General features: G+C 39.6%; 4 protein-coding genes across 7 annotated transcripts in view; 3 read left to right on the forward strand and 1 right to left on the reverse strand.

Moving 5' to 3' along the window:
- The first annotated feature begins 13,205 nt into the window (after positions 1–13,205).
- On the forward strand, positions 13,206–16,927 carry pheta1 (PH domain containing endocytic trafficking adaptor 1). 2 transcript variants are annotated; one of them, XM_004910506.4, is made up of 3 exons: positions 13,206–13,726; positions 14,419–14,515; positions 15,125–16,927. In XM_004910506.4, the coding sequence occupies exon 3, from the start codon at positions 15,145–15,147 to the stop codon at positions 15,967–15,969; it is 825 nt and encodes a 274-aa protein (XP_004910563.1). In that variant the 5' UTR covers positions 13,206–13,726; positions 14,419–14,515; positions 15,125–15,144; the 3' UTR covers positions 15,970–16,927. The 2 variants fall into 2 exon arrangements, with proteins under 2 accessions (XP_004910563.1, XP_031748585.1); XM_031892725.1 differs by lacking the exon at positions 13,206–13,726 and adding an exon at positions 14,172–14,227.
- Positions 16,928–23,972: 7,045 nt separating this feature from the next.
- On the reverse strand, positions 23,973–226,538 carry cux2 (cut like homeobox 2). Of its 2 annotated transcripts, NM_001134814.2 has the most exon segments (22): positions 23,973–26,925; positions 28,370–28,643; positions 29,655–29,843; positions 30,179–30,445; positions 31,103–31,262; positions 31,687–32,459; positions 35,798–35,899; positions 37,714–38,358; positions 40,780–40,879; positions 41,369–41,417; positions 42,673–42,731; positions 44,328–44,519; positions 46,513–46,617; positions 50,009–50,057; positions 54,608–54,674; positions 57,140–57,216; positions 65,348–65,474; positions 72,954–73,094; positions 97,159–97,237; positions 131,125–131,172; positions 132,232–132,342; positions 226,357–226,538. In NM_001134814.2, coding segments are annotated over 22 exon segments (4,497 nt in total). In that variant the 5' UTR covers positions 226,420–226,538; the 3' UTR covers positions 23,973–26,105.
- A 25,757-nt stretch (positions 226,539–252,295) lies between these two features.
- Positions 252,296–260,558, forward strand: myl2 (myosin light chain 2). The gene is made up of 7 exons (NM_001114245.1): positions 252,296–252,325; positions 254,412–254,501; positions 255,108–255,183; positions 256,794–256,898; positions 257,890–257,968; positions 258,064–258,112; positions 260,057–260,558. The coding sequence occupies exons 1-7, from the start codon at positions 252,323–252,325 to the stop codon at positions 260,156–260,158; spliced, it is 504 nt and encodes a 167-aa protein (NP_001107717.1). The 5' UTR covers positions 252,296–252,322; the 3' UTR covers positions 260,159–260,558.
- Positions 260,559–267,750: 7,192 nt separating this feature from the next.
- The window catches only part of mapkapk5 (mitogen-activated protein kinase-activated protein kinase 5), a 33,497-nt gene continuing 12,889 nt past the window's right edge, over positions 267,751–288,358 (forward strand). Inside the window, exons 1-9 of one of the 2 annotated variants that reach the window (XM_031898136.1) lie at positions 267,751–268,180; positions 275,299–275,372; positions 281,411–281,486; positions 283,677–283,774; positions 285,363–285,471; positions 286,217–286,306; positions 286,748–286,843; positions 287,602–287,682; positions 288,229–288,358. The exon at positions 288,229–288,358 is cut by the window's right edge and continues 58 nt beyond it. In XM_031898136.1, coding sequence (XP_031753996.1) covers positions 268,145–268,180; positions 275,299–275,372; positions 281,411–281,486; positions 283,677–283,774; positions 285,363–285,471; positions 286,217–286,306; positions 286,748–286,843; positions 287,602–287,682; positions 288,229–288,358 — 790 coding nt within the window. In that variant the 5' untranslated portion in view covers positions 267,751–268,144. The remainder of the gene's footprint in view (positions 268,181–275,298; positions 275,373–281,410; positions 281,487–283,676; positions 283,775–285,362; positions 285,472–286,216; positions 286,307–286,747; positions 286,844–287,601; positions 287,683–288,228) is intronic. The other variant, NM_001006872.1, reaches the window with a different exon arrangement.

The raw sequence follows: 288,358 nt of genomic DNA on the forward strand, positions 1-288,358 counted from the left end.
AATGCAATAGGAAAGGACAGGCAGAAAGAGTTTTCAATAGCAACTAAATGTACAAATAACTGTATCATTATTAATATCTATTGGAAAGTGTATTATAATTACATTATTTTGTTATGCAAAGAAAAACATTTTTCAATTTTAGGTGGACATCCCCTTTAAATTATAGGAGTTTTGTCTATATCACTTAAAGCAAGGCAAGGAGTGTATTTTTAAACATCTCCACCCCAGCCAAGTTATCTAGGAATCAGGTTGAGCATTTTAATTGTACTGTACCAGACTTGTCCCTATACCCCTATCACTCTGAAATGGGGACAACAAATTAGGACTCATGTACAATCCCTGCACTTTCACCAGTCAGTTAAGCAAAAAACACTTTTATTAAAGGTACTGGTTTAAAAATGAGCCCTTTGCATAACCTTATAGTTATGCTCGGCACCACTCAGTTCTTCCTGCCTTCCTTTCTGAATGCTGCTGTACCTATTGATGCAAGGGAACCCTTCAGCTACCACCAGACAGAAATGACACCAGAAAATTATGTTAAGCTTATTGTTAAGCATTGCCAGCCACAGGTTGCGCAGGGTATATCGCCAACCCTGCATGGTAACCATGTGATATTGTACTAAATTAGTTAATTGACCTTTTGGACCAGAAAGGAACCAAGAGGCCCCTGTGCCATTCTTTGAGGAATTTACCTTTCACCAAAGAGATTTAGTCCCCTCTAACTGTGATCTAGTGGTGCTACACAATTATAATATGGTGTTACAGGGTGTTGGTCTGCTAGCTGGGGGAAGGGAGGGTTGATATATATCAACACTGTTATTGTGATTTATTTAAACTCAGCCCCATACCGGCTTAATAACAAATGTTGCAGAGCACACAACACAGGCCCTTCAAGTTAAAATGTACATATATTACTGTCCTTTTTAAAAAGAGACACCAGATTATGAGATTTATCATCCCATTATCTGCTTCTTATTACACCTAGCACGCACACCAGCACTGGCTAATGTCCCACAGAGAGATTAGTTGCCCAGGATAAATCTCTGCTACCGCGGGATAACTAAGCTCACTTCGGTTTTGTGAAGTCACGCAAAGTCTCCTCCTGCAGGGCAACTTTGCGCGTCTTTGGAAACTGAAACGATATGTCTGCCTTTCCACCAGCAATTCCCTTTGTTGCCGGTGTAAATGCATTTTGGAGAGATTAGTCGCCCTTGTTAGCAGAAATCTATCGTGGGCGACTAATCTCTTTATGGGACATTGCCCTAATGCAGAGTCTGCTTTTACTTTCTTAGTAGCTCGACATTAAAAGAAACTTTATGGTTTTACACAGCAGTTTAATTCAATTTTCTGTTATTAATAATAATTGGATGTAAACTGAAGGAACAGTATACAGAAGTATATATGTATAGGGAATACCACCATCTAGTGGTGACCTCCCAGTGTGAGCATTTGTTTATCCTCCTAGGTGTTTAATAAAATTGTTGTATACAGAACATTCTAATTTTGCATGTCTTCAAATTTGTCCACTGGATCTTGCCATCTCCATCTTGTTATGTCATCTTTTGAGTGTCAGTGACACTGCACAAACTCAGTTAGTAGTTGGAAATGATCAACCAGAAAATGAGGGTTATCTGTCATGGAAGCTGATGCTACCGGGTTAATTCTTACATTTTATTAGAGAATGCACTGATTGCTGAGCTGCTATGTAATGTAAATCTGAGTTAATTACTAATGTGTGTTGTAACTCTCTCTCTCTCTATATATATATATATATACTTTTATCCTAAAGGTGATGACAGACGTGGTGTATTCTGGGCAAGCCGGAAAACGTGTGCCGAGAATACCTCCCGCTACTGTAAATGCGTCCTACCTGTGCCTGCACCTGAATGAATGGAATACGCTCTGGTTCAGGCACATGTAGCTGAAATATGCATAAAAATGCGAGAGAATGCAAAGTCTCGCATTTTTATGCGTATTTCGGCTACATTTGCCTCTGCACAAGTAGGAGGTGTACTGCGGTATTTTCGCCAAGCGTCTTTCCGCTTGCTGAAAATTTACGCCCTACGCCTCGTCCGGCATTGGCCTAAAAGCTACAAATGCAGGCAACAAGCTTCAAAACAGCTTTACAAAGCCATACCCTTCCTAAGGAGTGGAGAGTGCAGAGATTTTTATATTGTTCATTCAATCTTAATCACTGTGAATGTCTATCTACTTAATCACTCAATCGTTTTCTGGTTTGGATCCAGTGAAAAGGAGATTTGAGGGCCACAAATCTGCCATAGATTGATAATAATATCTACAATTTTAGAATGATTTAACACTTTGTTACAAAAAGGGTAGAAATATCTTTTATTATAGATTATAGGCTGGTATATCACAAATTATACTAAACAGATGGGGGGAATGAACATCACCACTCCGGACCAGACAGCTACAAGTCGGCAAAAACTGTCTGATGTTTGTTTGTTTACCTGGGTTGCAGGCTACCTACTGTATAAACAGTTCTTGCAACACTCTAACACAGCCCTCAGCCTGTGAAGGATGCAGTTTAAAACGCAAAGAAATTGGAGAGCGGGAAGAGAGCATACTGTAAGGTTAAGTGCAGTTGCAGGATAGATCAGTTCTGCCAATAAGTGCTTACAGGTATAGTTTGTCTTTTACTTTTAATGTGCATATTTGTTATAGACCTTTAATGTAAAGGACACACTCTGCGGGTTAATTACATCCTGCTCACATCATCCCCGTCCTAACAATACTTCTTGAGAGAAGCTGATAAGCCTGGATGATGGAGTATGTTCTATCTCATCCTGCATTACTGTGACCACAGGAAGTTGTCCAGCTGTACTTTTGCTTGCTACACTGTAATATATTCCTGTAGGATATTCTTGCCTAAAGAACTCCATATGTCTCCCCCAACTCTGTCACTAGTTAACCCTTACACTGCATGCAATACAAAACAGAATAGCACACTAGTTAAGCAAATGTATTTCCCTGTTCCATTAGCCATCATTTACATATAGAATATATATATATATATATAGGGAAAATCAGTTCGATTTGTTGCTACGCTAAGGTTACCTCTAAGTCAATTTGTTCGTTTACTGTAGTTGCTTGTATTTTGTAACTAACATGTGATACACTTCTACCATACTATGGGGCACATTTACTAATCCACGAACGTCCGAAAAGCGTCCGAATGCGTTTTTTTCGTAATGATCGGTATTTTGCGATTTTTTTCGTAAATTGTCATGACTTTTTCGTAGCCATTACGACTTGCTCGTAAATTGTTGCAACTTTTTCGTAGCCATTACGACTTGCGCGAATTGTCGTGACTTTTTCCTAGCCGTCGTGCCGAGCACGAAAATTTCGGATTCATTCAAGCTTCAGTATCGTGACTTTCCTTGGGCCAGGTTGGAGCTGCAGAGTGCCATTGAGCCCTATGGGAGACTTTCCTTGGGCCAGGTTGGAGCTGCAGAGTGCCATTGAGGCCTATGGGAGACTTTCCTTGGGCCAGGTTGGAGCTGCAGAGTGCCATTAAGTCCTATGGGAGGCTTCCAAAATCATGCAAAGTCTGAAAGGTTTTCCCGCCGTTTACTAGCGCTCAATACGAAAAAGTCACAACAATATACGAGCAAGTCGTAACGGCTACGAAAAAGTCGCGACAATTTACGAAAAAGTTGCAAAATGTTCGTTTCCAATCCGATTTTTTCCCATTCGGGATTCGGATTCGAGGATTAGTAAATCAGCCCCTAAGTGTTTGTTTCTTTTGGTTGGGACATTCACGATGCAGTGTGACTATACTATGCTCCACTTCCCTATGTTTCCTATGTTAAGCATTAGCTTACTATGACCTTGATATATCAACCTGTTTCATTTTATTTTACCTCCTGGGTCCGGTGACACAGTTGGCTAACGTGGGATTTATAATAATGCAAAGTTGATCGTACCCCCGTATGCCTGACCTCTGAGTAAGTTCCTTACTTCACCTCTCCGAGTAACCTTGATGTAGTGGATATCTGTTTTGTTGCTATTATCTTTTGTTTTGTCCCCTTATTTTCCCACACTGATCCCGTTCCAACAATATGATTTATGTCCTCCCTTGACATTACCTCACTCCTGTTTATGTTAGTTGATTTGTTTTGGGTCTCACATCATGGATACACGTCACTGTTCGAATTTTCCGCCACACACAGTATTTATGATGTACACTTTTTTGTTTGTGTAACTTTGAGAAAGGCTGGTGCTACGGCCGAAACGTTAGTTCACACCTACTAATAAAATTCACCTTTATTGTTCATAAGTCCTGTGCGAGCGATTTCTGATTTTCCCTGGATACTTTTTTGATGACTGCACCCAGGCATATTACATTCCTTTTTCGTGAGTGCCGGCAGTTCCTGTTTGACATATATATATATATATATATATATATATATTTTTATATATATTCACAAAAACAATATATATCACATTACAAAATAATGCATTTAATAATAACATTTAAAGTTTAGGGGTGCTTATCATATTTCACTTTTTGTGTGAATAAGCATCGACAAGAAGTTACTTACTCATCCATGCAACTTTACATTCATTATACCAAGTACTGCTGTTTATTACTTGTATATAACTACATGCATAAAATATAAACAGTAAATAATACGCTTGTAGCAGAGGAATCAAAAGAAGAAACTTCTATAGGACACAGCCAAAACCTTTCCTCTCTAATGTGCAGGGGTCCATGAGACAAACTAGACCTTTTGGCCTGGTGTTTTACATTTGGTACTAATTATATCCTTACTTACATTCTACTAGGATTTATATGTGTATATATATATAATATATAATTATAAATAATACAATTATTTATATATTATAATATATATTATTTTATTATAATAAAATGATTTTATATATATATATATATATATATATATATATATATATATATATATATATATATACAGTATATATATATCATAAAATTATTTAAACTTTATCAAATATATATATATATATATTAAATAAAATTATTTAAACTTTATAAAACCAGAACAAAACAAGCACTAAAATACCTAATGCAAGCCTGATACCATAGCTACTTCTATTTTTCATCTCAATCCCGCTCTTCCAATCTCTATACGTCACTATATATGCCAGGCCATGTATTTTTATTTATCTAACAATTAGTGTAACATTTATCTTCAGTTATCGTAGTCAGTGAGGTTATGTTTCATACTACTTTGTGTTATGATCAAGTGATTGTCTCTGATGTATATGTTAATGTATATGCTACATCTGTGACATTATTGGGGTTCATTTGGTCCCAATTTCCACTCATATTAGGGTTTTATATATCTTGAGAAAAATTCCCTTGGTCAAACTGAAACCTTAGCTTTAAATAAATTGTCCTGTCTCTTAAGTGCTCCTTTTTTGCACAGTGTCACATCTTTCCTTTCCCTCCCTCTTTCTTGTTAAATATGTAGGTGTACAACACATTACATAGAAAATACAGGTATGTACATGTTAGTAATCTCAGTCTCATATTATGTTTTGATAATTTTCAACAACCCCTATGCCCAGCTTCTCAATTACTGCCTGGAGCACACTCTGCTTGTGCAGTGTCAAAAGATAGCGTAACACAATTCAAAACTGGGAGCTGTTGATAGTTTTAAAGTTATGGGTTATTACTGTCTTTTGTTATAGGATGCTACAATACTGCTATACTGCATTATGTGTATTATTTGTGAGCACTGTAATGCAGTTTGTTACAAGACAATGGAAGTGTAAGCTCTTATGGGCAGGGCCCTCTTCACCTCTTGTATCGGTTATTGGTTGCTTTGTATGTTACCCTGTATGTCTAATGTATGAAAGTCACTTATTGTTCAGTGCTGCGGAATATGCTGGCGCTTTATAAATACATGTTAATAAAAATAATGTGTGCGAGGGACATGCCAGCATTTGGCACGGATCCCCTTTGAATGAACCACACTTTTGAGATTAAGAGGAGTGCATAGAATATATATTATGTGCACTTTAAGCGCCATCTACACATAACTTTATGGAATTACACTCTAGTAAAGGCAGTTCTGCAAAAAATACTGATCATCCAAAATCTGTTTATTTGACCATGCTGCCAAACATTTGGGTCTTTGCCTAGTCTGATAAAACACATGGTGAGCTGTATTGGGCTGATCACAACATGTATGCCTTGAGGAATCAACTGGATGTTGCTGGATATCTGTGCATGGACTGTATGTGTGTCCAGACACGGCCCATGGCTGACCAGATTTTTCAGTATCTGAACACAAACTCACAGCTAAATGAAGATGTATGCTGTAAAATACAGCTTTAAACAGTTTTCTACTCGATATACAGCACTGCAGAATATCTTGAAGCTTTATAAAAAAAAAAAGTGTTAAACCCTATCTGTAAGTAGTGTTTTTTCCATTTATTCACAAACTGTCTGTATAGTTCAGTCGAACATACAGTTCTGGATCTATCTTTATTTCAGGGTTATAACTGTGGGAAGAGAGGCTCTGGACTAGAGAAGGGGAGGGGGTGTTCCTTCTTTTTTTTGTTATAAATAGAGCATTTAATATTCTGTTTTTTCTTTGTTACTCTATTGGGTGCCTTTATAGGTCTCCCATGATGCCCACGTTTGTTCTCGTCCCTCTGGTTTGTTATGAAAATAAATAAATAAAGGCTTACGAAAAAAAAAAAAAATTAGTTCAGTTTTAGCCAGACTTATTTTCCCCTGGCATGGTACCTATGGACTGGAGGAAAGCTGATGTAATTGCAATATTAAAAGGACATATCAACCCAAAATATTTTTTTTTGCCAAATAAAAGAAAACATAATTCTAAGCAACTTTGCAATATACATTAATTACAATTTTGTAATGATTTTTCAGTTATTTGTATATATATTTGCTGTTAAAAGCAGTGTTTGTCCTTTTCTATTCCCTGCCCTGGTGGCTCTGACTTTTGAAACAATGTAACACAAGGCAGAAGACTGACAGACCACTCTTACTGATGGAGAATGGCTTTTGTAACATTGTTTAAATGTTGTGTTTTAATGAAAGTGTTAATGTTGTCATAACCAGAATTTAGGCAAATTATGCTTCCTATAGCAACTACATTTACAAATAACTTTGAATGCACTAAACATTTTTAATACATTTAAATTGGAAAGTTGCTTAGAATTATGTTTTCTTTTATTAAGCAAAATTATTATTTTTGGTTTGAAATTTAAAAAGGGATTACAATCTCAGTCTGGCAATTATAGGCTAGTAAATTTGACAAGTCTTGCTTAAGAATCAGTTTTAAAACTATGTTCTGAAAAATGTCATTATGAGCAGTAATCATAGTTACATAGGGTTGAAAAAAGGCCAGTGTCCATCAAGTTCAACCCATCCAAGTAAACCCAGCACACACAACCCACACCTACCAATCTATACACTCACATACATAAACTATATATACAACCACTAGTACTAACTGTAGATATTAGTATCACAATAGCCTTGGATATTCTGATTGTTCAAGAACTCATCCAGGCCCCTCTTAAAGGCATTAACAGAATCTGCCATCACAACATCACTAGGAAGGGCATTCCACAACCTCACTGCCCTCACCGTGAAAAACCACCTACGCTACTTCAAATGGAAGCTCCGTTCCTCTAATCTAAAGGGGTGACCTCTGGTGCGTTGATTGTTTTTATGGGTAAAAAGAACATCCCCCATCTGCCTATAATCCCCTCTAATGTATTTGTACAGAGTAATCATGTCCCCTCGCAAGCGCCTCTTTTCCAGAGAAAACAACCCCAACCTCGACAGTCTAACCTTATAGCTTAAATCTTCCATCCCCTTAACCAGTTTAGTTGCATGTCTCTGCACTCTCTCCAGCTCATTTAAGGACTGGAGCCCAAAACTGCACTGCATACTCAAGGTGAGGCCTTACCAGGGACCTATAAAGAGCCAAAATTAGGTTCTCATCCCTTGAGTCAATGCCCTTTTTTATACAAGACAGCACTTTATTTGCTTTAGTAGCCACAGAATGACACTGCCTGGAATTAGACATCAGCATGGCTTTATGAAGGAAAGGTCATATCGGGCTTTAAAGTATAACGCTGGACAGTTGGGTTGCAGTAGATGTGATCTAGGGATTTGCCAAAGCATTTGATACAGTGCCCCACAAATAAGTGCTTTCTTAACTATAGAAATAGTATATTATATAATATATTTATATCTATATAGTATATTATATATATAAATATATACTACATAAAATGAATCATTCTGGAATAGATATATAAACACACTCGCCCCTTGAGTCCAAACTTCCTTCTACTAGGTGCTCCATTCAGGTTTACCATATATCAAATCATAGGAAGGTTAAAAGTCAGTATTGATGTGGTTATTAATAGGCAACAAATAACTTACACAACATTTTGCCAATAAGGAGCTTCAAGAACCAGTAGCATAAAGTATAAAATGATTTATATGAATTTACAAATAAGTTTCTATATCCATCTCAACATTTTTTAGTCATCCTGGTATTTAGTTTGTGTTCGTTAATAGCTATCCATCCGTCTTTTATTTGTTGTCTAAAAGTCCCTACTAATATAGTTTTGTCCAGTGAAAATCCCTAAGAGAAACAATGGTTGTTATGAAAAATACATCAGTAAACAAGTTACATTTAATACGTTTAAGGAATTTTATATCTTGTGTTACTGACCCTTTCAGAATTTGCAACGTTTATATCTGTGTTGACTACATGGAAGATTTTCTAGGTTGGTGTTGGATCAACAGATCACATCATACAAGTCAGATGTAGTTACATGGGTCAAAAATATTGGGACTGATAGAACAATCTGATGTGTAAACTACATAGTTTTGCATTGCATGCTGTTGCATGACAAAATTGTGTGGGCCAAATAAAGTCTGACACACAAAATCTGATAAAAAATATCCTGTGTAGTTTAGCTCTTAGGGTGAAGACATACTGAGCTATTAGTAGCAGCTACTTTTTCACGGCTACTAAACTCCAAAATACCCTGCCATAGACAATAATGAGAATTGCCCCTGCTAAAACACACGTAGAGACAATTATCTGTAGATGATCAGCATTGTATATTTTAGTAGCCACAACAATTAGCTGCTACAGGTATGGGACCCATTATCCAGAATGCTCGGGACCAAGGGTATTCCGGATAAGGGGTCTTTCCGTAATTTGGATATCCATACCTTAAGTCTCCTAAGAAATCAATAAAACATTAATTAAACCCAATATGATTATTTTACATACAGTAAGGAGTAATTATATCTTAGTTGGGATCAAATACAAATACAAGTTTTTTCAAGTGCATTACATAGCATAAAACTTATGGCATTTAAAAATCATAACTTTTTCATATATTTAAAAAAAAACAACAAAAAACAAGCATTGAACCTTCCAGTGACTCTATTGAGATTGATCCAGAGGGATGCAAATAAATTAAGCCACATGGGGGAATAATAAACTCTTTCACTATAGAACTCTGTATAATGATTTTTTAATTTTATCTACAGAATCATCTGCAATTACCACCTACACAGGCAAGAAGTTGCTCAACTTTATTGACCTCATCATAGAGGTGTTGCTTAAATACTCTTTCTTCAAGGCACAAGGGATGGTCCTATGTTACTTCATTTGTTCTAGAAATAAAAAGATCCTCATGGAGATCTATAAATTGAATTGTATTCAACACATTAATCATACTCCTTGAAGGCACCTTTAAAACAAACCCAAGTTTGCAAGACTTTAATAATTTATGTCTTTCACCCTTAGGTAAAAAAGATTTAGTTATGATGTTTGATTTGTAATGTAATCGCTTTAGCTGGTATCTTAAATTGTGATTAAAGCTAGCAAGTCAGGGCTCCTATTCAAGAATTAACTCCCGATGAAAGATTTGCATCAGTTGGCCAAAGGGAAGTAAAGGGAAGCTCCTTTTCACCTTTTGCTTTTCCGACCATTCAAGCTGTCTATGGAACAACTGAAAAGTGTCCACCTAACTGTGTGTCTGGCCCAGTACTATCTGCCTTGGTGTTTGTGTATGCTTGTACATGACCAATTTAGAATCACTTCCACCTCATGTTTTTTTTCTGTTTTTTCTAGTCAAGCGTAGTAAAGAGACTCTGTCGTTGTTGGCTTTTTATATACGGTCAGATTTTCTCGTTCTCAGATAAACAATCATATTTTTAAACAATTATTTTTGTGATCACTTTAACCATAAAATATGCCATCCACAGACAAGAACCATGTAAAAATGTCACAGTTTTGAAAGGTATGAAAAGATTGTACATCTGCAATCAATTATCAGCTTGTGGAGTAAATATGTAAAGGACAAAACAAGTGATGTATTTTTATTATATTGGTATGCTATTTATATACCATTACAGCAAGTAAACACATGAGTTCTGCTGCTTGCTAATAATGTAACAAGTTGCCATGGCTTGCTGATATTGCACAAGGTAATATAGAAAAATTAAAAAGCTGTCTTTTGATTGCATATGTATTTATCAACTGCATATGACTTTTCATAATGTTTTTATGTGGTTGAAATGTAGGGTTGGCAATGAAAGTTTGGGTCTTTCCGTGTAAGTTTGTTGACTTTTGCAAGTGCATGAACTATAGGTAAGTTTTAATGTGCATTAATATTTTGAGTATTTTTTTAGTGTCAGTATCACTTTAAAAAAAAACCCAAAACATTTCCAGATTGCTCAGACAAGGTCAGTTTCAGCTGGATTTACTCTAACATTCTTGATATCATGATCTAGATTCTAGATGAATAAAAATCTTAATAGACAACACAGATACTAAATTGCCCCAGTGCATCGACTATAATAACTTTATATTTTGCCTTTATCTTCTAAGGTGGTCATACATATGCCCATAAAAGCTGCTAACTTGGTGCCTACAGACCCGGTCAGTAGCTTTATTGGCCCATGTATGGGACCCACCAACAGGCCTGACTAGCTGATATCTTACAGCAAACCTCCACCTGCCTCCAGGGGCAATTATGGAGCAGCCAATTTAACCACTAGAAGGACCATGGCTAATTTGGAGTCAATGGATACAGGGCCGCTGCTGGCCAAATGGGTGCCCTAAGCAGAAATTTACTTTTGTGCCCCTCCCCCAAATATTACGGAAGTGCCCCCAATAGAAAGTGCCCCCATACACAGTGCCCCAATTGCCCCCATAGACAGTAGCCACCACACACAGTGCCCCCAATTGCCCTTAGACAGTGCCCCCAATAGAAAGTGCCCCCATACACAGTGCCCCAATTGCCCCCATAAACAGTGCCCCAATAGAAAGTGCCCCATACACAGTGCCCCAATTGCCCCCATAGACTGTAGCCCTTACACACAGTGCTCCCAATTGCCCTTAGACAGTGCCCCCAATAGAAAGTGCCCCCATACACAGTGCCCCCAATTGCCTCATACACAGTACCCCCCACACACAGTGCCCCCAATTGCCCCCATAGAAAGTACCCCCAAGAGACCAAGTCATCGTCGGCGGCTCCTTCTCTCTTATGCCGCGGCAACAGGCACTTCTATAAGGTTGCGCCTCGTCGCTGACGTGTGACATCATACGCACGGGCGCAACCTTATAAAAGGGCCTGTCGCTGCAGCATAAGATAGAAGGAGCCGCCGACGATGACTTGGTCTGTTGGTGCGCAGACTGCGCACTCTGCATATAGATAGCGGCGGTACTGGGCAGGGCCGGTCTTACCAACTGCGGGGCCCAATTGGAACCATTTTTGCGGGGCCCCCTTAGTAAATTGTGAATTATGCTTAGTGCAGAGGATTCCCTACGTTGCCATAGTTTTATAGTTGTTTAGGTTGTTCCTGCTAAATTGTGCTTAATACAGGCACAACCCCCAATATTTTAAAAATGTAAATAGGGACATTTTTAAAAAAAATTTCCCATGCCCATGGAAAGAATGCAATTTGCCCTTCAGTGTACTCCCATTCCCAGACTCACCCAACACTAGCAGAACAGAGTAGCACTGAGCAGCGTTCATGTGGCTATCATATGGAGCAAACTTAGGGGGCTGTTCCTGCTGAATTGTGCTTAGTACAGGGGAATCCCTATGCTGCCATAGTTTTACGGTATCGCTCTGTACAGGCTATGAGCAAACTTAGGGGGCTGTTCCTGCTGAATTGTGCTTAGTACAGGGGAATCCCTATGCTGCCATAGTTTTATGGTATCGCTCTGTACAGGCTATGAGCAAATTTAGGGGGCTGTTCCTGCTGAATTGTGCTTAATACAGGGGAATCCCTATGCTGCCATAGTTTTACGGTATCGCTCTGTACAGGCTATGAGCAAACTTAGGGGGCTGTTCCTGCTGAATTGTGCTTAATACAGGGGAATCCCTATGCTGCCATCGTTTTATGGTCTCTCTCTGTACAGGCTATGAGCAAACTTAGGGGGCTGTTCCTGCTGAATTGTGCTTAGTACAAGGGAATCCCTATGTGCCATAGTTTTATGGTATCGCTCTGTACAGGCTATGAGCAAACTTAGGGGGCTGTTCCTGCTGAATTGTGCTTAGTACAGGGGAATCTTTATGCTGCCATAGTTTTCACATACAATATTTGTTGTGGCCATAAAGTGTCCGGGTCCCATTGTGTCTCCCAGTTTATTGCAGTTATATAACGAATGTGCGGCTGGGGAACATAATTAAATGGTAAAGGCGAGAAGCCTACATATAGCAGATGCTCTCAGGCAAAGATGTCAGCCATTTGGACTTAATACATTACAAGCAGCGTGACTGCTGGTTTATATACAAAATAATCTTAGCAACAGCTTGAATCATTACCTGCAGCTGCTCCAGGGCTCATTTATCCCCCGCTCAGTTATTTAAAAAAAAAAAAGCATGTCCACAGACTTCTAGCTACAAATACCCCCACACTCCATTGAAAAAGAAGTAGCTTTAACTCCCCCCTCTCTCCCGCACAGACTTCTAGTTCCATGTACCTCTGCATCAACACCAGAGAACTCCTTCCCAGGGGGCTGTGTGTGCGAGTCTGCCTTTGCAGTTGCACAGTGAGCGCAGAGATTCAATGGATAATACTTTACCACTTACTCCTGAGAGCAGCCTGTATGTGAAAGACATACTAGAAACATATATTCTACTTGAAAAGTAAATGTATGCGCCTTATACATGGCTCCCATGCAAACTGTGGCAGCCAGATATGTTGCCCTTAGGGTTAGGATTCCCGAGCCATTCTCTCTATTTTGAGGGATTTTTTCCTCTCAGCTCTACCACATTCGCCTCACAGGCAGACCTCCCAGAATCCTGTGCGCCACGCTTTAGTGGAGATGAAGGAAAGGGCATGGTATCGGCAGGACACGCAGGCACATAGAGATAGGAGGGTTAGCAGCTGGGAGTGGGAGGGGATCTAGGAACAAATTCATTTCCTGTTTAGGGTGGAAAGAGAAAAAGAGAAAAAGAGAAAAGTGTGCTGGACAGACAATGGGAAGATCTGCTGAGCGAGGTGTAGAGGGGAGGCGGTGATAGGGATGCTGCACAGCTGGGAGCCTTGACATGAGGGCTGTGTGGGGCATGTACTTCTGCCGAATGGACAAGCAGCCCGGGCACACATGAACGACAGAAAGGATGCAGGGCTGGGACACACGAAGTATCCCTGCATGGAACTGAACGAGAATAATAGGGTTTAGGGGTTCAGGTAGGCACTAATGAGCTATTCTCACACTTTTCTCTAAAATACAAGCTGCACTTGTTAGCTCAGGACTATGGCTACTAACCTGGCAGCTCCTGGTATGTGCCAGCACCTCACTGTGTGAGTGGGTGTACTCATTACAAACCTGTGTTTGGCCAGCAGCCAGGTTTGGTTTAAGATATATACAGTACTTACACTAACACCAGCCATCCCTAACATGTATGCTTCATAAATCATAGGTTTCATTAGCTTCACTACAGCACTAGCTCTGAGCTGGTGGAGGGTAGAGTTATAGTTCAGAAGGAGCCAGAGTGCATTTGTTATCCAGGCACATTATACAAACACCACTGACAAGGGCATTCTGTTTTTTTTTTTAAACTGTTTTCTATATAACACGCTGGCAGTGATTTGTGTGTCTTTAAGCACTTTTGGGGTAATATAATAGAAAAGACAGTTTGCCCAATCCAAATGACCCATTGAATCCAATGGGTGTTTCTTTTCAAACAGGTGATCAGTTAATACAACTTGCCTGTTAGTTGCTTTATGTAGCAAACTGTGCCATTCAATTGCTTTAGCGCTTGTAGCTAATGTGTATGAAACAGCTGTAAATGACAGTGTGTTTGTTATTGGAAACAACCTGATTGTTTGTTTGCTAAAGCCTGACCCTTGTGCTAAATCAAACCTGTCATTTTTTCCAGGATGGAATAGTTGAATTGTCCACAGCAGAACAGGATCTGGAACCAGAATAAGCAAATTTGCTACAGAAGAACAAGTGATATTAAATATATGTTACTGGTGAGTATATAGGCATATAGGAACTTGAATGCCTAATGCAGGCAAACGTATTTGCCTTTTATAATGAATAATGTCTCGTCAATCCCCTTTAATTTAGCATTTTATCAGATATAAGTTGTGGTCTGAGCAGAACTACTGAGGGTTCTCACTCAAGCATTATAATAATAATATCCTGTATATATCCCATTTTTGAAATTTGAATGGAAGTTATTAATGGGCACTGAGAATTTAGGTGACAAATGTTTCCCATAATGCAGACTGCAACTGCTAATTAAACATGCATGGTAGAATTCAGATCATGCACAAGTGGGTGTACTCAGAAGAATAGAAATTCTGCAGCATGCTCTGTCATGTCAGAACACCTTATTTGTTGCCTGTCACTTACAGCAAAGAACAGTCACGTTTACTAACAGAATACTGTATTTTGAAAGGATTTTATTGGGCTATGTGTCAGCTTATGCTAAACCTGTTTGAGTTTGACCATTAGACCCTGAAATCTTCCTGAATCTTGATTCTTTAAAACAGGGCCTGTTTATAAAAGACTGTCTGTCCATCTGTCAATAAACCTGTTATTAGACTTTTTATTGATTTTTTTTTTTATTTCTCCAGGACTTCAAGACAGTCGCAATATGAAGCTAAATGAACGGAACCTGGCATATTATGCCACAAGCAAATCTCCAGTGGACAAGCGTGGCTTTCTGTTTAAGAAGGGGGATCGCAATACTAGTTATAACAAGCGATGGTTTGTACTGAAGGGTAACACACTCTTCTACTTTGACAATGAGGAAAGCAAAGAGCCTCTCGGAGTTATTATACTGGAGGGTTGCAGGGTGGAGCTTTGCGAGTCTACAGAGGAATTTGCTTTTGCCATCAAATTTGAGTACACCAAATCAAAAGCATACATTCTTGCTGCTGATAACCAGATTACTATGGAATCCTGGGTAAAAGCCCTCTCTAGGGCTAACTTTGAATATATTAGACTTGTTGTAGTAGAACTACAGAAGCAGCTAAAGGAAATGCAAATGGGTATGACCTCTTATAAAATTCAGGGGGTGACAGAAAAAAATAAGCAGTTGTCTTGTAATACTCACCAGTTTCTGTCTCAAGACATTCATGAGAAACCAGTGTGTTCTTTGCTAAAAGACAATATCAATGCAACATGGAATAACATCCCAGTTACTGTAGCAAATGGTTCTGTCTTCAACTGTGAGGAAATAGACTGTGACACCATGAGGTACTTACCTTCTGGTTTGGAGGGCAGTTCTGTGTCTGGCTTTCTTCCTATACAAAGTCAAGTTCTTCCTAAAAAGGAGGAAGAGGATATGTGCCCGTCTTCTAAGGAAGGAGCAGAGTCCCCAACATTTGATAGTTTTGAAAAACTGCATAATTTTTTTGGAGAAGAAATTGTGGATCTAAGGGCCAAATGGATTGAAGTATTACAAAAACAGCTGTGAACCCAAATGTGGTAAAAGGAGAAATGTCACTATTGACTTGATATTTGTAATTAGTGAACCTTCTTTTACCACTAGACAAAGAATTATCATGTTCAAGCAAAAAAAATATGAACACGTTTCAGGTTATAACAGCACTTTTTTATACTGGGAGAGAATGTAGTTATGTTACACCTAATTTTACTTTGTCTGGGAATGTATATCTTAAAATATGTATTGTCCTATTTACCCCAAGTGCCATTGGAAGGGCACTTTATGTTACTTTTATACAGAACAGTATAACCCCTTAAAGGACATGTAAAGTGTATTTTATTGTGGATGCCAAATACTCGGCCTCCCTATCTGCTCATGCACAGTAAAGTAGAATTGGCAGATCTACTCTACTGTGCACACACAGATCGCCAAGGATAGAAGATAGATGGTACTGAGATGCTGGTGCAGTGCTTTGGGTATCTCTTCCGTGTGCCGGCCCAAGGAAAAGCTTAGTGTTCTATTTCACTGGGGCGGGTGCCCCCCTCCAGTGAAATAGACTTTACATGTTCTTTACATTTTTTTAACACTGGTACCAGTAACAGATGGACTGCATGTTGGCTGTCAGCATACAGGTAAAGAAAATACATCCTTTCCTGGATCTTGGGTCCTGGGGATACCTTAGGATCCATTTTGTTTTCTTTAATATGTCAGTATTGTTAGACTGTCTGATGGTTCTGGCTTTACCTTTATTGTCACTAGCTAAATATAAGCACAGTTGGGAGAGGGGGGGAAGCTTATCACTAAACTCACTCTTAATCCTTGCATGGTGGTAGTATTAACTGACCAGCATGTGTTTCCACGTTAAGATATTACTGCGTACATCATGTTTATTGACTTTTATCTCCTAAAAGACAAGTATATAGGGTTTTATTGAAAATGGGTTTTTTTTTTTTTTTTCAAATAAACAAAAAACTGATCCCTTACTTAACTATCAAAGTAGTTTAAGGGCTATGGTACATGCAGGGATTATGAGCTTTAATTTTGGGTGCTTGTAGACCTGCAATGCTTCCTATTCAAGTGAATGATATGTTATTGCTGCCACAAAACCAAGGAGGTGACATAACCACCTAACATTACATAAGCGCTTTAGCACCCAATTAATTTGAAGCAAATCAGTTTTGTGTGTTGGTCCAACCATACAGCATGGTCAAGGTCTGTATTAATTCCAGCATTCTGTTTTATCCATGTTTGCACTTGCATGCAATTTATAAGAGCAGGATTTACAAGCATTGCCACCCTCTAGGGCTCTGGCACACGGGGAGATTAGTCGCCAGCGACAAAACTCCCTGTTCGCGGGCGACTAATCTCCCTAATAAGTCGCCGGTGGGATGGCACACGCTGCGCAGGCGATTTATTTTCGCCGATTTGCCGAAATCGCCTGCGCAGCGTGTGCCATCCCACCGGTGACTTACATTTTCGCCGGTGGGATGGCAACTGATGGCAACTCGGGGAGATTAGTCGCCCGCGAACAGGGAGATTTGTCGCGTGCGACTAATCTCCCCGTGTGCCAGAGCCCTAAAGAGTGTGTACAGGTTCATCAGTGGATAGTGTGAAAACACATTAGATTTTGCACTCATTTTAGCACTTTGCATTTGTGTTTGTATTTGCACTTTTTTGTATCGCAGGGGTTTAAAGCCTTACCTTAGCTGTACCAGTGCAGTAAATGCTATCTACCAAATGGGCTCACTATTTGGTGAGCTGGTGAGATCACATTTCCAGCCATATTCATTGGTCACATTCTGGTGTGCTACAGGTAAACAAGATGTAATCAGCAAGCACTTCCTCCAACTATCAGCGAAGGCTGTAGCATAAGTTTTTCCATTCAAAGCAATGTGATTGTGGTTGATAAAAATGGCTTATGTACCATAGCTATAATATGTCTTGGCCAGTTTTATTATTAGGTCATATTTTTTTCAGTTTTTTAAAAAAACAGGAGGATTTTGGGGAAAAAAATAAACGCCATCAAAAAAAAAATAATCCATTCCTAAAAAACCAAATGACTCTCTTCCAGTTTTTGCATTTGTATCCCCCTGAAACTGATGCTGGATAATAGTAAGGTATCTGCCCTTTAGTGTTGGCTTGTGATTTCAGCCTGAAAAACCCCTGAAGCAGTCAGTAACTCAGTACCTGAACCTAGCCGACATCCATTTAGCATGGGGTAAAATAATTCTATTAAAAATGAATCACTGCATTGAAAGCTTTAGATACTTTATTACCAGCGATCTTCCATTCACTGAAGGTATTCTGTCTACCTGGGTTCTCTGAGCAATCTTTTAACACAGTGCCAATACTTGATTACTGCAAAGCCCTAATATATTTTGCACATTTCAGTATTTGTGCCTATAGCAATGGTATTTTCCCATGTTAATTCCATTTATGGTTTGGCTGTGTATGCACCCCTCTGGATAGAAACATTTACTTTAAATATTTACATTCCTTAAGCAACTGTAGAGCAATACATGTAGTAGTATTCTGTGCATTCCTGCATTAATTACTATTACTAGTCATTCTTCACAGTGGTGATAAAATACATTTTTGTATTTAAAAAAAAAAAGTGTTTTTTTTTATTATTTAATGTGATAACAGTGGTAGCACACAGTACTGAATATCTTGAGTTTTCCTGGGTGCCTATAGAATGTAACAGAGAGTAACCCCTGGTGATTATAGATTAGGTTATATAGTTGTGCGATAGAGATGTCATGGAACTCCTGCAGATGCTTGTGAGAAATGCTACTATACAGAGCAGGGATGTTCTACACACACAGTACCCCTCATGCCCTCTAACGTTACTAGCTATCAAAGGTAAAACTAACCTATATGCCATGCTCGTCATTTATGTTTTATGAGCTAAAAGTTTCGCTACATATTGAAAGGCACCAAACAACAGAATGGTACAGGAAATCAATATCTTTTTACATGGGAGAAAAGGACACAGACTGGAGCATTAATGTTTTGATTTGTGAAATGACAATGATCAGTTAGTACATTGCTATTTTAAACCTCATACTATTATTAAGGAGATTTGATGTATAATTACAACGTGCTTTTCTAAGCACTTTTACAATTAGCACGTTTTCATTTCAAGATATGAGCAAGTTCTATACTGTTTAAACATTGCTTCTGGCAACACATTGCACAGAATAATCCGTTGTTTCAGTCCTCAATAGGACTTTTGAGAACCGAAACGTTGGATTATTCTGTGCAATCTGTTCACAATAAAGTTATTATTGCTTTTACAAGGCATTCCAGTCTTATAATATATTTTTGTGTATGTTATATTTGGCTTTGATCCCCGCTATATACTCATTTTTTGCATTAGAGTGCAGACACTACAGGACTGATATATCAGTATATATACCAGTACTGCCAATAAATAATAAACAATAATGAAAATGCAGACAGATATGATGAATATATATATATATATATATTTGCTTGTAAACAGGCACTCACGTCAAAGATAGAATAGCGATGCCTGGGTGCAGTCCCAATGGGTTTAGGAAAAATAGCAAGTAAAGATGTCCCGCACTCACAGGTCTTAAGTGAAATAAAGGTGTTTATTCAATCCACATCTATATATATATATATATATATATGTGTGTGTGAATATATTAACAATGGCATATGATGCTGGAATTCTACATACAAACCACGGCTGAGGCACCCACACTCCAGAATCACCTCAGAGAACACTTTGTATAGCGCAGAAACAAATGAGCCCTTTTTAGGCAGTTAAGTAGCCTTACAAAAACCTAAAGTATGTGGGATCAACTTCTCAAGCTCAGGATATGTTTGGGTGGCTTGGAATATACATGGTACCCCTTTCTGGACACAATATTACACTGTTATACCGTGCTTACCTCCTGGTGGTCAGGGGGGACCTTGTTGGGGGAGAGACCAGCAAATATGAAAAGGACAACTCAGTGCCTCCTCCTTCTATGGGTCACATGGCTATGCCGAATGGCTTTGTAAGAGAGTAATATACAGGGATGCCAAATAGTTGCGGTAACTCAGTATACTGCTTGCACTGTGATTCTCATAGCCTCTCATTCATTCATCATAATTATATTCAGATGCTAATATCCAGACTAAGACCAAGTATTGGCTGGTATGGTGTAAAGGTCACCACCAATGGCCAACGGAGCAGTGCAAAAATGATAAATGGAATTCCGCCAACTAACACTGACTAATTTGTAAAATGCTGCCTATTATTTCAGCACAACACTGTGAGGGGCACATTTACTAAAGGGCAAAAGTTCTTTTTCTAGTGACAATTCGCTAAAATGCAATTCTCAGCACATTTGAGACATTTTGCTAGCAAATTAGCTGAATTAAGCTAAAAAAGCAGAAATAGCTTATTAATGTTGTTGTTTAACTGTAACAATAATTTTTTTTGGCATCTGACAAAAATTCCGTCTGATGTAGTTGCACGAAGTGTGGCGAAGCTTCCCGAGCTGAGAATTTGCACCTTAGTAAATGTGCCCCTGAATGAGGTCTATACAGAATAGGTTTGCTGAGATGGGAGTGGAAGAACTTGGCTGGCCTGTACAGAGCTCTTATCTCAACTCAGCTGAATATCTGTGGGATGGACTTATATACTAAATGCCTGTCAGGCAGCATTAAATATTCATGCCAGGTTACAAATCACATACACCCTATGGGGACTGGAGCATTTTCTCTCCTTAGAAAAGAATATTTTTCTAAACCAAAAATAAATTCATTGGAAGAAGTGTCAGTGTTATTTTGCAATATAGATAACAGCAACTGTAATGGGGGTGGGAAATGTTGTGAAAAGGACAGAGCTGCAGGAAGTGTAAAGAGCTGTGTTTGCATTTTTAATAACAGAAATAAAATGTATAGTTTTCCCCATGTGAAGTTTGGAACTGAAAGCAGTATTTGTTTCTCTATTTCGTTTCTGTGCAAATACTCCTGGTTGTGACTCTTGAACAATGCAGCAAAAATCAGTTCTCCAGGTTCCTTTATCAGTTGGCTATCACATTTTTTAAGTAGTCAGAACCAGTAGTGCAGAGATGAATGGCACAGATACTGCTTTCATTAGCACTTACATTTACAAGTAACCATTTTCAGCTTTAAAAATGGATAGATCACATTTATGATCAGTGACATACTGAGACAGTTTGCAACCGGTCTTCTTTTAATTGTTTTAGAATTATTTAGCAACTCCGCAGTATGGAATTTTGTGTTGCAACGGTCCAAGCAACCATAGCATGAATGAAAAACTGGAAAAAGAATAGATGCTAAGTAACAGAAAGAAACAATAACTGTAGAATTAAATCAGTACAGAGCAATAGTTTTTTGACTTCCGGGGTCAGTGACCCCATTTAAAACCCGGAAAGAGACAGAAGAAAAGGGCAAATAGTTCAGGAACTATAAAAAATGGAGACCAACTGAAAAGTTAGTAAGAAAAGAAAATTCAGTACCATATTAAAAGTTTACTTTAAGGTGAACTACCCCTTTAATTAGTGTTTAGGGCATACATCCCCTTTAATCAAAATAATAGGCAATATGTGCATGTATACATACATACTTTTTCTTTTCGTGTGAGATGATGGATAACAGCACTTGAGGGTCAGCAAGAGGGTCTGTTAAACACACAATAACATGACTTCTAACAGCATGAGAATAACACACCACACAGAATATAATACAGCAGCTGTATTTAGAGTTTGTTTTTTTTTACATTTTCATTTAAACAAAGCTTTTTTTTATTTTGAAAGTATATTTTACAAATTGGATACAGTACAGGAGTCTACAGTAATTACAAGTCCACTACTTTGAGTACAACAGGATCCCTGTAATCAGACTATCCTAAGTGCTTAATTCAGTCCTGTTACACCAACATCATTCCACCTCACACATTAAACACTAGAAGGTAATGAGTAGTTTTAGCCCATGTAAGATATTCTCATACCAGCACTTTCATAGGGCACAATTATATTTTTTTACCCTGTTTATATAACCCACCCCCCATTTCTGCAGTGGGTCTGCCCAGTTTCCTTTGAGGTCAGGCTTGGGAGAAGCAGGGGATTGCACCGTAAGGCAGAGCGGCACACCAGACACATTGCATAATTTCTGTTTCTCCTTGTGGTTTCATATACTGAATTACAGGAAAATGTCTTTCTAACCCATGTAAGTGTATGACTGCCCTGCCGCTGACATCTCAAAAGGTCAGAGAACACAATGTAGGAAAGTGACTTGAGGGTGAAACATGGATCTGGTCATGATCTCTTCTCTATGCCAAGGCCGCTGATACCTGCAGTACATGGCAGGAGGTTAGTATGCTTAAAAAGAAATCTCCTGGAAGAACCCAAAGCAATGAGTTAGACTGCATTCTGCAAGTTGATGGGCAAGTTTTATTCTGTTACAGAAGGAATACTAAACTTGAGGCCCACCAACATCCAAAGAGCCATGCACCCATGCTTGAGGTTCTGCCATTGAGTATATGTTCTCACATCTATGTCTTTGTCAGTAAAGTGGAACTGTTAAATACAATGTTTTACTTGTGAGTTTCTGAGCTGAATTTGTTTTGAATGATTTTTCACTATCTAACCAATTCCAACATAAGTCCAGTGATCTGGAATGCCCAATGTTTGCATGATTTGGCTCTCACAGTTACCAGGGCTGCTATTTGCTACCCCTAGTAAAGTGCTGTCTGAGGCACCATTCCCGTCCTGCTTCATGGCAAAAACACCCCTGCATGTTTATAGCTGTGCCAGTCCTTTCCCTCTTGCTGCACAGAGATTTAATCTTTAACATCACCAGCAGGTCCCTATAATTATAAAAACAATCTATTCCTTAGACTCTCCCTGAGGTTCTAAAGCAACAAAGTACCTTAATACAGAGGCACTGACAAACATCATTTTCCTTGGGATGCCAGCCTGCATTAGAGGGTCATGGTGTGAGTAACAGACAGTTGTCAGAAGAAGTATTCCCAATTTAAATGGCATTTCAGACCTCAAACTGCTAAATAGGAATATAATGTGCTGTAAATCTGTGGCAAATTGTAAAGCACCTTAATGATACATTCCCTTTGAGGACTGCAAGCACAAGTGAGCTGAATTCCCTAGTACAAGCTGCTGCGCCTGTGTCTCTGACATACCATTCTGAGGTGGGACAGAAAACAAGAAGCCTGTGACCCAGAGAACAGATACATGTGGTGCTAAAGCTATATCTGTTAATGGCAGGTGTGGTGGATCCTTCAACAGCAGAGAAATACCAGGGGCCACCAGATGCTGCTCAATAGCATCTGCTAACTGTCCTGAAGCAAAGGACAGACAGCAGCAGTACTAGCCAATAAGGCCTAGACTGGGATTCAAAACAGGCCCTGGCATTTCAAGTACATAGAGGCCCAAGCAGCCCCCACCAGCACACAAAATAGTGTATATGGCTTCTTACAGCAGCCAGTGGGTTCCTGTAGTCAATCATTGGTGTTTCTCTGCTGATGGAAAAATGCCAGTGAAAATTAACCTCCCACTTAAATACTTAATAAGCCTCCCACTTAAAGAGACAGTATACACTTAAAAATGAGTAAAAAATACATTACATTCCGTGTATTCTTTTAATTAAAAAAAATCTATATTTTCCTATTGTTTGCCATTATAAAACACCAGTGTGAAAGTTGGGCTTTGAGCAGTTCATTATTTGTTGGACTAGTAATTAGATTTAGTACTAAATTGTCTTCATATACTTGTTTAGAGCCAGAAATAACAAAAAACAATAGGCACAAAGTATGTTCAGTGCAAACCCTATTCATTCTGCTCATGTTGGAAGGGGGTTTATACTGTCCCTTTAAGTGTGAGCTAGATGCTTTAGTAAAGCCTGTTCCATATCTCTTGGAAGCAGAGAGTCATATGAAGCAATCAATTCTTGTATGTAATCTCTATTACACTGTACTGTGTTTGGTATATACTTTTATTGTACAGCATTTTCAGGGGCCAATTAACCTTTATGTATTTTTTTGGAGTATGGGAAGAAACCTATGCAGACCCTTGCAGATACAATTAAGAAGAATCTGTTACTAAGGACTGTGGAAGAAAATCCTAATTGCCCTTTAAATGTGATTTAGCCTACTCGTTAGTACACAGGAGAGTGCACAATACATGGAATGTAGATCACAGTTCTAATGCAGGGCTGTGAGATCTGTAGGTTCTCCTACATCACCAAAGCCCAGTATAGTCAGGGGCAACCTGAACCCCTCCACATTTTATTAACTACTAGCATCCCACCAGCAGCTGAAGCTGTGAGCATAGGTGTATCAGCAACTAGGCTGCCAAAGGTCCCCCATCCTAGGCTAAGTATAAAGTGCTAATAATGCCCTGGTGCAGCTGTATTCATGTGACTAGTGGGTTCCCTGTCTAATAAAAAGCTTTGCAATATTAAATGCTATTGAATTTCAATAAGAAAACTCTTTCTCAGCATTATACATTTACCTTAAAATATCACAAAGGAGCTAGGGATTGTCTACTAAGTAAAAATAGCCATAATTTTGTAGTGCTGAAATTATTTATTATTTGCCAGTGGCAATTCTCTGGTTTAAGGTGGCCATCACATTGGTTTAGAACCTTAGTACATGGCTTATATTACTGGATCCCAGTATTGTATTAAAAGTAAAGGGCTGCTGTGGTAGAGAATAGGCTGGAACAGCTGAGTATGCCCCAAGTGGATCATGAAAAGCACATAATCATTAGGAGCCATGGGATGACTGCTACAGGCAGCCTTGCCTGTATTTTCAGCCATAATGGCTCTTTGGAGGCATTTTCTCAACAAAACAAGTCCCTTGGCTATAATTTGCATTAATTGTCAACAATCTTAATGAAATGAAGGATTGGCTTCTTTGAAGCAAATCCTCATATCTGCAGCTATACATACTGAGAAACTGTTCAGTGCAGTTAGAACTGGCAAAGGAAGAATCTGGTGAAGGGACCATTTTTAAATTTCTATTAAAAACAAAGGGTACCTCACAACAGGCCTGGCCTGGGATTCAAAATAAGCCCTGGCATTTCAAATATGCAGTGGCCCAAACAGCCGACTAAATAGTAACTGTCCATAAACTCTTACAGTGGACCCTCTGGCATTTGCCAGAATCCATAGATTGCCAGTCCGGCCTGACTTATATTACACTGTGCCTGCATAACTACCAAATGCTTACATTTCCAAGGGCAGTCCATATTTTTCACTGCATGCACCAGGAAAGTTTATCAGTGGTCCCACAAGAAGAAAGTATCTCCAGGTGTACTCCCTCTATCAGCTGTTTTACCAAACAATTTAGAAAGGAAGTAACCATGCCCTGTATGGTTACTGTGACACCACAGGTCCCCATGGCCTAGAGAGAGAGTGAGAGAGAGAAAGGACATAGCCATGTGAGTGACAAACTACCAGTGGGGGATGTTGGTAGGAATGTTGCATTGTGTTTCAACCTCTTAAATAATTGGTGAAATAATGTTTTGACCCTGTGCTGTCCAACTGGCATCTCCACAACATATAAACACTACACAGAACTATATGATAGATTTTTATCAAATGGACCAATGAATCAAGTCACACATGATGGCTTCCCATTTGGAATTTAGAGTCTTTCAGACTGTTCCATTTGGGGGGAAATAGGTTGTCTTAGAGACAGCTGCAGGATTAGAACGCCTCTTGAAACATACTTTGTTTGGTCATTCTTCTAGTGCTTCAACAATGGCTTAAGCGGAATTTTAATCTCATCCAGTGGCAAGCTACAGGAACACGCTATACACGGAACCATCACTGCTACACATCTGTCATGTTATAATTATCTGTTATCAAAGCAGCCCCAGGTTGGTAATAAATTCCAAATATTATTTAATAAAATATCTAAAATGTTTATAAATATCTTTTCTTCTAAAAGAATTACTTTTTAACATGAAAACAAAGTCAATATTTTTTTCATTCCATGGAATTTTTGGAAGTAGTTTGTTTTCTAAACTCTTGTTCTCATAAGCTTCTACTTCACAAAACAAGAACCATAAAATATAAATTATCCCATATATGTTCTCTGCAAGCACTCTGCTTTACTTGGTTCCAGTTTGTTACAAAAAGATACTGTGTCTTTAGGTTATTTTTCAAAATTCCCATTCCAGGGTCTCCTCCTTATTTGCTGCTCTCTCGAGCCTGTGGATAATGTTATTTAAATTGGCCATCTTCTCATTTCTCCTCTGGTTGTTGGGACTATGTTTTATGGATAGGTGTAATGGGGCATTGTCACTGGCAGTGTTCAGTTTATGAAGTTTTACTGAAACAGTGTTAGGCAGGGATGGAGAAATGGGCGCAGAGGAAGTAGGGACAGGGGACACAGACATCATTAGGCCAGGAGAGGAGGCAGCTGAAGGAGAGTTTAGAGACACTTCCAGGCTGCTTCGTGAAGATTCTGCTGTGGATTTAAAGCTAATTGGGTCAGTCTGTGACCGTTCTGGGTTTGTAATTTCCTTATGAGAACAGTCATGCGCACTAGAAGGACGCAACTTATCATAAAAAGAACTGCTTCTTCTTAGATAATGTGGTCTCTGAAGGTCGACACAGTGTTGGGCAGCTTCATCTTCTCTATGCATTCTGCTTGGATCTGTTTCACAACACAATGTGTGTTCAGAGCTACAAGAATCACAACGTTTAGAAGAGTCATCCTTTTCTTCTTCTCCTTCTTCTATGTTCTCTTTCTTAATTTCCCTTGTAGCCCCTCTCTCTTCAGTGCAACCATCGTTGTGCATTAGGTGATCCATGTCACAAACTACTGGTTTTCTATCAACACCTTCAGAGGCCAGGCTGTGCAGAGCTGGATCCCTGTGTAAGGTACATACTGATGTGAAACTATCACAGCTGCTTGGCTCTTGATCAGTGTCATTGTCCTGCTGACCCTCTATCAGGATCTCCCTGCGCATGCGTGACCTGCCAGTATAAACAAAATGATTATACACCAGAGCCATGATTAGCCTGTAAACTATATCCTTATATATGGTGCTTAGTGATGCAATTAGTCACATTTGGAACTTAGCGATATCATTTGGGTCACGCCTCAAGCCTTATAATGTCCTTATATTTTACTGTATGAGGTACATTATGCTGTATCTCTGTTATAGGTTAACTGATGGACCTTTATATATAAAGTAACATTATGTTCAGATGCTATTACCTTCTGGCACAGCCACTGATTGTCTATGATTCCATTATTATTATCCTTTATTTATTTAGCATAAAACTTCCATGTTACGTTTCTTGCCATTGTGCTCGACTTCTAATAGTGATATGCACACTGCTCAAACTGTGGCACAATGTCTGTCAATTAAGTAATAGCAATAAGTCACTAATTTCCAAAACAAGTCCAACTTACACTAACTGGTGTTTGGGTTCCAGTTCTCCCTTGCAGTGCAATTATTTGTTAAGACCCACTTAGCTCAGGTTACAGATGTATAAAATATTTTTGTTATAGTGTAAGCAAGATCCAGGAATGCAAATGAGAAATCTTACAATAATTTAAGCTTGATGGTTTGTCCCCCACTTTTCTGCACCTTCCCAACAGTAGCATATTCAGAGTTTGAGAAGCTATGCTGTAACTCTATGAGGTAAACTCTGACCCCAAAACAAAGAGATCATTTCAATGGATTCTGTAATGATTTTTATGGGTATAGTTTTTATTACTAAAATACACAGCGTAGATTGCAAATAATTTGTTCTGTCATTTAAAATTGTATACTTGAACCAATAAATTGATATTTTAGCTGTAATATCAGTTTGTAGGCAGCCATCTCAGTAAATTGTGCCTGATCCTGAGCTTTCAGAAAGAGCCTGCACTGTACAATGCAACTGCTTTCAGATTACGTATTGTTTCTCCTACTCAATGTAACTGTAGGAGTCATAGCCAGACCTGGGTGATCTACTACTAAGTACTCTTCCCATATCTACCACTAGGTGGAGCATGGGAGCATTTTAAGCAATGCAGGTGTCAGGGAGCTGTAATCTTGTTACCTGCCCATTATTCTGCTGATAGGCTGCTGGGAGGGAGGAAGGGAGGTGATATCACTCCAACTTGCAGCACTGCAGTAAAGAGTAGTTGAAGTTTAATTAAGCACAAGTCACATAAATACTTATAGTTTACTGGGAAACTAAGAATATGTATAGCTTCTCCTTTGAAAAAAAAAAAAGCTGCTTTATTGTCATCTGTTTAGGTAAGCAGTAAAGCAGATTCCAACTACATAAGTATATACTGTACCATAGTGCTGATGTCCGATTAGATTGTCTAACTATTTTCTCTTACACTATGGCCGCTACTATCATGCCCTTAGCCAGCACCATTCCTGGTCTGCATGAGCCCTTAAGGGTTATTTGAGCTCACCTGTAGTTATGGAACCAGTTAATGACTGTGTTTGTCTTGAGGTTAAGTTGAAATGAGAGCTGCTCAATAGTTTGCTGTGATGGGTAAGGCTCCAGCTGATAAGCTTTCTTCAGTGTTTCTTTTTCTTCTAACCCCAGCACCACCCTGGGCTTTTTCATCTGCAGGTGACTGTATTCTTGCGGTTGGGGGCTCGGACTTGCACACTCTGTTTTAGTGTTGGAAGATTCGCTGTCCGAGCCTCCACTGATAAGGCCATAGCGACGCTTTAGGTAAGCTGCCAAACACAGAATGATATGTACAAAGTCAATGGCATAAGTGGTGACTGACATGTGACTTCTTTCTGTTCTCTCTATGTTCCATTTCAAATAAATCCATTGTTTTTAATGTAAAAGACATCATCAGAAAATGTGTGCGACTTCCTTCATATATCCTGTGGTGCAAGTGACTCTAAATAATGAAGTTCTACTACAGTAATGGCCATATAGAGGCAGATTTCAGCTGCTAATTGGGGCCCTTCCAACCGAATCAGCAGTGTATCTGCCCATGCGTGGAAACAGGCCTAGCCCACTGAAATCTGGCCAAAACTGGGCAGATCTTGATCAGGCAGGTTTAATTTTCCTGTCAGATCGGGGACCGCATCGGCTCATTTGATGTGGTCCTCAAGCCAACAGCCCACATACCCGTGTACAGCCACCTTTACTGTTACATTAGCTACTTAGTTTTTAAGGATGGTTTATTTTCTTTTCAATGATTTTCATGTGAGTTTTAACATTTTTTTTAATCAAATGATGTCTTTGAGGTCCGTGGTTATCAGTGACGTATAATCTTACTGGCTTGCAGCTGGGGGGAAACAAGTTAGGCAAGACCTCTTTATAACCCCTCTTTTCCTACTGTGTCATGATTTGTTAGTTTGGGTTGGAAAAAGAAATGAGGTATTAAGATATAAAAGAGGAAAGATTTCCAGCATTTGCAGAGGAATAAATGTACCAGGGTTCCCACACTTTAATACATTTCTCGTATTTGTCCACCAAAATGGGATGGTTTCTTTTCATTTTTGCTTTACTCAAAAGTTGCTTAGTAAAATAAATCTGTAGTGTGATGACACTAATACTATAAGTTACATAAAACATATAAGAGTTGTTATTTTACTATTAAAAATAATATAAGACTGATGCTGGCATGCACTCCCTAAATGTTTCCTAAATATAACAAATTCATCTCAGAGTCACTAGCATTTTAGTTACTGGGGGCATTACTATCATGGCATTAACATGACAGGACTCACCTTTCTTCTCCATTTTCTTCATATCTCTAAGCCTTTCAATGTTATGAGGATCGCTCAGCCATAATTGCATCCGTACAAATGGCTCTCGGCCCTTCAAGCTCAGCTTGTGCCATGGTTTGGGCCTGGACAGAAGGTCCGATACGGAACCCTGTGTAAGGCCCAAGATGCTCTCTCCAAATAACCTCTGACCTGTACAAGAATATATACATACTAATCAGACTACAGCCCGTTAGACAGTGTTTTAATACTTTATTATATTATTATTATATTATTAATTACAGACAGTTAGTTAGTTAGTAATTAGTTATGATATGCAGGTGTAGGGGAACCTTGCATGTTTTATCAACATAGATCTCAACCAGGGATGGTTCCTGCTCTTTCTCCTTTCTATAAGGGTTCTTTGCTTACTACAAGTCTAAGACAGCAGCACCTCTTGTGTCACAGTCATATTGCCAGAAGATGTAAGCAGCTTGTGCACATATGTTTGTAGCCAGCTATTTAGCCTAATAACCTCAGCATGTTACCTAAGTTATTGTCTGTCAGCACCTCTTTAACCTTCTTGGTGATGGAGTAGGTGTCTAGCTCAGGAGACATGGCCACCATTTCCTGGATGCCTGTGGCCTGATGATTTGGAAAGCTCCTCCCACTGAGTGAAGAAGCAGGCCTGCTCTCTGGCTGGAGGTTTTCTTTAGTGCTCTCCAGGCTTAAGATGAGCAGGGGGCTCTTCTCCTGTTCTGGTGGGCTTGGCGATGGTGATGGAGATGAGTGAGTCTCAGAGGGACTTAAGGTACCTATATAGAGAATACAGCTCTCATGCAACATACACAAATGACTCATATTCAATGAATAACTGTCATATTTTAGACACGGCGGCTAAGTTACTAAAATAAATGCTACACTGGACTAGAGCACCTACCCGTAGTCACCTGTCAGCAATTACTATGAATAAGTTAGAAAATAAATATACGATCAGTTGCTAAGGGTAACTCAACTAGTGCAAGTAGGCACCCTTTTTAGTAAATTCAATTTCATTTACTCATATATTCTTCCCTACAAATTTCAAATAGATAGCAATGCTAGTACACATTCCATGAGGCATATCTACTGTTACAATTCTCTGATTTACAGTAGGTAACTCTCAGAATAACCTGGGTGCTGCTCTGATTGTTTGGGTGGTCATCCTAATTGAGCAAAACAATAGAAAGATGGCCATACAGTATTCCATTGTTTCAGGTGGGCTAGACAGTCACATCATGGGTTTCCAATACTATGCGGTAAAAAAATGACTAACTTCATGCAAGTAGGAAAGCAATATATCAGCTCAAATGCAAAAGATAAGGATTTTGACCTTCCTGTGTAATGTTTTTTGGGGCCACACGTAGAAAAATGCTAAGCTTATCAGGCGACAAATGATTAAACTGACTGTTTAAAAGTTACTTTATCTGTACCTTGAGACAGGGCTGGCTGCTGAGTGATTCCTTGGCCCAGTTGATCAGTTAGCCAAAGCTGCATGCGAATGAAGGGCTCACGACCCTTTTGGGTGAGTTTGCTCCATGGTTTGGGCCTGGATAACATGTCACTCACACTACCTTGGGATAATCCAAGCACCTAAATCATAACAAGTAGATTAATTGTGACTCCCCTGGCGAAAAGAGCTTGCGTTACAGATCAAAAATGTGTTTTATACTATAATTCTGTTATAAAAGTGTTTACTTTATTTATTCTATTTGTTTATTATTCATGGCAACTGGTACAATAAACAACAACATGCAAAGGCAGAGATTTTCAGTTAACTTCTAGATCTGAACAGTCTAAGTTATTCAAGGCTGATGAATGATTATTTTGGGCCCACAAATTGTGCAATGGTTACTATAAAATGGCTAAAATAGGCCAGTTAGCTCCTTTCTAACCAAATTGGACTATTTTGCCCATTTTATAGCATATATATTATGATCTTGCTCAAAGTATGTTGGCACTAAATTAATTACAGGATGAAATGCTGAATGGATATGATATAATTGAGCATGGGTACCTTTTCTCCAAAGATTCTTTGGCAAATGCCATTTTTTGCCAACTTTTCCTTGACCTGCCTAGTAAGGTCCAGTGTATCAACTTCTCTGTACATATACATCTCATACTGTTCTGGAGTCAGAGGCGGTACTGTGGGCTTGAGATTCCTTGGTACGTAGGCAGGATAATAAGAAAGGCGATTCATGTTTTGTTGGTCAAGGTTTCCAGCTTCGGTCTTCACCTCCACCACCTTGTGTGCTTCTTCAGCTGTTGTTATTTCTTCCTCACTGGGAGCGGTCTCACAGGTATCTGCTCGTCTCCATGGTCTGCCATTGATCATACCTGAGTAACTGGAAGAAGATGATGACAGCGATGGGGAAACTGACATTAAGGGGCGACTTAAGAGGTTTCTTTCTGTTGCCCAGTGCTGGTCAAAGTATGACCCTGCGTCACCTATCTCTGACTTCACTTTGCGTATTATATTCTGCACAAAAGCTGCAGGAGAGAGCACACTTAGTGGGGTCTGGATGGAGGCAGCGCTGGTAATAAAGGTACCCTCTTCCTGTTTAATATGGATGTGAGCAGCATTGTGTGTTGATGGTGTAAGGATAGGTCGTTCTGCTGGTGGGGTGTTCATGGACCGATGCCCGTTGCCTGACTCAATTTCTAACAGCACCTGCTGTTGAGCCTGCATTTCCCTTCTTGCCTGCTCCAAGATACTCTTAATTGCATCCTCTGAGCTGCTGGTTATGCTGGAAGATGATGATAAAGGAGCATTTGAGCCTTTTGTGTCACCTAAATGAAAACAAAGGGCTGTTAAAGAAAATGTTCAATTATGAGCAAGATAAGGGAAAACTAGAGCTATACACAGTCCTCCACAGTTAATTTCCACAAGTTCCTATTCACTTGTATGGGATTTTTAGGAGCAGAGTGTTGTACTGTGTTAGCCATAAATCAAAACCAGAAAGTATAGAGTAGGTGATACCTTTTATTGGCTAAGTAGATTATAAAATGCAAGCTTTTGGTACTACTTAGGTCCCTGTCTTAAGCTATATTTTCTGGGATTTTAGTTTACCCAGTGAACAATATGCCCCTAAAATCCCATACAAGTGGAGCCATTGCAGAAGAATTTCCTCCTTGAGACCCGTGGCTCTGAAGAAGTCTATGGCAGGGGAATTTAGATAAAAGAGACCTAAGGGTGAAGACACATGTAGCTACTTAGTAGCAGTTACTTGTCATCACTACTAAATGCCAGAAAATACCTTTCCAGACAATAGACAATACTGAGAATTGCCTCTGCTAAAATACATTTAGAGACAATTATCAGTAAATTATCAGCATTGTCTTCACTAGTACTAGTAGCTCTGTGTATCTTCACCCTAATGGCTCTGTTTACAAACAGCCAGGCTACTGCATAGGCAAGACAGGCACCAAGACAATAATGGAGGTTTGAGCACACAGAAAACACACAGACTAGTAGCAGCTACTTGTCACAGCTACAGAAATAGACAATGCTGATCATTTACAAATAATTGTCTCTACGTGTGTTTTAGCAGGGGCAATTCTTAAGCTGGCCATACACGTGGCGATCCGACGATGTTTCGTACGACCATCGGTCGCACGAAACATCGTCAGATCCGCCACACACCATTCAGGGCTGAATCGGCAGGTAAGGAGGTAGAAACAATAGGATTTCTACCTCCTTCTGCCGATTCAGCTCTGAAGGGAGAATTTTGGTCAGGCGCCTTCTATGGCGCCCGATCAAAATTTTCTAACCTGGCCGATCGACGAGCCGACCGATTTCAGCAGCTTCCTGCGACATCGGTCGGCTCGCTGACATACCATACACGCACCGATTATCGTACGAAACGAGGTTTCGTACGATAATATCGGTGCGTGTATGGCCACCTTTAGTGTTGTCCATGGCAGGGTATTTTTTGGTATTTAGTATCCGTGACAAGTTGCTAGGAACATACATTATAGGAACATAGGAAGATACATTAAACTGTTAACTCTGAATCTTGTATACTGATATTTAATCATGGTATTGATGCACAATAATTTGTATATGCTATCAGCTCTAAACTCTTTAAGTTTAGCCTACACTATATCTGTGGTTGGCTGAACTACACAGCTGCCAATTTCCAATCAGTGATTATTTAAGATGTGCAGTTCTACATGTTTAACATTAGGTGGCAGTAACACACTTAGGTACAGAGATAAGTACCTTTCCTAGAACTTAACAAGTACAGAAAATAGTCTCACACAACTTTAACTCAACAATACTCTGATAAACATTCTTATTTATTAGCATCAATGTGCCTCACAGAGTGTATGCTTGCCTGGGAATTTAAACTCACTCCATTTCTGCCTGTTTATAGGAGCACTGTGATAGTCAAAGTAAAAATCACAATGACAGAAGCCCAGAGAGTAACTCTCCTTGTGGTGCAACAACCCCTGTATTTGTAGGGCACCTGTGTGTCTATATCACACTGGCATTTACTTATGGGAGTTGACATTTATAGCTATCTCATTGTTTATCTATAAATTACAATTGTTGCACAGTTTGGATTCATACATAAAGTAATGATTTGTTTCCCCTCACCAAAGAATAGTCATGTGTGTCTATGTATAAAATATATTATTCCTCTTAATTTTACAAACAAATTCATTTTTTATTTTTTCCATGCCAGTCATATACACCCTGTAGCTCCTCATTGTCTGTCATGGGATAATGAAAGTTGTATTTATACAACTAGAGGGACACAAGCTAAGAATCCTTGGCAACAGTAAGCAGGTCATTTTCATATGCTGAAAGAAAACTCACAAGTGAATCCATATTGCACATGTCTGAACTCACAAGTGAATCCGTAATGCATGCCTGAACACACAAGTGAATACGTAATGCATGTCTGAACTCACAAGTGAATCCGTAATGCATGCCTGAACACACAAGTGAATCCGTAATGCATGCCTGAACACACAAGTGAATCCGTAATGCATGCCTGAACTCACAAGTGAATCCGTAATGCATGCCTGAACTCACAAGTGAATCCGTAATGCATGCCTGAACTCACAAGTGAATCCGTAATGCATGCCTGAACTCACAAGTGAATCCGTAATGCATGCCTGAACTCACAAGTGAATCCGTAATGCATGCCTGAACTCACAAGTGAATCCGTAATGCATGCCTGAACTCACAAGTAAATCCGTAATGCATGCCTGAACTCACAAGTGAATCCGTAATGCATGCCTGAACTCACAAGTGAATCCGTAATGCATGCCTGAACTCACAAGTGAATCCGTAATGCATGCCTGAACTCACAAGTGAATCCGTAATGCATGCCTGAACTCACAAGTGAATCCGTAATGCATGCCTGAACTCACAAGTGAATCCGTAATGCATGCCTGAACTCACAAGTGAATTTGTAATGCACATGCCTGAACTCACAAGTGAATCCGTAATGCATGCCTGAACTCACAAGTGAATTTGTAATGCACATGCCTGAACTCACAAGTGAATCCGTAATGCATGCCTGAACTCACAAGTGAATTTGTAATGCACATGCCTGAACTCACAAGTGAATTTGTAATGCACATGCCTGAACTCACAAGTGAATCCGTAATGCATGCCTGAACTCACAAGTGAATTCGTAATGCACATGCCTGAACTCCCAAGTGAATTTGTAATGCACATGCCTGAACTCACAAGTGAATCCGTAATGCATGCCTGAACTCACAAGTGAATTCGTAATGCACATGCCTGAACTCACAAGTGAATTCGTAATGCACATGCCTGAACTCACAAGTGAATTTGTAATGCACATGCCTGAACTCACAAGTGAATCCGTAATGCACATGTCTGAAATCAATAACATAACTCACACTCATCAAGTTCCACCTTTGTTTTCTAAGTGAGCCTCTAACTGCTACTGATGCAATGGGAGATGATTAACCCCATATGAAGCCTCTCCAATTTTCCTCAGAGCGGAAAAAAATCCTTCCTGACTCCACATACAGATCAGTCCCTGGATCAACTTGTACTAAGAGCTAATTTCAGTAAACCTGTATTGTCTCACTTGCTAAAAAGGCAACTCATAATTCAATTTCATATTGCACATGGCTGAGCTCACCTCCTTTCTGTGACTGAATCTCCTTTTTTGCTTGTTCCAGGATATTTTTTATGGCATCGTCTGAACCTGTTTCTGGAGTTCTAATTCTTGGTGTAATGCTTCCTGCAAAAGGGCAGAACCGATTTGTCACTTATTTAAAAGCTCAGCACCTAGCATTGCTGCAAACTAATACAGGGCAATAGTGCACAGCTCTCAGTAACACAATAAATGTCAGTCTGAGCAAATACATTCATTTTAGTTCTTATCATAGTGAGTGCATGTTATACCAGTGACAGTAGGGAATGTGATTACTCTATCAAGTATTAATGTTATTTTCAAAAATCAATGAAAGGGTTAGTTTACGGTTAAAATGCTTTTTGTATGATGTAGACATAAATATTCTGAGACAATTTGCAACAGGTCTTCATTTTTTAGCTTTTTGTTCAGCTACTCTCCAGTTTGTATTTCAGCAGCTATCTGGTTGTTACAGTCTTATTTACACTAGCAACCAGGCAGTGGTTTGAACAAGAAATAGGAATATGAATAGTAATAAAAAGTAACAATAACAATATAATTGTAGTATCACAGAGCAATAGTTTTTGACTACTGGGGTCAGTGACACCCATCTGAAAGCTGAAAAAAAAAAGGACTCATTTTGTGTGTCCTCCAACTTCCTGTCTGACAGATAATGTGTTACGGTATTACTAAATGAAAACAGCAGTGTTCCCAGACACTCCCAATATACACACTGCCCTTTTTCAGGTCATACTCTAACAGCAGAGGTTATGCAGGACTTGCTGGCAAAGTTTTGTTACTCTAGACGCTGTTGTTTTAGAGCTCAGGGTAGTCTGTTATACTGTACTTTATTAATTTCTATAGGATTTTTAATGGCTCCACTCTGAATGTTCAGGAAATAATACCCTAAAAATTGTATACAAGTAAATAGAGAGATAGGGAGTTCCCCTCAGGTGAATTGTGTGAACTCTGTTTTCACTCTTTGAGATACCGTAGGGCATATTTATTAAAGTATCAGGCAACTACATTGAAATGGAGAGTATTTCCCAGTACCCATTGGTAGTTGAGACTTCACATCAACTTGGTGGTGCCAGCTAACTTAATCCTATATAAATTAATTGGAACTTGGCACAATATTGGTAGTTTATTGATTCTCATAAGTGGTCTTTTGGCATAAACCACACTGCCGGATTTTCAATTCATTTTTAATTTGTGAACACAGTGAATTGTTGGCCTAGATCAGGGCACTCCATCTGACAGCACTTCAAGGGGATTTCATGGCTCCCAAGCCAAACTAAGAGATCAACAGACTTCTTTGCATGCCATTGTCATATTAATATAATCTGCCCTGTGACCATAAACTCTGCTTAATGGAAAGCACCTCCAAAATTGGCAGGAAAATTTAATTTTTCCCATAAGCTAAATTGTAGCAGGTCCAAAGATTTCTGGATCTTTCACTATTGGTGTTCAGTGGCTGCCACTGATCAGACTGCATACATATATAAATCTTATTAACTGTCAGCTTCTAATGTGTATATGTGTGAAATATCATTCTTAACCATTCATGACCAGTATATACTGTACAGTTTTTTGACCAAAAATCCCTGCAACAAAGAGCATGACACATAGAAATATCTACTGTATAGTATATTCTATATATGTATATATATATATATGTATATATATATATATAAAGATAGTGACGGCACTCACAGGGATTTTTACACAAGAATCGTCAAGTGAAGAAAAATTAGGTTTTGTTCAGTCCAGGATTGAATAAAAACTAATTTTTCTTCGCTTGACAATTCTTGTGTGAAAATCCCTGTGAGTGCCATCACTATATATATATATATATATATATATATACACGCAATAAGAAATACATAGAATTCAGTAGGGGCTCAAATGAAGAAATCACTCACCTCTCTGTCGCACCTGAATGGTTCTCAGTGCCAGGACATTCTGTTCATCAGACAAAAACTGCTTCATTTTAATGAAAGGCTCCTTTCCTTTAACAGTTAGCTTCCTCCAGGGTTTGGGTCGGGCCAGGATTTCACTCACTGACCCCTGGGAAAGGCCCAAAACATAATGTCCAAAGACACGTTGTCCAATATTATGTTTTAGCAGCTGCTCTTTAACTTGGAAAGCAATTTCAGAGGTGTCTATATGTTCTTCATCTGCAGAGCTGGAACTGCTCGCCTCAGATTGATCACTGAGAGGGCTGGAGTCATTATTTACAGTGGCCGAAAGGTGGTTGGGCAGTATGGTGGACTTCACTGAGTAGAATGAGGAAGGGAAGGATAGCATGGTGTTATTTTCACTCTTGAGCACTGGTGACACCATATGCTTCTTTAATGGTACCTCTCCGGGCAGCTGCTCACTAGTGTTGGGGAAGGTAGAGGAGATAGTTCTTTGGCCAACATGAGCAGCTGCTTCCTGCAGGCACTGAGAAGAGCTTGGCGTAACCACTCCATCTCTTGTTTGGAACGATGTCCGAGGGGAAGAGGAATAGGGTCTCTCAGCTCCAAGGCTTTGTTTCATAGAGTCATCCTCCGACTGATCCTCCTCTAGAAATGATATTAACAGCGCCAAACAAAGAAGAGACTAAAGTACTTTAATATATATATATATACAGTATATAAAAGCAGCATTATATTTGGTAACACTTCATTAGCATTCCAAGCTAGGCTATTAGGTGCAAAGGCATTTTTGGAAGATGCACAATTTACTTTTTGTTCTGACACAAGACCAAGGCATTTGTCTAATCATCTATCCTCATCTCCCATCGTTTCACAGAACAGGAAGAAAGGAAAGACTTGGAAATCAAAAAAGTATGGGTATAAAAAATAAATTCAAATAATACAGAAGGTTGTTAGAGATCCTTATCTATGATATATCTATGATACAAGTTATTCATTGCTCCTGTGTTTTATATTCTTATAAAAAAAAATATTAGTGTTGTAATCAGTTATTAAAGGTGCTTAGTGATATCACATGACTCACTAAAACTGTACTGCAAAATTCCTTTTAAGTGGTTGCACTAACAATAAAGGAATTTTTCAGCATAGTACTGCCTTCCTGTTTCCATCTTCTTTTTTACTTGTACTGGATTACTGTGCTTTGGACAGGAGCACAGGGGGTAAGCAAAGGAAACCCTATTCTGCCATACCTGCTGCTGAATACTTCTTTGCTGTATGGTATATTCAATAAGTAAACAATGCCCCTCGGTCTGAAAGCCTTTTGCCTTTATATGGCCATAGAACTCCTCTGCAAATTTTTGTCCTTATAGTTTTTAACAGATAGAAATGTATTCCATATTTTTGGCCAAATCACACGGTTTAATGCAATAATGTGCATAAAGTTTGGTCTAGTAACCTTTGGCAATATATTGAAAATTTGGTTGACCAGTAAATACAACCTGTTGGTTGGGTGGTTAAGGTTAATAAACATGGAACAAGCAAGTGATTTTACATGACTGCCTTATATAACCTACAAAGATGGCACTCACTGTGAAGTATCAAAGGATGAAAATAGAGTTCAGCACATTTTTAAAAGCAACAAATTCAACAGTTCTACATTCACTTGAATGTAGAATATTTATCAATGGGTTGATATGAAATTCCCTCTGTTAAACTGCTGTGAACTCCATTTCGCCCTCATATAAATATGCCCCTGAATAACTGAAAAATACAAAACTGAGCTCTTAATGTGACCAAAGGAAGGTATTTAATTATCAACTTTCTGTAGATATTAGGCTGAGGGCACACTGAAGGGCACATTTATCAATGTACGATTGGGTCAGAATGGGAAAAATTAGTATTTTTAAAAATTTTTATAACTTTGATAATTTTCCACAATGTTTTCATTAATTTTCACAACTTTTTAGTGCTTTGCATCAATTTATGTGTCAAAATCGTATTTGTCACAAACGACTATGAACGTTTCGGAACGTTTTCAAGCTTCAGGATCGTGACTTTCTTTTGGCCAGGTTGGAGCTGCAGAGTGCCATTGAGCCCTATGGGAGACTTTCTTTTGGCCAGGTTGGAGCTGCAGAGTGCCATTGAGTCCTATGGGAGACTTTCCTTGGGCCAGGTTGGAGCTGCAGAGTGCCATTGAGCCCTATGGGAGACTTCCTTGGGCCAGGTTGGAGCTGCAGAGTGCCATTGAGCCCTATGGGAGACTTTCCTTGGGCCAGGTTGGAGCTGCAGAGTGCCATTGAGCCCTATGGGAGACTTTCTTTTGGCCAGGTTGGAGCTGCAGAGTGCCATTGAGCCCTATGGGAGACTTTCCTTGGGCCAGGTTGGAGCTGCAGAGTGCCATTGAGCCCTATGGGAGACTTTCCTTGGGCCGGGTTGGAGCTGCAGAGTGCCATTGAGCCCTATGGGAGACTTTCCTTGGGCCGGGTTGGAGCTGCAGAGTGCCATTGAGCCCTATGGGAGACTTTCCTTGGGCCAGGTTGGAGCTGCAGAGTGCCATTGAGCCCTATGGGAGACTTTCCTTGGGCCAGGTTGGAGCTGCAGAGTGCCATTGAGTCCTATGAGAAGCTTCCAAAATCATGCATTAAAGGTTCAAAGTCAGAAAGGTTTTCGCGCCGTTTATGATCATTAGGATCTGAAAATTTAGTAACTTTCGGATCGTACCACGATATTTTCTGACGACCACGATACAAATTTTTGCGCAATTAAACCACATCTGAAATTATCGTATTTACCCCGAATTTTTGCCAATCGTACTTTTAATTATCTGAAATTCTGACTTTGATAAATCTGCCCCTGAGTGTTGGCTCTACTGCATTTTTTTGCAAGCTGAGAGTGGTTTCACTCCCTTAGGCACCTCAGTAAAACTGCACTGACAAGTACAGCTTTCACCTTTGCTTTAACAACCACAGATAAGCTATACCTGCAATACACTATACATTTTACAAGCAGTTTATTTTAGGGACTATGGCAATCATGGTTTACGGCTGGTCTCTACATGCACTTACATACCATTGCTGGGTAGAATGCGCTGCTTCTCTAATACATAAGTCTGAGATGGGAAGAATGTCTCTTTTTCTATCAACAAGGAATCCTCTGGTGTGGAATTTTCCTGCAAATATTAAAGAATATAGGAAGGTAAAAACTAAGTAAGCTTTATCAGAAAGGTCCATGTAAATACAGCCATAAACACCTCTATCAAAAGATTTGTTGTCTCTTTGTTTTTCTGTGCCAGAGACACACAGCTCTCTCTCCTCTCCTGCTCCCCCCCCCCTCCCCCCTTTTCCCCTTAGGAATGTGTGATCTAAGCCAATCAGCAGGAAGCTTCCTCATAGTCTTACTAACTGAGAATGTACACCAGTCTTGGTCTTGGAGGAGCGTTGCATTATGGGAATTTTTCTTACAGAGCTCAGGGTTTTTTTTCCCTATGAGGCTTCTGATCATCTGAATGGAAGATATAAGGGCACTATTGAGAGAAATGAAGATATTCCTGCAGCTTGAGATTAACTCTTTATTAGCCTTTCCTTCTCCTTTAAGTAGATGATTTTACAGGTATCTGCTAAAAATCATTTTACCTCTATTTATTATACTGTCTACTAACCTGGGAAATGGTACAATTTGCTGAGGCTGACTTCATTGCTTTCAATATGCTGTATATAAAAAGAAAACAATGTAAGATTTCAAGAAATAATATAAGGGTTATTGTAAAATGCAATATAATATAATATACTAATATAATACACTGCTTTTCTATTGCTATTGATTCAGTCCATGATCCTTTAAAACTAAAATATATTTTTGTATGGCTGGACATGATATCTGATGGAGACTCTCTCCTGCTCACACGAATTGCAGGAAAATTAATGGTTAAGAAACCATTAAAATGTAACTGAGGTTACAGTAACTGCATAGATTGGTAGAACCTGTATAAACCTGCTATCAAAGATACAGTATCTTGGCCTAATTATGCTGCTGCCTTTTTGGGGGGCAAACATTAAATATAACATTAATGAGCTGTAGCAAGGTGTTGTTATGGCATTTTTTCTCAGCAGCTTTTGCTATTTCATTATGTGGAGCTGTGTGGGAGCCATGAAAATGTTGAAAAAATGTTGGTGGATTGAAAAATTAGCCGAGCATGCTTGAATAATTCTTTATTTTAGCAGTGGGTCTCTTAAGCAGGCACTGTAATGTACCTTTCTGGCCAATACCACAGGAAGGCGGGCATTTCCAGAAAAGAAAAAAGTTTCATAAATCTAAGCTGCATGATTTTGAAAGTGAATTTGGGATACTTGTTGTTTGGGATACTTAATGCATCATAAGAAGTGACCTTTTATGAGTTCCATCAGGCTTTCAATCAGGGCATACCAACAATCAGTATGGTGATTATCCTAGGCACCCCTAAAATGCTGAATCCACTTTACAAGTCAAACTGTCGATTGAAATAAAAGCCAAGGAGCCTAAAAGATATGTGTGAGTGCCGTTCCTATTCTTTCAAAAGTACTGCCCCATAAGCCACAACATGGTCTTGCCCAGCTTCCCCATGGGAATGGGGATTTAGCCATGCTCTCACAGTTAGTTAGTGCCATAGCTACCTTTAGTTACAGTTCCACTAAGTGAGAAATGCTGTAATGAAACTGTGAGTGTTATCTTACACTGTGTGCTGCTCAGGGTTAATATATGGATATTTATTTGATCAGACAGAAGGATAACTATGTAGAACATTCCGGCTGCATTATTCTCCTGTCATCTGCACTGGTAATAAACATAAACATCTGTGACACTGCTGTCTTGTTTTATTACATAATAACCACAGAAGCCTGGAGAGTTACCCACGGCTTGGCATTAATCGCAATGATAAGAAAATGACAAGAAGGAGAGGTGCATGGAGGATGGTGCCAATACAACCTTAGTTCAGTTTTAATTTCTTCATAATCCGACTGACGCCGTAACTTCTCTTCCAGCTTCTAGATATAAGAAACATTAAAGAAGTATAGGTTTTAGGGAAAAGTACATAGAGAAAGAGAGAGAGGACATCTGTCCTGGGGCCTCAGCATCACAACAGACCTTGGGGATAATACACAGATAAAAGTACAAATGATGTATTATGTTGTATGATTATGTATAATAGACATGTTCTATTGTATAACTATCAGGAGTATCTGCCTGCAGCCTTTCAGCTGTTGCTGAACTAAAACTCTTTTACAGGTGGAAAGCCACAGGCTGGACATTGCTTATTTATGCTCACATGGTGGACCCAAACTTCCTGTAACTGAAGTACCCCCAGTACCCCTGCTCTTCTTTAACTTGGGCCTAGTCTCTGCTACTAGTGGGGGTATATGGGTGAATGAGTGTAACCTTTGCTTAGCAGGCAGAAGTCCATTAACATGCAAATGAGACTGGAGAACACATTGTGCGGCCCCTTAGCTAATGTAACGTCAGGATGAATTTGGCACTGTCATAGTGATATAAGGTGTGAGAAGCACTGGGGGAATAGTTGTACAACATGGTGCTGACAGACAGTCAGGAAATGGGAGACAAGCAGTCTTGTATGATCACATCTATATATAATACTCATATAATATATATTTGATCCAACTACTTTTATCATTTGTGCAGGCAACATTTTGCAACAATAGCAGATTTAAGACCTTTGGGGTAAAGTATTGGCCAGATCTGTATGCTGTTCAACATTCTGGCCTATTGTTCCAGATAGATTTGTTGGAGATAGTTCAGACCAGTCAGATGGTGCCTGTGCACTGCAGTTTTCATATATTGTCACTGCAAAATCTGGTTCTACAGAATGATAAGTGTGAGCATTGAATACTAATGAAGTACGAAGATAATTTTTCCATATAAACCAATGTCACATATAACTAATTTTGAGTTTAAGTGTTTTGGAATAAAAACATCACAGAAAACATTTCAGTGTAGGGTTTGTTATTCAGTCAAATCGGAGAATTAGTCAAAGGAAAGGTACTATATATTTGGGAACTTTTACTTATGCTTTTTGGTAGATGAAGTCAGTGCTGGGTCTGCAGCAACTTGCCAGCAGCCATTACAACTCCTCCCTGCCACACAGCGCTCCCTTTAAGAACTTAGTCCAAGACAAGATGGGCGGAAGTGGCAGCAGAGTGACCATATAGTAATTTTTTCCAGCTCAACCCCCTATCTGCAGAATCCTAGGCAGGGCTGTATTTAGGTCCGGTGCCACTGAGTATATAGGTATGTGGTATGTTTCCAGAAACCCCTTATCCAGAAAGTTTTGAATTACGGGAAGGTCATCTCCCATAGATTCCATTTTAAGCAAATAATTCTAATTTTTGAAAATAATTTCTTATTTTCTTGTAATACTAAAACAGTACCTTGAAGGTAACTATAATTAAAGACAAAACAATCCTGTTGGGTTGTTTTCATTTTTAAATGATTATTTAGTAGATAAAGTTGAGTGATTCAAATTATGGAAATACACCTTATCCAGAAAACCCCAGGTCCCGAGCATTCTGGATAACAGGTTCCATATCTGTACTTTGGTATATTTAACTGTGCATTATTTGATGTACCTCTATGGCTTCTGTTTTAATGACAAGTTGTTGTTCGAGTTCTGCAATCTGGTTGGCTGAGGACTCTTCTAGCTCTTGAATAGAGTTCTGGAAGTGCTGAATGTCTTTTAGGAGTCGGAGAATTTCTCTGTCCTTGACAGCCAATGCTGCTTCTAGGTGAGATCCTGAACACAAGGAGAAGCTGTCTTTGTCCTACAGTGATATTGAAGGGAAGAGGTAATGTGTGAAACTCAGCACCGCCCGAAATTACACAAAACAGCCCACAAGTAGAAATTTTCAGTAAACAGTTATCTTTTTTCATCTCTATGTAGTGTGATTATTGTACTGCATTATATGTATTCCCCAAGCCACAACACTTCAATGGCCTTTGGTAAAACTTCAAGATCACAAAAGAAGACAAAGGAGAAAAAGTGGCAGTATTATTAATGTACTACTTCCAAACTATTTTAATAACAAAACAATACTGGGCATAGCCTTATAAACATAACAAATAGAAGACAATGATAATTAACAGGAATGGGGCACTGTGGATGATATATTATAGTGGTAATGAAGATGAACAATATGAGATGAGATAAAATGAGCTGTCCAAACATACAGCATATTAAAACAAGCCTATTAAAAGCCTGATGATGGCAGTCTTGAGATGATTTGCAATTCTATAAAAGCTTAGAAAGGAAGTGCTGGAGAGAGAGAGTGGTCTATAGCTGTAAAGGCTGGCTGGTTCGGGAGGGGGGATGTTCTTATGTACTGTGGTAGCTACTGTATGTGTAAGAAATAAAACCTACTCAAGTAATACTATATGGTAATCAGTGCTGAGGTAAATAAAAGAAACACACAGACTCTGGAAACATCTGGTGGAAAATTATATAGAAATAAGTATAACAGCACTTTTTAAAAGGGATCCAAAGTCACAGGGTTGACATTTGTCTTCTCCAAAATGCTGTATTTTCTGTGCTACAGCAGCCAAAATGTATAGGCCTGAGTGGCTAAGGAAAACTGTCTGGTTGCTGTCCACTTTTCTCTGTGAACTTTGTTTTAAAGCAAAAATAATTTTTTTCTTTGTAATATTAAACAGTACCTTGTACTTGATTTTAACTAATCTGCATGAATCCATAATGGCGGAAAAACAGATATATTTAATGTTTATATGAGTTTTAGCTTTCAGGTATGGGGATGTAAATTAGAGAAAAAATCCCTTAACCAGAAAACCCCAGGTCCCATTAATTCTATATAACAGATCCTATACCTGTACTATTAAATGCTGCTTACTAAAAGTGACCACACATATTGCATGACATGCCAGTGATTCAGTAAGTAAACCTTACTTACATACATAAATGATATATAGCTTGTTTCCCTCAAGCTGGCCACACACGCACAGATAATATTGTACGAAACCTTGTTTCGTACGATATTCAGTGCGTGTATGGCAAGTTGGCTAGGCACAGAAGGCTGCTGATATCGGTCAACTTGCCAATCGGGCGGGTTAGAAGATTTTGATTGGGCGCCATTGAAGGCGCATGAACAAAATCTATGTTCAGGGCTGGATCAGCAGAAGGAGGTAGAAATCCTATTGTTTCTACCTCCATATCTGATGATTCAGCACTGAACATCAGTGGAGGGTTGGAACAATCTTTTGTGTGACCGACAGTCGAGAATCGTCACGTGTGTGGCCAGCTTTAGTCTTGCAAGTACACAGTCACAGCAAGCAGACAGCTGACATTTTGGAAACAGTGTAATTACGATAAGCTTTTGATCATCCCAAAATCTTGTTTATGCTCCACTAGCTGGCACCTGATGCCCATGTACAGAATACATAAATGCAATGACATCAACGAAGTACTCAATGGAAAGTGAAAGTAATTGCCTTCAATTGAGGCATAGAGGCAGGGCAGGCAGTATATGATTGACAGCTCTGATTTTTAAATACATTTATAACAGGTATTGATTTTTTTAATTAAAAAACTAATTTAGGTTTAATGTTTAATTTGCAAAGGTCTTTTTTTTATACAGCTTGTTATATGTGGTGTCAGGTCCCCTTTAAAGTCTTATAATGATATAATGTTGAGACAACTTGTGGAGTTAGTAAATAGCAGGAAGGGCACATTCCCATACAGCAAAGCTTTTCCCCAGGCACACACAATGCAAGGTTACTGAAAGTCTGTAGAGTCGTTGCACTCACCCCACTGGATGCTTGTGGAGAACAACAGGTCAGTCTAATGGAATTATTAACAGATGATAATTGCTCCCTGAGACTCTCAACCTCCCTCTGAGCAGCTTCTGCTCTCTAAAAGACACCGGAAATGGAAAACAAACATGAATATTTGCTGCCACATTACTGACCATTAATATTCTTCTTATAACTTATTAATAGACACCAAACATATCCCACTGCATTACGCAATTGAAAGACTGACAAAAAACCCAACATAAAACTTGTTCACAAACCCATCTTTGTTACTGCTGATCCAGAGGAAGGCAAATAAGTGACAAAGCATCTCCGAATAATGTTACTGTAAGAAGGGGAATTATGAGTTTTAGTCTCAAATTATTTTGGAACTAATGGCACAGACACTGCCACTGATCCTGAAGGATGATTTAACTAAATATAATTTCTACTCATTAGGATCCCCTTTTTCCTGAAGCAGCAGCACATTCTGAGAGTGTCTCAATGAACTAATATAAACTGGTTAAAATCACAAATAGTTCCAGTTTGCTAAAATTCACAGTGTTGGGCAGTTCTCGATTCAATGGAAAATCAAACCTGCCCGATTGAGATCTGGCCAATCATAGGCCAGGTGTTAAAGGAACAGTAACACCAAAAAATGAAAGTGTATAAAAGTATTAACAATATAATGTACTGTTGCCCTGCATTGCTACAACTGGTGTGTTTGCCTCAGAAAGACTACTATAGTTTATATAGGTTAGCTGCTGTGTAGCCATGGGGGCAGCCATTCAAAGGGGAAAAGGCACAGGTTACTTAGCAGATAACAGATAAACCCCCATTATATGAGGCTTATCTACTAGTTATCTGCTATGTAACCTGTGCCTTTTCTCATTTTTTCCAGCTTGAATGGCTGCCCCCATGGCTAAACAGCAGCTTATTTATATAGTAGCTTTTCTGTAGCAAAAGCACCAGTTTTTTGCAGAGCAACAGCACATTATATTTTAATTACTTTAAAACACTTTAATATTTTGATGTTACTGTTCCTTTAAGGTCCCCATACACATGAAGATTGGTAGTGTCAATTGGTAGTGCCCATACACGGGCCGATTAGCTGCCGAATTGGTCTAAGGGACTGATATCGGCAGCTAGAATTGGCCCGTGTATGGGGAGCTTTAGTTGGGTAGGCGAATCGGGGGTGCCCATACATGGGCAGATAAGATGCCAAATTGGTCTAAAGGACTTGAATCGGCAGCTAAGATGGCCACCTTTAGTTAACTAGCAGCAATCGGCTCTAATTCTCCAGTCCCATGTCCAGGAGTGGCAGAGTTCTGTTGCCTTACAGCTTGAGTAATAATTTAGGGAATGCACTGCAAGTAGTAGTGGTGCTTAGGTGAATCAATCCAAAGTGAATCATTAACAGGGGATCTAAATAAGGACTTTTAAAAAGGGGGGCACAAAAGATCCACAGCAGATGATTCTGAGCCTGCTTGTATACTTTCCCTCTTTAGCAGACCTTAGGGCTCATGTGCGTCCACAGGTGCAGCTGCAGTCCCCACACTTTCCTTAAAGCCATTTGCACATGAAACCACATTCACCGAAAGCACTTAAATCAGAATGCTCACCTTGCACTTCTATATAGTTGTGCTTGGTGCCACTCAATCCTTCCTGCCTTCTGTTTTAAATTTAGCACTTCTGCACCTACTGACGCAGGGGAACCCTGGAGCTACCTCCAACTCTGGACCAGAAGTTAGCTCCAGGGTTCCCTCAGCACCCTGCTTCAATTGGCGTGGTTCAGTTGTGCCAAAAGAATACGGTGCACATGCCACTCTCACTCAAATGACGCTAGGCAGACTATAAATTAGCCACAACTGTGCCCGATATGTGACTAAACACACATGTGCAGTTGTGACAGTTTTGACAATTCAAATGCAACTGAGGTAGGTGCACTGCAACTGCGACACCGGAATTCTAAATGGAAAAGGACTATGGTAGTAAACTTGGCTGTAAAAAGAAATGCCAATCAGCAGCTGCAAAGGCAAACAAGGTTTTCAGCTGCATTAAAAAGGGACATGGATTTGCAGGAGGTGGGGCCCTCCTTCCACTTTATAAATTACTGATAATTTGCAAAATAGTTTCAGTCTTCAGTGTAGTTGTAGAATTCTCTCTCTGAATCAGTTGTACTGACAGATACATAAGATAGTTGGGTTGGGTTGGGTGAGAAAGCACAGATATAATAAAAATAGCTTAGTACAAAGTGATTCAAGGACTTGTCCAATTGTCATTTTAGAGTCAGATAGGAAAATTTCCCACTCTGAGGCAAATTAGAGAAGCTAGAGATTTTTATTTGCTTTTTTTTTCTGGATCAACTGGCAGTTAGGCAGGTTATATATAAACATGAAAGGTTGAACTTGATGGGCAAGTGTCTTTTTTCAACCTATGTTACTATGCTTCCTCTGAAATGCTAACCCTGAATTCCTCTGTAGAGAACACCACCTCAGCTGCTCTAAAAAGAAATTCAGATCCTACCTTTTGGAGCACCAGAACATTATCTGGTCCAGTCTTAGCACTTTTCCTAAATATGAATATGGCTAGAAAAGCCATATTTTATATGTAAACTTATTGCACCAGCCTTAAGGTTCAGCAGCTCTATAACAGTAATGATTCAGACCTTCAAAGTTGATGCAGGAGCTCCCTATCTTGGTTTAGACGTGTCAGTGACACTTGCATACTCATTGAGATTCAGGCCTGGATTTGTGGCATATGGTAAATGCCAGAGGGGCTGCTGTAAAATGCCACAGACAGTCACTATTTAATGGGCTGGTGGGGTCTGTTTAGACCCCTGTGTACTCACAATGCCTGCCAGGGCCTATTTTGAATCCCAGTCTGGGCCTGGTGGTCTCAGAGAAGCTAAACTTAGGGGTTGCACAGAAATGTTTACCCTAGTAGCACTATTATGTATAAACATACATCCTTCCTCCATTACTGATTCTCAAAGAAAATGTGCCAGTTATGGCTTGCTGGAAAATGGCCCACAGCAATTTAAAATGTATCAAGTGTATTGTTTCTTATTTTGTATTAGATTTACATGTAGCTCTTATGTATTGTTATTCTTTGTCTACTCATGCTGTCTCCCATACATCTGCCCTTCTGGAACATAAGAAAATATATACATGAATATGCTCAGGTCCCATGGCAATCAAGCAGCAGGTAGGATTTACTGGTAAGCTGTTTGAAAGAAGACATTTTATTGGTTGCTTGGGTATCTAGAGCTGGGCCAACAGTGGTCTTTTTTATTACGTTACAAATGCCTTTAGTACAGGAATATCCTTTTTAACAATTTTAGAGAAATGCACCAGATAAGAGAAGAGGAAAATAAGCAGCATCTTAAAAAACTGAATATCTGTTATGCTATGGTAGTATTTGAAAACAATGACACTTTCTAAGAATAGATACAAAGAAAATTAAGTTCAAAGTATATAAAAATGATTGCAGTCTTGCAATCGCTACTTACCCGATTGGCTTTTTCAAGATTGGTCATTATCATGCCCACTTCGTCTGTCCTAAAAACACAAATGTTTAAGATATTTTTGCCTGCTTATATGTGCTGTCATAACCTAATAAGCACACAAAGTCTGTACGCATTCATTTGACACCCCGTACATAGTGCTACAGAGAGTATTTAATCCACTAGTACCATGTAATGTAATGCAGCACATTAGTGGATGTTGTCATTGCCATTATAAAGGCAGGCAGGCAGGCAGATTGCATGGATGGTGCCCTATAAAATAGCCGCTCAGGAAAGAAAAGATTTAGGGAAACAGTAGGAATGCAGTCTGACTTACACTGTTTCACAATCCCATATATCCATGTAAAGACTCACAGTGACTCCATAGAATACACATGCATTTCCATCAGGTATGACAACATTCAGGAAATTTTCTACTGAGACTTTTACAAAAACAACCAGTCACTCATATTGACCCCTTAATGTGCAATAGCATGTCTTCTAAAAAGGTGAAAATATGAACAGTATAAGAAGGTAAGGGGAATCTAGGATTAGAGCCAACTCAGCACAGTCCTAGAAGAATTGTTTCTGTGCCTGCGAATAAACACACACAACAAAGGGTGAAGGTATAAGGTATCCCCTTACTCTACATATGCTGGAAGGCAAAATGCGTGATTTTCTGGCTCAGACTGCCTTTGTGTATTGTCACCACATTCTTGTGTAGTTGCAAATATGTTTTGAATGGCGTTGACTGTTTGCATCAGTGCTTGGTTATAACCCCTGTCAGCACACCTGACCTGCTACTGACTTGTCAGCCTGTCTTATGGATTGCTAGTTTGCTTCCTGCCCTGACCTCTGCCTTATTCAGGGGTGTCAAACTCAATCACATAAGGGGGCCAAAATCTAAAACACAGGCTAAGTCGCGGGCCGAATTTTTTTAGTTACTATGTGTGGAAAATGGGAATAGATTATGCTGGATGATCAGACACACTCACCAAGGACCACATAAAACAGCCAGGCGGGCCAGATTTGGCTCACGGGCCTTGTGTTTGACATATATGCCCTAATTTATGGATATGCTTGAACTCTGCCTACCCTGATACTGCCTACTACATATGCTTGAACTCTGCTTGCCTAGAACATGGCCTGATATTGCATATACTTGAATTCTGCCTGCCCTGATACTGCCTACGCTGAAACTTTGCCTGCTTTCTTCTATCATTGGTAGCTACTGAGTTCATGTTTAGGTGCAAGAAATACATCCATTCTTCATTAAACACCATCATAAAGGAAGGAAGGGAGGTGAGCTGTGGAATGGTAATCTAATTATTTACCTCACAAGTACCAAACATGGAGTTGCTTAAATGTCCCTTTTAAGCTCAAGAAATAACAAAGTACAGATATTTTATAATCAAATTAATAGACAAAACAATACTATACAAGGGGGAATACTGCCCCTTTAACTTTATCTTTATTTTATTCTGTTTGCTATATCTATATCAGCCTTAGTTCACAGTAATGCTTTTAAGGGAAAATATACCACTGAACACAACAGACATAAAATAGCCAACCTTATAAAAACTGTATAACTATACAAAAAAGCCTTTTCATTTGTAACTTGTGAAGTTCCAAAATGGACCATTACAATCCCTTGTAGGTGTCTTTCCTCCCTTTAATGACTTACAATCCATTAAGGGAGTGAGGACCTATAAGATTAACAAAGAACATCTGCTTTACTGTGATGACATGAAGTGTTCTCCCTATGTTGTGTAATGAGTAGAAGGGACCGTGTTGCGTTGTGTTAGAGAGACTTGCAAACAACGGCAACAGCTGTGAGATTTGGCAGCCTGTCACAATGGTGAGAGCCAAAGGGGTGGAGAAAATGTTCCAGACACATAAAAATGGATGGCACCACACCAATTAAATCACAAATGAGCAAATGTACGTTTAATAAAGTCAAGTTGTTGTCTTAGTAGAAAAGCTCTCCCAAAGCAGTAGTTACACCTGCGCAATAGAAGCTGTTGAAGATTTCGAGTAATCTATTGGCTGCACATGTTCCAATGAAATTCATGTGGTGCCTACCAGGAACAGTAAATCAATTTTCTTTTCATCATAACTGTTGATAGCCATGATGTGCCAAGTGATCTGCATGGTGCCAAGTAACTTCCCTTGTACCAGGGAATAACAGCAGCTGTAACTCTACTCTTTTCTTATACACAGTAAAACAGCAGACCTTTATCATTTTTTGATCTCAATTTAGAAGCCAAACATATTCATTTGCCAAGACTTTATAATACAAAACAAAACAGATCTCTGTTGTTATATTAAAGAGATGAATGGGCCTTAAAAGAAACTCTGCACAGATAACATCACTTATACAGCTTAAAGTGTTCATCAGAATGGTGACTTTTCCCAAGCCTATGGTGGCAAGCATTACTCAAAGCTGGGCATACATGTAAACATCTGCTAGTTTGGCAAGGTCCTCATACAAGCAGATCTTCTCCCAAATATGTCCACCCTGAGGGCCAAACAATCAGACCACAATGATGGTATGCAGGCATCAACAAGCTGGTGAGATCCTTATCTCAACAAGACTTTTAAACCTGTATGATCTATATCTGGATAATTATCAGGTGGGCAGGCCTGTTGGAGTGTCACAGCACCTTGAAACCAGCAGCTTGACCACTCACTTGAGTAAACTGTGACAAAACCATTCCCTCCAACCTAGCAGGGGTTAAACTCTGCAGTTAGCTTTTCTGAATCATCATCAAGCTTTTCCCATTAAGAGATTGATGTGATATGTTCAAATAATATGATCTTTACACCGTATCTACATTGACTGATTAAAAATAGCAACAAAACCCAGAACCATAAAACGCACATGCACCATGCTAAGAGGACAAGCTATCAAGTATCATTAGGTATAATGTAACTCCAGAGGACCATGATGACCCCTAGACCTGCTTGTGCTAAAGGCAAGACAGACCAAATAATCCCCAGTGGCAGCCTTTCATTTACATATTAACTGATGCCAAGTTCCTAACGAAGAGGCTGGGAGACAAGCCAACATGACTTCAGGATGTCATCCTAAAGGATTCCCTGCTATAAAACCTAATCAACCCAGGGACGGTTTGTGTAAGCAAATAGTGCCTTGCTTTCCTTGCCATGGACATTTTAAATTTCATACAGAGTACATGAATCTAGGTTTACTGCAGTTATTACTAGCTTGAGTGTTTTTATTCAGGTGAATAATCTCTATTAGGAACAATATACTGAAATGAGTAAATGACTAAGTGGGTAGAGCTGCAAGACACCTGTATAAGGAGTCTAATAGTGAAAAGTCTAAAGAAGTCACTTGAATGAGGGGTGAGGCAGGTTCCAGATTACTCAGCAAGTCCAGTAGCTTTAGCCCTATCATTATGACATACAGCAGGGATCCCCAACCTTTCTTACTCGTGAGCCACAGTCAAATGTAAAAAGACTTGGAGAGCAACAACAAGTACCATAAAAGTTCATGGAGGTGCCAAATAAGGGCTAAGATTGGCTATTAGGCAGCCTCTATGCACACTATCACCTTACAGGGGGCTTTATTTGGAAGTAAATCTTGTTTTTATTTAACCAAAACTTGCCCCCAAGTCAGGAATTCAAAAATAACTACCTGGTTTGGGGGCACTGAGAGCAACATCCAAGGGGTTGGTGAGCAACATGTTGGGGTTGGGGATCACTGACATACAGTATACGAATACACTACAGTTCATTTGTAAATGTGACTGCATTTAATGTAGTATGTTTTTATTTTCTGCATTTAACTTTAATGTAAGTATTTGGGAAATACTGGCACCTTTTTGGAACCCAACATGAATATTGGACGTTTCCTTATCAGCCAACACCTACTCTTGCTCCCTAATCTGTCCATCCGAGTCACATGCAAGTTAGGAGACAGGTAGGATACCTAGGTGGTAACTGTTGCGCTCCATGCACAAGAATAGCTGAATTTATGTTTAACATTTTCTACAATGGGCACACACACAGAATAGTTTGGAGCCTGTGCTTTGTAAAAAAAACAAAAAAAAAAAACACTGGAATCAACTGACAAAATAAGCCTAGTAAAATCTCAATTTTCTGATAAAAATGGCAGAATTTTACTCTCTGCAAAGGCCTAAAAGATTTTATGCAAGATGGGGTTTCATACAGTAGCAGCAGTGATGGTGTAATTAGATTTTACTGGGACTCCTAGCAAAATAATTTAGGGGCTATTATACTTTGGGAATAAGACAGTTTTAATAAATATATACTGAAACTAATGAATGAATGAGTTGCTGCCCCTCTAGGCAGCTGCAGGGTCTGCTTCCTCTATAGTTCCACCCCAGAGAATAAATATATACAATATGGAGGGATCCCCTTTGGATTAAACAGGGCTGACTTTGCATTCTGTCGCAAACTGCAGCTGACACATCTATATGAACATGAAGATTTTGCAGCAGCAGCCATCCATCAGCCTTTCCCAAACCAATATAAAGATTATAGAGAAAGGATGTAACTTGTTTAACAAGCTCGCCATGCTCACATTTATTTCCTGCAGATAAATAAACACAGGTAACTTACTTAGAGGCTGTCTCTTTATCATATTGACACCGCAGGTCAAGCAGCTCTCTCTGTGTTGTCTTCAGCGCTGCACAATAAAAGAAACACATGCACCGGATTAAACTGCCTGATCTCCCCATTTGGAAAGAGATTAATAACCAGGTCATATAACAACAGCCTCTTCCAAGAGCCATCGGGATCCAGCGTGACAGGTGATTCATTTTCCCCTCTCTTCCCATCTGCCTCCCTGATTTCTGGGGTGGATATTAAAGAAGACCAAAGGATGGTTTCTGACAAACTGTCACATCAGAAAACAGGGAGATGCTCTAATAAAATTGCAAGAAAAGGTCAATCCTGAGATGAGAACAAATAAGCAGGCCATACACTTTAAGACTCCCTTGTTTGTTGAGGTTGCCACGTGCATATTGGGGGCTTACACAGACCCACTTGGCAAGGACTGCATTTGCATGCACGGCTGCCATCAGAAATCATAGAGCCCCATACAACATAATTTTCAGGCCCTATGCCCCTGACAGCAGTAGGCTGGAGGGTGCATATTTAAAAAAAACAAAACAAAAATACTGCAGCGTGAGCTCTAATAGTCTACACATCTGGTGGGGGAAACACATTTTTAGTGGTAGGTGCCCTGCAGTGCTGCACTTACTTGGATTAATTGGGCCTACTGTTGTCAGTGAACTGCACCCTCCAGCCTACTGCTGTCAGGGGCAGAGGGCCTGAAAATTATGTTGTATGGGGCTCTATGACCTCCAAGGCCCTGCAAGGTTTTTTCCCCTACACAGCCTTCCATACTGCTGGTTTGTCACTGAAGTTTAGGTCCTGGTAAAGCTGCACAGGGAGTGTGCCTGAGCTCCCACCCTCCCTTCTGAAGTCTGCAGCTCACTCACAGCAAGCTAATCAAGTAACTGCAGCACAGCCCCTAAGAACCTAAAAACCCACCGGGCCCAGGATAACTCTCCCCAACGATGGCGGCCCTGTCAGTAGGCCAATGTGCTCCTTGTCTGATGAAATATTTAAACCTGTATGATATTATACAGGTTTAAATATTTCATCAGACAAGGAGCACATTGGCATGCTGACAGGGCCGCCATCGCGGGGGACAGTTATCCTGGGCCCAGTGGATTTCTGTCCAGAAAAAAAAGTTCACCTGTGCTACAGTATATGCTGATGCTACAGGGCTGATTATTACATTTTGATGCTAATTACACTGGTTTCAGAGCTACCAAGTAAGGTACATCTGAATAAATTACTAATCTGGCATATATTGTGACATTTAAATTATATATATATATATATATATATATATATATACAGTATATTGTGCGTCGGCCCCTAAACTCAGTAACTGACAGCAGCACAGAGCATGGACAGTAAATCAGTAGATCAAGAAGATGGGGGGCTACTGGGGGCATCTTTGGAGGCACAGATCTTCCCTGCTAAAGGGCTGTGGTTGCCTTGGGCTGGTACAGAAGCTCAAAACATAATGGAGAGCATTTCTAGCCTACTTTTTAGATTAGCTTTAGTTCTCCTTTAAGTTCACGACACAGAATGGCAATCTGAGCACTGGATATTGGCTAGCACCTGGGACAAAAATATACACATTTCTTGTTTTAAAGGCAATGTAACCCTTTCAAAATCACACAAATAGAAAACAAGGAGACAGACTTCAAAGGAAGCATTAAGCAGTTTGTTAGCTCTTGGGGAGCAGTTATCAAACCAATATATTGCTGTGTGCACTATGTGTGGGTCCATGTTATTATGTTATTAACATAAAATATACTGAATTATCTGTGAGTTGTAGTTCAGCAGCAACTGGATGGCAACACTACTATAGAAGTCGTATTTTAATTACAATTAACATTTTCCCATAGAAGTTCTAATAAAGAGATACTAAAAAAATAAGACATAAAGCTTAACTGGCATAACAAAAGAGACAAAAAGGCATACGAACCCATGGGAATTCCTTTAAACCATGGAAACCATGTGCCCTCACAGCTATAACTCTCTCTGCATTCCCACAAAACTTCTTCAGCAGTGCTATGCTGAGAATGTTAAACCAATCGCTGTGGGGCCAGTGGCTGAACATCCCTGATTTAAACTGTCTTTTAATCTAATACACAATGAAAGTTTTATGACTTGTTGAACAGAAACTAATGAAGTGTAGTCTGGAACATCCTCCTTATTAAACTGTTATTAAGGGAGAGACATGCCAATGCCATTGGTACCTATTCATTACCGGTACATAGGCTATGCCTTCCAAGCTTCCTGTGCAGGGGAGAAGACAATTTATCATATATTAAAATCTAAATTTACAGTGTGGGTGCGGCTCACAATTACATTACTATTAAAACACAGGAGACCTTTGTTGATTATGAAGCGACGGGATTTGTTGTTTATGACAATGTCTAACACCGGTTGCAGCTGATTCATAAAGAATTTCATGATTAGTTCTGCATGTCGAGGCACCATGGGACTCTCATCCCTCGTACCACGTCTAACTATAAAAGGAGCAGGCCAAATATGTCTCCCACTGACCTGAATGAAGAACCTTGATCTTCTCCTCAGCCTCACCAAGTCTGACAGCCAATGTGATTTGTGCTTCCTGTAGGCCTCTATGGAGAGATAGATAGAGAATGCATTGAATATAGAAACATATGATCCACAAACAAGCACTGACTTCCTGGGAAATGCTACAAAGGACAACTTCACACAAACTTTAATTAAGATCTACAAGTTTCGGGGGGGGGGGGGGCACCCTGTTTTTAAGTACTGGAACCTCATGAGTGTGCACTGCACCCAAAATGTATTTTACCAAGTGAAACATTTTCAAAAAAGATGTATCTATACAACAGTATGCTCGCCCCCTTGGTTGCCTCTGATTTCTCAGGGTATTGCAATTTCCTCCCACACTCCTAAAAGCTATGGGCAGGTCAACTGCCTCCAGGTAAAGCTGATGACAGTGTGTGTGAATGTGACAGGGACCTTAGGGAGACTGTAATCTACCCTAGGGCAGGAATTGATGTAAATGATATAACACCTTTGCATAATAAACCACACTAACAATAACCTGTAATCCTTCTTGACATTAACCACATTTTGTTTACACATACAGTGGGGCCAAATGTACCGGTGTAACATTCTTCCCCACACCTTTCTCCAGGCATCCCCCCAGTCCTGCAGTGCAGAGAAATACTTTACCAACTGTCTTGGGTGATGAAGAATGACTAGCAGTCTGTCAGGAGAGAAGCCGCAGCCTAATGAACAGACGCTCAACCCGAGAGAAGCAAGAGAGACAACAAGCTTATTACACTGTTTGTCAATTAACTAGGGCCGCACCCTAACAGTATTCAACTAGCGAGGTCTCTAGGCAAATATTCCCACTCTCATGAACACTGCAAAGGCAGAAATGATGCTGACTGATGATTGACAAGTGGTCTGCTGAGATCTGGTCTTACTAGTTATAATAGTACTATGGTCTTTTTAGATGTGCAATTGAAAACTGCATTTACAGGCAATTAAAAAGACACACAAACATAAGTCAAGCACTATACTGTGCCTTCACGGGATATGTCGATCTTGTATATGCAGTGCCTGAGCTGGTAACAATGTCAGAGATATATGAAAACATTGCTGTATTAGACATTAAGCCAATAGAGATCCCACAAATATTTGGATTTAAGGAGTATCTTGGAGAGCAAATGGGCATTCTTCCCAAATCTCAAATTATCTGCAAACTATCTTCAGGCCTTACAGCTTGGCAGCCAATAATGTAGGTGAACTCTCATGTATACTGCACAACTGCCATGTTTTAATTTAATTCCATTTTGAGGCATCATTGCTAAACAATAAATAACTGACTGCTGGAAGTATGGCAAAAACAATTCACTATTATATTCATGCTTACAGCTTACTAAGGGGACCCCCAACCTGATACAAATGTCACAATAATGGCACTTGCCTCCCTCAACCGCCTACATATACAATCATTGCAAACAATTATTATTCAGCAATAAATTCAGACTCACACATGTTACTATAACAGCATTACTTAACTTACACCTTACCTAACTACAAAAGGCAAGATTCCCAAACAACCACCATAGTCCCCGCACAATATGTTGGGCAAACTCCCCTTATAATCTAATATACATGCAGAAGTCAGGTCATGTAGTTTGGAACATACAGGAGGCTACCTCCTGTAATACACCTCTACTCAACTTCTGCTACACCCAGGCACAAAATATAATGTCCAAGAGCCCCTACTTTATGGCAGAAGTGTTTAAAACATTCAGTAAATGTATCCTTCCTCTTTTGGTCTGTGAAGTAGATTATTGTATCGTATATCATGTCTAGTCCTGGAGATGACTCCTTTTATTACAAAACACAGTATTTTCCCTGGTAAACAACAGCCTCATACAGCTGCCCAAACTTCAAGGTCTGACTTCCTTTAGAAATGAAGGATGTGCATTGCAATATGTAAGTACAATCCAATAGTCCATGGGCTCCAGGAAGTCAGTATATCTATGATGAAAGTAACATGGAACCATGTTCCTTATTATGTGCTGCCAAGTTTAAAGCTTAACATAAGCCTGCACTGAAAGTGAAGCATACTGGATAGGAACGCAGAACTGTTGTGTGATATCTGTTGATATACAAGATGTTACTTTTTTTGTTGGATTGTTGGCAACAGTGACAGGGAATAGCAAAATCATCATAAAATGCAACAAAGATCCCCGACCTGTCTATTCTAATTAACATGTCAGCAGCTTGCTGGCCTGTGTATGGGGACTAATCAATGTGTTGCCCAAATAACATTGCCAGATATTGGTCTATTTATGTGTTCCACCCAATGTGTCTGTGTAGGCCCTTATTATGATGAGCTGCACATCACTGGAATGTATGGGTATCTATTATAAATAACTTAGAATAATAACTGCAATAGGTGACAGATATGCTGTAATTGCAAGTCTGCATTTATACATGAGAGAGAAGTGACACATGGCAGCGGTGGGCCAAACCAGACGGCAATTCACCATATTTATATTCAGTGCCCTATTTAGGGTAAGGACCCACGGAGCGGTTCAGTCCCCCACGACAAATGCTGCTATCATGGGCGACTAACCATTTCGAAATAGCTTTCCACCAGCAACAATATAGGTTTCCTCCTGCAGCTCCTATCATTATCCTGGGATTGCACTGGCACCTCTAAATAATCAAGACTTGCTTGATTTTCTCCTCTTTAAATTAAAGGTGGCCATACACAGGGCCAGATTTTAGATGCCCATTTGGGTCCTTCAGACCATTTGGGGGGCTTACCTGCCCATGTATGGGGACCCCCGATGGGCCTACCAGACCAATATCTTTCCAAAAATTGTCCAGCTATTGATCAGGCAGGTTTGATCGATCAGGGATCGTGGCCCTTACTTTGGTGGCTCCTGTTACCATCATTGTATTTCAATCATTTGGCCCTAGGGCCAAGCAATTGGATTACTCTGATATGACGCACCTTAGGTGGGCATATTGGTGGAAAGATTAATTCATTTAGCAACCTCGCCAAAGAGCAGCTCTTAAAGTGTATGGCCACCTTAAATCTTTATATGCCTTTAAAAAACATTCAACCTAAGCTTAGACCTTGAGCATAGGGGGTTTTCTATGCATTTTTCTAGTTTTCTCCTTTTTGGTAAAAAGGAAAAACATTCATAAAATTAGTGAGAAATGTGACAAAAACTAACAGGGTTTCTACCTCAACAAGTAGAATGAATATCTAGTAAAAATCATTCATATTTTTATGGTCTTGGCCATCGGTTATGGACACTTTTGTTTTGGATAAAGCTAAACACAGCATAAAGGCTATTAGAATGACAAAACTGTTATCTTTATTATTCAACAAGTGAGTAATATCAACAGACTTATTTAATAGACGGCATTTCTCAACCAAAAAGATCTAAATTATTGAGAAGCACCAGAGGAATATGTGGGAAGCAGATGAATTACCCTAGGAAGCTGGAGTAATATGGTAACAAATATAAGGAAGGGATTGGTGCAGATATAAATAATGGGCAGGTGTACATGTTTCTATGTTTGTTTTGTATTAATCGGAAATGTACGCATTGCTTTCCAATGTAGGTCACCGTCCCAGAGGGATAGAGCCTAGAAAATCTAGACCAAATTTGTCAGAGCAGGAAATCCCTCTGCGGTTAAGAATGTTTGAAATAATGACATGAAAGCTTTGTGTATGGGTATAGATGGAAATAACCCAAGGTAATATACAGTAGATTTGCATTTTGAAGAAAGATGCAGTTTAACTGCATTACAGAAAAGGCACTAGGTAGGAAACTTGCCACAATGCTTTTGAATTATGTGGAACCCCAGTGATTTTTAATATATGTGCTTCTGATGGCAGTATAACTGCAGAAAACAAAAAGCGTATCAAACCTGCAACACAGCATATGTGATATTCTACAAGTCCCCTGGGTTCTGAGATTTGTATCTGAGAAAATCTTGAGGGAAAAGAATTTGATCCCCACGTAATTTACAAAACAGCTTGGTACCACACTGGAAATGGCATATAGCTTGCTAGCAGCACATAAACATATCACACTAGGGCAGATTTCCTTTGGCAATGAAATTTCTCTAGCAGTGCCCCAAGTGCCCAATGCATCGCCAGATGAGGAAGTGAGGAGGAGCCGCAGCTCCTTCTGTTTCCATTGTTCAGGCCCAAGTGACCAAACAATATAAAAGCTGCCATAGCATGTGTGGCACCTTATATACTGTCTTTTTAGCCTGTGGGTGGATCAGTTGCAGAGTGTGACACTTTGGTCCATATATGGAAGTATTTAGATTTTTTTGTGAGACCATATTCAGGTGCCCCATAAACACCAAAAGAGCCCCACCTACAGGTGTGAATATGGGTGAACACAGATTGCAAACGCCAAATGCTACATACATACAGGGTCTAGGTGAGCCTTAATATTTAAAATGAAACCACCATATGGATATGGATAAATGTCAATGCTGTTAAGTCCAAGAGCACCAGCCTAGGCAAATAGGCAACTTGGGTGCACGCACTAAAGCTGGCCATACATAGAAAGATCTGCTCATTCGGGAAGGTTACTGCATGAGTGGATTTTTCCCTGATATGGGTGATACTTGGCTAATCCTGTCATTTGGTACTTGGGCCAAATTATCAGCTCAAGACAATGGAAATGCAAGCCATCGGGGCAAGGACCGCTTTAATGAGCAGATGCAGGTCATGCCCCAATGGCAATTGGAGGGCCCCATACAAAGGCAGATTAGCTGCCAACTTGATCTGAAGGGGCCAAATCAGCATCTTAAATCTGCCCATGTATGGCCACATTTAGCTTTAAAAATCACTATTCACCTTTTCTACCCCACAGATCAATAATCCATTCAGCTGCCTTTGGGGAGGCATTTGTAAGATACAAAAGCAAGAGAGGCTATCTTTAGATTGTAGGTTTCTCTTATCTTCATATTTTATTGTGAGATTCTTATTATCTGTTCTAGACTCCTGTTGGGATATAAAATGAAGTGAAGAAGTGTAACTGCATGCCACTGGCTACAGATGTAAGACAACAGCACATACAAGAATCCTGTATTACAGCTAGGGTTGTGCCTGCGAAACTGACTGGCTGATGTGCTGAGGGCAGAAGCTGAAAGCCAGTCAGCACTAAACCCATATCATTAAATTAAATAAATAAAGGCACATGAAAGGTAATGTTTTGTCTATAAAAGATGAAAGAGCCCCGAAAGCTTCCCCACTGCTCAGTAAGTGCAGACTTGCACTGCCCCTTCTGCCATAGGAATGTGAGCACTTGCAAGGGAAATGAGCTTCTTCATTCTAACCATAAAATGAGTCTGCTTGTAAGAACCAGTGAAATGATTCATCTCAGCAGAGAACGTCACATCACTACACTTGGTGCAATATTAATAAAAGTGTTAAAATACCTGAATATAGGTCTGTTATGTTATTATTTCTTTCTATATAGTGCAATACATAAAACAGATAGTGTATAAATTACTAAGGGCTGTGACACACGGGGAAAGTAGTCGCCACGCAACAAATCTCCCTTTTTGAAGGCGACTAATCTCCCCGAAATGCCATCCCACCGGCTAGAATGTAAATCACAGCACAATGCTGCCTTGTATCTACTGTCTAATGTTACTAAAGATGCTTACAATCTGCCCCAATTTAACGACATGCCCAAAAGCAGTTTCCACGGCAAGAAGCCCTGTACCTACTGAATGCCCAGGAGCAAACAATAGAACAGCAATATCCACTGGTAGGTGGCCGCTGAGGTGTGTGTACTTGAGAAAATACTTGACTCTGCTGACTACTATTACAGATAGGGGCAGTAAATGATCACATGGCTACATTAATGATCACGTTAATGATCACATTGGCTACATCAGTCCATGCATGTTGGCCGCGGGTTCTGCCAACAGAATATTCCCTGGTGCCGCACTAGGATTTATTTGTAAAGAATTATTATACAAGGAAATCAGTCAGAGTTATCTAAGTTTCATGGAAAGTAGAAAATAGAAAGTTCACCCCCTAGCCTATAGTTTAGAGATGAGTGTGTCACCTTATAGCACCAGTTTTACCACTTTGTACTTACTGCCGCCAGAGTGCCTATAATGCTAGAAGTAGTGAGAGCCGTGATTCATGTTACACTTGTACAGAGAAGGAAAACACTAGGTTTAGTTTTGAGTCTATACTCACACAGATAACAATATTAAAAGACCACAAGCAGCATTACTTATTCCATGCATGTGTATTTATTAAGGCCTAAGGAAATGCATGTCACATGCAAGGATATTTATAACTCCTTAACAATGCATACAGTCAAGCTGAAGTTTAAGGGGGTTGTTCACCTTTGAATTAACTTTTAGTATGATTTAAAAGTAATTTTCTGAGAAAATTTGCGATTGGTCTTCATTTTTTATTATTATTAGTAGTAGTTTTTTATTTATTTAATTTTTAGTTTAGCAGCTCCCCTGTTTGGAGTTTCAGTTACTATTTGGTTGCTATGGTCAAAGTTACCTAAGCAACTAGGGAGTGTTTTGGATGAGAGACTGGTATATGAATAAGAGAGGGCCTGAATAGTAAAGAGAGTTGCAAAGAGTAAGAATAACAATAAAACTGTAGACTCACAGTGCAATAGTTTTTGGCTGCCAGGGTCAGTGGCCCCCATTTAAAAGCTGAAAAGAGTTGGAAGAAGAAGAAGGCAAATAACTAAAAAAACTATAACAAATAAATAATGAAGTTAATAGTGAAAAGTTGCTTAGAATTGGCCATTCTATAACATAGTAAAAGTTAACTTAAAGGTGAACCACCCCTTAAAGAAAAGTGGTCTCAGGGCAATGCAGGAATGCTGGGGCCACTAACTTAAGAACAAACAGAGTCAATTATCAGGGATTCCAAACCAGTGCTCCTTCCGAACCTTCAACAGACTGAGCAACCCTGCCATGAGCCGAAAAATATTGACAGTCGGTGTATCAATAAGTACTGTAATTTATCATTTTGTCAATAATTGTTGTAGTACCTTCTTTGCCCAACCCTAACTCCAGTACAGTTTAAAATGACTGGAAAACCCCCCTTCTGCATTGTACAGACTAAGGCCAAAGTAAATCCAGTTCATCTTCTGGACCTAGAAGAGCCCATTCTGCAAAGCGCCCTAAACAAATGGCAAGTGTGTAGCATTAGATATATTTGATATGTGCCTGATATGTATCTGATTATATTGTGTACTTGCCCATGTGTATGTTAAAGGACAAGGAAAGGCTAAGTCACTTGGGGGTGCCAAAATGTTAGGCACCCCCAAGTGACTTTAACGCTTACCTTGTACCCCGGGCTGGTGCCCCAGTTAGGAGAAAACAGCACCTGCCCGAGGTACCTGCGAGTGATCGCTTCCTCCTTCCAGCTTGTTTTGCCGGGACCCCACGACTGGCGCATGCGCAGTAGAGTGAAAAGCCGACTTCTCTGTTAAAGTTCGGGTTTTTCACTCCACTGTGCATGCGCGTGCGAGCGAACAGGAAGGAGGAAGCGCATCGCTGCTACCCCGGGCTGGTGCTGTTCTCTCTGAACAGGGGCACCAGCCCGGGATAAAAGGTAGGCGATTTAAGTCACTTGGGGGTGCCTAACATTTTGGCACCCCCCAAGTGACTTTGCCTTTCCTTCTCCTTTAATCCTGTGTGTGTAGTTTGCCCAAGCTTGCATGTGAGTGCAGGAAGGGCACCAGTTACTCAAGATAAAAATTAAATTTTTTAAAGCCACAAACCAGTGGAGCAATACCAGTTTCCATTTCCTGTAGATTCCTTTACATCAGATAGTGAATTATCTTCTATTTACAATCTGTTTATCTTCACATCTGTCTATATGTCCATGTGTTGATTCTTATTGCATTGTTTGTGCTTCGCTACAGAACTGAGGAATTACTGGCCTAACTGTAGGATAAATAATCTTTCTACTTCTGCTTCAAAACCTACAATTGTGATGTCCAACCTCAGGTGACCCTGGTTATTGTTCAACTTTAGTTCCCAGCATCCTGCAGCTGCAGTTGGACAAGAGGGAAAGCACAGGTTGGACCTTGCTCTGGTTGAACTTTCCACTATGAGTAAAACACAGTTAAACATTTCTTTTCCGGAGAAGATGAGCAGTTACTTGTTTCTGCATGAAGGGTTAAAGAAATAAAAAGACGGAATAATTGTTTTCTACTCACGTACTTTTCGCTTTCTGCCTCGCTTCTCTGTTGAAAGGTGTCCGTGGAAAAGAGTTTGCTGTTAATGGTACAGTGCCAGGCTTCCTCCCTCTGCAGCGGGATCCCTGCTGGAACGGTTCCCTCTTTCCGCTCTGTGGGAATACAAATTCACAGAAGCAGCATGACAGTGGTGCAAAGAGCAAGCACTTGTCCTCTGAGCTCACAGCTCCAGGCACAGGGGTAAAACCATTGATCGGGTTTTTTTTCCAAATATTTGCAGGAGTGATGCTGGAGAGTTAATACTGGCAGCGGGAATCTGCTAGTCAATGGTGTTGAGTGTCACAGCGGGATGTGAAATTGTGAGTTTAGCCTGAAGCCTGTGAAAGCGCCTGCTCCCTGCCTGGCTTTCAGTAGCGACAGCAGCCTTTGCCTGAATCCCTTCTGGCTCCTAGTGGCTGGAATGCCTGAGAACTGCCTCACTGACTCCATGAACACCAGGACAATGCACTTTCAACCCAAAGCAGCTTTCATTAAGCCTGCAATAAACTATCATCTGCTGACCCTTCTGACAGAGGTTTTTTTTTATATTTTAAATTAAGGAGTATATTGCCTAACAATCAAGAAAATTGGAAGGCGCTAACTGCTGAGTCTTTAATACAAAGGGACCTTCGGAGATCTGTAACTGGGGTTTGATATCAGTAAATCAAGTCATTTAATACTTTGCAACACTCTCTTTCAACACATGACACAAGTGATTATGTTAAACAGTAGTGGGCAGCAGACCCCCTGGTTTGTGGGTTGGGGCAAATTACAAAAGTACCATCTCACTGCATGTGTGCAGTATATTTATGCTGTCGAGTTTTTCTTAAGGCAATTGCTATATGGTAACATTGGAAATTATTACTAATGTTTTCCATAGCAAACCGATTTTAGCAGTCTAACTCAGAGTTAGGGGCACAAACAGCAGGTTGGTAGCTATGGATTACTTAGCATATAGGAAACATTTTGCTCATGTTCCTTTATAACAACCCCCATCAGGCCTGTATTAATTACTGGCATATTGCACATTTACAGAAGCAACAAATTAAATAACGGATGTTATTTTAAAACAAAAGTAATACATATGTCCATGTCCAGATTTAACATTGCAGGAGAGAACATTAGGAGTGCATGAAAGTGGTTATATTAACTGTATTTAGCAAGGGGGGAATCCAGCACACAATCCCCCGGTAGATGATCATTACTGATCCCTTGGGGGGCTTATTGTGACTGGAACAGCTAATCACTCCATCTGTCAGTGTGACATTATATCTGAAGTGATATGACTTTCCTATGCTTTTAATCCTTAGTACATTCTTATTCCTTGTATACATTATAGCAAATATTTTTCAAATATGTCATCATCCCACACAAGGATTTGCAAGGGGTTAACTGAACAGTAGTTAAAAGGGTAGTTTGTCACATTTTTATTATGTAATAGAATATGCTATTCTAAGCAATGTTTCAACTTGTCTTCAGTTTGTACAGATTTTGAATGATTTGCCTTTGTCGTCTAACTCAGAAGCCAAGAACTATTTCTTTGTGAGGCTACAACTTTTTTTTTTCTTATTCCAGTCTCTCATTCAAACCACTGCCATGTTGCTATGGTAAATTAAACCCTAGCAACCAGATAACTGTTAAAACTCCACAATGAAGAACTGCTGGCAGGGAAATGGACATAGGCGACCAGCCTCTGCCTAACAAGTGCATCAGTGCCGTAACTTGGTTGCGCCAGGTACCAATGCAAACAAGTTTTCTAAGGGGGCCTGGCGCGAATTGTCCCTCCTCTTCCGGCCCGCTGGCGTTACACCTACCAGGCCACAATGTTGTCCCCCCCGGGGGCTGCCGTATAGCTAGTTTTGCCACTGGAGTGCATCATTTAGAAGTTAGGGAGTGCCACTGTGACTGGCAAGCACTGGGTTCAAAGTAGCCCTACACTAGGGCAAGCAGTAAGTACACAGCTACCTTGTGCTTACCCAAGCTCTGTTTTGTATCTTATGCCAGATCAGCACCAAGGAGTATGATTTTGCAAATTGTACCCCTTAATGCTATTGTACTTTGGGCCAAGGCACTGTTAAAGGAGTGCTTGATTTGGCTTTACTAAAGCAAGCTGTGCTTCTAAGATGAAATATGACACAATCGGTGTATGTAATCTCCTCCATAAGATATAGATGCCACCACTCCTATGAGCCCACAGGCAGGCAACCTGAGTCTCTCGCTGTTTCACAATGGCACCACCCATCACATCAATGTCCCACACACAGAAGAGGCCCGCCTGTTATTGTCGCATACACATGTGACAGCAAAGATTTCTTTTGTTGTCTATAGGAATCTACGTGGCTCCAAAATAAAAATTTCAGATTAGTCCAGCTTTCATCTGAAGCTTAGCGTGACATGGGGGCACCTGTCCCACATTACATGAGAAACTACTGCTTGTTTGGGGGAAGCTGTAATAGCAATTTATTAGCCCTAATTTATTTTCTCCACCAGTCCAACAATAAGAGCCACCCTTTATACTGTATTGCACTCTGATGCCTAATGTGTTTAGGGCAGGAATAGCTAGATCTTCCCATTCTATCTGTTGCAGAACTGCATATCACAGCATTCTTTCCCTCTGGCAGTCCATTTATTTTGGAGCAGCTGAAGGCACTGACAACAACATTCCCTGCACAATTCATTGCTGGTCCTGTGAGTCATATAATGCTTGCTCAATATGGGCATAATGCACCTCACCCATATCTGTATGTTAAATGCCTAATGGGTATCATTGTTAAACTTATTGTCTCATAATTACACCTTTCATATAATAACAGCTTCCAGAATGAGATCAGATACTGACAGATACTAAATATTAAACATTTTTCATAGATAGATTAAAATACTTTTGTGAAGCTGGTCAGTTATTAAAAATGTCATTACAATGTACAATAAATCCCTGGGATGGGTATGTATAAAATGGGTCCATCCCAGGCTGGCTACAATATAATGGCTACCTATCCTTTAGTTTGTGTAACAGAAGATGACATGGGCAGGAATGTGCAATATATAGAATTCTGGGTATTATTAACACACTCTAAATGAGTGATAATAATGGTGCTTTAAAGGCCTTTGCTGGTACTGAACATGAACATACTGAAAGGGATACAGACAATGCATGGCACCTTATCAGATGCCTAAGACACCACAGGAAGGCAGCCATCAGGCATGTAGAAAGGGTGCAGCAGTGCCATAGGGTGTAGTATAGAAAATAGCGTGCGCCCTTCAATTTCGTGTGATATACTTTTTTAGAAAGTATAATATCTTACAATGTCATTGGTGCGTGTATAGTCAGCTTTAATCATAACAAAATCATTGTGAGGGAGGGTTTCCCAACAGGCCATACAAAGGGATGAAACGTTACCACTGCAGCTCATATTTGAAGACTCAGTACAGGTATAGGACCCATTATCCAGAATGCTCGGGACCAAGGGTTTTCCGGATAAGGGGTCTTTCAGTAATTTGGATCTTCGTACTTTTAAGTCTACTAAAAAATCAATAAAACATTAATTAAACCCAATAGGATTGTTTTGCATCCAATAAGGATTAATTATATCTTAGTTGGGATGAATTACAAGATGCTGTTTTATTATTACAGAGAAAAAGGAAATCATTTTTAAAAATCTGAATTATTTGGTTAAAATGGAGTCAATGAGAAGGCTTTCCGTTTCGGGGCTTTCTGGATATCGGGTTTCCGGATAACGGATCCCATACCTGTACTTGTCCAGTTTTCCTGACTCTTGTCTCAGAAGAACACAAAGAAATTCTAATTTGGGATGTATAGGGTTTCTCAGTGCTTTTATTCCCTTTTATTTTATTTACAGTTTGCAATTGTATGTCTTTGTAATATCTTTTTTTTGTATACATAGATGCACTGTTTTCTTTTGCAATATTAAACATAAAAAATTAACCCTTTGGCTGCTGGAGTACTGGCTAAATTAGTAGAGACTGACTACAGTGAGAATGAGTGTAAAGTGAGGTACTACCTGTCAGAAAGCAGGGAGATAACCATATTAGCTTTCTATCACCTGTTAATGATAGATGGTGGCAGCATATTAATTTTCTGGGTGTTGGTATGCTTTGGGGCATCTGCCATTAGTCTAACCTGGTGTAAGGTGACTGGGACCTGAGCTTTTAGCTCCTTGTGGCCACACCCAGACTCACGTGTGGCTGAGAGTGCCATTCTCATGACAATATATATTTATTTATAGCAAGCTTTGCTATAATATTTATAATATTCCATTTACTTTTAACTATACTGTATTATGCCATATAAATGGAAACAAAGACTATCATAGATTGTTTAGAAATATTGAATAGAATAATCGCTGGAGTGTGCCTTATTTTATCGTACAATGCTTTAAGGTTATGCAGATGTCAGTTATTGGGTGGTGGTGATACTAAGTGAAGCAGACATGAGCTGCAGGGAGAGAATTATAATCTGTGCATTTCACTTAAAGGTTGGGGGTCAAGTTTGACATCATCAGGGGAGAGGCTGGGTCAGTGAGCAGCACCCCGACATACAGCAACACCGTACTAGCTAAGAGTGCACAGTGACCAATATGCAACAGCCTACTCACAGAACAATAACAATGAGATATAACATGGTCAGTAATGCTGAAAGCGTCTTTCAACTTTAGGAAAATGCAACATTAACAAATATATAAGAGCTGCAAAATTGAAATTAAAAAATAAAACTCTCAAATAAAAACCTCTGCTTATGGGATATCAGTTTTCTGCTGATAGGTACACAAAATTCTCCTGTAGAAGTTTGGTCTCTTGATTAGCCAGACTGTGCTGCCATCATCACTTACACAGGCCATAGAAGAAAAGTAATATCAGCAATGTCCCTGGCTATAAAATACTAAGCAAACTATATTATCAACAGAAGAGGCTGTAATGATTGATAATATGGCTGTGTGTGTACAAGTGACTCTGCAAGAGGGGATCAAAGGGGATCCTGTCATAAATTTCTCTTTTTATTATACGTATATAACACAAGTGTAATGGGAGCTCCTTTTTTACATCCAATGTCATTGTACCTTAGAGAGTCATTGACCCCTATAGTGATGAACTTTCATATGGGAATTTTTACTATGCTTGTGTGCAACAAAAAGAACATTGCTCTGCATTATTGTAGTATAGAGTTAAGACCATGGTAATTCTACTATAATGCACAAGCACTATAACAAATGTTACATATTAAGTGAATAGTGGACCCGTTATTGTAAATGATAAGGATAATAAGTCACCGAGGAGTTCCATGACCATATAAAGACACAAGGCTGAAGGCCGAGTGCTTTTATACAGGTCATGGAACTCCAAGGTGACTGCTAATATCCTCATATATTACACCAGGAAGTGTATTATTTATTATTATACACACATTTCATGTGAGAGAAATAATATCACTAAGCTGCACTAATAACTGTTGACATAAATAAGCACTGTTTACAAAGGTATCTTTTACAGGATATTCACGGCCCTTGTGTTTTATTTTTAAAGAAATGTGCCTGGTATGGAATCCATGCCCTACATGAATGCAATTGGCTTTTGGTCTCATATGCTCATAACTCTACTGTGACTAATTAATATCCTTATATTTTACAAAAGAAAGTATGGCATGATGGATATATTATATATTTCTGAAATGCAACAGTCTGGCATGTAGACAGGTTAGCAGGTGTTAATAGCATCCCAAAGCTAGCAAACATACACTATATATGGTTCAGCACAAGGACCAAATCTCATTGCTAGCTAGCCATCAGGGAGGCATCATATCTGGAAGTAAGTGCCTGAACATGCTTAGCCACAAACATTTGCACTACCTACCCCCCAACTAGGTCACAAACTAGAATTCATTTGCCCAAACCCAGAATATGCCCCCTCCCTCCATGCCACACATCTTGGCATCTATTTCTTGCCCTCCCATTTCCAGTTAGCTACAATGCTGGCATTATTTCACCCATAGGGCTGATCTCCCTTGCTACCTTAGCTCATCCACAAGTGTGCTCTTTCCATAACTCCGCCACAATCCCTCTATATGCTCTACTTAGTAGCAGCTACTTGTCACAGCTACTAAACGCCAGATAATACCTTGCCACTAAATGCCAGAAAGTACCCTGCCATTGACAATACTGAGAATTGCCTCTGCTAAAACACACTTAGGGGTACATTCATGAAAATGCGAGTTCGAATCCCGAATGGGACAAATTTGGATTGGATACGAAAATTTCTGAAGATCGCAAATATCACGAAAATGCTTACGAAAAAAATCGTATTAGTCACGATGATATCATATTGGCGATCCGAAAGTCATGAAATTTTCGTACGGAACGATTGTAAACCTTTCCGATTTTTTCGTGCAAGTGTACGAAAAAGTCACGCAAGCGTACGAAAAAGTCGCAAGGGCGTTGAAAAAGTCAAATGAATGCTCCGAGCGTTCGTGTCTTAATAAATCTGCCCCACAGAGTAGGAGGATATTTACTGGTTCCCTCATGGTCCATCTTTACATAAAAGAATTATATCTTTTGAGAATTCACTACCAGGCCAGGGCTCATACAGTGGAGAATTACCAACCACAGGTATATTTTGTTTAGTGTCAAAATAGTGTGGTTTGTACACAGACCCTGTATATGCAGGTTAGAAATGGTAAAACTATTAATTTTTTCATTAATTTATAAATTTATGGCACATACAAATTTTTTTACATAAATATGGAGGCCTCCTATAAGTAATAGTTTTAAATGTCTTTTGGTGTGTGCCTTAAAACTTTATTTTAGTTTATATGATGTTGGTCTATGAACCAAACCACCCCAATTAAAGGGGACCTGTCACCCAGACAAAAATAAAAGTCCTTTGAAATTAAACATGAAACCCAAGGTCATTAATTAAAACACCCACACATCTTAAATACTTTAAAAATCAGAGTTGTCAATCCCATAGAGGCTTGCCCCGCCTCTATAGACAAGATTTAGGGATGATACAAAGCTTGTCTTGATGAAAAGAGTAAAGGCAAAGTTCTATTTTTCTGCAGTTTTTGAGTCCCTGTCTCTTCTCTGCTTAAGAAACCCATTTGCCAACCATTACCAATCTTCTCACATACATTTAATAAGCTCTGCAGGCTACATGGCGGACCCTCTAAACTGTCAAAATGTGATACAATAGTTGGTACATTACTGGGCAGCATAAAATAAATGCCTGCATCTAATGTATCAGTTGCTATGTTTTAGACTTTAATAAAGCTCAAGGAGCAGGCTCAGATTGTAGTTGCTGCAGCTGAAAAATGTTCTGACAAATGGAAAAAAAGCTGCATTCTGCTTAATGAGCTGCTAGAAGAAAAAGAGACAGGGAAGAATTTGTTTGTTTTAAGCCCAAAGTTTGTACACGGTCTAGTTATCCACTACAACCAATCATATACTTTCATAGAGGTTCCCAGTAAATGGTACCTGCTGGTTGGTTGCTATGGGTTACTAGACCTGATCCAAACTGCTACTTTATTACACAACTTGCATTTTATTGGTTAACACTTTGAGGAATACCTGTCCTACCATTACCTTTAGCAGCAGAAAGGAAGTCAGAATATTTTTTCCAGTGGCGACTGATTTCTTTCACAGCTTTATTCTCAGGATCGATGCGCTGAAGTTGCTGCAACCGGTCCTCTAAGCCACGAGCTGCTTCCAGCAGAGGAGCAGGATCTGCAATATAATAAAATGATAAGCAAGACAGTACAAATATACTCCATTCCTGCCACAACCAAAACTCACTGAGCTCTAGCCTGGAGCACTTGCTGGTGCATTTACATTACAATGCACAAATTACTTTATTTTACATCACTTTTAGAATAATTATTAGCATTTGCGAGATTTTTGGTAACCTCACCCTTCTATACCCACTGCTGAGTAAGACAATATTGCACAAACTCAAGCTGTATTTTGCCGATTAATACTTTTAAGAGGAACAAAGAAAGCCATAGATGTTATATGAGATCATCCCATTTCTATTTAGTTTGTTATAATGATTGTAGTTGCACCACTATGTATGTATGTAGTTGCAGAAACTATGCAGAAATGTCTGCCCTTGTGCTATAGTAAGGTCAACACTGCTGGGGCTAAAGATATAATGGGCGATACAATGTGGTTTCTTGAATGTGGGCCTGAAATGTCCTGCACTGAGATACCATCACCAGCTTCCTCAGTCTATTGTATCAGTCAACAAAATAAAGTGATGTAAACTTACTGAAAGTGGTAGTCTGAGCACTTTTGCAATTAGCATACATTTTCTGTTTTGGTGTTTCCCAAGATTCAGTTTTAGGCTGCTAATACCATACTATACTATGTCAGCGACCATAACAGTCTAGGCACTTTTCATGCATTTTGCAGAACTGCCCTCCTCCTTGCCAATAGGATTGTGCAGTCTGCGTATGTGCCAATCGTGGAAGAGAGGGATAGAGAGAAATAAAACATTAATAAAATGGATTGAAGCTGTCTTCTATTACAGCAAGGAAATCATACACTAGCACTGCAGCTCATCTCTTGACAACAACAGTATTCATAGGTGCAAACCATTACCTGATATTACAGATTTACTTGCATCCTAGACAAGTTAGAGACAGAGTGCAGACCACCCCTCAATGTTCAGCAATGCTCCATAGGGTAGCACTCTACACTTGAAATATAAATGCCTGGGTCATTAAAAAACCAAAATATGCAAAAGATCAAACAGGTATAGCACTCACCAGGGCTTGGTGAAATACAAAAAGTAATTTAGTGTTAACCCAACTTTTTGGTCACTAACTGCGACTTTTGTCAAGGGAAATAAAACCAGACTTTCCCTTGACAACGGTCAAAGTTAGTGACACTGTTTTGGCCAGATAGAGGTATTTTAGTTTTTATCACGTTATAATATTTGCAGTCTATTTTTAGATCATGCTAATTGGCATATTGCCTTCATACACCTGCCAAATGGGAAGAAAACACTGTCTGCCAACTGAGTCATCAGCTGTTTATTGGCCTATGAATGGGGACTAAACAAAGACCTTCTTGACTCCACCAGAAATGCATTGTGCTGTGGGTGGATCTCCTTGGGCCCTCATGTGATCTTATAGCCCTCCCCGAACTAAATGATAGGATCAGCCCTATTCTGGTCCACTAACTGGGTGGCATTCACCTTTAAATTAACTTTTAGTATAATGTAGAGTGTGTTATTCTGAGACAGTTTGCAACTGGTCTTCATTTTGTAATATTTACGGTTTCTGAATCGTTTAGCTTTCTTGTTCAGCAGCTCTCTAGTTTGGAATTTTAGCAGATATCTGGTTGTTAGGGTGCAATTTAACCCAGCAACCAGGTAGTGGTTTAAAAGAGAGACAGACATATGAATAGAGGAGGGCCTATATAGAATGCTACATAATAAAAAGTAACAATAAAATTGTAGCCTCACCCCAAGTGACCCCATTTGAAAACTGTAAAAAGTCAGAAGAGGAAGGAAAATAATTAAAAAAACTATAAAAAAAAAAAAGACCCATTAAAAAGTTGCTAAGAACAGGCCATTCTAAAACTTTCTTAAAGTCAACTTGAAGGTGAACCACCCCTTTAAATCTATTAACTGAAAAGTAATGTAAACATAATGTCAGCCCAAAGGTACCTGACACAAATATACAATTAATTTAAATTGCAAAGTTTTCAGAGGAGCACTACCCACATGATAGCATAAAACTTCTAATAAGGCTTAGATCCCCTTTAAGTACATTGAGGACTGAGATTTGAAAACTGGGTTCCTTGTGAATACAGCCATTACATAAACCAGGGACTGGTTATTCAGCAACAATGCCATAGTTAGATTTGTGGGCAGCCCTTTGCAGATATAAAACGCCATTATCACTATACATACATACATACATGTTGCACCGTCTCTCTAAATACATACAAACACCACATATGTGCATGCAGAAGTCTAACCGTGGACCCGGGGATTATGTATATCACACAACCTTTATGAAACGTAATATCTTTCACTGTATATCACTAGCCTTTGCAGTGCGCCCTTTTATTCTCTTGTGGTCATTTCTGGGTGAAAGGAAGAAGGCACAGAGGAGTTGGGGCCACAGAGTTTGATCCCCCATAAGGCCAGCCCTGCTCTCCAGAAAAATGCTGGAATTATTGAACACAATATTACCAAATAATATATGGTTAAATGTTTCTAGCAAGCTTTTATGGGCAATATTGTGTGAGCCACATATTTACCCTACACTGCTTCATGACAAAAGATAAAGGATGTAGATGAAAGGACTGCCCTTCAAGACAAATTGTAGTGTTCCAAACATATTGCCTCCGAATCACCTTCCCGCACTGCTGGAGCCTTGTACACATACATCTGTAATGCTTTCTGCAGTAGTTCATCATAGCTAGACAGTGCCTGACCCCACACCCGTATCGCAAACCACCTATACTGCACGGAGATTACTTTTGCTCTGGTATAACAAGGTTACACTTTCAAAGATGAAGAAAATAAGCTACAGCTAAAGCAAATGAATATGACTGACTCACAGGAGCTCCTGGGCCTACTGACCCCCTGCTTTTATCAGAGGAAATGATTTATTGCACACTTTCTTCAATCAGCTATTCTAGGCAGCCCTCCCCTACAGCAACGATCTTTAGCAATCCCAACATGATACCAATATGCATACACTTAGTCCTAATTACATTTAAATGGAGATCAGATGGCACGGTGGTCATAAAAATCTTCTCCTGTTGGGCAGGGATTGGCGACTGGGCACCAGCCCCCCTGCTCCCATGAAATCACTTTTTGTGAAGAGGAAAGTAGGTCAATAATCCAAGGCAGAAAACACACAGGTTGTATACATTGCAATACATATTCTAAATTATACAGTTCTTGAACCTCTAACCCTACTCTGAAAGCTTTTTAACTGAAGAGTGTGTACCTCTAAATCCATTTTGATTTGCCCAGATAATCAACTGGTTCCTTGTGGACTGGAAGACATGACATACACTATCACATGATACCTTATAAAGTCTGATAGATGGGTTGCTTGCTGCCCTGTGCATATTTGCCGAGTTTATTTTACATGTAGCAAAGAGGTGGGTCTGGCAGAGGCATTATCACTCTTATTAAAGGAAACACAATACAGTATGTAATGGATCACTTTTTCAGAACTTCCTCTAGTACAAAAGAACAATTCCTAAAATTAAATCTCTGTATTATGGGCTGAGAGGTAGTAGACTTTATGCAATTTATTAAAGAAAGTGCAGTCAATTTCCCTTGCTATGCTAGGCAACATACCGATGGCGGTTAATATCATAGCCATATAAATATTGGAATACATATAACATCAGGAGTGCGTATTTATACCTCTATGTGGATCTATTATAAGACAGTATTACATGACCTAAGAGTAAGTGCAGAAAATAACCCATCAGCCATTTAGCGCTAACATAATATTAAGAAAATATGAAGAGCTTCACTGGACGTAACTAATCAACCACCATAGGATCCCAAATCCATATCTAGCACCTAAACAACACAGTTGGTGCTCAGAACATTTTTCTGGATATTTGTGTTTAGTAACAAAGCAATAAATGCCAGAGGAGAAGGGCTCTGTATATCTGCAGGCTGCCAGCTTTATCAGTACAGACAGGCTGAATATTTAATGGGGCTGTTTTGAGCTTGTGAAGCAAGAATAACACTAAAATGTCTTTGTGGATGAGAGAAGAGAAGTGTAAGTTTGGTTATGGTAGGCAGAAAATGTGTTGGGGGATCAGGACTGACAAGGGGTCGATTTAAAGTTGATAAACACACATTTATTTACATGTTTAACACTTTCCACATGGAAAATTTTTGGCAAAACTGTTCTTTAATTCTCTCACTGCTTTTTCTTTACCTGAGGAAGGCTCCATTTGACTCACTCTCAGTCAGATCAGGTAGATCAGGGGTTCCCAACCTTTTTAACCCTTGAGTCACATTCAAATGTGCCACTACTCCAAGCCTCCCCAGGGACAGCCCCACAAATTGGGAACCATTGCTATAGGAGGATGTTACCATACCAACCCAGCGAACCTGACAGACCCAAGTGTCCATGGGCTGTTTAGAAAAATGTACTCTGGCAACCCTAGGATTCCTAGGAATGTGTGTACCTACACTGCTAGGAATGTGTCAATATCACTTTAACTGCAAATGGGGCAATTTCACATTCAAAGTGCCACAGCCCAAATAAGTACATGGGGGTATCCGGTTCCAAGGTTGTACATCTAGAGAGACAGAAAAGAATTATGGTATTTTCCAAGTATTTTAGTAAAAAGTTTTCTCTGCAGGAAGCAGAATCTGCTCTCAGCTATAAATAATTAGCTTGGGGTGGATGGTTACAGCTTGGTCTAAATATATATTAATGCAAATATCAGTGGAACAGTGTATCTTGAACTAACTTTCATCTGTATTGTCCAATGCACACCAGAATTAGATGAAAATCTTAATTTTTATTTCATGTGCATGGATTATAGCAGTGTTTTCATCTGTGTTCTATGCTTTGTTTAATGCAATGTATTTGCTGAATGACTGCAGGGAGATGCACAGCACCCAAATTTGTTGCTCATTAAGGCAGTGTGCACATTTTAAAATTATATTTTTATGTTGTTTCAATAGTAAACTAAAAAATAAAAAGTAAATACAAAAATGGAAAAGATGTGTGACATTTGTGGAGGATGTTCCACTGAAATGGTATTATAGATAAAGAAACTGGTGGTGAGCCTCCATGCTGATGGGCCCTAGGCAAGTGTCCCTTTTGCCCATTTATTAAAGCAGAAAGCTTGTGAAAAAATGGTATGCGGAAAAAATCAATTCCCCCTAGAACATGATTTTACAATAAATCTGCCGTAAAATATCAAAGTTCTCACTTTAGATTCAACTACAGTAGTGTCCATCAACCCAATTTTTGTTTGCCCACTAGTAACACATGCCTTAGGCTCTTTCCCATTCTACACAGGTTTAAAGCTTTTCAGTCCTTTATCCTCTGAAGAGCAATAATATCGACCAATTGCAGAAGTTAGTTTTGTGATATTTAAGAAAGATCATAAACCTCTGGTTGTGTTTTTCTTAAACTTCAGGAATCGATTTTCTGCATCTTCAACTTGTGTGATTTGGATAAACTAGTCGGCAGGTTGGTAGGTCAGCTCGATGGCTAGACAGTAGCGTTACCGGAACAGTCTTGCTTCTGTATAACTATTAGTGCTAAAATATTTGCTCGTTACAGAGCGTGAGCAATGGGATCCAGAAGAGTATCCAGCTAAAAGCAGTTCCATTTAACAATGGCCTTGAGGTTCAAGACAATAAAAATGATGACTTTACAGAAAGCCAGAAATAGGAAGGCTTTAAGAGACAGGAAAAAGAAGGATTGTGGAAATAAAACCTCTCTTTAAATGCATGGCAGAATTTATTAGTAGTTACGCACCTTAACAAAATTATAGGGAACATAAAGAGGTCACTTTCTGCTGTGCCTGATATTTTAGCCATAACTTCCTAATATTTTAGCTGTAACTTCATATTTTAGCATTAAGTACCTATTATTTTAGCCTGAAGTTCCTAATATTTTAGCTATAAGTTCCTAATAATTTAGCCATAACTAACTAATAATGGATCTTAATATTTTACCCATTACTCCCTAATATTTTATCCATTATTCCCTAATATTTTAACCATTACTCCCTAATCTTTTAGCCATAACTCCCTCATATTTTATCCTGAAAGGGGTTGCTCACTTTTAAATTAACTTTATGTATGACATGTATTTTTGTAGTTTTTTAGTTATTTAGCTTTCAGATCAGCAGCTACCTGGTTGCTAGGGATTTGTTTACCTTAGCAACCAGGCAATGGATTGCACAAGAGACTGGAATATAGGACAAAGACTGAATAGAAACAATTGTAACAATAACAATTGTAGCTTCACAGAGAAACATTTGTTTGGTTGCCGGGGTCAGAGACCCCCTTTAAAAGCTAGAACAAAGCAGAAAAGAAAGGCAAATAATTCAGAAACTAAAAAAGATTCATAATGAAGACCAATTGCAAATTTGCTAGAATTGGGATATTCTATAATATAATTAAAGTTAACTTAAACTACCCTTTTAACACCCTAATAGTTTAGCCTTAACTCCCCAATATTTTACCTCTAATATTATAGATATAAGTCTCTAATAATGTATCCTTAACTCCTCAATATTTTAGCCATAACTTGCAAAAAGTTCAGCCATAACTCCATAATATTTTATACATATATCCTGAATATTTTATCCTTAATTCTCTAATAAGTTAGACTTAATTTGTTTCCCAGTATTCCAACAGCCCAGTTTGATCCTGAACACACATACATAGATGCACTCAAACTTGCTTCTCAAATGTATGTCCAAAAAATATTTGTGTAGAGACATACGAGAGGTCACTGGTAAGAGTTTTTTTAGTCCAGCATATACTAAACTGCATTTAACGTTTTGTGTATATATCTTCCATGCACTAAACTGTACAGGTGTCATTTATGACTATCTGGGCACTATGCAGGGTTGGGTTGTGGCAAAGTAAGTTTTACATGTGCAGACGAGGAGGAGAAGGGGCTGGTGGTGAGTGAGCAAGTGAGTGGGCGGTAGGGGCCCCTGAGGGAGTGTATGGGCCCCTGTGGTAGAAGCCACGGTGGACCTTGCACCCCCAGTCCGATGTTGGCAGTGTGAAAAGTAAAAAAGCTTTGCCCACTGTATTCTGCTGTTGCAGAATTGTAATGGGTCTCTGTTTTTGGACTGCAGAGACATGTGGTTCCCCCCTAAGTAGAGTCACGTAAGGTCCCCCCTACCTAATTTTAGGAGGTGATTTATCCACATTCGAGTTAAGATTTTTTCCACGATTCAAGTTTCTTTTTTTTGCGCTAAAAAATCTTTGAAATTTCGAATTATGGTTCAAAAACTCTAATATCTGGAATGTAAAACATTGCCATCTAAAAGCTTGCGAGTTTCTATAGGAGTTAACGGTAGTTGTCCTAGGCAAAGTCAAGCCATAATTAAAATTCGAGATATTTGAGTTTTATTAGAGTTTGGAAACTTGAAAATTCAAGGTACTCAAGTTTTTTTATTCTAACGAGTTTACCACATTAATAAATAAACGAGAATTCAATATGGAAGTTTATTCGATTTAGAAAAACACACTCGAATTCACAAACTTGAAGATTGATAAATAAACCCGTTACTGTATTTCTGCAAAACCAATGTCAAAGTTTGCGATTTGCAGAATCAGAAAGGTTTTAATGATCTGGCTGGGTTGACTCTGTACCTTCTGATTATGCTACAGCCAAGGGCATCGCTATTATGTTATCCATCTAAAAGCAACCGTCCTTCAGCCAGGTACTCCTCTGTGTGCCTTTGAAAGGGTAAGTAATAAACAGACACACAGGGAGATAAACATTGTCTGTACCTCTCGCATCCATCTGGCACCATTCTGATTCTTAAACTGCTGTATTTGTATACACCAATTTTGAGTAATGTCTGTTTATTTAAGCAAAAGCCGAAACACGGACAGAAGCGGTTTGTGCCGAGGTAAGCAGGTGCATGCAGAACAGTATGTCTTCTCTCTGTCAGCATTACACCGTCATTAGCTAGTGTCTGCTCAGCAGGGTGTGTCATTATGTCTCCCAGGGCTGGTGTAATTATACATTGACATAATTAACCCAGCAAGCCCATTAGGCAGCCCGGCGAAAATTCATCTATAATTATTTGTTGTGTGCATGCTAATGAGTCCATCTGTACTGCCATTGTACAACACGAACAAATTAATTTACAAGTCTGGGTTCTTTTTTTTTTTTTTTTTTTAATAAGTTCAGGAGAAATACTTCCTGTTGCGGCAAGTTATAAAAACACGAGCGGATAATGGATGGACAGATATGACTACCTAGGAGGAGGGAACAGTAATGTTATACTTTATGTCAGTAATGGCAACAGTAACATGTTCTTCCAGAGATACCTTAAGGGCACTGGAAACATTAAGGATGTTTAGCAATGTATATTCAGGTTTGGATATCGTTCATCGGTGTCACACCTCTAATGCTTTTTTTTGTATAACGGGGCGTGTTTGTGTGACACAAAAGAACAATAAGAAAAACATATTTGTGCCAAAAAGAGAGACAAAAAGTGTGCCTTTCATGTAATGTGAGAACTAAAATCTTGCGCCAAAAACAAACCCAACACTTTTATATACCTCATATTCTCTTTAGTACCACAAGGAATCTCATTAGCTTACAGACCAATGTTACTTTGCTGCTGCCAATATTCCCTTTAAGCTGGGAGCTTGTGTGCACCACACAAATTCTGAGACCAGCGCACACAAAAACTTCTGGTACGCACAAAAACCTCAAGATTATGTATTTATTCTGACCTGAGCACACTGTTTTTAAAAATGTGCAGGCAAGGTTAAAATGTGCACAGAAAAAAAAGAAATAGATGGAACATTGGCTTCTACCTATAACGCCCTTATCCCCTCCAAGGTTTGCTTTCATTTTCAAAAGTTTTGTGACCAAACACAGTAAGTAGGGAATACTAGATAGTAAAATGCACACAAATGGGAATTTTCCTAGGCAAAGGGGAATGTCCACTGATATTGTGTGAGGCTTAGTAGCCCTTTTATTAGTTTTTATGAGTAAAATGACCAGGTCCCTTTTGTGGGTTGAAATGTCACTGATAAATACATACATACAAATACATACAGTTTTAAAGTGGCTGCTGTTTGGGGACAAGTACCGTATTTACTCGAGTATAAGCCGATCCGAATATAAGCCGAGGTACCTAATTTTACCTAAGAAAAGTGGAAAAACGTATTGACTCGAGTATAAGCCTAGGGTGGGAAATGCAGCCGCTACTGCTAAGTTTCAATAATCAAAATAAATACCAATAAAATTACATTAAATGAGGCATCTGTGGGGTATAGGTTTTTAAATATTTATTTAAGAAAAACCATAAACTAGCTCTGTAAGTGAAGAAGAGGGTCAACAAAAACAATATGGTATCAACAATGATACCTTAAGAATACTACCCCCTTAGCTCAATCAGCAACCAAGCTAAAACACAAAGAGTTAAAGTCCTTCAAAACTATATATAGAATATATAGAATATAAAGTGCAATATCTAGTGCAGAATGGGACAGGTGAGGATGGTAGATGAAGATGAATTTGGAAGCGGCCAGGGCACTGGAGGGTCTGGTTGCAGGTGGCCTAATTTGCACACAAAGGACAGGGGGTGCTAGTCTGGAGGGACCCATGGCACCCGACTCGAGTATAAGCCGAGGGTGACTTTTTTAGCATATTTTGGGTGCTGAAAATCTAGGCTTATACTTGAGAATATACAGTACATATGGAAAATGAAGCAGCCCCACATCATCCATAAACTTACACATCAATGTCCATTAATAAACAAAAATTATATAATTTTAATGATATGTTAAACATATATATTTTTAAAGAATAGCTTGTATTCTGATAATCATAGGGGCATTTTCAGTATATAGGTAATAATGCAAGTAACTGACAAGTTCCACGACTATCAAAAGACCTGAAGTTGAAGGCCTAGTGCTTTTATACAGGTCAAGAAACTCTGACACGATGTCTAATATTCTCATATTTAACATTAGGGGTTCATTACTTATTACAGAAGTCATTACAATCCATCTGTAAGAACAGGAGAGCTATGCAGAGACACTTGAGCCACTCTGCTGAGCAGAGAACGTAAAAGCAAAGATCGCTGGGATGGCTTAAGCAATCACATTAGCTGTGCTTTACCAGATTGGTGCTTTTACTGTAATGTGCCTCCATACTGAACCCACCCAAAACCAATATCAGAAGGCCTTGGGTCTCTATATGGTCATGGACCCCCTCGGAGACTTCTAATACAGCAGATCCCCCATTTTATGTTTTTCAGTAAAATCAGGGAAAAGCATTAAATACTGATGAGACCACAAAAAAAGTTGAAAAATACAGGAACACATGTAGGCAGATTTGTCAGAATGTGAGTTTAGAGCTTAATATATAAAAACTCTAATGCTAACTTTCACCCACTGATAAATTTGCTTCTAAAATCCCATAGGAATGAATAGGGTATGGGTGAGTTTTTATGTATTAAGCTCTAAACTCACATGTTGATAAATCTGCCCCTTAAAATCAGGGGGTGTAAAATTATGATTTCACTGTGGGGCCGATTCACAAAAGGTCGATAACGCTTATCGCATGCTTTTTTTGCGTTAAAAAGAATGTGATAATTAAGTCCCGATTCATCAAAGTCATTTCGCATGCGTTAAGACCCATATAGCATGCGCAAAAAAACGCACTATCGCAAAGCGTTATTTACCTTGCATTGCATTAATAAGCGAATAGAAATAATACTAACGCATGATTCACAAACAGATTCACAAACATATGAAGCGTTAAATGCGCTAAATATCGCATGAGTCTGTATGAATATTAACACCTACTTGGGGCAGGCGGTACTTAAAGAAAATTGTGGTTTGTGAGCTTTTGGCAACACAACATGGACTTTGCAATGGGATTTTTCAAGTATGTGTTGGCCCTAGAGTGATGCAGCCTCCAGTTTGCAAGGAAATGGTCATTTTCAGAACAGTAGTTTTCTGAAAGTAATGGGTACGTGTATAAAATCGTGCGCTAATATAGCAAGCGGCGAAATATATGGCACACAACGAGAAATAACACAAGAGTTAAATAACGCAAAGAACATCGCGTCTTAATTATGATGCCTGTCCTTTTAGTGAATCGAGTGTTAAGTCACAAAAAATAAGAAGTGATAACAGTTTTAACACATGCTATAAATAGCGCTCGTTTTATTGACCTTTAGTGAATCGGCCCCTGTATCTTTATAAGTTACAGTAGAGGATACGATATCCACTATATAATACACAAGTTTCATCGAGCCATGTGACAAAAATAACTTCACTAAGCACCAGTTATAACTGTTGGCAACATAAGCACAGTCTATAACTATATATTTTACAGGATATTCATACTGGTTGTGTTTTACAAAGCACTTAAGTTTTGATTTTTTTTTATTTATAAAATTTCACTTTTGACAGAAATGTTTCATTTCAAAACAACTCTAGTCATTCTTCTCACCTTAAATTACTTATAAAGAACTTCAGTATTGGCTGAAATAATAGATGAAGAACTCTTAGCAAAAGGAGAAAAGAAATAATTGATACTTCACTACCTGCTGATAACTTTGTCATTGATCTGACCAAATAGGACTTAGGTAACATTTCCTACTTTAAACGTGTGCGATTTCCAGTTGCAGAGTTAGAATGCAATTCAATAGGTGCAACACCCAACAGGAGCCAAGGAAGTAACAGCTCCTCAAGGCATGTGTAATTACAGAGCTCTTATGCCACGCGTGCTGTTCCCTGAACCCTACACCCATACAGCAAGGGGGAACTTACTGGTATTTTAGTGCAAGAACAGTATAGAGGAGCCTTGCTTTAAAAAGATTTTTTTGATAAATAAAATAAGCCAGAACATTAACCTTTTTTTATTGGCAGGATACAAATATTTACACATTTGAAATATTGTAAAAATCTTCATAACTGAAAATGTGCAGTAAAAATAGATAAATCTGCCTCTACAACTTAACTGAAAATAAATGAAGCAAGTTTGAATCCCGAATGGGAAAAATTTGGATTGGAAACGAAAATTTCTGAAGATCGCAAATATCACGAAAATGCTTACGAAAAAATTGTATTAGTCACGATAATATCGTATTGGCGATCCAAAAGTCACAAAATTTTTGCACCAAATGATTGTAAACAGTGGCAAAAGCGATCCGATTCTTTTCGAGCTGAAAATATGAAAAAAGTCGTGCAAGCGGCGAAAAACTCGCACAAGGTACGAAAAAGTCGCGGAAAATACGATTGGACCGATCGAACAAATGCTCGGAGTGTTCGTGGATAAGAAAATGTACCCCTAAGTCTACTAAAAAAGCAATTAAATAAACCTAATAGGATTGTTTTTCCTCCAATAAGGACGAATTTTATCTTAGTTGGGATCAATTACAAGATTGTTTTATTATTACAGAGAAAAAGGAAATTATTTTTAAAAATGTGAATTCTTTCATTAAAATGAAGTCTATAGGGCATAACCTTCCCATAAATGAGAACTTTCTGAAAAACGGGTTTCCGGGTAATGGATAGTATACCTGTAATATGAAGCCACTCCAGTCTGGTGTATACTAAATTAAGATAGGTAATGCTGGCAATCATTCTATTAGGTGGAAAACACTTAGGGGGGCATTAATTAACTTTTGGATTTTGATGGTTTTAAAGTTTTTTTAAACCACTACTAAACTTATTTCCATGAATGTCAGTCATTTATCAAAAGATCTGAACAGGTTTGGACTGGGATTCAAAATAGGCCCTGGCATTACAAGTACACAGAGGTCCAAACAGCCCCCCACCAGCCCAGTGAATAGTGACTGCCTATGGCATCTTACAGCAGCCCCTCTGGCATTCGCCTGAACCCACAAATTCCCAATCCAGGTCTGGATTCAAATTTAAAAAGCCCTAAAACAGAAAAGATGTGGAAAAATGTGAAAACCACAACTTATTGGTTTGTGGCACGAAAACCAAAACTTTTTCATGTTGTCGCACAAAAGCCAGCGTCAAAAAACCAAAAAGCCCCTAAAACAATGAAGCAAAGAAAGATCTTCCAGTTGTAAAATAACATCTGCCTCTGACTTCTACATGATCTCGACAGGTTTTATACGGCGTAGTTTTGCATTCGGATTTTGTTGCATAATAAGTCACGACACGTTATTTTTCCCACAACAAAATTGGGTTATGGAGTCAAAAAACTGAACGGAGCACAAAGGAGAAATTACACTGGCAACAGTGTAATTACAGATACAGAAGGGCTATCACAATTAGACAAAAAAGCCTAAAAAGTGTTTGTTTTACTCAGCATTAATTAGGTCACAATAATGTTCTTTAAAGGGGGAACACTATTCATAAAAATATTTATATTGTACTTATGCATTCACCTTTAAACAGACACAGAGATGAATGAAATTAGGCACATTACTTTAAGTGCATACTTATGTTTGCAGAACATTACTTTTAAATTATTTTTATGGTGTATATTTTATTTCTAAATTACATAATTCACTCTACTATTTAAATTTCTTGAACCAACAAATGTATTTTTTTAGCTGTAATATTGGTGTGTAGGCGCCATCTCAGTGTATTGTGCCTGAGTCTGAGCTTTCAGAAGGAGCCAGCACTACACATTAGAACTGCTTTCAGGTAACCTATTGTTTCTCCTACTCCCATGTAACTGGAGGAGTCCCAAGCCAGACTTTTTTACTACTGAGTGCTATTTTGATATCTACTGGGAGCTGCTATCTTGCTCCCTTCCCATTGTTCTGCTGATCAGCTGCTGGGAAAGAAAGGGAGGGGGGTGATATCATTCCAACTTGCAGCTCAGCAGTAAAGTGACTGAAGTTTATCAGAGCACAAGTCATATGGTTGTGGCACCTTGGGAAATAAAGTATATTGCTAGCTCCATTGATAGATGAAACTGTGTAACATCACCCAGGTTTTAGTTAGCTCTCTTTTAAAAGGACTCTATCCTCAAAACAAGATGTTTGTTGAGTGGATATCAGCACAAAAGTGCATATTGTTCCATGTAGCTCCACAGAGGCCAACACCACGCCTGTCATTGGAGATAAAGGAGAGGGCACATGACAGCAGGACTGGCAATCTGTAGATTCCAGCAAATGCCAGAGGTCTACCATAGACAGTTACTATTTAGGAGGCTGGTGGGGCTGTTTGGGTCTCTATGTAATTGAAATACTAGGGCCTATTTTGAATCCTAGTCCGGGCCTGCAGCAGATTCACTTTCCTCACCCTGGTTAAAAAATGCAGAAGCAGAAAAGCATATAATGCGCTCTGTGTTCCCCTACCTATTGTTCAGTCAAAAACAAATTATTCTAAATTTGATTATGGTGCCCCTCTTCCTGAGATACTCTATGTGCAGTCTGTGCCAATAATGTTACTTACTTCCTACAGTAAAAAAGATTTTGCTATTTTTTCTACACAGTAAATACCCTGGCCAACATTTCACACAAAAAAAGGTTTGTAGTGTTTCATCTGTGATTGCCAAACTGATCATTCCTGCAATGTATGCAGCGGTGTATTAGAACACTATAAATGCAGAATTATGACCTCCTTCTAATTAGCTTGATTAGCTTGTAATTATCTGTGGGCCACTTACTAGTATACCCTTTGCTGTCAGCACAGCTTTAATTTAAAACAGAATACATTAGTCTGCTGAAGTGTTTTTAGGTTTGGAGAAATACAGTTATGCTTTTTACATCGAATTTCTAACCATCATTATTTATGTCTTGGCTTAATGGCTACAGGATCCACGACGACCTTTTTCAAGGGTTTCTAAATGAAACAGTTTATTGTATTATTCCATCTTGTCACTGTAAGCAACTATATTGTTTCGCATAAGCCATGTGTGAAAAGGTTTCACCATCGTATATATATATATGTATACACACACACGTATGGGATCCAGAAACCCTTTATCCAGAAAGCTCCAAATTATGGGAAGGCCATCTCCCATAGACTCCAAAACAGTACCTTGTACTTGATTCCAACTAAGATATAATTAATCCTTATTGGAGGCAAAACAATCCTATTGGGTTTATTTCATGGTTATATTAATTTTTAGCAGACAATGCATGGATTCAAATAATGGAAAGATCCCTTTTCCAGAAAACCCCAGGTCCCAAGCATTCTGGATAATAGATCCCATACCTGTATATAAATATAAGGGCTCATTTGTGCATGTACAATGTGAAAATGGCAATTTTAGGTGTAAGTCATCATGTTTGTTTTACCCACAATGCAGCCTTTTTAACACAATTCCATGTACCCTCCCAACTTAGATTGTAAGCTTTATGGGCAGGGCCTTCTTACACTTACACGTATCTTTAAAAAGCTAGCACTTAAGCTTTGTTTGTATTTATTATTGTATTGACCCCCTGTTTGATCTATTCATTTATTTCTCTGCTGTACAGTGCTGCATTTAGAATTAGTATTGTACAAAAAAATGCATACATACAATTCCAGATGAGAGGTGGCAATGCGCCTGATGCAATTGCAGCTGATGCATACATGTGGAATTGTTTGTGGCAAAAAGGGTGTTTTTTTCAGGGGTCATTTCTGGTGCTCGTTGTTAAAATGACCTGTGTGTCTGAGCAACCTTGCCTTTATTGCTGGGGTACAGTTCAACAAAAAAGTCTGATACTGTGCCGCTGCCACTGCATGGCTTGTTCTTTCGGCTGTATCAAGAACAAGTCCAACTGTGCCTGCTACCAAATGCTAAAAAAATCCACATAGCGGGGTGCTCAGTCAAATAAATTTATATAGAAAATATATTTTCAGACTGGCACACCCTAATTAAATTACATAGTTGTGAACACTTCGCACAAAATTCCGATGTTTTGGTCCTCATCCTTGAGAAAGGTCCTAATGAGGCCCGAAACTTCGGAATATAAATATAATACAGAGAACACACCCGTCACCAAAATAACAGCTCTGGGTGCAGGTCAAAAAATAGACCACATGCTCAGGGACTTGGTGCAAAAGAAAAAAAAAGCTCCGTTTCGAGTACAAATAATACTCTTCTTCAGGACAAACCAGTTTTGTTTGTCCCTGAAGAAGAGTACTGATTGTACTCGAAACAGAGTTTTTTCAATAAGCTTTTTTTCTTTTGCACCCTGAGCGTGCGGCACTCTTTTTCTATGTATATATATATATAATATAAAATGGTACCACACTCATTTAGGAACTAGTGCAAATAAGTAATTTATTAGATATAAAAAAATAATTTATTTGTACTAGTGCCCAAATGAGTGCGGTACCTTTTAATTTACATTTACTTTTAACCAGCACCTGGGACAGCTGACCTATATAGTAAGGGGCTGTGCAAGGGCTGGAACTAGGGGTAGGCAGAAGAGGCACCTGCCTAGGGCGCAACAGTAGGGGGCACTAAGCAGGTATCTTTTCTGCCTACCCCTAGTCCGGGGTGACTAGGGGTATTTCAAATGGTGAACTCTAACTTTTACCCACTGATTAAAACGCTTCTAAAAATCTTGTAGCAATGAATGGAAAATGGGTGAATTTTTTGTGGTGAGCTCTAATTTAACATTTTCATAAATCTGCCCCTCAGTTTGTTCCATCTTGTGTGCAATGCACAGGACAGTTTGCATTTTGTCATAGGGAAAGATACCCCTAGTCACCTTAATGCCACCATCAGATTTATCTGCAATTTCTGGCAGCTTTGAGGTAATTTTTTGTAATTAACAAACTTTTTTTTAAAATAATTTTAGATATTAAAAAGACAAATGTGTTATTTATACACAAAAATATATCTACATTTTTTTTTTGTGAGAGTAGCATTTCTGCTTTATTCTTATCTTATGAGTTACTGTAGCAAAAAATGGGAAGTTGTGCTCACATCTACATTTTAAACCAATGAGGCTGTAACCACAACATTTATATAGACAGCAACAAGAGATCCTCTGCACTTACCCATTATCAATATATATAGGACACTAAGACATGCTGTGCATTAAGCTACTAAGAAATGTATGTGTTTCTGAGCATTTTCCTTTGAGCTATCTATGTAATTTATAGTAATAAGTCAAATAATGGCAGTGATGTGTGTGCTGAAGAATGCCTTGAATCAGTGATGCCCAACCAGTGGCTCGGGGGCAACATGTTGCTCACCAACCCCTTGGATGTTGCTCTCTGGTGGCAAGTTTTGGTTGAATAAAAACAAGATTTACTACCAAATAAAGCCTCTTGTCAGCTGACAGTGTGCATAGATGCTGCCTAATAGCCAATCTTAGTCCTTATTTGGCTCCTCCATGAACTTTTATGATGCTAGTGTTGCTCTGCAAGCCTTTTTACATTTTACTGTAGTTAACGAGTAGAGCTGGCCATACACGGTAAAGATGTGGCCAAACAAGTGGATCTTCTCCCGATATCCCTACCTACAGGTCGGCAATATTAGACTAGGTATAGGCATCAAAATGGCAGGTATAGGCACCGTTGGTTCGGGGACAGCATCAACGAGCCGATGAGGTTCCCGAATAGACAGAAAAATCAAACCTGCCCGATTGAGATCTGGCCGATTTCAGGCCAGATGTCAGTCAAGCAGGCCAGTTGTTCTTGCCCATACACAAGCAGATAACCTGCCGAATCAGTCTAAAGTCAGCTAGAATTGGCCCATGTATAGCCACCATAAGAAAGGTTGGGGACCCCTGTCTTAAATTGTCCCTGGATTTCTTTTTCTCTATCTAGCTTTGTGATATGTAGCCCTTGTGCAATGCAATGGCACAGCAGCAAAGAATCTATAGTAATCTAAATATTTATTTGTGGGTTTCACTAAATCCAAGATTGGTCTGAATGCCAGGGATTTTTAAAACGTTTGCAATTAGCTGATTTGGTAGGAGTCAGTTGCATCAAATCCACACACTTGTTTTACTAACTATATCACAATTTTTGCCAGTGTGGCGCAAATAGCCATATCAATACAATCATTAGATAGACAGAAAGATTGATAGATGGATAGACATAAAGACAAACAATCAGATCAATACCTAGATCGATAGGACAGAGGAAGATCTGTAGACCCACATTTTGATAAACCAATAGATATAATTCAATAAATAGACTGACAGATCTGTAGATAATAAAGACTAACCAATTGATAAATACATACACATTCATGATAGATGGATTAACAGATCAATTCAGACCGATAAAATGATAAATGCACAAATACCGATGGACAAAGGGATAGTTCAACAATTGTAGAGACTAATGAACAGATAAACTGATTGATAGACTGATTGATAAATACATATATCCCATAACGGTGCTTTCTGGATTGCACCCAGGCAGCCCTAGACTACTATTATGTAGTTTGTTAAAGAAAGACAGAAATTGAATACAGAGTTATATAAGGCAGCTGGTATTTCCATGTAAGCATAAGGAAGATGCTGTTCAAGTGGCATGTGATTGTTGTGTACAACACGTGTACAAACAAACTTTAGAACATATTTATCAAACAGTGAAGCTACATCTCATGAGAGTAAAATTCTGCTGCTCTCTATAAATTTCTGTGGGATTTTTAAAAGCATATTTATGCCCCTTATACTAAAACTGCACCCATTACCTACTCAAACCCTGTCCACACTTTAGTAACTTTGTCACAAATTGCACTTCACATCTCTTGGGGCTTGTAACCAGGGGCGTAACTAGAGAAAGCAGACCCTACAGTTGCAGGGGAGCCCAGGAATATAGGGGGCCCAGTAAGGCCCTAATAAATTAGCAGTTGTAATATATCTTGATAAAATAGGTCAATTTCCCAATCTTTCGGGGCAATACCTGTATATTGTTTGCAGTGGGGCCCAGTAACTTCTAGTTACGCCACTGCTTGTAACACTTATAAGAGTTGCTGTGCCATAACAGAAACATTTTTACCTGATCTCTCTACACCCTATAACTTTGATAATCCTGTTTTGGGTATTTTTAACAGAGGTGTCAACATTTTTTGAAGTAAAATTCTGTAACAAACATCATGACCTTTGCAGATGACAATTGCTCTGCACTTCCAGTCATTGCCACTAGCTGGCAGTGTGTTACACACACCAAACTGCTTTATGAAGCGCTAACATTTTCATGACCTTATTAAACTTTCATTTTTCTTCAACACCATGAGATTTCAGCAAATCCCACAAACCAGGCGCAGGATTTATCATGCTTGGGCAACAGATGTCTAAATGTAATACTCGTGTATACAAGAGAATCAATTAAACCATAAAGTTTTATATATCATATATATATATATATATATAAAAATACAGGTATCGGACCTCTTATCCGGAAACTCATTCCGAATTACAGAAAGAACACCTCCCATGGGCTCCATTTTAATCAATTATCTTTTTCTCTGTAATAATAAACAGTAGCTTGTACTTGATCCCAACTAAGATATAACTAATCCTTATTGGAGTCAAAACAATCCTATTGGGTTTTATTACAGTTTAAATAATTTTATTAGCAGACTTAAGGTAGGAGATCTGAATTACAAAAAGACCCCTTATCAGTAAAACCCTATGTCCCGAGCATTTTGATAATGGGTCCCATACTTGTATATATTTATATACACACACAGCATAGTAAAGGGGCCATTCATTTAAATTATTTTATGTCTTGATGCCAGGTAGTAGTTCAGCAAGCCCACACATTCATAAGTTATAACATTTTTGCACAATAAATAACTTTAATAAAAGAATACAGTCAGGTAAAAAATAATTTAAAATTCATTTTTAGCACTTCAGTATTTTTGGATACTTGCCGGCCAAATCCAGTGGCGATGAATCAAAGTTGCCTTGAAGGCATTACAATGTCTGCTCAATAAAATAATTTGTTTTTGATCAGTTTAGTCTAGTTTCTTTACACACTAGTACATCAGGGTAATGCAGTGCCTCCATCTACAATATTTTGTCACTGGAGCAGAGAAGGATATTTAAGGGGCCCTTGTAAACACTGACTACCACCCTCACTTTGATATCCTACATTTGGTCATGGCTCCCTCCTAAGTACAGCAGCGCCCCAGTGTTTGTTCTAAATGTACACCTTAACCCAGTGGTTCCAAAACTGTGTAGCTGGTCACCCTAATGTGGTCCAAAACAATTAAAGGGGTGTCCAACATGAAGATTAGTTGCAGAGAAGTTTCTGGGTGAATGATTATTGGAGAGCGGGACTGCAAAGTATGGCCTGAAACCAAAAAGTCTGGAGACCTGTGCTTTAACCATTAAATAAAAGAGATTTGATGTTGCAAGGTATGTTAATGGGATATTGTCAGCAGTTAAGGCAACAATATATGGGTGATCTGTTTAGATGCTAAATGACTGACAAAACAGATGTGGAATTGGTAATCAAGAGCTATGTGCGTTAAATATAAAGCATCTTCAAGCATTTTCATCCCACACGCGCTACAATTTGGCAAGAAACACACAAACTATTAGCCTTTTTCAGTCTGCCATCTGCGTGCTAAAACTAACTGCATAATATTTGGATTAAAGCTAGTCTTGTCGCCCCCGTGTATCTTGGGGGTTGGTGGGGAGTCAGACTGAAAGTAAAAAAAACAGGGCTTCAGTTCTTAATACACAAAGGATCTTTGGGGAAAAAGATATCTAATAAATAAGGCTTCTGCAGATCCCATGTACAGGATCAGCATTTACTTATAAGGTTAATTTTGGCATCATATTAAGTTCTGTACAGGCACTCAATCTATGGCAATATATAGACTACCATAAGCATTCCATAGGCAATATATTATTATTTTTCTAAGTATGTCAAGATGATCATACTTCATTACAGGCATCTAAGATTGGCTGTGCTTTTTATATATGTCAGTAAACCAATGCAAAAAGGAATTTGGTATTTGGGATCTAGGACAGAGCTGAATTCTTCTGTTTTTGCAACTGAGTATCAAACCCTTGTCATGTGACTTTATTTCTTTCGACAAACAAAAACATAAAAATGTAAATATGATTCTTTAGGGTGGTGCTGCCCCCTCAAGCCGGGGCAATAGACTTGGATTACAACCTGAAGATCATTCAGGCTAATGCAACACAGGGCACAGGGCCTGAGTGTACACAGAATGTACAGGAGAACATATGGGGCTGCTGTTGGTGGCACTGAATTTAAGCTAGAGGGACCCCAGACAGGAATGCTGCTTCTTACTCCCAGGGAGGCAAGCCTGATGGTACTTACTAATGGCCCCCTGTGATAATCTTATGGGAAGGGACCGTATAGTATAGAGAGAACCAAGATTTCTGATGGCAGTCCCCACTTAAGGAGGCATATGGTCACATTGTAAAGGGGTGTCTGAACCCAAAAGATCAGCTTTATGATAATTCTGGACCAAGTGTCAAACTGCAAATCAGACTTCTGATTCAGTTTTGTATTCTTATGTGGTAGATTTTGTAACTGGCTGTTTCCAGTGCATTTATATCTGGTTCACTTCTCAATAAACCAAGAACAAATAATTAACTATTCTCTTTCTGGGTTACATTTTCTTCTAAAATGTAACTAAGAAACTTTTTTTTAAAGTAGCCACTGCATTAATGCCAGCTGATGTGCCATTTCTAATGATCTCAAACTATTTGGAGGTCTGAACCTGAATGTTTTCATCCCAGATTCCTTTACCAATTACAAGGCTGTACCACAGATGTTAAATGAATGAGGTCAGAGGCTGCAGAAAAAGACAATTAGAGCGAATTTAGTGGAATTTAGAACTGACGCACCTCACTTGGGGCAAAGACAGACGGGGCGATTAGTCGCCATGATTCTTTAAAACTCCATTTATAGCGATGGAAAACACAGTCACAGCGACTAATCTCCATGCACAAATATACTAGTTGCTGTGTGTGAAATGTACCACGCAGGACTAGTCACCACAACTTTTGCAGGGGGCAGTTAGTTGCTGTGACTAATTGCCCCACCTGTCTTTGCCCTTAAAGGGATAATGTCATGATTTTTATGGTATACTTTTTATTTCTAATTGACACTGTTTACATAGCAAATAATACACTCTACCATTCAAAATTATATTCTTGAACCAAAAAATGTATTTTTTTAGCTGTAATATTGGTGTGTAGGAGCCATCTCAGTGCATTGTGCCCGAGTCTGAGCTTTCAGAAGAAGCCAGCACTACACATTAGAACTGCTTTCAGGTAACCTATTGTTTCTCCTACTCCCATGTAACTGAAGGCGTCCCAAGCTGGACTTGGATTTCTTACTACTGAGTGCTATTCTGATATCTACTACTTTTAGCAGTACATGTGTCAGTTAGATGCTCTCTTGCTACCTTTCCATTGTTTTGTGGATTGGCTGCTGGGGGTGTAAAGGGAAGAGGGTGATTTCACTCCAAGTTGCAGCTCAGCAGTAAAGTGTGACTGAAGTTTGTCAGACTACATGTCACATGGCTGTGGCACCCTGGGAAATGAAGAATACGGCTAGCAGGATTCTGCTAGAGAAGCTCTATTAACTGTTTCATTAAAAAAAACATGTTTTCCTATGACAGTATTCCTTTAACATTGGCTGGCAAATGATAAAGCAAAGTAGGTATCATAAATCAGCATGTTTACTTAATGCTGGCTTGATTGGTCAGTGATTAGCTGACAAACAGATGGTGAACAACACAGCCTAGAAAAAGCCTCATTTAAATGTGAGAACTTCCCATCTACACTGTGGGCCAGGTCTGATCCTTGGCAGTCACCTGAATCGCACGTGGATCACATGGACAGCTTCTTTAATTTAGTCACCGACAGACTGCACTTTTACCATCTCCAAATACAATCAACTGCTTTTCCAACATGCTTAGAATAAAGCAGTTTGGTAAGGTCAGATCTTCTCCTGGCCACATGTCAACTCACCTGAATTTGTGGGGAGTCTCCCTGAAGCCCCCCTCATCTGGTCAAAGTGTGCCCTGTATTTCCTCTGAAAGTGAATGACCTTGGTAAAGATGTGTCTTTGGTTAACCTCAAACATTATAACTGTTAAAGGTGACATACAGGGGCCCATTCATTAAAGCACGGTTGACCACAAATGAGAAAAATTCGTATTTTTTTCTAATTGTTAAAACTTCTCGTATTGACCACGATAATATTGTTAAAATAGTACAACTTTTTCGTGGTTTTCGTTAAATTCCACGAAAAAGTTAGAATTCATTCAAGCTTTGGTATTGTGACTTTCCTTGGGCCAGGTTGGAGCTGCAGAGTGCCATTGAGCCCTATGGGAGACTTTCCTTGGGCCGGGTTGGAGCTGCAGAGTGCCATTGAGCCCTATGGGAGACTTTCCTTGGGCCAGGTTGGAGCTGCAGAGTGCCATTGAGCCCTATGGGAGACTTTCCTTGGGCCGGGTTGGAGCTGCAGAGTGCCATTGAGCCCTATGGGAGACTTTCCTTGGGCCAGGTTGGAGCTGCAGAGTGCCATTGAGTCCTATGGGAGACTTTCCTTGGGCCGGGTTGGAGCTGCAGAGTGCCATTGAGCCCTATGGGAGACTTTCCTTGGGCCAGGTTGGAGCTGCAGAGTGCCATTGAGCCCTATGGGAGACTTTCCTTGGGCCAGGTTGGAGCTGCAGAGTGCCATTGAGTCCTATGAGAGGCTTCCAAAATCATGCACTGAAGTTTCAAAGCCAGAAAGGTTTTCACGCCATTTACAATCGTTCAGATACAAAAATGTTTGTGACTTTTGGATTGCAACCACAATATTTTCATATGGCCAAGAAAAGAATTTTTGCACAATTTTCTCACATCAGAAATTATTGTGGTTACTCCGAATTTTTTCCAATCGTGCTTTTTAGTAGTGAAAATTCATGCTTTAATGAATGGGCCCCATAGTGTATTATTTATTCACTCTTAGCAGATGCCTCAACCTCTCTTGTATAGAAATTATCCATCTTATTTTTTTCTTAAATTTTCGTATACTTTATTTGATTAATTAAACCAATCGTACATGGCGCTGCATCCATGCCATTGAACCTTTGCTTATCATCAAGGGTTTTAGAGGCTAATAGCTATTGAATGGAAATTTGCAAATGTCCCCATTAGCAGTAGATTCTGTATTGCGCCAAGGAATAACTTACCTGGTGCTTCAATTAATTGCTTGTATACACTCAGGAAGGCCGCTTCTGCTTCCTTGCTTCTTTTACTAAGAGCAACAACCTGAGGGACAAAAGAATGAGTCAATGAATATAATTTTCATAATTTCTTTACCTTTATAATAAATACTTAAACAAAATACAATTTATATTATAATATGTGCCTTATGAAAGAATTGTATATTTGGCATATACATGCAATAAAACCCCATTTTAGGTTTTTTAGGAGACCAGATAAAAATGGTGTAAAATCTTGAAATATGTAAACAGAGGTTTCAGTGTATCTGTAAATATTATAGCTTACCACCCTTTAACAGCCATTGTCTATTTTTGTAGCCGTGACAAGTAGCTGCTACTAGTAGCTCCGTGTGTCTACACCATAAAACAAATAGAAGACTTGGCCCATTACCCTTACTTATATAAAATACTTTCCTGCTGCTATGCGCACTTAATTATAAGAACAAATACTGATACCTGGGCTATATATATGCTCAGTGGAAGAGAAATATTGCTAATCTAAGCAATGATCAATGGATAGATATTCTTAAAGAGCCTGTCACTAGTGATGAGCAAATTTTTTTCGCCAGACATGGATCCGCGTTTTGCCATTGGTGATTGTTTTTGCGAAACAGGAAATTCGTTGTGGAAAAATTTGCTGCACAAAAATTGTTCTCCGCGTCAAAAAAAAAAAAATAAAATATTTTTTTTTTTTGATGTTCAACATTTTCACCGTTTCGCAAATTTTTCACTGTTTCACAAATCTTTTGAAAGATTTGCAATTTTTACAGGGATGCGAAACAGGACAGATTCGCTCATCACTACATGTGAGTGCCACACTGGGTATTCATTTTACCTTTCATTTACAGAATACAAAACAAAATATAAACTAAATTGCTACTGTTCCTTATTAATTGCATCTCAAAACTAACTGTACTGTAGATACGTGTTATATATGCTTCCAAATTGTCATACAGTTTGGCAGACTGTGGCCTCAATGACTGACCATGAGTGCATGTATGGGCACCTTAGCAGAAAGTCTAGAGAGGCCATTCTGCGGTTCCACAGGAATAAGGTCAGTCTGTGTGGACTGGGAAAAGGGAAAGCTGCTTCCCTTTCATGGTGCATGGAGGAAGATTTTGTACACCTAGGGGCTGATTTACTAACCCACGAATCCGACCCGAATTGGAAAAGTTCCGACTTGAAAACGAACATTTTGCGACTTTTTCGTATGTTTTGCGATTTTTTCGGCGTCTTTACGAATTTTTCGTTACCAATACGATTTTTGCGTAAAAACGCGAGTTTTTCGTAGCCATTACGAAAGTTGCGTAAAATCTTGCGATTTTTCGTGGCGTTAAAACTTGCGCAAAAAGTTGCGCTTTTTTCGTAGCGTTAAACCTTTTAAGTTTTAACGCTACGAAAAAGGCGCAACTTTTCGCGTAAGTTTTAACGCTACGGAAAAAGCGCAAGATTTTACGCAACTTTCGTAAAGGCTACGAAAAACTCGCGTTTTTACGCAAAAATCGTATTGGTAACGAAAAATTCGTAAAGACGCCGAAAAAATCGCAAAATACCGATCTTTACGAAAAAAACGCAATCGGACTCATTTCGACCCGTTCGTGGGTTAGTAAATGTGCCCCCTAGGCTTAGACAATAACACAAAAAATAACAAAATAGCAAATAACACAAAAAAGTGGGGAAGATACTGTATTATATCTTCTAAACTTTTTTTCAGTGCTAAACTAATTAACAAAACACACAATTTTCTGGTGTAATTAAAAAAATATATCTTTTGAGGCTAATTATCTCTTTAAACTAACATGGTTTCCTCCAGAGCTATACTTACTGAGGCACAACAGTGGCACTTAGAATAAACTTTCTGTTTTGTTTAGCTTTAAAATGAAGGGTGACTTCTGAAGTATTGATTGGATGTATTGTTGATAAGCAGTCTCCCCTAACTCCTGTGCAAATCCTTCCTCTCTCCCTGGTCTAATTGGGCTCTGAGACAGTGTCTTCCCATCTGGGAGGAAGGGCTCTGAATATAATCATAAAGAATTTAATTAAACTGTTAGCGTGCAGATTTGGCATCGAATTTCCAAGAAAGCAGGAGATGTGTGGAGGGGCACACTTAACGCATGCAGAGACGGCTAGGAGGAAAGATCATTGGCAGATCAGACAAATGGACGCCAGAGAGAAGAAAGGGAGGGTTTCAGGCACTAAAACAAGGATAAATTAAGCACTGAAAGAAAAGACAATCTGAATAACAAAAGGTTGTTGACACAACAATATTTTGTTGACACTCTGTTCCCAATATAACTGTTCAATGTAGTTTGCTGGAATATAAATATTTTAACTTTACTACAGAGCTACGACAATGACAATCAAAATATTGTTGATTATAAACAATCAATAGAACAGGCAGGATTTCTTTAAAGGGGACTTTTAGTGTGCTACAAGCATTAATTAAACTTTGCAAATGGCTGTAACCATTGTGGTCAGTCAAAATTTAAATTTTTAAAAAAAGATCTGTTAAATAAAGACTAGGTATTAAAAACGTACTTTGATTGCTTATATCCATACCCAATTCATGTTCCCAGGCAGAATTTCCCTTTAAAGAAAGCTCTAACAATTTATCTCTCTAAATAAGTGCCTCCGCCCTTCTGAGAACTGGCTCTGTGTATTAGAGGAAAAGAAAAATGAGTTGCAATTTGTGAAGTGATTTGCTGCCTCATTAGGTTGATCTGCCTATTGAGGGTAAGTCAACTTCAGTTAAAAGTCACTGAAATTTCTCTAAATAACGGGATATTTCCACTAGCCTGGATCTAAAGGAGATCAGTGGAAGAATAAAAATATTCACCAGGTAAACTAGTAATCAATATAGTGCCTCTACCTACATTAACAATCCTTACTGACTTCATTCTGTATTCCTTACATTCCCAGGTAAGTCTTCGGTGGGAGAATCACTTGAAATTCTAGTGATGCCCAAGTGGACCCCTTGCACCAGTGTCTCTTTCTCTATATTATATTATACACACACACACACATACACTTTTCTGGGTGGGAAACACAAAAATGTTTAATAGTAACAACATTCAGACCAGTGGTGTGTGTGTGGTACTAATACATGGGACAAAGACAGGCAATATATCAAAGTTTGTTAAATGTGTCACTACAACCCCAACAATAGCAATACCATAACTATATACGTCTATGAAGATTTTCATTCATCCAGGTCATAGTATATCTAGTATAAATAAATTTAAAGCTTGGATGAGTAGTGAAACATCTTCAATGATTACCAAACAAGTCCAGTTGCTTTAAATTTATTTATACTAGATATAACTATATACGCATATTTTGCAATTATTTCTATTGAAAGCTTGGGACATACTAAATTCCTTCCAAGCACATCCCTGATCCTAAAACGATGCAAAATGAAAGTTTACTTTGGATTTACCCCAATCATTTTTAAATGAGAAGGAAAGCTACTGAGGTATTTTATTCCCAACAGATTAGTCAAAATAGTATAAGCTAGAACACTATATTTATTCTGCAGAAAGCTTTACCATACCTGAGTAAATAGCCATAGAATCTCCCTGTGTTTAAGAGAGTGAGTGTCTGCATCTCTGGACTCAGATTACAGCAAAGAGAGGAGGAGGAGAATGGAGAGGAGAGAGGGGAGAGGAGGAAACTGTGCAAACTTCTGCAGTGCTAAGAGAAGGAAGTCTGACACAGAAGATCATATATACAATATATATAGAAGGAAATAAAGAAGGAAATAAATGTGGTGTTTTTACCTTCCTTTCTCCTTTAAGAAAGAATAAATACCAGAATTATATTTAGCTCATCTTTAGACAAAGGGTTTTATGAGAAAATATACACAATACACAGGCCAATAAAAGCTGCTGATTTGGTCCTTCTGGACCCAGTTGTCAACTTTTTGGCCCTTGTATTGGGGCCCTTCTGACAGGCCTTCGTGATCGATATTCAGATATATATAGGCACCCGATGGCCACCCCCTAAAGTTGCCACCCTGGACATGGGCCCTCGGATGCCTGTATATAAATATAAACAATATATACCATATATACTCGAGTATAAGCCGAGTTTTTCAGTACCCAAAATGTGCTGAAAAATTAACCCTCGGCTTATACTCGAGTCCCTCCAACTAACAACCTCTGCTACCTGATTCCCTGTGTGCTCTTCTGTGCTCCGCTCCTTTCTGGTTCCTTGCCCGGCCCCCCGGCGTGACATCACACGCTCCCTGCTCTCAGCTCCAGTGTCTGTGTCTGAGGGGGAGGGAGAGCCTTTACAAGCAGGCAGGAATGGAACTGTTTGAAGCAGACAGGCAACGGAACATCAAGCCTGCATGCTATTGAGGTGAGGAGGGAGGGAAAGGGAGGGAGCTCCTTGAAGTAAACCTCAAGCTGAATCCTCTCAGTTTATGATGTGCTCCTTTTGATAGACAGGTTGAAAAGCAAGGCATTAATGAGTAATTACTTCTCCAGGTGACCCTACTAGAAGAGGCAGTAGGGGGAAGCCTGGCATCTCCATACTCATTCCCTGCACGTATTTGTTCAGTAAGATTGATAGATCCTTATTTTATTGGAATTTATTTTGATTATTGAAACTTAGAAGCTGCTGCATTTCCCACCCTAGGCTTATACTCGAGTCAAAAGTTTTTTCCAGTTTTCTTAGGTAAAATTAGGTACCTCTGTTTATATTCGGATCGGCTTATACTCGAGTATATACGGTAAATACGACCCTAGTGACATGAAGGCGAAGATTGTCAGGGTAAGGACCATATTGGCTCTTTATGCATTTACCGTTGTTGTGATCCAGTTGTTTAGACCTAAGAGTGGGCCTAGTGGTTTTGTGCTAAGAAGAGATTTTAATGGGCTTTTACTTTATGATATCTGAAAGATCAAAATAATCGGACTATAAATAGAAATGATTAACCTTGCATATTACAACCAAAAACAGTTCAGACTTGCCCCACTGGGGTAAGACGTGGATTGATATTTTAGAAAATTTAAGATATGCAGAGATGCAAATTACAGAAGGACCCCTTATCCAGAAAACCCCAGGTCCTGAGCATTCTGAATAACAGGTTCCATAACTGTACTCTGGTTCTGTGCACATTGGATCCAAAATGCTGACGCCAGTCATCATAACTAGGGAAGCACTGAATCCAGGATTCGGTTCGGTATTTGGCCAAGATTCAGCCTTTTTCGGCAGGGTTCATATTCGGCTGAACCGAATCCTAATTAGAATATGAGTGGCGACATTTAACCCTTCAAAATCCTAATTAGCATATGCTAATTAGGATTCGTATTCAGTTTGGTATTCGGTCGAATCCCTTAACATGGATTCGGGGGTTCGGTGCATCCCTAGTCATAATATCATTACAATGTTGCCATGTCTGTGCACCAGGCTAGAGTGGCACATGTTGCAGCCATATATAAGTAAACACACGCTTAGGACTCAGGCTCATGACTAATTATTTGTCTTTATTTGAAAGTTTCCGGGTGCACTCTAAATTGAATATTATTTATGATTTCACCTGTTCTGACTGGTCTGACTCTGACAACTGTATAGAACCAGCTGGAGTTAATACGTCAATGGTCGTTTTGAAAAGTTGTTTTTTCTGTGCACCGTTGTTACCCTACTATTGTAAAAGTACACAGCACTAAATAAACTGACTGACAAATCACGAGTGAGTGCATAAAATTCAGCATTTTATAGCTTTAATGCATAATAAAAAAATCCCATTATTGTTAATATGTCTAATTCAAGGATTTGTGAGCAGTTTAATAATGTCTCTTTTCAATATCAGTAAAAATAATACTGTGTTTCTTATTGAATGTCTTGTATGTATTGCTGTTCAAATTAGAACACTCTTCTGATGATTTATAAAAACGTCCCTGCTAGGAACTGTAGAGATCTCATTTTTTGGGGGGAAAAATTGTTAAGCATTAAAATACATTAAGAACATGAAACGAGCTTGAGTACAATAAACTGGCAGTTAAGAGATGAATAATTGGGGCATAAAATACATTGTCAGCATTTGTATGGGAAATTTTTAGTTTTTAATGACAAGAGTATAACAGTTTGAATGTGCTAATTTCCTACAGCTTAGAAATGTATTAAGACCTGCCAGCCCAAATCTAACAGACAGTCCGCTGAGAATCGCTATGATGCTCCAGCCCTGCCTTTCTGTTACTATTAGAATGGGTTAGTACTTGCGTAAGCAAGAATAAAATTGCTGTAGTGTGTAATGCAGAATTTCACCAATGTAATTTATGTCGCTCATCTAAGTCCTTATTAAACATCAAATGCCCATTAATGCTTTAGTGCAAAAGCAAAAGCAGCGTCCATATTTCCTAAACTATCTTGCGCCTAATTTGTTTGGAGTTATTTACACACACACAAGAGCTAATGACTGCATTTATTTTGGCACTTTGAATGGTTTTTGTTGCTATTTAGGTCAATTGCAGCTTCTGCTATAAATCATGTTTTTTTTTTGTGCTGAAATAAAACTACTGCAAAAGACAACACTTGGGGGCCATTTACTAACACTCGAATAAAGTCCCAAATTTTTGCAAGATTTACTGTGACAAAACTGCTAAAAATCCAAAACTGACAATTCACCGGCTAAAACTTGCTGAGATCATGTAGAAGTCAATGGCAGATTCCCTTCCCTGGAGGAGCTTTCTTTGCTTCGAAACTTTCGAGGTTCTCAGATTTTTTGACACTGTTTTTTTGTGTAACAATTTGAAAAAGTAGAGGATTTGTTGTGACATTTAAAAAAATTGGAGTCATTCAACTTTTTCCTGCATGTACTTTTTCAGTTTCAGACTTTTTATTAAATGTCAGACATTCGTGGAAATGAATTTATTCAAAATCTTAAAAAGAAAAAAATGAGGAACATTAGAAGTTTAACTATATCTGCCCCATGGGCTTATATGAGTTATAAATTAACTGTACAGGTATGGGACCTGTTATCCAGAATGCTTGGGACCTGGGGTTTTCCAAATAAGGGATCTTTCTGTAATTTGGATCTCCATAACTTAAGTCTGCTAAAAATCATTTAAGTATTGAATAAACCCAATAGGCTTGTTTTACCTTCAATAAGGATTAATTATATCTTAGTTGGGATCAAGTACAAGGTACTGTTTTATTATTACAGAGAAAAAGGAAATCATTTTTAAAAATTAGAATTATTGCTTATAATGGAGTCTATGGAAGATGGCCTTTCTGTAATTCGGAACTTTAACAGGTTTCTGGATAAGGGATCCCATACCATAGAAAATTATAATTACCAATTATTATCAACAATGGACAGTTATTCCATTTGGTTGTTTCCATTTTACATTATCAGCTAATTTACTAACAATACATCTATTTGTACACTGGTCATGTCGCAGTGTTGGAATGTGCTACTACCCCTGGGGCCTCAGGATTTTCAGAATGCTGGTTTTTCATCCAAGTGCTCATTCAAAAATGGAAAGCCAATTAGTGACACACAGTGGTGCTCAAAAGTTTTGTTATATGAATGTGACCTAAAACATCAGCTGCTTTTCAAACAACTCCTAAAAGTAGGTGAAGAAAGCCTAGTTAAACAAATAAAACAAACATTATTATATTTGATCGAGTATTCATTGAAAAAAAAATGATCCAATAAATTTCTGCGTCTGGCAAAGGTTAAGTGAATTGTACTCTCAGTATTTGGTGTGACCCCCTTGTGCAGCAATAACTGCAACTAAACTGTTGATCGGTCCCACACATTGACTCAGAGGAATTTTAGCCCATTTCTCCATACAGAACAACTTCAGCTCTTGGATGTTGGTGGGTTTCATCACATCACTTTATTCTTCTTTAAACATTCTATGGTAGAATGACTTGTGTATTTAGGATAGTTGTCTTGCTGCATGACCCACTGTCTCTTGAGATTCAGTTCACAGACACATGTCTTGACATTTCCCTTTAGAATTCTCTGGTATAGTTCATAATCCATTGTTCCATCAATAATGGCAAGCTGTCCAGGCCCAGATGCAGCAAAACAGGCCTAAACCAGAACACTTCCACCACCATGTTTCGCAGATAGGATAAGGTTCTTATGCTGGAATGCAGCTTTTTTTTTTCTCCAATTGTAACTCTCCTCTCCACAAAACATTCTTCCAGTATCATTCTGGTTTGTCCACATGATCTCTAAAAAAATTGTAGACAGTCAGCAATATTTCTGGAAAAGAACAGTGGCTTTCTCCGTGCTACCCTGCCATACACAACGTTGCTGTTCAGTGTTCTTCTGATGGTGGACTCATGAACATCAACATTCGCCAATGTGAGACGACCTTCAGTTGCTTAAAAGTTACCCTCGGTTCCTTTGTAATCTCTTGGACTATTAGATGCCATCTTTGATGGTCAACCACTTCTGGTTAGGGTAACAACGGTCTTGAACTTCCTCCATTTGTACACAATCTCTCTGACTGTTGATTGGTGGAGTCCAATCAATACATCCACAAATATGTTGTAAGTGTGATCATGCTTTGCTGGATCCCCATTCTTTAAATCAAACAGGGGGTCTCACTCACACCTGATTGTCATCCCATTGACTCTGATTTCACCCTAAAATGATATGATAATCCTAGGAATTCACGTCACATTCATATAATAATATGGAAAATTTTAAATGGTTCACAAACTTTCAAGAAACACTGTAGCTCTAGAAGGAAAGATTTGTACAGAAATTGTACTAAGCAGGTTCCATAGAATATAGAAAAGCTATAGATGGGATGAGGTCCAATGAGAGACACAATAGTCTGTGTTTGATCCCTAGAATATTTAATGAAACAGATTCTGAAAATACACAGTAATCTGAATACTCCATGTGTATTTTATTGTGGGTGCATGGATATGCCTGCTTCGCTATGGATCTCTAAATCCTTGGGATTATGTTGGCAAGGTTTCCTTTAATTTCCTTTTGGCCACATGTGCAACTTAATGCCAAGGCTTAGAAGAGACACTGGGCGTGGGTACAGAAAGACAAAACCAAGAGGCCCATTAAAAGGGTAATCCACAGCCATTTGCCTTCACAGGCAGTTGGTATCTCAGTTTCTTTGTGTTGCTGGATGATTTTCAGACTGATACAGCTATAGGACCTATTATCCAGAATACTCAGGGGCTTTCTGGATAAGGGACCTTTTCATAATTTGGATCTGCATACCTTAAGACTACTAAAAAATGATTTAAACCTAATAGGACTGTTTTGTTTAAGGATTAATTCAGATCTTTCTGGATAATGGGTTTCCGGATAATGGATATTGCACCTGTTGGGCATCAGAAGCTGGTCTGGAGGACCTAAGTCGGCAGCTTTTATGGGCCTTTATATGGCCATCTTTATTGAGGGGCGCAGGAGAGGCCAATGACCTTCTTTAGACTCATTCTGATCTAACAAGAAGGTAGTGTTACTGGCCCTATAAAAGGTATTTAACCAAATGTAATATATATCATTTTTCTGTTGATACATAATGTATCCAAATAATTGTAGCAGGGAAAAAAAATTCTCCCATAGCAGAAAGCTTGCAATTTTATTACAAAAGTGATTCTCATTTAAGAATTTAACACAACTGTGTCTATTACTGAATAACAGCTACAATCTAGCAGCATTACCATGTAAGCCAACAAATACAAAATACTGCTATTCAACGCAGCAAGAAAAATGGTCAAAAGGGGGAATATATTCATTATTTTAATTCCTTTCATATAAGAGTTTCATTTTTCAGAGTCATTTTTCTTCAAACCTGCAATGCAATTATAACTTCTGAGGGTATTTTCACAGTATACAAAGCAAAACAAAAAGTCATTCTCTGGACATAGGAGAAAGCCTCTTTTCGAAATCTGCTGAGGGCTGAATTTAAATTGCATGTCACTCAAAGAAAATGCAATATATTTGTAATTCACCGGCATTCTGAGCACAGAGGATTAGCTCTCTCTCTCTTACATATAAATATAAATGCACTGGAGCGAATCAGGTTTTCTCCTAGCAGAATATTGTTAAATAATCAAATGTAGCCCCTTTAATGCAATAAATGGATCACTAGTGGCAGAATGGTTATATATACCTTCAGAAGAGGCTGAATAAACTTTTTCTGTGCTTTGCCCAACAGCAGATGCCAAGGTATTGTATTCCAATACTATTCTTATCATGATGTGACCACTGCAAGCCTCTATTGCCATTACAGTGATATAGACCCTTCAAGCAATGTATCAAGGCTTTTCAAATAAAAAACCATGGCAATTGAACCCAATATTGCACTTTGTACTAGTGTTCGGAAATGACCATTATTTTGTTTTTTCCCCACAATTTCTCTAATTATCTTAAATAAGCAGCAGTTTTGTTTTTGTTATCCTAGATCAGTAGAATGGCTTGGGTCTGGCTCTGCTGTGGTGCAAGAGCAAATAGAGGACAAGTGCAAAAGGATACAAAATTGTGTGTCCTTGTAGAACCGTATCGACAACATTAATTTGCAACTGTGCAGGAGTGCATAGTACAGGGTGCAATGGATACAAGGGAGGTCTAGTATTAATACCTGCCTTAAGGATGGGGGACTCCCAGGGATTTTTTTAGCATGTTTTAGCATATAATTGACTTGACTTGTGAACTACAAGAAAAATGTGCAGTGCAGTTTACCATAGAGGAGATTAATTTACATCCACGTCGGCAAATCATGCACAATCTGCAGCACTTGCTACTAAGAGGGCACCCATTGGTATATTGGAAGTATAGGGGAAAACATGGTAATTCCTGCCACTTTTAGCGCATTCCATTTATATTTGTAAATGAGCCTTTTATTTATTAATACTTATTGCATTTTTAAATTCAGTCTAACATTAAAGAACACGGAAAATGAAAATCAAGTCCTGGCTGTAGGCACTTCTCTCCTTCACCTACACAGCCACCACACACAATAAAACCACACACTGCACCTACGCATCCACTCACAAGCCACTCACAGACTGAATAAAGTTACAAAATAATCCCCCACTATATAAAGCATGCCTTGGCCACTGTCCTCCCTTCTCCTGATTCCTCGCTGCCTCCACCATTTAACAACCACCCATCTTGACCTTAACGCTTCCCCACTCCTTATTTACATTACTATATACAGTATCATATGATCCCCCTCAAGGAAAGAGAGGCTCCAAAGAGTTATTTTCTGCTTTTTTATTTTTCTTGTTTTCCCTCACTTTCCACAAGAATACCCTCACATCTCTTAATTCTGCCTCCCTGTCCTCATGCATAATGGTTCTACTACCCAGTAGACAATGTGTGAAGACCCAAATAACGGAAAGACACCTTATCCATAAAACCTAAGGTCCCAAAAATTCTGAATAACAGTCCCATACCTGTACATCATCCCTTTCTACCAATGCACAGATATCCCCTAATGATAGACTGCTGCTTTCAAAAGAGTCAGGAGATTGGGAGAGATTTATACTGGCAATATTATTTTATACGTAACAAGTATCACAACACGAAGTAGCTATAATTTCCCCATTTGTCCCTTTTAGTTCAAAAAATAACAAAAGCCATAGATTTATCATGATTAAAAGAAAAGGCAAAATGTATGGTTAGCAAAAGCCCTATCCATTGCACTCAACTGTATAGAATATAGAATCATACATGATATAAAAGAGCAGGTTTAAATATAAACAATAAAAAGTTAATAAGTACAATAATCATTTTTAGTTTCCAGCTTCAAACGCTTGTGGCAGAAAACAAAGCTCTTGTGTTGTTCATTTTCTGTCTCTAAAATCTAAATAAAAATCTAACTATTTTTGTGCATCAGGGTCTGCACATGTTAGTGTTTGTTCTCCTGGCTGCCTAATCTTCTGTGGCTGACAGCAAAAGCACTGTCTGGGCAGGAGGCAACAATAAAATATCTGAGCTAAGCAGTATGTTCAGCAAAATATAATGAAATGTACGTATGGAAGGTAGAGAAGATGCAACCATCCAGATTTGCTTGCTGTTGCAAATAAATAATTGGATCTGAGTTGTATGGAGAATTCTCTTGTTAAAGGCTCAGTCCTCGATGGGGGCACAATTTAACATGATATATAGAAAGCAGACACTCATCTGTTTGAAAATCTTAATATAAATTTGCAAATCTGATTTCATACATAAACTGCTACCTGCAGAAATATATGATTTGCATGTCTATATAACAGCGTGTTTTAACCTATTTCTCAAGGAATTCAAACAGATCTGGACTGGGATTCCTAATAGGCCCTGGCATTTCAATTACACAGAGGCCCAAACAGCCCCCCACCAGCCCAGTGAATAGTGACTGTCTATGGCATCTTACAGCAGCCTCTCTGACCTTTGCCAGAACCCACTGATGATGTGGGAATCAGCTTTGTGACCCAAAAGAATTTGTTTAGAGTTAGTTATGTACCTTATTTATTTTTTATTATTGTTGCTGAAAATTTCTCTTTACTAAAGGCAGTCATAGGGATCCACCCTAAACAGCACAAATATAACATAAATCTAAATTAATTGTATATACAGGTATAGGACCCGTTATCCAGAATGCTCGGGACCAAGGCTACTCCGGATAAGCAGTCTTTCTGTTATTTGGATCTCCATACCTTAAGCCCACTAAAAAATCAATAAAACATTAAACTTAATAGGATGGTTTTACTTTCAAAAAAGATTAATTATATCTAAGTTGGGATCAATTATAAGGTACTGTTTTATTACTACAGAGAAAAAGCAAATCAGTTTTAAAATTCTAAACCATATTATTATTTAGTTGAGCAGTGATTTGAAATATTTTTTTAAAAAGATTACAGAATAAAAATAGGAAATGTGGGCACAATGAATATACAGATATATATTAATGGTACTATTGTATAATAACTGGTGGAGCTTTTTTCCACTTCAGGTAAATATGTCAGGCCCTCTAACAGCTACGTGTAACAGCAGTAACATAACTTTTATCACTGCGGGTGCTAAGAAGTATTCGGTAGAGGGCTGCAGATTTCCATTGTTCTTGTAGTGTAGATCCAGTCGTCATTTGCTTGTTCCACAGAAAAATACATAATATTTCTAATCCCAACACACAAGACTAGTGGCTACAGATGCAGTAGCTGGCGTGGTGACCAGAAGCACAGAGATCTAAGCTAGGCTTTCTGACTTAAGCTGGCCATACGCCTTACAGTTATGATTTTTTCTGTGACCATTGGTCACAGGAAAGATCATTCATACCCTCCATTGATGTTCAGGGCTAAATCGTCAGATGTGGAGGTAGAAACAATAGGAATTCTACCCCTACCTGACGATTCAGCCCTAAACGCAGATTTTGCTCGGGCACCTTCACCGGCGGCCGAGCAAAATCTTTTGTCCCGTCCGTTCATTGAGACGACCGATATCCGAAGCATTTGCCGATATTGGTCATCTCGTCAATCCACCATACATGCACCAAATATTGTACGAAAAAAATATTGGCCCGTGTATGGCCAGCTTTACACACAGCATTCATTTATATTTGTACGATGAAAATAGGGACCCTGGAAGGATGTTATTTTGGGAACCAGGAAGGCTACTTAAAGGAACAGTAACACCAAAAAATGAAAGTGTATAAAAATAATTAATATATTATGTACTATTGCCCTGCACTGGTAAAAGTTGTGTGTTAGCTTCATAAACACTACTACAGTTTATATAAATACCCTGCTGTGTAGCCATGGGGCAGCCATTTAAATTGAAAAAAGGAGAAAAGGCACAGGTTACTAAGCAGATAACAGATAAGTAGCATAGATTCCCATTGTATTCTACACAGTTTATCTGTTATCTTCTTATGTAACCTGTGCCTTTTCTCCTTTTTTCAATTTAAATGGCTGCCCCCATGGCTACACAACAGCTATTTCTATTAACTACAGTAGTCTTTCTGAAGCAAACACACAACTTTTACCAGTGCAGGGCAACAGTACATTATATTTGAATTATTTTAAAACATTTTTATTTTTTAGTGTTACTGTTCCTTTAATGTTAGTTTATTCTGGTTGTAAAGATACACTTCAGTTTCTATATTGTTTTGTCTCCTTCTAGAGTTTGCACTGACTCAAGGTGAGAAAATGCAGCTGTGCCGAAGCAATTCAGATTGATAAATTACATTTATGTGAGGATCTTTTTCATGGCTGGTGACTTTCCAGCAAAGCAATTATCACAGTTGAATACATAATAGCCTAATTAATTACTATTGTCAGGCTAGCCTTTCTACCATGATCCCACCTTCTATAAAGTCGACTTTTCAAACAATTCTTTGTGAAATATTAGTCCAATTGACCAGTAAAATTGTTAAGCTATCCTGAGTCAGACTGTATCTCAGGGACAAATGCATGCAATTAGAGTAAGTAAATGTTTCCTCTTATGAGGCAAACAATTAAATCGTACATTTTACAAAATTTCACTGGCCATTACAGTAAAAATGTTTAGGCTATTCATCTCTAAGTATAGGACACTACACTGATAATATTCCTTTTGAACAAAGCATAAATATAACTTGCAGCGCTTTAGAGATTTTCTTTTCAAGCTTAATAAAAAAAAAAATCTCTTTTTCTGGGTCATTTTAGTTGAAATGTCTTGTCACTTCCAAAGACGTCTTTGCTTAGACCACTATGGGTCAAGGAACATCCAGTTAAGCATAAGTAAGTGGGATCTTGAGGTGACCATAAAGCTAGATCAGCCACAAAGAGATGGGCAGGACTGATGTACATCTTGTCACTTACAACTGCCATGAGAAATAAAGGCTACACAGAGAAAGAGTGTGCTTGTGCAATTAAAAGCTCAAGGGTCTCTCTGCAATCTTTTAACTTTGGCAGCCCTTGGTGGCACCCAGAATGTGGTTTTTCTAGCAACCTGGAATCAGTAACTTTCTCAGTGCCAAGTTCTGCAATGCTGAACATCAGGATATATAGTAGGAAATACAGGTACCTAGATTTGACTACCTTTTGCTGTAATCAGCAGGAGAAATAACTTGATATCTTCTAAATTGGCCAGATCTTGATCAGGCAGGTTTGATTTCCCCCTGGTTGTTGATGTAGTTCTTGGTCCGACTGTGCCTATTCCCATGCCCACCATTTTAATTTGACCATTTGGCCCTAGGGCCAAACAATCGATTAGCCCGCCTTAGGTTGGCATATCAGAAGATCATCCACTCATTTTGCAACCTCGCCAAACAAGCGGATCACAACGTGTGTGGCCACCATTGCATACATTCTACAGGTCTAGGATCCGTTATTCAGAACCCAGTTATCCAGAAAGCTCCAAATTAAGGCCATCTCCCATAAAGTCTATTTTAAACAAATAATTCTAATTATTAAAAATGATTTCATTTTCCTCTGTAATAATAATAAAACAGTACTTTGTATTTGATCTGTGTTAAGATATAATTAAAGGGGTGGTTCACCTTTAAGTTCCCTTATAGCATGTTATAGAGCAGCTAATTCTAAGCAACTTTTTATTTGGTCATCATTATTTATTTTTTATTTTACCCCTTTAATCCTTACTGAAGGCAAACCCTTACTTTGGGTTTATTTTAATAATATTTGAGTATACCATACAAGTATGGTGATCTAAAGTAAGGTAAGATCCCTTATGCGGAAAATTCAAGGTCTCAAGCATTCTGGATAACAGGTCCCATACCTGTACAAATGGAGGCATCTGTAAAGTTTGGTTTCGTGTGGTAGTGTGTCAGGACTGTGTCAGTGGAACTTTCCCATGTGGAGAACAGATATTGGGTATAATGTTTTTTTCTAGATGACTCTATCCAATACATTTTGAAAAATATGGAATAGCTAGTATAAATGGGGCAGTTTAATAGCAGCCACTGCTATAAATGTAAGAGTTTTGGGAGAAAGATTCTAACAGAGAGCCAGGGGGCTAAAGATCAGAGAATACTGAGGTATACTCATACATAGGAAAGCTCTGCTGTTAGTGGCACTGTGAAGTAAATCAGGAGCTAAATGAGTCTATATAACTATACAAGATAATGGATTTGTTCTTTGTAGCTATTGCTAGCTATTTCTGTGCACAGAGGATAAATATTCACTCACTCCAGGTATATACACAGATTATAGGAAAAGCCCCCCTGTGACAGACACAAGCAACAGTGGAACAAACGCAAGCAGCACAAGAGAAAATGAATTGGCAGAACTGTTTCGACTGTAAAATAAACTCACGCAAGTGATACTGGTTCAATTCCACCTCCAACAGTCACTAATCCTGGCTTTTTATGGAGTAAATGTGGCCTTACACTATAAGATCCACTCGTCCAGCAAGGTCACCAAATGAGCAGATCTTTTCCCCGATATGCCCACCTTAGCTGGGTGATATCAGAGTGATCCAAGGACCAAACGATCAAATAGGAATAAGAGCAAATAGGCGCTGTCAGAGGGAGGATCACATCAATGAGCCACGCAGTGCCTGATACAATAGGAAAATAAAACCTGCATGATTGACATCTGGTTAATTTTCGGCTAGAAATCAATCGTTTTAAATCTGCAGCTTAAATCTGCCTGTATGGCCACCTTAAAGGGGATGTTCACCTTTAAATTAACTTTTAGTATGATGTAGAGCAGGGGTCCCTAACCTTTCTTACTCATGAGCCACAGTCAAATGTAAAAAGACTTGGGGAGCAACACAAGCAGCATAAAAGTTCATGGAGGAGCCAAATAAGGGCTAAGATTGGCTATTAGGGGCCTCTATGCACACTATCAGCTTACAGGGGGCTTTATTTGGTTGTAAGTCTTGTTTTTATTCAACCAAAACTTGCCCCCAAGTCAGGAATTCAAAAATAACTCCCTGGTTTGGGGGCACTGAGAGTAACATCCAAGGGGTTGGTGAGCAACATGTTGCCCCCGAGCCACTGGTTGGGGATCACTGATGTAGAGAGTGACATTCTGAGACAAATTGCAAATGGTCTTCATGTTTTATCATTTTTTAAATTATTTAGTTCTATGTTCAACAGCTCTCCACTTTGAAATTGCGGCAGCTATCTGGTTGCTAGGGTCCAATTTAACCTAGAAACCAGGTAGTGGTTGGGAAGAGAAAGGAGAATAGGAAAGGGCCTGAATAGAAATATAAATAATAAAAAGTAACAATAACAGTAAAATTGTAGCCTCACAGTGCAATAGTTTTGTAGCTGCTGGGGTCAGTGACTCTATTTGAAAACTGTAAAGAGTCTGAAAAGGAAGGCAAATAATTTAAAAACTCTAAAAAATAAAAAATGTAGACCAATTGAAAAGTTGTTAAGAATGAGCAATTCTATAAACTACTAAAGTTTACCAGAAGGTGAACAACCCCTTTAAGTAACAAATTGCCCAAAGGCAGCATTGTGAAATATTAGATCAGTAGAATTAATAAGTACAGAACCAAGAGCCCCCTAATAAGAAGAATTGGAAGATGCATTATAAATCAGGACCCAAGACAAGGTCAAGCTGGGGATTATGGTCAGTTAGCATTGCAGCCCTCAAGGCTCTGTTTCAAGAGAAAAAGTGATGTACTATAGACAGTGACCTGTGGACCATTGCGCATTTTGATCCAAGGTACCCTTTGAATGTTGAATGTACAATCTGTGTACCTAGTGGCCAGCAATTCATTTATTTCCTTTTATATATCAGGCTATCACCCCTGCATATAGGAATTATGAACTGCAGTACAGATTTTTATTTCTTTTATGATTTAAGGTCTAATAACTTGTGCCAAAATGTGCCTATATACTAAAATAGAAAAGTGTAAAATAGAAAAAACAAAAAGAGCTGTAGGAATACACAGAAGCCTGTGGAAATAAGCGTGAAGGCTAAGTGCCCCATAGAAACATAGTCGCAGAAACTAAGAATAGCAATTGCAACATGTAACATAAAACAAAGTAGCTCTTAGAAATGTAGCAGAACAGTATCACAAGTAGAAGACCACAGCTGTGCTGGACTACGTGGAAATACTTACAAAAAAAAAACCTCAGTGAATATTATATATTATAATATCATACAAGACTGCACTCACAGGTCTTGCAAAGAGAGAATACATAAATATTTTTTAATGATGTTTATGTTTAAATGTACATGAAATATACTGTAGTTACTATAATTTGCATGGAGTCTTTCAACAAATCTTTTATTTCTCTGCCATAGTTACCAACAATTATATATAACATGGCTGGATACCAAGCTGCTAGTGCTAGAGGGAAATGGGCATAGTGTTTTATGCTTGCCATACCTAACATGTCAAATGCACATTATTTCAGAGTTTTGTGTCTTTGTATTGATTCTCAGCAACAGCTGGGTTTCCCACAATGCCATGTGACTACCCAGTAACCTATTGGGTAGGTAGTACATAGTGCATAAAGCCCTTGTTTTATTTATGTTGAGACTTATCTTAACATACTGAGTCTTATTACATACACTGAGCCAAATAAAAACCCACCCTTTTCTCCAGGCCTCCCATGGACAGACATCTATACAATTATACACTGTAAGATACTAGTAGCACTGGTCAAACAAGCGCACATCATATCACATAACAATGTGTAACTTACACGGTTACTTGTATATATATGTGCCCTGTTTTGAGAACCAAAGTAAAATGAGGATAAGCAATATTAACAATAAATATACTAACTATATATTGAATGTAGTAACACAAATCTGCAGGAACTCTACGATTCCTCTGGCAAGGGGTTAAATGCAGAAAAGCCTGGTATGACAGACTGAGAAGACTGCAAAGAGAGGCCCTACAAATGTTCCTATCCCTGGGCCTTGCCTGTGGGAAGCAGGATAAAGATATGATGAGGTGCTGACTGTAGCGCTCAGGTTTTCTTCACCTGGAAATACTGAAGTGACATAGAAGTTATGTAATGTCACCATAGGCCAGGATGCAGACACAATAATAAAAGTCAAGGTGTAGAGCAAGGGTATGACAGAGTGAATCACATAAATACTTGAAAATAATGAAAAATGAGTATGATCTGTAGAAGTAATGGCCAACAGGTAGCCCAGGGGCCACATGCAGTCACTTTATCCCCAGTTCAGGGTCGGACTGGGGGTGCAGGGCCCAGCAGGTGCCCCCGCCGCAGCATCACCATAGGGCCCCCTTGACCACCCACAGGGGCCCCGCTGAGCCTCCCAAAACCCCCCCACAGGGGCCCCCGCCCAATGTCCTCCCCTCAGTGTGTCAGTTTAACGCGTCAGGGGAGGAAAACAGTCGGCTGGGGAGCACCGCCAAGGGTCGGGTCTGGGCTACCGGGTTTTTTCCCGGCTCAGTCCAACCCTGGGAACCAGTGCCGGGCCAAAGTCTGCCTGTCCAGAGGAACAGTGCATGAATTGTACTTTTGAAAATAATTTTATTTACAAATAAATTTAAAGTAACACTGACATATACCTATAACTTTAAGGGGAATGTTAGTACTTTTTCAAAATTGGCCAGGAGGGGAATGTTCTCCTTCCATGGGTCATGGAGTACAAATGTAAACAGTACTCCAGCTTATTGAAGGATCACAGCAGCCTAACCCAAAATCAGTGACAAATATGCTCAGGAAATTAACATTTTCTGTAATTCGTTCAGCAAGGCCCCCTTTACCTTGCGGTTATTGGCTGTTTTTGTATATAATCTTGTATGTTGATTGTATATACCCATCTGTTGTACAGTGCTGTGGAATATGTTGCCACTTAATAAATATGCATTTTTAACAATAATAACACTGGTCAGGGTTTATAGCAATGGGCTGGGGGCAAAACGTTTAAAATTATGTTTAAAAATGCTTTTTTGGCACCTCTCCCTGGAAGGTTTAATAACACCTCATAGCGCCAACTATGCTAATACCATCAACATCTTACCTTCATAAGATCCCTGATCCCTTGCTTGTTATGATAAACAGATTATGGAGGGTATTTAAAGGAAAACTATACCCCTAGATGAATACCTAACCAACAGATAATATTATGTGACCTATTAAAGAATCTTGCCAAACTCGAATATATATATCAGTAAATATTGCCCTCTTACATCTTTTCCCTTGAGCCACCATTTAGTGATGGGCTGTGTTCTCCCTCAGAGATCACCTGATAGGGAATAATGCAGCTCTAACTGTAACAGAAATTAAGGTACAAGCAAAAGACAGAACTCTGTCCATTCATTGGCTGAGGTGGCCTAGCATGTATGTGTGCCTTGGCTTGTTTGTACGCACTGTGAATCCAATGATCCCAGGAGGTGGCCCTTAATTCTTAAAATGGCAATTTTCTATTTGGGATTAAACAATGGCACATACTACTAAAAAAGTATATTTTTATGAAAATGGTTTATTCTGAATTGAGAAAGCCAGTCAGATGACTGGCAAAACGTCTTCAAGAAAAACACAGCAAGTCCAGTTGATCTGACTTATTACTACAGATAAATTTAAAAAAGCTGTGCATAAAAAGCATTTTCTTATTGGCAAAAATGTATAATTCCCAAGTTCTCATTATAGCTATATAAAGTCTCATACCAGAATTGTAAGCAATAGATGTAGTAGATGATCTGTATTGCAATAATCATAACAAATGGAGGCGTCAGTGTAGTAATAATGAGGCTGCATCATTTGCACTAATGATCGAGCTAATGGTGCTCAGGTGAAGATATTCTGAAAAGCCGGCGTTTTAGCTGATCAATGCAGATAATGCAGTGTATGGTAATGTGTCAGCATTCAAAAATGCATTCATACACGGATAGCTAAATAGTGCAAAACCTTATGGGCATTCTCCTCTCGCTGCGATGCTTGCTATTAATTATGCATTTATTACACAAATGAGAGACAGGACAATGATAACGGTAAAGGCACAAATATCTCAAATGTAACCCAAACACAAATGTTCTGAGTTGGAATACCCACGGCTGCCACTTGTTTCTTCAATCATAAATAAGCAAATGAATCTGTGAAACATGATTAATAATATTCCAAAATAATAATCATAGTAAAAAGGAGAAGAGTGCAGTACCATGTGGCCCAGTTATAACTAGGATTCATGACTCCTCCAGTTACACTGAGCAGGAAAAAACTATAGGCTAAAAGCAGTTCTACTGTGTAGTGCTGGCTCCTCAGACTCAGGCACAATGAACTGACACACCAATATTACAACTAAAAAAATACATTTGTTGGTTCAAGAATAACATTTTAAATGGTAGAGTGAATTATTTGTTGTGTAAGCAGTGATATTCAGAAATAAAAAGTACAGCATAAAAATCATGACAGAATCCCTTTAACCTGCCCCCGTGCCTACACCTTGCTCCACCGACTGTATAAAAAACATATTCCATATTTTAACTTAGAGATTCTATACACTTCCACGGTTGATACAGAAACGTTGTACAAAAAGGGGTCAGGCAGAGGCAATGTCAGAGTCAGGCAAAGTGTCAAGGGAAGGCAGTGAAGATTTTTACAATTAAAAACAGGCTTAGCTATGTCTGGATATGCACAGCCAGCTTAGGCAATGAAAACAAACAAGAGTACACTATTTATGTGTCAATTTGGCTGCAAAGTGACCATAGCATGCCCGCCGATGTCATGGCACCAAACGCTCCCCCCTGCACTTGTCTTATGCTGCTTAATAGCTACCCTGATCCTAAATCTCCCTTCTAGGGGCACATGTTGGCTTCCCTATTTTAAAGAATAGAACTAAACCTCTCCTGGCCAGTTACTGAACTGCTAGGAAAATACTTTACCCCTTTACCCCCCCCCCTTCCAACTGTAAATAAGAACCACAATTAGCTGCCCCAAATCTTTGGTGTCTGCCTGAAAAAAGGGTAACTAGACCTTACGTTCTCTACTATATATATACAAAGTATATATATATATATATATATATATATATATATATATAAAAAATAAACAATATTATTATTGTTGATGGTATATATAAAAAGAAAAGATACTTAAACAATATTATTATTATGTTGATGGTATCATAATATTTTCTATGTTTGTTAATGTACTTACACATCTAATACTGGCTACACAAGAGCTATGTAGCAGGACATTACATATATTAATTAGTCAAATATTAGAGTACTCTATATCTCTCTGTATAAATTGGACCCCAGGAATTTAGCTGAAAATGAATCTGTATGGAAAACTGGTCCATGTAGCCACATATACAGTGTATGTAAATAAAGATGCACATACACACAGCAGGTGAATTTGGAAAAAGTACATAGATGACTCAATGATATATACACTACACTGTGTAAAGTAAAAGAGCCTCTCATTGAGAGTGCCCCCTGCTTCTATCCCATCTTTTTTGAGGATGCAATTCAGCAGGGTCCTCTCTACTTGTTGATTTCTAATATCATTTCTGTTATTAACACAGACAGCTGCTTGGTTCTACATAAATAAATCATTGCATTTCCAAGAAAAAAAAAACCTATAGTGCCTCTCCTGAAGTGCAGGCTAATATAAGAATAAGCCCCCACTTGCTTTCCAGTGCTTTCCACTTCTCCCATGAAAGCTTTTGATTCTATGTAGAGTACATAGAGTCTCATTAACCAAGTGCTATCTGCCGTGATTGTGCATGCAATGCATTAACATTAGGAGGGTTTGCTTTCGCACGTTGTACGCTCTCCAGCTTGTTGCTGCATCTGACAGAAAATCATTAGTGTTGTTTCTAATAGATAAGGCATTGCTCATTAGGAATAAAATATGTCCAACTTGGAAATAAGAGTAAAGAGTGTTAAAGAATAGAGAAAACATTACAATGGGAAAAGTGTGAGACTCCCCAGTTATACAGACCCATCAGATTCAGGCATGGTACACAGTAATAGCTGCTGCTATATGGTCTGCTCCAACTGAAACTCATTTTCAGGAATGACCGTAGTACTCAGTTTGCTTCCCCTTGTTATAGCGGCACTGAATTTAACAAGCATACCCCCAATCTATACTATTCATTTATTGATGTGAGGGCACATGGACATCTGCAAGTGCAGTAAGCAAAAGTGCAATTTGACCTCACTTGCAATGTTTTTTCCCCACAATGCAGCTTTTCTTCCTCCAGAATTCCAACATCATTACGGACACAATGGGGCAATGCTCTTGGTGCAGTTTTGACATACCTAATTCAATTGCATCTTATATGGTAAAATTACATCAACTGCTCTTACATATTGTCACAATTTAGACACAATGGTCTGGCATAATTTCCGATGTTTGCTGTGCAAGTGACGCCTGCTGACGATTCTTTAGGTGTAAGTGTGCTACTTAGTGATGAGCGAATCTGTCCCGTTTTGCTTCGCCGCAAAATTTGCGAATCTTTCAAAAGATGTCGCACATCAAAAAAAAATTGTCGCCCACGGCTATTCTTTCGTTGCGCGGCTATAATTTTGTCGCCCGTGGCTAATATTTTGCCGCACAGCTATTATTTTGTTGCCCACAGCTATTATTGTGTCGCGCAGCTATTATTTTGTCGCCTGCGATTATTATTGCGACAATTTTTGGACGTGTAGCGAATTTTTTCATCCGTTTTGCGAAACAATCCGCCAATGGCGAAACACGCAAATTCGCTGCGATAAGGTGGTGGTAGCTCCAGGGTCAATAGGAGTAGCAGCAGTGCCTGAATCAGAATGGAAGATAGGAAGGACTGCCTTGTGCGCCCACAACTACATGGAAGTGCAAGAGCGTATTTTGACACAAGTACCATTAATAAAAATGACTGCATGCACAACTGACTGTGGGGGCACTGTGAGGGCCGCAACTGCACTTGCCAAAGTAAATCAGTCCTGTGGTCTCTCAGGGACCAGCACTCACAGGCAGTGATGTATTTAGGTCCCATGCCACCCTAGGCACCGAACCTAATGATGTCTCCACTGTTTGCAGAAGCTGTGTGTGTGACGTCGCTTCCATTTTGTGAAGTCACATCTGCCCGTCAAAGCGCCCTCTACCCCCCCCCCCCCCCCAAAGCTCCAAAATCGGATTTACCCCACAAGTCTCTGGCAGCGGCTGGGAAAATTTTTTTAATTAAAATAAAAACAAAAAACAAATCTATTATATAGGTACCCGAGGGCCTCCCCCAAAATCTTCTTCCCTAGGTGCCTCTATATAAGGCCTTGCTTGCATAGGCAGACAGCTGATGCTCCAGAATGTTATACTACTTGTCACTGTAGCTGACATTGGAACAACAGTCAAAAAAAAATGTGACTTCCCAATGTAGTTGTTTAACAGGCTACAAATTAAGCCCTTAGATATTCTATTTACCTAAAATAATATATTAAATAATATAAATAATATAAACCTCACTCCCACCCCCCCCCCGGTAACAGAATTTAAAATGGCTAACCTAGCTAGCCCGCCGTCCCTGTTGGCACTTGCCTGCGCTACAATATTGTACAGACTTTACCTTACAAATGCTATTCAATAGAAGGCAACAAAACACTAGGTTTAAAAGACAGAAGTAACATATGTCAGAGTATTTGATGTATAGAATGATGGAAACTTTTCATAATTCATTACAGTTCTCCAGCTGCAACTAATCTCTATAGGCACAGCGCTTGAAACATTTTCACAAGGACAGAAAGCAATACACATCAAGGAGATCAATATTTGGAAAATAAAGCATGAGAACACTAGTTAAAAGAAATGGAATATAAATATGCCTTTCACGTTCATAATTTGAGGATGTACAAGGAAAATCAATATTTTTTTTTCTTTAGATTAAGTTATTTCAAATAAATGCAACAGGACCAGTGAAAATAAGGCTTTAACTGAGAAAAAAATACATTTATAATTCATTATAAATACAGTATTGTGAATATAAAACCAAAATACTGCTTCTTAATTTTCCTGATCTACTTCCGAGGAAGCACAATAACATTTTGGCTAACCTCCTAAAACCACACATATGCTTAAGATTTGCTGTACAATCACTTAAACTCCTTATTCAGCAGAGGAAGTGATCTTTAGCAGATAGATGTGGAACTAGGGAAGCTGTGACAAAGGCACCTCTCCTTTTAGAGTACAATACAGCATTTTAAAATAGCACATAAGAACAAATCAGCAGGGCCCTTTACAAAAGTGAAGAACAATTTAGAAAATAGCTTGCTACACAAAGTCAGTGATTTAGAACACCACTGGCCCGTATGCAAGGTGCTGTATAAGAATTTGGGGCAATCATACCCTGAGATGATCTATGACAGGGATCCCCAACATTTTAAACCTGTGAGCAACATTCAAATGGAAAAAGGGTTGGAGAGCAACACAAGCATGGGGGTGCAAATAAGAGCTATAATTAGCTATTTGGAAGCCCCTATATGGACTGGCAGCCTACAGAAGGCTCTGTTTGGCAATTACACTGGGTTTTATGCAACTAAAAATGCAACTAAAACTTGCCCCCAAGCCAGAAATTAAAAAAATAAGCACCTGCTTTGAGGCCACTGGGAGCAACACCCAAGGGGTTGGGGAGCAACATGTTGCTCACGAACCACTGGTTGGGTATCACTGATCTATGACTTAGTTTACTCTTTAGAATAGAAAGCCCAGCAGACCAATTATCCCCACTGGTGCATGCATAGGGTTATTGGACATCCTGCAGTTGGGCTAGACTGAGCCAAGCCAAGCAATTTGGTCATCCATGTTTTTGGGTAAACTGAAGAAACTCAATGTATACGAGGCCCAGACTGGTAATCTGTGTATTCTGGAAAATGCCATTGGGGCCTGTTGTAAGATACCATAGACCAGTGATCGCCAGCCAGTGGCTTGCTAGCAGATGTCGCTCCCAGTGGCCCTAAAGAAGGTGCTTATTTTTGAATTCTTGGCTTGGAGGCAAGTTTTGGTTGCAGTTGCCAGTCCATATAGGGGCTACCAAATAGCCAACAACAGTCCTTATTTGGCACCCCAGGAACATGTTTTATGCTTGTGTTGCTCCCCAACTCTTTTTACATGGCTCACAGGTAATAAAGGTTAGGGATCCCTGCCATAGACAGTCGTTATTTATAGGTGGCTGGGGGGGGGGCTGTTTGGGCCTCTAGAAGTACAAAGTCACCAAGAAGGAAAACTTTACTCTTCTCTAATCTATGGATTTTGTGGCGTTCTGTTCACCTTTGATAAATAAAGTGTTTCTTTTTTTTTATACATACAGTTTACTTTGCTGTATGCTTTTCTAATTAAATTGGTGGTAGGGCATGGGCAGAAGCCATTCACTTACTTCCTGGCAAATAAACAGTAGTCTTGCCAGCCTTTATGTTAAGTATTCCAGATATCTGAGCCACAGTAACACAGGAATGACAGCATAATTATTGACCCTACATGTCATTGCTACCCGTAGGCTTGATGTAGCCCTCCATGGGATTTTACAGACACCAGGACAGCCCAAGGGCTCTATAGAGTTGCATGACATAATTTTGGTACTTTAAACCCCAAATCCAGGTAATCCAGCAATCACTGCACTAGTGGCCCATGTATTATGGTAGCAGTAGGGTGTTGGCTGCAGACAAAACTACCAATGTATGAAAACCATATCTCTTATGTGTCATAAATTATCAGCACTAATCAAGCTTGTCAGTATGAAACAACATTAAAGGAACAGGAACACCAAACAATGCAAGTTTTTTAAAGTAATTGAAATATAATATTCTGTTGTCCTGCACTGTTCATAAATGCTACTACAGATATATAGTAATGTATAAATTAGCTGCTGTGTAGTGATGGGGGCAGCTATTCAAAGAGAAAGGGCTCAGGTTACATAGCAAATAAGTTCTGTAGAATATAATGGTGTTGTAAGGAGCTTATCTCATAGCTGGTATTTAAAGGAACAGTAACATCAAAAAAATAAAGTGTTTTAAAGTAATTAAAATATAATGTGCTGTTGCTCTGCAAAAAACTGGTGTTTTTGCTACAGAAAAGCTACTATATAAATAAGCTGCTGTGTAGCCACGGGGGCAGCCATTCAAGCTGGAAAAAAAGGAGAAAAGGCACAAGTTACATAGCAGATAACTAGTAGATAAGCCCCATATAATGGGGGTTTGTCTGTTATCTGCTAAGTAACCTGTGCCTTTTCTCCTTTGAATGGCTGCCCCCATGGCTACACAGCAGCTAACTTATATAAACTATAGTAGTCTTTCTGAGGCAAACACACCAGTTGTAGCAATGCAGGGCAACAGTACATTATATTGTTAATACTTTTATACACTTTCATTTTTTGGTGTTACTGTTCCTTTAACTTGTGCCATTTAAACCTATTTAACTGCCTCCATTGCTACACAGCAGTTTATATACACAATAGTTCTGAAGGAAACAGATCAGTTTTATCAGTGAAGGGCAACACAACATTATATTTAATTACTTTAAAATACTTTTTTTTGGTGTAACTGTTCCTTTATAAGAACCCACGGAGCAGTTAAGTCACCCACAAAAGATCTCTGCTATCACATGTGACAAACCACTCTGAAAAGGCTTTCCACTGGCACTAATAGGAAAGCCCTTCGCACCGCTTCTTTTTCCAAAAAACATATGAAGTTGCCTGCCAGAGGAAACTTAACATGACTTTGGATTACTGAATCGTTGCGACAGCTTTCCACCGATGGCTCCTTTTGTTGGAAAGCCTTTTCAGAGCGTTTTGTCACCTGTGATAGCAGAGATCTATCGCGGGCAACTCAACCACTTTGTGGGTTCTTACCTAAAGATCTTGCCCCTCCGACAGGGATTTTATTTTTGTCAGGTTCCCAAAAACCAAAAAACTGTCTCATGTTTATTTTTGGAACAATAAAGTGGTTGCTATATTTATTTTGTAATCAATAAATGACTCCTATGATACCTCCAGAGTACTGAGAATTATGTGCTCCAAGAAGGTGTTGTCCAAGAAGTAGTTGGATCATGGTCAACCACAGAAAATTACCAAAAATAATATTTCAGGAAGAAGTTGCCATTATAGCAGTAGATAAAAGAATAAACGTAACTTTAATGACCAGTACAATTTCTTTAGTGCAGCATGTCGGCCATTTGTAGTGGTTAATCCAACCCCTGCTTACAAAAGGAGACAAAGTTGCTAAATTTAGGCAACTTTTTACTTTTCTTTTTTTAGTAGTGCTTCCATTTGGTGCTTCATGGCAAGCTGCATTTCTTCAGAGTTCCCAAACGTTAATCTTTAATTAAACCTTTAATTCTGCCTACTGTAAGCAAACATACATTTTAGCCTTTAATGCATCCAGTAGTTTAAGTAGTTAATCCTTCCTGAAAGCCCATTTATATATATTGAGAAGGTTTTAGGTACTGAGACGGATCAATCACTCACTTGATCTCATAGATTAAACTTCCAGAGTTTGATATAGTGAGCAACATTAATTTGACACAAATTAGAAAGGAATATGCATTTCTTGACTTGTGACAACATTGCCTCAGCAGACAGGCAGAAGCTTTGCACTTTGGAACCAGTTTCCTCAGACTATTAAGGTATTAAGTAGAGCTACTGTCTAATGGCAGTGCATGCTGCCAACATCATTACTCACTCCCACTTCCAATAAACAACAAAGGAGTATGGAGTCTAATGGTTCCCAGGAAATTGGTGCTCATGGACAAAGGTCCTCTGAATGGTGCTGGTCTTATTCGAGTACCTTACAGCCTCACCTCTATACTGGGGTATGTACACCTGGGAATACTAGAAACCAGTCACAAGGGGTGCGTGACTTTAAAGAAGTCAGATGTTTTACTGTATGTTCAGTCAGCAAACAATGAACATTTACTGTTTGTCATTTATCTGTTTCAGGGCAGAGAGAAAGGCAGCTAATATTTTAAAATTGAATCTTTATGGTAAGAGACTCAGAAAGCTGGCAGCAAGAAGGCAGTTAAGGGGGTGGACTTTGAAGAAACAGCACTATTTGCTGTTTGAGGGGATTTGAATGATATATAATCTCTGTAAAGCACTGAGGAATATGTCGGCACCATATAAAGACACATAAACATTACAATCACTGCAGCAGCCCTACACCTTATTAGTAAAGTAAGCACTCCGAGTCTAGCCTTTAGGGTAAGAACCCACAAACCGGTTCAGTGGCCCTTTGCATCACTTCAGTATTCTGAAGTTGCAAGAAGTTTCTTCCTGCAGGCAACTTTGCGTGACTACTGAAAACAAAGCGATGTGAAGGGCTTTCCACCGGCTACTCCTACTGTTGGTGGTGGAACGCCATTTCGGAGCGGTAATTCGCCTGCAATAGAAGAGATCTATCATGGGCAACTGAACCCATGGGTTCTTACCCTTAGGGGCCCATTTATCAATGTACGATTGGGAACAATTACAAAAAATTCAGAAATCAGAAAGGTTTTTGCGCTGTTTACGATCATTCAGATACAAAAATTTCTGAACTTTCGGATCATACCACAATATTTTTGTACAACTATGATGCGATCCGAAATTTTCGGATTTAATACAATATTTTCCCGCTCGTACTTTTTAAAGTCCGAAATTTGGACTTTGATAAATAAACCCCTTAGTGTCCCTTTAAAGACTTATGAGCTGCACACAGAGCATTATAATACAATACAACTTCCATTCAGTCATTTTATTCAGCCCTGAAACAGAATTAAATTAAGAGCAAATAACTCATCAATGAATAACTCATTAAAGCTTTAGTCAATAAAATGCCCCAGTACAACAGGAAACAGGAATACACACCAGTTTATATAAAATCTAGAAGCTGCAGCAAATTCCTAATGTGAATTGCTTTGCCCCTTACAGCACAGCGGGGCCAAGAGACTTGCACAAGTTCATAAGGAGGACATGGGAAATGGATCCGCCTGTCCCTAAATTAGACTGAAGTATAAAAAGTCAGTTATTTGTCCCTGATCCATTTAGCTTCTTAAGGAAAGATATATATATATATTTATTTTAATTCAGCTTATTTTAGTTCAGTGGAAAATGCTATACTGCTTAGCTCCAGTATTACAAGACCCCTATATATGACCATTAAATGTGTTGTTCTGAACTCTACTAAGAACAATTTAGCTGAAGCTGTAAAAACTGGCAAACACTGGGGGAGTGGAAAACTGGCAAACAGTAAAAATGGCTAAGAAAGTAATGGTCTTCCAGACCAGAATGAGCCACATCCTTATGGTTTCTGAGATAAAAATAGAATATAAATGGATACATATAAATAGGGCATATTAAGTGCCTTATTTCATCCAAAAGGAAGATCTGCCACTGCATCTTTCTATCTAAGCATTGGCTGAGACTATGTAGGGAACCCTAGCCTACAAAACCCTTTCTACCACAGAGTAATGTGCACTTCCTTACTATAAAGGCAGTGGTCTATACTCAGAAATGGGTGCTGTACAGACAGTTTTCATCAAGTTGTGCACTTCATTTAAATAATGTTAATATGCAGCCTTAATGGCATTATGTAATTATCCTTTGAATAAAAAGCAACATATTCACTCTGGGAAAACAGCCATTTTTAATGTTTCATGAGGGTATTTTATAGAAGGTTCATCAGTAAATTAGCATAACAAAACCTGTAATTCTGATGTTTTCAACCACGTATCAAGCTAAAAAAGTATATTTAAAATAATGATTATAATAAATGGCAGTAATTAATTGTATTTTTTTCTCCTTTACAGTCTAGTCAGCTTAATTTTACCTTTTCAGCTAATAATGAGAAAATAATTTTTGTGCTCTGGGGGTTAATGATATGTAACAGCAAGAACCGCTAATTGCATGTTGCAAACCATTCATCAAAATTCCCATCTGTGCGAGTTGATTATGTTTGCTAAATTATTGCTTTGAATTATCTTTTGTAAAGCAACTTTTGTAATTAGCAAGGCTCTCGTCTTGCTCTGGGGTTTCTATACAAGGATATTCAAAGTTTGGCCATTTCAGACAGCCTTCATTCAGTGTGTCAATTATAAAGATGCAGCATGTACTTTGCTTTCCCATTAGAAAAAAACATGCTTTCCTTTCTTTAGATACTCAATGTGAGAGGGAGCACTTCTCTGTGTTAATGGATCTCACTATCCTATGGCCTCTGTTGGCACCATAAATAAGATAAGTAACCTGCCATCTTGTTTGTTTGTGAGAAGGTCATTTTATTTCATCTTTCATAACCTACACAACAAGAGACCATAAACAACCAACATCTACTTCAGCAATGCTTGTAGCTGAAAGCTCAACAACATCTGGAGGCTAGGATGCAAGTTGCTCTTCCCTATGCCATACTAGTAGCGGTACTACTATTCCATACCTATTTTTGAGACATCTATAAACCTACTCTGGAATCTAGATGTGTGGCCCACTGTGTAACCTCGGAGAGATGCCTAGATTTGTAACCCACTCTGTAACCTTAGGGAGTAGATGTCTAGATGTGTGACCCACTGTGTAACCTTGGGGAGCAGTTGTCTAGATGTGTAACCCACTGTATAACCTTGGGAATAAGTGACTAGATATCTGTCCCACTGTGTAACTTCAGGGAGCAAATGTAGGGGAAGCTGCCAGTTGGTAAGGACAATTGAGGGTTCCTCTATGTTTAGAGCTGTTCGTAGCTGGTGGCTTTCTCTGTAGCTACTCCCTGAAGGTGCACTAGAGGCCACATCTTTAGAATAGAGACTCAGATACAAACTGCAATGCTGGTCACATGTTCTATGCAGATCGCTCAAGAGGGAGCTAGAAGCCTGTGTAGACTAGGATGATAGGATGATGTATCACTGTGGAGCAGTAATCTGGCAGCTGAAGCTTTGGGTGCTGGAACACCTTGTCCCTGTACTGAGCTATTAATCTAAGTGCAGTATCAGACGGATTGTGCACGTCTTAATCTGCTTTTTACTTGCAAACTAATCAAGTAGCACAGGAGCTACAGTAACAAACCTGCTTAAAAATTAGAAGAAGGTACTACCTAGATAAATGAACTGGGTATATTTTACAGGTAGATCTGCTAAAGTTTGTTTTAAAAAAGCGACAAACAGCAGCAACATAGAGGCATATACAACACTATACTCTGATTTACCCTTTCCTTCTCAGCCAAACTAATCGAGGATGTCTCCTCCCAAGGTGAAAGACCTGCGCAAAAAGGAGGTCAGTGGTCATGGAGCATACATTTTAAAGAGGCTGTTCCCCTTTAAATTAACTTTTAGTGTAATGTAGACAGCACTATTCTAAGGCAATCTGCAATGGGTCTTCGATTTTTTATTTATTTAGCTTTTGGTTTAGTAGCTCTCCAGTTTGGAATTTAAGCAGTTACCCTAGCAAACAAGCAATATAAATATAGATAGGAGAGTACCTAAATAGAAACATAAGTACGGTAATACAATGTAGCAATAACACCATTTTTGCAGCATCATGGAGCAATAGTTTATTGGCTGCCAGGATCAGTGACCCCCAATTGAAAACAGGAAAGAAGCAAATAAAGAACAACAATAATTTTAAAACTATAAAAAATGAAGAATACCAATTGAAAAAGTTGTTTAGAACAGGTTATTCTATAACATGCTAAAAGTTAAGGACAGTTAGCCATATGGATGAAAACAAGTGGGCATGGCCTGGATGGATTGGGGGAGTGGCATCAACTACCCTTATTTCATAACTGGAAATAATAGTAGGTATTAGTGTTTGCAAGCACCGACTGTGGCATGACATTTGAGTATAGGAGAAAGAAAACCATTTCTGCATTTGTAAGAGAGCTTAGACCTGTGAAAACTGCAGTGAATTCTACATCTGTTACCTTCCTCCAAATGTGAAACTAAAGATCTTAAAAGATCAGTAACACTATTTTATAACCCCTCAAAGCAACAGAAAGTTAAGCATCTGTAGATGGTACGTTCAGCTACTCGCTTTGCTTGTTTACAATTAAGTTTTGTAAATATGTTCACTGAGTATGATGACTGAAATATTAGAATACAAAGATATTACATATACAAGGTCCATATAAAGTAAAAATATGGCTTAGATTTTTGCTCCCAAAAGAAAACATACAATATAAAAGTGAAACAATAAAGGCAAAGGTAATCAAGTAAAAGGGAAAGTTAAAAAAAATAAAAATCAATGATAACAGAAGTAAGGAATTAAAGAAGATTTGCTTGTAGCGATTAGAGTAAATAATTTATTGAGCTTTCAATAACTAATAACAACAGTACCTAGGTCTCAGGATTGATATTGTTAGAGATTTTAGTGACACGGTTAGGGCGGGTCTGAGCTATTAGGCTGTAGGGGTGGCCAATTGAGCTTTTGTATGTAACCCCCAGATTTTATTGTGTTTTTCAAGGTTATTATCTAGTAAAGCAGGAAAAAAATGCATTTGTGGGATCTAGCGGAGTATTGTTAAAATTTGAGTGACCGACAAAGTGGGTGAAGTCCAGCTCAATCCTATAACTCAAAACGCTGCAGATAAAATGATGGTTTATAGTATTGTGCGTGCTGGGGGAAAGGCAAACATTAGATAGCCTGTTCAAGTTTTTGGTTTATTGGTATATAAAAGGTTTTGAATAAAATAGCTAAGAGTACTGGAAACATTTTATCCACCAAAGAAAATTTTGTAAAGTTCTTAGCCATCAGTCCAACCTTCAGTGAGTTTCCATAATGCTCAGACAGATAGAACTTCATGTACAAATGGGGCATACAGACTGTAGGTCTCACATATATGTGTTGGTGAAAACTGGGCAAACACTGGGTTCAGAAAAATGTGTTCAAATCAATTTTTTCATTATTCTCTGTCAATGTGGATGGAACAGGGCTAAAATAATTTAAACCAGCTCGCAACAGATTAAGGAGAAACATGAACACCTCCAGTTCAATCCCAGAAGCAATATGTACTTTCTGGCTGAATTAGTGCAGACATGCCTGTGTCCTTTATAAGATGTCCCTTAAGATACATTATAGGTTACCTTCAGTCAGCAAAAGAGTAAGCTTGCATGCAATGGGTATGAAACAAGAAGAGATGGCTGCACAAATCCATCTTACCTCTGCTTGAAAACTCTTCAGGACAGGAGTTACCATTTCTCTGATTTCCTGTAATTGAGCAACAAAATGATGATTAGGAAAGATGTTAGGTCAGAAGGGTCTGTAAGGGGGCAAGGGAGTATGGGAAATATAAATTAGCATAGGGAAAAAGGGAAAAAGGGAAAAAGTTATGTTGGCCAAGGTTGTCAAATAAGTGGATCTTTCCCCCGATATGCTGGGTTTATCAGATTATAATTGGATTACAATGTTGGAACTATGAGTCATCAGATTGAGGGCTGTGTCATTGGTTCAAATATCCCTATGACCAAAGTTTTATCACACGTGTATAAATATGATCAAGGTACCATGAACAAGATACCATTTTTCAGCCTCCAATTTTTTGCTCAATTCACAAGTTGTTTTCTGGAAAAATGTTATTTCCTGAAGTTCATGATAGCTTTACAACAAAAAGCGGATATGTGGTAGCCCCTATGTGGACTGGCAGCCTACAGGAGACTCTGTTTGGCAGTTACAACTGGTTTTTATGCAACAAAAACTTTCCTCCAAGCCAGGAATTGAAAAATAAGCAACTTTTGGGCCACTGGGAGCAACATACAAGGGGTTGGTGAGCAACATGTTGCTCCTGCGCCACTGGTTGGGGATCACTGTTTAAAATCTTGAGACCCATAACCCAAGATTATAGCTTCACTCTACCAACTCTCTGCATGGAAGATAATAACTGCTGTATAGATGTATATCCTATGTTGTCTATATTGAAGTACAGTGATAATCTCCAGTCTATGGCTCTCAAGTCTTTGTCTCACCTGGGATGGAAGTCATAGTTCATTAAGAGCTGAATACAACTGCTTTGTATTATAGAATTGAAACATCTAGCGATGCCCACAAAGGGCTTACCGATAAAATCGCAGATATGAACTAAGCAGCAAGTAAAAACACTTTATCATAGGATTATTCTATTATGCAATGTGCAGAGTTGCATCAGAAGCAATAAATACTCATACATATAAAATCATTTTCATAATCACACCCAGTCATTTTGAGGCTCTGCTGCTCATTTAGGGATGCTTGTATTGATGCATTTATACAAAAGTGAATATGCTATAGTACCTCTGGGACATTTTTCTTAAACTCACGGCTGAGTTCAATAAGCTGCTTGTGGGAATGTTCGCTCTCTTCCTGCCGTGCAGCCAGCTCCGACGCCAGGGAGTTCAGCTCTTTCTGCAGGAAGAAAAGAAGAGGGGTTGGATTTTTTTAATAATATACAAAACCCATTTTATGCCCAAGTCTACAAAACTGTCAATTCGGAGAGACAGACGAAAAAAAAAATTGACTGCGAGGATGAATTATTTAAGAAAAAAAACCTATGTATTCAATGCTAAATCATGGCAGCTTTTAAATAATAAGACGCTGCTGTAATCAATATCTCTCAGTAAAGTTTCTTTCAAAGGGGTTTTTAGAGTGGAGGTTACCGAGAACTTTTTTGTAGCGCTGCGAGATACAATATACTGTTCTCAGGAACCTAATGCATGGAACACTCTGCTGCCAGCCAACATATATCAACAGGAGGGAATGAATCCAGACCTGACTTACTTATGCTTAAGTGTTCATAAATAAGCTTTATAAAGATATATATGACTTTTTAATTTTAGAGCAATATTTGAAAGTGGAACTGCCCCCATTCTGTTAGCTGACCCTTCTACACTGAAGATTAAATCAAATACAGTTCACACTATGTGCACAACAGTATTAAGAGAAAATGACCCTTGCTTTGAAGTTAAGCAGGTTTTCTTTTTTTCGTCCTCATTCAAAAATAGGAGGAGTTTAAAGGAGAAGCAATGCTATTTTATTGCCAATAGATTAGTCACAATAGTGCTAGCTAGGATGCTATATTTATACAGTAGAATGCTTTTTTATACCTGAGTTAACAGCCCTAGAAGCTCACTTTGTTTAAGATAGCGGCTGCCATTTTAGCTTCACCTGACATCACTTCCAGGCAGCAGAATGCAGGCAGGGAAAAGCTATCAGCTCAGATTACAGAGGGGAGAAGGAGAAAACTGAGCAGGCTTGTGCCATGCCCTGAAGGATTTTGCAGACAACAGGAAGTCTGACACAGAAGATCATTTATACAGAATAAAATGAAAGAAATGTGGTGTTGCTTTTTAATGAGGACTTAGTGCAGCGTTTCTGTGAGTGCTTATGGCTGTATTTACATAGACCTTTTTTTATAAAGCTTACTTAGTTTTTACCTTTCCTTCTCCTTTAAAGGCAGTGGTGTACGTCAACAGTGCCAGCCCCCCCGCCCCACAGATCTCCCTGGCAGCAAAGCCCACCGGCTTCCTATGGCCCCATTGCCCTTACAGCTAGTTTGTGGGAAGTTAGGAGTGGGTCTGGGGAAGGGGGAAATTTATCCAGTAGACCCTGCCCGTCCATTGTGCCCTGGGCTCCCCCACAACTGTGGGGTCTGCTGAATTAGAAGATACATGTATATATCAAAAAAGTCTAAAAAAAAAAAAAGCCACACAGCAAACGCATCTAGAATTATTTAAACTATTCAAATGTAACACACAAAATCATGAATAACTGTTCAAAACTTTACCATTCATTTATGGCCATAAGCTAAGTTATGGTATTACCATTCATTTATGGCCATAAGCTAAGTTATGGTATTACCATTCATTTATGGCCATAAGCTAAGTTATGGTATTACCATTCATTTATGGCCATAAGCTAAGTTATGGTATTACCATTCATTTATGGCCATAAGCTAAGTTATGGTATTACCATTCATTTATGGCCATAAGCTAAGTTATGGTATTACCATTCATTTATGGCCATAAGCTAAGTTATTGGACTGCTAAATTGGCCACAGTCCGGTGTGAAAAGACTTACTCATTAAAGGTTTTTGCATCAACACAAACTCTTTTTACTTTTGTACAGTTAGGCTCAGCCCCACTTGGTCCTTCCCGCCTCCTATTCCGATTGTCCTGCATTTAAACCTATTGACACAGGGGAACCCTAGAGATGCCACCTTCAAACCAGGGATAGCTCAAGAGTTCCTACAGTGGCCTTCCTCAAATGCCGCAGCGCAGTTGCCCCATCTCTCTGCCCACCCCTACTACTGGCCTTTGCCCCACCACTGCCTGCTCACTGCCAGGTTGCCCAGGTTGTGCCATTTGTGAAAGGCACAGGGTCTTAAGGCACAATAGAAGCAGTGTGTGCAGATCACATGGTTCATTACAGCAACTCTACACAAACACACACTAAATGCATACCCTGGGCTTTATTACAAGCAGTTACCAGAAGCTCAGCAATCCTCACTGCTTTTTCATTGGAACTGTACTAAACACATCATTCAGTCATGCTGAAAGGTTTTCACACAGACAATAGATGAATAGAGCGAGTAAAGCTGGCCACACACACCGATATTATTGTACCAAACTAGGTTTCATAAGATTTTCAGTGCGTGTATGGTGGATTGATGAATCGACTGATATTGCAAAAGCCTTGGATATCGGTCATCTCTTTGATCGTGCAGGACAAGCGTTTAGGGCTGAATCGTCACCTAGGGGTAGAATTCCTATTGTTTCTTCCTCCATATCTGATGATTCAGCGCTGAAAATTAGTTTAGGGTATGGCCATCTAAATGTGCACCCTAAACAAATCCAAAAGACAAAATGGGCTAAACACAAAAGACATGCGAATGGGGACACACGAGAGAGGACACAACAAGCACAGCCCTGGTTACTGGATTCCAACATCGTCTGCCTCACCAATCAATTGAAGCCAGACACTGATCTGAAAAACATGATAAAGACTGAGGAAAATCAGGCAGCTGGGTTCAAAAAAGGACAGGAGGCAATCCAATTGTGTCATTCCGTCAGTCAGCTGATGCCCTATTCTTCCCATTATTTGCGTCACTATATTGCAGCCTGCATTCTATTAACTTCCAGGGCCTGCATTCCCTCTGCCTTCTCTGGGTTAGATAGATGCACATGCTTTTATAGTTGTATTTTTGTATATGTATATATATATATATATATATATATATATATATAGCTAATAAAAAGTGCAACCATTTGGGAGTTTTAAACTTAAAAAGAAAGCAATTTGCAGGTAAAACTCGTCCCTTTGTTAAATGTATATTGAAACAGTAGAATTTTTATTGAATCAGATAAAAGTGAGAGTAGGACTGGCCAGACCAGGGATGACTGATGTATATAAGGGGATGACTGCAATATCAGGACAAACAATATTGAATCTATGTACTCAATCACTAGACCACCAACTACATGAGTATCAGGTAAAAGTTTTATTGAAACTTGATTAAAATGTGCTTGATGCGTTTCATGTCTTGCACTTAGTCATAAGCAAGAGACCATCTCAGTGTATCCGACTTTTAAGGGAGGAATGTTGAAAAATTGCACCCCCAGTCTCCGCCTACATTGTTCAGCATTAACCCCGTTACAAATAGCACTGATAAGCTCAAACAATATAATAATAATATTCATTTGATACTCAGTATAACTACTGCTGCAAATAAATAAATGTGCATTATATACTCATATATATTCAAATATTCAGACCCTTAAGTAATTCACAACTATTTAATTTCCTTAGCCATACACATTTTTAGGAATTCTGTCATGATTTTATGGTATGCTTTTTATTTCTAAATTACACTGTTTACATAGCAAATAATTCACTCTGCCATTTAATGTATTTTTTTTAGCTGTAATATTGGTGTGTAGGCGCCATCTCAGTGCATTGTGTCTGAGTCTGAGCTTTCAGAAGGAGCCAGGGCTACACATTAGAACTGCTTTCAGGTAACCTATTGTTTCTCATAATCCCATGTAACTGGAGGAGTCCCAAGCCAGACTTGGATTTTTTACTATTGAGTGCTATTCTAATATCTACTGGGAGCTTCTATCTTGCATTCCCATTGTTCTGCTGATTGGCTGCTGGGAGGGGGGTGATATCACTCCAACTTGCAGCTCAGCAGTAAAGTGTGACTGAAGTTTATCAGAGCACAGTTCACATGGTTGTGGCACCCTGGGAAATTAAGAATATGGCTAGTGCAGCGTGCGTGGAATTTTAAAAATGAATTAAAAAAATTCTGTTTGCACTTTTAAAAACAGATTTCAATGCAGGATTCTGCTGGAGAAGCTCTATTTATTTCATTGTTTTGAAATAAAAAAACATGACATGACAGTATTCCTTTAAATTCTACTTTTCAACCAGCCCATAATTATAAACTTACTTTAAAAAAATCAAATCCATGGCTCTAAAACAACTTCAGATACATATTCTGTATCTATGCATTTGCAACATTCTTGCTACACTGTTATTATCCACTGTCTCTAACAACAATTTAGAATAGATACATGAAAGTTAAACTTAGCATGATACAGCAAACTGGGAATTTAACCCCTTCGGCACTCTTGTATCTAGATAGAATATCCAACGCACTTCCATCTTATGTAATGAACAAATGATCTACTCCTCTTGGTGGTAGTACAACTTTATCTATCCCCTGTACCCTTAATTTCTCCACCTACACATTTGGCAAAATGTTTTCCTACTGCAACCTATTGATTTAAATTCGAAATGTTAAACACATGCTCCCTAATACTTTTAAAGTGCGTGTGGTGCATCCAACATACTGTACGCCACAATTTATGCTTCTTAATAAATATAATACATAAGTGGTATTACAATTTAGGGTCATTCAAATTTTCATTTAGCGACCCTATACCCACTACAACTGGTCTACTGACTGGGGGACCACCACCTTTATGGACCTTTGGTAGGTGCCTTGATTGTATCGTTGTACACATTATCCTTCAGGCCCTCCTTTGTTGGATCTCCTAAGAGCTTTTGATAGGTATTCACATCTGATAAATGGCACATTGCCTCCTGATAATGATAGCATCTAAAGGCAAGGACACATTGATTGGATCTCTGCTATCATGGGCGACAAACCACTCTGAAAAGGCTTTCCACCGGCAACAATAGGAGTGGTCGGTGAAAAGCTCTTTGCATTGCTTCATTTTCCAAAATCACGTGAAGTTGCCTGCAGAAGGAAACTTTTTACAGCTTCGAATTACCAAAGCAATGTGAAGGCCTTTTTCAAGTGGTTAGTTGCCCCAAATAGATCTCTGCTATCGTGGGCAACCAACCGCTCCATGAGGCATCAGCCTAAAGCTGGCCTACACGCACTGACATGATATTCGGTCCATGTATGGTGGATTAATAAGACAGCTGATTCCACAAAAGCTTTGGATATTGGTCGTCTCAGCGATCAGTCAGGACAAAAGATTTTGATCGGGTGCCGTTGAAGGTGCCCAAGCAAAATCTGCATTCAGAGCTGAGTCGTTAGATAGAGGTAGAATCTCTTATGAAGATTCAGCCCTGAACTTTAGTGGAGGGTACAAGTTCAAGTACAATTATACTGTGTATGGCCACCTGAATGTCAGTGGAGAGTGGGAACGATCTTTCATGTGAACAATGCTTGCAAGAAAAATCATAATTGTTAGGTGTATGGCCACCTTAAGGGATGTGACAGACGGGAAGATTAGCCACCGCGTGACAAATCTCCCTTGTCACGGGCAAATAATCTACCCAAAAAGCCATTCCACTGGCTAGAACGAAAATCGCCGGTGGGATGGCAGACGCGGTGCCGAAATCGAGAAGTTTCCTCTCAAGATTTCGGCAAATCGCCGCATATGCCATCCCACCGGCAATTTACATTCTAGCCGGTGGGATGGCATTTCGGGAAGATTAGTCATTAGACAACCAACAAACCCCCTTTATATGCTTGTCCCACTTCTACAGTATCATAATTCTTAATTAATTAATTCATAATTTCTTTATAATACTACCCCTACAAAGAGTTGGATAAACACTACACTTATCTTATTAACAATCCCTGTTTTGTTTGAAGAATGTCTGAAAGTCTTAAATCCTGTCAAGTGCAATCATTTTTACTCTTTATTTTTATATATATATATATACACACACACACATACGATAAGAATCTCATAGAAGAGGTGCACACTCTATTAAAAAATCTTTTATTGATTCAGCATGAAGTCAACATTTCTGTGTTTTCCTTAAACCAAGACATATTGCCAGTAACAACACTTACTAACAAATACATAATTTAAAACACAGTAAAACGCCACCCATCTTATAAAATATCCAGTTTCAGAGCTCAAACTCCAAGATTAAGACTTCCAGTCAGCCTCTTAACGGCAAGGTAAATCCAAAACCTACACCCAAAAAGAGCAGGTGAGATAGGTCTCATGGAGCATTTAGCCACAGATCCTTCAATACAACATTGCCTTGTGAAGGCATGGACCTAAGGCTGATGTCACACCGGCATATTCTTGGCAAGCCGAAAAACGCTTGCCGAGAATACACCCCGCTACTGTAAATTTAGCCTACCTTGTGCCTGCTCCCGAATGAATAAAATATGCTCAAGTGCAGGCACATTTAGCCCATATTCCCGAAAAACGTGAGACTTCATATTTTCGGTGGATATCGGCTACATGTTCCTGCACCCAAGCGTATTTCATTCATTCGGGTGCAGACACAGGTAGGAGCGTATGGCGCTATTTTTGGCAAGTGTTTTTTGGCTTGCCATACGCTAAGTGTGGCATTAGCCTAAGAAAGCCATGCCTCAGTTTGCCAGCAATTGAATAAATAGTAGCTGCTGCCATTGACCAGAGCTAATGTCTGTGCTATCAGAAGTCAGAAGCTGGAAGAAAGAAACACAAACACAGACACAAACATCTGATTCCACAGTGTTAAAAATCAGATTATAATTGCTTCTGAATCACTGATAGTCTGAACAATTATAGCATTTACCATCGCTATTAAGCCCAGACCAATTATAGAGAATGCAAGAGAACAATTAAAGGGCAATATCATTTCTTGCATATAATTTAAGGGCTTCTTACAGTGTGCCTTGTGGTTAATAACAGAGTAATTATCTATAGTGGGCCTCTCTAGCAGGATGTATTCAGGACAGATGCAGCCTGAAGATTGTTCATAGACCCCAACCTGCCCGAGTTTCCATAGACTTATTTGTGTAGCATTATCTACTTAATAATCTTACCTGATATTTGGGATCACCATCCCATTGATTTACCCTTATTTAACCCTCTCACACGGCATAGATGCTCCGTAGAATCAAAATAGTAGGGTTAAATATCCTTGTCAAGTTTTGGAGATTTCAGAATTGTCTACAACAATGTGCGTCAAATCCCTACTATAGTTTATATAAACAAAGCTGCTGTTGGCAGTGGGCGCTATTGGGTTAATTCAAAGCTGCGGTGTAGCTATTTAAATTGAAAAAAAAAGAGAAAAGGCACAGGTTACATAGCAGATTGCCACTGTATTGTACAGAGTGTATCTGTTATCTGCTATGTAACCTGTACCTTTTCTCCTTTTTCCTAACTTGAATGGCTGCCCCTATGACAACACAGCAGTTTATTTATATTAACTATAGTTGAGTTTCTGAAGCAAATGTGAAACTTATACCAGTGCAGGGCAACAATACATTATATTTTAATTACCAAAAAACACTTAATTTTTTTGGTGTTACTGTTCCTTTAATATACAAATGTATTTTCCATGTTGACTGAAATAACACACCACACAAGGCATTAAATCACTGCCAAAGCTCAGCAATTTTAAAGATATATGAAGATGGCATCTGCTTTTGGGAACAAACCAAAGAACTACTGGCTAGGAAGCCAACACTACCCTATTGGCCATCCAAGCCTGTCACTGCCAACATGAGAGGGGATACTGTCCAAGTCTGGGTCTAAATCTATAATTAAGCCTATTGTATGTCATTGCAGCTTTTTATTTTATTTATTAAAGAAACTACAAACATTCCTAAAACCTAAAGTTTAAACAAAAGACACAAAATGAAAACAATGAGGTTATAATACATACATGTCAAACACAAGGCCCGCGGGCCAAATCCGGCCCGCCAGGCCTTGCAATGTGGCTCGCACCGCGCTGTCATCACTGCACGCACGCGCAAAAACATACCATCTTCGTCAGCGCCAGTGGCTCCTTCTCTCTTATGCCGCGGCAACAGGCCCTTTTTATAAGGTTGCGCCCGTGCGTATGACGTCAAACGTCAGCGACGAGGCGCAACCTTATAGTAGTGCCTGTTCCCCCGGCATAAGAGAGAAGGAGCCGCCGACATCACTGGTCTGTTGGGGGTACTTTCTGTGGGGGCTCTGTGTGTGCGGGCTGGCTACTGTCTATGGGGGGTACTGTGTATGATGAGGCAATTGGGGGTACTTATTTTTGGGGGCACTGTTTATGGGGGCAATTGGGGGTACTTTGTATGGGGGTTCAGTAAACCATTCGGCCCGCCATTTAGGCTGGATTTTAGATTTTGGCCCCTTCTCTGATTGAGTTCGACACCCCTGTTATAATAGCTCAGCTGGACTTTACACTAGTGGAACATCAACGCACTGGGCTTTACTTTTACAGCAGAGAAGTACTTTATTATGATTATTATCTGTGAAATAGGACATTGTAACATATTTTATCTTTTTCATTACAATTTAAATTTCTGAATCCACAGCTCTAGGTGCAACGCAATTGCGTCAAGAGCAACATCCCTTTGTGACTGCAAACTCTGGGAAATATGTTGCACTGTGAAAAAAAGCGTGCTATGAGTTCTCAAAATTGCACTTGTGGACATATATGTGCCCTTCGGTCAGGCACTTCCCTCAGGGATAGTAGAACTGGAAGTCCATGGCTAGTGTGCCTAAAGTAAGCAATAAGAAAGAACATTCAAATATAGGCAAAGGTTAGAGGGGCAAAAAGTCATTGAACTTGGATTCAGGCATGTCATCAGGACAGGCAGTAAAATGCAAAATGCAAAGATAATGCAGAGATGATGCAGAGGTCAGGACAGGCAGCAGACAGTTATAGCTAATCTTGCCGCCTCCCTATGCACCAACCTGCAAAGTGTGAAGAGAATATTCAATATATTATAATGCTCATTCAAAAACACTACAAGCATGGGATCCGTTATCCAGAAACCTGTTATCCAGAAAGCTCCAAATTACAGAAAGGCCATCTCCTACAGAGACTTTAGTTTAATTAAATAATTCAGATATTTAACAATTATTTATTTTTTCTCTTTAATAATAAAAACGTGTCTTGAAAAACGTGTACTTAATCCTACCTAAAATATAATTAATCCTTATGAGTGCCCAAACAATCCTACTGGGTTTACTTAATGTACAAACATTTTTTAGTAGACTAAATAATCTAAGTCTAATGTATGAAGATTCAAATTATAGAAGAACCTCTTAACCAGAGAACCCCAGGTCCAGAGCATTCTGGATAACAGGTCCTAATCCTGTATTATGTCAGGCAGCACCTAAACACTACCCTAAAGGTGGCCATACACTGTAAGATCCACTCATTTGGCAAGGTCAGTAAGTGAGCAGATCTTCTCTTGATATGCCCACCTACGGGTGGGTGATATCGGGCTAATTTGATCATATGGCCCCTCCAGGGCTGGGCGGGGGGAGGAGCTCATGAGGGCTGGGGCCCAACAGGATTTTTGCTGCTGTCACGCTGGCCTATTTCATCCCTGGGGGTTAATGGGACACTAATTGTAGGGCAACTACTGGCTGTGGACAGGCCATATTTATTGGTGGTGGGCACAGGGCAAATAGATAAATATATATATTATATATACACACACAAACATACATACATATAGATCTTATCCTGTTCCTAAAGTGGTTTTAGCTCTTAGCAGGTACTGGTTGTTCTACAACTACAACATATGTTCACGCAGAAAGGGTAGTGCTACTTTATAAAAACCTAATTACATTGTATTTTGTAACATAACAGCTAGAGAGCCAGGGGTGGGTCAGTCCTGCTATGTAGCAAATACCTTTCTCAGTGGAAGATCCATGTGTTGTTTTAAAGCCCTGTAACTTAAATAACGGCGTAACGCTGGATATACCCTTCAATATATGTACATGTACATTATTAATTTAATAGCCATGCATTTCTTTCATACAAATATATATTTCCCTCAGTAAATACACTTTTACACTGGTTTGCCCAGGCTGTGCAAGTAATTTCTCAGCTCCAGACATGGCTAATCATTATTACCTGGCATTAATTAGCAAATCACGACCTGCGTACACCAATCTGCTGTTAAATGTAACCTAATTGGCACATTAGCAATTAGTGGTGAAGATCAAAGCATATCACACGCAAACATTTTGTAGCGCTGCAAGCATCACGACGCCTGATGTAAGGAGGCTCAAACAATCACCGATATTGCAGATATAATTGGCCGCATTAGCCTGCTAATGTAAATGACCCCAGGGAGGGAAGGGGATGTCTGCAGCCTCAGAACCATGCCACATGTTTGGTGTAGCATACAGAACTAGTGATCATTTATCTATACAGAGAGAGGCACACAAACACTAATAGCAAACAAATGCAAACACAGTAGAAGATGTCAGAAACCAAGAACCGCAACTGGGAAAATATACACGTAGCTGATCAGGAAAATGCTCGATGTAACACTTGTCAGGCAACAAAGGTGTTGCTTGTCCTTACTCTAAATGTCTTTCAGGGTCCATTTTAAATAACGTCACACATGGTGTAAAGCTGGGCATACATGGCGCAATCCGCTTGTCTGGTGAGGTCGCCAAACGAGCGGTTTGTCTCCACATGTGACCACTTACGGTGGGCGCTATTGGGCTAATTAATTTTGGCCATAGTGCCAAACAATCAAATTAAAACGGTATATGGTTCATCGGAACCCGAGGACCGCATCAACCGATCAAGCTGATGCCGTCCCAGACATAGGCCAGATATTGGTCAGGTAGGCCCATCCAGGGTGCCCGTTCATGGGCATATAAGCTGCTGGATTGGTCAGAAGAACCCAAATTGGCAGCTGAAAGCTGGCTGTGTATGGCCACCTTAAAGTGATACTGACAGCCAATTGAATTTTTTTTTACACCTGCTGCCTGTGTTTTAGTTTGTATCACCTTTAAATTCCTTATAAACTAAATATGCAAAGTTCTTTCACTACATAATTATGGTACCACAATTACAGACCCACGGAGCAGCCATGTTTGTTCCCCTCTTCTGGGTTTTAATTTAAATGCCTCCCAAGTGAATAAATATGCCCAATCACTAACCTGCAATGCCCCTTCTGCTTTCAGCCGGTGTGTGACAAGCTCAGCTCCGTTGTCTATGTGTAATTGGGAGAGGGGAGGGAGAGCCCCTAGAAGCAGGCAGGCATGGGAAAGCTTAAGCTGGCTTGCTATTTAATTCTTCGTGGGAAGAGCAGAGAGGGGGCACAGCCCTTTAAAGTAGGCAGGCAATGGAAAGATCAAGCCTGCCTGCTATCTAGTTTACAATGCGTGTGAGGAGCGAGTGAGGGAGGGGGAACTCATTGAAGCAAACGGCAAGCTGAATCCTCTCAGTTGACGTAGTCCTTCTGACAGATTGAGAAGCTACAGTCGGACTGTCAGATGGTCATGTTTACGATCTTCAGTAAGATTTATGTAGAGAAACAGGACTTTTAGGAAAAAACAGTCAACATGACCTATAGGTAGGTTTGGAAGTAGGTTCATATTTTCAAAAGAAATTTTTTGGTGTCAGTATCACTTTAAGACTTTCTAGAAAAAGTCTGACAGACAATATCAGATATTAAATATCTGATATTTTTATTTTATACTCTCCAACATTTACTTAAAACTGTAGTATTGTGTGCTGCAGACCCATAAAACTCTCAAAGGAGAATAAAACCGTGAAAATAGATATGGCTAGAAATGGCTTACTGCACAAAAGTTCAGCATTTCTATAACAGTAATGATTCAAGCCTTCAAAGAGCTCCCCATTTGTTGGAGGTGTCAATAGGGTTGCCACCTCTGCTGGCAACTGTCGCCGGGCATGGGGGCCGGAAGTGATGTCATTGGGTGGGGGAAAGGCGGGGCCGTGACGTCGCTGGGGTAGGGAAGAGGCAGGCCGTGTCACTGTTGGGCGGGGCTATGATGTGGTGATCAAGCAGAAAATGCACTGATTTCTAAATTGTAATGTAATGTGAATCTTAATTAGCCACTTATTAGACTTGCTTCACAATCTTTAAATTCTAAATATACAGTATATTGTGAGTTGGTCCCTAAGCTCAGTAACTGACAGCAGCACAGAGCATGTGCAGTGAATCAGCAGAAAAGAAGATGGGGAGTTACTGGGGGCATCTTTGGAGGCACAGACCTTCCCTGCTAAAGGGCTGTCGGTGCCTTGGGCTGGTACAGATGTCCAAATGTACAGCATTTATGCCCTACTTCTTTGTTAAGCTTTATTTCTCCTTTAAATGCTCCTTTAAGTGTTCGTAGGCAGGATCATATTCAGAATGTACATTTGTGCCCTTTTTAAGTACCAGCACGCCCAATGAGGGTGAACAAAAAAAACTAGCCCTCTTACAGCAATCCCAGAGACCCACCTCAATGGTGGTCCTGTTCCTAGAAACTCACCTGATATAGGGGTGCAGAGATTTAGTACAGCTTGCACTGCTCTTTTTTTGTTTTAAAGAGTAATATTGGAAGGTATGCTGCCCCATGAATAAAATGTGCATTTGGGAGAGGGTAGAATACAGTGGTATGGGAAGGGCCATACATAGAATATGTGTGGATAGCATACCTTACACTGTTCTTATTTTATAAAGGACAGTGTCAATTCTATAAGGTCATTTCTTCCAAAGGTGGGTTTAGGGTGGATATGATAGTTAGGGAGAGTACGGGTGTGACCTGGATGGAATAGGGTCATTCATTTTGAATGCTAGCATTTTGTAAAACAGCAGTAAGAAATGAGCAGTCAGTTCATCAGTCATTTGCAGTTACAATAAATATATGTCTGGAAGCTCTATATAACTATTATAACACAGATCTTTATATATAGCATATTTAAAACAGAGGCCATCAGCCTAATATCCTTTAATAGCCCCCTCCCTGCACACACTCCTAGTAATGTACACGCCCATACCATGATATAGATGTCTAGCACCAGTATCATCCCAAACACCCTCTGGCATGATTTAAGAAATTCTTTTTGTAAAACAGTGTTTGAGATAAAGCTTAAAGCTATGTGCAACTCAATAGGAATAGATTTTAGCTTAACCAATAAAGACCATAACATGAAAGATTATTTAAAGTTTTTAGAAACTAGCAGCAAATAAATTCTGTAGCCATTTCTCCAATTGTGTTCAACGGCTGATATATATGGTTAAAATACACTTATTATAGACGTGTCAGACTTGCTACTTACCAGGAGTACTGAACTACAACCTCCCGCACTTGGCTAGATGCAGTGAGAACCCAGAGAGAGAACCACAGACAACATTTCAGATCTGTGTAATTGATACAGTGTCAGACTGGGATGGCAGGGGACATTAAAAAAAAACTAAGACCTTAAGCCTTGGTATCCTGGTGGGTATATAACTGGGTATATAATTGTCCTAATAGATCAATGTGGTAGACCAACATCAGCAAAAAGAAAAAAGGGCCACCGACCCACATGGCCAACCCAGAACTGCGTATGAAAAACTGAAACCACGTAACTGAATAGTTATTCCAGTCCTGTAGTCTAGAGCTTTCTGGATAATGGGTTTCGAGTAATGAATCCCACACTTCTACCATTCTTCTATGGAAAATAAAGTACTGGCTGTAGTTAGGTGTTCCTAACAGGGCCTGAGTCTGAATTAATAAAGATAAGTAAATATAACCTAAATTCATTGTTCCATTAGATTCATGTCTGTTAATATATTAATTGAGGAACACTGAATTAGGTTGAAAAACGGATCAGTATAAAAAGCATTTGGTATCATTGTGCGCCTGAGAGAACATAAATCTGCAAAAAAATATCTTGTTAATAACAGTTTAACTAAATCCAAAATAGACAGAGAAGTGATTGATTGCATTCCATTAAATACAGAGGTCTGGAAAATAATGAAGTATCGGGCTGCGGATGATGCGAGATGCACACAAAGACCAAGATGTGTCTTTTAAAGGTTCTCAATAATAGCATGGATGCAGATGGTTTTATATTTTTTGTTTTGCATCTAATTGCAATCAACAGCAGACATCTGACACATTGACAGCATCAGCAAAATTGCTGCTGAGAGCACAGAATCTTTGTCTAAAAATAATCAGACATTCTGTACACCACTGTTTGTTATAATGGTAATCGATGCTGGAGGCTTTGAATTCCATCAATGTATAGATCTGTTCTGTTCTGCCTGGTGATTGTGTTCTGCACACACATACTCTCTGGGTTGAAGGCAGAGGCAGACGCACTGTGTGATTAAGATAAGCTCAGATTCTTTTCATACATTCCTTATCAGTTCTAATTCTCCACCAGGCAGAGATGTTTTGCAGCGGTTAAAGATTAGTTCAGCTTCTCAGACGCCAAATCTGAGGGGTATTGATCAATAAATCAAATCAGGGGCAATCAATGGCCCAATAAGGAGAGTCTAGCCAATGCATTATTAGTGGCGCCCACAGACCAAGAGCTTTCATCAAAACATTGCTTTTTTGGCTCCAATCCAGCAGCTGGTCTGGCTAATAGACTCCCACAGCAGTTGAGCTCCATCCCAGCAGAAGAGCAATAAATTTCTCATCAAACAGCCGATAGAGAAACAAGATGAACATCTGTTTTGCTGCAATGAAACCCCCGTGTTCTTCAGAATAACACACTACCTGCAAACCAGGTCTGACAGACCACCCCAAAGGCAGAATTCGCTTCCACCGAGCGCGGCTCTTTTCATTCGCTGGTTATTTCAATCCTTTAATTTAAGGTGACTTTGTATTCTTCACAGCTGCCTGTGCAGCTTTATCAAAACATATTCCGGCTCAGTCAATATTAAGAACCATCCAGGGATCCCATACTATGAAGGCAATTTTATAATACCCATTATGTGGCAATGCAACTTCATTAAAAGCTGTTTATCCCCTCTAACTATTTTAAAGCACTATTCCTCAGCCATGAAGGATAGTCTTCCCGAAGACCCAAGACTGCAAGAGCTTTTTTTTCTCCCAAAGAGAATCTCCTTGCAATATGTCTTTCTCTGCAAGACAAGAAATCGCTGGGCTTTATTTAAGAAGTAAGCGTGGAAGATTTTTACAGTCATATGAATAGTACTTACGGCTGGGCTCTCTGTAACCTTAAAAGTGCCACAAATCTCTGCCTTTTCTCTGAGCGGTGACTTAGAAGCTGAGACATATATCAAACTGCTGTCAGATAAGCTTCCAGTCTGTTCGCTCAGGTTTAATCTGATTCCTGAATGCTGAGCAGCAAAAGAAGAAAGACCACCATTCTCAGTTTCTTTTTTAACCATAGTGTCCCTTCTTAATTTCCCAAAATGTGTTTAATTGCAAAGCTTTAATAAGGTTTACGAGGCCGGCCTTAACGGATATTTGTTATTTGAAATATAAAGATTAATATTATGTATGGCAGAAAAAATGTTCGTAGAGAACCTCTGTCACCTGCTTTCCCGCATCCCCTGGTGACTTGAATGGAATTGTATAGAAGTATAAGTTTTAATGCTTTTTGCCCAAAAACAAAGCATTTTCTAGCACAAGCGCCTTTCTGCTTGGCAGACAAAATGTACAAATCAACCCTTCACAAATTGTAAAGTTGGAGTGCACCAAAAAGAACAAATAATAATAATACAGGTATGGGATCCCTTATTCAGAAACCCGTTATCCAGAATGTTCAGAATTACGGGAAGTTCATCTCCCACTGACGCCAATTTAACCAAATAATTCACATTTTAAAAAATGATTTCCTTTTTGTCTGTAATAATAAAACAGTACATTGTACCTGATCACAACTAAGACATAATTAATCCTTATTGGAGGCAAAACAATCCCGTTGGCTTTATTCAATGTTTGAATTATTTTTTAGTAGCCTTAAGGTACAAAGATCCAAATTACAGTAAGATCCTTATCTGGAAAACCCCCAGCCCCAAGCATTTTGGATTATGGGTCCCATAACTGTAGTAGCTTGTTTGGTTTTACCAAATAAAATGTTTGAATGCAACATCCATTGAACATGGGAGGTCCATGCTTTACTCATACAGCAAATATATAACTATAGAAACTATGATGTTCCTTTATACCAATGGTCCCAAACTGTGGAAAACGCCACGTCATGGAGCCTATTGTAGCTGAAAGCAGCTCTCTCTAGTTACAGCTCTCTCTCTCTGTCTTTCTCTCTCTTGGGTGTTAAATCCATATTTTCATGTATCTGCAACCTTCTTATGAACTATATGGAGCCAACATACTGCTGAGCCAGAAAAGGGAAAACATGGGTGAAACAAAAAAAAAAAAAACAAACAGCAATCAGAGAAAGCAATGCAGATAGTCTGAATTTATCAGAAAAAAATGACTCTATTTACTCTATTTGACTGCAGCAAACCCAAAGTTAGCCATACATTATAACAAACTGTAACAAGGTCGCCACCTATGGTGGGCGATATTGGGCTGATCCCATCATTTGGCTCTAGAGCCAAACATTAACATCACAATTAGGGATGCACCGAACCCAGTTTTTCGGGTTTGGCCGAACCCCCGAATCCATAAGGAATTCGGCCAAATACTGAACTGAATCCTACGGTTCAGCCAGGACTGTGGATTTGCCTGAATCCGAACCCTGCTGGACAAAGGCCGAATCCTGGGCGAATACCAAACCCAATCCTGGATTTGGTGCTTCCCTAATCACAATGATGGGGATACAGTAAGTAAGGGCGAGGACTGCATGATCAAGCAGGCCCATGATCTAACAGGAAAATTAAACCTGCCTGACTGATATCTGCCCCATTTTCCAGCAGATATCAGTCGGGAGTACCCCTATACACAAATAAGCTGCCAATTTGGTCTGAAGGGGCCAAATCGGCATCTTAAATCTGCCTGTGTGTGGCTACCTTAAGCCTAGCTCCTCTAACTTTACTTCAATGCTATTTAAAGCCATTTCAACAGTGCATAATAAAGATATCTAATTTGTTTTTATCAAGCAAACTGTTATAATAAAAGTTGGTTTTGTTAAAACCACCTAATATCTGACATGCAATATAAGTCCAAGGAGCTCTTACTGTCCAACACTGATAATTTGTAGAAGTGGCTTTTGAGCTTTGCATGTTTTTCATAATGCTCGAGAGGTCTCTTATAAGTGTACTCTTGTGCATGAATACAGTTTTAAGACAGTCCTCAGATGAAATCCCAATAATTGCAGAGTCAAAAGCTCTCCAAGTTAATCTCTTAGTATCAGTCACCATAGAATAATGTCCCTCCAACTCCAATGTGCTGTTTAGAGCCCTTATAAAGTGAGAATCTGCTGAGAGCAAAAGGTAGAATTATATTGCACTTTGTACTAACTCCTTTTTAACATATACGCATCACATTCCAAGTAATTTGGTTGTATTAAATGAATTTCCTTAGCCATGTCCAGGCCACCCAACTACAGAGAGCTGTATCTGCCCCTTGTACATGTGCACTAACCACATAACTCCAAAGGAAGGAAGGCTGGAGTTAGAAGAATAGAAACAATATGTTTAAGGAGAAAATATTGATTGTTATAGAGAGACTCTACCACCAGACTGGGATACCCAGGGCCCGCTGGTTAGGGGTCTACCGTCTATTCACAGCTGCATAGAAATCCCCAATTTTTTTTAAGTGTTGTGTGGGTGGCTAGCATGCAGGCAGTCAGATGGGGCCCAACAGGGTCGAGGCCCCCTGGGACTTTTCCGGTTTCAGGTGTGCCAGTCTAACCCTGCTGCCCTGGGACAAGGTCAGTTTTTTAGATGTATTCTATCATGTCCAAGGGCTGAAGCACCATCTGAGCATTCAGCACTGTTAAAATAATTTTTGCTCATTCAAAATTCTGCAACTGTAGTTCCATGGTTCTCTACAGACTTTATTACCAGCCAACCATTGGCTGAGTTTTATAACCCTCTTTATGGAAATACATGATAAGCTAAATGCTCCAGAAATTCATAAGTTAGGTCTCTTAAACTGAGCGGGAAATGAGTTCCACTCAGATACAACGTTAGCTTCAATAGAATCAGGTGACAAATGATACTGGTCTCATTTGGCTTTTTACTCATTATCCAGATTTATGAAAAGCGCCAGAAGCAGGCAACACAGACTTCTGTTTACATAGACCTTTTATATTTAAAGCATTGTACTTCAGGGAGAAACCGCTGACTGGAGCAGTTTTTAAACAATAAGATGTGTACAAAATATGGTTAAACTGATGCAGATAATTTCCACAGGGAGAATAATTGCAGCTGTTCCTCCATCTAACTTCATAAACTACCAATATAAGAAAGAAGAGATGCTAAACATGATGTATCTGACGTTAAATGTTTGAAGAACTCCAAGGTCAGCCAGAGAGATAATGACTGTAGCTATCTTGTAATAATGCCTCATAATGAGATATTTAAGTGACAGCTACAGGGCATCATTGCCATACACTGATGTTCCATAAGCATAAGCCTAAAGTTGGTCATATCTAAGATGTTCTCTGGTTTATTCAACCAACTGATTTGCCCATCAACTGGTAGGGTTGCCAACTTTTCTGAAAAAAAATACTGGTCTTCCTATTTTTTTTTTTTAGCAATAAAGGGGTAGTTGTGCTCACCACTAAATTTAAAAACTATTAAAGGAGAAGGAAAGGCTAATAAAGAGCTGCAGGCATACCTTCAGTTGTCTCAATAGTGCCCTTAAGTCTCCCCATATTTCACCTGTTCAGATGATCAGAAGCCAAACAGGAAGAAAAAACACTGAGCTGTGTAAAGAAAGTTCCCATAATGCCTCACTCCTGCACCGAGACTGAGACCAAGTGAATATGCTCAGTTAGTAAGACTATGAGTCAGCTTCCTGCTGATTGGCTCAGATCCACATTCCTAAGGGGGGTTGGGGGTGAGTTCTTAGCAGTTTTGAGGGAGGGGGGAGCAGGAGAGGGGAGAGAGCAGAGAGCTGCATGTCACTGGCACATGAATTACAGACACAAGAAATCTTTTGACAGAGAAGTCAGTGCAGCATTTCTGTGAGTGCTTATGGCTGTATTTACATAGACATTTCTGATAAAGCTTACTTAGAAAGTCGGGTAGTAAGGTCAAGATCAGCCAAACTATCAACTAAATTAAGTGATAACTAATAATATTTGTGTTATTGTTGCCTAATCAAAATGTGCATTTATCCTGTTTCTCATCACTTATCTTTAAGTCTGGTGGGTATTTTACTTACATCTACATAAAGGTTCTGCCAATTAGTAATCTGTGGGCTTGCTGGTTATAAAAAAATGTTTCTGGCTCTTCCTCCACATCCATCTGCTTGCAGCTTGTTTAAAAACACTGTACAAGTAGCATTGGCTTTTCTTTTTTTAGATTAAATCTTCACAACTTTTATTGGATTTCTCTTCTTATTTTAACACACAGAAGCAGGATAAAACTATTGCTATACCAGAGAGCACAGACAAATCTACAAGGTCATCTAGCACAGTCACTTTCCCCTTCATAATTTACAGCTTCTGCAGCTCCCAGACACAGGAATGTGGGTGCTGCACAGAGAAGAGGCTGGGGAGCAGTGGGTGGGCAGACAATACTTACTCTACAGGGAAATATATAAACAGGTTGGGCAGATTATTGTTTATTTGTCCTTCATTGCTGGCCTGTGGTGGGCACTGGGTAATCCTAGATAACTTGGTTGTATAGCAAATATTTAGATATTATGCTGGATATAATCTAGCTAGTAAGTATCTTGCCTAGTTCTGACATAATGTTTATCCAAACTGGAAATGGTGCAAGCATTTTAAAGGGGTGTAAATCCCCTTATAAATGCACAAAAGGCATCCCCTGATTTTGCAATTAATTGTTCTATTCATTTGCTTTTGTAACATTGGGAGGTCTGTACTGTCAGCAACACTCTTTCATCATCATCATCATCATCATCATCATCATCATCATCATCATCGTCATCATTTATTTATATAGCGCCAGCAAATTATGCAATGCTTCACAATAAATTCAAACAAACAGGAATCTTTAAAAGATATTCAGAGTAACAACAGAAACACTCTATTATATTGATAGTATGATATCATACTGTATTGAAACCAATGCCAGATCCTTTATTACTACTTAGGGGCACATTTACTAATCCACGAATCCGAATCCCGAATGGGAAAAAATCGGATTGGAAACGAAAACTTAGCAACTTTTTTGTCAACGTCGCGTTTTTTTGTATTTTGCGCGATTTTGCACCAGTGCAATTACCCGTTGCAACCATTTAGATGTTACCTGTTATCGTTCTTGGCAGACCAGTCCAAACTTTTTCGTCGCCGTCACGACTTTATCATATTTTGTGCAACTTTTTTGTCGCCGTCGCAATTTTTTCTTATTGAGCAATTGTAAACGGTGGAAAAACCAATCCGATTTTTTTGCGACGGCGATGAAAACGTCGCGACAATTTGCAAAAAAGTCGTGACGCAACGAAAAAGTTGCGACAATTTGCGAAAAAGTTGCGGCGGCAACGGAAAAATCGCAAAATACCGATCATTACGGGAAAAACGCATTTGGACGCTTTTTGGATGTTCGTGGATTAGTAAATGTGCCCCTTAGTGTTCTGCCCATATCACATTTGATGTGGGCTCAGGTAGAGTAGTCAGCCGGGGACTGCATCTATGGTCCCATGCAAACTTTGTTCATTGGAACATTCCTCCAAGCATAATAAATATCTAAATTCACCCAAATCAGTAAAGGAGACAATCCTTTCCAGCAAACAACATGCATGCCAATGGTTAATATGTGCCCTGGCTAATGCTAAATAAATTGAAAGGTTAAAATCTGCTAGCTATAAGTAAAGGTTACTTCATAAATACTGCAAAAGACATTTGGTATTGGCACACTTTGTTGCATGCAAAACCATCCCATACATCTCTTCATATCTGCATTTAGAGATGCTATTCATCTCTCTTTGGCCAAAGTACATCTAAATATTCTAATTACAAAATAGCTTGGACTGGTCTGCCAAGAACGATAACAGGTAACATCTAAATGGTTGCAACGGGTAATTGCACTGGTGCAAAATTGCAGTGTTTAGGGGCCAATGGGGGCAAAATGTTTTATGCATAGAAACTGCACGTAAAATAACAGGTTTTGAATTTCCCCCATGCGACATTAGAAAGAGGGAATGTTTGTATGAACACAAAAGAAATAGGTAGTACAGAAAATAGAAAATAAAGTGTTGCTAAACACAATGAGGCTCATTTGCGCACACTGTCCAAATTTGCATCTAGGCAGTAACCCATAGAAACATAACATTTTAATAATTTTCAATAACATTTTTGCTTTCATTGTTCTACCTGCAGCTGGCTGAAAAAAGCAAATTACCCCTTGGTTACTATAGGTTACTGCCCAGGTGTAAATTTGCCCAGTGTTGATGAATCAAAGATGGGGAGCTTCTTGGCCTGCTGCCACACTACCATCCCTAACACTTACCCGTATAGAGGAAGGTCAGATTCACTGGTACGGAGAGGACAGGGGAGCAGAATGGGTAACTTGTGATTTTCCCCACAGTCAGTTGCACATAAAACCGCTTTTGATAAAGGTTCTTATGTCAAAGTGCCCTCCTTGTACTTCCGTATAGTTGTGCTCTGTGCCAATCAGTTGATTCTGTTTCTATTGACGAATGGGAACTTTGGATCTACCTCCATCCCTGACCAGTCAGTAGCTTCAGGGTTTTCTCAGCACCCTGGTTAATAGGTACAGGACAGTTTCTCCGAAACAACAAGGCACACATGTTCCTTCTCCTTTTGTTGTTTTCTATTCTATAATGCACAGAGATTATCTGTGCACTGGAAAATCTAAGTATCTACTTCACAATGACCAAACATGTAACAGATTAAATTTCCCCATTTAGCTTTTGCCTAATAAAAGAAAACATAATTCTAAGCAACTTTCCAACATGAATTTATTTAAAAAATTCAGTGCTTTAAAAGTTGTTTGTAAATGTAATTGCTATAGAAAGCAGCAGTTGCTGAACTCCTGGTTGTTACATTTTAAAACAATGTTGCAGAAGCCTGTGTCCTCCAGCAAGACAGGCCTGTCAGTCTGCCGCCTTGTGTTACATTGTTTAGTTTCAAACGCCAGAGCCACCAGGGCAGAGGATAGAAAAGGACAGATAGACAAAGCTTTTAATAGCGTGTATATATATATATATATATATATATATATATATATATATATATATATATATAAATAACTAAAAAACCATTATAAATTTGTAATGAATGTATATTGCACAGTTGCTTAGAAATTTGTTTTCTTTTAATTAATAATTAGGCAGAAAGCTATATTCTGTATTAAATTGCTAATAGAAACGAATAGGGAAGATCAGGGTTCTCTCCCTTGCTCTTTGAGCCAACACAGCACCAATTACAATACCTAGTGAGTTAAAAATGCAGTAATGCCCCTAGTGCTTGTAAAGATAGATTTGCAGGGCACTCTGCAAATCTATGTAGGTAAAAGCAATGGAATTCTACCCCTATGTGTCGATTCAGGCAACTTCAAAGATGCCCCCTCAAAATTTTCAGACCCGCCCGAATGAAGAGACGACTGATATCCAAGGCTTTTGCTGATATTGGTTGCTTTGTCAACCCACCGTACATCCACTGAGTATTGTACAAAACCTCATATCTCGCAATAATACAGATGTGTGCATGGGCACCATAAGTCTTGGGATTCTGCTTCCCTACCTAGAGCTGTAATTCAGCAACAACTAAGGGGGCACACGCTAGATTTATGCTTTAAACCAACACGTATAAATATGTCATTATACACATAATAAACATACAGAGGGGAACCCCCTACAGTAGATGTGTGCAACAGCAGCTCTCTAACTCTCTTCTACACACAGCAGGAGGGGTTTCTACAAGATGAATAAATGCAACCCATGCTGGTTATGTTAATCTCCAGCTCGATACATGCACATAAGCCATGTAGATGTATTATAACCCCCAGTTACCAATATACACCCTCACAGCTTAAAGCCTGCTTACATATTACAGATATGGATCTATTTTCTCAAATTATTTAATATCTCCGCATGAAACCTGCTCTGTTTTGTCTTTAGCAAACAATCATGCTATGAAGATTATACCCTCGTACACACAGTGGTATGGATCTACTTTCTTTTATTTCATTAACTCCTCCCTCTACTCACACACACACAACAACTGCACAGGCTTCAATACACAAAACCCTGAAATAAATGAGTGCATGAAAGCAACACATTTAGCAAAGTCACTGCTGTAAAACAGAGGAGGATTTGTGCTACAATCACAAACTGAGATATAATTGCACTGTTGCTGCATCATCTGTAATCGATACCATCCGGGCCTGCCACCTCTCGCAGAGTCCACATTGGATTCTGAGCCAGGAAACAGCAGGTTGTTAAAAAGTCCAATAGCTCTTTCTCACTAATGGGTGGCCTGTTCCCTCGACCCCGCTGGTTTTTTAAATAAACCTAAATTCCAATAATTGTTTAATGCTTATTTCTGTTTTGTTCTGGTTCAAATCACTTGCCTCTGTATGACAGAAATTGATATTTTGCGAAGGTTGTAAATCAGGAAATTGTTTATTCTATCTCAAGCAGTTGGGATATGTTTATAATAAAGTCATTTACAATCTGCAAGAAGTGGGACTCTTAAAATTCTTCTCCAAGTTTCTAAGGGGGGTTTGAATTTGCATTTTCCAATTTATTTACATTTTTTTTTTTTATAGAAGTGTACGTTAATATGGTTAACATGGCAAATTAGATAACTGCTGCAGGGAGAATATAGGCGCAGTGATGATTGTGTTCTCCATCTTTGTTTCAAAAAGAACAGAAATGGTTTTGGCTGGTGGCAAATAAAGTCCATCATCTGCCCATGATCCAATTCTTGGAGCAACTGTACGGCCCAAACCTGTCAGTCCTGCAGATTTCAACCACCTCACATACCACTAGTACAAAGTATATCTATCTAACTAACTATCTATAATATATAAGCACTGTCATATAATGAAACATCAGTTAATACATTTATCTGCAGGAGAAGAGAAGTGCCAGTAACCAATATCTTCAATTGTAAAATTGCTCTGTTACTGAATGTATTAAAGATGGGAAGGGGGCCAGGCTCGGGTCACTTCTCTCTGTGGGCCCCCCTACTGTTGTGGGGTCTGCACCTCTACAATTATGTAGAGGTAGAGGTAATTACATAATTAGAGCAAAATAGCAGAAATCCTGCATTTTGCACAGATATAAATATATTAATGAAGAACACTGATATTTGGTCTGAAATCAGTGCTCTACTCGGAGGTCCAACATCTGTGCAGTGCCCCATAGCTACTTAGATACGTGAAAATACTGTAGTATTAGCAAATAAGTGCAAATCTTTCTCTGACTTTCAAGCAGGGCTTCTAGGAATGGAAATATCCATTCTCCCTAGATCCTACCCTAACCTGCCGTCAGACTTGTACCCCTAAATCAATGCTCCAGGCCGCCCTGGGGGGGGGGGCAATCTCCCAGTTTAGGATCCACTGGTTTAGAGGAAGGCAGAAATATGGTGGTGTGGTGGAATGGTTAGCAACTCTGCCTTGCATTGCTAGATTTCATCCCAGCCAGGGTACTATCTGAACAAATATTGAATAATAAATAATCCCTGTACGTAATAAAGTCTCACAACAGCCATATAGACAAAGGCCCTCAGCTGAACTATCAGGGTACGAGTAGTTCAGCCACAGCTTGGTATAGTCCTGCCTTGGTAGAATGAGACTCTAGAATGTAGATGTGGGGATGTTTTAAACAATATATCCAGGCCATGTTAAATGAATACCCAGAACCATGCTTAGTGCTTAGCTATTCTGCTGTAACAATTCAGCCTGAATAAAATCAAATTTAGTTTAAATAAATATGAAATGCTACCCTATCATGATGAATTAGAAAATGTTATTCCATACTGAAGATTTATAATAATGTCATATTAATGGCTGTTTTCACTAATACGAAGCTACATCCATGGGCAACTTTCTCATCATATTAGAGGCAATGTAAATGCGAGAGGACAGTGACAAGCCATGATGGCACATTGCTAATATGACAGGACTAGAGGAATGCTATTTTTCCGCCAGCTCGACATTACTTCAGACCTTGCACCAAAACACAAGAAGAATGTAAGGGACAATAACAGGCATATTTGCTATAAATGTTATGGATTGATTGAATTACATTGATCCATAATGATTGTTGCATTTATAAACCCCAATTTGAATCCAATCGAATTGGGTTCAATTCAGAAGGCAGAGTGACTCACTGTGAATCAATCTAATTCTGATCAATCAGCCAGGAAAGTGCGTTGGATCAATACCAATATTGATTGAATGTGCTAGAAAAAAATTTGTCCATACCCTTCAATAGGATTCAGCATCTCAGACCAAGCGTACTGAATTAATGAATGCCTGAAGGTTATGGAGAATGATAAATATTGATTTTGATCAAACTGATAGAACTAGCCTATTGAATCACTCAATTGGATGGCCCAGTTTGATCGATCTTAGATAAAATAGGAAAATGACTGCAAAGATCAAACTGAAAGAAGTCATGCAAGACCAGCTCGCTATTTGTTAAATCTGCCCTAAATATTTAAGGAGAAATGCCATTGCTGATAAACCCTTCGAATTAATGTCAGCAGCAATGCTTGGGGTTCAGCAGTTTTCTTCAAAAGCAAATAAACTGGACCACTTAGTCCTTTCTTCCTTCTGTCCTAAGTCGAATTCTGCTGCACCTATCAACTCCACCACCTCTTTAATAGCAGTGGCTCTACGGCTCCCTTTACACCCATTTTTGATAGGTGCAGCACAATTGCGTCTTAAGAATCAGGTGCAGACTTTACTTGCACGGTTAAAACTGGTAATAACACCAGACTGTCTGCCATGGACACAACTGTGGTAGGTGCGGTGTAATTGAGCAAAGCACAAATCCCAGGTGACGCTTTATTTCTGTGGAAAAAATGCTGCATTGTGGGAAAAAAATGCACTTGAAATTGCACTTTGCTCACTGCATTTGCAGAAGTAAATGAGCCCTATAATTGTTTGTGCTTTAGATAAGGATGCCTATGCAGACAGGTACACTCCTAAGATTCAGAGTAAGCAGCAATAAATATATAAGATATAAGATATTTAAAGTTTAGTATGTTATAGACAGACAACTGGGCAACTTTTCAGTTGGTCTTGATTTAGTTTATATGGTTCTTAATTTATTAGCCTATCTAAGGGGTTGTTGTTGGGTTACTGACTGATTTTCCTTTACATGCCCTCTACTATTTTTTTTTCATTTTGATTTAAATCTGCTTTAGTAGAAGAAGCCCACTACACTATAAATACACACTGGCTTGAACTAGTCAGCATACAGAGCTATTTCCATACAGCCTGACTACTTTTTTATCCAATCATAAGGTTAGATCTACCATCATTGTTTCACTTGAATACTGTAAGATTCTCCTTCCACCCCTCATTCTAATTAAAATATGTTCTATCCATTAGGCAGCGTTTAGAGCTTCCATGTAATCAGACTGCAAATTATGCCAGTTCTTTCTGGCAGTCTCTCAGACTGTTTGTCCAACCCCACAAATGTTTTTGTAACTCCAGAATGATTTGGCTTCTGATCTATATCCTTCAGCTTACAACTGCAAACCCAAAATGTAGCAATCACTGCTCATTAAATTATAACTTATAAAAAGAATTTGGAAAGCCTTTTAGGATATGGAGACAGATCACTTGAAAATTTAGGGACATGTCCAGAAAATCCAGCCAGCAAGGCTGAACTGACTGCTGTTTAAATGCAATCAGTGCTGCCCTTCACCATGCATCTCTGAATTTCCAAGTGATCTGGTCACCCTATTTTAGAAGGATCTGGAGACCATTCAGTACTGCTGCCATGGTCCTACAGGGAACCACCTGACATGTCATTTTGTAATACATGAATGAAATTACATAAAAATGGCATGCCAACAAGCTAAAATCTTGTTGTTTACTTTTAAATCTCGTTGTTTACTTTAAATCTCGTTGTTTACTTTTAAATCTTGTTGTTTACTATGTGACAATGACAATAAAGATATATTCTAAGATTCTATTCTAAGATTCTAAAAAGTTAAACATTTGTGTAATGCTATTTAGAAACTGAACTGCTCTTAAAGTTTCCTATCTATACTGCTCCCAGCACAACACACAGTTGCTTTTATGGCTGAATCACTAGGCTCTATGTTTACGAGACTTTCTTATATATAATTTACTGTTCCCATAGTAAATTAAACACCCGTGGTTCTTGCAGGATGTTTTCTTTTAAACAACTGGTAAATGCTACCTGCTGATTGGTTGCAACAGGTGATCAACCCTGTAACAATCTTTGCACCTTTTCTCACATAACCCATATATGTGTATAAATACTTTTGCTGGAAAAACAGCTTCTTGTCTCAATAGGCAGTAAAATTAAAATCTACTCATCAATCAAGAGAAAGAAGGGTTCATTTCATCCTACAGAGGGAGTATATGAATGGAGAATCTCCTCCTTGCCAAACGTACAGCATGTACACCAATTGGTGGATATCAACTGTAATACAGAGTTTTGCATTAACTGTGTATTTTTTAAGCCTTGCAGTAGAGTGACCAGATCACCTGAAAATTCAGGGAAACATCTAATAAATACATGTTGCAGGGCAGCACTGGTTGCATTTCAAATAAACTGCAATCAGTTCAGCCCAGCTAGCTGGATTTTTTAGACATGTCCCTGAATTTTTAAGTGATCTGGTCACCCTAAACGAGAGGCCTCAATTACAAAATCCCTAATTTAACCCTTTGTTATCCCTGCCAACATCTTTGACTAATTTGCTGTTTGGATTTTCCTGTGGCTTTCTAATGCTTTATACTTTGTACTTTATACTCTGTTCCCTCTTGAAAGCTATTTTCAAGCAAGAGAGCGTTTCAAATGTATAGACTAACGTGATCTAAAAGCCACTAATGTGATTAGTTCCCTTTTTATATCATGAATGAATACTAATTTGATAAAAGGCTCTAATTTACTGTAACAGAAATGCTATGTGGGTACAGCGCTGTCGGGGTAATAATCATTGCAGTGCAAGGCAAGTTCTCTTGCAGTCAAGCACCGTTAGCTTTCATTTGCCAGGGAGAACAGTGCTTTAGTTTGCTCTTGTTTTATAGTCTGGAGTCGAGCCATGGTGAAGCCATTTTAACTGTAACTGAGAAACAAGTGCTTCTCTTACATCTTATGCCTCCACACAGCATATCTATAGTAAGATTTAAACTACAGACCACAAAGGCAAGAGCAGGGCACAGAGTAATGGAATTACAGCAAGCTATCAGGGGACTGAGATCACTATATATTCTATATAAGAAAAGATCTCCCAAGAGGTCCTAGTTCCAGCTATCACCCTAGCCCTATCTTGTGATGAATACTAGAGCCTACATGTGTCCAAACTGCTCTGATTTCATGTGCCAAAGCACTATTTTGAAGTGTGGCCCATGCTGTTCCAGGCCAACCAGCAAACCATAGATGCACCAGCCAACAATTGGTCAACTTTTTGGTTTGGCAAGTCAACCACAGTGAGGGCCACACAGACAGTTAAAAATGATACCAAATTATGTAAAAAATCTGTGAGTGTGGCTATATTAAAGATGCCATAATCTGCTTTATCTGTGAGTGATGTGTGCGTATCCTGCTTCCACATGTGCAAATATAGAATTTGGTCATTTGTGTGTGACAAACCATACTCCCAGCTGACTGATCAGATTGGAGACAAAATGTAACTGTACTGTACAGGTATCAGCCCATGTATGGCATCATGAAGCCCCCATAAACCTGGCAAGCAGAGTCAATCATAAATGGTGATAAAAAGAACCGCATTTGACTTATGCCAGATACCTAAAACTGAACCCCCATAATTATCTGTTCATATCTGCAAATATTTTTCTCAAATACACTTGCAAAACCACACCATACACTGCAGATCTTTCTTAGCAGTGACTTTCTACCAAAGGACTCTATGGTGACTCCAGCCTCCACCAATACAGACAGTTACATAGTTACATAGGGTTGAAAAAAGACCATCAAGTTTTCAACCATCCAAGAAAACCCAGCACACACAACCTATACTTACCAATCTATACACTCACATACATAAACTATATATACAACCACTAATACTAACTGTAGATATTAGTATCACAATAGCCTTGGATATTCTGCTTGTCCAAAAACTCATCCAGGCCCCTCTTAAAGGCATTAACAGAGTCTGCCATTACCACATCACTAGGAAGGGCATTCCCCAACCTCACTGCCCTCACCGTGAAAAACCACCTACGCTGCTTAAAATGGAAGCTCCGTTCCTCTAATCTAAAGGGGTGACCTCTGGTGCGCTGATTGTTTTTATGGGAAAAAAGAATATCCCCTATCTGCCTATAATCCCCTCTAATGTTTGGATCCTCAGTTTGTACACAAAAAATTTAGACATTAAGCATTATATTAATATATTACCTATTTATTAACACCAGGCAACCTTACGCATAGCAACCAAGGAGATTTTACTTCAGTATTCTCACTAAAGCTAACTGATCATACCTTATTGCTAATTAGTTTTATTGAGTTACGGCAATTTTGCCCAGTGAGTAAAGGTGCCCATACACCTTAAGATTCGCTCGCTTGGCGCCATTGCCAAGCGGACCTTGGGGGGACCTTAAAGTAGTCCCTGTGTCAAGGAAGCCATAGTAAACAAAAATAAATACACCCTTTAAACCTTGCTTCCTCGCCCTTCTGTTGTAGATACCACTTTGTAGCCATCTGTGATAGCCTAAAAATGTATGGCGCACCTATGGCATTTTGGGAATAAAAATGCAAATCGTACCTCTTAAGTAGGTACACTCTTATTTGGGAGGCATGACCGATTTTATGCTTGGATCACTGAATTAATGGCACAAGAACCTTGCCAAATGATCACTAAAATGTCTTTTTTTAACTGTTATATGGCAAGTGAATATATTCAGCTGTGTATAAAAGCATTGGTGTTCTATTAATTTCTCCTAGCAATGGAACTGATGCATTATAAATGGTTTCTTTTATTAAGATTATATATAGCTCAGCTGCACAACCATAATACATCAAGGGGCTAAGTTGTTTTAAAATGCCATTCTAAAGTTAATTGGGTTCATTCTGTAATGTGTTTCAGAATTTAATGGATTAGACTTCAAATCTCATCATATTTTAAATGATCATCAAGCAATCTTTATTCTAATACTGCCCTAAGCTTAAAAACCATTGATAGCACATGACCAAACTGTCCACTGCTCTTCTTCTACAGCTACTATCCAGTGCCAGTTTTCAGTGGTACAAAACAGTACATGTCATTGTCTAATTCTATCTCAAGAATAATGTCACAGCGTCCAACCAACTGTTCATCAGCTCTTATTGAGCTACTATGACAAATGTTGTCTGGTTGCCTCTCAGGCTACGATGTACCTCCAGCAAACTGAAGCCCAGCACGCAAGATAATGATAGGTGTAGGGGGGCATATTTATTTAGAAACCAAAACATGCAGGTCTTAAACTGTAATGGTATGGCTTGTATATAGGAACATGTCGGCATCACTTTAAACCAGGTTTATATGACATGATAATGAGTAGAATTTATATCAAACGTACCTTTATTGGAAAACAATGAAGTTTTCAGGTAAAAAATAAACAATGAGTTAAAACACAAGGATGCTTCTTTAGGTTAGGCTCAGCTGCAATGCTAATATATGAGAAAGCTGCAGTTTGGCAGTGGCTGTAGGAATCGTCTCTATCTGAGAGGATTGCTACTTTACAGCCCATACACTACAGTGTTTGATTGGCTGGTGGGCATGTGTAGCTCAGAACAGGAGACAGGATCAAGTTACACACATGCTCAGAGAATAGGAAGGCTGCCGCTGGCACCTACAGGAAGGGGAGAGAGATTTCAGTGATGTCACTGTAGTCTTCACACTGCTGTAGGCTGCCAGCACCATATCTCAGAGAAGCAAGCAGGGATCTGGGAATTTAGATATGCAGTAAGTACTTAAAAAGAATGCCTTTAGACTTACTTTTAATTTATATTAACCTTTCATCTATTAACCTTTAAGTCTAAGCACCTGTGCACTAGTGCTATGCTGACAAAGATGCCTAAGGTAAAAGGGCAAAGGACAAACAATACATGCCCATGGTTTTTTTTTTTGTCCCTTTAGTGGGTCCCTCTTATATTTGGGCGTAGGACAAATACTCTGCCCTACTGTACTTTTGTACAAAGGGGCACTAGAGAGTTAATAAATAACCATCACAGAACTTTCAGCTTATCTTTAATTTTCTATTCCAAAAACATGAAACCCAATGCGCGCTATAAAATGCTAACTTACTGCTTCCCAAACCACCAGTACAAGCAGAGTGCATTTCCTAGCATCATAAGGAGCGCTTCTTTGTACTGTTACCAAAAAGGCCCATTACTTTGCATTAGGGGAAGCCAGTTGTTGTTTATTAGTATTACTTTACAGTCATTCTTCACAGTGAAAGATTAATTACACATCTACAGTACCTTAGTGCCGAATATATATATATTTATAGTTCCAAAAATGTATTCACTCTGTAAAACAGTGCAATATGCTTAGAGGCCATTGCCAAAAACATAAGCACAAAACAAGATACTCATGGGTCTTAAAGAGACACTGTAATCCCATAAGTCCCCCTTACAATATCCCCTTAAAAGATCTCTATATAAAACAATTTCTTTTATAACTAGCTTCTTTAAGAAAATACTATTTTTCTTTTAACTTTAGAAGTTGAGTTTTTATTGATATAGGTTAAGTGCAATGTATTTGTTTTAACTGGCTCATATAAAGATGGCCACACACAGATTTTGCCATCAAATAAAAGGTTACGTATGATTTTGTTAAGCTTCTTAAATTTTGTTTGTGTTTGTGTAGGACAAAAATATCAGTCTAATGATAACATTTGTGAAAACCTTATATATCAGTGGATGTCAAACTTTTTTAGTTTAAGCCCCACTTGAAGGTCCAACCTTTAGCCAAGACCACTTATCAGTGTTTCACACCAAATCTCTCCTTGACCAACCCTCAAGCTGAACATTCATGTGTGTCTAGAAGGCCTCCATACTTCTCAACTTAACTGGCCTTTAGTACCTTTGCCTTACTGTTCCAAGCCTCAGGATATATTATATATATAAAGACGGAAAAGTGTAGACTTTTGGTAATAAAATATGGATATGGCCGCCTCTTTCCCTCTCCATTCTCTATTTTCTATTTAGTCAATAAATAAATATTGGAAACACTAATATTGAAAAAAAGTTGTATCTTTTTCTCTGCAGTAACTGCTTATCTAAAAGAATATATTGAAAAAACATATGGATATTGTACATTTCTGTGAAATTCTGGCAGAGAAGTTACATGTCATAAAAGAGCGTCAATATTTTTATATGAAACCCAACACTGGTAATTACCAATTCACCTAGAAGGTCACTTCCGCCATCAAAAAATACAAATCCCTGACTACTGTCTTTGCCTGCATGACCTGTCTATGAATGATCATATCTTGTTAATAATTAAGCAGTCTATATGCTGAACCATCGGCCTTAAGACTGATCATTGGTTATAAGATAATATTGGTGTGTGTATGGCTTAAGCCTCCTTAACTCTTACACACTGTTAATTAACCACTCTGGCATTACAAGCAGCAGTGTTGTAAATGTTTACAAGCCAATGGAATATGGAGTATTTGATTGTGATTTGTCTAGTGTCTCTGATCCTGTGGCATAAAACACTTGTTTCAAAAACCACTCTACTTTCTATTATATTTCACAGGTATAAGTAAACACTTAAGCCGACCATACACATAGCAATTTTCGATCTTTGGTCCCACCCTCCACTGATGTTCAGGGCTGAATCGTCAGATAAGGAGGTAGAAACAATAGAAATTCTACCTCCTTCGCCCTGAACATAGATTTTGCTCGGGCGCCATCAAAATCTTTTAACCTGGCCGATTAAACGATATTTGCGCTATTGTTGCCTTGTTGAGCCTCCATGCACACATCGCAAATTGTACGAAACATTTGATTGGTTGCCATGGGTTGGAACATCCCATAACACCCATTTAAAATAGAGTGCATGATTTATAAGAAACATGATTTATTTATATATACTGTATATATCCTATATGAAGAAGTCATGCCCAATACCTATTTGACTTAACATTCTCAGCTCAGATATTTTTATGCAGTTAAAGGAGAAGGAAAGGTAAAAACTAAGTAAGCTTTATCAGAAAGGTCTATGTAAATACAGCCATAAGCACTCACAGAAATGCTGCACTGACTTCTCTGAAAAAAGATTTTTTGTGTCTGTAATTCCTGTGCCAGAGACACGCAGCTCTCTGCTGTCTCCCCTCTCCTGCTCCCCCCTCCCTCAAGAATGCTAAGAACTCACTACCCCCCCTTAGGAATGTGGATCTGAGCCAATCAGCAGGAAGCTGACTCATAGGGGCACATTTACTAATCCACGAACGCTCCGAAGGCAGAAGGAGGTAGAAATCCTATTGTTTCTACCTCCTTATCTGCTGTTTCAGCCCTGACTGTGTGTGGCGGATCTGACGATGTTTTGTGCGACCGATGGTCGCACGAAACATCGTTAGATCGTCACGTGTATGGCCAGCTTAAAGGGCACTATTGAGACAACTGATGGTATGCCTGCAGCTAGAGATTAACTCTTTATTAGCCTTTCCTTCTCCTTTAAACTGTACCTGTACAGTTTTTTCTTGTTTTACAGGTACATACTTTACAAAACCAAAACCATACAATCATATACATTATTAAAGTCCCTTTCTGATATTCATTATATTTTTTTCTCAAAATATTAAATAGAATGCATAAATAATTAATTCTTGCCTTATTTTGTCTAGTGTTACAGATAAGCCACCATTATTCAACTGCTTTCTCTCCAGAATCTTAAAGTAAAGTTAAAATCACTGAGGGAGGGTGCCAAATGTTAGCAGAAAATCATACCAGCCCAGGGTACAGTGATCCTCTTCTTCCTATTGCTGTGAGTCAAAAACCAACTTTTTTTTTTACTCTACTGCCAATGCACAGCCAGAGCGAAGAAAGAATACAGAAGAGGATTGCTTGCCTGCATGTACCCCAGTCTGGTGCGGTTTCTTGCTAGCAGGAGCACCAACCCGGGGTATCAGTGAATAGTCAAAATGTAAAAAAAAAAATTTGCAAAAATAAGACTAAAAATCTGCATTTCGTAATATAATATTGCTCATTAGACTGGTATTGCATGGTGAATCTTATTTGTGTATTGAGAACTTTTTTTTTTTTTAAAGAAACATTTTTTATTGATTTTGCATATTAAACAGGGAGGGGGTACAGAAGGAAAAAAAGGGGGGGGGAAAGGGGGGTTACAGTGGTAGTTGAGTTTTACATTGCATATTTACTGTTTACACTTATTTTGCATACATGCAGAGTATTTAACCTTCATCATGGTAATCTTATCAGATGTGTTTCTAGCCATCCACCCCAAACTTTATCAAACGTGTTCGGTTGACCTCTGGCTTCATATGTGACTTTAATTAGGGGAAGCGTTTTATTTACCAGGTCTATCCACCCAGTTTTTTTTGGCGGGAGGGGGGCCATCCATTTCATAATCATCATTTCTTTGCATAATACAGTAGTGATCATACCATGGTTCTAGCATAGTTGGTAGGTATGAGCTTGTCAATGAGCCCTAATAAGCATATTTCAGGTTGGCATAGAGGAGGAAGGGCTAAGGTCATTGTTGTATATCTAGTGACTTTAACCCAGTACCTGCTAATGATGGACAGGTCCAAACCATGTGCCAATAGGATCCATCTACCTCTCCACATCTTTTGCATATGGGGGATGTAATTTGACCCATGCGGACCAGCCTATTCGGGGTGTAATACGTTCTGAGAATGAATTTATGTTGTATCAACCTGTCTCTGGAACAGATCAGAAACTCATATAGATTCTCGGTCGCTTATTCCCATTGGTCATTCCCTAGCCCGGGGATATCCTCACGCCATCTTTTGTATGCCGTCTGAAATGGGGCTGGGGTGTATGGTGTATGTATAGCTTGGAGATCATTTTAGGAGAGTCTTCTCTCCTGAGTAGTGAGAGAATGGGATGGTCTTTTAACATCAGTTCAGTTGCCCCAAACTGTGCTCTAAACATGTGTCGCAGCTGTAAGTATCTATACATGGGCAGGTGTGGCATGTTAATTTTGTCCCTGAGTTCCACCATGTCTATGAACTTGGAATTAGTGACTAGGTCTCCCAGATACTTGATTTGTTTGGATGCCCAGAACCATATAGCTTCCGAATGTGAGAATTCTGGTAAGCTGGAATTTTTCCATAGTGGCAGGTTCGAGGTAAGTATCGGGTGTTTTGTTTTTGTTAAGTTCAGTATTGTACACCAGGCGGCCGCTGGATCCTTCATATGGGGTGGGAGAGGTAGATGATCTCTAGGTTTCCTATATAGGTAGTTTTTGAGGGCCTCCAATGATCCTATTACATTGGCTTGGAGTATCATGTTTTGATTCTCTAATTCTTGTGTGAGCCACCAGTTGATGTATGTAAGTTGACTTGCTAGATAATAAAAATATAGATTCGGGAGCCCCAAGCCCCCTTTATCATATGAGGCCGTCAAGGTGGTAAATGAGACCCTTGGTGGCTTGTTGTTCCATAGGAAGGGACGTATTTGTGTCTGGATGGCATCACAGATCTGCTTGGGGATTATCGTTGGTGCATTGTGAAAGACGTAGAAGTACTTAGGTAGGAATATCATCTTAATTATATTTATCCTTCCCCATAGGGTAAGGGGGAGGGTAGTCCAGTGGGTTAGGGAGGTTGTTAACTGTTGATTAATGGGGGTAATGTTCATAGGTATGTACTGCTCAGGGTCTTGATGTATTTTTATTCCCAGGTATTTAAAACTGTTAACCCATTGTAGCCTGGAATCTGCTGCTTGTTGTGGTATGAGCGTGGGTTCTAAGGGGAAGATTTTGTCCAGTTTATTCTGAGTCCGGAGAATATAGAAAATTTGGCAAATAGTCTCAGTATTCCTGTCAATGAGGGTCCTGGATTAGCTAGATATAACAGGACATCGTCCGCATATAATGAGACCCTCTCCTCTATAAGGCCATATTTCAAGCCTGTCAATTGCCGAGAGTGGCGGATTTGTATTGCAAGGGGTTCTATAGCAAGAGCGAATAGTAGTGGTGAGAGGGGATACCCTTGTCTCGTACCTCTAATAAGGGGGAAGGTTTGTGATATGAAATTATTCACTTGGACTTGGGCGGTGGGGGTTTTATATAGGAGTTGGATCCACTTTATAAAATTTTCCCCTAGGCCGAAGTGCTTTAGAACTCCCCATAAGTATGGCCATTAAATTGAGTCGAAAGCTTTTTCTGAGTCTAGAGACACTATTATTCTGGCACCTGGGTTGTCATGCATTACTTGTAAATTGTGATATAGTCTCCTTAAGTTTACGTCTGTGGATCGATGAGGCATGAAGCCAGTTTGGTCTGGATGTATGATTTGGGTAGTATTGTGAACTTTTTAATGGAAAGCTTGAAGGGGACAATCTTTTGGAGCAAACATAACTTATTCATTAAAAAGATTACATACACTGCACACTGGTGCAAGCTATAAAATATGCACATTTTATGAAGTAAACTATGTTAAATTAAGGCAAATTTGCTGCCTGGGAGGACCAAACCAGTGCTGCTGCAAAACAGGGGTGGGTAAATGTTGCCTGCAGGGCAATTCAATGGGGACTTTAAACCTTATCTTGCATCGCAATTGTCCAGTTTTTTAAACATAAAATTCTTGCCTGCCTGAACCTGTCCCATTGGCTTTAAAGGAGAAGGAAAGGTAAAAACTCAGTAAGCTTTATCAGAAAGGTCTATGTAAATACAGCCATAAGCACTTATTAATGCTGAGCTGAGTCCTCTATCAAAAGAAACACAGAATTTCTTGTCACTTTTTTAGTAAACATGATGTTCAAGTGTCTGACTTCCTCTTTTAGGAATATCCTTAATTCCTGTGGCCAGAGTCTGCGCAGTTCTCTCCTCTCTCCCCTCTCCTGCTCCCCCTCCCACCAGAATTCTAAGAACTCCCTAGGAATGTGTGATCTCAGCTATAATGGCTAGACTGCAGGCAGGAAGCTTCTTAAAATGGCACCTGCTATCTTAATCATACAGAGAAAGCTTCTAAAGCTGTTTACTCAGGTATGTTAATGGTTTCTGCAGAGTAAATATAGTGTTCTAGGTGGCACTAATGTGGCAAATCTATTGGCAGTAAAATGCCAAAATGACTTTTCTTTTCCTTTAATGAGTTGTGCCAAGTCTTATATGTACCGCAATTAGATTTTTATTTGCATGTAGGGCCTACAAGAGAGCTTTAGAAATATGTTATTACACAAATTCATAAATATGTCCCATAGTGACTCTTTAAAAATAAAAAACAAGAGTTGAACACTGTTCCACTACCATCAGCCACTAATGACAGGTTTAAATTAATTTTATTTCAAGCTGTTGAAGAGCTGCAAAGTAACCTGGTGCAGGATGCACTTAATTCCAAGCTTCTTTCGGAAATTCCCATACTCAGTTAAGTGCAGTGTCCCTGGATACCTCATGCTAGGGCCAAGGGAGATTTAAGAGGCAGCAAATAATTCATAATGTCCAAGTGAAACAGTTCATTCTCACCAGAGTTAATAAGAAACCTTTCGAATACGGTATTCGGAATCTTCTGGTTGGAGAGAAGTAACTGTGCAGCTCTGTGGTATATGTTGGAGCTTTCTAAATGGAAACTAATGGCAGTAGCACCTCTGGGGGATTCCAGTGCATGAAGCTGCATGTACTCACAGACCCAGCTCCTAAAATATCCCTTGTATTTATAGCACAGCGTGTGAGAGTTTAGCCATGCTGAGCCGCAGACAATTTGCTCTGCGCTGCTAAGTAATAATTTTGCTGAACTGACTGAATAGCAAATAAACCTGCCTCTTTATTGCTAACAAACTTGTAAAGAAAAAAATCCATTTATGTGCTCACATTACAAAATGTCTTTAATTTGAATTACGAAATAAAAGATGTAAAATATTAAAAGAGACAACGACAGGCCTGCTGTTTTTCGCTACTGCCAAGAATGATTACATTGCCCCCTGAGTGCGCCGGCTCTCTTAACTCCTTCAGGCCTGGAAGCCATTGCATGGACGGCAAGGGTTAAGCAGCTGCGCTCTTATTTTGAAAGAATTGAAAATTTGCATAGTCAGTGCATTATATTACTGTGAGCTATAGAGCATATTAGCAAAAAAGAACAGAATTATATTGCATTCATGATGCAATTAAACACTTCACTAGGAATCAATGTAAAACTGATGAGGCCTGAAAGTAGTGCATATGGCTCAGAACATTATAAAACATTACCTTCACTCAAATCCTTTTCAGTAGCAATTTAAATCTTCATACAGTTACTGCTGCCGGTGGTGGTAAACCCTCTCCTGATTCATAACAATACATGGTAACAAATTACTTTTTTTTTCCCCTTTTTTGTTAACTTAAATGTATTCAACTACTAAATTACCCATGAAACCGGAATAGCTGACAAGAGTAATCGGAATTATTATTAGCTCTGCAAGTATTCTGCATTAGCCAATTTAAAAAAGCTCAGCTCACAGGCAGAGACCAGTTAGAAGGAGGCAGGGTGTTAAATGACTGCAATAGTTCTTCATTGTACGCTTGCTGGAGTTAAAGGTCGAGAGACAGGAATTACATATGACTGCAAGCACAGAAAAGGCATTTGTCTGTCTCTGCAAATCAAAACCTGCGTAAGCAGAAAAACATTTGGTATTCAATCTGATGAGGTGCCGTGTCAAAATATTATTTACAGTGCACTGCCTTTTGCACAAAGGAACGCTTCCTGAATCTGTAGCCTATAAAAGGGTCAGTTCACCTACAAAGTAGGTGTTAGTAGCGCCAAGAGAAGTCATTTACATTAGTCCCCATTTTAAGAACAAAAATCCTCCGAACTGGTAAATATTTCTCAGAACAAAAACACTGGAGGCCTGTAATGATGGTGAAATAATATTCAACTGACATTTTCCAGAAGCTGAGAATAAGTTTGCGAACAAAGTTTGTATGGGTTTCCTTGGGTACTACAGTTTCCTCCCACACCCCAAAAGCACACTGGCTCCTGATCAAATTGACTATACTGAGTGTAAATGTGATAGGGACCTTAGATTGTAAATTACACTTTTGTTATTTCTTAAACTAACGAAGGAAACTGAGGCTACTCCATGTTTGGTCCTTACAAGGTGCACACATAATGCATAGGGGCAGATTTACCAAAGCACAAATTCGAATCCCGAATGGCAAAAATTCGGATTGGAAAGGAAAATTTCGCAACTTTTTCATCGCTGTCACAACTTTTTCGTATTTTTCGCGACTTTTTCGTCACCATCGCGACTTTATTGTATTTTGCGCGACTATTTCATCGGCGTCGCAACTTTATCGTATTGAACGATCAGAAACGGCGGAAAAACCTTTTCGACTTTGCATGATTTTGGAAGCCTCACAGAGGAATAAATGGCACTCTGCAGCTCCAACCTGGCCCAAGGAAAGTCACGATACTGAAGCTTGAATGAATCCGAAACTTTCGTACTCGGCGCAACAATACAAAAGTCACAGAAAATATACAAAAAAGTCACAACGGCGATGAAAAAGTCGCGGAAAATACGAAAAAAAGGCGATGGCGACGAAAAAGTTGCAAAAATACCGATCATTACGAAAAAAACGCATTCGGACCGTTCGTGGATTAGTAAATGTGCCCCATAGTATACTAGATTTTCGTGATTAAAACAGTTGGCCGAAAAGAATGTAATTAGTTTATACATTAAAAAACAGCGTATGATTTTAAAAGATAAATGCCATCCCACCGACGAGAATGTAAATCGATGCGAATCGGTGGGACGATTGCATTCTCACCGGATTGCAAATCTCCCTTGTTGCGGGCAACTAATCTTCCCCTCTGCCACGGCCCTAAAAGGCAGGTCAACCCCAAAAATCAATTTTGCTTAAAAAAAGAAAACATCAGTCTAAGCAACTTTCCAATTTGAGTTTATTAGAACAATTTAGTGCTTTAAAAGTTATTTATAAATGTAATTGCTATAGAAAGCAGCATTTGCTGAACTCCTGGTTATTTAAACAATGCTGAAAGTGCCAGGCTCCTCCAGCAAGTCAGGTCTGTCAGGCTGCTGCCTTGTATTACATTGTTCCAAATGAAAGAGCCACTAGGGCAGGGAATAGAAAGGACAAACACTGCTTTTAATAGTAGGCATATATACAAATAATTCAAAAACCATTACAAATATGTAATGAATGTAAATTGCAAAGTTTAACCTTAAACTGCAGACAGATCACAGTTTCACCTAACAAATGTAAGATCACATACACATTTAAAACACTCTGAAAATTTCCTGAAATGACAATTAGAGTTACTTAGCCATTTATGCAGGGATCTTTCTTACTACACATAGAGGCAGCTTTACTCAAACTCTAACAATTTTTGTTTTCTTTTACTCATTTACTAAAAAGTCTGAAAAGTCTGTGTGGGAAAAAATCGCAAAAATTAATTTTTGCACAAAAAAAAAAAACAGCATCAAAAATCCTTTTAGAAGCAAAAGGATCTTCCAGGGAAGGGAAGGGATCTGTCATTTACTTTGACACAATCTTGGCAAGTTTTAGTTGGTGAATTGTCAGATTCGGATTTTTTGCAATTTTGACACATAGTAAATATCGGAAAAGTTGCAAATGTTTTTTCTGCCACTTTTCAAATTACACCATATTTGCAGATTGCAAATGTTTGGCAAAAATGGCCTGACAAACAACTAATCTTTGGCCCTAGGGCCAAATGATCAAATTAGCCCGATATCGCCCCATATTGACTGAAATCTCCGTGCAAATAGGGCAAATTTGCCCATTGATAGTAAATGAGCGACACGTATATTTTGACCATACACATGGAGAGCCCCAAGCCAATTCTCATTGGTCAGTTCGTGTGTCAAGTGTATGGGCAGCACAGGATGCACTACTGAGATTTTAGCCCCTATCACCTTCATGTTCACCAGTGTCCTCCACACACACAATGAGTCCAGACATCAGTAGGCTGCATCTTCCATCCTACTGACAGATGGCTATGTCATGGGATTTATGACAGTCTGACTCCGGAAAGTCCCACATGCAAATGAAGCTGCCAAACCAATGCCCCTTGAAAGGGCCCCTAAAGTGCCAGTTTTAATAGACCATAATTAGATCCCATGCACTTTGCTTCTCATGATGGGGATGTTTGTTCACTAAGGCTTCCCACAGGTATGAAAAGGTTTGTAAAGAAAGGTAATCTGCCTACCCAAGTGTGACAGTGGGTGCATTTTCCCTTTTTCTCCACTTGAGATGCAACATAATGGGACTCCAAGCAGATATAGGCATTTTGTATTTACACATTGTGGCAGTAAAAGCCCAACATTCGCCATGCTGATTGCTGCATTTTGGTTCCCTACCAACAGATCTCTCTAGGTGTTTAAGGACATGGGAAAGGAAATTACTCTAAATCAAGAGTCAACACAAAAGGTCTATTTCTAGAGGTCCCATAGCATCTCTAGCTAGAGAAAAACAAAGAGTGTCCCCTTAACTGACTGTAGCACTACATCATCTTTTCTCTTTCTATTTGCAGTTTTATTAGCAAAGCAGCAGAATGTTTATACTAGTGGGTATTACATTTGCCAGAACAATTACAGTATGACAAATGGCACATCAGTGTAATCCATCAATTTAGCCAAGACAGGAATCCTTTACTCGGGATGGCCATTAATTCCAGGCTCCAATCTCTGGGGCCCCATGTGTTAGTATCCATGACAACTTAGAAGACGCCTTGTGAGAATGCCATCTCTCTGTGAAAGATGGGCACATTTATTGGCGTGTTTGCGTGTCACCTCTGACATTTGCATACTGCTTGTGTTTCAGTGTGAGATCTGCCATCAGAGTTGTATACAGGGAACAGTGATCACAGTGCTGCTGAGCCAAAACCTTATTGTTACAGCAACTACAGACGTTTCAGAACATATGGACAAACATCAACAATTACTGGCTGGGGTAAATCAGAGAATTAAAGAACAGCCAAATAGGGAATTCAATGAACTGAACAAATTACCAGCAAAGGCTTGAGAGAAAAAGCAAATAATAATACAGAACATGTGTATAAAAAATAGCTGACAATTATGTCATTTTCACATTTGATCATTTTAAAATATTAGAAAGGATTTCCACTCCAGGGAAATAACATGCAGTACTGTAAATGTTTTAAAAATATAGTGCCAAGAGGCACAGCTAGGCCTGCCCTTAGCGCCTACCTTTGGGAATGTACAGGGCCCTGACACTCCCTTACTTGCAAATCTGAATAACACACAAGGGGATGCTTACTTGCCTCCACTGGCAACCCCTTCTAGGTCCTTCAGCATGGGCATGCCACAGGTTCCTGCCCTCTGAAAGGGAGCAAAAAGGCCTGCAGCCTTTCATCAAATGCCCCTCCCAATGTGCAAAGTGCCAAAAAATGTCATTCTAATATTCATTATGTGGCTTTCTATCAAATACAGTAGCTATTCTTATCAGGAAGAACAAGCTCACTGGAACTGGCCTTCCCTGTAGCCTTATGAAGTATATAGTATCACAAGGTTCTACTTGTTAAACCTCTTGTTTTCAGTTATGTTGCACTAATTATAGACTTTCAAGAAGATACAACTAAGTACTAAAGTATACACACTATTATTCTTATTACAATATGTGCTAAAAGTGTCTACCTTTGTGGTAGAACTTTACACACTGACCACTGGCTTGTACACTGCACTCTTTACAATGGACTCAGTCTTTTGCCTGCTGTTGGCCTTGACTAGGGCGGCCATCAGGGCAGTACAGCTGGTGCTATAGTCAGAACATCTGTGGTGGGGGGGGCTCACATTAAAAGGTGTAATTTGCAGGTTGCAAAAGGGACAGGGCTTGCATAGGAGTGGATGGGGTTTTGGTAGATAACAGGCATAGTTCGGCATGATTGTGATGTGGCCAGGGCATATTAAAGAACTTGGGGCATATTGGGGGGCTTTTAACTTGTTGACAGGGCCCAACTCAAAGGAGGCCGATGGGCTAAAGGCTAGAGCCCCCTGGGGGACAGCCCTACGAACTATAGGGCGCTGTAACTACTTATGGCACCTCTGGCCCTTACTTTAGGCCTGAACACTATACTCCACATATTGCCTTCCTCTGGCCATTTGCATGTCACTTCCAGGTTCAGCCAGTTCTCTATCCAAGTATATATATTTTGTTCCAGGCCAATATCTCTCAAGTTTATCATGAACTTTCTATATGGTATTGTATCAAATGTTTTAGTAGATAATATCCACTGCCATCCCATATTGTACTGAATACTGTATTATATTGTATTTACTTTAAAATACTTTCATTTTTGGGTGTTACTGTTCCTTTATATTTGCCAAGTAAACAGTGAACTTTGTTGCATTTTTATTTCATTTTTATTTCATTAATTACATTTGGCTGCCTACAGGTTATTTAATATTTTTTTATCTAAAATGCCCTGTTTTTATTATGATGGAATATTGGGACATATACCAAATGTGTACTACAACTCCCACCATCCTGTTGTATGCAGCTATAACTGACAACAGGTGATTTAGATTTATTACTCATTGTACAAATATTAAAGAAACGTAAGGCGAAAATTCTCTGTATGGCTCAGTTATATTTAAAGCTGTGTCTGATACCAATAATTCATTTCCTGGCCCTACACTTACAAAGAAGAAACCTGACTTTGTCAGACGTGATTTATATTGTAAATCTTAAGGCAACAGTAATTATCTTTATGCAAGAAATTACCACCCGGCCGATGTTTTACAAGGTACTGCAAAAGGTCAGGGTGTGAGATTACGCAGAACAATTTCTTCAGATGAAGTGTTCTTATCTGGCACTGAAGTCCTGATTGAGAAGATCTGTGTTAAGCACTCCAATAGGAGAGAAATTATACAGATATTAGTCTCTCCACTGAAGAGAAAATCTACCAAATGGCAGTGCAGGAGCCCAGTTACAGATTTTATAAATGAACTTTAATAAAAGAGAGAATGATTATATGAAAGTATTAGCTACTCAAAAAAATGACCACGAACATTGAAAAGAAATCACTCGCATCCATTAAAAATCCACTGGACGGAAATTCTTTAACACTGAAAGCAAACTATATAGTAAAAGAGTCCTATTTCCACTCTCACAGTTGGTACAGGGATGTAGTCCTACAAAGATGACAGCTGGAGACTCCAGAAAGCAGGTGGCAAAAGCCTATTTATTATTATATACAGTAAGCAGAGTGCTTAAAACTCTGCTTTTAATAAAGATGTATTTGGCAACTCTATAGTGCAGTATTTGGCAACTGCACTATAGAGTGCCTATCACCTGCACTGAGGATGGAATGGCAATCTATGGATTCTGTCAGATGCCAGGGCCTATTTTGAATCCAGGCCTGATGGAGTGCTACTATGGAGTGGCTACAACTTTCAATGCGGCGTGCTTATCACTTCCACTATGAAGTACCTATATGTTATCCTTGTATTGCTAAATGGAATTCCAGACTGCTCAGTTCACTCTACTTAAAAGATTGATCTCGATGGATGTGTGTCTTTTTTCAACCTAACTTACTATGTTACTATGTAACTGATCTGCTTGGAAGTCAGCAGCAAATGCTTTGGAGAAGATGGCTGGCACATAGGCTATATTTATTGGAGGGAAAGTTTTAAATTGCAGTTTCACCCCTAGATGAATAATGTATATGGCAAGTAGAAGTTAATGAAAAGATATTTAACGTAACCCTCACTTGAAAACAAAGCTTAGAAAAGACTGGTCTGTCAAGCAATTTTAGCACTATAAAGTGCCAATGCCAATGTACATACTAGCATATTTTCTATTGTATGCACCACCAAACTAATGGCAAGTATGGACATGCACCAGCCTAAAAGTTCTGCATCTTTATAGTAGTAATTATTTAGGCCTTCAATTTTGTCAAAGAAGTTTCCCTTCTTGGATTCTGTTAAAAATGTCAATGACACTGCACATGCTCTGAGCAGCTGTTGAGAAGCTAAGTTTAGGGGTAGTAGCAAATTATCAAGCAGAAAATGAGGTTTGCTTGTAAAATATGACTGATGCTACAGGGCTATTATTAAATTATGATGTTAATTGCACCCTTGTTGCAGTGGAGAAGATTGAGTGGATGCCTTGTATTGTATTGTACTATGTTACTGTGTGGATTTCCTATGCTGTGAATGTGTGAGCTACATTGCAGTGTGGATGTCCTGCTGCAAACAGAGACTTAAGATATGAGAACATCATATGCAGTTGGCAGCAAACTGTATCCTACATAATTTTGGAAGAGCATCCATCATTTCCCACACTAACAGTATCCTCAACCTTCAAGGTATTCCCACCATCTCTCTGTGATCATGCAGTACAGTTGTCTTCCCTGGTCATCGAGGCCTTTTTGTTTTGCTGAGCTCACCAGTGCATTCCTTATTTTAAGAATGTACCAAATTGTTGGCCACTCCTAATGAGTCTGCTATCTCTTTGACAGGTTTATTTTGTTTTTTTCAGTGTAATGACGACCTGCTGTGCTTGCACTTACAGCTCTCACATTGAGAGTAAAGGTGGCCATACACGTGGCGATCCGACGATGTTTCGTACGACCATCGGTCGCACGAAACATCGTAAGATCCGCCACACACCATTCAGGGCTGAATCGGCAGGTAAGGAGGTAGAAACAATAGGATTTCTACCTCCTTCTGCCGATTCAGCTCTGAAGGGAGAATTTTGGTCAGGCGCCTTCTATGGCGCCCGATCAAAATTTTCAAACTTGTCCGATCGGCGAGTCGTCCGATATCGGCAGCTTCCTGCGATATCGGTCGACTCGCCGACATGCCATACACGCACCGATTATCGTACGAAACGAGGTTTCGTACGATAATATCGGTGCGTGTATGGCCACCTTAACTGTAAAATAAGGAAAAGCAGAATATAATAAATCCAAAAAAGACAAATCCACAAGTGAACAAGCTCAATGTTAAACTGGCAATATTGATAAAACATGTATAGCAACATTACATCTGTCTTCAGCAGTCTTTTACCCTTTATCTGGTTTAAGCACCAACAGTTAGAAGGCCATTGGTTGGACAGTCCTACTTTTTATACAGGTCTGAGAAGCTGGTCCCAGGTCCCCCCACAGACGGGTTGATATATAGAACTGACTGCCTGTTCATTAATTTTGAATCAAGGCAATAATAAATGGTACAGTGTGTAAGGCAAGTAATGGAAGTGCAGCCCAAGTAGTTCTCTATTCTAATATCTATGTAAGTGCTCTTTGATGGCAGATGGTAGAGAATTAAAATAAAGGCTGTGGACCATCACTCATTCTAAGTATAAACAGTGGGCAAATCATAGGTACTGAAAGGGATGAAATCACCAAAGTGCAACAATACAAGTGCATTTCTATCTGACAAATCAATCTGGCTCCACTCCAAGCATGGCTGCAGACAGACTGAGATACCTCACCTGGTTTATTAAGCCATTACTAGAATCATTTTATCCCCATTTATTATGTTCAATATTCAGTCTGAAGCCTTTTCTAATCTATTAATTGGATGAAAAACTTGACGGATAGAATGAAATGGGCCAGCATTTTAAGCAATCCTACAAAATGCTGCCCATTAATTTAGCATGTTACATTTGTCTGTCTGGAGTACCCAGCCTCCCTAATGCCGTGCCCCAGACCCCATTTAATTAGTGGCCTTTCTTTTGTTTCCCAGACAGGCTTCTGATTTTAGCTGGTACATGGTACGGCTTGACTTCCTTTTAACTCTGCCACCACTTTCCCTCTCCCCCTCATGTATATAAATGTGATTATGCAGAGAAAATGTGCACACAGCAGGCTATTGCTTCACTGCCTGTACAAGGTCAATAAATGGATGATAAACACAACTTATAAAAAAGGCATGTAATTTTACATTTAAACCTTAAAATGCTTGAGCTTTCAGAAAATAATATTACCACCAGCAATACACAGGAATTTCCCACACTGATAAAATCTGTTTTTATATTTCGAGGGGATGTTTGGTAGAAATTACAGTGGGGATGGGAAGAAGACAATACCAATAAGTTGACTTCAACCTGGGCAGTCCAACTGGAGGCCTGTGGGCTGTATATAGTCCTTCAAAGAATTTGTATGGCCGCCGCTCTGCACAATCTATACTCACTTAGCAGCATGTAAATGGTCTTAGACATTCACATAGTAAATACAGTACAGGTTTCTTATTGCAGTTAGGGCCAAACATGGGATAACATTTAAAATAGTGTTTTGCCTCAAACAGGAATATTAATATATTTTTTTGTATATTGTAATATATTCCTCCTTAAACTTGTAGGTTGTGAGCTCTTTTGGGCAGGGCTCTCTTCACCTCTTGTATCGGTTATTCATTGCTTTATATGTTACTCTGTATGTCCAATGTATGAAACCCACTTATTGTACAGCGCTGCGGAATATGTTGGCGCTTTATAAATAAATGTTAATAATAATAATAAACTGTCCATCACAGGGCAATTGAAATACCAACATGCTCAACTGTTTATGGGAAGGCACTGCACTGCTTAACAACTTAATTTGTACAGTAGCTCTCTGTATTACAACCTTCACTGTACCTACCTTCTGGGTAGGTCTGCTCCGTTCCCTTGTTCTACCACTGTACAAGTACCCCCCAAGCCTTTATATTAACAAAACAAAGTCTACTACTGTCTGGGCCTTTAGTTGTTAAAGGGAAACTATACCCCCCAGCCTGAATACTTAACCAACATTCCCATTTTGTGATGGGCTGTGTGCTCCCTCAGGGATCACCTGATACAAAATAATGCAGCTCTAAGGAAGACAGGCAGGCTCGTTGGCAATATAAGAAGCTGAAAAGGAATGCAAGTGATGATATAGTTTGATACCATTTGGGGGAGAGCACACATTGAACATACGATAGTTCCAAGATCCTAAAATTAAAACTTCTTCTTAACAGTTGCCTTGTTTAACTTTTGCCTTTTGTTCTTGAAACAAAATCTCCTAAAACTTTATTCAGCCACCACCTGAGGCCTTTGTACCATGTTAAAAAAGGGGGAGGGGAAGAGGCATTAAATAGGAAAGAACTTTTTATCTCTGTGTGTTATTTATGGCTCATTTAAATTGGCAATTTCTCAATGGACAAGCCTTTTTTTTCCCTGACTTGTTTCTTTTATAAAGAAACCAGTCGGAGGGGCTAGTCAGGAAGACGCCAACGAAAAAGTCTTCTTTCAACAACATTAATTATCTCTAGTTTCCATAACACAAAATCTTGACCCTTTTGCTTGCCAATATTTAAGGAGCTTGCAAATGATGCTCTTTTATCTCTGTATCACATAGCTGATCCGCGTTTGATCTGCATTTTTAAGATCCTCTGGTTTAGAGACAGATTAATTCTTCCCATGAACTTCTTACAAAGTGCTGTGATTTCAGCCGACGTCCACGAAACAGCAAAGTCTTCAGAAGAAACTGCAGCAGCTCAGCTACTCTCTGCCCTTTCTCTAATAATACAAAGGCTGGAAGTGGAAACGATTTATTCATTTTTATATTAAAACTTGTGGATTAAAGGCTTTTATGGTCATTGAAGATCTTTCTTAGTCCTTTATGAACATTGGAAAATCCTCTTGTAAGCAGCCAACTCGGGACATGAAATTTCCTGCCCACTGGTTGGCAGCAACACTGCTTAGAATCTTATGAAATGGGCCTATACTATAATGGGATAATCAACATGTGTCAGGGGCTCATTTCTTGACATGTGCATTACAGCAGTTGCCAAGAGCAACCAATCAGCAATTAGTTTTGAAATTATTTTAAGACCCCTGTCTACAAGTCTACTATAAGAAAACAAAAGCAAAGACCTGATTGATTGCTGAAGGCATCTGCACTTGGGTAATTTTAGCACTTAAATTAGAAATTTAACCCTATAGGTAAGCAGTATAGAGAACAGCAATATACATAGATAAGCAGGAGAAAAAGACAAAGAAAATGGATGAATATACATTACTGACAAGCATGTTTACTTGTTTTATGAGAGCAATACAATTTAAGATACTGACATATGTTAATCTATTTAGGGAGCCCTACTGATCTGCATATTTGTGCTTATTCATAGAAGGAGAATCTGCCTCGCTGTTTCTCATCACCACCAAAAACTCCTCTGACTGAAGTGAAGCAGCAGCCTGCAGGGACCAGCTTGTCTTAAACAAAATAAAACATATGCATATGTTTTTTAAATTATCTTGTGCCTCTCATCTCTCACCCTTATTATTCTCCAGCATCTACCTCACCTACCCTAGAGTTCCTCCCTCACAAACCTTTCAAGAAAGACCCCCTTTCATTAACAGTATTCCTTTTTCTCGCCTCCTATTGTGCCTTTCTTGCCAGTTCTTTGGAGTGGAAAGTTATGTACCCCTTCCCAAGTCAAGTCACATTCCAGCAAACTAGCCCCCCCACACTGAAATGTGTAGTGAGTGCCCAGAATAACCTACCTTTTCCTTCATTCATTTCATTTTAATATCCCAAGATAAAGGCCAGCTCTTTCAGATACTTCCTGGTCACTCCCTTTTCTGAGCTCCAGGGCTGGAACTAGGAGTAGGCTGAGCTGGGGTTAGGGGGTCACTAGGCACGTACCTCTTCTACTCCCCTACTACATGTCCTCAGTGCTCATTACTGGCCATAATGCACCACGCTTGTCTTGGCATGGTGCATGAACCCACATGGGAACAAACACATGTATGCACACTGATAGTGGGCAAGGTGATAGGCCTAGTTGTGTAGGGCACCCAGCTGGCTAGGCCCAGCACTGCTGAGTTCTCCTTCTCTCTTGGACTGTCATGATGGTCAGAGAGAAGGAGAGCTCTAAAGTTATGTGTGATTCAAAAAATGCAACCCACACCCAACCCTAACCCACAAAACCTTGACCCTCACCTGACCCTACCATTTAGGACCCCCCACAACCAACCTGTACCCGCATCTGTCCGCTGTACCCTATTTCTGCACATGCCTTAGATCCCAAGACTGGTTCAGGAGCAGAGGAAGAGTGTATTTCCCCAGTCTGACCTGCACCTAAATCAAATCTGCAATGGTTTCACAAATAACCTATATAGGTAAACCCACGGGTTCCGCAGGGGTTGTGGGTCAACCAGTACATCACTAGAGAACAGAAAATAAAAGGGGGCGGAACTTCATGTTAGAACAGGAAGTAGCTGAATCATTTGAGCTGCTTGTGATTTCTAAACAAAATGAGACTGAATACAGAGAGAAAGGTATTTTTTTTCGAATGAGGCAGCCTCTGGAGTCAATCTGTTATGCCAGATAACAGATCCTAGACATGGAATACAGGAGGGTGGATGCCAGCTATGACACTATGTTCATGATGCCATCTACATGGAACCCAAAAGGGATGTATGTGCACTGTGTGCGTTGCTGTTGTGCCCTGTCCCACCAGTGATTGACAGAAAACCTTTACAAAAAGGGAGACGCATGCCCTTCAGTAAATCAGCATACACAACAAGCTGAGGATGCTTTGGTATTAATACTGAAATCATCGATTTCTGCACTGTATGAAGCGGGCTCATTAATTCAGTTACTCCTATAAACCATACCCAGTGATTTCATTGCAGAACGAAGCTAAAGAATGAATATTAAAATATTGCACTAAGCAATCCTTCATTTGGTACATAAATCCAAAACCAGTCCACTGACCAGATCCACGTTCTGTGTAATTTATGGGTCAGCAAGTATGATGCTTCCAGCAGACCTACATGATGATATTTGCTTATTAGCACAGCCGACACATTAATACCCTGCTTCAATCTTGTGCCAGACACAGAAAGCTAATGGATAGTGCTATGCACACAAATGGTTATTTCAGCCTGGTAGTTATTGGCAATCAATTCAGAAGATGGCCTAAATAAATAATGACAAAGAATAGATATGTTTCTTACAGTTTCAAAATAAAAAAGTTTACAGGGCAGCAAAGCTTTAAAAATATATTAAAAGGGGTCACAGTGTATTAAAGAAATTTTTTTTTTCATTACTAACAAGGTACATAGTACATAGATTTTCAGGGACTGACCATCCAAATATTTTTTGCAACATGAAGTTTAATGTTTCTAAGCAACTTTCTACTCTATATTAATTTTAATTATTGACAAGTTATTTGTAAATGTAATTGCTCTTGAAAACAGCATCTGCCTGTACTTTGCTATTCTCTTCACTACTTGTCTGACTAGATGAAATGTGCTGTCCCCCAGTCAATATTCCGTTTCCCACAAAACCTTCTACAGAAGTCAATGAGAGGGGTATATCAGGATTTCAGCTATTTTATTTTTTGAATGTCAATTTTGTTTTTGCATGAATAGAAAAATGTTAGCAAGTTTTCAATTGGTCTTAATTTTTTTATCTTTTATAGTTATTGAATTATTTGCTTTCCTCTTCTGACTCTTTCCACCCTTCAAATTGGGGGGTCACTGACCCCCAGCAGCCCAAAACTATTAATCTGTGAGGTTACAATGTTATTGTTACTTATGTTTCTATTTAGGCCCTCCTCTATTCATATTCCTGTTTCTCTTAGAACCACAGTCTGTTTGCTAGGTAAAATTGGATCCTTGTAACCAGATGGCTACTGAAATTCCAAACTTGAGTGCTGCTGAACAAAAAGCTGACCAATTCGAAAACCGCAAAAAATAAAAAATGAAGACCAATTGCAAATTGTGTCAGGATAGCCTTCTCTACATCATACTAATGTTAATTTAAAGGTAAACAACCCCTCTATTTAATTTGCCTCCCAAATTCCATAAAAAGATACACATTAGCCTAATCCCTTATTACTGGAAACTGCAAGGGAATCACTCCCATGTAGGGATGCACCGAATCCGCCCAAGTTTCTGCCTTTTTCTGCAGGATTCGGATCTGGCCGACTCCAAGTATGGAAGAAACTGATTCAAATTTTCATTAACATTTAATACGTTTTTCTGCCGTGAACCTATATGCAAAAGCAATGTCAAGCCAAAATGTTTGGCTAAATTGCAAGTTGAACAGCTATTTAAAAATGTCATCAACTTTTTTTGTTTTAAAGTGATGGCCCTGCCCAGCAGCTGCTCACTGCGTAATGTCCAGCAGCTGCTCGTGGACATAAAAATGACATGGTATGAGGATATAATTCCTATTAGAAGGGGCTCATTTACGTAAACAAGTGCAGTGAGCAAATTGCAATTTTGAGTACAATTGCCACAATCACATCCAATTTGCCAAAAATAATGCATCATGTTTGCATCCAATTCTTTAGGTGCAAAGGGAATCCTGAAGCTACTGTCTCGTGAGGAGATGGCATTAGCGTCAGGGTTGCCCTGCGTCAATAGGTACAACATTGCTTAAATCGGAACGAAAGGCAGGAAGGACTAAGTAGCGTTGAAAGCTGCATGGAGGGCATTTTAATGCAAACGTTTTTATGTGCAGAGGTTAATGAGCCTTATAGGCTACATGCAAATTTGCCAACTAATACACCAAGAATGAATCAAATGTTTACATGGGAAAGTAGAGGAAATTAGCAGTGCTTGTGTATAAAGGCAAATAATAACCAATATATCCGGCCACCTATAAAACTGAAGCAAAGTGGGGTAATTATTATCAGATGAAACATGATGGTACCACATAGGATAATTTACTTATAATTGGGTTAGGGGATAGAAAAATCAAAACTATATTTGCCAAGATAAATAATAGTATGTTGGCATTTCCTATACTTATTAATTAGATGAGTTCCTATATACAGTGTGAGAATAGAAGGCAGTGAGAGGGCCTGTATTCAGTCTAAACTCCATGATCTGTATGGCTAGGCTCAAGTGTATGAAATCTATTTCACGCACCAAGCATTTGGCTTTTCTGGTTGTCATTACAGAATTCCCGTGCGTGCCAAGGTCTTTTTAATCTTGAGGGAACCTGCCAAGTTGCCAAGGCCAACAATAACAGACTGCGGGAGAGAAGAAAATGCCTTGCTTTTCAACAGAGGTTAATAAGTAGTGACAGTATTAAGTCTATTCTGATTAAGTATGCTGAAAGATATTATTGCCATTTGTAACATGCAATCATTATTAGGTTAAGCGCCACACGGAAAATGAAAAGTGAATTTTACAACGATGGTTTGGAGAAAAAAAATTATCGTATCATCTACAAATCAGCAACTTCTGCCTTCTATTAGCCCGTGTAACAATACGCAGAAATACGGACGCAAAGAACTCACCCACGCAAGCTTTTGTTCATACTGAGCTAGGCCAGCCATGTTTGCAATACAGTGTTTTCATGGAGTTCTGCTCCATTTCATAAGGAATGCTAAGAACTTTTGCTCGCCAAAAGGAGGGCTGAAATCTGCATGGTACGCATCCAGTGGTGCTTGTGGTCATTGAGATTATATTACAGTGCATGTTCAGGGCCCATATAGCTTGTTTAGGTACAGTTACGAAATCTCAAAATGGTAACTGGTTATGGTCAGTTTTACCAAGCCCAGGGATATCCAGCCTTGGCCAACTAGCACATACTGAAAAAAATTAGATCCATGGAAGCCAATATATTTTATTTAACAAATAAAAGGCAGCAGGTTAGGTATTTCTTATTCAACCAACTTGATTTCCAAAGTGCCTAAGAATGAGGGGCACAGAAACCCATGCAAGATGTAAAATACCCAGCTGAAGATATATTTTGGTTACAGAGAACATTGAGCTGAGCTGAAAGAGAGCCAATTTGGCTCAGTTGGAGTGATTTGGTCCTCATACTGCTGTAGAAACACTTTCTTTCTTCTTCTTCTCCTAATATATTTGTAATTTGATCCATTACGCATATGGAAATTTGAAAAACTTTCTAGATTAGTGTTTTTTTAAGATTTATAAGTAAAAAAGTTTCAGTCAGTAAGTTTTGTGGTTTCTTGAATTAGCAGCAATACATTAGTCTAATACAGGTTGGATGCAAATCTATTTAAACCTCAGTAACACCGGGGCTACGATTATAAAGCTGGCCTGTTGACAGCTAATGAGCACTCTTCTCATATACAAATTCATGCTGTGTAACACTGACTCTGAGCGCATAGAGACTTCAAGATTCAAGCCTTGAGATGTTAATGTCATGTTCATCAAGGTCAGCGTCTAGAAAGGGAAGATGTTGAAACCTGCCTGATTCACTGAATGCGGGCATAAACAGCTTATTCCAGGTGATTGCTGAGGGAATGCAAAGTTGCCAGATTTTCCCCAGCTTGTTCTCTCTCTGAATAAAAAGCACAAATTCAGAAAATAGCAACTTCAGTAAGACATAGCAAATAGGATAAGCTTAATTCTGTTTAGTAGTCACAACTTCTTGATTACAAAGTAACAGGTTGGCTTTTCTGTAAGGACCCATTAGTCCTTAAAGGGGTGGTTCACATTTAAGTTAACTTTTAATATGTTATAACTTTTCAATTAGTCTTCATTTTTTATCTTTTATAGTTTTTTAATGATTTGGCTTTTTCTTCTGCCTCTTTTCAGCTTTCAAATGGGGGTCACTAACCCAGGCAGCCAAAAATGACTGCTCTAAGAAGCTACAGTTTTATTGTTATTGTTAATTTTTATTACTTCTCTATATTCAGCCCCTCTACTATTCATTTATCAGTCACTCTCTCAAATCATTCCCTGGTTACTAAGGTAAATTGAACCCTAGCAACTAGATAACTGCTGAAATTCCAAACTGAACAGCTGCGGAACAAAAAATAAAATAATTAAAAAGCTGTCAGCATAGGGCAGAGTATGGTGCACACAGGCAGCATAGGGCAGGTAGAGTATGGCACACACAGGCAGCATAGGGCAGGTAAAGTATGGCACACACAGGCAGCATAGGGCAGGCAGAGTATGGCACACACAGGCAGGATAGGGCAGGCAGAGTATGGCACACACATGCAGCATAGGGTAGGCAGAGTATGGCATACACAGCCAGAATAGGTCAGGCATAGTATGGCACACACAGGCAGGGTAGGGCATACTCTGCCTGCCCTATGCTGCCTGTGTGTGTGCCATACTCTGCCTGCCCTATGCTGCCTGTGTGTGCCATACAAACAAGCAGAGCCAAGATTCCAAGATCCCATGGAAAGAAGGACAATGCTGGTACAGCATACATCTCACATGTAAGGCAGTGTAATGGCAGGGCAGTGCTCCCATACAGGTAGGGCAATGAGCTACAGTGTGCATACAGCATGTGAAACAGATGCAAAGGTCTAACACATGCCTATGCAGACTGTAATTTGTAGCTTCCAGAACCTTTATAAACTTAATGTTAAGGTAACAGTATATATCGGCTTAGACAAAGTGTGCTTCCTAAGGTGAAGTGGTTTTAACATTCATTGTTTGCATTATGAACTGAATGTGCCATAATGTGTGGTTGCTATAGGAAAAGAAAGATTTAGTTGTTGAAGTTGTTTTACAAAAGGATTTGTTTTTCTAAAGAAACATTAACAGTCCTACCCTCTCAGTGGTGATGCCAAATACAACTATAACTGACCTTCAGACTTGGCTTCCAGTAGTATCTAGGCCAGCCAGCCTACATCTCCCACTGTGGTCCATAGCTGTAGCAGTAAGCCGCTAGTTCTACAGCTTGGGAACCAGTGTCATAGACTGAGCATGCCTTTGTAGATTTCAGTTCTGATTTTTTCTTCTATTTTCTAGTTTCAAGTAGCCATTTGCCTTTTATTTCCCAGAAATAGTTACGAGCTGCACAAAGCAATTAGGAGTTCTTAAGGTTGCCTTTATTTACTCTAATATAATATGTTCATAGAAAAAAGAGAAAGTAAATACATTATAAAAGGACCCATGGTGCTGCTGGTACTTTATTCATCATCAAGGACCCAAGGCAGCAACCACAGTAGCATTGTGTATACTTCTACATTTGTGGTAATACTGCAAGCAAATTTCCAAACCAGTCAATCAATATTCAGTGTCAGACTGGAGTAACTGGGGCCCATCAGAGAACTGCACTTGAGCGTGCCTCTGCCCCCCCATCCCCAGGTTGCTGCCACTGCCCACACCGCGCTATACACACAGACTAGTAGGGTCATTTCAACAGAAAATAGGGCCTAAGGGAAGCAAATAAATGTTTCAAGCATAGAACAGTAATGAAAATTTTAGACAACGCACACTTGGGCCATAATTACCAAGGCGTGCCAGTATAATCACTATAGAAACTGGCTAATAGGCATATTAACCCCAGACATGCCAGTAAGATCACTGCAGACATGGCAAATGATCCTTCATTAACCCTACACATGATGAGTAAGTTCACTGCAGAAATGTACAATGAGCACTCAACCCTTACTCATGCCAGTAACATCACTGCAGAAATGGCCAATGAGCACTCCATGAACCCCACACATGCTACTAACATCACTGCAGAAATGAAAAAGGAGGACCCCATTAACCCCACAGGAGAGTATGATCAATGAAGAAATGTACAATGAGCACGCCATTAACCCTTGAAAATCCAGTACGGCAGAAATGGACAGATTGAAAACATTACCAAATACATTTTACTGTTCCAGTTCCCATATGCTGCTTATCTCTCTGCTGTAAAAAATCAAAGATGGGCGTGCATCGCACAGTGCAGTGGATGACCATATTTGATTTTTCCTTCCCTATCTTTGAAACGAGGAAAAAGGTTTTCCGCACTGATCTAGGAGCTGCAAATGTGGTGGGCAGCAGGTAGGGCCCTGCCAGGATTGGGGTGCACTGGGATTTTTCCCAGTATCCTGGTAGGCCAGTCCAACCCTCTCAATATCTGTAAAACCCCAGATAAGGACCTACCTACTGGGAAATCTGATTGGACCAAAGAATAGACTGTATATGGTCGAATAGGCTAACCATAACTCACTGTGGTAAGATGATATAAAGAAGAAATGATTGAACTATTTAACTCTGACTGTTCTTAAAGACAGAAAATAAATACATTCTGACTTGAGTACCCCACTGTGGCAGGGATCGTGATCCACACAAATGAAGCAGTGAGACCAGCTCTCTCTAAGCACTGAATGTACTACAAATAGTTTTCACTGTACAGGCAATGGCTCATTGGAAAACTATGGTAAGAAGGGGTTCTTAATCTATGATTAATCTATAAGATAACGTCCCAAAACTGATTACATAGAGCAGTGCTGTCCAACTGGCCCCCCTCTGTGTGGCCCCCCACCTGTCTGGCTGCTTTGATGGCTTACTCTTGTGTAAGCTTTAAATGGTATCAGTACTGTGATTAACTGCCCCCCCTGCATGGTTCTCACCTTAGATTCAGGCTGTAATCCCCCTGTATTGTTTAAAAATGTAATCCCCTGTGTTGTTCACACCTTTTAATCTCTGTATTGTTCACCCCCTGCAGTGTTCACACCTCAGGCTCAGGCTGTAATCACCCCCATTGTTCCCCTGTTCACACCTCAGGAGCAGTAGAAACCCACAAATAATCCCTGCACACTACAAAAAGAACATATACTGAGGTGGTACTTCAATTAAAAAGTTTTTTTAATATATAGTTATTGTGCAGACTGTAGGAGCAGTGCCAGCATTGTGTCACTGTAGGCTGCCTGTGTGTGCCATACACACAGGCATCATAGGGCAAGCAGAGTATGGCACACACAGGCAGGGTAGGGAAGCCAGAGTATGGCACACACAGGCAGAGTATGGCACACACAGGCCAAGTATGGCACAAACCAGCCAAGAATGGCAAACACAGTGAAAGTATGGCACACGCAGACAGGGTAGGGCAGTCAGAGTATGGCAAACACAGGCCAAGTATGGCACAAACCAGCCAAGAATGGCACACACAGTGAAAGTATGGCACACAGGCAGGGTAGGGAAGGCAGAGTATGGCAGACACAGGCAGGGTAGGGAAGGCAGAGTATGGCACACAGGCAGGGTAGGGAAGGCAGAGTATGGCACACACAGGCAGGGTAAGGAAGGCAGAGTATGGCACACACAGGCAGGGTAGGGAAGGCAGAGTATGGCACACACAGGCAGGGTAGGGCAGGCAGAGTATGGCAGGTTCTTGCTGTACTACAACCATTAATATGGGTATGGTCATGTGATAACATGGGTGTGGTTTTTAAGTGGGTGCAGTTTCAAAAAGGGGAGTGGTCAAAACTGGCTTCCATTATCGGCCCTCCACCACGTAGGTCGGAAAAATTCCGGCCCTCGGTACAACAGAAGTTGGACAGCACTGACATAGAGAATCCAGGATTCCTTTAAACACTGAAATGTCTTCCTACAACAGAAATAAATCAAATCAATAAAAAATCAGCATAATTAATTCTAACCCATTCTAGGCCTGGATTTGTGGAGAGGCCACAAAGGCCCAGGCCTAGGGCAGCACAAATTTATGGGCGGCATGCCACCCCGCCGCAGCGAAATTTTGCTCCCATACGGAACAATAGGGACCTCTCCCCACTGCTCCGTATGGGAGTTTAAACATTCCTGCATGCACACTCATGGGGGTGGGTGGTTGAGTTTGTGCATGCGTGGAGGGGAGTGCAGAATGGGGGTGGCCTCGGGGAGCCCGGATTTGAAATCCGTTGCTGCTTGTTTCGCAAAGCTTGTCATCTGAGAGATCTAAAACCATGCTCAGAAACTTGCCTAGAATCCATTTTGTACGGGTTTAACAATATTTCGGAGTTACTACATTATATTAAGCACCAAGGTGCAATAGTATTGAATTTTGTAACTATCTCAGCCTAAGTGGAAGTAAATAAGCACGGATGGTGCAGACTTTACTGAAGCACCCATCCATATCTACATGCATATTGGGTCGTAACAAGCTAAAAGCAAGCAGAGTTTGTTTTTTCCCTTGTTTGCTGAGATCTTACAGAGATTTTTGCACAACTTTAGAGGATTTCTCAAGCACCACAGGCAAGCAGACAAAGAATTAGATTTACCAGATAAGAGGAGCCTTTCTGCATTAGTCTCAGGCATGGCAAACTCTTCCTCTCAAAGAAATCGAACGCTACAGATTTACAGTTAACATCTTTCATTCTAGATATGTTTTGTATTGATCCCTGTGATCTGCTCCTTCGACAAGTACACAAAGCAGCTCTACGAATAATAACAATTATGATTCTAATGGATTTGCCTCTCTGGAGAAAATCTGCCTTTCCTTTTTTCCACCTCATGCCAATAAAAGTCATTTTCTGAGGAGCATTCTGAATGCAGAACTAAACATGCCTCAAATGCACCGTATTATCCATTTGCCTGTATGGTTCCAAGAAGAGTGCCAAGCCATCTTCAAAAGAATGGAAACGGCACGCTATTATATTCAGTTGGTTAGCACCATAGTGCCATGGTAGTTTAATATGCTCTTACACTCTCAAATGGTTAATAAATGTGCCTTAGAGTAACCATTTATATATTCAGGTACATAAGTCAGGCACAATTTTTCTCAAAAACATATAGATCCTGAGATGGATACGTGGATTGCTTACATATAGGAGGACAAGTGAAATTTCTAGGTACATTTCTCCTTATAGATCTAGTGCAGTGATCCCAACCAGTGGCTCGGGGGCAACATGTTGCTCACCAACTCCTTGGATGTTGCTCTCGGTGCCCCCAAACCAGGTAGTTATTTTTGAATTCCTGACTCGGGGGCAAGTTTTGGTTGAATAAAAACAAGATTTACTACCAAATAAGCTGATAGTGTGCATAGAGGCTACCTAATAGCCAATCTTAGCCCTTATTTGGCACCTTCATGAACTTTTATGATACTTGTGTTGCTCTCCAAGTCTTTTTACATTTGACTGTGGATCATGAGTAAGAAAGGTTGGGGACCCCTGATCTAGTGGGAGAGAGGTAAAATTTCAGATCTATTTAGATTCCATATTTTGATGGATCCTGCGATGTTACACTGATTGGTCCACAAATAGGATCTAGTAGGGGAGAGGTGAAAGCCCTACACAGCAAAAAGCATGCACTCCTCTGAACTGTTACATTTGATACATCAGTTCACCAGTACATCAGTCCCTCCTGAGCATGTTGTTGTCCAGCATAGAGCTTTCCTGTTTAATAATTTATACCACTCTATCAAACTGTACCACTGAATAACAAAATTTCAAGCATGCTGGGGAATGTGCAAAGGGTCCTAAAGTTGCTAAGAAATGACAGCAACAAACCATCAGTTGAAAGAGGCTTACTGAGACACAAATGCTGGAAAACATGGCGGGAGGGAACAAAACTACTGTTTCAAATAGGTAAAGAAAAAGAAAATGAAAAGCAATTTTTACAGGCATTTATTTGTTGTGTACCATGTGGTGTGAAGGTGAAGCACCCCTTTATATGATAATAGAAAAATAAAGTTAATATACTTACTTTTAATTTTATAAGAAAGAATATTATGCTGGATACTGCGTGCACTAAGTATACTCTTGTTGCATGCTTCTGCTGAGATATACCTAAAACTCTCCAGAAGATAATCTATTAAGGGAATTCAGATGTGATGTATATGGCTAATGCTATAAATTATAATCTGCATTATGGCAGATTTCAAATTGTATGTGTACATGTAAATACGCAGGGAAAGCAAGTTCTCTTCTCTATCATAAGCCTGAATATTGTATTGTATCTATAAGCAGAAATAAATTGCTTAATAAAGAAGCAATATATAAGCGATATATCTGTTTTTATCCTAACTTGCTTTATTTTTGTCTTGATATCTATGGTGTGATATATATGGAGTGTCTCTGGGTAGTAACTGCAATACTTCTCACCCACTAAGCTTTTATCCTGTGAAGTCTTCCCAATATTCTGTACTTATGATCTCTGACTGACAATTTTCTTTAATGCGGTTTAACACAGCCGCCTCCAGTTCAGCCATTACTGACTTGGACAAGCCACTTTGCAGCAAAATACACTGAAGCCTTAAAGTCATCTTATATTGATTTTACATGTGGCAGCTTTATATGCCTTCTCTTCAAGTCCAGAGGATATGTGGAAGCAAGCACCTCCAACATGTAATGTGTATATTCTGCACATCCTAGCTCTTAATTTAGTTAAAATAATGAACAAGGTGGTTTATTGCAAAAGAGGGTATACTGAAAGGGGATGCCATCTTTTTTTTAAGGGGGACTATGTCATACAATAAAGTGTTTGCTCGTGCTTAAAGCAATGCGTAATGATGTATAGGTATTGGACCCCTTATCCGGAAACCCATCATCCAGAAAGTTTTGGAATTATGGAAAGGCCATCTCCCATAGACTTCATTTTAAACAAATAATTCACATTTTTTACAAATGGATTCCTTTTTCTCTGTAATAATAGAACAGTATCATGTACTTGATCCCAACTAAGATATAATTAATCCTTATTGGTGGCAGAACAATCCTATTGGGTTTAATTACGGTTTAAATTTTTTTTTTAGCAGACGAAAGGTAGGAGATCCGAATTACTGAAAGACCCCTTATCTGGAAAACCCCAGGTCCCAAGCTTTCTGGATAACAGGTCCCATACCTGTATATAGCAGCAGACATACAGTGCTCCGCTCTGGGCAGCCAGGCCAGGGTGGGGGTTACCTTTCAGTGTGGCATTCTGCATGTGCTGAACCAAAACTTTTACTTGGCCCCCACAATACTTGCTTAATTAAATTTGCTTTTATTACGCAAAATGTTATATTTGGCATTACAATCCTTTTAAACTTACTTACCATTATGGACTTTTCCTAAGCTGGCAATTGTTTGATGCAGAATCTGTTAAAAAAATTCCAATACTATACTTCTGTCTGCTCAGTTTCTCATCCTTACCTGTCAACAGATGTGTGAGGTGTGAGTATGGCCTCTGATAATTGCACTCTGCCCAAACCTTTGGCTTGTATATGCACTACACCTTTTGTATTGTATGGAGCATTAGAGGATGATGAAGTAAGAAGAGCTGCAGCTCCTGTTCATTTCCTGCTGTTCTGATCGGTTGCACAGTCTGTTCAAACAATCAGAACAACTGAAATGATCCCTACCATGTATGGCACCTTGTGCAGTATGCATCCTTTCAGCCTGCGAGCCAATAGGTCTTATACAGTAGAAGGCCCAGCTTTAATGGCACCTAGAAGACTTGCTATATGTTATTAAATTAACTACCTCTATAAACTGCTCAGTTATTCTAATATACTGAATTAAAGTATACTGCACATTTGCAAAAACAGTGGCTGCTGTAAAACCTGAACAGCATTGCGATCTTTAGGCTCCTCAAAGGAGAAAAAGAAATCAGACTAAACTGGACATCATCCATGATTTTCCGGAAGTAAAGGTCAGCAAAATGCCCAGTGGGTCTGGCAGGCCGGAATGGAACTCAGATTTAAAGTAATGTGAAAAGCCGCAGACTCATTTACCACAGTTATCAATGCAGTTATCAATCACAACCGAGCATTAAACTATCTATTGTGGGCATTGTAAATCAGATTACTGTAATTGGCTATATCCTATCACAGCTCACTGAGAAATTTACAAATCAAAGCAACCTTTCAGCCTGGACAAAACCCAGAAAATGCTCTTTTCTTTCTTGACCAGACTGTTTACTGTAATTATATTAATAATGTACCTTGTTAGATGATTAGTTTTATGTTTAGGGGTCAAAGGCATCTTGTCGTTCATGCATATCCAGACTCATAATAGACATAGTCATATCCAGAACATAATAAACAACTTCTGTAGAGTTATTCTATAGCGATGTGCAATGCACAAATATGTAAGTATGAATATCTGGATGTATACATATATACATTCTCATAGTCATAAATACATACTATATATATATATATATATATATATATATATATATATATATATATATATATATATATATATACAGTATATATATATACAGGTATGGGATCCCTTATCCGGAAACCCGTTATCCAGAAAGCTCCGAATTACGGAAAGCCTGTCTCCCATAGACTCCATTTTAATCAAATAATTCAGAATTTTAAAACTGATTTCCTTTTTCTCTGTAATAATAAAACAGTACCCTGTACGTGATCCCAACTAAGATATAATTACCCCTTATTGGATGCAAAACAATCCTATTGGGTTTAAATAATGTTTTATTGATTTTTTGGTAGACTTAAGGTATGGAGATCCAAATTACGGAAAGACCCCTTATCTGGAATGCCCTTGGTCCCGTGCATTCTGGATAATGGGTCCTATACCTGTATATATATATATATATATATACAAACGAACATGCACACACATGCATATTTATCTTTAAATGTCTTCCAATCACCGAGCTGATATTTTCATCCAGGTATTGACCAATATATTACAAACTAGTAATAGTAGAAAGACTCACATATCTGGATTAAATAAGTTAAAGGAGAAGGAAAGGCTAAGTCACTTGGGGGTACCAAAATGTTAGGCACCCCCAAGTGACTTAGATCGCTTACCTTGTACCCTGGGCTGGTGCCCCTGTTAGGAGAAAAAAGCACCAGCCCAGGGTACCTGTAGCGATGAGCTTCCTCCTTCCTTTTTCTTTTGCCGGTGAAATCCGTGGGCCGGTGCATGCGCAGTAGAGTGTTTAAGTTCAGCTTTTCACTCTACTGCGCATGCGTGCGCAAGCGAATAGGAAGTAGGAAGCGCTCGCTGCTACCCCGGGCTGGTGCTGTTCTCTCCGTACAGGGGCACCAGCCCGGGGTAAAAGGTAAGCGATCTAAGTCACTTGGGGGTGCCTAACATGCCTTTCCTTCTCCTTTTAAAACTATTATGCAGATATGACCATGTTCTTCCTAAGAAAAGATAATTAGCCCATACAGAAAAATCTATGGGACTTGAAACAAAAAGTCACTTTTAAGTCTCATGAGAGCTTTTGGTATTGATTGTGTCCAGTTTGTTGCCCTTTACCTGCGTGCATAGAAGTATTGTAAAAGCTGTAATTCAACTGTAGTTGAAGGGGGCATTTTTGCCATTATTGCTAGATACAGGTATGGGACCTGTATTGAGAATGCTCAGGGCCTGGTGTTTTTGGGATATGGGATCTTTCCGTAATTTGGATCTCAATACCTTAAGTCTACTAAAAAATTATTTAAACATTTTCTGGATAACAGGTTTCCGGATAATAGATCCCACTTGTACTACTGCTATTGTCACTGCTTGAAGTTCCCAGGTTTGGATTAAAGTATGAGACCATAAATCAACAACCTATTTAAAATTCATATTATTGATAAAATATTGTATAGTTTGTCCCAAATAAGCACTACAATAATGCATAAGAAACCCCTCACTGAAAGAAAATGACCTCAGCATTCTGTGAGATGCCAAAAAGCCCCTCGGCCCATGGCCTTGTGCATTTATATGACTGAAGAAGCTCATTATGACAATAGGGAAGGCATTATTCCATGCCAAAGATGTATCGTGTAGATATCTAGACACAAAGTCATGCTGATGCTCATAGTAATAGCCAGGTTCCAATGAATCTTTACATGCACTAATGTTCTTGTGCAAGGTTAATCCTCAGCGTTTCCATAAAAATGGTATTAAACATGAAGTGGATCCAGAAGGGATTGTAACAATAGCAGGGTAGGAATAACACTGCAATTTAAAATCCTAAAATAGAGCCTTGCAGCACATGAAGGATTCAGCACAAGAGAGATAAACCATTGGAAAGATTATGATGAAGCACTGTAGTACAGGACTTAGTAAGGGCTTTATTTCAGATACCAGTGGAATGGGTATATTAAAAAAATACAAACCGGATTCCAAAAAAGTTGGGACACTAAACAAATTGTGAATAAAAACTGAATGCAATGATGTGGAGGTGCCAACTTCTAATATTTTATTAAGAAAATATGTTGATTCAGAATTTCATGGTGTCAACAAATCCCCAATAAGTTGGGACAAGTAGCAATAAGAGGCTGGAAAAAGTAAATTTGAGCATAACGAAGAGCTGGAACACCAAATAACACTAATTAGGTCAATTGGCAACATGATTGGGTATAAAAAGAGCTTCTCAGAGTGGCAGTGTCTCTCAGAAGCCAAGATGGGTAGAGGATCACCAATTCCCACAATGTTGCGCAGAAAGATAGTGGAGCAATATCAGAAAGGTGCTACCCAGCGAAAAATTGCAAAGATTTTGCATCTATCATCATCAACTGTGCATAACATCATCCGAAGATTCAGAGAATCTGGAACAATCTCTGTGCGTAAGGGTCAAGGCCGTAAAACCATACTGGATGCCCGTGATCTCCGGGCCCTTAAACGACACTGCACCACAAACAGGAATGCTACTGTAAAGGAAATCACAGAATGGGCTCAGGAATACTTCCAGAAACCATTGTCAGTGAACACAATCCACCGTGCCATCCGCCGTTGCCAGCTGAAACTCTACAGTGCAAAGAAGAAGCCATTTCTAAGCAAGATCCACAAGCTCAGGCGTTTTCACTGGGCCAGGAATAATTTAAAATGGAGTGTGGCAAAATGGAAGACTGTTCTGTGGTCAGACGAGTCACGATTCCAAGTTCTTTTTGGAAATCTGAGACGCCATGTTATCCGGACCAAAGAGGACAAGGACAACCCAAGTTGTTATCAACGCTCAGTTCAGAAGCCTGCATCTCTGATGGTATGGGGTTGCATGAGTGCGTATGGCATGGGCAGCTTGCATGTCTGGAAAGGCAGCATCAATGCAGAAAAATATATTCAGGTTCTAGAACAACATATGCTCCCATCCAGACATCATCTCTTTCAGGGAAGACCCTGCATTTTTCAACAAGATAATGCCAGACCACATTCTGCATCAATCACAACATCATGGCTGCGTAGGAGAAGGATCCGGGTACTGAAATGGCCAGTCTGCAGTCCAGATCTTTCACCTATAGAGAACATTTGGCGCATCATAAAGAGGAAGGTGCGACAAAGAAGGCCCAAGACGATTGAACAGTTAGAGGTCTGTATTAGACAAGAATGGGAGAGCATTCCTATTCCTAAACTTGAGAAACTGGTCTCCTCGGTCCCCAGACGTCTGTTGAGTGTTGTAAGAAGAAGGGGAGATGCCACACAGTGGTGAAAATGGCCTTGTCCCAACTTTTTTGGGATTTGTTGACGCCATGAAATTCTGAATCAACATATTTTTCCCTTAAAATGGTACATTTTCTCAGTTTAAACTTTTGTTCCGTGATTTATGTTCTATTCTGAATAAAATATTAGAAGTTGGCACCTCCACATCATTGCGTTCAGTTTTTATTCACAATTTGTTTAGTGTCCCAACTTTTTTGGAATCCGGGTTGTATATATCAATGTTTCTCAGACTGAGAAAACTATTTTCATAATGATAAAACACCTAAAATGTGAATTTTATTCTTACAATAGGACTACTAGCGTTGCTAATTTTTTAAACTACCAGCACCAAATTCAAGCCTGGATCACTAAGAATCACTTATGGAAGCTGCACATCTGTGCTCAAATAGAGAAAAGGGAGCAGCAAGCAGGAATACAGTACTGTGCAGTGACTTGGTCTAGAAATGAAGTGGATTAGAGCCCCAAAATACAGCAATTTGAAAAAACAAGAGTCATCCTAGGAATATTAGGCCCTCAGGATTGTACAGCAGAAATTTTAGAAAAAAAGTCAGTGAAACAAATGTAAAATCAGGAGATCCATTCCAAAAAAGATACACTCCATGAAGCAACAAAGATATGTGGCTCATAAGCCGCAGAAAAGGAATGATATCAACAGTAATGGCACATTTACCTTATGAATGCTATACTCTATACATTGTGCTGGGTTATCACAACTTGCAACCTAGAAGCCCAGTTGAGTACCAGTGCTTACACATCACCATGAAATAAAATATACATTTGACCCTCAAAAAACACACAAAAAAATATTTTAGCCTTTGTCCTATACAAAACTGCAGCTAATCAAAGATTTTCTAAACCTGCAATGATTACTGTATACTCCCTATGTCTCCAGCATGTATCTAGCTCTCTGTCCTCACAGCTGATTTTTCAGTACAAAGGGCGTGAAAGTCATTATTGGATACTGTAAAATACTGAGACCAACCCAGAAGGTTCAATATGACTGGCTGATCTTTAACTATTACAGCAGCAGTGAATTCAATATGTCAGAAAGGTCCAAAACAGGCCCTTTAGAAACTGCAGATTTTTTGTAGATATATATTAAGGCCAAATTTTCCATTTCACATCAGGCAGTAAATGGCAGAGAGGTTGTCAACACAATGCAAGACAACAGAAGAGAAATAAAGACTAACTTTCTAGTGGTTTAATCATGAAGTGTTGGAATTAGTTACAGCACCGTAATTGTAGACCCATTGCCCAGGTGCAAAGTTTGCACCCAACCCTACCCCCCACCCCAGCCAGCAGGCAGCCCCCTTACATATAAGATTATGCTACAGAATGCCCTGCGGGCCCGGCTGCAGTCATATTCCCTACTCCATTGGTAATTATATCTGATCAGTTAAAGAATTGTGTACAAAAAATGTATTCAAATTATTATTATAATGTGGGTGCTTTATTGTATTTACACTTCTTTTACTATTCCCTTTCCCTGTGTTTAAAAGGAGATAATGAGCTCTATGTAAACAACCCCTTTCCTTGATGTGTCTGCTGCTTGAAAAGTGCAAAAAAAGTTGCAAACTGAAGACATTCTCTCTGACTGTCTTGTTTGTATCATGAGATACCAAAAATTTTTTCATAATTAAGGGCAGGGGAGGAGTAAATGTGCCAACAGTGGCGGTATGATTATAGGGATTTACATTTCAATGGCATTCACTCACAGGATAAGAATGGGTGAAGAGTATTTAACCATAATTCTTCTTTTTGTGCAAGCTGGGGACATAGGGTGTAGTATGTTTTACTGCCGTCTGAAGTGGTCACTTCCACACTTCTGTATTGACTAATGCTTATTCTTGTGTAGATGACAGTAGAAAGAGTATAACTCCTAAATGCAGGCCCAGACTGGGATTCAAAATAGGTCCTGGCATTTAAAGTACACAGAGCCCCAAACAGCCCCCACCAGCCCAATAAATAGTAACTGTCTATGGCATCTTACAGCAGCCCCTCTGTGGAAAACCCACAGAATGCCAGTCTGGGCCTGCCCAAATGTATGCTTACATTTATATGTAACAGTCTTTTCATATGCTAAAGCAGTGTTATAACCCTAGCAGGTTCATCTTGTAGTATAGTAAGGCCAGATACTGTTAGACAATTTGCATTTGGATTTTTTCTGTTTTTTAAATTATTTGTTATTTAACTTTTTGCTTAGCAGCACTCCAGTTGATGACCAACTGAAAAGTTGCTTAAAGATGAATAACCCCTTTAACATGCAGCCCTCAAACGTTTAAAGTGATGCCAGCAATAACCCAACACATCACTTCAAGGCGTATAAACCTAGTACAGTTAGTTTGTTTGCAATAATGTATTTCTTCTCTGCACATAAACCCAACATAGTAAGTATATATCACTGGATATTTTCTGTTACTATTTTCATTAGAAACATATACAGACTGGTACATTTATCCAACACAAAGCAACGGCTTAATCAATACATTCCAATCAATTATTTTATTTTTATAACACTAGCCCAATGGAACCCTGCCTGGATTTTTTTCCCACAAGAGAAACAATAAAATTATTGAAATTATATTTTCAGTCATCGCTGTAAACTTAATTTTAAGTCACGAACTGATGACACACATTTATCTGTAGACAATAAAATACCCAAATTTAAAGAAAATTTATGTTTAACCTTTGTCAGGCAGTGCAATAAATTCATGCAATTCTTAAATATTAATATTAAGGTGGATAAAAGCTGCTACAATGGCTATTAGAAAATTACCGACTTCAATCCGTGCTGAATTGTGGCTCATTAAATACGGTTTGTCCAGCACTCTGTCTGGGAGTCTCTCGGTGACCCCGCTCCATTGCCACTCTATCAAAAATACATTGTGCATTCCCTGCTCTGCTAACCAAGTTTGATTCATTTTACAGCCTCTATTCAGGGAGGATATATAACCTTTATGTACTCCGAATATACACAATAAGTGCACTCATTCTCTGAAATATATGGCTTTGTCTATGCACCTGCCATACACCATTAATACCCTGACCGTCTGCAGCTGAATTATCATGTACAGAACGCTGCCTCCCTGGACAGGTTTCCAGCCATCTATCTGCACAAGCCAAGTAACAAGCACATTAACAATTTCATTGCTGGGGCCATGTTCCACACAATATTTGCCAGTACTCAAGAGGCACTGCTTCCATTGCTACAGACAAGTGCAAACCAAAAGGTCAGCTACCGCCCATAAACAAGGAACTTCATTTACCACCATTGGGATGCATTATGAACAGTGCTGTCCAACTTTTTACATGTAGTGGGCCAATTATATCCCAGACAGCATGTTAGAATGCCGGATCCATTTAAATAATGATGACATAAAGTGATGTCTAATGAGCCTCTGCGCAAACTGGGGGCCATAAAAATCCTTTGGAGGGCCACATCTGGCCCACAGGCCTCCACAGACAGACTTGTACTTAGAGATACCGCTGCAATATAATCAACTAAAAGTAAAGTGCTTTGCTATTTACATATTTATATGTATTTAAGTGCTCATTGATAAAAATCTGACCAAAGACTATAATGGACTAATGCCTTCCATTGGCCTTATTATTGTGACATTAACGGTTTTAAAATAATTATTTGCTATAATAGTACATATTTTTCAACAAGAAAAGTTATATAAAAGGGGTAATCACTTTATACATCGGGTAATCACTTTCTATAATGGTACGAAGATTATTGGCACCATTGGACACCCCCCCACCAACCCCCTGCCCACCCACCATAACCAATTATAAATTATAACTTTGTGGGAAGTTAGACTAGGTAAACCAATATTTAGTACATGTAGAAATGAACTCGGGAATAACAATTTATCCTTAAGCCGGTGATCTAAAGTTTTTTCTGGAGTAGATGGGCCCACATTCAGTACAGGAAACCATGAACTAGTTCATTCTAATTCAAAAAAAAAATTACAGAGAGTGAATGGCTTGTAGCTTTGGGTTTTCAAGAGCTGTGGGCCCAAGGACATTTAAAGTGCCAATATTAAAATCTGCACTGTTAGTGAGTTTAACATAACAAACAAACCCCATTTGGAATGTGCTACTTCATAGAACAAATACTTATGATTTTATTTGAATGACCACCTACTGGGACTCATTTATGAACAATGGGCAATTTTGCACCAGTGCAGTAACCAGTAGGAAATGTGCTTTCAGTTTCTAATTTTGAAAAGATTGATCAAAGTTAATTCCTGATTGGTTGCTATGGATTTCTGCACTTGTGCAAAATTGCCCATTGTTCGTAAAATATCCCTTGCATGCCTATTGTAGTTTTCCTAAGCTATAAAATGCAGTTCCTTAGACATTCTAGGTTCTCAGGGGAACAAAGGAAAAGAACTTTCCACAACAAGCCAAGAATTAGCATTTACATTTTATGCCTTAGCATTTTCACTTGCATTAGCATGACGGACTCAAGGTATAATTATAGGGGCTTGTTGACAGTTGTCATCCTAGACAGGTTTCTATGAAGGTAGTAAGTCATCATGTTTAAACCAGTTATTATGTGCCCCCCTCCCAGTTATGCTGTTGCATGAGGAATAAATGTAATGTGAACTTCCCAGTCGTTAAAGCGGAAACTCTAAGGTTTAGAATTGTTAACCTTATTTTTGTGACCAAACCTACAGACAACAAAGCAACTCAGAAACAGCAGAAAAATCAAATTTAGGAACTATGATTGTACCTGGTGCCATTTAAGCTGTCCTTTGGGGTGATCAACTATGGGAAGGTGGTTACACATGCTATTGGCCCAATCAGTCTCTTTAGAGCCCAAAGAGTTAGGACAGAAATCCAAAACTGTATGAGAAATTTGTACATTTACATGCGTGTATATGTGGTCAGCTTAATTCCCACATGAACTTGTACAAAAACTTCTATTGAACTATCTCATTGTGCATAACAGAGCAATATGGATTAACTATATTATGAGAACACTGTCTATAGACTAGCAAGTGATGAGGCAGACCCAGAGTCCTTTAGCTTCTCCTACTGATAGGGCCAAAATGGCAAATCTATTACCTACATAAGATTCCAGACACTGAAAATCTAATAAGACTGGGTGCCAGCTAACTTCTTATCTATACACAGTCTTATTTATACACTGCCTTACTGACACACTGTATTATTTATACATTAAATTATTCATGTATTCTCTTTATGTGCTGCCTTATGTAAAGGGAATTATTGCAAGGAAATCCTAAGGTATTATAAAATGCTGTGTTCAGAGGGGAAACTCTACAGCACAGTGCTGAATCATGAGTTAAATGGACTTGTTTAGAGCTCATCTGTGCTAGACACATAAGCCATTTTTGCTATATTAAAATGGCCATTAGAAAATAAATATGTTGAGTTGGTTTTAAGTATTTCTAAGCAAATATAAATGGTTTCTTGCACAGAAAAAATGAACAGAGTGCATATTTCCCCTTTTTTACATTAAGGTTATATCAAGGGTTCCTAGACTCACTAATGTTTGGTCTACTTATACATTTATAATGAGGTCACTGTACATCTGCATATACATCACTTCAGCATTAATATGTGCTTAAGGTCAAAATTGTGGGGTGTTTTCAGCAGAATTCAGACACCAGGCCCTATTGTAAAATATAAAGATATTTTAAGTCACCTAAAATATCCATGCCCATATAAACACACAAGGCCCAAAGTCGAGTGCTTTTATACAGTCATGGAACTCCAAGATGACTTCTAATATGCTCATGTTTTGCAAAATTATTTCTTATAATACACAAGTTTCAATGAGTCATTTGACAGAAATTACATCATCCCTTTATAAGGATATAAATTACAGGATATTCTTGTGTATTATAAGTTGATTATCACAATATAAGGAGGGTATAATATAAGGTTGTAAGAAAGACAATCTAACTTATTTATCTATTGAATCTTGTATGTAATCTGTACAATTATTGTATACACCTACCTACAGTGTTGTGGAATATACTGGCACTTTATAAATACGCGTTATTAATTAGAATACTAGAGGAATGCCTTCTTTATGCTAACCAACCCCTTCATTTAAATAAGAAGAAAAAGGGCAAGTATAGAAATAATTATTCATCTGCCCCCAAATATCTCCAATAGAAAATTCATAGAGAAAATTGTTGCTTGGGAGATAGGGACACTCTACTCTTTCTTGTGAGTAGTATCAAGCCATTTCACTACTAGAGGAAGAGGACATAATACACTGACATTCTAATAAATGTTCTTAAAACTGATCATGAAATTAATGCATTTGCTGCTGGTCCTAATGTTATTATAGCACAATGTAATAAAAGGTGTAATATCTGCTACAGTTATAGTAGCTAATACCAATCAATTGGCATGGCAATTGGTCAGCTCTTTCAAATCAAACATGACATTGGTTTGCTAGGGGTTATCAGATCTTTTAATACATCATGTGTTTAGTCCCTAGTGTACCATCAGTGAAGTAATTATTGTTTTAACAGTTTCCCAGCCTTTCACTTCAAAATAGGCTTAAATATGGCCAAAATGACCATAAAAAGCCAGCTATTGCCATGCATGCTAGATTGTTAGAGCACTGGATTATAGTTCCCCATCCTGCCAACCAGGGTAGGACTGGGCCGCCGTGATACTGGGAAAAACACCCGATCCCTCTTACCGCTCCCCGGCCGCCCGTGTCCTCCCTTGACGCATTCAGGGGAGGGTGACGGTGGGTGGCGGGGGACTCAGCCGATGGGGGCATCTTGGGGACTACTTTTTTACTGATATGTCAAAAGGAAATTGCTAAACAAAATTAGCCATTAGTCATTCAGCCTAACTGTAATAGAGAAAATCTTGACGTCAATAAGGATATTTAGCTGTAGTCAGTGAGTTGATAGAATGTGCCGTAAGGCATCACTGATGAAATGCAAAATGGCAGCCACTAAAAATGCGTAGCATTCACTGGAATACAAACACAGATGGCAGTAGGGGGCAATGTATGTTTGGAATGGCCTTTAAGGGGACCACTAAAAACTGTTTTGGTTTTTTTTCAAAATTAAAAATAAATAATTTTAAGCAACTTTTCAGAATAGATTTTAACATTAACTGCAAATGTCATTGTTATATAAAGCATCACATGTTAATGCCTTGCACTCCTAAGAAAACTGCCTCAACAAAGGGTGGAGGGAGAGGGTCGCATACTGAAAAATGATCTGCCTTGCAAGGGCAAAACATGGAGTAGCTGCAATTTTCCAGTTATTCTTTGTGGACTATTGAATTGCCTCAGTTATGGAAATAATTGCCCACATAATGGAGAATGCAGTCTCAACAACATCTTGGTTATGCAATTCCAGTTGTCTAAAATGGTGGTAAGAGACAGTTCCATGAGTTTTAGGTACAATTCCACTGGGAATACTGACAAATCTACTGGTGTAACATTACCCTTACATACATACTGTATATATGGCACACAATTGCACTGTTATATTTGATCAATTTATATTTAATCTGAGTTGCCCTTTAAATGCAAAAGCTTAGTGTCTGACCCATCTGTATAGCAGGGGGGGGAGGTCACAGCCTTAGATTCAGCGCCAGCCATATACCAGTAATGTTTATGTTCTCAATTTCAGTAAATCCCAGGCAAGAGGTATTTGGCTAATTAGCATATCATTTTCAAACCTTTATCATAGAGATCTCCCATGTGACCATGGCCTCTGTGCCATCTGAACGAATTTCAGCTTGCCATTCATTTTGTTTTTGGTGACAGCAGTAGAACTTGATGAATGCCTAGAATGGCACAGCAGCAGAACGTGATGGATGCCTAGTCTGGCACATCATGCCTAGTCTGGCCTTCATCCCTAAAATCTGCTACCTGAAGCTCTAATCCAGAGCATGTACTGTTATAAGTAACAGCCATTTTTTTTTTTTTGGTCCTGTTAAAAAAATAAATGGGATAATTCAGTTGGAGTGTAAGTGCCATAGCATGCTCATTCTGCTTTTGTGACTCCATACAGAGCTGCAGTTCATGGACACTATACACTACAGCATGAGTCAGATATTACCTTATTAGGTGGCATGAGATGGGTTGATACTTATTTAGGCTTGGACTGACAAAAGTCAGTTTTCATGACAGAGTCAAAATTTATCATTGTAGGAGTATGCAAATCCCAATGAATGTCAGTTCTTCACAACAGCAATATGTGTCAGGTTAGAGGCTTCTCCAGCTGCTGTCAGGACTCCGGCTATCACCACAAAGCTACTTATAGTTTTAGCTTTCAGACAGTGAAACTATAATGTTCAGCTATTGTGAAAATATATGGACTCTCTGAGCAGATGTCCCAGGAAATAAAGCGACAGTAGTAAGAAATGTCACACTAAGAATAACTACAGATAATAAATATATCAGAAGTCCATTAAAGAGGGCTACTGTCAATGTCCTCTTGTCAGGCTATAAGGAGCATTAAACTGGGTCTAGGTATGCCTGCTCAAGTTTGGCTACCCTTCCCCCATGTTCTATCCCCAAGGCAAGAGCACAGATATATTGCAGCCCCAGACGAGGTCAAGGAGGTTTCGCACAATCCATCATGCTGTGACATTTCCCTGTTTCCACCCCCCTCTGGTCTGCATTATGACGTTCAGATCAGATACAGAAAAAGAATGGAAAGATTTGAATCTGGAGGCTGTGGTACAAAAGCAGAGACTGGGGCATTTCAAACTGTTACAAGTATTAGTTGGGCATAGATATTCTATGATTGCTGCAGTCAGTTTCTACTTGATACATGCAGTTGCACAAAAAAAACAGTTTATATAAAAATTATATTGCTTACCCTTTAAAGAGAAGCTGTTTGATCAGGATTTCTTTGTAGCTGGAGGTACATTGCTAAAAGGATTGTGTGCTGGAGCTGAGGAGCTTGCATGGCGAAGGTGTTTAAGGATGGCTACCCATACAGTTAGGGCATAAAAGAAGGGAAGGTGGAATAAGCAACAGGAAGAGGTATTTTTATTCAGCCAACATATGGTAGCAAATCACAAGCTCCTTTATTTCACAGCAATCCTCTGCCGGGCTTGGAAAGCCTGCCACTCTGTGCCATATGTTGATCCAATAAATGTAATCACACTTCAGCTATACAGACAGAACAAACATGGCTGCACACACTGCAATTATCAGCAGCCTCACAAAAGCAAATATCTGGCCCTGCTTTAATTAGAAAATATGAATTATAATTAGCAAATTAAAGAATCCTCAGCATGCGCAATAAATCACATGGCAGGGACTTGTATGCCGCAAACAGAGCAATACACACTGTGGTTCTTCAGCTGGGTCGGAACTACAACTCCCAGATCACTTACTCTAGATGGGCCAATAATGAATATCACCCCTCACAGACCCTACCATACACGGGCCGATTGTAGCTGCCGATATCGGTCCCTTGGACCAATTCGGCAGCTTATCGGCCCGTGTAGGGGCAGGAACGGGGGGCATGCCCGACCGATATCTGGCCTGAAATTAGGGCAGGTTAAAAGATTTAGTCGTATCGGGGACAACATGGGCTCGTTGATGCAGTCCACAAACCATCTGCCCCATTGCCGCCATTATAATTCAATCCTTTCGTCCCAGGGCCAACTGATCGAATTAGCCTACATGTTCCCCGATATCGCCCACCCGTAGGTGGGGATATCGGGTGATATCGACCTCGCCAAGCGAGCGGATCTTCACATGTATGGGCACCTTTAGGGAGAAGACACACGTGGCAATTAGTAGCTGCGATTACCTTTGTGCAATCAGTCACAATGACTTATACATTAACCTATGGCAGGAAATTCGTTGTGACCGACTTTTTTAAAAGTTGTGACGACTAATTGCTCCATGTGTCTTCGCCCTTAAATGGCTGCCGCCATGGCTCCACAGCAGGGTATTTATATAAACTATAGTTGCCTTTCTAAAGCAAATGCACAGCTTTTACCAGTGCAGGGCAACAGTACATTATATTTGAATTACTTTAAACACGTTCATTTTTTGGTGTTACTGTTGCTTTAAAACTGACTCCATGGGAACCGCGATCCCTTAATTTGGAACTTTCTGGATGACAGGTTTCCACATAGGTAGTGCAGTGACCCAGCTTGCCCGTAAGTTGCATGCTTAAGACGGATGAATTTTGAATGATAGTAGCCCTTTAAATAAAATTGAATAAACCCAAGATACAAGAGTTTAAAACATGATACTGTATGTTTGCTAAGTAATCCTGCACATGGGGTGGATATATATATATCATAACTAAGCCTTTATTGCTATACTGAAGTCCCCCCTCATTTTAACAAATTTTTTAAAGCGCCCATCCTCACAAATTCACTTGCCAGTACTTTCATTGTAATTTATGTTTCTAGTAATTTGGTAAGGTGGCAAAATTCACATTTATCCTGTATGTGTACAGACAGCCATGATTGGCATTTGAACCTGAACCCACTGCACTTCACTGGTTAAACCATTAAACACTTCACTGGTTAAATAATTAAACAGCTATATTATTTGTTATGCAAACTGAGCCCCCCTACCAGCTAGAGCGACAACAGATCCTTACTGTATCTGCAAAAAGTAATTAAACATAAGAAGTCTTTTCTTTTTTTACGCCACTGGCCCTTTAATGGAGAAGGCAGCTTGTTCCCTGTTAAACAGGCGAGGGGTCTCACCTGCGACATGGAAGTAAGTGAAGGAGCCGGTGGCAGCAGGGCCAGTTGTATTACAAAAGACAAACAATACCCTAAATAAACCTCTGTTCGGTCTCCGCCACGCCAGGCTCATTGAATGAGTCAGATGTACTGCTGATTAAAAATTGATCCTTTTGAAAATCTAATCAACAGAATTGGATTCTTTCATATGTTATCGAGGCAGCTGCTGACATCAGAAACTAAAACCTGTTATTAACCTCTGAACCCCCGTGACCTACGCCAGACTGGGCTCTACCAATTGTAAATTATTCAGTAGTCCAAGAGCAATATTCTTAGCCTGATGAATTTACACACTGACTCGGCTCTGTGTAGGTTAAAGCCAATAACACAGGCCCATTGTTCCCAGGAGGCCGAGGTGCACGACACGCCATTCAGTGTCATGACTGCGAATACATTAGTGGTATCTGCTCAGTCCTGCCCCCCCCCCCAAGCCTATTCTCACAGCCAGATGCAGACGCATATGGATTATATGAGGAAATCAGAAAAATATCACAGGCTCCTTTTGGACATTTCTCAGGTTTCTTACATTGCTATTTTATGACATATCTTTAAAATATCTATTTTTACATTGCAGCACTTATATGGAATAAATAAAAAACTGGCATAGTAAGCTGGTAAGTTAAGACCCAGTGGGAGACATTGGAGGTGTGGCAGAGGGGCTCAAACTGAATACCAGTTTGGATAAGACTTCGGTACAATGTCTATTCATTCTTCTAGATAATGCTGAAAAAACAACTTGAAGGTCAATTACGGTTATAATTGGGGTTAAAACCTTTTTGCTGTCATCAATGAGGCTAAACCAATGTTTTCCTATACAGGTATGGGACCTGTTATCCAGAATGCTCTGGACCTGGGGTTTTCCGGATAAGTGATCTTTCTGTAATTTGGATCTTCATATTTTAAGTCTACTAAAAATATAATTTAAATATTTAAGAGCTACTGACACCAGAAATCAAACTTTTTTTACATCTATCATAACCATGTCTTTGCATGCTATTTATAATTTTGCCTTAAAAGTATTTATCCTATGCTTTTACATTACTTATCTGATCCCCCATGTTCCTTTATGAGGGGGCTGCCATATTTGTGCAACAGGAGTCCGTTCGCATTAGAAGGTATAACCGACAGGTTAGAAGGGACAGTCAGGTTGGCAAAACAGTCAGGTTTAGGAAATGTTTTATTAAAATGGTTTATTTAGATGTAGCAGAGTTTTACATATGGGCTTGTTTATGCAATATAAATATATATATATAGAGACCTACTTTGTTTGAGGGTATAGTTTTCCTTTAAATGTCTATTTGCAGCACTTCAGACTGTGGTGTTACTGTGGCATTTTAATTATTAAATGGATTCCATTAATTGTTTAAATACATTGCCATATAACAAACTCATCCTTATGTTTTCTATGTGGAATTAGGTTTTTAAAGGTTCGTACTTTTCAAACCTGGTTAGAATTTGAATAAGCTTATTGTATTTTCTTTAACAAAGGCTTGCTGCTGTGCCAAAATGAGTAAAAATAAAATACATAATTCACCCTAGAGCGACACATCATAATTACAGAAAGCAGCAAAATAATGGAAATGTCTATAGGGACAAATAGGGAATAATCATGCAGTGATGTGTATATATTTATATACGTAGACAAGCTGAACATGTACACATGGGAATACCAGGGGAATATTTTATTTGCTCAAGTGAGGTTGTTATGATTAGATAAGAATAAGGTCTGCCCCATGGAATTTCATGAACCAACCCATAAGTGTTATAGAAGGTGACAGTTCTACATAGTAAACATAGCCACAATATTAGGGTGAAGGGGGTATGTTGTATTTGTATATGTTGTACAAAGTATCCTTCATAATCTACAAGTGTTAATTTATGCTAAAGCATTAGTGCCAAGGTAAAACAAATGTGTAAATCTATTGCATGAATTGGATTTAACACTTCCAGTTTTCTGCAAGTTTTATTTTTCACTCTGCCTTTCTACTTAAATGTGTTTGTAGATACCCCATGAAGACCTTTACTACCATGCACTACTCCCAGCACTAGAACAAGCACTCATATACCACATATATTGTGCTCCAATAAGTCAGCCTTACCTTACCACAAGGTTACAGTTAAGATTTGAAAACACAGGCATAGTCTCTCTCTTATAGTCTCAAGACTATTTATTATTGCAAATCAGTGTTTTTCCCAAATCTAAAAAGGCCTTTGGGGTGGGCCTCCCAGATCACTGGTTTTGGTCACCTTAAGGCAGTGGTAGCAAGTTCAGGCACCCCTGAGCTGTCCAACTTTTGGACACTGTGCCCCTTAATTCATTGTGGTTGGCGTATATCAACAGCATCTAGAAGGCCACCAGTTGCCCTTTGCCAGGTTAAGTTATCTAATGGTGCAATTCTCCTTGCATTAGGGTAAGGGCACACAAGGTGGATTGTCAGCCTGTGGATAAGCGCAGGCTGAGAATCTGCCCCATGCTTAAAATTGTGTCTTCACCCGGAAGCACTGAATCCTCCCTGGTGCAGGCACACACAGCCAATATCCACCAACGCCAAGTCTCACGGTTGTTGGCGGATATCAGCTGCGTGTGCCTGCACCTGGGCTGATTCAGTGGTCCCGGGTGCAGGTACAACTAGAAGATTTTTTAAGCACAGGGGCAAACTGTTAGTCTGTGCTTATCTGCAGGCTGACAATCCGCCCCATGTGCCCTTGCCCTTAGAGTGGAGACTGAACAACCCCCATGACTTTTGAGTTCAAAGAAAGAGATTAGAATTAGTTATGGCAAACAAAGCCTTCCTTTATCTGACTTGCACATTAAGTACCATATAGCGACAAATGGAATCATTTTGCTAGAAATATGAACCTTTTTCTTTGTTTTCTTTTATTATAATCTTGGAGTAGATATATTTGTTTCATGTAACTAAATGAAGAAAGATTATGCCTACGTGGAATATTTCTGGAGGAACACATATATCCTGATTATAAGAGATGGCTGCTGTAGATGTAAAGAGGCAGAACAATCAGACAATTTTTTAAGATGAGGAGCATTAACTATTCCCTGAAGGGTTTACTAATCAAACAGGCAAATCCTTTATAGCCAGCCAATCCCTGCAGAGCAATTAAATCCTTCTCCCTTTAAAGCACTTGGCGCTCTGTCTGGGGACTAAATCAGAAAAAAAAAATTCAAAATTCATTTGATAAATTAAAGAGGGAATGAGTGATTTAAGCTTTGTTCTATTTTTTTTTCTTTTGCAATTATGGAATGCACAATAGCTGCATAATGTTTAATAAGAACTCACAAATTCCTAACAGTATTACAGCAAAACACAAAAGAACTAACCTGGTTACCGTGAAAAATTGCATATTTAATTAAGAACAGAGACTTTGAGACTACCTAGAGGTTTCCAAAGTGTGGTAGCCTAAGGGGCTGAATTACATGCTTGCAGTGCAGCTAACAGAATTACTGAGCACAATCATTACCCCTGCGCTCCCATTAAGCAACATCACCAGATGACAGTGAAACTCCGTCCTACAGAGGCTGGTATACAAGCATCCACTTGGGTAGTTAAAAGACTTCGCACAACCCTGTTGGTGCAAATCAGACCTCTCATTGATAAAAGCAATAATTAAAGAATAATGTTAATTAGCTGCTTTTATACGAGAACAAAAGAAGCTGGAAAGATTCCAAGTCCCACTTCAATACCTTTTTTTTTTGTTCCGAGGTACATGACTGCATTTAATAAAAAAATAAACACTTGAGGTTTTAACTTTTAAAAGCTCAATAGGACCAATATACAGTACAGTTAGAGCAGCGTTTCCCAAATGGTTGGGCTGGTGCCCCTGGGTGAGCTTGAAGCAGTGGAAATGGGGCTTAGCTTGGGTGAGATTAAGGCTAATGGCACATGGGTCGGTTTCTTTATTGGTGTTTAAATGCCAGCAGATAAAAGCCGATCCACTGCCTTCTGCTCCCTGAATGTGTCCACTGATAGGCACAGGTTCACCACGTCTAGGCACAACCACAGCAAGTGGCACGTGTCAGCTGACCAGCTAATCCCATGCCTTTTATGCACACATATTCAAGGAGCAGAAGGTAGTGAGAAATCAACCCATGTGCCATTAGTGTAAGAAAGAAAGTCTATTTGCTCCCCTAAATAGGTCAGCAAAGGTGAGATTTGGGGTAAACATTTATTTGTGGTACTATATATTCTAGGTACTATGGCGGCATGGCTGGGACTTCCAGTGTTTTCCTATATCCCTATAACCTTGTTTTGTGTGAATTTTGGGGCCTAACTAGAGGGTGGAATATCAAGAGTGGGCTTGAAGTTAAAAAGTTGAATGCCATTTTTCCTCATAAGCTTAAGGGGTGGTTGCAACTTTGCAATTGGTCTTCATTATTTTATTTTTATAGTTACTTTTAATTCCTTATCTTTTTGATTAGTCCTTCTCCTATTCATATTCCAGTCTTTCATTCACACCACTGCCTGGTTGCTAAGTTAATCAAGACCCTGGCAACCAGATAGGTGCTAAAATGTACCCTTACAGATCTTCACTGCTAAAGGGCTGTAGTTGCCTTGGGCTGGTACAAAAGCACAAAACATAATTTACAACATTTCTAGCCTATGTCTTTAGTTAAGCTTTAGTTCTCATTTAACCTTAATTCAGTTGGCACGCATAACCATATATTGCATAGTTGGTAAATTATGACAAACACTTACCCTACCCCTTACCTAATGTCTCCATGCCAGCATTCTAAAAAAAGAAAATAACTAAGCCCTAAGGGTTGCAAGAATACAAGTGAATTTAAAAAAACAAACATTGTATGGCTGATATCCTGGAGGAAGATACGAATATTTTGATACTTTAAATGTACTATCAGAGGCAATATATATGTAGAAGTTGTATACTCCCATTAGACTGCATTTCTCAAAAAGCAGGTGGAACTTATTGGGAGTGGGTGGGGCATTTTAAAGCACACATAGGTAAGGACAGGGTGAATTGGTGCAATGCCTTAAAATGGCCCAATTTCTCACATCATTAGAAGGTAAGCACTGAGTTCTAATGCAATATGGCAGAGCATAGGTACGGGTCAGGTGACTGCACACGAAAGAACATATTATTTTACAGGTTATGAATATATTTCTGCAAAAATAACTTGTAGCTGATGTGGGAATAACCCAGCTATATTGCTACCAATTATACAACAGAGAATATGTCAACAGATTTCTGAAGGACACAGAACAATTAAATATAATGAACATGACCATATCTCAGATATCAAATTACTGGCATTTAAATTTTGTATAGTTGGATCAGGCACATATATCAAGGAATTGCTCTAAGTCAAAAGCTTTATGGATCTTGTGAACTGAATGTCAGGACATAAAGACTGCCAATACTCACACAACAAACTTTTTTTTGTCAATAGCCCTAGATTTGTACCACCAATTCTACTCTCACAGAGGAGTGGAGTAAGGATAATTTTCCCTTTACCTTTTTTAATATAAAATGGACATATAGTGCCTCCTTTCTCTCCTTTCTGCCATTGCAGAGATTGGAGGATAGATGTTGGAATGAAGACAACAGAGTAAGCTCTGACTCTTCTCCCCATAGTTCTGTGCTGGTCCCACACGCCCTCTTAAAGCACACAATGTAGCTGAGGAGGGCCAGGTACTTTAGCACCCAAGGGAAACAAACATTCCTGAGGAAAATGGGTACCTTTGTATACGGAGTGCACAGATTGTATTTCCCCTTTAAAATGTTCCAGAGAACACATTTCTGACCTTGAATAATACAAGGCAGATGTCAAGGTCTTCCAGTTTGGAGTGATACATACCAGCAATGCAGGAGCCAATAAAAGGGATATTAGAACTTTCACAAATCTGCTAGACTGGGCTGTGACTTGGATGCTATTTCAAGCAAACACTGTACTAGTAACTATATGAACAGAAAAGGCAAAGGCTGTGAGCCGACACAACAGGAAGACATCATGTAGCACCAACTAAAGTGCTTTAGTGCTAAAGGCCAAGAGGTGCTTAGGAGTCAAAAATCATCATTCCAATTACACTGCAAAGGCATTACTGGAAAACAGTAAAAATGTATATGTGGCCAACCTTGTATCCTTTCAAAAAAGTGAAAAGAAAATTGTAGCTGAGTGAATGTAGAAAAACCACAGCGGTCCCATTGCTGGGCATTCACATGAGTACACATGCAAAGACATCAATGATGACAAATCATCTAGAATTCCCTACATTTTGCTGCTTATATAATGTATATGTCTGTGTGTGCATACATCCAGGTTGAGGACAAACACAATATAAGCATGAATAATAACCCCAGAACCTGACTGCAAAATATCTCTCCTACACCACACACTCCTAGGGTTGCCACCTTTTAAAAAGAACTTTTCAGCCAGCGAGGAGGCAGCAACAAAAGGGGCGGCCTGTGACATAAAATGGGTGAAGTGATGATGAAAGGGAGCAGAACTATGACATTACTGAAATCTGGAGGAGGATTAGAGAAAGAAAAAAAGAAAGATAAAGGGTAAGTTTCAAGCAGATTCTGGGATGGTCAGGGGCTTAAGGGGGTGGCTAGGGGCGGAACTTAAGGGTATTACAAATTTACCAGCAACGACATTGCAATAAATCTTTAATACTGGCCCTGGCCTGGGCAGGTGTTTTACCGGCTACTCCAGTAAAATACCGGCCAGGTGGTAACCCTACTCAGCTCCTGTCCATGCACCCACCTTGGCATATTGTCTGTCCCAACTCTGTAGTATACAAATGAGCCATGCTTAAATGCCAGGAACTTGACACATGTATCCTAATGTCTAAAAAAAAAAAAAGACAAGGCAGGGCTTGGAAGGCAAGTTGTTTAGTTATACTTGTCACTTGTGCCTGTAGAGTTGCGCAGTAGTCATGGGAAACAAATATTTAAACAGGACAAGGAAAGGCTAAATTACCAGGGGGTGCCAGGGCACACACCATGTAATTATAATCGCTAATGTCACTCCCTTGGGCACTATTCTATTGAGCACCACTAGTGATGTGTGGGTTGACCCGCAACCCGTGGGCCCTGCTGGTTTACCCACAGGTCAGGCGGTAAGAGTTGAAATTTAGGCAACCATTGTGGGTACAGGTCCCACATTTTGTGGATTAGGGTCAGTGTGGGTTAAGGTATTGCCAGGTAGGGCTGGGTGCAAACGTCTGATTAGCACTAAGCACCATACTGACATCTGGTTGTCTGTCCCAGGGATCCCTTGGGCTGCAATGGCTGAGCACTTGCGCAGTAAAATTAGAACTTGGACACTAAAAGCTGAACTACTGCTGAACCATTTGAGGAAGATGAAGAAATGGTAACATTGCATAGCCATGGAGAAGCCTGTAATCCAGATTTCAGGAGAGCAGGCACAGCTAGTTGAACTGATGGCTTATTTACTGCTGTCATCTACATAAAGAGGAATTTTGACACACTGCTAAATGATAACACATTTAGATAAGTCAAGCTGTCATATCATTTAATGGATGTCGGCGCAGCTACGTAGTGGGGATGTAAAATTTATGCAATTCAGAACACAGGAAGGTTATGATATTTTAATCACATTGCAGGTTTTGTCTGCACTGGAAACACTTGATATATTTCATCTCGTGACATGAGCAGTGGGATTGCGGTACCCAGTATAAATATCACTTTTTTCTAACATCTGTGGCAGCAAATTTGCCATTCAGATCTTTTTGAATATAAACCTTAGACACTTTTTCACTGAATGCGAGCAAGGCATCAGGAAAGGCTGGTGTATTCTCTGCAATAGCATCACTGCTCCCATCTACTCCTCCCATCTGGCCTCACATGGGCAAATACTAGCATTGGTACAAAATTGTTCTGTGTCAGTGACCAAAGCAACCCAAATGTCAGAATAGCAATGTAGTATGTTTAGAAGGGTCCTCCACCAAAAATCTCTTTTTGGCATAGTGCAAGAAGTACCAGTATACTTCCATTATATTTTCATTGGTCCTAAGAGTATTTGTTCATATAATTGCTAGTAAAACATGGTGGGGCTCATTTATAAACACTAGGCAAATTTGCCTCTGGGCAGTAACCCATAGCAACCAATCTGGGATTACACATTTTCCAGATAGCTGCAGGTAGTATAATAAAAGGCAAACTTCTCTCTGGAAGTTTACATTGCCTTTGACTTTAAAACAATGTTGGAAGCCGGCTGATGCATCTCATACTGCTCAAACCCTTATTTCATCAGTTCACCAAAAGTTATCAATTAGGCACACACAATAGGATCCAGTCATCTGGTGAATCTTTGCCCTTTTTGGTCAACAATGTGCTGGGAAAAACTTGGCTAAAATCGGGCCCACAAGCCAAATCAGATCACACTGTGGGCCTATGGAGGTACATTTGAAGAGGACAGTAAATCATGACTTTTCAGAACTTCTCAAACCCCATCTGCTTTGCCAACATTTCACAGGTACATCGCAAGAGTAATCCTCCAGATATGACATTATAGAAGCCCCCACATAATCACATGCATTCACATAGATGACCATAACAATTAGATGGAATTGTCCAATCTGAATGCAATGACAGGCCTATGTGTGGCCAGCTTGGAGCCTGTTTCCACATCATAGTCTGGTCAGTTTTCAAGTATAGCAAAATCCTGGCATGCTAGCTTGTCCTACAGACGGAAAAACATTGCTCTGTGATAACAGGGCAAATTCTTGCTGTTTCATTTCCAAATAACAAGGACACTGCCAGTCAGTCTGCATAATAATACAAAGTAATTAGCAATATTGCCAATAACTACATAGTAGCAGCTGTACTACAAAGCAAATGCCAGTCCTTTGCAAGAGAGGTCAACGCCACTTAAAAATGTGATAACACTTAGACTGCTCCCTATGAAAAAAACATAAAGCCAGGAAATACAGTAGCCTTATTCCCAAGGTGAAGAAAATATTCTATTAGGACGGGATCGCTTTAATGCAATAATGGACACAGGGAGAGTAGCACATTAGTGGCCCTAGCCTTTACAATAACTCAAAGACAAACCTTTTCACAAAAATAATAGCACCCACACACAAGCATGAAGCTGAGGTTGATTTCTAAGTGACCACAGCAAACATATAATTCACGATCCAGTACTCTGAGTATTACAGCTTATCCTCCAGTATGCATATTGCACAGGATTAAACACTATTCTGGGAAATAAATTTCCCCTGCAATTATACTTATATTTTCTGTAATACCTCGACCAGAACCTTGTGAAAAAAAAATAACTTGCATTCTTTGAATGTCAATATGTGAGAGAACCCCACCAACAAATGAAGCCATGCTTTAGAATGAGCCTTCACTTGTACAGCTTCTCTCCCTGGTGGGGGCATGTAGCAGTGATGCATGACTGGGCTGTGTAGATGGGAGATTCTAAGAAGCAACACCTGCACAACTCAGCCCACCCTGGCCCCATTGTATATTGAAGAAAGAAGGTGGTCACAGTAGCCAATCATAGAAGTGAATCTGGCCATGCTAAGAACAAAAGTTTGCCACCTGCAAATTTTATGACTGGCTCACTTTGCACCTTAAAGAGGAACTCCACTGAAACAACTTAAAAAATTAAATATAATTTCAAGCAAGTTTGCATTACACATTGATTAAAAAATATGCAGCCTTTTCAGGATTTTTAATGCAATAATATGGTTTAGAACAGTTACCTAAGCCTGGACCCCTTTTCTGCTGCTGATCTGGCTGACTATTCTGACACACCAAATCCCACAATTCCCTGCACACATGACTATTAAAGAAAGGAACGTCACAGTGCAATGCATTGTGGGTTATGTGACATATATATGCTGTCTGTAATATGTGGAGAAGTTACAATTTGTAACATCATTTTTTTAGTTCCTCCTCCTCTGCCAGTATTTCAAATGATGCAGAAAGAGAAGAATGGTTTTGCAGCTGAATTTCAGCATATAAAAATATTTATTCATACTTTTTGAAAAAAGATATTACAGTGATAGGTATATTAGGGGTTTCGGTGTGGGGCTCTTTAACAAATTTTGGTTCAGAAGCCAGAGATCCCCTTTAATGACAAGCCAGCATCAGAGCTATACATCACATAGAGAGTCTGGCACACATATAAAGCAGCCACTGTCTGTAAGGCTAATGAGCTTGCTTCTGATAATGAAAGAGAGCCAGAGCAAGGAGTTGTTGCTTTTTCTTCTCACGGAAAAGCATAGCACATTGCAATCCTAAAAACAAGGCCCATGGAAGCATATAAAAGGAAAATATACCTTATTCAATGAAGGATTACCCATCCTTAATATCCCACACTATCATTTGATGTGCCTTTGTATTAGACATTAACAGAAAAACATCAGCTGAGGTAAACAATATGGCAGGACCCAGTAAAATGGCTGAATGTAAATATGCAAGAAAGAAATGTTCAACAAACATCTATTTTATTACTGTCATTTAAAGAGGAAATATGTTCTTCTTGCATGGGATAATAGGGCTAACAATAAGAAACTGCAATAAAATACTATTCCCAAGTAAATGGCTGGAAACATTCTTGTGTGGCCTTGAAGTAGAAGTTGTCTGTAAAAGGAGAGCTAATAGGCTTATCCATTGCTGGAAATGTGAACCTTTCTGCTTCTGGAAAGTTGTAGAATTTTTGGAGCGTACAGTGCTCACATAAGCTTGAGACCAAACTTACAGACCAAACTTTTCACAAACAGAGCAATTCACTTTCAGGCAATTTGTAGGGGAAATTGACTAAACAGCAGATAATAGCGATGAACAAAATTGTAAAAATAAAAGTTGCGAAGGTTGGAAAAAGTCAGCGAGAAAAAAACCCATTGACTTTTTGTAAATGTTGTCCGTTTCTCAAATTTTTCTGCAAAGTGTTCAAGTACAACTCTGATGATAGTGAGAGAGTAGAACGTTGCAAGTAGGTACCCATCAGGGGCATACAAGTGATACAACAGGTTTTATTGGGGCCCTATAGAACAATATTTAGATCTATTAAGTTGTAAGCTCTTTTGGGCAGGGCTCTCTTCACCTCTTGTATCAGTTATTGATCGCTTTATATGTTACTCTGTATGTCCAATGTATGAAACCCACTTATTGTACAGCGCTGCGGAATATGTTGGCGCTTTATGAATAAATGTTAATGATAATAATAATATGACACAGGGGTGCAAAAACTTGCAGATGTGTGGGGCCCCAGAGGAAAATGGTAGCCCTGGCTGCCAGACTTCTAGTCACAAGTGGCAGATTGCATTGTGCCTGCAACCAGCTCGATGCAATGGTTTTGGGTGCAGAGAAGGCTGATGCCAGTATAGAGGTCCCTCAATTATCTGCAGGCCGATAATCCACCTCTATGCAGGCACATGCGCCAGATTTTGGCCCCTACCTGGGCCAACCCAATGCTTCCTAGTGCAGGCAAGGAAAAAGGCTGATACCAGTGTAGGGGTGGAGAATGTGTGCCATGTGTGGCATTTGCCTTACATTTCTATATTAGGACAAAAAAATACCCTGTAATTTTAGTCATTTAAAAAACTTTTTTTTCTAGTTCTATTATACAGGCACCTTTCACTACAAAAGGTTGTTTAGGTGATAAAAGCGTGGGGACATTGGTATGGTTACCACCTGACCTGGATTTTACTTGTTTTTGACTGGTAGTGTTAAAAACTACCAGTGAGTCTGTAGAGTGCTAACGTCAAAATTTAATTTAAGATTCTCAACCCTCTACATCAAGGCTTTTAATTTGAAGTGCTCCTCTTGTTCTTTTAAATAGCCGAACGGACTGCGGTGTTCTGCAAGATAAGGGGGTTTGCAAAGTATGATGTAATTAACTGACAATATCTACTCTAATTCCCATCCAGTTGGTAGGGTAGAAGAGACTAGGCAAAGGACAAATACATAGGGAGCTTCACTCTCAACATCTCTTTAGTGCTTCATTGCAGGGCTCCCAGAATGTGAACGCCAGTAAAACAAGTACTCAGAAGCAGAATAAATTAAGCAGGCAAATCGTGAAGGTACAACTACTTTAATGACAGATATGCAAGAAGCTGTAAAATAAAACTGCATTAGTAATACGGCCCATAACACAACCCAGTAAGCAAATGAAATGTGCCCTAAATTATCTCCAGCAGAGTTTTATCTATTTACATTTATATGCTGAGCATTTAAAATGTGCTGCCACAGGAGAGACCATTAGGGGAAACTATGTGTATTTATCCGCATGGCAAACTAAGGAGTGTACAGGGGATAAACCTTTGGAAACAGGTTGCACTGGATTTGAGGAGCTGAAAGATTTTTAAAACACAGGCTTGGGATCTATTATCCAGAAAGTTCTAAAATATGGCAATGCCATTTCATCCTAGTATCCAATTTATAAGGAGAAAGAAAGGCACACCCTTAGCCAGGGGTCATCTGCACTGGCCTCCCTAGACTGGCCCACATACTAATTCTAAAAATGCACAGCTGTGAAGCAAGGTTGGTGGTCGCCATGACTTGACATGCAGTCCTCATTGTTCTGGTGGCGATCAGTCATTTTCACTTAAAGCCAATATATTCTTTGCTCCATTCTAAATGCTCCTGGTTGGTAAAGTGAGGAGGACCAGAGGTCAAGTGACCAGTCATGGCAGCCAACCCTGCTGCTGTGCAGCTATGCACATGTAGGGGGGACAGGGTCATTGTAGAGGTGTCTTTGCAGCAAGTGGGGGTGCTGATTTACTTCTTCTGTAATAATAAAACAGCTCAGTACCTGTTGTTAGTTACTGTACAAATAATGCTGATGGCATGAAAATCCTATTTCAAATGTAGAATTTATTTTTATTAACCTTATTAGCCAGACGTTACAGATAACAGATTCCATACCAGTACCATTTCACATATAAAAAAGAAAGCAAATAAGAATTCTGTCATATCAATTGTGTCATACAGGGCTGTCCTGATTGGCTACTGGAATCACAGTCATCAAGGGCCACAACCCCTCTCCTGTCATTGGCAGCTTTTCTAGGTGAAGGGGAAAAAAATAAACATTTTAGAGGATGTTGGATTCCATTAAACCTAGACTTTTATTCATAAACAAACCCCAGTGGTCTGGCAGACCCTGACATACCCATGTACAGACACAGTGAGACATGAACATAACTTGGGTCTGTCAAAACTGGCATCCATAACCAGAAACAATGATCCGGAACTTTGTCCTATATACAGATGATTTGCCCAACCATATTGCCCATTCATGGCAAGTCTAACAGGTCCCTCTAAACTTTTATGCCAGACACAAGACAGTAGTATGACTAGTAGTATGGTAGGAAGAATCCCACCATATTTTCAGTGGAAATGAACAGAGGTTCATTTCCACTGATAATATGGTGAGATTCTTCAGTTAAATACCTGATAAAGGATTTGATTGGTACAACATGTCTCACCCATGCACTAAGCTAAATAAGTAGGGTAACCACCTTAAAGGGGTTGTTCACCTTTGAGATAACTTTTAGTATGATGTAGAGAGTAATATTCTCAGACAATTTGCAACTGGTCTTCATTAATTATTTGTGTTTCTTTTTACTTCATTTTTTGTTCAGCAACTTTTTAAGTTTGGAATTTCAGCAGCTATCTGGTTGGCGGGGTCCAAATCACCTTAACAACCAGGGGGAAGTTTGAATGAGACACTGCAATATGAATGAGTAGAGGACCCAAACATAAATAAGTAATAAAATGTAACAACAATGTAACTATGTAACAACAATAAAACTGCAGCCTCACAAAGCAACAGTTTTTTGCTGCTGGAGTCATGTGAATGCTGGAAACAGTCAAAATAAGAAGGTAAATAATTCAAAATATTTGAAAATTAATAATGAAGACTAACTGAAAAGTTGTTTCTAACTGGCCATTCTATCATACTCAAAGTTAAGCACGCATTTAATTCTCCAATGAATGGGTTTCTGCATAGTGCATGAAGCTTGATTCTTCACCTGTAAATCTGTATACAAGTTATTAGCATGTTATTACATTGCTAGGGCTCTGCATAACAATCCTTCCCTTACACATCCACTGATTATACATTTGAATCAAGCAATTTTGTGTCAAACTATTTTTATTTATGAGCTTTTACTTTTTTTTTTAAGTAATATTGCTGGAAACAGTATATTATCAGCGACACTGTGATGTTCCGACTCGGCACAATAAAAGGAAGTTCTCTGTGCTTTCTCCCTGTGCCAAGCATTTGGATATTCTGCTTTCCTAGAGGGACAAGCTTTTAATATCCATGTAAATAAGCAGCTACACTGCTCTATGAGATTTAATAACATAATGTGCTGCCCAGCAATAGAAATACATACATACATCAATTTAGCAATTGTTTAATCATTGTGGCTCGCCTATCATTATCCAAGCATAGAGAGGAGGCTTTTCAATCAAGGCCATATTCTTTTATACATTAGAACAAAAGGCTTATTGGTAATTTCACAGGCCAGTACCGCTACAGCTGCACGCGGAATTAGGTGACCCAAAGAGGACCGAGAGGGGTCATTTTAATCTAATAAATGTATGGCGTTTGCAAGCTTTAAAAAAAAAAACACACACAGGCAGCCAATGGGCAATCTAATTGCATGCGGACTAAAGGTTAGAGCACTGCATATCACTTGCTTAATGAAAATGTTGTTAACTGACATTCAGGGATGAATGAACCCAAATACCAGTGCAAGTGGAAATTCTCCAGACTTGAATAACAATAGGAGCACAGGAGGAACACAGGCAGCAGCCCCTGAGCACATCTGAACCGGCTCCTGCTTTCTCCAATATCTGTTTGCCATGCTCCTGTCATCCCTCATGTTACAGAACATCAATCAGAAATAAAGAGTCACAGCCCCTGAGAGAGCCCAGGTCTGATTTACAAACATTAGCAGGGAATACAGTCACTATTTCCCCTCACGGCGAATTCTAACTAAACACACTATTGCAAACTATGCCCTCCCCTGACAAAAATGACATTACATGCTTTAAATATATATTACGAATGAGACTGCACTGTTTGGGTGCCTTCTCTCAACAGAAAGACCATCAGGCACAGAGATGTACGGTGCCGGGGAGGATGACTTAGTATCAAAGCTCCCCAACTTGTACTCTCCAGCTGTTGGACTACAACTCCCAGAATCCACTGACAACCTTAGGGATATAGGAGTTGTCGTGTAGGGTACATTATAAAAAATGGTCCACATAGGGTATTTAGCCACAAGCCTTAACATCTCTAAACATAAACCCTATTTTATATACACGTGAGATGATTAATACCCTGAAATTAAAATATAATTTAACTCAGATATTTCTACTTTATAGCATATCTACTTCATAAAAGAGTTGAAATTTATTATCAGCAATACATTTACAGGCACTTACAAATACACAAATATTAAATATTACAATGCATATATATATATATATATATATATATATATATAGCACACACAATACACATTCTTCATTAGCTATTTTTGCTCATGTAACTGAAGTCCATACAGCCCATGCAGTTAAGTACCATAACTAGATATTAGATCAGGGTTATTTCAGTGATAAACACGATACTTTTATCAGCTGAATAATATTATCACTTTAGCAGCCATATTGCAAATCTTATCCATAGTGTAATAGCGCCATAGTGTTAATAAAGAAGCCATCATAATTTAGCTTTAAATATACATATATTATGGTAGAACTGCTGATGCTTTTCCTTTGCAGATGATGCAGGAGGCAAAGGAATGTTCCATGAGTATACATACATATATATACAAACATGTCACACTATTTTGGTACCTGAGATGAGAAAGATAAGAGAGCAGGTTTCAGGAATTCAGGTCCCTCTCTGGAACTGACCACAAAGTTCCCAGCACTTACTGAAGGAAAGCACTAAGGTTTCCAGGGGACAACCTACTGCTTGATTCTCTGGCTAGAGGGACGCATGATACAGCCATTCATAAGAATAGGAGTTGCTACTCTTTACAGAGCAATGTGCTGTGCTCACTTCTGCCTTACATGAACTTAAAGGGCCAGAGACTCCCACAAAAGAACAGAGTACACTCTGTATGTGCTTTTTCATATACATTTCTGCAACACCAATATCTATTTATAATAGTTGTATCCTCCCCTTTTTAAATGGCTCTTTATCCCCAAACAGGAGTATATGTTTTTTAATATTCAAGTGCAAACAATGGTGCTGAAACCAAACGGGGTGGGTGTTTGTTTATGCATCAGATCAATAACTGCAATAAGAGAGCTGATAAGAAAACATATTGCAATAAAAAAACACGTTTTTTACACATTTTTTACTAGAACTGGATAAGAATTACTGATACGTAAATGCTAATAATTGTACATTTGTACATTTGGCATAGCTGGTCCTTTTATCTTTCTCCAGTGATTGTAACTAGTGAGCATTTCCAGCATTTCTCACTTTCTCACCACTGAATGGTGTCACTTGGAATGGCACAGCCTAAATGTACCTGCTCAATACAAGCTAATGGTATATAAGGTGAGCCAGACTGATATGGGCATTTCATGTGTGGTGGCACTGGTACATGGCCAGCCTGTCCCAAACTCCCTTCTGACTCAGACCTGACTCATGTGGGAAGTACCAAGCCCCTGCGGTCAGTAGTTTCCATTACTGGGAAAGGTGTAATAATGACTGTCCTGTTAGACTGCTGCCCTCCAGCTGTTGTGCCAGTTCCCTGTATCTCCAGAGGAGGGATGGCTAAGGGGAGATGCAGAGAGTTGCAGCTGATGTACAGCTGGAGGGCAGCAGGTTGTGTTTAGAGGCAATACACTGGAGTTCTGTCGCCCCCACCCCCCGGCTGCCCGCTCTGCCAGACACACACGCAGCTTTATGGCTGCTGCTGCTGCTGCTGATCAATGACAAAACCGAACAAAGGCAGAAGCAGAAGAGGATCAATGGCTAATACTATCAGTCCCTTCCATGAGCCCCTCACTCCTCCTCCCTAGTGCGCTTCGGCACTGGGCTTCCCCCACCAGCAGCCCCCCAGTCCCGGACACCCACCTGCAGCCGCCGCAGATCAAACCGCTTCCAATATTGAATCATTGATCCCACATTGGTGGCCATCTTGGGGGATACTGGAGCCAAACTGTGTGTGTTGGGATACTGTTCTTCTTTTCCTCCTTTCACAGGATCTCCAGGCTGGAGCAGCCTCTTCTTCTCTTCCTCCTCTCCCCCTAATCCCTTTTCACCAACTGAAACCCACCCAGTCAGCAGAGAGCAGGATTCCTAATCCCCCCAAAGTGCAGCAGCCTCAGCAACATTCCCCTCCTCGGGTCTCCGGGTCACCCCGGGACTGATTTGCACTGAACTTGCTGCTGGAACGTAACCGTGCGGATCGATACACCCTGGGAGAGTAGGAGGGGGGTGTGCGATTCAATTAACATGTGAGGCTTGAGATGCTGTGTGATAATAAAGTCTCCCCTCCCTCCCTGGCTGTCTGGTGGTATAGACTGCATACAGGGAGCAGGATAGCCTGAGCCGGAGCAATGCAGAGTGACGGACAGTGTTTAGGATGGGCTGCGGAGGGAAGCGTCTATCAGCTCCTCAATAAAGGGGCAATTGCACAGGGCCCGTCGGGGCACACGGGGCAACCATCACATATTTCAGCAGATATAACTTTTGCAGAAAACGTCCCAAAGGAATGGCACACATTTCAATTACATGGAAAACCAAAATCGTTTTTATGTCGTGTCTTTTTTCTTTTACATGAATTTTCAATTTAAATAAATATCCTTTGAGATCGTTCCCATATAAAGCTGCTATGTTCAGTAGTTAGACCTTGTGCTGTACCACAGGGGAGGGTTGGGATGTTCTGCTTGTTTGTTTCCTAGCAATGAGCACAAAATGAGGGAACTCTGTGTTGCTCCCTTATTGCTGCCCTATTATATACACCTGCTTGAGGGTAGAACTGGCATGAATTTCTTGGATTTGCCCCGGGTCCTTTCGTAGCTTAAGAGCGCACCTGAGGGACGATTCACTAAAGTGTGTTAAAACGTGCACTATTTATAGCATGCGTTAAAAATGTTATCGCATCTAATTTTTCGCGTCTTAACGCACGATTCACGAAAAGGATATTTGCGTTAATTTAGACGCGATGCTGCTTGCGTTATTTAAGTCGCAAAGATTATTTTCGTGTGGTATTTGACCGGACGCATGCTAATCGCGCACAAATAGTCGCCGTGTGCGAAAAAACGCACGCCATATTAGCCATACACGGCATTACTTTCGTAAAACTAATTTTTTATGAAAATGCCCATTTCCCTGCAAACTGGAGGCTGCATCACTCTAGGGCCAACACATACTTGAATAAATCACACTGCAAAGTCCATATTTTATTGCCAAAAGCTCATTAACTGTACTTTTCTATAATTACTGCCTGCCTCAAGTAACTGTTATTTTTCGCACAGACTAAAGCGATATTTAGTGCGTCTAAGGGCTCTGGCACATGGGGAGATTAGTCGCCCGCGGCAAAACTCCCTGTTCGCGGGCGACTAATCTCCCCGAGTTGCCTTCCCCTGCCATCCCATCGGCGACAATGTAAGTGGCCGGTGGGATGGCAGACGCGGCAGGGCGATTTCAGGAAATCGCCGGAAAAGACTCGCAAGTCTTTTTCGTCGATTTGCGCAAAATCGCGCCGCCACGTGTGCCATCCCGCCGGCAACTTACATGTTCGCCGGTGGGATGGCGGGTCATGGCAACTCGGGGAGATTAGTCGCCCGTGACAAGGGAGATTTGTCGCGGGCGACTAATCTCCCCATGTGCCAGAGCCCTAAGTGTTTGTGAATCATGCGTTAGTATTATTTCTGCGCGCTAATTAACTCAATGCGGTAAAATTAATGCATGCGGTTGCGAGTAAATTAACGCACACGATATGCGACTTAACGCATGCGAATACTTTAGTGAATCGCACGTTTTTTCGCGTTAATTTTAACGCAAAAAACGTGCGATAAAACTTATCGACCTTTAGTGAATCAACCCTCTGGTCTTTTATACCACTTGTGTTCTTCAAAGAAGCACAAATGTTATCCATCTTTTAACCCAACAGCTAAACATTAAAGTAGGCTGCTTGTGAGGACGGGAGTTGAAGTTCATCACCGCAGGAGGGCTTCAAAGTTGACAGACCTTTATGTGAGACAGGTTAAGTCATGGTGCCTAGACACTGGCACTATATGGGGACAGATTACAGAGCCCTGTAATTCTGGGGACACTGAAAAATACTCTGCAGAGAGTCAATGGGAGCCCAACTGTCTCATAGGCTTGTTGATGGTTTCCTGATATGCAAAATCTGTCCATTGTGGAAAGAGAAATATACACTATTAGGATCTTGCAGAAACATTCTGGATAAATATGCAAGCTCTATATTAAAGTGGCAATTTCCTGTATTTTATTAAATAAGAGTTACCTTCAAAATAGGTGGATAAATTTGTTGTATTTCTTTCCTCAGTACAAAATAGGAATAAAGTAAAATAAATAGAAATAAAGTGAAAAATGCCTATTTGACCCCCCTGTCCTAAATATGGGGCCGTATGCACAGAACAGCCTTACAGCCAGAAGGAGAAATGGATCCGTTACCTAAAAGTTACGGGAACAAAGGACTAGATTCAGGGGGATTTATTATATAAGAACTCCGTGGAAGACTGTGAAGTAAATTTCTCAAATATTTTTTTTCTTAGCCCTTAAAGAGATGTGTATATAAACAGTGTTGGCAGTGTCCTGTTAGCAGAATTAGATAGAATTAAGCCCTGAGGCAGCAATATTGTTGGCCACCCGAAAATCAGACCCAACTGTGCACAAGGGGGGTTCTGTTGAAGTCAAGTCCAATTTCAGATAGTAGTTTGGGTCAGTGCATTCCACTACCACACTATAGCCCAATGTGGTAGAAATTAACATGTGTCAAACAGTACTTCATTAACATTTCCTAAATTTGCTATTAGCCCCATATTCACAATAACACTTGAATTCTGGAGTAAAAATGAGGGTATATGACATTGCAGCTTGTTCCAATATGAAATAATGAGATTCAATGTCCTTTTCATGCCCCCCGTGTGGCCCCCACCTGTCTGGCTGCTGTAAATGCTTACCTTTGTGTAAGCTTTAAATGGTATCAGTACTGAGACTAACTGGCCCCCTGCATTGTTCAGACTGTAAACCCTTGTATTATTCACACCTGTAATCCCCTGTTTTGCTAACACCCTTAAATACAGAGACTAAAAGGTGTGAACAATACAGGGGATTATAGGTGTTAATAATACAGGGGTTTACAGCCTGAATTGTTCACAACTTAGACTCAGACTGTAAGCACCCAAATTGTTTGCCAGCATTGTGTCACTGTATGTACTGCATACACTGTATGTATGCACTGTATGTTGCCTGTGTGTGCCATACTCTCACTGCCCTATGCTGCCTGTGTGTGCCATACTATCACTGCCCTATGCTGCCTGTGTGTGCCATACTATGCCTGCCCTATGCTGCCTGTGTGTGCCATACTCTCACTGCTCTATGCTGCCTGTGTCTGCCATACTCTGCCTGCCCTATGCTGCCTGTGTGTCATACTCTGCCTGCCGTTTGCTTTCTGGGTGTACCATACCCTGTCTGCCCTATGCTGCCTGTGTGCCAAACACTGTTCTATATTGAATGTGTGTGTCATACCTTGCCTACCCTACCCTGCCTGGGTGTGCCATACTCTGCCTGCCCTATGCTGCCTGTGTGCCATACTCTGTCTGTCCTATGCTGCCTGTGTGTTCCATACTCTGCCTGCCCTATGCTGCCTGTGTGTGCAATACTGTTCCTACCATATGCTGCCTGTGTGTGCCATACTCTGCTTGCCCTATGCTGCCTGTGTGTGCGCCATACTCTGCCTGCCCTATGCTGCCTGTGTGTGCCATACTCTGCCTGCCCTATGCTGTCCTTGTGAACCTCTAGGGTTTGTTCTGAGCGTTTGTTAGCATTTGGAAATAGTGATTATATAGTCCCTAAAGTGTGTAATTATGTGTTGGGGGTTGTTCTGCTATCCACAAGGGAGGCATATGGATTTAAAGTTTGTCTTAATGACATAATAAACATCTTTTACATTTGAGCGAAGAATGATATCCCTGCAGTGAGCACCAACCATTTGGGTTTTTGCTGCGCTACCACCATTAATGTGGGATAGTCTTAAAAGCTCTTGTGATAATATGCGTGTGGCCTAAAGTAGGTGAGTTTTAAAAAGGGGAGTGATTTGACCTCCACCGTGTAGGTAGCACAATGACCTTTCTTTAAGATTGAAGGATGATGAGCACTATGTTTGTGTTTGATTTGGAGGAGCAATGAGAATCATGAGTTGAGTCTGGGATGGGGGAATGATGAGCACCATGAGCTGTGTTTAAGGTGCAGGAATGATGAGTACCATGACCTGTGCTTTGAAATTAAGCTGTGTTTGGGATGCATGGATGATGAGTCCTCTGGGCTGACTTTGTGATGGAGGGATGATGAGTGCCCTGGGCTGTGTTTGGGATTGAGGGATGATGGGTGCCCTGCACTATGTTTGGGATGGCGGGATGATGAGTGCCCTGTGCTGTACTTGGAATGGAGGAATGATGAGTGCCCTGGACTGTGTTTGAGATGGAAGGATGATGGGTGCCCAGAACTAGGATTGGATAAAAGGTTGAGTGCCATGAGCTGTGCTTGGAATTGATGGATGATGAGTGTCCGAACTGTCTTTGGGATGGATGGATACTGAGTGCCATAAATTGGGCTTGGGTGGAGGAATTATAATCACTGTGAGCTGTGTTTGAGATGTAGAGGTGTATTCACTATACTAGCTTGGAGCAGCTATTACTCTTTAACAGCATGGTACTTTGAGGAAGACAGTGCTACTTAATTATGAACACCTTTTGCGCTGCAATGTTGCTTGTTTATTAAACATTGCCTTTAACAACTGACAATTTAATCTATTAATCTAAGTGGACTGTTTCAGATGAGGTTTCGTTGATTTGCTTGACTGCCAGCAAGGTCCCTGAGTAAACTGAAACATAGCTCACCTTCAGAAAAATTTTAATATTTGTAAAGTGTATGTGTGAGTGATTATAGCTACAAAATGAACACACACTGTATAAGGAACAGCCGTTGCAAAGTCTATTGTTGGAACTAATGCTGTAATCATGTCTGGGCTGAGATTCAAAATAGTCCCTGCCATATCAACTACATAAAGGCCCAAACAGCCCCCCACAGGCCCAATAAATAGTGACTGTCTATGGCATGTTGCAGTAGCCCCTCTGGTATTCGTAAGGCTTTATAGATTGTCAGTCCGGGCCTGGCTGTGATTCAATCAATATAGCTTATCTGTTCTTCCCTGTCAGAATTGTTATTGGTACCATTGCTAGGTAGTACTTGCATGCTGTGACTTCCGAACCTGCCCATTTTATATGAACACTTTATGAATTGTGATTGCCTTAATTTTGCCAGGTGACAATATATTTAGATGTAGCTATTGATTTGTTTGTTGGGTGCTGGGAATGTTGTGCTATTGGCTGAACTGGTGAATGGATATTGTTGTCTGAACAATTAAATCTATCATTGGGATCTCTGTAAAGATGGCCACAGACAGTAAAGCTTGCCATACACGCACCGATAATATTGTACGAAACCCTGTTTTGTACGATATTCGATGCGTGTATGGCAAGTCGGCGAGTCGACCAATATTGCAGGAGACTGCTGATATTGGTCGACTCGCCGATCGGCCAGGTTAAAACATTTTGATCGGGCGCCATAGAAGGTGCCTGATCAAAATCTGCCTTCAGGGCTGAATCGGCAGAAGGAGGTAGAAATCCTATTGTTTCTACCTCCTTATCTGCCGTTTCAGCCCTGAACGGTTAGTGGCCGATTGTACGTTCTTTCGTGCGAAGATCGGAAATCGCCACGTGTGTGGCCACCTTAAGATCCGCTCATTTGGTGAGATGCCAAATGAGCGGATCTTCTCCTGATATGCTCACCTTGGGTGGGTGATATCTGCTAATTGGATCATCTGGTAGGTATATGGGACGTCGGACCTAGGACTGCATCAACGAGTTGATGTGGTTCCCGATCCGATGGGAAAATGAAACCTGCCTGATTGAGATCTGACCAATTTTAGGCCAGATATGGGTCGGCAAGACCCGTCAGGGGTGCCCATGCATAGGCAGATAAGCTGTTGAATTAAAGGACCCGAATCAGCAGCTGAAATCGGCCTGTGTATGGCCACCTTGAGACTTAATGGATCTTTGCCATTTTTAAGCCTCAGGCCTTATAAATAGAGATCCAACTTAAAGTTTTATTTTGTTTTCTATTTTGATATTTTAGTATCTATCTATCCATCCATTCATTCATTAATCTCTGTATCTATCTCTAGGCCCTATTGACACACACACATACATATCAATTTTCACTTCCAAGGCCATGCTGTCTTTAGTTCAATTTTGCTGATGCAGCTCAATGTGCATGGGCCATGCAAGTTATTGTGCATAGTGAGATGCACTTGAGCTTGGGTTAATGGGATTATTGAGGTGCTCTTGAATGGAGCAGGAAGATGTGTGCGTTGAAGTGTATACTGACAGAGAGGTGTGCTGTCAAATTGATGTATAGAGGTTGCACTAAGTGCTAAGTGCGTTGAGATGTACATTATAGTATAGTTAGATATACAATGTTGTGTGTTCAATCAGGTGGCTATCACTAGAGTGAGGACAATGAAAATGTAAAGATGAATATCTGAAGTTTTTAAAGAGATGTGTGCAGTGAGATTAATGTAAGATTTGCATATTACAAAAATTCATTCTACTTTACATTAACATATAATGTTATTCTGATACTAACTAACAAGAAACATGTAACAAGATTATTCAACATAACCTGCAGCTCAGCAGGGTAAAGATGTTTATTACTTGACCAAATTCATTCATTTATTCATTTTTTCATAAAGAGGCAGCTATAGCCCAGAAAGCATAACTGTCACCAAGGACCTTGTGTGTCTGTCTGCTAATGACTGTCATACATGGGAAATGATACAGCAGCCATATGCAAATAAACAAATAACGTGTCTTTAAAGAGGTTAAAAACTGTCAGAACTGTAGAATAGCTTTAGATAAGCGCTGAAAGAAAATCTAAGTCTATCAGAATCAAGCAGTGCTATTCCCACCTCCCATCCCCAGCAGGTTAGCTGCCAGTTCAGCCTCAGCAGGGGAGGTGAATTCCATCCTTACCTTTAAACAGCTACCAGATAACTCCACAAATCAGTCACAATTGATTTTATTTATGGATTACAATGGCATACTCGTGTAACCTTTCTTGCCAGCAAGGTGTCTGACCGATTTTTAACCTAAACCAATCTGTTATAAAGGAAATAAACCCTTGCAGCGCACTAATGGCAAGGCTTCCTCCAGTAATAGTTTATGCCCTCCCTGCCACCTCCCCTGTCCTAAGGTTCATTAGACAGATCTTTATATTGACCTTGTATATATTTGTACGTGTTGAGCAATCTCCTCTAAGGCCCCTCTGTTAAAATGTAAACAAATCTAATCTGACAAAATCCATTCCTTTATTTAATCTGGTGGATCCTTTTTGAACATTTTCCAGTGACTTTTTTAATGTATTGAAAAAACAAAACTCAAATTAGCAAAAAAGACATTATTGGTTAGAGATAAACAAATTTGATAAATCAGAATTGTGCATACCATACCAAACGACATACAGGGGTATCCTAGTGCCACATTGTCCCCATATGCATAAGTAGGGCAGAATATGGCTACCGCAAGGTCGGACTGGGGGGTGCAGGGCCCACCGGGGCTTCCGCCCCAGGGGCTCTGCAGGTGCCCCTGCTGGCCGTGTCCCCTAACCTCCCCCCCCCCGCAGGGGCCCCCACCCGACGTCCTTTCCTGAGCGCACGTAAATTTAATGTGTCAGAGGGAGCACCGGCAAGGGATTTTTCCCGGTGTTCCAGCAGCCCAGTCCAACCCTGGCCTACCGTGTGGCACTGGGATGCCCCTGTATGTCGTTTTGTATGGTATGCTCAATTCTGATTTAGCAAATTTGATTTTCTCTAACCAATAGATGTTTTTTTGTGTGACAACACTAATTTCAAAATTATGTATTTAGTGCCTTGGTGGTGAATTACACACAATAGATGGCATTCTTCTGTTATTTAAGTGGCTTTTTTTAATGTATAAATAGGTGGCAAAATCTGTCATGTTGAGTCAATGGCTTATATAAAGAATTTATATATAACATGAATCTAAGTATTGCCTGAGTAAACAGCTTTAGATCCTACTGAGCATAGTCTATAATTTATTAGAGTCTGTAACAGAGCAACTGTTGCAATTGGATACAATAGTTGTTGGCATATCTGTAATGCTTAAAAGAAATATAAAAACCAATATAAAAGAAAAGAAAAGTTAGTACTCAAAATTTTCTTTTTCTGATCTTTTCCACATTTCCTCTGCAAAACCACAAAAAAAACATACACCACAAGCTAAAGAAATAAAAATTACAACCTAGCCTGCTTACTAACGGTAAGGGGCATATTTATTATTGTGTGTAAGCCAACATCACCGGTGATGTTGCATTTAGCAATGAATTGCTTACACACTATAATAAATATGCCCCCAAGAGTTGTTTGTTTAAATTGCTATGATTTAATATTGTTTTTCAAATTCTAAATAACAAAGATTGATGGGCTAACGGGCTTAAAGGAGAAAGAAAGGTAAAAACTAAGTAAGCTTTATCAGAAAGGTCTATATAAATACAGCCATAAGCACTCACAGAAATGCTGCACTGACTTCTCTGTCAAAAGATTTGTTGTGTCTGTAATTCATGTGCCAGAGACACACAGCTCTCTGTTCTCTCCCCTCTCCTGCTCCTCTCTCCCTCAAGAATGCTAAGAACTCACTCCCCCCCTTAGGAATGTGGATCTGAGCCAATCAGCAGGAAGCTGACTCATAGGGGCCGATTCCCGAATGGTACGATAATATCGCAAATATCACGAAAATGCTTATGAAAAAATTGTATTAGTCACGATAATATCGTATTGGCGATCCGAAAGTCACTAAATTTTCGTATCCGAGCGATTGTAAAATGCAGGCAACCCTTTCCGACTTTGATCCTTCTGTGCATGATTTTGGAAGCCTCCCATAGGAATCAATGGCACTGTGCAGCTCCAACCCGGCCCAAGGAAAGTCTCCCATAGGGCTCAATGGCACTCTGCAGCTCCAACCTGGCCCAAGGAAAGTCTCCCATAGGGCTCAATGGCACTCTGCAGCTCCAACCTGGCCCAAGGAAAGTCTCCCATAGGGCTCAATGGCACTCTGCAGCTCCAACCTGGCCCAAGGAAAGTCTCCCATAGGGCTCAATGGCACTCTGCAGCTCCAACCCGGCCCAAGGAAAGTCTCCCATAGGGCTCAATGGCACTCTGCAGCTCCAACCTGGCCCAAGGAAAGCCTCCCATAGGGCTCAATGGCACTCTGCAGCTCCAACCTGGCCCAAGGAAAGTCTCCCATAGGACTCAATGGCACTCTGCAGCTCCAACCTGGCCCAAGGAAAGTCTCCCATAGGGCTCAATGGCACTCTGCAGCTCCAACCCGGCCCAAGGAAAGTCTCCCATAGGGCTCAATGGCACTCTGCAGCTCCAACCCGGCCCAAGGAAAGTCTCCCATAGGGCTCAATGGCACTCTGCAGCTCCAACCTGGCCCAAGGAAAGTCTCCCATAGGGCTCAATGGCACTCTGCAGCTCCAACCTTGCCCAAGGAAAGTCTCCCATAGGGCTCAATGGCACTCTGCAGCTCCAACCTGGCCCAAGGAAAGTCTCCCATAGGGCTCAATGGCACTCTGCAGCTCCAACCTTGCCCAAGGAAAGTCTCCCATAGGGCTCAATGGCACTCTGCAGCTCCAACCCGGCCCAAGGAAAGTCTCCCATAGGGCTCAATGGCACTCTGCAGCTCCAACCTGGCCCAAGGAAAGTCTCCCATAGGGCTCAATGGCACTCTGCAGCTCCAACCTGGCCCAAGGAAAGTCACGATACAGAAGCTTGAAGGAACTCCGAAACTTTCATACTCGGCGCGACAATATGATTTTGTTGCGAAAATTTTGTTGCAAAGTATGAAAAAGTAGTGAAAGCGACAAAAAAGTTGCGCTAGGTACGAAATTGTCACAAAAAACACGAAAGAAACACATTCGGAGCGTTCGTGCGTTAATAAATCTCACCCATAGTCTTACAAACTGAGCATGTGCACTTGGTCTGGGTGTCTGTGCAGGAGTGAGGCATTATGGGAACTTTCTTTACACAGCTCAGCGTTTTTTCTTCCTGTTTGGCTTCTCATCATCTGAACAGGTGAAATATGGGGAGACTTAAGGGCACTATTGAGACAACTGAAGGTTTGCCTGCAGCTTGAGATTAACTCTTTATTAGCCTTTCCATCTCCTTTAAGGTGGCCATACACGGGCTGATTCTAGCTCCTTTAGACCTTATCGGCCCGTGTATGGGGACTAATTATAGGCATCTGGCCTGAAATCGGGCAGATTTCGATCGGGCAGGTTTGATTTTTTGGCAGATCGGGGACTGCATCAATGAGCTGAAGCTGATTGCATGTACAGAAAATTATGATATCATTAGTATCACTGAGACCTGGTGGAAAGAAACATGTGACTGGGCATGAACTTTTTAGGAGGGACAGAGATTTTAAGGTGGACTTACAAAAGATATTATTTTAATATTATATTCAACATGATATTATCCAGACATTGACTGGAGTAATGTAGCCAAGGAAGAAAAAGTCAGGTTTGTATGGATGCGCCAAATCCAGAAATACATACTCCTGGCCAAACCAAATCCAAATCCTTAAAGGGATACTATCATGATTTTTATGCTATACATTTTATTTCTAAATTACACTGTTTACATAGCAAATAATTCACTCTACCATTAAAAATGCTATTCTTGAACCAACAAATGTATTATTTTAGTTGTAATACTGGTGTGTAGGCGCCATCTCAGTGCATTGTGTCTGAGTCTGAGCTTTCAGAAGGAGCCAGCGCTACACATTAGATCTGCTTTCAGGTAACCTATTGTTTCTCTTACTCCCATGTAACTGGAGGAGTCCCAAGCTGGACTTAGATTTCTTACTACTGAGTGCTATTCTGATATCTACTGGGAGCTGCTATCTTGCTCCCTTCCCATTGTTCTGCTGATCAGCTGCTGGGAGGGGGTGATATCGCTCCAACTTGCAGCGCAGCAGTAAAGTGTGACTGAAGTTTATCACAGCACAAGTTAGGGAATAGTGATCATAACATGGTCTCCTTTGGCATTACATTGCAGTGACAGCTCTATAAAGGAATTAACTAAAACAGGAAATTTCAGTTGTGCAAACTGGCAATATAAGGGCATCTACACAAAATGCTTGTCACAGGGTTAAACACAGGAAAACAAGGGAAATGAAATGTCTTTAAAATGCTGCCCAACAAATACACTAGAGAATGAAAAGCGCATTGCTAAATATCCAAACAGTAACAAAAACGAAGCAAGAAGAGGCGGGACCCTTATTATCAGAGGGAGGTCAATTGATTAATGAAAGAAGGGGAAAAGCAGAGTTTCTGAACTATTTTTCAACTCTCTTTAGAAACCAGTTAATAAGGAACCAACTAATGAAAGCTTTTGAGGACCCAGCTTATATTTTGTTTGATCATCCATACAATGTCTTGTGTCCGTTACTGAGAATGCACTTATCTGGCCTATAGGCACTGAGCACTCAAGGGGAATAAAGCAGGGGTTACAGTTCAATCAAGCCTTCCTGCTTCTAGCTGGCACCACATAGTTAGTACCTGTGCTCTGCCAGGATAGGCTGGAAGGTGCAGAATACCCCTTTTCATTTAAAATATATAAATCTCTTTAGTTTCTCAATTAGCTATGGGGTGAGGTGGGGGGGGGCAGCGTCTGTATTTATAACCAGCACAACGTTAATTATACAGCTTTGATATGGAACGGGTGTCATGGTTTTTGATGCAAAATCCCAAAAAAGTTGCAGGAAAAAAAGTTGTTACTTTTCCAAGATTTTCAATTCTGAAACCGAGAAAATCTCCACCTAAAACCTGTCAAGTTCATGTAGAAGTCAATGGCAGATGTCCCTACTGTGGAAAAAATTTCTTTGCTTCTAACTTTTCAAGATTTTCTGATTTTTGACAGTGGTTTTTGTGGGAGAATTCTAAAAAGTTGCGATTATCATGCGTCAAGTTGGAAAAGTTGCCTTTTTCACACCTTTTTCCCCACATGTGCTTGGGGTACATAGGCCTCTACACATCAGATGGATTTTCACTATGTGGAAATATCCTTTGGGGTGTAGTGCAACTACAAATCACTTAGGCTGCGTGCAAAGTAATATAAAGAATGGAAGCCAGAAGGTTCTTTGCGGTGAAAACAAACTGGAACTTGTTTAGTGTCCAGGACAATTAGTGCACAGGATTGTAGCATATACTCACACAGAGGAGATAAAATATACTGGATAAGCTGGCAAACTACTGCCCAGGAGGTATCATGACTGTTACACCCACTACCATTTTGTGCGAGCCCAGTGGTAGGCATTAATATGTTCATGTGAGCTTCAGACTGCAAAATCTAGGGCAAGGTATAGTGTACAGCTTTCACCCAGGGGCAATACAGGTGCAAGGGCTCCATATATGTATATAGTGCCTTTCAAATAATGCATTGATATTGCTGTCTGTAAGTGAATGGTTCATGTAAATCAGTAAAGTTAATTTTCATTCACCTCACAGACAAATTATACACCTTTGACCCTGAAAATGGCCTCACCAGTTCAATTACTTTAGAGCTGTTATTTTTACTTAGAACAAATTGCAGCAGTCCTTAAATAGGATGAAATGAGTTACAACACATGAATCTTTAAGTCCGTTACAATTGTAATGTTAGCAGAATATTTATGCAGTATTGTATAAGGAAATTCACACGCCTGTTTCTTTACTAAACTAAGGGGTGGGTGGAGGGGTAGCCGAGACAGTTGTGCACCGATTTGTTTTGTGAATTTGACCCATTTAGTCTGTTTTGTTTTACATTGTTTTTTAAATAACAAAGTAATAAGAGAGGAAATTTAAATTCCCTGCCACCTTGTGGCCATAAATATATTCCTTTTTAAATAAAGGCAATGAAATTGCTATTTACTACCACATATATATTGTATTGAATGAGACAGACAGAGAAAACACATAGTTTCTCCACCCTCCCCTAGTTCAAAGGTGCTCCTCCTTGACATAATGGCTTTGCCCCATAACATCTCGGCCCCACGCATTTACAGCATGATCTGCTTGGCAAGAGTCTTTCGTGATTGCATTGGGAGTGGGAGCATGAACACCCCCTTAGATTAACAGCCATGCCTATGCAGAATTTATTAATTTATTATTTTATTGTCTTAATCATTATGGCCTAATTTATCATTTCCATACATCTATCCACCCTGGGCTGCTGCCTAAGAGAACACTGCAGAAACTTGAAAAGTGCATAGCTGTTTAAAGAAAAACCCTCCACCCTCTATTTAAGAGTTTTGTCTCCAGCCCACTCCCAGCATATTCAGGAGATGTATTCAATGCTGGTCAGATGTAAATGGACCGATAATAATAATGGACAGAATAAATATACATTAATGTGGGATAGGTGACATAGCTCAAATGAGAATTCACCAATAGTTATTATTATCTGGAGACACCGTTGATAAAGAATGGAAACATACATTTTCTGGCTTTATTTCCTTTCTGAGACACCTTTGTTATTGCTATTACAGCTTCTAATTCAGGAAGCTGTAGGCAAAGCCACAGGGTAGAAAGAATTCAAATCTAAGCCTGAGGCTAACACATTTCATGGCTGAAGCACAGGCAGAGAGTAAGGTTTAACTCCTCTAGTCATTATAGCTGGCTTAAACCAAAACGATCACTCTGAGGGAGTATATATATGAAAGGGTGAAATAGAGTTCTTTATACATAGGGCTGTATAAAAACTAAAGTAGTGTGCAGCACGCAAATTATTTTTTATTTTCATGCTGATTCATGTTCTAGTGTTCTGTCTGTTAAATAGTCTGTCAGAAAAGACTCCCAACATAACATATGCCTTGATAGCTGGGCTGAACAGTTCTGCCAACCTGCCGATCCAACCCTGGGCATGTATGGCTAGTTTTAGTTGCCTGTCATGGTGGATCACTGCTCTTGGTCCAACAAACCTCTGAACAGCAAGTACCTTTTGCAAAGAGCAAATATGCCCTCAAAATATCTAGAAGATAGCAATTTTTGCACTGCTAATATTGTGGATGCACTGAATTCAGGATTCAGTTCCGGATTCGGGCAAGATTTGTCCTTTTTCAGCAGGATTCGGATTCCATGGTCCTGGCCGAACCAAATCCAAATCCTTAAAATCATGTGACTTTTTGTCACATAAACACGGAAGATTTTTCTTTTCAACCCTTCTATGACTCGATTTTCACATCCAAATTAAGATTCGGATTCAATTTGGCATTGAACCAAATCTTTCACAAAGGAATAGGGGTTCAGACGAATCCCAAAATAGTGGATTCGGTGCATCTCTAGCTAATATAATAAAGATTAAACAACAACACCGCCATGTCATTTAGTGAACAGGGAAGAGTAAGCTGATGTTTCTCTGGCCACCTCTAAACAGAACAACATCACAAGACTTTTTCTTTTCCAGAATCTCATCCTTACCCACTGCATTCCATTCTTAATGCTGCTCACCTCCATTTAAATCACACATCACTCCTAAATTCTCTCTCCTGACACGTGGTCAAGTAAAGCATTAAGTATAAAATGCTTATCCTGTTCTGCTCGTACCTATACAGTTGCAAGAAAAAGTATGTGAACCCTTTGGAATTGTATGGATTTCTGCACAAATTGGTCATACAATGTGATCTGATCTTGATCTAAGTCGCAACAATAGACAATCAAAGTCTGCTGAAACTAATATCACACAAATAATTAAATGTTTCCATATTTTTATTGAACACACCATGTAAACATTCACAGTGCAGGTGGAAAAAGTATGTGAACCCTTGAATTTAATAACTGGTTGAACCGCCTTTGGCAGCAATAACTTCAACCAAATGTTTCTTGTAGTTGCAGATCAGACGCATACAACGGTTAGAAGTAGTTCTTGACCATTAATCTTTACAGAACTGTTTCAGTTCAGCAATATTCTTGGGATGTCTGGTGTAAATCTCTTTCTTGAGGTCATGCCACAGCATCTCAATCGGGTTGAGGTCAGGACTCTGACTGGGCCACTCCAGAAGGCGTATTTTCTTTTGTTTAAGCCATTCTGTTGTTGATTTACTTCTATGTTTTGGGTCGTTGTCCTGTTGCAGCACCCATCTTATGCTGAGCTTCAGCTGGTGGACAGATGGCCTTAAGTTCTTCTGCAAAATGTCTTCATAAACTTGGAAATTCATTTTTTCTTCGATGATAGCAATCCCTCCAGGCCCTAAAGCAGCAAAGCAGCCCCAAACCATGATGCCCCCACCACCTTACTTCACATTTGGGATGAGACTATTCATTCAATAGAATCTATTACAAGCAAGTAATTTTTAAAATTATTTCCTTTTCTATGTAATAATAAAACAGTATTGGTAACTAAGGTGCATGAATCCATATTGGTGGCAAAACAATCCTATTGGGTTTATTTAATGTTTAAATGTTTTTTTCCTTATCTGGAAAACCGCAGGTGCAAAGTATTCCAGATAATAGATACTATATCTGTAAAAACTATATTTTCTACTGACTGTGTTGGAATGAGAGCAAGTGGTGCTGTTGTTTCAAAACCAATACTTTAGCCATTTAAAATCTGCTAATATCTTAAAAACTAATATATATACATGCAAAAGTGTTTAGAGGAGCATTCTGAACAAATATGTTTTGAGAGTTTAAATTTCCTATAGCAAAGGTACTTGAGCATATACACACAGGGGGCATTTGTGGGAGAGAGGGGGGACTACTGTACTGGGCCTGGTAAAATCTTCTTTGGAATGAGGGTCCTGCTGCATCATGAAAATTCTAGAAATTGCCTAGACACTTAGGGAACTTGCTTCGAAATTGGTGTAACTTGCGGATCAAGCAAAAAATACGAAGGAGCTTGGCAGGGGCAAACCCAAAGGTAAATTTCACTGCCTCCAATAAACATTAATTGACAATTAAAGTAAAATTGACAGTTATCAATTTTACAAATGTATATGAACTGCTTATTAAAGAGTAACATCAGCTGTTTATACTGGGATCTATTTACTGAATTATAGTGTCATCTACATGCAGTTTTCGCAGAAACATCATTTACATAACCTTTGCAAAAACGTATGTTACTTTCAAAGAACCTTATGTAACTTTTGTGTTAATGCCACTGACCCCCAAATAATAGACTGACTCATTAGCACATTAATTATTTAAAAATTTTATATGAACTACTACTGACTAGTTATTGGGCCCAGCAAGATTATTGGGCCCCCAAACTTGCAGTTTATGTAACTTATTCAAAAACTCTCCATATCAAGCCATAACAGCACAGAGCAGAGGCAGGAAGGAGTGTGTGTAAGGTTTAAACTTAGGGCAAAATCCACTCACAAAGAAAGTCCCTCTGCAGTTAAGTTTAGAATCCAAACAGAAATGCTAGTGGGGTCTTATGTGTACCCTACTGTTTTTAAAAACATAATAGGGAACCTAAATAAAATCACTATTTGGAAAAATACATCCAGTGTAAAACAATTTTTCCTTTGCAAAAATTCACTGTAGCTTTTGTGAAATATTTGGCGGACCATCCAGTGGAAAAAAAAATTGCAAAATTAATAGTTTGCACCATTGCGCAGTGTATGTAATAAAACCTCTCATAGAAAACTGAATTTTGCACCGTCTTTGCACTACATGCAATTAACATTTGCAATCTGATGATTTTTTAACCTTCTTTTCTCTCTAGATATAGTGACCATGGTCTCTAGGGCCATCTAGTGCTCATTTGGTATAAAATTATTAGCAATCACTATGGGAGGGAGTAAATACTCCTATACCAAGACAGCAAACTATTAATAATATCACTGTATATATAATACACAACAACCATGAATAACCTGTAAGATATATCCTACTAATTACTATGTATTTCAAGTAATAATGTAACCCATAATTTAAAAGGGGTTAGATAATTTAAAGGGGCAGCCTCTAGTGCTGAAAAAATCACATTGGTCTCTGCCTCGCTAGCAGTTTAGTGGCATTCAATCAGAGGCAACTATATGTGGCGCCTATGCATGGCATAACTCTTAGGCATGATGTATACTGTTACTATTGCCATGACTTCTCTGGTCCCTTCCATTCTCATGCCAGATCTATTATCCACCTAATTTAATTTCCCTGAGTGTCCTATATTTATTTTTCAGCAGGGTTAGAAGTGCTGGAACTGAATCACTGCTTGTCCTTGTTTGTAATGTGAATTCTACATTCTATCATCATTGCGGGACTACTGTTTCTAGAAAATGATTCTCCAAAGTGAGCCTACAGTACAGTGCTGCATACCCTTACATACAGGAAATTGTATGTGAAATTGTATACCTGCTGTGCCGCACAAAGATACTATAAGCAATGAGGTGCAGCACTTAATTAAAAGAATACATTCCTTAGGAAACTGTGTCTTTTTCCTGGGGACCCAAATATAGTTGATTTATGCACCTTGCTTCTGTTACTGTTTTGCATTACAGGAAAAAAATACTATTGGGTTTAATGAGACCCACTCTAAACAGCATAGATACATTTTTAGGGGCCTTACTATGTAGGGAGCAGACCCCATAAATCAGGCCAGGAGTAAAAGCCAGGAGAGCAATGAGATGTCATCTTTGCTTTCCTGGCTTTGGCCCCTGGCCTATTTTATGTAATTTTATGTTGCCTGCAGGTCTGTATTTACATATAATATATATAGGCACCTAGGAGGGCACATTTAGGGGGGGCAGCCTTAAAAAACTCTTCATGTTCACTCAAGCCACAGAAAGACAGTTGTGTTTAAATATGTTGGGGTGCTGAGAAGGATAGAGGTAACCCCCTGTTTCGCGATCTGTACATGCCTGGTACTCAGAGTGTACTGTGCATACACCCATTGCTGGGGATGGGAGGTTAGAGGGTGGCACCGGACAGACATATTGTATATCTCTGGTTGCCTGCTGTCTGCCCTAACATTCAGCCTGATTATGGATCTTTGTCTCAGCTTGCTGCCTGTCCTGACCCATGATCAGTTATATGGCTTGCAATTCAGCCTGCTATTTAACACATCCATTGTTTCTCTTGTTCCAGTTCATTCATGAAATCATTTATTTGTGCACAGTTACTTTTTCCTGGTTCCTATCTTAGCTCCCTACATGTGTATTCAGGGTTACCAAGCACATTGGCTCCTGCCTGTCAGTCGGTAGCATTTTGGCTATGTCATGTCCCTTATTGCACACTGGCTATACTAGCTGTGGGTGAGGTCATTTCTGGTGGATATTAGGCATTTTCAACCATGGGATTAAAATGCAGTTTTTGGGTAGCAACAGACTAGGCTGTTATTGAGATGAACTAGTAAGGGGGAAGCCAAAATAGGGTGAAAAAAATATGTAAAATATGTGTTAGGTGACATGGCTGTTGATTCTGCAAAACAATTAATCAGATCACTGAAAGGTGGCTAACCATAAAAAAGCATTAGGAACATACAAATGGTGGGCCAGTGGTATGCATTTCATGGAAATTAGCCTTTGTGTGGCCATCTTAGGTGACACATTTATTATCTTGTGATAAATTCATTCAGTAACATTGTTTTATGTTATTGCATGGAAACAGCTGATAGCCTCACAGATAGCATTTTTATAGAAGTCCCTGGTTATAGAGTTTATGCGGTCACTCTTCTATTACCAAAACTATAAAACCCACATGCTGGTTTTCACATATACATTTAAAAAAGTTGGGGAGAAACACAAGCAGGAAAAAAGTTTTTCCGATAAGGGCTGTGATTGGTTATTTGGAAGCCCTGTGTGAACTGGCAGCCTACAGGAGGCTCTGTTGGCAGTACATGTGGAGTTGGAGTTTACACCTCCAAAACTTGCCTCCAAATCAGAAATTCAAAAAAATAAGCACCTCCGTAAGGCCACTGGGAGCAACTTTGAAGGGGTTGATGAGCAACATGTTGCTTGCGAACCACTGATTGGGGATCATTGTCTTAGGTCATCAGTCACCTGAAGCAAGATGGGGCCACTGGAAAAATCCAATCAAATGAATCAGCCCAGTCTGGCCATCTAAATATATTGCCAACAAACATACAATAGCAAACTCAACTGTGATTCTAAAAATGGGCAGTCAGAGGATTCAATAGTTTGGAATTAAAGAAATTTAGAGTAGAGTAGTGGAAATGACACATACTTAGAAATGCAGATATAAAGAGAAAAATGTTCTGTATATAGTGTAAGCCTGCTTTACTTGTACCAATATCTGCTTGGCTAGAAATAGATCATGCTTGCTCAAGAACTCATTAGGCGGAGACCCTGCATACAGTCCTCTGATGGGTCTGTAAATACCTTCATCTGTTATGAGCAGGAAAATCCATAATCAACCAACAATAGGCATTTTACAGTAAAATGTGCATAAATGTATCACTGACAGATACAGGGGGTAGTTCAGTTAGCTATGCTTGAGACTAGACAAATGAATTTACTTTACACAATGCTTTCCCTTTTTTAGTGGTCTACTTTCCCTTAAGTTAATTTAGCACATACCCTTCCATCCTATTTCTTTGTCTCCTCTCATTGAGGATTTCAATCTATTTAAATCTCCGGGGGCATTGCTAGAATAGCCTGAATATTTGCACTTGATTCAGTGACAGATTTTAAAAAGTGCCCTAAGCCCACTCTGTCTCCAAGGATAATGAATTGCTGCAGCTCCATTTCACTGCCTGCCGACACGCAGATCATTCAACAGATACATATATTTCATTGACTAGTTAATACTACATTCCCTGCAAAATTTAAATTAATAGGGCGTGTTTATTTTTAGTGCAAAAGCTATTGAAATGGCATTTTATCCTAACATGAAACTTTGTTGGTGCTATTTAAAAAAAAAAAAATAATAATAATAATAATAGTACATTGATTGTTGCTTGTAATTGGGCCACAATGATACACTATTTTCTTGGTAGCCTGGAGAAAACAATTTTGTAAACTATGTTGGTCATGTCTAAAACCCAAGAAATTGCAGTATGCTCAGCTGAGACATCACAAGTTTCCATTGTATTCCCAGTTTCAGATATTGAGTAGGCTGAATCATATTATGGTTTGGATTGAGATCTAGAGCTTTTGGGGCCTTATAGTTATGCCGCTGGTAGTCTTTGCAGTTGGTCACTTAACATACTCTTTACACTTTATGCATATAACCTTACCAACCATTATATTTCAAATCAATAACATAATCACAATAAATGATGTATTCATAAATCATTTTAGGAACTGCTACAAATGGAAAACAAATGTAAACTTCAAAAGTGACCAGTCAGTTTACATGTATTTTTTCTTTAGATCTCCTTTAACACCTGCCTTGACAAGGTGTTACTCCCTGGGCTCTCTTTAAATGTTGCATTGACACATGCAATCAATTGCACCAAATGTATCACATGATAATGCTGTTTTTGGCGCTGTACTGTATCAGTGCACCAGAAATTACTTCATTCACACTCACATTATCTAAGAAATAATAAAACCACCACTTGAGCAAGATTGCCCAACCTGAGGGCTGCAGTCAGGGCCAGATTTAGGGGTAGGCAGAAGAGGCACCTACCTAGGGAATAACGATGGGTGAGTACCAGGTACCTCTTTTGTCAATCCCTAGCCCAAGCTGTCTTGCTTCCGGGGCCACTTGTCATTGTGTAGTACCCCCATGTTATCAGTATGCATGCCCATGCTTGTTTGGATGTGGGCACACAGGGGGGAGGGTGCCCGGTCAGCTTGGCCCACCTCTGGCAGAAGTTGCCATTACCAACCAGTCAAGTCTTCATTTTGTTTTCCACTGTTGAAAACTAAATACTAATTGGTTGCTGTTGCCATCTGCACCGGTGCTATATAGTTTGCAGATCAGGCCCATGGACACTAATTAGTGGGTTCCTGCTATTATTCTCAGAATAAACACTGAATTGTGGGTAAAAGGCAATTTGCATGTGGTTTTGTATCTTGCATATTGCTCTATAGTGTGTTAGTGAGGGGTTGCCTCTACACTATCAATCAGCTAAAAGCTATTGTGGGGAGCCCTGTGGCACTTGTTCATTTATTGTCTCAAGGTCTGAGCTTTATATAGCTCCAGCACTGAGCCACACACAACAGGTTCAGCTCTAACAATACCCTGATCACTCAGGGGCACCAAGCAACTGAACAGCTGCTATTTGCATCTTGCATTTGTGAAAATAACAAAGTGTTAAAACAGCTGAGAACATGAGGAGGGAAGATAAAGGCTATTGTTATACCCGACGTTGCTTTGTGTCTCAGAATATTTAACTTCCAAGCAAAATAACAGCAAAGAATAGAGCTGTGCTTAACAAGGGAAGCCAACACAATGTTTATTTTGTATGACCAAGTCCCTTTACATTCTGATCATTTCTCATTAGAATTCACCAGTAAGAAAGGAACTTTGATACCACAGTTTAAGCATTGGGCTGATGCCACACGGGCAGATTCTTAGCCTGCAGATAAACGAAAGCCAAGAACCCACCAATGGGCCTCAAAAACCTTATTGATGTTCCTGAACCCATAGCCATTGCGTCAGCCCTGGCAGGCAGACAAAGCGGGTAGTAAACGTGATTTTACCCCACTTTCAGCTAGTATTTTGATGATTACCCCTAAGCAACTCAGAGCAAACTGAGCATGTGCAGTGTTACTGATACTAAAAAGATGGGGAGTTGCTGTGTACTATTGTGTTCCCTTACATTTAGCCATACACCCTTGTGGGCATTTACATGCATGCATGAACATCCCTGCCATTGCTGCATTGCAGTATGTCATGGCACACACAGGTTGGGCATCCCCTCTTTTTTTGTGCCTAAACTCCCTTTAAATTATATTTGCTATAATTTACTCTAAAATTCGTAGGCTACCAGCTATAACTGCAGCAGAACATTCCAGGGCTCCAAAAAGGGGATGCTGACGAATGCTGAAGAACGGGATTAGCTGGGATCTTCCTACTTTATGTAAGAGTCAGACTTGTGCCAGCTGTCCTTCCTCTTGGATCCTGCCTGCTAGAACATCACAAACCTCTGAGTTGGAACAGTAATTTCAGCATATAAAACACAGGGTATTATTACTTTTACATATTATTTTTTTTAGGTTTCAGTTCTCCTTTAAGCCCCAATAGTCATCAGAGTGTAAGCAGACAATAATAACAGGCAACAGAGGGACACAGATAGCTACCAAACCGCTGCTGAAACACATACAGGAAAACATAATGCATGTATCTGTGGCATTAGCTTTTGTACAAGACATGAATGCAGTACTCTTAATTGGTGATTAGAACATGACCCTGAACATATGTAGATATGGGTGTTCTACTATGGCTCATGGCACAGGTGTTAAAAACCTGAAACTGGCCATCCCATGTCTTGCTGACTTATTGGTACAGGCAGATTTCCACCCCCTGAAATAAAATGTAATCACTTTCCAAGGTGAAATAAAATTGTAATAGCAATGTTATGCAGCTTTCCTTTACATTCAGTAACAGGTGGTTTAGGTGAGTTTGGGCTTTTTTTTACACTAGAACAAAATCGCTGTTGGAGAAACTGCTGTCTGCTTAGCTAATCTGGGAATGCGTAAAGATGCTCCTACTCCTTACTTTGGTTTTCTAAAGTCATGCAAAGTTTCCTCCTGCAGGCAACTTTGGAAAATCGAAGTAATGCCAGTGGAAAGGCTTTTTGGGGAGATGTGCTCACTCCTGCACTCCCACATATGTGCCATTATAGAATTTGTCATACAATACAAGAAATATTGCAGTCTATGGTGTGCAGAATACAAATCAGGTATCATATGCTTCTGTTTTTATCATTGAAAGCTCAGGTTTTTCTTTGGTCATGTAAAGCTGGCAAGGATTGTTTGCACACCGATCAGCTACAATTCATTGCTATATAATGTACCCTGTGTGGATACGCCCATAAATGTCTGAAATGAAATATACATTGCAGATGCTTTTAGAGTTATATATCATTGCTGTGTGACACCCTGGTTAATGTAAGAATGCCATTGTGTGGATTCTTCTCTGTAGGTATGTCATTGTGTAGCTGCCTTCCGTTCCACATTAATGGTTCCATATGCTAAATAACCCGTGCCTTTCTCTTTTCAAGCCTTATGAATGAAGACTAAGAAGAGAATTTCTCACTATTTTACACAAAGCATTTATCATATACAGGTATAGGATCCGTTATTCTGAAACCCATTATCCAAAAAGCTCTGAATTATGGGAAGGCCCTCTTCTATAGATTCCATTAAAAATAATTCACATTTTTAAAAATTATTTGCTTTTCCTTTGCAATAATAACTAAGTTTGTTTTTTTTTTGTACTTGATTCCAAGTAGGGTATGATGTTTGAATGGTTTTTTAGTAGACTTAAAGAAATAATGTCATGGGAAAACATGTTTTATTCAAAACGCATCCGTTAAAGGAACATTAACACCAAAAAATTCAAGTGTATGAAAGAAATTCCAATATAATGTACTGCTGCTCTGCACTGGTACAACTGGTGTGTTTTCCTCAGAAATGCTACTATAGTTTATATAAAGAATGCAGCTATGTAGCCATGGGGGCAGCCATTCAAAGGAGAAAAGGCTGTTACTTAGCAGATAACAGATAAAACACTATTGTATTCTACAGAACTTATCAGTTATCTGCTATGTAACCTGTGCCTTTTCTCCTTTTTTCCAGCTTGAATGGCTGCCCCTGGGGCTACACAGCAGCTTATTACATATAAACTATAGTAGAGTTACTGTAGCAAACACATAACTTTTACCAGTGCAGGGCAACAGTACATTATATTTCATTTACTTTAAAACTCTTTAATTTTTTGGTTTTACTGTTCCTTTAATAGAGCTTCTCCAGCAGAATCCTGCACTGAAATCTGTTTTTTATCCATTTTTCATCCTTTTTTTTACATTTAATTTTAAAATTTCACATGGGGCTAGCCATGTGACCTGTGATCTGATAAACTTCAGACAGACTTTACTGCTGTGCTGCAAGTTGGAGTGATATCACCCCCCTCCCAGCAGCCGATCAGCAGAACAATGGGAAAGTAACAAGATAACAGCTCCCAGTAGATATCAGAATAGCACTCAATAGTAAGAAATCCAAGTGCGGCTTGGGACTCCTCCAGTTACATGGGAGTAGGAGAAAGCAGTTCTAATGTGTAGCGCTGGCTCTATCTGATAGCACAGACTCACTCACTCACAATGAACTGAGATGGCAACTACACACCAATATTACAACTAAAAAAATACATATGTTGGGTTACGAATAACATAATGATATGATTTAGTGAATTGTTTGCTATGTAAACAGTGTAATTAGAGATAAAAAGTATACCATAAAAATCATGACAGTATCCCTTTAAAGGGGTAGTTCACCTCTTAATTTTTATACGTTATAGAATGGCCATATCTACGCAACTTTTAAATTGGTATTCATTTTTTTATTTTTATGGATTATTTGCATTCTTCTTCTGACTTTTTCCAGCATTCAAATAAACCCTGCAGCGTAAAAAACTATTGCTCTGTGAGGCTGCAATTTTATTGGTATTGTTACATTTTATAACTTATCTTTCTTTTCAGGTCCCCTCCTATTCATAAACAGTACCAGTCTCTCATTCAAACTACTCCCTGGTTGATAAGGTGCTTTAGACCCTAGCAACTAGATAGCTGCTAAAATTCCAAACTGGAGAGCTGCCAAACAGAAAGCAAATAATTTAAAAAATGCAAATAATAAAAAATGAAGACCAATTGCAAATTGTCTCAGAATATTATTCTATACATCATACTAAAAGTTAAGTCACAGGTGATTAACCCCTTTATGGTATGGAAATCCAAATAGTGGAAAGACCCCTTATTATCAGAAAACCCCATGTCCTGAGCAATCTACATAACAGGCCCCATATCTGTATTCAGTACAATGGCAGAACATAAGAACATATCCTATGCTTATATATATATATATATATATATATATATATATATATATACAAGGAAGAGTGGAGCACACCCTATAAGGGTACAAACACCCTGGGTGCTGGCTAAAATGAGGGAATATATGGACAGAGAGCTGCACACACAGGGACTTAGCAATAAAGTGAAAAATCCAACGTTTCGAGTACTGACTGTACTCTTCCTCAGGGACGAGGAAGAGTACAGTCAGTACTCGAAACGTTGGATTTTTTTTTAATAAACTTTTTCACTTTATTGCTAAGTCCCTGTGTGTGCGGCTCTCTGTCCATATATATATATATATATATATATATATATATACACATACAGTATATACACCTACACAGACATATGCACAGACATCATAATGATACAGATGTACAATATGATATACTTTATGAACATAGTGTACACAAAGGGTTAAGCTCTTTGTCCTCCGCACTCGTTGCAGCCATCTGCTGCGCTATTGTTACTTTAAATAAAATCACAAATGGGATGGGGCAGCCCATGAGCATTGGGTTTCTGTAACCTTCAGAACTTCTTTTGTCTCACATACCAGCAGACTGCGCAACAATGTGTCACGATCGGAGACAAGGGAAAAGCTTATTAGAGGATGGGGCTAACTTACCTTCCACTGCCAAAAGTGGTCATGAGTTTATTTATAACTAGTTTAAGGGGGTATTTATTGGGTAGCTGATCAGAGTGGCCTCAGAGTTCCTCTGCAAGAACATCTCATACCACAGCACAACAATGGTAAGTGAAGTCCCAAATGTGGGGGGTCAGTAATGTCTGTTTTTAGGGGGGGGCTGGTACTTAATATGTCACCTCTTTTTCCTGCAAGTAGGCGTGCACAGGTGAAACTTTTTAATTTCTATGCAAATATTAATACTAATCATCACTTTCTCTAAACTGCATTGTAGTTGGGCTTAACACAAGTTGAGCAATACACACACTGATTAAATTCCTGGTGCCAGTATCACCCAGGGAATTCTGGATGTTGCACTTCTGTGACTGGGGTACAACAGGTAGTCTATACTTGACAAAGATGGTTTGTGTTCAGGAGGCAGGCATCGTAAGGAAACATACTGGGCGCATGCAAAATCCACATAGCGATTTCTGATTAATTTCTTACTTATTAATCTAACTTCAATTCATTATATTTCAATATTTTCAAAACAAGCAGGATGTGGATGAACAATGGAAGTTGTGTGTAAATCTGTATGTTCAGTGTACAGTATATACCCATATATAGTACAGCGCTGTGGAATGTGTTGGCATTTTATAAAATACACGATAATAATAATAATGAAAAGTTGCCCAGTACTGTCAAGGTAGTAACAATGCCACTGCCTATGCCAGTGCAGGGCAAAGTCTCCTTTGCAGCTAACTAATAACACTAATAACACTGTTTGAGGGCCAAATTCAACCCTTGGGTTGAACCCTTTGGCCAGGGTCGGACTGGGCCGCTGGCTGTGGTGGGCCCTGGCGGCCCACACCCGACCCTTGCTCACGCCTCCCCTGCCCGACCGATCCTGCCCCGACGCGTTAAATTTACGCGCTCTGGGGAGGACGTCGGGTGGGGGGGCCCTCCGAGGGGGGGCACGGGCACCTGCAGGGCCCTTGGGGTGGGAGCCCCGGTGGGCCCTTCACCCCCCAGTCCAACCCTGCCTTTGGCTATGCTATAGCTATGCTCAGAAGCATAAACCTGTCTCAGTCCATTCTGTTGTCTGCACTGTGTGGCCTGTGTGCAGAGAAACAGAGTGGATTTTGGCACGAAAATGCACATAGGGTGACACAGACACCAAAGCCAGCTGAGGCGAGCAGTTCAGCCGTTTCTTGTCTTGTTACTGTAGACTTAGGCATGCTGGGTACCAGAAAGATCCCTTGAAGGGCCTGCATGTGGCACCTGTACCTCCTGAACAGACCTAGTCTATGTTATATTAAAAGTTGAATGTCAAGTAAATTTTCTTTTTAATATGTATATGGTTTTAGATAAAGTGGCAACCCTAATATAAAACCACCCTTCTGGTGTCCCAAATTAGACATGCCACTGGGTGCCAAAAGTAGAGGCAGGGGCGGGCCAAGCCGACCGGTTAACCTAGGCAAGACGGTTGGCCACCTCACCCCTGCACCTTCTTGGAGAAAGGGGGCGGGAGGGAGTCATTGCCCCCACCGCGTAATAACAACCGGCGGGGGTAAGAGAAGGGAGCGTGGGCTATGCAGGAGAGGTTTCTGCCTGGCACCCCCTAATCGTTGCACCCCCAGGCAGATGCCTCTTCTGCCTACCCCTAGTACTGGCCCTAAGTAGAGGGATTTATTACCCAGCTTTAGATTAATTTGTTGCCTTTCTGATGGTCTCTGTAATATTCTTTCAGCACTTTGGGAATATAAATCTCTGGGTTTCAGGAAACTTAATTAAAGGGGAACTTCTCACTTCATATACTGAAGTGCAGCTGTCCTACCTGGTACCTCCAATATACATGTTTCATAATATTTCATTAGCCCTAGAAGCCAGTGGCATAACTACCAGGGGAGCAGGGGGTACGATTGCAGCCAGGCCCGCTGGAGCCCACACCGCAGCAAACACAGTTAAGAAAATGTGCTGGGGGGGGGGCGAGTGCACTTCCTGCACCCACCCTGGAAGAGAATAGATATGTTACTGTTAGTAGCTTGCATATTTGAACTGCAATGTTTCGTTGACTGTTGTAGTAGCTAGGGATTTCATTTTTATCTGTGTAATAATGCCTATATACTCACACATCCCCCAAATATTGTGTCTAAACAAAGGAGAACAATATAAAAGAATACAATTATAACAAATTGCATTTTATTTCTAAAGTCACCCAAGAAAGCAAAGAAGAGAGCAGAGGGGGCCAACTCTAATGTGTTCTCCATGTTTGAGCAAACACAGATCCAGGAATTTAAAGAGGTGAGCATATTGGTTAAACATATAAATGAGCCAGAAAATGAAGATAAAATAGTAAGCTGGTGGTGGATAAATCTATGTCATATGTAATTTAACAGTTAATTTGAAAAGACCATGCATTGTAAATATTTTTTTTGGCTGGCAATATGTTACTTTCCCCTCCATTTAAAGGAGACAATATTATATTATATTAACAGTACACCAAAAAAATTTTTTGGTGAAAAGAATATTGATTGTCACATATCTGCAAGATTATATGTTCCCATTTAAATTAGCAGGAGATTATTCTGCTCTTTGGTGCTTTCAATACCAACACTGTTGTTATGTTGCAAAAATACACATTGAAAAAACAAATAATTGTTCGTCCCCCAGTGATATGTCAGAATGCAAACATGCAGAGATGGAATATTTTATGCAACATTCAAATGCAAATATTTTCCATTATTTGAAATTTTTTGTGCTAAATTCAAATTATGGTTAAAAAAAACTAAAGTATTTAATATTATTTAAGTGGAAAAAAGCTCAAATGTAAAATATTTCACAAATATGAAATAGAAAAAGAATTGTTAGTGTATCTTTAAAACTAATTAACTATTTTATTTAATGAAGGCTTTTACCATTATGGACCAGAACCGAGATGGATTCATTGACAAAGAAGATCTTAGAGATACTTTTGCTGCATTAGGTAAACTACTAATATTTTGCTTTCTTATGCTTATTATTTATCTCCCACTCCCTGTGTGCAGAAACCCTGGGATTAAATGATTCTTTAGCACCCCAAAGTTCACTATGTAAAGGGCTACAATTTGAATAATAGACTAGAACTCTATTGTGGAAGAGTGTTGGTTTCCTATGCTGCGACCTTAGAAAAAGGATCAAAGGCCAGAGAGTAAATGGGTCACATAGTAAATCCAGAAAGGACTAGGGGCCAGTGTGAAAGCATTTACCAAGGGCTCAATGAGATTTGCTGTGTACCCATTTGCAGTGTATATTGGGAGGCAAAGTGGTGATCTGCTTACATTGGGCTGTCTCTTGATGGAACTTTTTGGGCCATGGCCCATGGGGATAATTGTTGCCCAGGGTTAATCTTGGCTACGGTGGGCAACTAATCTCCTGGAAATGTCTTTACACTGACAAATGTGAATCACCAGTGGGAAGGCATACGTAGTCCTTCGTTTTCCAAAGCCGCCCGAAGTTTTCTAAGCAGGAGACTTCAGGCATCTTCAGAAAATGAAGCTTCATATATGCCTTCACTTTATTGCTGTTCTGAAGGCATTTCAGGGAGATTAGTCGCTGAAAAATAACCCCAGGCAACTATCTCCCAGTGTGCCACTGCCCTTACCTTGGCTGTATAGAGTAGGGCTGAAAAAATTCAGGCTCAAAGGACAGATGTGGCCCTCCAAAGGAATTAAATGGCCCCCAGTCTGCTCAAAAATCAGACCACAACATATACAAAGTTGCACAGCAGTGGTATAGAATCATGTTAAGTCATTGTGTTAGGTGCCAAAATAACCAGACCTCAAAATCACAATTCCTTTGGACCGAAGAGATTTCCTTTGGACATACAGGCACATTTGGTATGATCAGGGCTCCTTTAAGGTACCAATGGACCCCTTGATATAGGCACCTATTCCAGGTGCATCTGGAGGATTTGCCTCAATGGATAATCGCAGAAGTAGAAAATGTCTCACATGGATGCCAGAGTGCAGAGTAGTACTTACAAGTGTTCCCTCCACTATGTCCATTCCTTCTCCTCACTTCCCTTTCCTGTGTCCACAACATCTTACTACTCAGCCCAGTAGCTTAGCAAATAATGGATATTAAAATAAACTTTTATTATTTTTACAAAGATGAATAGAACAACACTACAAACATTCATTATAATAGAAGGTTAAGTAAATAAAAATAAACAGAATGGTTACATTAAGCTGATTAAAATGAGGTGTCTACCACTGGAGATCGACTTACTGGTCGATAAAAGCTGTCACTGGCCAGTAGGTTATTAGTAGACCCCAGTGACCCATGTTTAGTGTGCCATGTGCCTGGATCTGTATGTATTTCTATGCTGCATGTGTGACCTTATTGACTACAAAAATTGTGAGATCATTTGTACCACCTGGATCTGATGTGAGCAGTGCCACCTATTGGATTTTTTTTTCATAGAGTTATATTGTTATAATAATCACAACAGTCCATCTGCTTTCTTCCTGCTTATGCATTTTAAACTGATCTGGATAGAAAATCTATAGATCAATCTCAAGCCAGTTGTCTGAAAAATATTTTACTTTTCTGAAGGTCGACTGAATGTGAAAAATGAAGAACTGGAAGAAATGCTAAAAGAAGCTCCAGGACCAATCAACTTTACAGTGTTTCTGACCATGTTTGGAGAGAAGTTAAAGGGTTGGTACTCTTAAATAATACATGGACTTTACATGAGCGAAAAGAAAAGAAACTGACATGGCATAAAATTGATTGATAACTACTTTTCCTTTGCAGCCATTTTACCCTGTTTAAAGCTTGCCGATTCCCAGGGTACAAATTGTTCTCTGAGGAATGTGCCTCTTTATTTGTATATCACATCTGAGACATTAAATGAAAAGCACAGTAAACACAAAAAATGCACAATGTAGTTATAAAAAAAGCATCTACAGTCTGTAGCAAACAACCCAAACTAATTAAAACTACTTTTATAATAATTTTGTATTGAATTGGGTGGGGTTTTCTACAAACAATAGATCAAAGATATCTGAGATTAAAGAGCAAAAGGTGGAAACATGAAAGCAAATTAATATGAGGTGCTCCTTATATTTAGCCTTCTATTGTATTTATTTAGTTATTGTATGTGGTGTTAAAACAAATAATCTATGAGGTAGAACTTGTTTACACTACAAAGTTGGACATGATTGGATTTCCCTGCAGTGATGTGTCATAAATGTCAGCTGGCTCATTGTTTGACTGGTTGGATCATACAGCAAATGCTGGGTGACCATTGCTTATATACCTTAATTTGTTGATAAGATAAGTGTTTAGATTATGAAAGCTATACAAGCCTCTTTAAATATTACAGGTAAACTATCAGTGTTCTTTTACCCAAATATATTGTGTATACATTTTTGTCTACTCTAGCTCTTATTCACAGCAATGAAATAGGCCTAGGCAATATAAGAAATTTTCCTGGTACTGAGGGAAAATCGAAATCATGGATATACAGTTTGTCTACCAGTGAATACTAGAAGCTCTAGTTCAACAACAACTTGAGGGAAGCATGTTCGTGTAAATACAAAAATAAAATCTAACATTATTACTCAGTGATTGCTATGTTACTTTTATCAAGGGCATTTTTCAGCCAAGGGTGACATAAGTAATTTATTGCTTTTACTCTGTTATCCAGGAGCTGATCCAGAAGAAACTATTTTAAATGCATTCAAAGTGTTTGACCCTGAGGGAACTGGACTTCTCAAATCAGAATAGTAAGTACATTTATCTGCAGTACACCTTAATTCTCTGGTACTTTGGTTTTATATTAACACATCTTTTTAATGGCCTTGTTTTTCTTCCCCCCAAGCATTCGAGAAATGCTCATGACTCAGGCAGAAAGATTTACAAGTGAAGAGGTAAGGCTTCATCTACTTTGTTCTTGTTTTATTGGTATTAAAAATACAGCATTGGATACAGTGATAATGTATTCTGCAATGTCCTTAGTGCATGTTAGCAAACAATGAGCTGAGTTATAAAAAAGGCTTATAGTTATTGCAAAACACGCAGTTATAGAGGAACTGGAATATTGGCTCGAATTAGTGACTGATTATGTTGCAGGGAAGCAACTTTCTTTTTGATCTTCTGACTGTGTACACCATAAAGTTGGCCATACGTAGGCCACTATAAGTTGCTGACTTAACCCCTACAAACCTTTCTGCAAAGTGACAACATTCTGCGTGGACCTTGCATAGAAACTAACAGGCCTATAGTTTTCAGGCTGATAACAGATCCCATTTTGAATAGTAGCACCACATTAGTAATTTGCCAATTTCTCAGCACTCTACCAGACATTGAAATTCAGAAAAATTAAGGAAAGAGATTGGGCAATCACAGAGCTAAGCTCGTTTAGTACCTTGAGATAAATACCATCCGGTCCTGGACCTTCTTTACCCTTACATGTTCTAGTCTCTTTTGAATTTCCCCCTATGTCAGACATCCATCAATAGTTATATTACTGGGTCTATTGGGAAGCCTTCATTAGCTGATTCCTCAGTTGTGTACGGATAAAAAAATATTAGTTTAGAATGGCTGCTTTTTCCTTGCTCTCATCAATCTATTTACCTCCAAAAAGGGGTAATGAACTTCTATTACTTGATTCTGTAAAACATGTCACTAATATAGAAAAAGAGTAATGATTTTGCACATTAGCAGTTTTGATGGGTTGACCTTTCCTACTGCCTTGTTTATATTGCAAAATAAATGGAAGATCATAATTGCAATATAAGCTCTCTCCTTGAAGTTGTCCAAACATATATGATCTGTAGGACCTATAAGTGGAATAGAAGACAACTTACTGGCTTTTCCCCATGCTGTTCAATTAGAGGAAGTTTAATTTAACATGACAATAAAGTCAGTCAGACCAGGTTGAAAGGTTATTGGTCCATTCAAAATCCTGTGAAATGAGGATTGCTGGATGTGTAAATTCAGTCCTCTAATTATGGGTTTTCATAAGCCTCATTTGTGTACAAAGTGCAAAAAAGGACATGCAGCCCACACTGAAACAGGGCTGTGCTGCACATCCTAATGCTGCTCTCTGTACTGAGTGTGGGATTTTTCATCTGCTGCCCACTGCAGGTGGCAGCGTGGGCTGCAAGTGCTCCCAGACTGAGCACTTTTTTGCTCTTTAGTGCACGTGTGCCCCCCAGCATTAAGTATAACCCGTTATAGGTAGTATGAGTTGATCTTTAACCTGGGGCAAAGTGATCAGATCAGCAAAATTTGCCCCAGTGTGCAGGTGGCCGAATTGGGAAATGCTAAAAGTTCGGCAACCTTACCAAACTAACAGGTCTTCTTGTGCATGTCCAGCTTAAAGGACATGTCAACCCCAAAAATATTTTTTTTGCCTAATAAAAAAAAATCTAATTCTAAGCAACTTTCCAATCTCAATTTATTAAAAATTATTAGTGCTTTAAAAGTTATTTGTAAATGTAATTGCTATAGAAAGCAGCATTTGCTGAACTCCTGGTTGTTACTTTTTAAACAATGTTGCAAGTGCCCGGCTCCTCCAGCGAGTCAGGTCTGTCAATCTGCTGCCTTGTGTTAAGCGCCAGAGCCACCAGGGCAGGGAATAGAAAGGACAGGCAGACACTACTTTTAATAGCAGTTATATATACAAATAACTAAAAAAAATTACAAATATGTAATAAATGTATATTGAAAATTTGCTTGGAATTAAGTTTTTTTTTATTAGGCAAAAGATTATTTTTGGGGGTGACATGTTCTTTGTGTAAGTGTAATGCATAATTTTTGTATTTGCAAAATGAAAAAAAAACAGTGATCTGCAATGATTTTTCTTACAGGTTGATCAGATGTTCACAGCTTTCCCCCCTGACGTAACTGGAAACTTAAACTACAAAAACCTTGTGCATATTATCACTCACGGTGAAGAGAAGGAGGAATAATATAGTTGTGCAATGGTCTTGCTCTTCTCTTACCAACCCCACGGCGCTCAGAGTTTTGTTTTCCATCTACTGTATGTCTGCTTGCTGTATTTAGTCTACACTTTGCCCTTCACAATCTGTGTTTACTGTGACCATCTGTAAAATAATAAATATTATTTCTCTACATCATATCTAATACAGGTATTTATTATGTTGCTTTAATGTCCTAAGTACAAAGCAGTGACGGTAACAAGATTTCAGGGCCCTTACATGTGTGCCCAGACTACTCAGAGCTTCCAATATATATATACTGTATATATATTTTGTTGTTTATAACATGTTACAATACTATTTGGTTAAAAAATGTACATGCAACATGGTGGGATATCACTAAATAAAATAATGTCATATGAAGTGCTAACTGAATGTAGGATTGGGAATTATATGTATGTATGCAGGAATGGGAATTAAATGTTTGCTTACAAATATTTCTGTTCAGTCCACGCAGTTTACACAGGCAGCAGCCAAAGACTTTCCCCCAGGCCCCACTCAGCAAATAGGGGCCATCACCTGTTAGGCTTGTCTGGTATAGAGGACCAAATAGCAAGATTGCCTACAGCAAAATCCCAGAATTTCTAAAAAAAACAAATAATGACACAAAGAAGCAGGGTAATCCATAGGAGAAATAAAGCAATATAAATATTTAAAGACAGGTTTCAGTATGTAACCAACATAGTTTCAGATGACTTAATGCAGAAAGAACAACAAGAAGATTTTTTTTGCAGAAAGAGCCAGTGGGCAAGGGCAAAGATCTAAATGGTGGGCCCTCTTGCTGGCCCTAAGAAATTTGTGGCAGTACTAAAGTACTAAAGCACTTAAAGCATGTAAATGTGATTATAAAAATATAATAAAAACAATAATATGAAAAGGGATGCTAAAAAAAAAAAAAGATCTGCTCATTTTTTGAAACAGTCAGATCCTTATAGCCCACATCAATATGGGCCAACACAAGAAAACACATCTCCATTAAAAGTGTGAGTTTTTTTATAATACAAAGATACAGTAATTTAGGAAGATTTATAAATCCAAAGATATGATATTGCTTATGTTGTACAAATTCTGTATCTGATTAAAATACAGGGTCTGCCATTTCTGGGGGATGATTTATGCAAATGTTATAGCAAATGAAATGTCAGCAGGATTCTGGTGGGCAATGGGCAAATGCCCCTTTGGACTATTTATGAATATAAATATGTGCAGGAATGAGCTATATGGATAATAATGGAGAAGAAACAAAGTAACAAAAGGAGCCCATACATAGCGTGAAATTGGTTGTATTTGGCTATTGGCCCATGCATGTGTTCAAAACAAAGCATTCCCTGATAAGTAATGGGTGTGATCCTCTACCAGCAAACCTGCACAAGCCTAATCTGGTTCACCACTTAAGGTGGCCACACACGTGGCGATCTGGTCGCACAAAAGATCGTCAGATCCGCCACTAACCTTCAGCGCTGAAACAGGCAGATAAGGAGGTAGAAACAATAGGATTTCTACCTCCTTCTGCCGATTCAGCGCTGAAGGCAGATTTTGGTCAGGCGCCTTCTATGGCGCCCGATCAAAATCTTTTAACTGGCCCAATCGGCGAGTCGACCGATATCAGCAGGTTCCTGCGATATCGGTCGACTCGCCGACTTGCCATACACGCACCGAATATCGTATATTATCGGTGCGTGTATGGCCAGCTTTAGGCTAATACCACATGGGGCTAATTGTCAACCTGCTGATAAATGCAGGCCTGAAATTGGCCATATATCGATTGATGCGGTCCCCGAACCGACTGCCCCATTGCTGCCAATATAATTCGATTGTTTGGCCCCAGGGCCAAACAATCTAATTAGCCTACATGCACCCCCATATAGCCCACCCGTAGGTGGCGATCTCGCCAAGCGAGCAAATCTTAACGTGTTTGTGGAGCTGTATTTTCGGGAGGTTGCATAAGGAAATTATGTTTGTACTGATGCATGTTCTTTGTGGTAACATGGTACAGGTATGGGACCTGTGATCCAGAATGCTTTGGATGTGGGGTTTCTGTAATTCAGATCTACTACCCTACGTCTACTAAAAAAATTATTTAAACAGTAATTAAACCCAATAATATTGTTTTTGCTCTAATGAGGATTAAGGAGAAAAAGGAAATCATTTTTAAAAATGTGAATTGATTAAAATGGAGTCTATGGGAGATGACCTTTCCGTAATTTGGAACTTTCTGGATAATGAATTTCTGGATAAGGGGTCCCTTACCTCTATATAGTTGAGGATACATTAAATTATTTGTACAGCTGTATATATTTTGTACAGTGAGATTATTTGACAGAAAGTTGAATTGGAATGTCCCTGCTTTGATAGGTTAAATTTTTATTCACAAAGGTGGGATGGAGTAAAAGGAACATTACAAGCCAGGTATATAAAACCATTCTTTGGTGATTTGAATTCCACAGATTTGCTACCTAGATTTGCTTATTTGGCTAAAGCTGGCCATGCACAGATTTTAGTCTTCTTCTGACTAATGTTCGTATATTGATTGTACGTTTCAAAAATAGGTACACAGAAAATAATAGTGAGTAAAGGCAGCCATACACGGGCAGTTTCAGCTACTGATTCGGGTCATTAAGACTGACTTGGCAGGTTATCTGCCCGTGTATGGGGCCCTTTCAAAATTTTTATAGGTAGCCTTTGGGGTGTTCACTTATTCAGGTTCCACAAGGAAAGTACCACACTAGCTTTTACTTACAGGGATACTATCATGATTTTTATGATGTACTTTTTATTTCTAAATTACACTGTTTACATAGTAAATAATTCTCTCTACTATTTAAAATGTTATTCTTGAACCAACAAATGTATTTTTTTTAGTTGTAATACTGGTGTGTAGGCGCCATCTCAGTGCATTGTGCCTGATTCTGAGCTTTCAGAAGGAGCCAGCGCTACACATTAAAACTGCTTTCAGGTAACCCATTGTTTCTCCTACTCCCATTGAACTGGAGGAGTCCCAAGCCAGACTTGGATTTCTTACTATTGGGTGCTATTCTGATATCTACTGGGAACTGCTATCTTGCTCCCTTCCCATTGTTCTGCTGATTGGCTGCAGGGAGAGGGGGATATCACTCCAACTTGCAGCTCAGCAGTAAAGTGTGACTGCAGTTTACCAGAGCACAGGTAACATGGCTGTGGCACTCTGGGAAATGAAGAATATGGCTAACCCCACGTGAAATTTCAAAATGAAATGTAAAAAATATGTTTGTGTTTTTGAAAAAAAAGCTTTAATAAAAGATGTGTTTTTGAAAAAAAAAATGGGGGTTTTCCCATGACAGTGTTCTTTTAAACCCTCAGAATATTCAGATTATAGTAAAATGTCTATTTTTTACCATTAGCCTCTAAAGGTCCCCATACACGAGGCGATTTCACTCGTTGTGCGACGAACGATTATATCGATAAATGATCGTATGGCGATCGGGTTTCCATACGATATGCCATCCACGGGCAACGATAATTTGCAAAAGAATTCATCGTATCATTATCGTAAAATACGTACGATCGTACATCTACGTACGATCCAATGTCGTGGCGGAAGCGGTATTTATTTTCGTTGACTTCCGCTGCTGGCAATCATGACATGCGCAGAGAACAATCGTTCAAAGACAAATGTCTGACACTCACACCAACTGGCAGATTTTATCGTTAAACGACTAAAATTTTTAAACCTGGCCGATCGATTTTGGGGACAATAATGTCGGGTCGATTAGTGGGCCGACGATCGTTCGCACACCATCAACTATACGATAACTTAACGATAGTATCGGATCGTTCAGGAATCGGTCGTTTGACAGTAAAAAATTGGCCTGTGTATGGGGGCCTTAAGTATGCAATGAAAGGTGAGTGATGATAGCCAGGTTTGTCCTGCATTTTTAAAAGTTGAAATAAATTACAAATATAGAATGTATTTTTTTGTAAACAATATGTAATTGAGACACATGACATGCCATACAGATGCTGTACTGTAAACTCAAAGTAAAAAGGACATTTTTCAGAACCTATCCCAAACACAAACCTAATTTCTATATGCAACACTCTCAGAGTGTCCAAGTACAGATATGGGATCCGTTATCTGGAAACCCATTATCCAGAAAGTTCTGAATTACAGAAAGGCCATCTACCATTGACTCCTTTATAAGCAAATAATTCTAATTTTTGAAAATGATTTCCTTTTTCTCTGTAATTATAAAACAGTACTTGATCCCAACTAAGATATAATGAATCCTTATGGGAGGCAAAACAATCCTATTGGGTTTTTCAATATTTATACAGACTTAAGGTATGGAGATCCAAATTACAGAAAGATCCCTTATCCGGAAAACCCCAAGTCCCAAGCATTCAGGATAACAGGTCCCATACCTGTATGTCAGATGTTGATGGCAAGCTTGCACTGTTACATATCACTGCAAAATTAACTTTTCACTATGTGTCTACATGTCCTGAATATGTTGAACTCTTGACCATGACACAACTCAGCTTAAGTAAAAAATGTTTATTTATTTATCATAAAAATTCTAGCTTGCTATGCCTGGGGGCATCTTTGTACATAAGGTTGGCAGTGGGCTGTCTGGCAGAAATTCCTGACACAAATTCCTCTGGGTAAGATTTCCTCTCTCCCCACCAAACGCATACTTGTTATCAAGGTAAAGTGGATTTGATCCATGGAAGCTATTAGGGCACAACTGCAGGACCATGACTTGCTGTGGCTACCCTGGATGGAGTTTAAAAGATAATTCATAATTTACCTGACTAAGGGTGACACATGGAGCTACTCAGCAGCAGCTACTTAACGCCAGAATACACCCTGGCATGGAAAGATAATTTATAATTTACCTAAGGGTGAAGACACATGGAGCTACTTAGTAGCAGCCACTAAACGCCAGAAAATACCCTGCCATAAACAATACTGAGAATTGCCTCTGCTAAAACACACATAGAGTTATCAGCAAATGATCAGTATTATTTTTGAAGCCATGACAGGTAGCTGCTACTAATAGCTCCGTGTGTCTTCACCCTAAGGGCTCTGGCACACGGGGAGATTAGTCGCCCGCGACAAATCTCCCTTGTCACGGGCGACTAATCTCCCCGAGTTGCCATGACCCGCCATCCCACCGGCGGGATGGCACACTTACATGTTCGCCGGTGGGATGGCGGGTCATGACAACTCGGTGAGATTTCTCGCCCGCGAACATGGAGTTTTGTCGCGGGCGACTAATTTTCCCGTGTGCCAGAGCCCTAAAGGTGGCCATACACGTAGCAATTTTGATCTTTCGTGCGACCATTAGTTGCACGAAAGGTTGTTCCTACGCTCCTCTGATGTTCCTTCCTCCTTCTGCCGATTCAGCCCTGAACGTAGATTTTACTCGGGCACCCTCAATAGTACCCGATCAAAATCTTTTAACCTGGCCAATCAACGAGTCAGCCGATATCCACAGCCTTCTATGATATCAGTTGCCTCAGCGAGCCGCCATACACGCAACGAATATCGTACGATTGTATGATGTGCCTTCATTCATTGCACCCACACCGCCCCCATGGCCGTACGTTTGTGCGCGTGCGCGCTCGCACCTCCCCCAGTGGCTGTACGTTCTTGCGCTCGCACCCCCCCCGTGACTGTACGGCCTTGTGCTTCCAAACACACGCACGCTAGCACCGCCACCCTGTCCCCCCCGTCAGCGTGTGCTCATATGTATGCGCATGCACAAGGGAGCGCGCATCACTATGCACGCACGGCGCCGGGTGAGGGTGGTGACGAGCGCTGACGCACGGGAGCTCACAATCTGACTGTTCCGGTTCTCGGTCCTGCAGGTACTGGATTATATGTGTCTGCAAGTGATGTAAGTGTCTTGCGCCAACCAGATGCCTGATGCCCACCACAGGTGCGTGCGCTCGCTCGCATGTGTGCCTTTCTAAGTTGGGAGCGCACACGGCAGAAATCTAACTAGGAGTTTTAGTTACACAGCTTGCATGTCTGCCTTTCTAAGTTGTGCCTTTTCCAAGTTGTGCCTTTCTAAGTTGTGCCTTTCTAAGTTGTGCCTTTTCCAAGTTGTGCCTTTTCCAAGTTGTGCCTTTTCCAAGTTGTGCCTTTCTAAGTTGTGCCTTTTCCAAGTTGTGCCTTTTCCAAGTTGTGCCTTTTCCAAGTTGTGCCTTTTCCAAGTTGTGCCTTTCTAAGTTGTGCCTTTCTAAGTTGTGCCTTTCCTAAGTTCACACATGCGAGTGTGCGCTCGCTCCCATGTGTGCCTTTCTAAGTTGGGAGCGCACACGGCAGAAATCTAACAAGGAGTTTTAGTTGCACGGCTCTGAAGTCAAGTTGCACAGCTCTGAAGTCAATGGGAAGACAAGTTGAACAGCTCTGAAGTCAATGGGAAGCAGACTGTGGTGGGCATCAGGTATTTTTATGGCAGCTTCCTTAGCCTTCCCAAACTTGCCTGACAGCTAAAAAAACTTAGCAATAGCAGCTGTATTTCCCACCCTAGGCTTATACTCGAGTCAATACGTTTTTCCAGTTTTCTAAGGTAAAATTAGGTACCTTGGCTTATATTCGGATCGGCTTATATTCGAGTATATACGGTAAGCTGATGCCCACTTCTAAAATTTTCTTCTGTGACTGTACCTAAATGGTAGATTGCAGTGGACAGGATACCTAAATGTATTGTGGAGGACCATGTTTGCAGAATTTTACTGATATCATATGAGACTACTGTAAATGTTCCGTACTTGTTACATTTGTCTTTCCTTGTGGACTATATTATAAATGTTATATAATGAATAATAAATGTTATAAATAAAAACAGAAGAACAAAAGACAGACTCCTTATTGTAATTAGCCACATTACTGGATTCAGGAAAACCCAAATAAGCTTACTGGCAGGACCCCTATTGTCAGGTGTACCTAGTGAAAGGAAAACAAAAGCAGCAAGATTACTGTTATACCTTTACACAGCAATAAGCGTTAGCATGTTAACCCTTCCCATGCCTTTATCATGTGACCTAGAGGAGCAGAGGTGCCCATGAAGGCTTTCTGGTGGGGGCAGGGGGGGGGGACCTTACTAGTTCTGACAAGCTACATTGATCATTAAAAAAAACATTTTAAATACTAGTCATAAGATAATTAAAATACTTTTGTACAGTTGGTCAATTTTAAAACCCAGGAACATTTAATGAGGCTAATATATCGCAAAAACAGGGAGTCCAAAGGAAGGAATGTGACTGCACAATTGAGATAAACGTATATTATGTAGGGATATAGTTTATAACCATGTCAGTAATAATGACTATTGTATACAAACTGGTTCCCAGCTCTGGAGTGGGTAGTAAAACAAAAGTATTTCAGTCTAAAAGAAGCACACGATAAACTATATTGAATAGTTGCCGTTTGTAAATCAGTGTAGGATTAATGGCAGAATGAGCGTACCCTGCCCACAACATAAATGTCTGCATTTACCTCAGCGTGTGTGATTCAAACAAAAGGCGACAGAATGTTAGAAGCCCTCAGTCACTGGTACGCACGGAGGCCTATATCAGCCATGGCGCGCTGTACATCATGCCCCAGATAATGCCTATTATTTTCTCTAACTAGTTTAAGGGCAGTAGATAAAATGTCATGACTTTTTGTTTTTTGCTATTTATTTTAGAAACACTGATAATAAAATAAATACAATAAATTCGAACTATCGGTGTAGACACTTCAATGTATTTGTCTGACTCGAACAGGCGTGGCTTATGCAGCTGTAGGAGGGGGACTGTGTGTAGCTGGAGGAGGCCGCTTCACACCTCGGTCTTAGCTCCTGTCTCGTATCTCCAGTCTTTCTTCCTTGTCTCTGTGATAGTGCCGGGGCTCGTCCGACGGTACCTTCATGTCTCCTCCTCTCCTCTGACCCCAGCGGTTCCCTTTCCCAGAGCTGACCAGAGGGGATGTCTCAGAATAACGCCATGGACAGAACAATAAAGGTACTGTAATAGGATAATGTCTGCTTCTCTTGCGGTGTCTGCGTGTCAGCCAGATCGGGATTTAGGGGGGTTCAGACAATGGCAATTGCCTTGGGTCTTCGAGAGTGTCCCCGCATTGCAGCAGTCTTGGAAGGAATTTATATCAGACTAATAATGCGCCTGCATTTTACTTCTTGTTCACTTGTAGAAGTCTGAATAACTGGCCATGATTAGTGACAGTATCGAGATAATAGGGTCTGAGAAGGGACTGTGGCTGTGGGATAGCAGGTATAGTAGGGAGAGATGGTGCCTATAGTAGCAGTGGGGATAATAGCCTCTGGGAAGGGACTGTGGCTGTGGGATAGCAGGTATAGTAGGGAGAGATGGTGCCTATAGTAGCAGTGGGATAATAGCCTCTGGGAAGGGACTGTGGCTGTGGGATAGCAGGTATAGTAGGGAGAGATGGTGCCTATAGTAGCAGTGGGATAATAGCCTCTGGGAAGGGACTGTGGCTGTGGGATAGCAGGTATAGTAGGGAGAGATGGTGCCTATAGTAGCAGTGGGATAATAGCCTCTGGGAAGGGACTGTGGCTGTGGGATAGTAGGTATAGTAGGGAGAGATGGTGCCTATAGTAGCAGTGGGGGAATAATAGCCTCTGGGAAGGGACTGGGGCTGTGGGATAGCAGGTATAGTAGGGAGAGATGGTCCCTATAGTAGCAGTGGGATAATAGCCTCTGGGAAGGGACTGTGGCTGTGGGATAGCAGGTATAGTAGGGAGAGATGGTACCTATAGTAGCAGTGGGGGGATAATAGCCTCTGGGAAGGGACTGTGGCTGTGGGATAGCGGGTATAGTAGGGAGAGATGGTACCTATAGTAGCAGTGGGGGGATAATAGCCTCTGGGAAGGGACTGGGGCTGTGGGATAGCGGGTATAGTAGGGAGAGATGATGCCTATAGTAGCAGTGGGGATAATAGCCTCTGGGAAGGGACTGGGGCTGTGGGATAGCGGGTATAGTAGGGAGAGATGATGCCTATAGTAGCAGTGGGGATAATAGCCTCTGGGAAGGGACTGTGGGATAGCGGGTATAGTAGGGAGAGATGGTGCCTATAGTAGCAGTGGGGATAATAGCCTCTGGGAAGGGACTGTGGGATAGCGGGTATAGTAGGGAGAGATGGTGCCTATAGTAGCAGTGGGATAATAGCCTCTGGGAAGGGACTGTGGGATAGCGGGTATAGTAGGGAGAGATGGTGCCTATAGTAGCAGTGGGATAATAGCCTCTGGGAAGGGACTGTGGGATAGCGGGTATAGTAGGGAGAGATGGTGCCTATAGTAGCAGTGGGGATAATAGCCTCTGGGAAGGGACTGTGGGATAGCGGGTATAGTAGGGAGAGATGGTGCCTATAGTAGCAGTGGGATAATAGCCTCTGGGAAGGGACTGTGGGATAGCGGGTATAGTAGGGAGAGATGGTGCCTATAGTAGCAGTGGGGATAATAGCCTCTGGGAAGGGACTGTGGGATAGCGGGTATAGTAGGGAGAGATGGTGCCTATAGTAGCAGTGGGATAATAGCCTCTGGGAAGGGACTGTGGGATAGCGGGTATAGTAGGGAGAGATGGTGCCTATAGTAGCAGTGGGGATAATAGCCTCTGGGAAGGGACTGTGGGATAGCGGGTATAGTAGGGAGAGATGGTGCCTATAGTAGCAGTGGGATAATAGCCTCTGGGAAGGGACTGTGGGATAGCGGGTATAGTAGGGAGAGATGGTGCCTATAGTAGCAGTGGGGATAATAGCCTCTGGGAAGGGACTGGGGCTGTGGGATAGTAGGTATAGTAGGGAGAGATGGTGCCTATAGTAGCAGTGGGATAATAGCCTCTGGGAAGGGACTGTGGGATAGCAGGTATAGTAGGGAGAGATGGTGCCTATAGTAGCAGGGGGGGATAATAGCCTCTGGGAAGGGACTGTGGTTGTGGGATAGCAGGTATAGTAGGGAGAGATGGTGCCTATGGTAGCAGTGGGGGGATAATAGCCTCTGGGAAGGGACTGTGGCTGTGGGATAGCAGGTATAGTAGGGAGAGATGGTGCCTATAGTAGCAGTGGGGGGATAATAGCCTCTGGGAATGGACTGTGGCTGTGGGATAGCAGGTATAGTAGGGAGAGATGGTGCCTATAGTAGCAGTGGGGGGATAATAGCCTCTGGGAAGGGACTGGGGCTGTGGGATAGTAGGTATAGTAGGGAGAGATGGTGCCTATAGTAGCAGTGGGATAATAGCCTCTGGGAAGGGACTGTGGGATAGCAGGTATAGTAGGGAGAGATGGTGCCTATAGTAGCAGGGGGGGATAATAGCCTCTGGGAAGGGACTGTGGTTGTGGGATAGCAGGTATAGTAGGGAGAGATGGTGCCTATAGTAGCAGTGGGGGGATAATAGCCTCTGGGAAGGGACTGGGGCTGTGGGATAGCAGGTATAGTAGGGAGAGATGGTGCCTATAGTAGCAGTGGGATAATAGCCTCTGGGAAGGGACTGTGGCTGTGGGATAGCAGGTATAGTAGGGAGAGATGGTGCCTATAGTAGCAGTGGGGGGATAATAGCCTCTGGGAAGGGACTGTGGCTGTGGGATAGCAGGTATAGTAGGGAGAGATGGGGCCTATAGTAGCAGTGGGATAATATCCCACAGCCACAGTCCCTTCCCAGAGGCTATTATCCCAGTGCTACTATAGGCCCCATCTCTCCCTACTATACCTGCTATCCCACAGCCACAGTCCCTTCCCAGAGGCTATTATCCCACTGCTACTATAGGCACAATCTCTCCCTACTATACCTGCTATCCCACAGCCACAGTCCCTTCCCAGAGGCTATTATCCCACTGCTACTATAGGCACCATCTCTCCCTACTATACCTAATATCCCACAGCCACAGTCCCTTCCCAGAGGCTATTAGGTATAGTAGGGAGAGATGGTGCCTATAGTAGCAGTGGGAATAATAGCCTATGGGAATGGACTGTGGCTGTGGGATAGCAGGTATAGTAGGGAGAGATGGTGCCTATAGTAGCAGTGGGATAATAGCCTCTGGGAAGGGACTGTGGCTGTGGGATAGCAGGTATAGTAGGGAGAGATGGTGCCTATAGTAGCAATGGGATAATAGCCTCTGGGAAGGGACTGGGGCTGTGGGATAGCAGGTATAGTAGGGAGAGATGGTGCCTATAGTAGCAGTGGGATAATAGCCTCTGGGAAGACTGTGGCTGTGGGAGAGCAGGTATAAAGATGCTACCAATAGTAGCAGTATGGCTGGGGATGGGGCCTTAAAAACTTCTTAGGGTTGGGTAGAGTTACAGGCATGGTAAAAAGAAATGGTGGCTGTAACAGTGGTGATAATTTTGTTGTTGTTGGTAGGGTCACAGTTACCCTGTTAACTAGGGAAGATGATTAGGAGAGGACTGGAAGTGAGGTTAAGTAACAACTAAAGAAATGAACCCTCAAGATGAATCTTCTTTGACCTCCGCAGGCAGAATTTAAATTTTAGGTTAGAGAGAGGGTGAGAATTATAATATAATAATTGCAAAACCACTAAATCATAGGATACAACAAGCTGTGAAGTGCCTTACTTGATAGAGGAATAGCTATTCTGTATATTTTTTTTGTAGCCCTACTTGTATTTATAGCTATTCATTTCTTACAATACCTTCAGTAAACATTAAAGGCGAAGGAAAGACTTAATCACTGGGGCATGACAAACGTTAGGCAACCCCCCCCCCCCCCCCACCAATGATTGTTATCTCTTGTCCTGATACCCCTGGCTGGTGCTCCTGTTTGGAAAAAACTGCACTGGCTGAGGTTTCAGGTAAGCTGTTAAAGTCACTGGAGGGGTGCCTAACATTTTTGCACCCCCAGTGATATAGCCTTTCTTTCTGAGAAAAACTTGACCTTTTATCAGTGCTTTTTCCATAGTTAATTGAACTTCCAAGTTAAGCTAAACCTGGCATTCAAATATTTTAGATTATCTGTGATTTTGTGTGTAAATAACTATCTTGCACAACTGCTTGCATTAAATATGATTTTATATAGGTTTGGCCTTACATGTATTGTTACTTCAGGATGCTTTGCTACCCTTGAAACTTATGCCCATGGAACATGCAGAGTAAGCTCAGAACCTATCTTGCTTGGCCTGTGGAGTTTAAGAAGCGACCCCTGTATATACACTACAGATATTTTTAGGTGGGGCAACCTTCCAGTTCATGTGCACAGTAAGTCTTTTTATAGCTTTTTTTATCACACTAAAAAAGCTTTAGCTTTACTTGCTGGACCTGAACTGAGGTGGTGTTTGATACTTTTTTGACCATGGGAAAGCCCATTTTACTTTGCACAAGAATACCACTTTACTCCAATAGCCTAATGACTCTGAATAAATCCAGTTTGCAACCTTAGCCTGCGTGTTGTCTAAATTGTGTTTTAAAAAGTGTATTTACAGTTTCTTTGGCAACTGTCACACATAGCATTTACAAGGCATATTTCCACCAAATTCCCATGCCTGCTTTCTTGGACTTCAACTGACAACCCAAACATGCAGAAGTGCAGTTAGGAAGTGCATTCCTACCTGAAAATGCTCCTCAGGGCCTTTTGTTTCCGGTTGAAGTCAGGGATGGCGGACATGGCGTTTCTCAACTACTGGGAAAATGCTACATGTAAAATTTGCCTTAAGAGAGAAGAGTTTCTTCGGGATGCATCTTTGCTTTGTATGTTAATTCCAAGGTGTTACATAGGATCCTGGGCCTGGACATATGGTGTAGAACAGGGCTGTCCATCTGGAGGACCGTGGGCTGGATGTGGCCCTCCAATGGACCCCAGTCTATAGAAGGCTCCATAGACTTCACTGTATGACACCACCATTTTAATGTAACCCCGCCCCGTACATGCTATATAAGAAATAATTGCCCCATTACATAAGATAAATTGTACAGCACTGGTGTAGAATGCAGCAGGAAATGAGCACCCTTGTGCATAGTATTCTGTGCCCATTTAATCCATTGCATATAACATTTGTTTAGGCACCTGCTTAACTGATGATAAAGATAATGAGTAATTGCATTTTCAGTGTAAAATGACTTGCATTAAGAGACTCGCGCAGATTTGGAGTTCCACTCCCATTTTCACATCTTTTTATTCCTTCTAATACCACTTTATTTCACCTAGCACTGGACAGTGTCATATTTTATATAGGACAGTATTCGCACTTTAAAGGGACATTCACACTAAATTCTATGTTTAATAAAAGAACATTTCATAACACTATAAACACAAGTGTGAAGAGAGACAAATTGGGTTATATAAGTATTTTAGAGGAGACTGGGCAGTATTTATTATCACAAAAGAAGCTAGCAGTTTATAATGAGCAAGAATGTAGGAGATGACAAGAGACAATGTAGGCTAGAAGATGCTATTTCATTCCTTGCATACCAAGGTCTGCCACAAAGCATTCCCTCATTCCCACACCTCCATGATGTCACCCTCACTTAAAACCCGGTAAAAACTTTTTTTTCAAATGACTATTTGTTTAGATTGATGCATATTAGCAAGTAAATTCCAGACGAGGGCACATCCTGTGTATAATCAGCTGGGCAAGGCTCTGTAGACTCTTAAATGCAATAAAGAAAATCTCCTGTCTGACCCAGGCTTGAGAGATAAGAGATTTGTTTGTATTTCTTAAGTGCTGCCATTGTGTGGGCACAGGGGTAATTGGTTTCTCTTTGTTTCTTACATGGCAGACCTCTATTTATTGACTTTTTATTGCCCTATTGTGTCTGATTTCCAGTTTCTTTCAATCACAATGACAAATCAATACTAAATTCAGTTGCAGAGTGTCAGAATATTTTCATCCTGCTATGCCATACAGTTCATTTGTCATACGTATTTCCCAGTTTAATATTTAAACTGCCTTGGCAGGGATCATTTAACAGAACATTCTCTACGGTTAGGCCCCTGGCACAAAAGACATTTTGTCTGTCACTGCTGTCAGGCAACAAAACACTACCGCCTGACCATTAAAGAGATACTGACACCAGAAATGAAACCTTTTTTACATCTGTCATAACATTGTCTTTGCATGCTATTTATAATTTTGCCATAAAAATATTTGTCCAAGCTTTTACATTCCCTATCTGATCCCCCATGTTCCTCTGTAAGGAGGCTGCCATATTTGTCCAGCAGGGGGCCGTTAGCATTAGAAACTGTAATTGACAGGCTGAGAAGGGACAGTCAGGTTGGCAAAACAGTCAGGTTTTGGGATTTCAAGTAACAATTACTTACAAAAGCAGCCATATCAGCAAAAAATGATCAACACGACCTATAGGCAACTTTTTATGTAGATTCATATTTTAAAAAGTTGTTTTTTCGTGTCAGTATCACTTTAAGGTCTGCTCATCACTGCTTCACTGATCCATGTGCTTAGAAATATGTTTGTTTTCTTTGGAGTGATAACAGGTGGAGACTGAGCCAAATTAAACTGATTATATTTACAAAGTTTCTTATTTCATAGGATGAAGCTTGTATTAAATTATTTTTTCATGTTAGGTCCCCTTTAAATAAGGAATCATACTAACCACTCTGATTAAGAAATTATTTCACTTAACAATGTGGCACCACTGTTTTTACATGGGCCTAAAGCTCACAAGGCCACAGGCACCTCTACCTATTATTTCCTACAGATGCCTATTTGGTTTGGTTTTGGCAAATTAGAGAGGCTTCAGATGGGTTTTTGCCTTCCTCTGGATCAACTAGAAGTTAGGCAGGTTATATATAGGCATTATGGTTGAACGTGATGGACGTACGTCTTTTTTCAACCTAACTTACTATGTTACTATGTTCGAGGTTTGCTTGCATTGCATACATAGCCAAACAGGATACATGAAAAACTTTGTAGGGGGCAACCTTTGGTTTTTAGTTTTCCTAGTATTTTAGCATTGTATCTACTTGATCAGTGAGCCCTTGTATCTATTACTTTACTTTCCTTCAAAAACAGGGCAGCGAGAGAAGGAATTCATTTTCATTGTGGGTAGTGTGAATTGCTGCAGGTAAATACTTAAATCGCTTAATCACATGAAAATGTTTTTGTGCTTATATAACCGTGGCAATGTTTTTGTATGCAGGACACCTCAATCTTAGAAGAGTACAACATTAACTGGACACAGAAGCTTGGTGCTGGAATTAGTGGCCCTGTCAGGTGAGTTTTGGTGATACATTAGTAACATTCATGCCTCAGTTCCAGCTTAAAGTGAAACTATGCCCCTCAGCATTGCAGTTTGGGTTACAAATATATTTCATAAAACAGTTTTTAATGCTCTTTTTGAATTTAAATAATACCTATTTGTGAAAAAGGCAGGTATGTTTCTAATATTATGTACTATTGGATTATCCCAAAATGAAACACTGTTATTTGACGTTATACAGTCCACCTCTGGCTTGTATGATCAATGCGCTCTCACACAAACCAAGACACCAAGTCAGTCAATGAATGGACACAGTTGTCTATTTCTTCCTAATTCAGTTTTCAGTACCACAATTTTTTTTTGACAATTCTCTATGTGATCAGTGATTGAGCCCACCAAGCATCGCTTAGGGGCAGATTTACTAAGACACAAACACTTGGAGTGTTCATTCAAACACATATTTTCGCCAAATTTTTCATAGCTTGCGTCACTATTTCGACGTCTGTGCAACTTTTTCGTATGCTTTTTCGTGACTTTAGGATTGCCTATATGATATTATCGTGACTAATACGATTTTTTCGTAAGCATATTCGTGATATTTGCGATCTTCAGAAATTATCGTATCCAATCCGAATTTATCCCATTCGGGATTCAAACTCTGGTTTTCATGAATGTGCCCCTAAGTGTTGCTCACAAGCCACTGGTTTAGGGCAATGACAGATGACATGCGCCTTATCGCCCACAGGAAATCTCAGCTCCTGTGGATTACAAAGTGCATGAAAATACTTGCCCTTCAGCCCCTCTGACAGAAAATGTGGAAGGAGGCATTCTTGTGTGATACCCTGGGATCACTGGGATCAGTTAAATAAATGTGGAGTGGCAGGAAGCCCTGACGATCAGGCCAACTTGCACGGGAGAGCCCTAAGTCTAATGTCCCAAGGGGAGTTTTAGTCGCTGCGATTTTTAAAAAGTGAGTTCCAGCGACAAGTCGCTCATCTTTTCCTAACGATTACTAGAGATTTCAACAACGGAGCAATTCTATTTCCCACAACTCCAGGTGTCATATTCCCCGCCCACAATTAGAAATTACATTCAGTGCAATGCGGAAATCGCAGTGAGTTCCTGCTCAGTGGGTTTTACTTTCAGCGATTCCAATGGTTTTGAATGACAATACTTTCTTTGTAAAATCGCTTGAAAAATGGTCTCTTAGCAATTCGGAGCAATAAGAGATTTGAAGTAGTATCGGCAGTTTAGGTACTGGCGATTTACATTCTTCTCTATGTAGAGACAAAACAAGCAACTTGTCGCCGGAATCGCTTTTTAAAAATTGCAGCGACTAATCTCTCCGTGGGACTAATGTCTAACTGGCCTATGCGACTGATATTTGTCTGAAAATTGGTCAGATACGGTTTGTTGATTCTGTTTTCACACCAATGGCCTACGTCCAGTCAAAGTGATTTGATTGTTTGGCCCCATACTGGGGAAATATCCGCTCATTTGATGACCTTGTGAAATGAGTGAATCTTTCAGTGCATGGCAACCTTTCACTGCTGTATTAACTATACAGGTGTATGATCCCTTATCCAGAAACCCATTATCCAGAAAGCTCCGAATTACGGAAAGCCCGTCTCCCATAGACTCCATTTTAATCAAATAATTCAGAACTTTAAAACTGATTTCCTTTTTCTCTGTAATAATAAAGCAGTACCTGTACTTGATCCCATATATATATATATTAATCCTTATTGGAGGTAAAACAATCCTATTGGGTTTAATTAATGTTTTATTGATTCTTTAGTAGACTTAAGGTATGGAGATCCAAATTACGGAAAGACCCCTTATCCGGAAAACCCTTGGTCCCGAGCATTCTGGATAACGGGTCCTATACCTGTACTTGCTTGTATGTATGGGGTCTAATGTTCGAATGCTTGGGCTCCAGATTTTTTTTAAAAATAAGTGCTCTAACTGTAATGCTAAACACCATGTATAAAATCAAAAGCATGTGCAGTTCCATAAAGTAAAAGTAACACTAAAAATTTTTAAGTAAAAAATCTATTCTACCCTGCTCCAATAATTGCCCTATCCTGCACAACATTTATTATTTTGAATGCTTTATTAGAAAATACCTGCTAAAACTTGGCTTCCGGCCATTTGAAATAAGGCGATATGGTGATGCAGGGCAGAATCCACTATGCGACGATCCTTCTTATACAGAAGGAAGGCTAGGATCGATCGTCGCATAGTGGACTCGCCGTATCGCCTTATTTCAAATGACCGGAAGCCAAGTTTTAGCAGGTATTTTCTAATAAAGCATTCAAAATAATAAATGGTGTGCAGGGTAGAATAGATTTTTTTACTTAAAAATTTTTAGTGTTACTTTTCCTTTAAACAGATCGTACCTTCCTCATATGATTCCCGTGCAGATTCAAATAGCATAGCAAATAAAAGAAATATGCTAGAGATCAGCAGTGCTATTAAACTGCAAATCCCTTTACATAGGATGTATCACACAGCATGTTTCAACATATGTTTAAGCTTAGGGCTTAAAATTGACCTGTAAATTATAATAGAAACTCCCTTATTCTACTATAAACACTTGCTCATGTACAATCTAGTATATGATTTGCTTTAATGACTGCTTTACTTCATTGCTTGCTTTAACTCCTTCTTTTGTCTATTTGCCCTATACATTTAGATTTAAGTTTAAAACGCCAAACCCTTGCCATTCCACCAATTTCCATAAATACATCTTGCTTGGCACGCTTTGGCTACTGTTATATGGGGAGGATTCTCCAGCCTGTGGATAAACGCACTGAGAATTCACCCCTATCCTCCAAAAAATTTTTTTTTTGATGTGCCTGAACCCAGGTGCAGGCACACAGCTCAAATAAACTGTTCTGTGCCAAAATCCACTCTGTTTCCGAGTAGAAATCCACTCTGTGTGCATGTACCCGGACTGACCCTGTGGCTCTGGGTGAAGGCACATGAGTAAGCTTTTTGGAGCATAGGGGTGGATTCTCAGCATGAGTTTATCTGTAGGCTGGAAAACCCTCCCCGTAAACAATGTTCACTACTTTGGGTACCACTTGTTATATCACTTTTTATCAGTACATTAAATTAAATAGGTCTCTGTTCAAATTCATGCATGCAGTCCTACTGGGTTCCATTAAGTTATTTTGTTTGTGCATGTGAGGTGCAGCCCGGAGTAGAACCAATCGGCCAAGAAAAATTGCAGGGTGATCTGCCCTGAAAGAACCGTCTGGGGAGAACACTGGAATCTTTTTTGAAATGCCAACTCTTTTGTTTACTATTTGCCCAGTTGGTTTTATTTTCTAAAGATTAAATAATTTATAGCAGTAGGTTCTGTAGGTGATTTGACCCTCTGCCTGGCCACTTTATCTTGCAGTTCACATATCAGTTCACACATACTTTGGATCCCCGCTGCTTCATTCTCTTTTCTATTTATACAATTAAGGGCAAGCTGTTGCCTTTTCAGGCAGGTTAATTACTTTTGTGTAGTTGGATGCCAGCTTATTTTGGCCAAGCCAACAATAACCTTGCTGCATACTGACTGAGCCTACTTGGCGTTCTTACCTCCAAGCTTAGTTTCTGACACTCAATTCTTGTCCTACTGTGGAACGACACTGCCTCTCTAATATAGCAAACGATACTTGATGCCACTGACATTTGTATTGCATAACTTCTGTTAGCATCCGTTGTAATGGAAGATCACTAAGCACAACATGTATTCAGGGAAGGATATTATAGGCATGCAGGGCTTATTGTAACTTGGACACAGCACATTTTCACATTTTCGAGAGGCTGTTTTGTCTTCACTTGAATCTGTTTGTTTTACATGTACGCACCAGAGATCATAAAATCCATGGTGCTTGCATAAAAGATTTTATGGTTCAGGTTTGCACTTAATCAGTGCTGAGCTGTATGTTTGATGTAGCCAGCAAAGTACTCTGACACCTAATGGGTTAAGTAACTTTAACCATGGCACTTGCATAGACGACAAAGCCAGGTAAAAGTGCAAGTCTTTGCAACTTTATTATGTAATGGACAGTAATGTGATGTACGATCCTCTAGAAATATAAGGTGACATAAGGGTAAGTCAGCAAGACACATTTTAGCAAGGTGGATAAGAAATGCTTTGCTGAGATGCTTATGGCTGCTATAATTAGTAAAATACCTCTCTGATCCCAGTTGTCTGAATGTTGGGATGCTTCATCTCCTTGCAAAGGCTACAGGCTTCTGTCTGGTGTGCCTTATATACATATGAAATTAACTCTGGTGAGGGAAGGGTGTCATATCTTATTCATTATTTTATTTCAAATATTTGCATTCAATAAATAAAAAGGCTGTTTTTTTGTAAGGCCTTATATCCTGTTCAAACTGGTAGTGCCATTCGCCACACAGTACTGCTTACAATTCTTCATTCTTCCCTCATTCACTGTTTTTCACTGTTCTTCTGTACTAGAACAGTACTTTGTATGTTAACTCATTCATCATTTAGATCCATGTGGATAACTAACTTTTACCTTTCCTTCTCCTTTAATACTTTTTAGGTATATGACTCCAAATTATAGAAAGCCTTAAAGTCTTAAGTGAACCACACTTTCTGAGTATTCTAACTAGTTACTGACACCTACTGAACTGAAGAAGTTGCCAGATGAGCAGTGAAATTTAAGTTAGAAAGTCCCGTTGCTTTAAGGTGGCCATACACATGCAGATTTAAGCTGCTGATTCAACCCATTCAAACGAGTGGGCAGTTTTTCTGCAAGTGTATTAGGTCCATTCTATGGGCCTACTCGACTGATATCTAACCAGATGTCGTTTGGATAGATTTAAAAAATCCCACCAGGACAGAGGGGCCGCTTCGGCTCGTTGACACGGTATTTGCCCCGATAGCCTGAATACCTTATAGGCTAAACGACTGGATCAGCCTGTTGCCCTACTCAAGGTAGGCTTATCTGGGAAAGAGACCTTGCCAAGCAAGTGAATCTTTACATGTATGCTCAGCTTTAGACTTATCTCTACTAGATACTGTATGGAATAACTTCTTAGGGCTGTGACACACGGGGAGATTAGTCGCCGCAAGACAAATCTTTCTTGTCACGGGTGACTAATCTCCCCCAAATGTCATCCCACCGGCTAGAATGTAAATCGCCGGTGGGATTGCATATGCGGCGGCAAGATTTGCCAAAATTTCCTCAAGGCAACTTCGGCAAATCGTGCTGCCGCGTATGCCATCCCACCAGCGATTTACATTCTAGCCGGTGGGATGGCATTTCGGGGAGATTAGTCGCCCGTAACAAGGAAGATTTGTTGCACGGCAACTAATCTCCCCGTGTGTCACAGCCCTTATGTAGGCCTCCTCTCTTGTTTACCCCTTTTTTATCACTACATCAAGCATAATGCTAATGTCCCATGGAGTGAATTAATCTCTGCTACCGCAGGCCACTTATTGCTCCGAAATGCCTTTCCAATGGCAACAAGGGAAATAGCCAGTGGAAAGGCCTACATTGCAAAGTTACTCCTGCAGACAACTTGGTTCTCATTGAGGCCAACTATATGGAACTTTGTTAAGCTAACAGGAGCACATAAAAGGATAGTCTTGAAGTCCCAAGTTAGTTCTTAATTAAAATAAGTTCCTGTTCCTTTATTTATAGAGACTACAATATGAATACCAGGGGAATAACCTCAGACCAGGTGTTCAAAGTCAAGTGGGACAGCTGCTGTTCATGTTATTGGGTGCTGCATGTTATACTTCATTATTTTAGCCCCTCTTCTATGTAGCATTGCTGCTCAATAGTAAAATCATTAATTAATGTTCAGTTGCTTCTATGTTATATACAGACAAAAGTATCACATTTGGGTCCATCTTAGCCCTTTACTAATTATGGCATTATTTGAAAGGTGGTGGTGATGGGTACAATGTTACTGCTCAAAATGCTATATATCAAGACCTGATAAACCCTTTTAGCTAAAACCCTGCCCATGGTAGTCACAAGTATAATTATATGCTTTATAATGATTCTTTATGCAGAGTGTGTGTAAAAAAGACAACGCAAGAGCGGTTTGCACTGAAAATCCTCGTTGATCGACCTAAAGCCAGAAATGAGGTGAGTTAACCTTTTCATTCAATACTTTAATTGCTGCCTTGGTTAATAGATTTTATATTATGTTTAAACACACCCTGGAAGTGACATATTTAAAAATATATAATATTTTTATTGTGTGTCCATGAAGAAAGCACAATACAGTGGAGGAAATAATTATTTGACCCCTCACTGATTTTGTAAGTTTGTCCAATGACAAAGAAATGAAAAGTCTCAGAACAGTATCATTTCAATGGTAGGTTTATTTTAACAGTGGCAGATAGCACATCAAAAGGAAAATCGAAAAAATAACTTTAAATAAAAGATAGCAACTGATTTGCATTTCATTGAGTGAAATAAGTTTTTGAACCCTCTAACAAAAAAAGACTTAATACTTAGTGGAAAAACCCTTGTTTGCAAGCACAGAGGTCAAACGTTTCTTGTAATTGATGACCAAGTTTGCGCACACTTTAGGAGGAATGTTGGTCCACTCCTCTTTGCAGATCATCTCTAAATCCCTAAGGTTTCGAGGCTGTCTCTGTGCAACTCTGAGCTTGAGCTCCCTCCATAGGTTTTCTATTGGATTAAGGTCCGGAGACTGACTAGGCCACTCCATTACCTTAATGTGCTTCTTCTTGAGCCACTCCTTTGTTGCCTTTGCTGTATGTTTTGGGTCATTGTCGTGCTGGAACACCCATCCACGACCCATTTTCAGTTTCCTGGCAGAGGGAAGGAGGTTGTCGTTCAGGATTTCACGATACATGGCTCCGTCCATTTTCCCGTTAATGCGAATAAGTTGTCCTGTGCCCTTAGCAGAAAAACACCCTCAAAGCAAAATGTTTCCACCCCCATGCTTGATGGTGGGGACGGTGTTTTGGGGGTCATAGGCAGCATTTTTCTTCCTCCAAACACAGCGAGTTGAGTTAATGCCAAAGAGCTCTATTTTGGTCTCATCAGACCACAGCACCTTCTCCCAGTCACTCACAGAATCATTCAGGTGTTCATTGGCAAACTTCAGACGGGCCTGCACATGTGCCTTCTTGAGCAGGGGGACCTTGCGAGCCCTGCAGGATTTTAATCCATTGCGGTGTAATGTGTTTCCAATGGTTTTCTTGGTGACTGTGGTCCCTGCTAATTTGAGGTCATTAACTAACTCCTCCCGTGTAGTTCTAGGATGCTTTTTCACCTTTCTCAGAATCATTGACACCCCACGAGGTGAGATCTTGCGTGGAGCCCCAGAGCGAGGTCGATTGATGGTCATTTTGTGCTCCTTCCATTTTCGAACAATCGCACCAACAGTTGTCACCTTCTCTCCCAGCTTCTTGCTAATGGTTTTGTAGCCCATTCCAGCCTTGTGCAGGTCTACAATTTTGTCTCTGACATCCTTGGACAGCTCTTTGGTCTTTCCCATGTTGGAGAGTTTGGAGTCTGCTTGATTGATTGATTCTGTGGACAGGTGTCTTTTATACAGGTGACTAGTTAAGATAGGTGTCCTTAATGAGGTTGACTAATTGAGTAGAAGTGTCTAACCACTCTGTGGGAGCCAGAACTCTTAATGGTTGGTAGGGGTTCAAAAACTTATTTCACTCAATGAAATGCAAATCAGTTGCTATCTTGCTAACAGTTGCTAACTGTTAAAATAAACCTACCATTGAAATGATACTGTTCTGAGACTTTTCATTTCTTTGTCATTGGACAAACTTACAAAATCAGTGAGGGGTCAAATAATTATTTCCTCCACTGTATATTTGGCATAACTGGCTAGCAAACATTCTATTACTGTTTATACTATTTTGGTCAAATTCCTCTATTGATGCTTGCCTGGAATTAGCCTCGTTAGGTGTGTAAATGTGACAAGGACTTGCATTTTAATCGGTGAATTATTATTTGTACAGATATAGGCCCTGTTATCTGTAATACTTGGGACCTGGGTTGGTTCGGATATGGGGGTCTTTCTGTAATTTGGATCTCCCTACTTTAAGTCTACTTAAGTCTATTACAGAGAAAAGGGAAATCATTATTTAAAATGTAAACTATTTGATTAAGTAGAGTTAGTTGGAGATAGCCTTCCTGTCTGGAGCTTTCTGAACACCTGGTTTCTGGATAACCGATCCCATATCCGTACCATGAGGTTACTTTTTTATGAATGCTGTAGTTGTGCCTGGCTACCTGCATAGAAATTGATCTTGTAAATAACACAAGCTTTTTCTGCAGGTACGATTACACATGCTGTGTGCAGCACATCCAAACATTGTACAGATTATTGACGTGTATGCAAACAGTGTGCAGTTCCCCCATGAGTCTAGCCCAAGGTAAGACCAAGCAAATCATTGATCTTTTATTTTCTGTTATTCTGTGCTAAAATCACTATTCTTCTTTTGTTAGTATGTTGCAGAGAGACAAATTCCAGCAACTCATGCAGATAGGAAAATCAATAGTAAATTATCAGTAATTACTGTATAATAAGGCTTTGCCTTTGCTCATGTTGCTGTTTGCAATTATGCTGTGCATCATTATGTAACCAGTGTGTGCGTATATTTATATAGCGATGCTTATATGCACAGTGCTGTACAGGAGAACAATAAATTAATACAACAGGGAGTCATTGCAATAATAGATAAATACAAAGTACAATAATAAATATAAATAAAAAGTACAGCATTAAAGATTCCACAGAACTAAGTGACAAAACACAAGAGGGTAAAGATCCCTGCCCCATAGAGCTTACAATCTAAATGTGAGGATAATTTACAGACACAGTGTTAATAGTTTGATATATTTAAGAGCATACAAGCATTTGAGATTTTTACAGCCATGGAGACACCTATGTAATGCCATCTGTTCCTTTTAATTGTATTTGTTTCCTTCTCTACTCAAACAAGGTCTCTTGTTTGGATTCCCATTTAATTTGCCTTAAGGTACATTTTTAACCTTTCAGGGGATAGAAGGTGTTTTTTTAGACTTTTTGCACCTGATTTCTCTCGCTGCACCTCTTTTTCTGTGTGCTGGGAAAGATTGTCTTGTCCTGGTGATGCTTTTTCTGCGGCTGCTCACATTATCAGAACTTCTAGTGTACCATGACACCCACATTGGTATGGTTCTGGAGGATGACACTTATGGAGTCAGCACCTTTTTTGCACTTTTTGGGGATTTACAATTATTATCAATGTGTGTTTCACTTACACAGGCAGTAGCCTACACTGACGCCCCATTATTTGCTGGCCAAGTATGCTTTGGTATAGTTCTTGTTCTGCAATATCTGGAGAGCCAAGTTCTAACTATCTGAAATTTAAATACCAACATATTATTTTAATAGGATTTTTTTTTAGGTTGTGTCCAAAATAAGCCAGAACATTATGTATATTTAATGAAGATGGCATACTTCTATTACACTGCGGCATACACCTATGCCCTTATTAAATAGAAAATAATATATGCAGACTGCTGTTACCTTGCTGGTAGGCCTTATCCTATACTCTTGAGTGCAGCGAATAAATGTACCACTGTTAGTATATGTGTGTACTTTAGAGTTACAGCTCCAGGTTGCCCTTTCCCACCTGTTGCAAAGCTTGTTGGTTACTATTAGTGTCATTTCTGTACCTGCCTTAATTATTTAAATGAAAAAAGAAATCAGTGCTGCCCACAGATGTGACCTGTCTTGTGTTAATTACCTTAAGAGGGCAGTGGGGTGGTGCTGCCACTGCTGGCGGAGAAGTGCCAGTGCTGTCAATACAATGCACAACCTTGATTAAATACATTAAATTCCAAAAACACGTCACGCATTAAATGATCAAAAGCGATGCAAGGAAAATAAGGTCACAACTACTGTTGACCAGCATCAGCAGGAACTGCATATTCATTGATATTTGACCCACTCTTTAAATTAACACTTTTGAACAGGGCACGGCTCCTAATTGTTATGGAGATGATGGAGGGGGGCGAGCTGTTTCACAGAATCAGCCAGCACCGGCACTTCACTGAGAAGCAAGCCAGCCAAGTAACAAAGCAGGCAAGTTACAGAAGCTTCCTCCAGCAGTCTTGCAATGAAGAGCTAAGGGCTAAAAGTGCATTAATGGGACTGAGGCTCTCACATGATCCTATTGCCTGCTTTGTTATATAATCTGATTATTTTATGCCCACTGTCACTTGTATAACTGTTTTATTGCAGCCACACTGTGTTCTACACGTGTGCTACTTGTACAATGCTTTACAGGCCTGCAGCACATTGCAAGCCCATGGTATGTAAAGGTATTTCTAAATCATACAGTCAGATGAGAAAAAATGCTTTTGAAATCCTACTTTGTCTTTTTTTCTAGCTTTGGTTTGTGGTTGCTTAATTTCTCACTTTTATGCTTATAGGATGGTAATGATTTCCTTCTCTGTACCTAAAATTTATGGATTGTGTGCTTCCCCCTCACTTTTCTGACTTTTTCAGAACAAATATACAAAGAAGCTTTCATATAAACTTCTCAGAGAAGCCAGTATCATTAGCTATATGTCATTTATAGCCACAGTGTTCTCTAACCCACTCCTACCTGCTTCTCCGATAACCCTTCCCTTTGGGACAGAAAGGTTAAGTATATCCAGGACCCTCAAATTTGAACTTTTGAAAGCATGTTGTTTTGTGGAGACTATAAAATAACCACTTTGTTGCCAGAAGAATTAATGAGTTTGTAGTTATAATGGCAGTAATGAGTGTAGCTTTTGTGACCTAAGATCTAACTGTTGGACTGACTTGCATTTTCCTTTTACAGATTGCTTTGGCGATAAAGCATTGTCACTCACTAAACATTGCCCATAGAGACCTCAAGCCAGAGAACCTGCTCTTCAAGGACAACTCACTGGTAAGACAGTTTGTAACATTGTAAGACAGTTGTAATTATAAGGCAAATGTCAAAGGTATAGACCTACAACGGGCCTCTCACTCTAAGAAATAATTCCAAATCTTTTTTTTGTAGCCTTAGTCTAGCAAAGTAAACTTTAGGAAGTGCAGAATGAAAAGTGAAAATAATTGCTGTGCCTGAGACATAGAGGTGAGAAAGGCCATATATGATTTTTAATACCTTTTTATTATAGGTATGGATGTTAAAAAACAAAAAAAATGTATTTTATAATCTTTTTAATAATTTAAAAATAATTTTTTTTACAGAGCCTGGGTGATCAGTGCCCCTTTAATGTCTATAAAATATAGAGCTTGCTACACTAGAAATTATAGATGACACCTTGATGATATTTTCATCATATTTAGACTTTGATTTCTGAAAATATTTTTTGTTTTGTTACAGGATGCTCCAGTTAAATTATGTGATTTTGGTTTTGCAAAAATAGACCAGGGAGATCTAATGACACCACAGTTTACCCCATACTACGTAGCTCCACAGGTAATGCAAGCTCAAAATTTGTCACAGTTGATTGCCTGTTGTGGCTTTCGCTTTTATGCTTGGCATTTTAATAAACCTTAATGAGTTATTGGCTTTGGACTTAAAACTTTTGTTTGTTGTTATTCCCCATATATATTCTGGACACTTGCCTGTCCAACATCTCAAAACCATGGGTCCTTACTTTTTCTGCTACTAGAGCTGCTACTCTTTCCACTATATTTTGGAACATTGTTTGTGGGATATACCATATAGCAACAAGAGTATCAATTATGTTGATGTTTGGGATCAGGCCTGAGTTACAGTCAGTGTTCAAATTTATTCCACAAGTGTTCAGTTCAGGACCTTCAAACCAATCCCTTGCTCTTAAAGAAACCAGAAGTCTAAACCATGTGAAACTGACCCAAACCTTGCTTTTTCCATCAAATTTTACAGCTGGCATTTTGTATTCAGATAATGCCATACCTAGACTTTTCTATAGCAATGCCAGATAGCTAAATTACATTTATTATTCAAGAGGACATTTCCACTTCTTCAGAAACCAGTAGTGACCCATTATCAGCTGTGGACTATAGAATAGTGTTAAATATGGTGGTGTGTCTAAATGTGCTTAATGTGTAACTTTGTGTGTGTCTATGTATGTATGTGTACACAAGTGGTTAGAGGACTGTGGGGTGGGGTTTCTTATATAATTTTGAGATGCAATCAGCACCAACTTCAACAACCTTTCAAATAGTCTGGGATGATTATAATTCCCACAGGTTTTGGAGGCACAGCGAAGACACCAGAAGGAAAAGTTTGGGATCATTCCTACCTCACCAACACCGTACACTTACAACAAGGTAAAATCCATTAACCCTTTCCACCCCAGCCTTATAATTTTTCAATGTTAAGTCCAAATTGAAGCTTTTAGTAAGGACACTGTTATCTTGAATGCATGGGTAGCAGCTCTGACCAAGTGATGGACCTCAAGGAAGGGCTTGAACTGAAAATGTCCAAGTGCTTCTACTCTAGGATGTCATATATAGAAGAGAGACTCTGGGGCTGGCAGCATTTTCATATCATTTGTAGGATAGAAAAATACATTTACAGGGTTTTTGTGCTAAAAGCCTAATTAAAAATAAAGTTCATAAAATAATGCTGGCCTGTTCATTGTCCAGTATAGCTCACCTAAACAAAACCTTTAAGCTTCCAAAGTTGGACATTCTTTGTAATTCTTCAGGCTGCTCTAGTTCTTGTTTAAATCAGTTGCTTACATTGCGCAGGTGTAACATAGGTCTCTGTCTTTCTGATCGTTCTGCAGTGACTCCTGGATAATTTGCTGGTTAAATGGTAAACATTAGAGTTTATCACTGCAACATTAAACTGGCATTTTCTGTTTCTCCCAGAACTGTGACTTGTGGTCCTTAGGTGTTATAATTTATGTGATGCTCTGTGGCTACCCTCCTTTTTACTCCAAACACCACAGTCGAACCATTCCAAAGGACATGAGGAAAAAGATCATGACTGGAAGTTTTG

The sequence above is a fragment of the Xenopus tropicalis genome, chromosome 1 (genome assembly GCF_000004195.4).
Source record: "Xenopus tropicalis strain Nigerian chromosome 1, UCB_Xtro_10.0, whole genome shotgun sequence".
NCBI lineage: Eukaryota > Metazoa > Chordata > Amphibia > Anura > Pipidae > Xenopus > Xenopus tropicalis.

Coding starts and splice junctions, on each gene's coding strand:
- pheta1 (XM_004910506.4), top strand. CDS start 15,145: ATGAAGCTAAATGAACGGAACCTGGCATATTATGCCACAAGCAAATCT.
- myl2 (NM_001114245.1), top strand. Junction 254,502..255,107: donor AGATCCAGGAATTTAAAGAG/GTGAGCATATTG, acceptor TATTTAATGAAG/GCTTTTACCATTATGGACCA. Junction 258,113..260,056: donor AAAGATTTACAAGTGAAGAG/GTAAGGCTTCAT, acceptor TTTTTCTTACAG/GTTGATCAGATGTTCACAGC.